The 284229-nt window shown below is 41.0% G+C and overlaps 11 protein-coding genes, 2 long non-coding RNA genes, 2 other non-coding genes and 2 pseudogenes across 68 annotated transcripts; 8 read left to right on the top strand and 9 right to left on the bottom strand.

Moving 5' to 3' along the window:
• Positions 1-18848: 18848 nt before the first annotated feature.
• On the bottom strand, positions 18849-59342 carry HAX1 (HCLS1 associated protein X-1). Of its 4 annotated transcripts, XM_069077867.1 has the most exons (9): positions 59333-59342; positions 21991-22124; positions 21851-21889; positions 21247-21500; positions 20882-21069; positions 20320-20371; positions 20051-20157; positions 19851-19941; positions 18849-19149 (listed from the first exon to the last, which is right to left on the bottom strand). In XM_069077867.1, exons 2-9 carry the CDS (start codon positions 22041-22043, stop codon positions 19064-19066), a joined length of 870 nt encoding a protein of 289 aa, XP_068933968.1. In that variant the 5' UTR covers positions 22044-22124; positions 59333-59342; the 3' UTR covers positions 18849-19063. The 4 variants fall into 4 exon arrangements, with proteins under 4 accessions (XP_068933968.1, XP_068933970.1, XP_068933969.1 ...); XM_069077869.1 differs by lacking the exon at positions 59333-59342 and having other exon boundaries at positions 18849-19086; positions 21991-22160; XM_069077868.1 differs by lacking the exons at positions 21851-21889; positions 59333-59342 and having other exon boundaries at positions 21991-22159.
• Positions 23855-69432, bottom strand: UBAP2L (ubiquitin associated protein 2 like). 30 transcript variants are annotated; one of them, XM_069077838.1, is made up of 30 exons: positions 69298-69333; positions 67172-67262; positions 64944-65073; positions 63262-63339; positions 62190-62315; positions 59037-59205; positions 58279-58374; positions 57677-57722; positions 56971-57083; positions 55302-55361; positions 53148-53200; positions 51410-51495; positions 49843-50014; positions 46439-46640; positions 45567-45844; positions 44261-44433; positions 41839-42028; positions 41043-41097; positions 39198-39372; positions 38731-38803; positions 35183-35378; positions 35001-35089; positions 34220-34273; positions 33631-33712; positions 32158-32375; positions 31594-31699; positions 26953-27020; positions 25945-26142; positions 25485-25535; positions 24012-24640 (listed from the first exon to the last, which is right to left on the bottom strand). In XM_069077838.1, exons 3-30 carry the CDS (start codon positions 65031-65033, stop codon positions 24545-24547), a joined length of 3393 nt encoding a protein of 1130 aa, XP_068933939.1. In that variant the 5' UTR covers positions 65034-65073; positions 67172-67262; positions 69298-69333; the 3' UTR covers positions 24012-24544. The 30 variants fall into 30 exon arrangements, with proteins under 30 accessions (XP_068933944.1, XP_068933947.1, XP_068933950.1 ...); XM_069077843.1 differs by lacking the exons at positions 24012-24640; positions 67172-67262 and adding an exon at positions 23855-23978 and having other exon boundaries at positions 69298-69432; XM_069077846.1 differs by lacking the exons at positions 24012-24640; positions 67172-67262 and adding an exon at positions 23855-23978 and having other exon boundaries at positions 62190-62300; positions 69298-69432.
• On the bottom strand, positions 33788-33922 carry LOC138153832 (small nucleolar RNA SNORA58). The gene has a single exon (XR_011166471.1). It is a non-coding gene; the product is annotated as a small nucleolar RNA SNORA58 (small nucleolar RNA).
• Positions 41398-41538, bottom strand: LOC138153833 (small nucleolar RNA SNORA58). The gene has a single exon (XR_011166472.1). It is a non-coding gene; the product is annotated as a small nucleolar RNA SNORA58 (small nucleolar RNA).
• Positions 69433-69671: 239 nt separating the features above from the next.
• CUNH1orf43 (chromosome unknown C1orf43 homolog) lies at positions 69672-75587 on the top strand. 4 transcript variants are annotated; one of them, XM_069077873.1, is made up of 7 exons: positions 69672-69909; positions 70153-70254; positions 70738-70855; positions 71077-71130; positions 72495-72661; positions 72761-72825; positions 74713-74854. In XM_069077873.1, exons 1-6 carry the CDS (start codon positions 69844-69846, stop codon positions 72821-72823), a joined length of 570 nt encoding a protein of 189 aa, XP_068933974.1. In that variant the 5' UTR covers positions 69672-69843; the 3' UTR covers positions 72824-72825; positions 74713-74854. The 4 variants fall into 4 exon arrangements, with proteins under 4 accessions (XP_068933974.1, XP_068933975.1, XP_068933973.1 ...); XM_069077874.1 differs by having other exon boundaries at positions 72761-72829; positions 74713-74850; XM_069077871.1 differs by having other exon boundaries at positions 69673-69909; positions 72761-72819; positions 74713-75587.
• A 122-nt stretch (positions 75588-75709) lies between these two features.
• Positions 75710-78005, top strand: CFAP141 (cilia and flagella associated protein 141). The gene is made up of 4 exons (XM_069077875.1): positions 75710-76030; positions 76346-76386; positions 76885-77014; positions 77561-78005. The coding sequence occupies exons 1-4, from the start codon at positions 75953-75955 to the stop codon at positions 77660-77662; spliced, it is 351 nt and encodes a 116-aa protein (XP_068933976.1). The 5' UTR covers positions 75710-75952; the 3' UTR covers positions 77663-78005.
• Positions 78006-84899: 6894 nt separating this feature from the next.
• TPM3 (tropomyosin 3) lies at positions 84900-112501 on the top strand. Of its 14 annotated transcripts, none has more exons than XM_069077936.1 (10): positions 84900-85108; positions 85768-85893; positions 98595-98728; positions 99211-99328; positions 99464-99534; positions 100176-100251; positions 101496-101558; positions 101928-101997; positions 103098-103176; positions 103923-104154. In XM_069077936.1, exons 1-10 carry the CDS (start codon positions 84992-84994, stop codon positions 103924-103926), a joined length of 858 nt encoding a protein of 285 aa, XP_068934037.1. In that variant the 5' UTR covers positions 84900-84991; the 3' UTR covers positions 103927-104154. The 14 variants fall into 14 exon arrangements, with proteins under 14 accessions (XP_068934037.1, XP_068934038.1, XP_068934039.1 ...); XM_069077934.1 differs by lacking the exon at positions 100176-100251 and adding an exon at positions 100812-100887 and having other exon boundaries at positions 84901-85108; XM_069077937.1 differs by lacking the exons at positions 100176-100251; positions 103098-103176; positions 103923-104154 and adding exons at positions 100812-100887; positions 111121-112501.
• Positions 86952-112419, bottom strand: LOC138153647 (uncharacterized). Its single transcript, XR_011166420.1, has 2 exons — positions 112248-112419; positions 86952-92407 (listed from the first exon to the last, which is right to left on the bottom strand). It is a non-coding gene; the product is annotated as an uncharacterized lncRNA (long non-coding RNA).
• Positions 112502-114993: 2492 nt separating the features above from the next.
• Positions 114994-233547, top strand: NUP210L (nucleoporin 210 like). Its single transcript, XM_069078190.1, has 40 exons — positions 114994-115229; positions 116315-116451; positions 125208-125339; positions 126222-126315; positions 127054-127204; positions 127541-127673; positions 129253-129411; positions 134762-134830; positions 135494-135600; positions 136399-136539; positions 139371-139508; positions 140151-140306; positions 172672-172870; positions 173460-173605; positions 176190-176411; positions 177270-177443; positions 181771-181963; positions 183635-183723; positions 184005-184109; positions 184406-184507; positions 192338-192466; positions 193115-193242; positions 195785-195917; positions 196135-196197; positions 196533-196712; positions 198083-198163; positions 198256-198387; positions 201266-201424; positions 206343-206434; positions 206739-206913; positions 207776-207951; positions 208867-209084; positions 210869-211005; positions 214163-214289; positions 214719-214868; positions 224867-225128; positions 229600-229805; positions 231885-231989; positions 233070-233144; positions 233226-233547. The coding sequence occupies exons 1-40, from the start codon at positions 114994-114996 to the stop codon at positions 233321-233323; spliced, it is 5709 nt and encodes a 1902-aa protein (XP_068934291.1). The 3' UTR covers positions 233324-233547.
• LOC138153820 (peptidyl-prolyl cis-trans isomerase A pseudogene) lies at positions 148488-149239 on the top strand (annotated as a pseudogene).
• On the bottom strand, positions 217805-233238 carry LOC138153778 (uncharacterized). The gene is made up of 3 exons (XR_011166450.1): positions 233014-233238; positions 225856-225924; positions 217805-221414 (listed from the first exon to the last, which is right to left on the bottom strand). It is a non-coding gene; the product is annotated as an uncharacterized lncRNA (long non-coding RNA).
• Positions 233548-233692: 145 nt separating the features above from the next.
• Positions 233693-235312, bottom strand: RPS27 (ribosomal protein S27). The gene is made up of 4 exons (XM_069078189.1): positions 235175-235312; positions 234847-234955; positions 234285-234395; positions 233693-233775 (listed from the first exon to the last, which is right to left on the bottom strand). Exons 1-4 carry the CDS (start codon positions 235178-235180, stop codon positions 233747-233749), a joined length of 255 nt encoding a protein of 84 aa, XP_068934290.1. The 5' UTR covers positions 235181-235312; the 3' UTR covers positions 233693-233746.
• Positions 235313-246957: 11645 nt separating this feature from the next.
• Positions 246958-253963, top strand: RAB13 (RAB13, member RAS oncogene family). 2 transcript variants are annotated; one of them, XM_069078242.1, is made up of 8 exons: positions 246959-247254; positions 248260-248320; positions 251971-252031; positions 252369-252446; positions 252614-252703; positions 252929-252994; positions 253099-253149; positions 253327-253963. In XM_069078242.1, the coding sequence occupies exons 1-8, from the start codon at positions 247131-247133 to the stop codon at positions 253405-253407; spliced, it is 612 nt and encodes a 203-aa protein (XP_068934343.1). In that variant the 5' UTR covers positions 246959-247130; the 3' UTR covers positions 253408-253963. The 2 variants fall into 2 exon arrangements, with proteins under 2 accessions (XP_068934344.1, XP_068934343.1); XM_069078243.1 differs by lacking the exon at positions 252614-252703 and having other exon boundaries at positions 246958-247254.
• Positions 253964-260571: 6608 nt separating this feature from the next.
• JTB (jumping translocation breakpoint) lies at positions 260572-262492 on the top strand. 2 transcript variants are annotated; one of them, XM_069078198.1, is made up of 6 exons: positions 260572-260774; positions 260957-261094; positions 261221-261255; positions 261524-261609; positions 261842-261921; positions 262111-262492. In XM_069078198.1, the coding sequence occupies exons 2-6, from the start codon at positions 260967-260969 to the stop codon at positions 262286-262288; spliced, it is 507 nt and encodes a 168-aa protein (XP_068934299.1). In that variant the 5' UTR covers positions 260572-260774; positions 260957-260966; the 3' UTR covers positions 262289-262492. The 2 variants fall into 2 exon arrangements, with proteins under 2 accessions (XP_068934299.1, XP_068934300.1); XM_069078199.1 differs by having other exon boundaries at positions 260577-261094; positions 262132-262492.
• CREB3L4 (cAMP responsive element binding protein 3 like 4) lies at positions 262488-270287 on the bottom strand. 3 transcript variants are annotated; one of them, XM_069078195.1, is made up of 10 exons: positions 269586-270285; positions 269285-269458; positions 268761-269010; positions 268024-268142; positions 265571-265663; positions 265260-265366; positions 263675-263743; positions 263497-263581; positions 263289-263385; positions 262488-263169 (listed from the first exon to the last, which is right to left on the bottom strand). In XM_069078195.1, exons 1-10 carry the CDS (start codon positions 269613-269615, stop codon positions 262994-262996), a joined length of 1200 nt encoding a protein of 399 aa, XP_068934296.1. In that variant the 5' UTR covers positions 269616-270285; the 3' UTR covers positions 262488-262993. The 3 variants fall into 3 exon arrangements, with proteins under 3 accessions (XP_068934296.1, XP_068934297.1, XP_068934298.1); XM_069078196.1 differs by lacking the exon at positions 263675-263743 and having other exon boundaries at positions 269586-270287; XM_069078197.1 differs by lacking the exon at positions 269285-269458 and having other exon boundaries at positions 269586-270287.
• Positions 270288-273167: 2880 nt separating this feature from the next.
• Positions 273168-274190, bottom strand: LOC138153657 (peroxisome biogenesis factor 2-like; annotated as a pseudogene).
• Positions 274191-280518: 6328 nt separating this feature from the next.
• On the top strand, positions 280519-283545 carry SLC39A1 (solute carrier family 39 member 1). Of its 2 annotated transcripts, none has more exons than XM_069078207.1 (4): positions 280519-280629; positions 281488-281731; positions 282044-282174; positions 282733-283545. In XM_069078207.1, exons 2-4 carry the CDS (start codon positions 281554-281556, stop codon positions 283378-283380), a joined length of 957 nt encoding a protein of 318 aa, XP_068934308.1. In that variant the 5' UTR covers positions 280519-280629; positions 281488-281553; the 3' UTR covers positions 283381-283545. The 2 variants fall into 2 exon arrangements, with proteins under 2 accessions (XP_068934308.1, XP_068934309.1); XM_069078208.1 differs by lacking the exon at positions 280519-280629 and adding an exon at positions 281130-281148.
• The last annotated feature ends 684 nt before the right edge of the window (positions 283546-284229 follow it).

Genomic DNA, 284229 nt, shown 5'->3' with positions numbered 1-284229 from the left:
TTGAGAAGATGGGACTGGCAATGAGTGCAGGGGAAATAAGTGTCCCCGCAATTTTGCCCGAGGAGAAAGGAGTTATTGCCGCGCAGCTTTATAAAGGGTGCGCGAAGGGTTGCGTAAAGATACCAATAAGAACGTGCCGCCAGTTTGTAGAAAAAATATGGACCATCTGCCCCTGGATACAACATGCGGGGGTGCAGCCAGGCCGATGGGCCGTGGTGGGACAACAAATGGCTTCATATGAGGGAACAAACCCGGGGTCATTAACCCCAACCAATTTCACCATTTATCCTTAGCAGGCTCCTCTAGTGAGGAGTCGGAGGAGGAATCGACTAGCCGACCTCCTCAATATCTGTGGGAGGAGTTGAGAGAAGCGGAGAGGGGATTAGAAAGCGGGGAAGATGGCGACAGCGAAGGAGCGCTGTTCGCTGGGAACAAGAACCCGGAAGAGAGGAGACAGTGGCGCAGCAAAAAATAAAAACGAGGAAGTGCCTGACTTCGATGCCTACAGGGCGTCGCCCAGAAAAAGGGAGGAAGTCCCCACAGGGGGGGCGGCCTCCTGGGCTGCCGAATGGGTGGAAGGAAGCCGTCCTCCTCCCTTCAACCTTGCCGGAGGCCCGATCACTTTTAAGAAGCAGATAGATAACACCTTAAGTCCCACCTAATTACTCTTTCTGGTTTAGGTGATTAAATTGTGGGTTCGAGTCCCACTTAGTTGCTTGTTTAGAATGAGTGGTACATGTTTTGAGTGATTGGTACTGTGCACAGAACTGTTACGTGTCGTATCTTGTGTTTCTGTTGTGTTCTGTCCCTTCTGTGTCTTTGTTTGTCCTATCCAGTCATCAGGTCCATTATGGGCCAAGGGTCATCCACAGCCGGCCTGTGTATTCCTTTGAAATGCTGTATCTCTTTCCCTCCTTCTTTCCCCTGCTGCTGAGTGCAGGCTGGAAAGGGAGAGAAAGAGAGCAAAATATTGTCTTGTTTAGGTTATATGATGGTAAATGCAAGTGAAAGAGTATAGGAGAAATGTTAGGTTGGAATTAGAAAGAAATAAAGTATGTATATGATTTTAAAGGGGCTTTAATCAAAGTCCAACAGGAAGAGTAACATTTAACTATTTCCTGCCTCACTTAAAAGAGAAAAGTTTTGTGTAACAGAATGCAACTAAAAGGCAACTGAATGCATTCTGGTCATCTTTGAAAAGTGTCACTCCTAATTTGATGCTAAAGAAAAGTTGGAATTCATTTTACTATTTGGCATTTAGGCAAATTGGAATATTTTCCAAGATTTGATACATAAGGTGAGGTTTTTGGGTTCTCTAGAACTGGGATAAGGGAGTAGGCGCCACTCCCTCTCCCCTTACTAGGGAAGTCAAAGCTATCACTTTCAAAGAAGTTTCTAAGGAGTGGACACAAAATTTATTGGAGTAAAAGTTGGAACAGCTAAAAACATTGGGGGGAGGCATAGCAGCTATATTGAGGGCCCCTGGGGCATGCAGACGACCCTCTTTCCTTTCAAATCCCGGGGATCACAACCAAGCTCTGCAACTGTGGGGAGAGGAGAAAAGCCTCTGCACTTGGTAAGCCTAATTTTCTATCAATAATTTTGGTATGTGATGAATCGGAAATGCAATTAATGTCATTATGTAATTGTTCTATTATGGTATCTCTAAATTGTAAAATCTAAATTGTAAAGTCCTCTTATACTGTAAAAATTGAGTGACAAAGCAGTTTTCAATCTGAGTTTTGTTGAAACTAAAAGATGGAGAAAAAGTTGTGTAAAACTAGCTATGTTACTTTATCAGTTCTGCTAACCCTATGTTATATTGCAACTTAATGAGAGTAAATTGATGTTAAGATAAGAAGATTTGGGGACAAATGGGGATTTCCAAGCCCCTCCTGTCTCTAAATAGTGGTATGGATACCTTTGTATCAGATGGTTTAAGTATGTTGAGAAGGGTGTGAGGAAGTTTTAAGGAAGACAGAAAGATTTGTAACTAGATTTTATAATTAATAGCTCAATCATATTTGAGAAGAAAAGGAAATAAGAATACAAATGCAATATTGAATCATTATCCCATGGACTGAGATTGGGATTATAAAGTTTCTGTAGAAAAGTTATATCTGTGTATATGTCATAGGGATCCCAGTGTATTTCAAAGTATAATTGGGTATTAATGCCATTGACTGAATTAATTGTTGGGATTAAATCAGAGACACTTTAGTTGAGAGAACGGAAATTTTAGTGTGAGATCAGATTAAGCATAGTTACAGAAAGATGAGGAATCTTGGGCAGTAGATGCAAATCTATTAGGGCAATGATTTATAAACCTGATGGGAGATTTGACTTTACGAACACCTATGGGGTTCCTTTGAAAAGGAATGTATCCCACCTATTCCTGAGTCTAGCATTGAGGTGGAATGGATACTGCATGGTTGGATATCTGTAACTAACCTGAATTTAAACAGAATCAAGGATGTTCTATCCTGTCATATTTGGAATGTCACAGGTCCCTGTTTTTTTTTTTTCTCCTTCTATAGCAGGTTTCTATGATCGGAGCAGGGAGTCAGTAAAGGATGTGAGCTCTTTCGTGTTAGCCTACTGGAAAATCTAATATTATTTTATCTAAGATTAGAACATGTACAGAAAGTTATGCAAACTGCTTAAGATCATTCTAAAAGTTTTATGAGTCTTGAACTGTTTTAAAGAAGGGAAAATACTTTTAGAAGAAATTTTAAATCTCTAGTGGGATTTTGAAAGGCCTATTCTATGGGAAAATATGAAGGACAGTGAAATAGTCTGAGTAATGGGTTATACTAGCCCATACTCACCCCACTTCTGGTCAATTTTCTCTTACTCCTTTTTGGCCCTTGTTTGTCTAATCTTTTTGCTAGATTTGTGGTTTTTTTAGGCTCAGCACCCTTCACTGGCAGGTGACTCTTCTGCCGGGAACATTGTCGGCTGAGTATCAACCGTTGCCTGAAGTCTTTACCCATCACCCCTTGGACCTGGCATCGGCCAAATTCCGGACCTTGGCTATGGACCCCACCCCTTGAACGATGATACCCTGAGAGGCAGGGAAAGCTCTTCGCCCCTCCCCAGCGGGAAGTAGCTCGGGAGGCTGAGATCATCGTCCTGTGTCCCCAAATGATTTCGGGTGTCATCTGTTTAAGGGGGGAATGATGGGGTACCTGGGGTCTAGGTCAATTTGTGAAACCAACTTGTGAAACCAGTCTGTGAAATTGTAACTGCAATTTGTATTGTAAAATTGTTATCTGTAAAATTCCTTTCCCAACCTCTGACTCTGCCCATTCCACCTAGGCAACACCCTTCTACCCCTTTTGTTCTTACTTAATCTCTTGATTAAGTAATCAAGGCCAGGGCTGGCCCACACCCTCCTTTATCCTTGCCTTTTGTCTTAACCACCTGGCCCAAGTCTTATCTAAACTGTCTATTCACATGCTCCCCTTGGTCAGCTCTGACCTTTGTCTATGCATTGAGGCCCCCTCTCCTTACTTTTATTCCGGTGAGGGTGGGCGAGAGCATGCAAATTTGCCTAGACAGAAAAGAGCCCCCATACTTGTACCTCTGCTTTTAGGACTTGGTACTGCCGGGTCCACTGCAGTAGGGACCACGGCTTTGGTTAAAGGTAATGAGAATTTCTTATCTCAGCAAGAGCAAATTGATGCCATAATGGAAATGGGTCTCATGGGGTGCCAATGGCACACAACCGGTCTTTGTGTGACCTGCCCTGTACCAAAGATATTCTAAGGCAGCTAATCTGTCCTATACTCTGGGTTCATTTTTAAACGGCACATGGAAAAAGCAGTTTACACTGAAGTTAAATGAATTAAGACATGCTATAGTTGTATTGAATTCTACCACCATATCTGGTCCCCAATTATCAGCATGGACTGAGTGGTTCCAAAACATTACCCAATGGTTTGCCTCTTGGGGAGGTTTGGGGGCGTCAAGTATGGTGTTACTCTTGACCATAGGGTTGCTTGTCTGGTACCTCTACCGATTGCAGAGAAGACAACAAGGATATATGTTGCTCACACAAAAGGCCATTATGGCCATTGAGGAAGGAGCAGACCCTCAAGTATGGCTGGCTTCCATGGAAGACATGTAACGCCCTTGAAGTAAGACGGGATCCGTTCTATGACGGGCAACCTCTCCTGACCCGGCCGCCTAAGACAGGGCCCGAGGGCGTTGGGTTACCGAGGACGGGTAAGGTTCAGGGATCAGGAGATGACCCAAGCCAGAACATCCTGCATTCCCCTACTGCCGCCAGGGTCTGCTAAATTCAGGTTATTGCAACTGCACCGCTTAAGGCTGTACCAGACAAGCATCCTGATTAAACAAAAAGGGGGAGATGTTGGGGGCCAGGAAGTAATGGTATATGGGCTAGTGCCTGCTTGCTTGATGTATGACCTTAAAAGGTAATGAATAGAGCTGTAGAAGATGATTGGCTATGTGTACCTATAAATTGCTCTGATACGGAAGTCAGGTCTCTTTGTCGAGATGTAGCTGAGCCTGAATAAACAACTCCTGCAAACCTCGGGTGCTCTGTCTGGTAATTCCTCCTAGGAGGCCGGTGGTAATTCCTCCTAGGAGGCCGGTGACGACCGAAGACTTACTATGGGTAAGTGAGAGGACGGGATATCAATAGCCCCCCACAAGATCATTTAAAAATTATTGGACTACCTGAAAGCCATGATCAAAAAGAGAACCTAGAAATCATCCTTCAAGAAATTCTCAAGGAAAATTGCCCTGATGTTTTAGACTCAGAGGGCAAAATAGAGCTTGAAAGAATCTACCGATCACCTCCTGAAAAAGATCCCAAAAAGAAAACTCCTAGGAATATTATAGCCAGCTTCTGGAGTTCCCAGATCAAGGAGAAAATATTACAAGCAGCCAGGAAGAAACAATTTCAATATTGTGGAAACACAATCAGGATAACCCAGGATCTGGCAGCTTTGACACTGAGGGATGGAAGGGCTTGGAATTTGATATTCTGGAGGTCAAAAGAGCTGGGATCAAAACCAAGAATCACCTACCCAGAAAACTGAGTATCATGTTTCAGGGGAAAATACAGTCATTCAGTGGAATAGAGGACTTTCAAGCATTCTTGGTGGAAAAACAAGAGTTGAATAGAAAATTTGACATTCAAATACAAGAAGCAAGAGAAGGTAAACAGGGAAAAGAAATCATAAGGAACTTATCAAAGTTGAACTATTAACATTCCTACATGGAAAAACAATAACTGTAACTGATGAAATTTTTCTCAACATGAGAATTGTGGAAGGGAATAGAAATGTGTGTGTGTTTATACACGCACACACACATATACATATATATGTATACATACATACATATGTCTATATAGGAGGGTATGTGGGCATATTAATACATATGTGAGTGTGTGTATATATGTGTACAGGTATATATAGACAGAGGGCATAGGACCAATTGAGTAGGAAGGGATGATATTTAAAAGGTGAAATTGAGAGGTGAGAGAGGAATATAATGAGAGGAGATGGGCAGAGACAGAACTGGGTAAACTATCTCATGTAGAAGAGGCAAGGGAAAACTATTACAATGGAGGGGAAGAACAGGAAGGCAAAAGGGAATGAGTCAACCTTACTCTCATTGAATTTGGCTTAGGGAGGGAATGACATACACACTAAATAGGGTATCTCACCCTACAGGAGAGCAAGGGAGAAGGGGATGAGAGGGGGGATAATGGAAGGGAAGGTAGGCTGGGGGGGAGGGAACTTGGAAGCACCCACTTTTGAAAAGGGACAGGATCAAAGTGGAGAAATGAACAAGTGGGGTGTGGGATTGGATGGAGGGAAATATAGTCAGTCTTTCATAATATATCCACTATGGAAATGTTTTGCATAGCTACATATGTACAACCTATATTGAATTGCTTATCTTCCCAGTGAGGGTGTGTGGCTAGGGAGGAAGGGATAGAACCTGGAATTCAAAGTTTTAAAATCAAATGTTTAAATATATATATTATTATTATTTTACATGTAACTGGGAAATGAGATATACAGGCACTGGGGCATAGAAATCCACTGTGTGCTACTGGTAAATTGGAGGGAGGGTAGGGAAAGATATGAGAAAGCAGATTGGGGGAGGGGATATTCAGTGGGATTGCTGTTTTAGGGTGGTGGGTAGGGAAAAATTGGGAGAAAATTTGTAACTCACAATCTTGTGGAAATGAATGATGTAAACTACAAAATAAGAAAGAGAAAAAAATTATTCATGATACAAATTCATAAATTTTCTGTGTGGTCTACAAGTCATTGGCTTCTCATATTCCTTCTTCCTGACCCACACTTTCTATTGTATTCCTCAACTATTCCCAATTTTACACTGACATCATCAGATATCAAGGTATATATTGATTTAATTTGTTGTGGTATTAGTAAGTTCTTTGTAAAATGTCTTTACTTTTTCATCCTCTGCAACTAATGCTGGTACATAAATTGCATTTTCATAGTCATCTTTTGAAAACATTTTTTCATAAGCACTATAATACCAAGTGGCTAAATTTCACAAAATAGTTCTTGTTGCCTCTGGGTAGAAGATCAACTTTTCGAACTCCTTTTTCTTTCTTCTCCTCTCTCTCTCTCTCTCTCTCTCTCTCTCTCTCTCTCTCTCTCTCTCTCTCTCTCTCTCTCTCTAAGGTGCCCCTGTGAACTACCTTTCCAATTAGTTGTAATTTCTTTCATTTTCTTCTGGCTTGAATTACACCAAGAATGTAAAGATGGATATCTTTATATCTATGTATATCTTATTATTATATTATTATATATTGTATATCATATCTTGGACAATCTATATATCTTTATATTTATATACCTTCAGCAGTATAGGCACTCATTGGTCATACACAGGACAAGAATCTCACATTTAGAGTCCCATCTTCTAAGTTAAAGTTCATAGAGTTTAAAAACTGCCTAATTCTAAGCACTCTCTGCCACATTTCCTGGACACTTTTCTGCTCAGCCAATGCTTGCACATACAATTTAACAAACACATTCATTCATACATTCAATCTGCCACTGGCTGTAGAAGTTTGAGGCATGTCTGCAGAAGACTGAGGACCATTTTGTGTTTTTATTTTATGGGTTGCCAGGGCCAAAGAATTCATCACCTAATGGGCAGCCCTGGAAATAAAGCTTGCCTTCACATTCCTTTCAACCTCACTTCACCTAGGTAAAAATAACAAGATATTTATCATTTTACATACAGCATTCCAGTGACAAAGCACTTTCCTCACATGTAAATTAGCCAATTACACACTGAGCACATGCCTATACAGGAGATGGGGTAGACATTATTTCCACTTAGTAGATGAGGAAACTGAGGTCAATTTCCATTTCTGCATGACCACTGAATGATACTGATGGTAACAATACACTCATGGGAAGACTGTCCCCCAACACTCACTGACTTTTTTTTCTTTTTGGAGGGGGGAAGGTAGGGCAATTGGGGTCAAGTGACTTGTCCAAGGTCACACAGCTAGTAAGTATTAGGTGTTTGAGACTGGATTCAAACTCATGTCCTCCTTACTCCAGGACTAGTGCTCTACTCACTGTGTCACCTAGCCACCCCCCTCACTGACTTTTTAAAGAAGTCATGAGCTAGTCATAATGATTCAGATGTAATAACAAGTGATAGATAAGGGAAATTGATCCTAGCTTTTATTGAATTCAAAGTAGTTTTGATATAGATGGGGCAATATTATTTTTGGGATCTTCTTATGGTTTCTGTTCTCTTCCATCTTCCACTCTGGTTCTTATATGTAATTTTTCCCCCTTAAAGTTTGTTTCTCCTCTAATTCTTTACTCAGTACATCCCTCCATTTTAAACAATAATTGCCTTATCTAAAAGGAAGTATGGTACAGTGAAAAATAAATTAGACTTGAAGTTAAACCCAGGTTCATATCCTACCTATGTCACTTAATCCCCAGTATAACCTTGGACAAGTCATTTCATCTTTGCACCTATATTTCCCTTTATGTAAAAGATGGCTGCCTGAAGGGAAGGCAGACGGTCCAGCTCCCAAATGTCTATTCCAGTAAAGTCCTAAATTTTACACCAGTCTGAATAATTATCAAAAAATCCAGTCAGGTGGGGTGGCTAGGTGGTGCTGTGAATAGAGCACTGGCTCTGGAGTCAGGAGGACCAGAGTTCAAATCCAGCCTCAGACACTTAACACAAAAACTAGCCATGAGACCTCGGGCAAGTCACTTAACCCCAATTGCCCTCCCCCTCAAAAAAATCCAGTGAGGAACTACCATGACTTCTCTCACCCCAGAACTCCACAAAAGTCTGCCAGAAGCCCACAGGCAATAGAGGCATCACCAAAACTAGAGTCAGCACAGGATAGCCTCCCAATGGGACCAGAGTGGGCCAGTGCCACATGTAGCCTTTGAAGCAAAAGCAGAGGCCTCCCCTGAGAAAACCCCAAGGTGGTCAGAAAGTCTCAGAATGATGACCTTAGAAGCCCAGGTAGCAAGTGGCAGCAATAAGCAAGGCAAAGAATCACTCAAACTGGGGCTTGGACTTCCCTAGAACTTTGTCCTGAGATGCCAGGGAAAGCCTTGAAGATCCAGTGCTCTGAATTAAAAAAACCCAGGAGTGGTTATACTTGTCCCTGGGAAGTGAAAGTCAGCACAGGAATGCAGGAAACCCAGGGCAAGATCAAATAGGGCCAAGCACCATAGTCCAAAGTGCAGCAAAGGATGGTGCCTGGCCCTAAGATAAAGGTCCAATTCAGGAACTAAAGCTGGAGAGATGAATAATTAAAAAAAAATACTGACCAGTATTAAAAAAATTATTACAAATCTAAAGAGAATGACAATTCTGTAATAACAGCAAACTCAACAAAAAATATAGATTTCCCACAAGGACTACTTAGTGTTACTTAGTATACTTAGAAGAAATGAAACAATGAATAAGGAAAATGAAATTAAGGCTCTGGAGGAAAAATATTAGAATAAATAGTTTAGAAGAGAGAATGGTAAAACTTACCCCAAAATTGGACTTCCTGAGAATGAGACTAGAGCAAACAGAAATCAGTTGCTCAAAAAGACAATAAATATTAGAAAACTGAAATAAAAAACATAAACAGTCAAGGAAAGATAATGTAAGAATTGTTGAACTTGAGGGGCGGCCAGGTGACTCAGCGAGTAAGAGTACCGGCTCCAGTGTTGGGACGACCTGGAGATCGAATCCCGGGCTCAGACACTCAGCAACGCACCCAGAATTAACTGGCCGTGTAACCTTGAGCAAGTTACTTAACCCCGATTGCTTTAAAAAAAAAAAAAAGAATTGTTGAACTTAGAGGACTGAAGATGAAATACTATACCTACCTCCCTCAAAGAGGTTTTGGAATTAAAGTACAGAGTCACATACATCTTTGGACATAGGCTCTGGAAATTTCTTTTGCTGGATTCTGTATATTTGTTATAAGGTTTTTATTTTTGTTATTTTAATTGTTCAAGCAAAGGAGGGGCAGTGAGTGGGAAATTAATGCTTGTAAAAATAATTTTTAGAAAAAAGGAATCATTGGATTGGCTGAAAAATAATCATTTTTTAAAACTCCAGTCACTATACTTCGAGACATAAATGAATATTTCCTGGAACCATTAGAACCAATGGACTGAAATGCCCATCAGAAATTATACACCAAAGCCCCCCTAAACCTGCTAGAAGGGGACCCCTACCAGGGGTACTGGAAACCACCTAATAAGCCATAATAGTGAGGGAACATTTCACCTGTGTTGCTAGAAACATACCTCAGATACAAGTCTGTTCTTGGTAACCCAGATACAAATCTGTTCTTGTTAGGTACCCAAGACTTTACTAGAAATGGTGCCCCCCACCCCCCTTGGAACCACACTGTTTATTAGCAACACCTAGGTCTATAAAAATGCATCTTACAGAAGACTCAATGCTGTCTTCCTTATTAGGGAGGCAGTCACTGTGGTTAATAAATACTCCTATTAAATTTCAATTGGCAGTGCTGTCCTGTTTCTCGGTTGTCCACTACATTTTGGAGGTCTCACCAAGATAGCCTTTGACTCTGTATTGACAGCTGGACCAGGCTCCCTGGAAGGCCAGGAGGGCAATCTGACCTAGGGGCGGTGGACACCGAGTGAAATTCCTCGGCCCCTGGCTTGTACTCTCTTCCTGAGTGAACCAGAAACCTGAGTCCATCCCAAATCCTTTCAATTCAGTTCAATGAGGGTTCTGTGACCTGTTTCTGTTGAGCGCTCCTGTAATGGTAAGAGGCTGAGCTGTACACGGCATAGATGCCCTTACTGGTCTCCATGGGACACTGTCGGAGTACCCTGTTTTCCATTCCTCTATATTTCTATCTGGTAATCATAATTGTTTCTTAATTGTCTCTGTAACCTTTACTTTTATTGGGTTCATGTTTTTCTTTGTATCTGTCACTAGATGTCGCTGTTTTTCTTTTTGGTCACTAGGTGTAGCTGTAATTTTAATTGTGCTGTCTACCTGTGTTTCTGTGACTTTAACTCTTGTTTCATCCTATTTCTGACTATATTTATGGACCAACCATCATCTGTGATCTTAATTGTCTTTGTAATTTTAATTTTTGTCTCATTTTGTCTCTACTTGCATTTATGAGCCAACAAATATCTGTGCCCCAGGGGGGCAAAACCCCCTTAAGCCAAAGAGGGCCCCAGTACTATTCGGCTCCAAGTCTCAGCCCAGGGAGCCACTGCCAAAGTCCAAAAGCTGAACGAACGCATGGTCAGGGCAGTGGTGGCGGTTTTGACTGAAATAGGCACTTTCCCCTCCCAGAACAAAGAACCCTGCCGTCCACGGAAATACATCCCCTGCAAGAGGGAGGAGGTGGTCGTGAATCATTCCATCAGCAACCACTGGAACAAGATCAGTGTGCCTACTGCAAACAGAGGGGCCACTAGAAAAACGCCTGTCCATCCCGTAACCCTAATTCAGTCCTCCCTTTGAAAAACCAAATGGGGGGGCCTGGCTCCCAACATCCTATCTGCAGCTGATTCTGACCTGCTCTCTTCCTGAGGAATCTCAGTTGCTCTACCTGGAGTCCCCAGGGAGAGGGAGTGCACTTTCTCCACTTCTCAAAAGGTTCCCCTGAGCCCCCTTTCAAAATCCAAACTTTCAGTGCAAGGAGCCACAGGAGAGACAAAGCATGTATTTTGTGTGTTGTTTTGTGTATATCCTGTCTCTGGGATACTGGTGATGCCTTCATTGAGCCTACCGGCCCCGTAGCTCCAGGCAGGTAAAAAGGATGAAGCCTTCTTCCTTTTGCTCTGCTGCGTTTTCTGTATATTCTGTCTGTATGTGTAAAGAAATGTCTAAATCTACCATCCTGTAAGATTCAAAAAAGCAGCCAAAAGAGTGCTGTACCTGAGCTAGAAAGATTGAAAGTCTCTTAAAGACAGGTAGTTGGCAAAATACCATTTCTCCCTCTACTCCTTGAACTTCAGCCAAAGTTCTCAAAGTAGAAAGACAAATGGACAGAGAGAGAATGGGAAATTTCTCCCCTAAAATCTAAGGGAAAAGGGGTCACTTCAATGATCAAAGAGAAGTAGGTTTCCAAGCTGCACTTTGAAATAGGACTACCACTTAACCCTTTCCTGGGTCACAGAAAGAGAACTGTACATCACTGGGAATATAGATCCAGGTAATTGAATTCATTCTGGTTAGGATTTGGCACCAAGAAAAATTATAGTTTATCTACAAAAACTGAAGTTTAAGGTCACCAGATTGGTTATTCAATTGTTTTTATTTCAAAGTTCAAATTTAAGACCATAATTGTTACTGGTAAACAGTTGTATTATCTGTGTTGTATGAGAAACAGTTTCTCTTAAAGTCTTGAAGTAGGCCTGAAATTTTAAAGGAATGAACACCTAAGAAAAGTTTATTTGAGCTAAAGGTTAAAAAGAAAAATCCACTAAGATTCTCCTCCCTGTAGTCCTACCTCTGACAAGGCTAGGGACTACGGTGCCTTCTCACTGTGATGCAGCTCTGACCAAACTAGTGCCATGGTGACAAGTTACAACTGCTAAGATTCTCTTCCCTGTGGTCCCAGTTCTTCTTAGCTAGGGCTACAGAGCCCTCCCCGTCATCCAGCTCTGACAGAGCTGAGGAGGCAATAAGAGGTTTGAACCATTAAGATTTTTTTCTCCCTGTTGTCCTGGCTATAACTGAGCTGGGGCTGCAGTGAAATTAAGTTGCATTAATCTCCTCCAAAAAATAAAGGCGGGGAAGGCACAGTAGCTACATCGGAGCTACACAGGCTTGTCATCTGCCTACCTGAAAGGTTAAATCCCTGGAATAGAACATTTTTTCTGAATGGCATGAGAACAGTTAGACAAGGGAAAAGAAGCTTGTGAAACAAAGGTACAAACACAAGTTAATGATTATCCCTTATACTAAGCCTGGGATACATCTGAGCTATTAAAGTGTGTGTTAGATTTGAGCTATTTAGCCTAAAATTACATTCTTTCCACAGCCTAAATAGTTTAGTAAAAGGGTACTTGACCTAGTTCCCACCAGCAATAGTTTTAGATCCCCAGGTACCCTGAAGCCCATCCCTCTAAGTAAGCAGAGCCTTGCGGTTTTTACTTCAAGTTTCCCAAACCCTCTCCTCAATGCTCCAGGCTAAAAATCTCCTGGCACTCCCCAGTTGAGCACTGCCCTTTTTCTCCCAAATCCACCATCCCATAACCAGGGTCTGCTACAGCTAAGCATTCATAGAGGTTTATTTGATACAGTATAAGCTGACAATGTGTTTTGTGTGTGATGAATTTGGAAAAATGGAGGGTTTTCCCCTGAAATATAGTTTACTCTATATCATGAAGCCCCAACTTCACTACCATCTAAGAGGTTTCTCCCTTGCTGCAAATAATCACTTTTCTTGTTCCAGTGCAAAGGAATTAAAGAAGGTTGTTTAGGACTCCTGGAAAACAATGGAGCAGGGAGAAAACACCCCAGAATATAGAGCAAAAAGAGGAAAACCAGAGAGAAAACTAAGAGAAAGATGAAAGAGAGAAAATCAGGAAAGTGAGAAAAAAGCTTGTCAGTGAGAAACAGTGTGTTCCGAACTCTGCACTGACTAGTTGTGTGACCTAGTATAAATCACTTAACCCTGAGTCTCAATTCATCTGTAAAGTGGTGAGATGAGGAAAAGAGAGGAGAAAATGAGGTCAGAAGTCAACTAGCCTCTTCACTTGGTAAGATCAATCATTCTTATACATAATTTGGAAATGCAATTAATGTCATCTCACAGTTTATAATATTGTTGTCTTTCTACGCTGTATATTGTAAAACCTGAGTGAGGAGAAAAATTGTGTAAGACCAGTAGTGTTATTTTAACCCTGATTTGTAATATGCATATCTGCTATTTAGAAAAACTTGTAAAACTATTAATTAAGCTATTTGGGGCTAATGTTTTAATGCTAAAACCTATAATTTTTAATTGATTATTGTATGTGGAAAAGAGGAAATTAACTGGATGAAAACTTGTCTGACTAGTTCTGCCCATTCAGAGCAGTCTCTCCTGCTTGCAATTCATATAAATTTTCCTTATGTTGTAAGACTGTCAAATTCCCTAGAAACTATCTCCAGGCAAGGCCATTCAGCCTGAGAAAGGATATGTAGTTTTTAAATAAACCTAACTTGCTAAGAAGTTGTAAAGATTAAAAAGGATTTTTATAAATTGGCTTTTATATTTTAGAAGGATGGTAAATGGAATTCCTTACATTATAAGATCTGATACATTTTTATTGCTTATTGCAGCCCCATGAGAATAGAAATAATTATAACTGGCTCTGAGCTGTGATTGGAGAACCTTGTTGTTTAAGGTAAAAAGCACTTGGGATCATAACTAAATTTTATTTTGAGTCTGAATTTGAGTATAGTTGTCTGCATTAAATCAATGTCTGAGAGAAACTGCCACTAGCTACTCAGAGGAATGTAATCCTGTACTGTCAACAGGTGGAAGTCTACATTTGGAAAAGGCCAAAGGGACAATCTTAGCTTCTGTCTGGGATGGGATCCCTCCTGGCTCAATTTACCCATGAGGTTCCTTTGAAAAGGAATATTTCCCACCTATTCCTGAGTCTAGTTATGAGATGGAACAGATGCTGCATGAGATGGAATATCTGTAACCATACCTGAATTTACACAGAGCCAAGGATGTTTTCTCCTGGCACATTTGGAATGGCACATGTTCCTGCTTTTTCCTTCTATAACAGGTTTCTATGCTAAGAGCAAGTAATTAGTAAAAGATATGAGCTCTTTCATGTGTTAACTTATTGGAAAATCTAATATTATTTTTTATTTAGAATTAAAACATGTATAGAAAGTTATGCAAACTGCTTAAGATAATTTTAAAAGTTTTCAATTAACTTCCTTCACAAAAGTTTAGTGATCATTTATAAATCTTAAAACTGTTTTGAAGAAGGAAAATACCTTTAGAAGAAATTTTAAAAAAATCTCTAGTGTGATTCTAAGAGATCCACTAAAACCTCCATTTGCAAGACATGTTTCTTGCTCAATTGATGTAACAAATTGTAAAGCAGAAAAGAACTTGATGTTTTAATCTGAATTTGTAGTTATTCCATCATCTAAGCAAGTGTTAACATTTGTAACTGAATGCATATGTGTAAAAATTCATTCCCCTTTTTTGAAATTCTGTTCGACACCCCATCTATTGTATTTTGGGTGATGAATGCTGTTATGTATGACTGTTAACGATTTAATTCTCAAGTCCCTCCAAGCTCTCCGAAACATCCAGGACGCAGTCCGAGTGGTGTACCAGACCACTCTGCTGTTAAGGTGGCCAGAAGAAAAGCCTGAATCCATCACTCCAGGGACTTATAACTGAAGATTAAGAGACTGTCCTGACGCTCCTGTTCCTGGCATTCCTGCCTTTGGCCCCTTCAAACTCCTATGCTCCCACCTTGTACTCTTGGACTCTAAGACAATTGATGGAACTCTAATTTCAAAAATATGACTCATGGCCAGCCCACCCTTTTTCTTTGATCACTGTGCCCCAGATTTATGTTGTTTCCCTATACAGGCATGTATTCTGCGAGGACCGATGCTGCTGCTTGTGGAGCAGAAAAGCAGCCTTTGGTCAACCCAGTCACATGTCTGCCCTGAGGATGGGCCTCCCAATTGTGGGGGACAGGGAAATATCACTGTGTCAATTGGGATTGTGTAACCATTGCTGACTGGGTCTCCGGTGGCAGCTGTGACCACCACATTTCGTTTCATTGTAATACCCTTAAGTCATGTAACCCAGTTGTCATCAGAGTTTTGGATTGGACCAAACAGGATTGGAAAACTGGGACACCTTGGGGAATCAGGTTTTATGTCACAGGAAGGGACCCCGGGGCTTTGTTCACTATTCAATGCACTCCAGTGCCAAGGGATCTTACTCCCACCAATCCCAACCTAGTCCTCAACCCACCTCCTGGTGGCAATCGAGCCCCGGATGGCCCCCGTGTTTCACTCATTACCATCACCCCTGCAGACTTGGGCAGCTGACTGCTTGTATGCAGGAACACCTTTTTTCTGGCTGCCCCCATTTTAGTCCCTATCCTAGTTGGCCTTGGTATGGCAGGATTGGCAGCAGTGGGTACCACACCCCTAGTGCAAGAGAACAGTCCCCCGGACTCAGGTGAGTCTGAGTTTCAACTATGAACAAGAAAAGGGGGGAGTGAAACACCCATCAGAAATTATACACCAAAGCCCTTTAAACCTGCTAGAAGTGGACCCTACCAGGGTCCCTGGAAAACACCTAATAGGCCATAATAGTGAGGGAATGTTTCACCTGTATTGCTAGAAACATACCCCAGATATAAGTCTGTTCTTGTTAGGTACCCAAGACTTTACTAGAAATGGTACCCCCTCCCCCTTGGAACCACACTGTTTGTTACCAACACCTAGGTCTATAAAAATGCATCTTACAGAAGACTTGATGCTGTCTTCCTTATTAGGGAGGCAGTCACTGTGGTTAATAAACACTCCTATTAAATTTCAATTGGCAGTGCTGTCCTGTTTCTCGGTTGTCCACTACAGGACAAAGTGTCTTCACTAGAATTCACCAACCACTTCCTTTTTTTTTCTTTTTTTTTTGGAGGGCAATTGGGGTTAAGTAACTTGCCCAAGGTTACACGGCTAGTTTTTTTTGTGTGGGTGTTAAGTGTCTGAGGCCAGAACTGAACTCGGGTCCTCCTGACTCCAGGTCTGTGCTTTACTCACTGCGTCATCTAGCTGCCCCACACCAACCACTTCTTAAAACTCCAAAAGAAATCCAAGAATGTCATAGTAAAGATCAAAAGCTCCCCTGTCAAAGAAATAATATCAAAACATGCAGAAATAAGTAGTTCAAGTACCGAGACCACAGGCAATCACTCAAAACTTGGAAACCTCTACAATAAAGGAGAGACTTTGACATTCAATATTCCAAAAAGCAAAAGAGATAGATGTACAACCAAGAATAATTTAACTTCACAAAAATGAACATAATCCTACAGGGGGAAACTGGACCATTTAAGGATTATAGGACTTTTAAGCATTTCTGATGAAAATAAAAAAGGTGAATAGAAACTGTGAAATACAGCTATACATAAATGTCTTCCTCGTGATGGAAAATGCTAACCACATCTAGAAAAAGAACTATGGTGTCTGAACGCATATTGAAACATACTATTTTCACTTTTTCTTTCTTGTAGTTTTTCCCTTTCGTTCTAATTCTTTCACAACATGACTAATGTGGAAATATGTTTAACATGACAATGCATGTATAACCTATATCAGATTACTTGCTGTCTTTGGGGGGGAGGAGAGGAAGGAAGAAAAATTTGGAACTCAAAATCTTACCAAAATGAATGCTCAAAACTATCTTTACATGTAATTGGGAAAAAAAAAAAACTAAGTTTAAAATTTTTTTTTATTTTTTAGCTCTTTGGAGGTGCAAGTAGGGTTAAGTGACTTGCCCAAGGTCACAGGGCTGGTTTTTGTGTTAAGTATCTGAGGCTAAATTTGAACTCAGGTCCTCCTGACTCCAGGGCTACCTAGCTGCTCTCTCTCTGTATTTTTCTTTCCTTTCCAATTGGGTTCTTTCCCTGGGGAAAGGCCCATCCAGAGCTGGTGCTCTATCCACTGTGACACGTAGCCACCTCTATTATTAAGTTAAAAAAAAAAATTTAATGTCTTCCAAGAGCTTTAAGGAAATTAAATAAGAAAAACAGAGGTCTTCAGAAGGGATTTGTTCTGTTTTGAGGGCTTAAAGAAAGAAGTGTAAAACAAGTGTAGAAAGGAGGAAGGAGGGGGTAGAACTTCCTATTTTGCATGTTTGGGGTGCAGGAGAATATACAAATGTGAAAGAAGATGAACTGTATATCATCTCTCATTTTTATCTGAAATTGAAAAAAGATGGGGAAAACTTGTAAATATATACACAGAGTTTGGTATAGAAATACATCAAACTCAACAGGAAAATATTTAACAACAATATTGTTTCAAGAAAGACTTAGAGCAACTAAGTAATTTTGACTATTATACACAAATTTAAAATAACACTATCTACATCCAAAGAACTGATGAGAAGTATATATAGAATAAATTTTACATGTATGTATACACACACCTATTTGTGTCTAATGGTAGCCATCTCTAGGGTGGGGAGAAAAAAAAACGAGGGAGAATACTTGGGAATAGCTCTAAGCAAAACAAACTTCTAACCTTAAAAGGGAAAGGAAACAAAGAATTAGAGTCTAAAGGGGTACCTTAAATTGCCTCCTAAACAATTGTGGAATGAACAAACTGTGATATATGAACCTATGAGAATATTATATACTGTAAGAAATAATGAAGGAGGCGATTCAGAAAATCCTGGGTAATATGAACTGATGCAGTGAAGTGAGCTGAACTAGGAAAACAATCTATATGAGGAAATATTGTAAAGAAAAAGAACTCTGAAAGACTCAAGAACATGCAAAGCAAAGGATTTACAGGAGCATGTTACGCGTCTCCTGATGGACAGGTGTTGAACACAATGTGAAAAAACAAGCAAATCATTTTGGACTGAGCCACTGTGTGAACCGATTTTGCTTGACTAGGCTTATTTCTTTCAAGAGTTTTGGTTTTTTCTTCCTGTTAGTTAGGGAGGGAAGGTTTTGGGAGGGAAGAGGAGAAAATTAGCATTAGTAATGCAGAAGAAAAAAAGGGCCATTAAAAACTTTTTTTTTTTTGAAGAACAGACAAGAAGCACAGTTTTGAGCATAATTTGTTCTATACTTTTAAAAAATGCAAGCAGTATAAAATGGAGATTTAGGATTTCACAGAGATTCCTTTTCACGGTCTGCTATGTGTACATAGTATTAAGTTTAGAGTATAAAAATAAATAAAATGAAGATGCTGGTCTAATGACCTCTAAGGTTCTCTAAACCTATGCTATGTGAAAATTTGAAACAGAAAAGATTGAATAAACTGTCTCCCTTAACCTCTCTAAGTCTGGTCTCCTCTGCAGGCCCTACCAAATAGCCAGCATTTGATAATGTATCAGTTACTTTTTACAAAATGTACTGGGTTAGGACTGTTGTAATTGTTAAACATTTTGATCCTGGCAATTTTATTTCTTCGTGAGGAATGTTCCTCACTAGGAACATTAATACTTGATTCAAGTACAAGAATATTTATACTTGATTCTCATCCATTTCGAAGTGGGGGCAGATCAAAGAGAAACAAAAGGCTCAGGATGGGCCCTAGAGGGAGCTAGATACACCAAGAGACTGAGGCAATAGCATAAATAAAGATTTTATTTGGGGGGCAGCAAGGGGGAGGGGAAGAATGGAGGGTACCTTTTTCTTTACCTGTCACATTTCCTACCCTCCCCCCCCATACCCTCACTGTGGCAGGAAGAACAGCTGAGCCAGCTAGTGATGTCAGGAAGCCCTGATGGTAACGAGTGGAGCAAAGTGGGGAGGGATGGAGTCGTCCACAAAGTCAGCTTGAGCTACCAAGACCGGAACCATCGTCCTAGGAATGAATCCAGTATGGAAGAGCTGTCCCCCAACTTTGGAGGCTGTGGGGTGCCTGACTCTAGAGAAAAACGATACATCCAGGTAGGAAGAGATGAACCAGAAGTGTGTCAGATTGAGGACCCTGAATTCTAGGCACATTGACCTGTTTGCTGTTCCCTGTAACACACCTTTCATCCCCCAGCTCCAGCCCTTTGCATGGACTGATCCCTTTACCTGGTTGACCTCCCTCTCTGACAAAATAACTCTGGGTGCTTTTATTTAGTTATCTGTGTACATGTGGGTACCCCTATTAGAATGTAACCCCCTCAAGGGCAGAATGGTTTTATTTTTGTCTTTACCTCCCCAGGGTCTAACATAGTAATAGGTTTTGTTTTGTCTTTTTTTTAAAGCAATTGGGGTTAAGTAACTTGCTCAAGGTTACATGGCCAGGTGTTTCTGAGTGGGTGCTAAGTGTCTGAGCCCGGATTCGATCCCAGGTCATCCTGACTCTGGGGCCGGTGCTCTTACTCGCTGTGCTACCTGGCTGCCCCATAGTAATAGGTATTTAATAAAGACATGCTGAATGGATTTAATTGAGAGGTCAAGAGGGGAAAAGGGAACAGGATAGAGCCTCATATAGTGTAGGCTGGAACTAGGGAGAGCAAAGGGAAGAGAATTAGAAGGGGAGACAGAGACCACTCAACTCAGCTTCTCCTTCAAGCGTCTTTCATCCTTGTAGCACAGGGACAGTCTCTCCATTGCCTCTCCCCCCCCACTCACCATCTCTAGAACTGGCATCTGCTTCTTGACGAGTTACTGTGGTTTCCTTGTGGCCCTCACTGTCTACAACGGTGCGCCGCTCCTCTACCACCTGTGGAAACAGTCACTCTGCTCATTCAGGATCAGAACAGATGATATTTTCCATGAACCCCAGCCCTTCATGATCCCCCCCCCCAACCTTCCCACCCCATCTAGCTCACCCCATCTGGTCCAGTTATTTTGGTAACCGAGATGCTTCTGAAATACGATTTAGGCTGTGGCTGTAAGACTTGACCCAGGCCCTCCTGTGAGACCTGGGAATCAAGATCTGGGTGGGAGAAGAGAGAGATAAGGTATTAAAAAAAAAGTGTGGGAAGCAAGCTGAAAATGTTCAGGGACAAGAAATGAACTTGAGTGCAAGAGTGTGTGTAAAAACTCAGAGATGGGCATCAGGGACCCCTTATGGCCTTGTCCCTTCCATCAGACTTACCCTTGTCTTCTCTGGTTGTAGCATCAGGGGTCATTGGCCATACCTCATCAAACTACAAAAGGAATCACAGCTGATGAAAGGGGCCCCTTCTGAAGAGAAGTAACCCATCGCCTCCCCAACTCCATTACCTGCCCTATCGAACCTTCCTCAACTACCCACTCTCCCTCAGGTTCACTGTGGTAAAGCAACAAGGGCAATGGATTTGAAGTCAGGTTTGAACTCTTTCTATGACCTTGGACAAATCACAAGGCTCACTTCTTGGGCCATCCCTTTATCTGGAAAGGGCAAATTAGCCGCAGGCTGGATTTCCTTTTGACCTCTGGAAGTCCCTCACCGACCTGGCCCCCCTCTCTTCCAGAGCTCACCATTCTCCACCATGCCAAGCTCTGCTCCTCCTCATGGCACCCCAGCACTAAGGTACGTTCTGCTAGGTTGGACTATCCCTCATGGAAGGTGTGTGTTCTTTCTCCTCCATCAAACTAAGAGTTCCCTGAGATTAAAGGATTTCTCCCAAGTCCCTTAGGCAAGGCTTTACCGGGTCTTCAAGGGCAAGGAGACTCACCCCACGGAAAGGCCTCTTGGAGCCCCAGTCTGGGGCTGCTTTGGGAGAAGGGCGCCCCAGGTCACCCTCCGAGTCCCGGCTGAAAATCCTAGCCTGGTGACTATCTGGATACTTGAGCATCGAATCCCGGATGGTCTCCCCCTCCCTCCGCCTCTCACTTGGGGTCTCTGGCTCTGGGCCTGGGAGCTCTGCAAAAGGGTAATGGAAAGTCATAGCCCAGTCAGGGAAAGCCTTGTGTTTGCCCTGCCTCCCCGATGTCTTTTCTCCGCTAGCCCCCTCACATCCTTCTCCTTCTTGCCCAGTAACTTTCTCTGGGCTGTAGGACTTGCCCATAAGTTATCAAAGTGCTGAGGGGCCACACCCACCAGGGGGGCGGGAGGGCAGAGTCCAGGCCCCCATGTCTCCGAAAATACGGTTGAAATCCCGAATCAGTTCGTCAAAGCCAAAGTGATCGTGGAAAGGCATCTCCTCTTCAGGGCCAAAACTAAAGCCAAAAGTGAAGTCCTCGGGGGACCTGGGGCCTCCAAACCTGGAACCCCAGGAACCTCCTCCTCCTTCTTCCTCCTCATCTTCATCATCCTCTTCTCTAGTCATCCCTCCAAAGAAGGGATCCCTGGGTCTGGGAGGTTGAGAAAGAACCACAAAGATGTCCACACCAAAATGCAACTAAAGTAAGCCCGCAGCTCTGGGGGTAAAAGGCTGGGAACCGCGGGGCTGTTCTGTTTTGTGCATTCTCTCTGCCCCCGACTTTGCTCCTCCCTCCCCCCACTTCATCAGCCCAGCTGGACAAGCCCTAGCTTCCGGTGACCTCCTGATCCTGAGTGGGGTGGGGGTGGGGAGGAACTGTGTGTATGTGCCGCGCGCGCGTGAACATTCGAGCGAAAGATTGTTGACACCTAGACATACACACCGCTTCTCCCACCCCGCCTCCCTCCCCACCCCACCCCACCCCATCCCCGTCCCCCTCACCTTTTTTGCCACCTGTTGGGATAGTCTGGCCGGGTGTACCTTATAGTCAGGGGGAGATAGAGGGAGATGCTAGGGGCCAAGGCCCCGGTCGGAGGGTCCCCCCGCTCCACCCCTTTTACCTGTCCGGGCTCCACTCTCACCTCTGAGGCCCTGGGAATCCGAAAAATCCCCGGAAAAGGTCGAACAGGCTCATCCCTCAGGCGGGACTCGAACTGCCCACCTTCCCGCAACCCAAGGCCTGGGTAGGCACCAGATGGCGGAGATCCGCCACACTGCCGTAAAGTGATCTTAGGACTGGGCGGGTCGATTCGGCCACACTGCCGAAAAGCGAGAGGGCAGTACGTCTGTATTACCGGAAAGCGAGGAGGACAGGCTGACTGGCTACACTACTAGGGTAGCCCCGACACTGATGAAAAAGTAGTCGCACTGTCGTAAAACGAACGTGAGAACAGGCTCACGACAAGGTGTGAGCGAAACCGGTGTGGGGTAGGACCAAGGCGTGGGGTAGGGCGATAGACAGAAGGTGGGACAGAACTGTACTGGGAGCCGCAGGCAGCATGTCCTGGCCGAGGCAGAGGAGAACGGGGTTTTACTTCCGTGGTTCGGCACTGGGGGCTTCCCGGTTGTGAGGGTCTTCTCCCCACCTCCCAGAGACAAGTGGTTATGAAAGCAGAATCCCTGCATCTTTCCCTCTATCCGTCTTTGCCCTCCGGGGCCTCCCCGGGGGTCTTTTAGGAAGCTCAGCTCCAGCTCCCCCGCACTCCTCCATTAGATTGACGCTCCAGAGGCTTTTCCTCTACAGAAGACCCTGGATAACCCAGCCCTACCACAGTAGAGCGTCCAGAAGCCCTGCATTATGTGAGGGGAAAAAGGGCAGAAAGCAGCCGGTGCAACAGGAATCCCAGGACCCCTTGGGTTGGAATTGCTGCGGGAGCTCGGGCAGGAAGGAAGACGGCTGGGACTCGGTCTGGTCAGAAAACCTAAGCCAGAAACAGTGTAGGGCCTCGAGCACAAACCTACGTTTCAAGGCGCCCTCCCACGTCCACCCCGGCCCAGTCTAGCTGCCCCCAAAGCCCTGCAGGATACGTGGGCCGAACCCTGATCTCCCTTGGGGGAAACTGGGCAACTTTTGCTAGAGGAGCCTCAATCACTGGGGCGAGCGAATAGTGTAATCCAGCCAGTCTCTCGGGGTTGGCAAAAGCTGTTTGAATCAGAACGGGACATGAGAAGCTGGGGAATCTCCTCAGTGGTATAGGACTGGGTAAACTGTCTCGGAACAGAAACAAAAACCCTGGGTAGAACTCATGGGACGAGATCGAGGCTCCCATCTCCAAGGTGTCTGTCAGCTCTGACATTCCAAAATGCTGATTCTTGCTAGGTTAAGTCTTAAAAAGCAAGGAGATGGGCAAGATGTAAAGTGCTTTCTACATTTACAAAGGCAGATGGAGACATGAAGACAGATTTCCTCCATCTTCATCGACTTAATAGGAACAAGAGGGTCAGCTTTCTTTTGGCCCCTAGGGTATCACTGATCCTGGAAGTAGGGGGAACAGTGATAAGGCAGAAAGGGAAGCTAGAATTGTATGGTGGCTCGGGGAAGGGATCTGATGGGTTTATTGCTACCTCTTCCCCCCTCCCCCCCCCCCCCCCCCCAAGTATGCTCTCTATTCCCATTCCTTTCTACCTAAACAAGACCCACAAGGAAAAAAATTCAGGAGCCTCTCTGGGAGAAGAGGAAGTATGGTCTGGAACCCCAAGGGAGAAAAAAAAAAAACCACATACTGATTTTGCCAGTGTTGTGTACCCTACTTCTGGGTGTTTCCCAAGTAATCTGTTTAGAGCAGCCCATGTTCCATTGCTTTTCTGTGTGAAAACTGTTTCCAACCCAGTTTCTCCCCACTGCCCTTTTCACTCCCTAGTTTAAACACTAAAGGTGAGGTGCTTCTGAGAATTGAGCTGAATGACTCTCAGGGTCAGGAAGAAGGGGACACCGGCACATCATGGTTAGGAGTTGTTAAAGGGCGAAGATTTCATTTTATTCCACTGCCTTCGGAGCCTGCTAGTAGAGGCCCAGTTGGTACAGTAATACTTATTCACCCAGCTGGTCATCAGGGAGACTGAGGACATCCTAGACGAAGCAAGAATGGGCAGAGGCTGAAGGTAGAGGTTTTCTTTTTATATATACAAGACACATTAATCCATTAAATTTGAGGACACAGTACAAAAAAAAAACCACTTCAACTAATTCATCTGACAATTCTGTTCATATTCATGACTTTTTGTTTTGTTTTCCTAATAATAAAAAGGGAGACTTAGGGCTGTTAGGCTGATGATATCTATTTGGAGTCCTCTTCCTCAGCCACTTCCCACCACCAGGGTGAGCAGGAAGAGGAAGAGGAAGGCCAGAGCCCACAGCAAAGAATTTCATAATCTTGAATGCAGGGGTAGTGTGGGGAGAGAAGAAAAAAGAGAAAGGAAAAAAATACAAATCCTATATTACATACAAGAGGATAGGTAGGAGAGGAAAGAAATGGGCCTTCAGAAGTGAAGCTGAGGCCTGGGGCAGGCGGGGGGGGGGGGGCAGCAGGACCCTCCGCTCCACGTGCTTTTGTGTTGTAGTTGTTTCCTTAGGTGCCAGGCTGAGAGGCCCTCTCGGCAGGTAGGGGGGCCAAGGAGGTGAAGAGGGCCAGGGCCTCAGTTGGCCCCCCAGCTGTAGCTGTTGTAGGCAGACTTGCTGCTCTGGGGCTTCTGCGGGATGGAGCTGGTCTGGCTACGTTGCCCGCTGCCCGTCTGCAGGGGAAGGGATGTGGGGGGGGAGGGGAAGGGAGGACAGGGAGGAGAAAGGAGGCCAATTAGCAGGGACCTTTGGGTGGGAAGGCCTGGGAACTGTCATGTTCCTCCATTTCTCCTCCTGCCAAAAGACCATTTAAAGGCTACACTTTTCCTTAAGCCCTTAATCCAAAGAAGTTGTCTGCATAATCGATGGAACCCTTGGAAGTTCTAGTCTCTCTGGGGTCAGCAATAGCACAATTCTGATTTCAAGACAAGAAGAAAATGCAAAGGGCAAGATGCCTTCAGAGCTCATCTAAGGGACTAAGTCAGTTTCTGCTCTTACCCTTCCACCTCACCAAAAAGGCCACTCATCTGGAAAGAGATTCTCAGATGAGTGGTCAAAAGGGTTAGTTTAATTGATTTTGATCCTGTGATTCCTTTTTTGCACTGCCTTAGAAACAAGGGAGCACTGCTCTCTGCTGTGGAGATAGGGTACAAACAGAATGGGCTCCGTAACACCCCCTCCACCCTCCATCACATCATTGGACCCCTATATACTGAGCAGGGTAAGAGCGGGGAGACTTGTCTAAGGCCTCCAAGATTCAGATGCTTTCCCAAGAATCCTATCCACTCTAGTAGCCAAGTGCCTTCTACAATTGGGAAGAGAGAAAAGGAGAGGAGGAGAAGGGAAGGGGAGGCCGGAGAGCCCAGCAAGGTGTGTGAGTGTGTCTATGTGTGTCTGTGTATCCCGATTTGTGGCCGCGCAATCTTTCTTCTTCTTGATTTCCCCAGGGCTGTGGCAAATGGGGTTTGGGACTGGCAGGGGGTAGGTACAATTATATCATTCAGAGAGTTTCATTACCTGCTCCTCCTGCTGGCGCTGGCAACAGAGAATCATCTGCAAATATGGTAGCTGAGGCAGAACCAGGATATATGGAAAATAAAGGGACAAACTTTGACAATAGAAATCCATGGTTAGAAGGGAAAGCTATAGTGGCAGGATTGGGGAGGGGTGGGGCATGGTCCAGGGCTATTGGGAAAATATAGGGGACAAAGTGTGCCACAGTGGGGAGGGGACTCAAACCCCTCCAGGTACCTATCAGGCTGAGCAAAGAGCTCCCCAACCTGGCCCCCTCTCTGTCAACTCCCTTGCCGGCCGCTTGTGTCGTGTACGCTTGTGTCTGTGTGTGTTGTGTGCCCATGGCCGGCGCTGGGGATAGATGGGGAAAGGGAAGGGAAGAGGGAAGGGGGAGGCAGCTTTAAGGAGGGGTAGGGAAAAGGATCAGTGAGGGAAAAAAGACAAGAGGAAAATGGTCTATTACCTGGCCATCCTGCTGCAGGTGGTGATGGAGGATCTGGGAGTGTGGCTGCTGATGGGGGGTCAAGATGTGCATAAAAGGGGCTGGCGGATAGGCAGCGGCTGTGGCCGGATTGATGGGCCCTCCACTCCCCAGGGCTGAAGGCAAGTTGAAGGAGGCAGCAGGAGTTCCAGAATGAAAACCTTGTTTCTCAAAGGACTGCTGTTCAGGGATGGGGGAAAGCACAATGGCATCAGCAGGGCTATTCCTGACTATTCCTGATTCCCTATCCTCTAACACTTCATCCTTCATTCCTGGCAATTCATCAAATTAGGTTGCAAACTCCAAGAGAGCAAGATTTATAACTTCCATTTTTTTTTTATTCTTATATAGCTTGTGCAGTTTAAACTACAGGTTAAAAGTACGGATGACATTTGCTGAATTTAGGATTGTTATGTGTAAATGTAGACAGAATTCAGAACTATTTTTGAGTTCTTAGAAGAAATGGTGAACTAGTCTAAAAATTTTGGGGTATTGAAGGCCTTGAAAATGGACATCTCCCTGAAATCCTTGGTAAATTATAGTAAACTCCTGATCAGCTGCCATCATGGGGGAATAGTAAGAAACCAAATCCATGGATAATCTAAAAGCCTTACTTCAGCTACTAAGGTGCTACTTCTCCTTTCCTACCATCACTTTCTTTCTGTACTCATCCACTTCAGGTATGATAGGGACCAAAAATCAGAGAGGGTGAGGGCCAACACAATCCCAGTCAGTTTTAGGATTACCGAGAGTTGGCTACTCCTCATCTTTACATATCAATTCAACTCTTCTGTTTCATTCTAAAGAAGCAGGAACAAAATGATAAACCTTTAAAGAAGAAACAGATTTTTTTTTTAAAGATCAAATGCCCTAATCCAAGAATTTTTCTTTCTTAATACCTAGCTCAAGGCCTACTTTGCACTATCACAACACACCATCTCCACCAGCAGCTGCTTTTTCTATCTCTGCTTGAGTAAGCTAAGGACCTACCTGAGTTTTGGAGTACACAGAACCCGAAATATCTGGCACGCCTGTATTACTGGAGGTGACTGATACACCTGAGAAAGGAAGAAATAGATAGGAGGATTAACATAGCTGACTGTCCTTTCCCTTGGTCCCTGAGTAAGAAGAGGGGGGAAGTAGGTCAGTAGAGGAGGTCAATCTGAAGCTCAACTAGATCACTGCATGGGAAGCTTCAGTCAAGTCCCAGTCAGAGCCCATAATACAAAGGATCCCTAAGAATTAGCTTGGCTTGTTTCTGAGTATAGATAAAATGTGACAGTTCAGCTCCCAGTAAAGCCTACATCCAAACCAGAGTTAACACAATCTCCAGGACCCTCTGTCCCAAATCCCAACAGGAATCCAACAGCTTTTTAAAGTTAATTTTAAATCACTTCACCCTTCTACCTTCCCATCCCAATTATGTCTACCTCAATAGGCACCAAACCTCTATCCAAGTACCAAGGGAACTCCTGGGCTCCAGAGCCATATGTCAAGGTGAAAGCCAAAACAGAGAGGCCAACTCAGGTCTATAGCCAGTCTCCCTTACCTGACCTCCATGCTCACTCAAGTAGTCAGTTTTAATTTACTCACACCAATTTTCCCAGAGGCCTTGTGTCTGCTAGAGGTATAAACAAGGCTGGCATACAGATCACCATGTAGGCAATGGGTGCAGAAGCTACTGTCCACAAGGAATAGAGAATTCAAATGCCATTTACAGAGTCCCATCATCTTAATTGCCAGAGTTTTTTAAGTCAGATATCCTGTCTCTCATCTTCCTGACAGGACATCCTTCCTACTGCTACAGTTCCAGGGTAACCAGAGAAGGATACAAGCCATTTTCTAAAGTAATCAAACCACAATTGAAGATCCCTCCACCTATTATCCCTATGCATAGTTCATATCCTATCCCTTAACACTGGAGGTGCTCATTCTAGACCAAGAATCCAAGTCCTTCTTTACAGTTAAGCCTACCTTGTCAGCTTCGTCAAAATGGAGGCTCTATACCCAACTGAGACCTTCCCAATAGAGTACTCTAACCAGAAACCCCCCCCACACACAACTCCTGACCAGCCCAGGTGCAGGAAGCTCCCATCTGACAACAAATATTTCCCTATTCCCAGGATAGCCTCCATTCCATATCTTAAGGCACCACAGATAGGTAAGAGGGATAAGGACAAAGAATACTGTAAATTATTTGTTTACTTTAATCCCTAGGTGTTTCTCTTGGTTAAATTTGTAATGGAAGCAAAATTTCTGATCCCTAAGTATTCTAGGAACCAAGTTAGAAGGACCTCAACCTAATAGAAAGTGTGTAGGAGGGTAAAATTGGTGCTAGATAGGATACAAGTAAATTTTAGAAGGCAAACCCAAAAGCAACACAGGTTTGCCTTTACTGCTAGAGACAGCTAGCTGATACTGCAGGGGACCCATTGGGAAATCAGGGGTCACTAACATAATAGAGTGAAGGGCTAGGCTCTCCATTTGTGGGAGGGGAGAAATGCAGGTCCTTTACAACACCTTGTCTAGCTCTGATCTGGGACCACTAGGAAAAAGTTCCCAGTTCCCATGATAAATATCTTTTTGGGGAGAGGGGAAGGAAGAGAAAGAGAAAGAGGAAAATCCTCAGTCTCATAGCTATGAAGTAGGGAAAGAAATTAAGGTTAACAACTAGAGTGTTCTTCACCCCAACTAAGGGACTAGGCAAGATCCTCTCAAAATTACAGATGCCTTTCTCCCCAAAAGAACTGTTATAATCACATCAACACAGTGTGAAAGGCTGTAACAGGAGAAACAGTAAAAACACATCTCTCCTACTACAGTGAACCTCAAGCACCTGTGACTGGGAAAATTGATTAGATCTCCGTATCATATCTTTTAAGGTTCCAATAGTCTGAAAAAGATCCAACGAGAGGTGAACAGCTAGGTTTCTAGCTAGCCAAGAACAGAAAACTGGAGAGGAGAGACTGTTCAATGAATTTCACACACTCCCTCCCAAAGAAGGGTCTCACTCCAAACCCAAAATGACTCCATAAAAGGAAGACTGATTGTGTGCAAGCTGGATTGGTAAGGGAGCCAAGGAGAAGACACTGACAAAATCTTACCCACAAAACCCTTGGTTATATCCAGAAATTCATGAGGACTACTAAAGAGTCACATGTGCTTGAACAAGGAAAAGAGGTAAATTACCCTACCTCTGACTACAGAGGATTATAAAGGGACCAAAACATAGGTAGGTGGTTGCTAATGACCAAGTCATTTCTGAGTCAGCCCCTTGGTCTTCAAGAGGCAGGAAGAGCAGTTAAGTCACTGAAAACTTTTCCCAAGCTCTAGATCCCCAATGCCAATTCTTCTACTTCTGTTAACATGGTACCTCAATGCTACCCCAAATGCCTTGCCTTAGATTAGAGACCCAAAAGAGGGATGAATGAAAAGGTGAATAGAGATTAAGCTTGGGAAATCAGGAGTTCCCTACAAATTTAGCTTTCCTCAATAACCAATAGACTGGGAAATGAGACTACTACCCCCTTCCTGAGAATGCCACAATGTACCAAAAAGTTAACCAGTGGCTTCTCTGGCTGTGCTGGGGTTTGATTGACAAGATCATCCTTCCACCCTTCCATCCCCCATATTCACAGCACAATATTAGCTCCTGTTGTCCAGAGAGACATGCACGGAAAGAACGCCAGAGTTAGCTAAAGAAATACCACAGTTTATTGAAGACTACAAATATTTGTTACAAGTTGAAACTACATGCCTTCCAGAAATCAAAAGCGACAGCGGGTGTGTGCATTGCGGCTTCGGAGGCGCTGCACCGCTTGTACTCGAAATGGTTAAGACAGGGTCAGACACACGGGAGGGGGGGGGGGAGAGGAGCAGGTTCAAAAGCCCAGAAGGTATCCACCAACTCATTCCCCCAAGCCACGAAGGCCTTGGCCTCAGCTCAGCAGGCTCTCCTCAGTGGTCTGGTTTCTGAAACAAGACTTCAGTGCAAATTCACACACACACACAAAACACAGCCCCCAGCCATGGGCCAAATTAGCTCTCAGCCGTCCAGAAATGCTTGTAAGGGGGTGGATATTTTCTTCCTAAAAGGAATCAGATACATAAAAATAAATGAATTTAAGAGGTTGATGAGGGAGGTGGAATGACCAGAATCCCCTATGGGGTTGGGGGAATGGGGCTTCTGAAATGAATCACATCAGGTCTCCAAAATCTTGGGTAAGGGAAGGCAGGGAGGAGTTGCAATGCTGCCCCCACCTCACCCTTGGTTTTTCTGTAATCAGACAGGACTACAAAACCCCATGTATCTTGTTCTCTCAGATTTCTGACCCTGGCCCAGCCAGTATCTAAAGCTAAAGTTTTGGTGATAGGGACAAGGTCACTCCAAGGAGGGGCTTTATAGCCTTCCTCACCAAGTCACACCTCTGAGGCGCGTGGGGTGGAGACTCTGCTCAATGAAAGGGGAGAGATGGGCTTAGAACCTGGGTGAGGAGGGGTACGACGGGGCTTCCCAGAAACACTCAGCCCAAAACCACAACACTAATCCAACTCACATTACAGCTTCATGCCTCCACCCCACTAGCAGCTCCTGAGGTACCCATGTGCCCCATCCCTATTCTTAAAAAATCTGGAATAGTTTACCCACCTGGTTCCCAAAGAGAAGGGAAGAGCACAAAAGCTGCTGCCTCCAGATTATTCTGGAGCTGAGACTGAGCTGAAGGCTCTAAAGGACTCATAAGGAGGCAAACCCCACTCCCACCAATGCAACATCCTCCTTCCCATACACAACTGAACCTGCAAAGCCGCTGAAAAGGAAGAATAAAACTGAATGGTCCTCCCCCTTGACTCAGAATCTCTGAGGGAGTTAGAAAATCAGTAAGGTGCCAGGCAGAATGTCTTCCACCCCAATGTATACTTCAGGGACCATCACCACCTCCCTGTAATCTATCTTCTTCATGGCTGGGCTCAAAAACATGAATTGTTAAAGAGCTGTCTCCCCAGCACAGAGACGTGTAACCAGGCTTGTGCAAAGAGAACGGTCACACAATTAAAGGAACTATTGAAGATACAACTCCTCTAGCCCACTCACCCATTAGTTCTCACTGTATCACTATCTCACCCTCCACCCCTCAACTTCACTCCATGTTCCCTTATCTGAGGAATGGAAACCACAGGAAAAACCTAGGCACATAAAGAGAATAGCATAGAGCCAGCCAGTCTCCCAAGGCCATACTCATTCCTAGGTACAATGGACCTAGCCCCTTCAAGTTTACTGGTGCCACACAAACTGCCACTTGCCTTTACTGACATCATCTCAACAAAATTTTGGGTCCCTCTGCCCAGCAGCACTGCCCGCAACCCCCCCCCCCCAAAAAAAAACTGCCAGTCATGCTATCTGGCAGCCTACACATGCCCTGAGCACTGCCCAGCTATAGGCAAGTAAGCACTAGAACACAATGCCAAGCTGTCTTGCTGGTGCTGAACAAAGGCTAAAGGCAGCTAAGGGCCAACTGCCCCAATGTCTAGCACCCATTCTTCACAGGATTCTCCAATCCTAACCATCACCCCCTCCAAGACAGCCAATTCCCTCCCAGAACATTAAGATATCTGGGATCAAGCTGGGCTTACCAGTGTTGTATCCATGAGATCCATACCCACTTGGTTGTTGGAAAGGGGTGGCCGATGCGTTCACACTGACATTCACACCATGCTGCTTGGAAGAGGTAGGAGCGACCTAGAAGGGCAAAGAGGTGGGGCCTTAGTGACCTGTGAGGACAACCCTAACCTTGTCCCATGGTACTAACTCATAGCAGTATATTAGTCAGTTCAATGGGGAAATTAAACTCAGTTAAGGAATGTGGGATGCTCACTTTACTACCTGGATCAAAGTCTTAAGAACCTACCATTGTTGTCAAGAATGGTCAAGTGAAGGTAAATGGGGGGAGGGAAGATCAGGCTAGTAACATGTCTGTGAAAAATAATTTCTAGATGAGAATACACTCCTCATTTATTCTACATAGAGCTAAACAATCATTATCTCATCCCACCCCCCACCTCCCATCACACCCCACACTTTGGGATCAGGAATGCCTTTCCACCTACTGTAGAAAGCCAGTAGTACTGGAAGTCAGGGTGAGTGAATGCAGATCTGGAAACCTGCCCTCCAGAGAAAGATGAAAGTGAGGTACTCACAGGGAATACAGCAGGCCCATACTGGAAGGTGCTGGGGAGGCCCGGGACCCCTGTGTAGTATGGCAGGCTGGTGTAACTGTAGCCAGGAGGCAGCGCCGGGTTCAGGAATGTCTGTTGTGTGGTGTGGTGAGTCTGTGTCTGATTCTGCTGGGGCTGTGCCAGGGTTGTGGCTGGGGCTGGGGACGAGGCATCTCCACGGCCGAACTTTGAGAGGTCTCCTGTGCCAAGAAAGACTAAATGTACATGGGCCCCTTCACCTCAAGTCAATGTGGAATCCTATTTCCTGGGGGTGCCTTTTCAAAGTTGTAAAAACTCAGTAATATAATAAGTAACTTATGCAGTGTCATTTTTACTTCATGGGAAAGCTGAGATGAAAACCTAAGTTTTCTGACTATTTCCCAGATCTACTCATACTAGAACTTCTAAAGACAATGTAAAGGTTTCCCATGATGATTTCTGGGTGCCAGTGAGTCACACAGATGCCATTCCTTCCATCTGGAATATTTATGTGCCATACTTTCTCCCTTTCCCAGCTACCAAATTCTGTACCTCTCTGACATTCCCAACTGTTCTGAACACACAGCAAGCACTCATAAAACCACAATCATGTTCAGAAAAATTTCCTGAATGCCTATGACATGGAGGGTACTATAGTGGGTACTGATGATGACTATGTAATATCTGGCACAAAGAGCAAAAGTAAGGGACCCCAGGGTATCTCCCTCAAAATTCTGTACAACTTTCTTCTACAGCACTGCTAATCCCAGCCCTCTTTCACCACTCTGGAAACGAGCCTCCCTTAGTACTTGCTCTCTGGGTATCTGCCTGCAGGGGGTTGCCAACTAGAAACTAGCTTCCCTTTCTCCTCTAGTGCATACACACAGGTCAAAGAGCTGCATTTCTATGAGGGATGAGGTAAATTAAGGATAGAATCATAAAAGCTACATTCACAGTTCTTCATAGCTACAAAGCACATTACACATCTTCTCTCTGGATTCTCAGCCCTGTCATCAGTGGGGAAAGATTATTCCAGATAAGGACAACAAAATTCAAGATTAAGCAACTTTTTGATTACACAGTTAATGATCATTCAGACTCCCAGGCTAGCATATCAAAAGAATGACAGATCAGAAAAAATACAGAAGCCAGAGAAACTGGACATCTAACAGGCAACAAAACTGCCACCAAAAGAAGGACAAGAAGAGGGAAAGATGAACTCAAGAAAGTTAAGATTAGAAGATGAGGTCACAAGGTAAGTGTGGGCCAGGGTATTTTCTCAGAAAAGCTGTTGAACAATAGAACCATTGACACAATAGGAAAAGCTGGGAAGAAGCCACAGCAACTAGCCTTTTCCACTAGGAGACAAAAGTTAACATGTTATATTTGTTCCAACCCCTTCTTGCTGCTGACAAAACACCTCAAAGACAAATCCCATAAGCTCCAACATCATGTTCAGTCCCATCCCAGTCCTACCAGAGTAAGGGTTGCTGGCCAGGCTACCATCCCTCCCGGTCAACGGAGTGGTAGGTGTAGGAAACGGGATGCTGTAGTAATCCTAGAAAACATAACAAAGAGGCTGAGACTCCACGCCTTAGTACCCATCCCAGTGATCCTCCACAGGGTTGAAATAAGATGTTAGAGTAATGCAATGCAGTCAGTCACTGACGGTGCTGGCCATAGCTCACAGAAGCTCTGTTTCCTCTGGCACACACTGTACCCCCTGCTTGACTATAGGCAGAGTCTAGAAAGGTCTACAGGTGTGCCCATTTAAGATGCCCAAGTATCTACAAGGATTCTTGGTCCTGATATATCTCCCAGGTCAGCTGAAGTCTCTCAAGAGTCATGGCCAAAATTATTCTCTGGAGCAAACAGATATGATTCTCTGAATTTGCCAAGGAGAAAATAAGACATCCTGAGTCTCAGGACACTGAGGAATGTCAGGCAAGCGTCCTGACTTGTCACATAACTTTGATACTTATTGAATTAAGAAATCACCTCTTCCCACCAATTCCCAGACCCTCTGAGAAGCTTTTTTTGTCATGACTTTACCCCACATACTCACCAAGGGGAATCTTGTCTGAAGCATCTGCAAGTCGTCATAACCATACACTTGTGGCTGAAAAATACAGATGAATCTGTGATCAGGGAAGGTTAGTTACTAGATCCTTCCTATACCATGCTCAAATATGGTAAGGACAGTCGGACAAGAAAAAAGAGTCAAGTGAAACCAACAGCTAGTTTTTAAAGAGAAATTCCATTCTATTCTCTAAACAAGAATAACTTTAGAAGGCCAGCAAAGAACATAGGTCTGATTTCTTCCATTTTTAAAGGGTGAAGAAACAAAAAGCCCAAGAAGGTAATTTATGCACGATTATACTGTTAGTGGTAGATCTAGGATGAAAATCTATTCATCAATTTTTATCTGCCTTTTTCAAAATCTCTCTCCTAAAAAGCCATGTCAAATAATTATATACTTTTATCACTCAGTGACCCCTCAGCTTATCTACAAAGAATCCTGAAAAATCCAATCCCAAGTTTTCCCTGAAGTATATTAAAAAGACATGGGGAGGAAAACAATTTTCTCCAGAGAAATTAAGAAAGATCCTAAATTTACATTCAAACCACTAAAAACTCACTCCAGGAATGGATGATGGAATTTCTCTTTTATGCTGTAAAACCAAAAAAATTAAACTGCCTTGCTTATGAGAGATTTCAGCTAGCTTATTCTGGAATATTCTTATTCTAGTACCCACTCTGTAGGCAGTTACAAAGCAAAAGGTAAGAGAAAGGAGAAAAACAGACAGCCCTTCTCTTCAGAAAGGCATCCCACAAATCCCACTTACCGGGTAGGCATGTAACAGCCCTGGAGCCATGATATATGGATTAGGCAACAACGGTGGAACCCCAGGAGGAAGATTGGGGGGAGCTTTTCCTGAAAGACAAAGGACACTTCTAATATGATAAATGACCATTCCTCGTCCTCCTTACCCTAAAGACGTACCACCCACCTCCCAAATAGGGCTACCTGAAGTTGTGGCGACTGAGCTTCTGGTTGAGGCGGTGACGGTGGAGTTACTGCCCAGGCTGAGGCCCAGACTACTGCCACTGTTTAGGCTGGATGAGACGCTGACCACAGGGGGAGGCGCCGAGACTGTGCTGGATGTAGTAGAGAAAGTGCTGGAGGAAGAATGGAGACTCGCCTCACTTTCAACACTTGTGTGCTACAAACAAATAAAATAAAAAAACAAGAGATGAGGAGGCAGAAGGGAACAGAAGTTGGCACACAGGAAAGAAGTCTAAGACCCTCCTACTAACCAAGCAATGAACTCATCTAGTCAGAAGAGCTGAGAGATTACAAGAGTGCCCTATGCCAATACAGTGGGGAGAACATAACCCCCAACTAGCTGAGGTGTGACGATCAGTTTCTCAAACACAGAACCATTCTGGCTGAGACTTGTTTCTCCAAAAAAAGGGGAGGAACCTAACACAACCAATATGGAAACTTCATACAAGGCATCTGAGGAGCTATGCTAATTAATGTGGAAGCAAGCAAAACTGAGACCTGAAGATACCATTCCTGACAATGAAGAACGTTATGATGTTATGAAGTCATAGCATCATGCCTTCCTTTTTGTTCTTTCCCCCTCCAACAGAGACCATGGGGGAGGGGAAAAAAGGATAATACTAACTCATATATATAAATTCCTTTAAGCTTGTAAATATCATTATAATCTCAATTTGAAAATAAAGTGATTAAGAGAGGTAAAAGGACTAAGGCCACACACACAGTAAGACATTTAACAACAATTTAAATTCCGATCTTCTGATCTCCAAATTGTCCCTACTTTCATTATACCACAATCTAAGCCACCGATCTGCAAAGCTGTCTTTGCCCAACTAATCAACCTTCACCAAAGACCAGGAGATGAGTGTGGCACCCATAAAACACCTCTCATATACAAGACCATCCTGTAACACAAGGTGCTGGTGTTATTTCATCACCTGGGAAAAAGTTATCATCAGGTCAGAAATGAAGTACCCACTCAAATATAACAATAATTGGGAACTCCATAAAAAATTAGTATGGTATAATGCAAAGACCACAGATTTGGAATCAGAAAATCTGAGTTCAAATTCAAGTATATGAAGGTATGTCATGTGAAGGGAGATTAAATTTGTTTTGTCCTCAGATGACTGAACCAGAGAGAAATTACAAAGCACCAAATTTAGAATTAATTTCAGGGAAAAATTCCTAACAATTAGAGCTACCTGTAAGTGGAAAAGGCTCCCTTGAGACATGCTAGGTCCCCTCTCCTTTAATGTCTTCAAGCTGAAGCCAAACAACCAACCCCCAGTCACCCCCACAGTCAGCTCCGCTCTGATGGGGATTCCTTTAGTACATGGGTTAGACGATAAACCTTGGGGGCGGCCAGGTAGCTCAGCGAGTAAGAGCACCAGCTCCAGTGTCAGGATGACCTGGGGATCAAATCCGGGCTCAGATACTTAGCACCACACCCAGAAATAACTGGCCGTGTAACCTTGAGCAAGTTACTTAACCCCAATTGCTTTACCAAAAAAAAAAAAAAAAAAAAGACAAGAAGCCTTGCTGAGGTCCCTTCAAATTTTCAAAATTCATTATTATCTGAAATCCTTATTCTTCAACTGACATGACCTTGGGCAATTTCCTTAACCACTTCGGAGCTAAGTTCTCATATCTATAAAATAAGGAGGTTGGGCTAGAAAATGTGAATAATCCCTTCCAACTCTAAATATTATGGAGTTATGATCACAAGGTATATGGAAGAGAAATACCTTCAAAATCATAAATAGTAAAAGGATCTTAAAGCCCAGTATTTTATTTTTATTATTATTTTTTGCTTTTTGGAAGAGGGAAGGCAGGGCAATTGGGGTTAAGTGACTTGCCCAAGGTCACACATCTAGTTAAGTGTTAAATGTCTGAGGCCGGATTTGAACTCAGGTCCTCCTGACTCCAGGGCCAGTGCTCTATTCACTGAGCCACCTAGCCGCCCCCCTCAGTAAGTATTTTAAATTTAGTCAATCAATAAATGTTTATTAAGTGCTTACTATGTGCCAGGGACTATGCTAAGTACTGAGGATGCAAAAAGAGGCAAAAGACAGTTCCTGACCTCAGGAAGCTGACAATTACTTAGGCTTCCCAAACATAGTAATATATGGTAGTTTTATAGATTCCCAATAAATTCAAATCCTAACAAATTTAGCCCTATTAAAGGTTCTCATTGTACAGCAGCAAGCACTAGAATAGGAATCAGAAGGTCAGCTCTGCTACTAGACAACTCAATTAGCCTCTCCAGGCCTCAGTCTAATAGACAGGCTAAATTCAGTTCCAGAATAGATTGGAAAAGGATATTTGAAAGGCAGGTCTGAAATATCTACTCAAATCCTCCTCTCTAGGAAACCTGAGGATCCTAAAACTTCTGCTTAACAGTCCAAAATGAGGTCCTATTAAAATCACTACCTTCACTGTTTTTATTAGTATTCCTGGGCAAATCCACCTTTGGTGAAATGCTACAAAAAATGGATGAAATTCTGTTGTCAAAATCTCCTAATATGGCCTCCATTTTATGAAACACAGATATAATGCATATGCCAGGTCAAGAGAAAAGGAAGGCATTACATAATGGCTGGGAACCACTCGAGGCTGCAATGACTCCTAAGGTCATAGATGGTCTCTGAGGTACCTTTTACCTCTGAATCAACCTCTGAGGACCTCAGGCAACTCTATAAGTTGAATTAAAGATGTCAATTTGCACTGGTAAAAGGAGTTCCCTATACCAATAAAATCACAGGTTCAATTAAAAAAAAAAAAAGATAAAAAATATTTTTTGGAACTTTTAGGAGCCACCAAAACTTGTTAAAACAACTCTACTACAACAGCTAAATGGTATAGTGGATAGAGAGCTGGGTCTGAAATCAGGAAGACTCATCTCCCAGACTTCAAATCCAGCCTGAGACTTACTAGATGTGTGACCCTAGGCAAGTCATTTAAACACTTAAGTCAATTTCCTCACCTGTAAAATAAACTCGAGAAGGAAATGGCAAACCACTCCAGTATCTTTGCCAAGAAAACCCCAAATAGAGTCATGAAGAGTTAGATACCACTGAAATGGCCCAACATCTACAATACTGACTTGTGAATGTCCACTGCTCAGGTTCACCACTCAGTTACCAGCAGTGTCTATTCTCTCACCCCTCACTTCACTTACCATAACCCTGTCACCTCTATCCTCTTGTAGTCGTTCTCACTGTAATTTCCTGAGCCCTTAAGAAAATTAGCAAATTTGTTATTTACCCTGATGAAGTCTTTTTAAATCAAGGTATTTGGAAAGCACATTTATACATACACACACACCAAATTCATTGCGTATCTTAGTGTTTGGTTTTTTTTTTTCCTATTTTTATTTTACAGAGCAGTTAAATGACTTGACTCAGGATCACAAAGTAAGCAGAAGTGGGGAATGAAGAGTTTCCTGTTAACAGGTAGTAAACATAAGGAAGTCTTACTGCCCAACTGCAACATCAATTTATACTCACCAAAAGAGTTGATGTTGAAGTGCGCCCAGAAGATGATGATGACGAAAGTGTATTCTGTTGGGTAGATAATGTGCTAGAAAGATACAGAGAAAGTGTTTTCAGTTAAAGGACCTCAGTTATTTATTTCTTCTTAAGATGTTAAGTCAAGCAAGTAGTAATGAAAAATGGGGGTGGGGGGAAATCAAAGGACCAGAAGGCCATCAATTCCTCTATTTGAAGTTATCAGTAAAACAAGTGATTGCTGGAAAATGAAGAAAACTCCTTTTTTGCTTCCAAAGTTCTTAAGTCATCTGATTACAGCAAAACCAGGACTATAGCAACCTCTGCTAGAATACCTCTGCTGTAGAATTTGAAGCCCTTCCTGACTTCAAATCAAGTACTCCATATGCACTCAGGTAGACCTTCTGTTGAGTGTCAGCAAGGACCTCAGAGGGCTACAGTGACCAGCAGCACCCCCATTCATTCACCTGCTGTGTTGAGTGGTGGTAGTATTTGGAAGCTCCTCACTGTGGCTCAAGCCACCCAATGCAGATGAGTGCTGATTGGCTGTGGTCAGCAAGGAAGCTGCAGATACTGTATCATTGAGAGGAGGGATGCTGGGAGCAGAGGGTGAGTCAGATTTCACAGCAGGGCCAGTAGCACCTAAGAAGAAAGGGGAAAGGAAAGGGAAATTTAAATTTTAGAAGCCCTGTAGGGAAAGAGTAAAGATGTAGCCACCATTCAAAGCTGCCTCAACTATATGCATATGTGATTTATGACTAGGGAATAAATAAAGGTAGGGGAAGAAAAAAGAGAGCTATGTTAGACTGTGATATCCTTGAGAAGAAAGGTTGCTTCCCATACTTCTCTTTTAGCTTCCATAGGGTCCACCATAGTAGTGCTGGACACATAGCAGGCCCTCCCCCTCTTAAGACTTGCTTCCCCCAGAAGGCCCCAAATATGCTTTGTGTAGGGAGATCAGAAGGGGGAGGAAAAGACATTTTATACAATGTACTTTGTAAGTGTTTAGGATTGAAATAATGATGAACATAACAGTTTGTTTTGATTTCTATAGGGACTATTTTCTTTAAAAACTCCAAATATTTGAACTCCGTATTTTCATTTTTAAAAAAAATTTATTTTCCTATAATTTTCATAAGGGGAAGGATAAATCATAACCTCCACTGCAAACAAAGAAACTAAGGCAAAGGGGTGTTTAGGACTTGCCAAGATCAATAAATCAGAACAGAGTATAACTCGATTTCCCAATTATTGGCTCAGAATTCTCTTCAGGAGACTATAATGTTATTATCTAAGGCAATGGCTTGCAGATGTTTTAAAATGAAAGAACCTTTCACTTTAAAAAACACTTGCAAAGAACCCTTCCAGTAAAAATTTTAAAATATTAAATTAAAAAATTATAAATGTCTACAAATATTATCAAATGATGTTGATTTTTAAAAACTTATTCACATGTTACTCTAAATCTATCATCATTACAACAGCTTTAGTGCAAAAGGTATATAGTCTTTACCTATTGGTGTTTTATAAATGAAAATGATATTGGATGAATTTAATAGTTTACCCTATTAAAGATTATTAAATTTTTTTATTTCCCTATTTTATATAAGCAAAAATTTGGGAGGGGGTAAGTAGAGACTATTTCAATTCATCATGTTTCCACTTTGAAAAAGAGTATTATAATTTTTAATTCAGTTTCTTTGTCAATAAATGCATTTACAATTTTGCCAGAACAATTTTAAAAAGCTTTGTATCATTAATAATACATTCCATGTCAGATCACCAGAAGCACAAATTGAATACAGCTACTGTCATATGTGCATTTCTTTTATACCTGAACTGGGTTTGTGGTTGTTTGTTTTTACTGCCCATCTTAGTTAACATTTTTCTTTCTTATCCTTCAAATTCTTTGATCCTGTCTAATTAATTACATTTTTTGCAAAAAAGTATAGTTAAAAAAACATTAATGGAAATAAATTCTGATCTTTTACATTCCTTCTGCTAAAATCAACAATCAACTGGTTATGTATTATATGATACTATGGGATATGCTTAAAGTCTGATTCTACATGAACAAGAAATTTTATCCTTTTGATCCCAATGTTCTTCACCATTGTCTAATGGTTGACAGAGAGCAAAGCAGATGGACTGTCTGATTTGTTTTGTGTCTGTTTACCAATAAAACTTTCTTTTTCACAGATATCCTTCTAATAGTTTTGTGGAATCCAGTTTGAGAAATGCTGATTATACAGACACTACAACAGGATTTACAATACAAAACACCTTTAAATAGAAAACTGAAGAATACTCACCTTCAACAGATTGTGTGGTCTGTAACTGTGTGGCCTGCACGGAGCTGAAGCCATTCTGGAGCAAGAAATAGACAGACCCAGGTAAGGGGTGGGGGGGAGCCAGAGGTTACCATTGCCCAGGCTCAGCCTCTACCAGCAAGCCTTTTCTTCCAGAATCCAGAGGAAATTTACAAGTTAATCAAAGGATTAACACTCCCCACACCCAAATAAAGGAATCTGTGGGAGTCTTAGAAGGGAAGATGTATATCCATTAGGGGATAGCAGGTGATGACCCCCCATCTAGTAAGGAAACCCAGAGCCCTAAAATGATGCTGGAAAGACTCACAGACCCAGACCAGTGATCCTTGGGGGGAGTGTCTATGGAAGTAACGCAGTTCAGCCAAGCCATTAATTTGGCAGCCTGTAGATCTGGCAGTCACTCCACATTTCCTCTTGCATACACTGTCCCCCCCAACTGGCCACGAGGCAAAGCCAGATGAGGTCTACTGGTATGCACCTAGCACGCTAGCAATCAGATATCCCAATGAGATGGGGCAGGCACTGGACTAGACACAAACCCTGCTCCATCAGCTGGGATCTTTACATTTATTCCTCCAGGGAGAATGATTCTTTGGTGCCAAAAGAACAGTCAGCTGGGCTTGGCCCAATCGCAGCAATGTGCTCTCCTTTCCTGCTTCTGCCCAGGTGCTCCCCAAGGACCCTCTGCAGCATTTGTAGCAAAGTGAAATGTTGAACCATAAGGGATTTTGTTCCCTTGTTCTCCCAACCACCTCCCAGGGGCTGCTAAACAACTTACCTTTGCCTGAGTCAGGTCCTTCTGGGGGGACGAGGAGATGGAGTTGGGGTACCGCCGAGTCTGTGTGGATCTCTGTTCATAGAGCGGGCCCTGAGCACTGTTTTGGGAGGTATAGGTTGTCGACTGAATTGGGCCGCTCTGGTAGCCAGACTCCTGACTCTGGTTGGATGAAATTGTGGATGAAGACTCACTATGTGGGATGAACAGAGAAAGACACAATTATGTAAGGAATAGGTCAAGCTTACTAATAGACCAGGGTTGTCTCAGGAAGGGCCCTACTAAGCTAGAGGGCTAACTCAACCACCATACAGAAACCCTGTAACACCAAGTTACCAAATCTAAACCTCTACCACTTCCTCCTGGCAACCACCAGGATACAACATAAGCCCATAATACTAGTTGCACAGGCAACAATATAGTTCAGAAAACCTGATTGAAAACTCTGATTAGAAGAAAAAAAGACTTTGAAAAATGTAAAACTAAGTAGGAGGGACCTTAAATGTCAAGAGTTCAAACTCCAAATCTATATAGGAACTTCTATAATATTCAACACTAAGTTATCTGTTGTGGCTTGCATAATTATACATATTACCTCATTTGATCTTTATAACTACACAAGGCAGGTGCTACTATTATCCTTATTTTTACAAATGAGGAAACTGAAGCTGATGGAGATTAAGTGATTTGTCCAGGGTCACCACAGCTACATCATACAGCTATGATTTAAACTCAGGAAAATCTGAGTTTAAATACATTTTTATCAACAACACCAACCTGCAAAGTACTATGGGAGAGTCTGTATCAGGTTTACAAATTCCCTGACAAGTAGACATTCAGCTGAAATTTACCTCCTCTCTCATGTATATGTATTTGGTCCTAATTCTGCCAAGCAGCAGCACTTTCAATATCAAACCACTTCCTGTTCTCTCAATAGCTAAGTAACCAGAGAGAGACAATATCTATTCTGCCTTTCTGCTCTTTCAGAAGAAAAGCTATTCCAGATCTTTAATTTTCTCCCATTTGGGGAGAAAAGAAAAAGTCATGAAGAAAAAATATGAATGGGAATAATGCTATAAATATGGGTATTCCAATGAACATTAACATTTTGAGTACTAAATAGTGGATTCATCCTGTTACTCAGTATTTTTTTTTTGCTCTTTGGAGGGCATTTGGGGTTAAGTGACTTGCCCAAGGTCACACAGCTAGTTTTTGTGTTAAGTGTCTGAGGCCATATTCGAACTCAGGTCCTCCTGACTTCAGGTCTGGTGCTCTATTCACTGAGCAACCTAGCCACCCCTCCGTTACTCAATTTAAGCAAATTAAACTTCAGGACCAATTCCTGGGGAGTCCATTAATTCAACAAACATTTACTAATATAACTATAAAGGTTAGTGAAAAGGTGTGTTTGAGATGATCTTATTTTATTCCCCAGGAGCCTCATATTACCTAATACTTTATTCAACTTCATTCATCACTTTAGACCTTTAAATTTTAATAGGCAAATTATTAGTAATTTCTTGGGGAAGGAGTCTTTTCATACCTGCAGAGTGAATGGCTATGGGTGGACAAGATCAAGTAACTCCCAAGGTTTTCTGTTACATATGCTAACCACTCTCCTTGGGGGCCACAAAGAGAGCCAAAAAGGAATCTACGGCTATTCATTAGTCATCCCTCAGTCTAATAACATGACCCAACCCTTTTTCAGATCTCTGTGTTCACATCTTTTATATCACATTATACAACTGTACTTATACCTACCCATACTTACCATGTACCTTACATTAGCCCCCTCCCCATACATACACTTAAAGTATCACTTAAGTGGGGAAGGGAATAAACATTTATATAATACCTACTATCCAACAGGCACCGTACTAAGAATATTTTACAAATATTATCTCATCTGGTCCTCATAACAATCCTGCAAGGTAGGTACTATCATCTAGATTTTATTACAGCTGAGGAAACTGAGGAAAACAACAAAGTAACTTGCCCAGGGGTCACACAGCAAGCGTCCCGAGTCTGGATTTGAACTCAAGTCTTCATAATTCCAGGTGCAGGGTTCTATCCCTTGCACCACCAGCTGCCTCCAAAAAGCCAATGACAGAAAGTTTTTCAGGTGTGTTGAAAGCTACACTCAACACCATCTTCTGCATTAAGTCTGAAGATTTACCAGAGGAGGCAAAAAGCCATATATCACTACTCCTTTAAAGAAAATGATGGAAGACTCTGACAGTATTGATTTAAAAGACCACTAAAAACAAGAACATAAACAATTAAATACAATTCTAAGATCTGAAAAAAGATTTACCTTCAATTTCTCCTCCCCTACCTGAAACAGATTTAGGCTAGTTTTGGATCAACACAATCTCAAAGGGACATGAACTTAAAGCACAAGACAGCAGGCAGCTCTGACTTGTACCTTGCAGTGCTGGTATAGAGACTGCTTGGAGTCTGACTTGAGGAGGCGCTCGTGGTAGGAGTGGACTCATACTCTGAGAGGACAGGCTCTGACCCAAACTGTAATGCCCCAAACTGCAGGTTTAGCCCTGAGATATCTGCTGAGCCAGGCATCTCCACTGCCAGAGCAGGAATCTGTAGAAAGGAGACGAGAAGGAGTGTGTGAGTTTTAATGAAACCTTTTAAGAGTTTCATAAAGTTATACTACTCTACAACTTTTGAACATTTCATTGTCACATATTACTAAAATAAATTAAATATATAACCAAATTGGTCCAATGATTCTGGAAAATACTTTGGAAATAATAACCAAATGATTAAAATATCCCATACCCTTTCACCTAAGGACAAAGGAGATAATAACAGCTAACATGTATATATATATATATAGCTCTTAAAGTGTTACCTCATTTGATCCTAACCATAATCCTGTGAAACTGATATTATTATCATCCCCACTTTTCAGATGAAGAAACTGACGCTGCTTTCAGAGATTTAGTAATTTGCCCAACTACTGTCTGAGACCAGATTTAAATTCAAATCTTCCTGATTCTTTATTCCAGTGCTCTCTTCACTATACCCTTAGGTAGTTCCCACAGCTCAGCATAAACCAAAATATTTATGTCAGCACTTTTTGTATTGTCTAAAAACTGGAATCAAAGTAGATGCTTATCAACTGGGGAATGGCTAAATAAATTATAGCACACAAATATAATAAAGTATTACTGTGCTGTTAATAAGCAATGTATATGAAGAATACTGATAATTTTGGGAAGGCTTATAAGAATACAAAATGAAGTAAACAGAATCAAGAAAACAATGTACACAAGGATTATAATACTGTAAATGAAGGAACTGAAAAGTGAATGTAAGGAAATGATGATAACCAAGTTTGGCTCCTAAGAAGAGATAACAACTCTTTGCAGAGTTGGAGACCATGGCTATGGAGCACTGCACCTAATTTCAGAATTTGTTGATGTGTTGAGAATTTTGCTGAATTATTTTTCTCTTCTTAGATAAAAAAGATGGGTCTCTGGGAAACGGAAGGGGGGAGGGAGGGAAGATGCACTGGGAAATAAAGGTGATATAAAAATACTGGTAAGAGTTTAAATAAAAAATATCAAATGAAGATAACAACTTAGGGCTGTACCTAACCTCCCTATGACCTTGAACATGACTTGCCTTAAGTTAGTGCCTATATCTATCTTGAGAGGCCCTCATAAAACTATGCCAAGTCCCACAGCCAAAAGTGCCAAGAAATCAAGTACCTTTGAAGTCAAGGAGGCCTTTTTCTTTTGCTGCTTCAGTTTCTGCTGAGCCGGCTGGGGGCTGGAGGACTGGTTGTCTGAAGACCCTGGGGACATTTGTGGAGCCGATGTGGACTTGCTCGGCAATGGAGAGGAAGGGGCCGGAGGTGCAGCTGTAGAGGTGGTCACTGCAGGTGGCTTTTCCTGCAGGAACACCTCCATCATGGCTGAAGATGGGGTGAAGGCCTGGCGCTTTGTGAATGGGCTGTGGACTGCTGAATCTGTTGGGTTCTTCAAATCTGTTGTAGAAAAATATATATATATATATATATATATATATATATATATATATATATATATGAGACCAAGCAAAGGGTACAGAATGAACTCTGAGAAAACTCTAGTCTAAAGTCCTAGATTATGCACAAGGGGTATCTGTACTCTCTCGATGCAGACCAAGAGGCTAGCTTCATTCTGATTGGCACCATCACCATTCTTGGGCAGAGATATAAAACAAAGAAGCTCCATGGGGCCGACTCTTCTGTCGTCATAAACAGTCCTACCCCTGGTTCTGAACTCTCCAAAATTGGAAATATCTGTCTTTCACAATCAACCCAAGTGAACCAGAAGAAACTTTGTGAAATCTCCTGGCCAATGCAAGGCCTCCAGACCAGGATATAGGAACCCATTCAATCACATAAGAATTAAGATTTATAGCCACATAAATGCCTGTGATTCCCCAACTGCCTGGGCTCAATCTATCTGGCCAGGGTAAACTAATGTGGGAAATGAGTCATTTGGCTGCCCCTTTCATCACCCCACCAAACATCTCTACCTACCCACTAGCAGCAACATTCCAACAATAAGGACTATGACCACCTGTCTTCCCTTACCATACTGCACCAGCGATGGGGATTGTGTTGTAGAGCCCATGTCCCAAGAGGAAGTGGTGGTGCTCCCACTCGACTGAGAGTGCTGAGCTGCCAACTGGGCCAAAGCCTGGGCTGTCTTGAATTGCTCCAAGAATTGGGAGCCTGTGGTGCTACCACCTTTAGCTTCGCCGACATCACCAAACCCCTTTCCTAGCATGCTCACCTGCAGATCAAGACAGAATCACAGAATTTCACTAAGGAATTCACATGGAATTACTAGCTTAGAGTGACATAGGCAAGATGAGTCAAGCCTATGTTATACCTTCATACCTCCTGCAGGGAAAAATGTCAATGGCTGTTCTTATAAAACAACCAACTTGTTTATCCATGACAATGAGACAAGAAAACCACAAATAACTGAAATATAGATAACCCAATTTAGCCAATAATGCAAGACTCATTTCCACTTCTAGCTTTTCCACAAGATGTCAAAGGACATCTTGGGAGATTCTCCTCTCTGCCCATAAGTAGATGAGATGAAGGGATGAAGCCAGAAGGCTTTCACAAACCCTACACTGGATAAGTCAAATCTTACAGCTTCAGTAGCAGATTATCAGATTTATGCTTTATCTGAGTTTTAAAAACAGAATAGATGACCGAGATCAAGTCCTATCATCTGTCCAAGCTTATACTTCAGTTTATTGTTGCCATGTCACCAATCTGTGGATGAAAGTACTAGCCTATTGATTATGCACAGATAAAGCTGCCTCCAACCCATTCTAGATCAATCAAGTTGTCTCATTTGTTCAAGAAGATCTCCAAAGAAGGAAAATTTATCCCAATCTTCCTTTAGCATTTACTCTCCACATAATAATGCTGGCAGTCTTCCTCACACCTAGAATTTATCAGACTGCAGCTCAGGTACAATTTCTCTTATTCTACCCCAATCTCTATCAGAAATAGCAAGAAAATAAATTACAGGAATTCTAATCAAAGTTACAGACTTATAGGAGACAATCTCCTATCTCTAATGAATTATAAAGAACTCATTTAGTGTAAGATACTAAGCTCAAGGGTGGGGAATCTGTGACCTCAGGATCATATGCAGCCTTCTAGGTCCTTGGGTGCAGCCTTTTGAACTGAGTTCAAATTTTACAAAACAAGTCCTTTTACTAAGTGGTTTGTTCTGTGAAGTTTGGATTCAGTCAAAGGGCTACACTTGAGTACCTAAAGGGCCACGTGTAGCCCCGAGGCTGCAGGTTCCCCACCTCCATACTAGACAAATGCTTCACAATATTTCATTATCCAACATTGTCATATCATAAATTAAGAGAAAATACTAGAATTCTAAAGCCAATACTGAAATATAATTTATAAGAAAGCAATTTAATTCAATCAATATTTGAGTTCCTCACTATGAGGTCCTAGTGGAAATATAAAATAATAATAAATAAAATTAGAGATTTTGAGCTGAAATGGATCTAGTTCAACCCCCTCATTTTATAGATGAGGAAAATTAGGTGTGGGGAACTGAAGCAAGTTGCCCCAAATCAGACAGTAAGAAGCAATGCCAGGATTTCATCTTAGATCTTCTGACTCCAGATCCAACCCTCATACTATACCACATGTTGAACTTAGGGAGTTGATAATCTAATTATGAATTAAACTTATGGTTCTTCTCTCTGGGAGGCTATGCAGCATGAAATAATACGTAGAAACGTGTCATAATCTGAACAAGCAAATATCAAGCAAAATATCCTTAACCTAATACAAAACATGCAACATGTAGAGTATGAAGTTGAGGTAGTAGTAATGAGAAATATCATCGGTTAATACCATTATGTATTCCTCTAGCATTGTATGTTTGACGACAAAAAATATAAACCCTTTAGGATCAGAATGTAAAATAGTCTTGATTCCAGATGTAGCAGGGTTCAGGCTCCAACTGCATTTCACAGCTCTAGTAATTTCAAGGTTTCATTATAGTAAGGTTTAGTGTATGGGAATGAGATTAAGAGGGACAAGCTTATTTGATTTTGAACAAGATACTCAATGATGGTTCAGGATACCATCTTTTCCCCCTAAATATCCCCTTGCACTAGTTTACCCAGATTCTAAAAAAAGTACTAGAAGTCAGAAGAATTGGACTCTAGCCCTAGCTCTGACTCTTAACTAGCTTGGTGACCCTGGGCAAGTCATTAAACTTTGTTTCCATCTGGTTACCTCTAAAATGAAAGAGATGGACTAGATGATCTCCAAGGTACCTTTCAGCACAAAGAATCTCTAAATCTTAATTTTCTTTACCCAGAATTCCAGAATCATTTGTCTCAAGACTCAATGAATTTAACAAGAACAGCACTTGCTTCAGTCTCTATCTAGCACAAAGTATCATACTTTGGCTCAACTTAACTACCTTGGATTTTTTTAACCAAGTCACATGGTACACAGTGCTATAAGTTTTGGTTTGGTTTATGGAAACAACGCAATGTAAAAAGAAAAGACTGTTTGCCTATCAAACATTGTAATTTTTTTTTTACTTTATCAAATGCTTTATTAACTTCTAGTTTACATCATTCATTTCCGCAAGATTTTGAGTTACAAATTTTTTCCCCACTTTTCCCCTACCCACTATCCCAAAATAGCAATCCCACTGGATAGCCCCTCCTCCAATCTGCTCTCTCCCATATCTTCCCCAATCCCCCCCTCCAATTTTCCAGTAGGGCATGGTGGATCTCTATGCCCCAGTGCCTGTATATCTTATTTCCCAGTTACATGTAAAATAATATTAATAATAGTACATACATATATATTTTTTAAACATTTAATTTTAAAACTTTGAATTTCAGATTCATTACCTTCCTCCCTTGTCACCCACCCTTACTGGGAAGATAAGCAATTCAAAATAAGTTGTATATGTGTACCTATGCAAAACATTTCCATAGTGGATATATTGCAAAAGACTGACTATATTTCCCTCCCTCCTATACCACACCTCCCACTTGTTCTATTCTCTACTTTGATCCTGTCCCTTTTCAAAAGTGGGTGCTTCCAACTTCCCTCCCTGCCAGCCTGCCCTCCCTTCCATCATCCCCCCTCTCATCCCCTTCGCCCTTACTCTCCTGTAGGGTGAGATACCCTATTTAGTGAAACACTGTAATCTTATCAACCTCATAAAGCAAAAAAAAGTTGTTCAGTTTGATTTGAAGCAACCTCTTTCCCCCTTGAAGTATCTAATACTGTGTTAACTCTTTCAAATTTAATATAGAACCCTATTTGACCAGAGACCAACTTTTTACCTATAGTTAGTTCTACTCCACCATTTCTATACCTGAGTCATAGAAAAACAGACATTAGAAACTTCTTAGCTTCTGACTACTTCTTGAAGTGGATGGGACAGAAACGGGTGAAGAGTTTCCCCTACTTACCATGCTGTGATGGGAGAAGGTGCTTCCTGATGCAGGCTGTGATATGGTGCTCTGCTTTGAGTTACTGAACACCAGAGGCTGGGCCAGGGAAGGAGCCTGAGATGGATCCAGATTGGTTGATTCATTCTCCATTGAAGAAGGTGTCTTCCCCAGTAACACAGCAAGGTCGATCCTAGCAAAGAGAAGAATAGCATTTGAAGAACAAAGGTAAAAATTTCCAAGCATCCCATAATAACCTCGCTTTAGTTAAAGCATCACAAGTGCTAAAAAGGCAAATCAGATGACAAAACTTGAAGTTTATTTTCTTCTATGTGGAATCCAACAACATAGACAGCCCTGAGCAACCACCATGCTAAGTAATTACAAATATAATATAAATATAACTGTATCCAATACAAATATAACTGTATCCAAGTGGCAATTTGAAAGTATACTAATTTGCCTGGTATAATGAATGCTAAGGTTTTCTAAAGCTTTGTTTTAGCATAAATTTGATAATTTAGTACCTTAAGTCTTGTTTTGATGGTAACTTGACAATTAGGGTTGAATTTGCTAAAATTTGGGAGCTTCACCCAAAAGTTTAAAATTTGAATACATCTTATCAACAACATATACAAATCTAAAACATGCATTTCACACAAAGTATCTTAAGATTCTTTCAAAACTTAAGTTTTATATCACTTTGAAAGTAATTTCTGATAACATCATCACTAACATCCTGTATCTGTCATCACCTCTTCTTCTTTTGTAACAGCCGTTACAAATAGAAGAATAGAATACCAAAATCAACACCTGACAGAGTCAGTTCAAGAAACAATTAGTGCTGTGAACAGAAGTGCCACTCTAAAACCAACCTCAGGATCTAATGTCTTGACCTTGGCTATTCTGGAGGATAGGGAATGATAATGGTCATTCAATACCCAATAAAGGCCTAATTCTAGATCCTTTTAAAAGAATGAGCAGACAAAAATCAGCATTGTAATGTAAGTGGATATACTACTGAATTTTCAGAATTCAGAAGTGGATGGGAAAACCTTCACTTGAATCCCAGTAAGTTGTATTTACTTTGCAAGAAATTAAGTTTATGGTAGGCCTTACTTAATACCAGAAATATTGAAATTTAAGCTGGATTAAAAGCAGCACTTAACTTCCAAAGAAAATCAGAAGCACTAACACATGGGAAAATTAGGAAATACCATGTGTAAAAGGTAGTAAATCAAAGAGCTAAGCTTTAAAGGGAATTATGGATTCCAAAAGGCACATGTGAGGAAAGAGAACATCCCTTGAAGTCAGTTTGTACAAAGGCACAGAGAACTGGAGATGGATAGTTACATAAGGAATACAGTAAAGAGACATATTTATTAGAGTATTGAGATGGATATCTAAGGCTAGGATTTACATCTTAACAAAAGCTAGCGATTTGGCTCACAGGACTAATACAACAATCACTTAAAACTGCTTATTAGAGGTTCCTAAAAGTATAGGAAAAAAAAGAAGCTTATTCAAAATTGATCCCTATAGTCACCTCAGACATACTAAGACAAAGTTTATTGTACAATTTTCTTACCTCTGACCAGCAGTGATTGTCACATTTTCTGCAGGCAGAGGCACTGAAGACACATTAGAGGCAGTGAAGATCTTGGTCTCAGAAAGCTGGAATAGAGAGAAAGGAATGAGTCACTACCAGTTCCAAGTAGGACGTATTCAATGAGATGCAGGGAAAGGATAATTTAGCCTCAAAGAAGAAAGAAGCCTATGCTGTCTAGACCCTTGATAAACCAAACAACTTATTTCTTCAATAGATCTGATGTACTTTGGTCTGGAATTAGGGAGAATGGATTAGACAGATATGCCTCTTCCATATATATATATATATATATATATATATATATTCTTTGATTTTATTCAAAATAACTGTGAAGTCAGGGAACCCAGCAGAATAAATGATCAAGGGGTCACCGGATCACAGATTTAGAGTTTCAAGAGGAAGGGCGGGAATAGAGATGTACCTAATACAACAGAAAGATGAAACTGGGACTGAGAGAGAAAGTGAGAAGTGAAACCACATAGATAGAAGCAGCAGAAGTGGGATTCAAACTCAAGTCCTTTTGACTCCAAATCCAGCACTTTTCACTGTTATCACACTGACCCCTTCTTGACTCCCCCATAAAGCCAAACAAGTAAAAGAACAACAGTGTCTATAATTGAAGAATTTTCCTTTCTTTCATTATGAAAATTTCTTTTAGAAATAGATTTAATTAAATTTAATCAAAGGGCCAGAAATCACTTTTTCAATATGATGGAACCAAATATTCCAAGCTTCTAGAAGACATAGGAGAATTTACTTAAATGTTCAAGTCAGTCTGCTCAGGTGACAGTCACTGTCTGATGTTCAATATACATTAGAGAAAATACTTCAGGCCTGGCAACAGGTTTATTAAGGAAGGTATTTGACATTGCCATTTCCTTGGCCATTAAGTCACTCACAGTGAAGACTTCACAAAGAACAGGAACATGAACAAAAATCACCAACAAAACAGGGACTCATTCTTGGAAATCAACCCTGAGGTTCAAAGCATAAAGTTTCAGTTCAAAGCAAGGACGCAGTTATTTCAACTCAGGTAGCATTTACTTAAGCAATCCTAGAGATCTTTTATATGTAATTACAAATGTGGAAGGGGTATGCTAATGGAGTCTAGCAACATTAAACAAAATGAAAGAGACCATAAGATCAACTAGATTATATACATGAGGGTAAGGATTCATTATCATCCATCCTTCTACTTCCTTTGCATCTCATATTATTACAGAGTTATACAAGAATTAAGTGCTTAAACTGACTATGGAATGAAAGTATGACTTTAAGAGGTCATGGTATAAGAGTGTTGGTTATACCGGGTCTCAGAAGCTGTTACATACCATAATACCACCAGAGTTTCATTTCCAACATAATCCCCAGGATTTGTCACTTTGCTGGCACAAAGTCTTATAGTAAGCGAGTACGTACGCGTGCGCAACACACACACACACACACACACACACACACACACACACAGTGTTTCAAGGTACAGTTATGAGACAGAAGGGATATCTGTGTAGCCCTCCCCACCTCCACCACCTCTCCTCCCCTCAATGTGGCTTCTTTCAATCTTACTTATCCCTGGGGATACAGTCACAGGTCAACATTTCACAGTTGTCCATAGGTTGCTAAGACCTAATTTAAAATCATCAATGGTAAGAAGTGGAGGTCTGGTCAACTCCTACCTCTGAACATTCATTTTAAAGGGACTTTTAGGAGCACTTACATCTTCATTCCAATCTTCTGTACCCCATTCCTCTGTCGCAGTCCTCCATGCACCTAGAAACAAAGTGAACAATTGAGAAGAGACTCAAAACACTATAAGGTAGGACTTACTTCAGAAACAATTCTAAAATGTGTTTTAGGCAAAAAAGTGACGGGTATCTAGCGGTCAGAAAAGATTCTCAAGATTCTCAACAAATATCATGGACCAGACCCTCCCAAAGTGGCATTTCTGAATACACTATTTTACTGGGGTTATAGCTTCATACTCATCATCATCTTTTAGAATCAGTTCAGTAGCAGCCACAAAAAAACAGTTATCCACCCCACCTCCCACACGGCAACATCCTTTATAACACTCAGCCCTCTGGCCTGCTGAAAATTACCAGGTCATATAGTAGGATGGTAAAAGGCAACATAAACAAGAGCATGCAACTGAGCTTACTTAACTGGAATAAAAAAAAAAATACCAGGTAATCTGAAGAGAGGGTAACACTGATTTACCAGAACAGATGAACTCAATAAAAAAATGGTTTTGATGGTGGCTGATGACAAGGCAGTGAAGGAAGAATGTGAATCTAAATCTAGAACAGTGAAGTAGAAGGTAAGGCATTGCAGTAAAATGTGCTGGACTTGGGAGTCAGAAAAGACCTGAGTTTATCCTAGTTCCAAAACTTATTGTGACACCACGGTCACATGACCCAGCTTAGGTTTCAGTTTCCTGTTAAATGGGGATATCACTTTAGTATCTCCTTCATAGTGTTGTTGTGAGGAAAAATGCTTTGTTAATTTTAAAGCCCTATAAAAAAGTGAGCAATTATTATCTGCCATTTACTTAATTTCAAAGTAAGGCCATATCCCAGACTGGCTCAATTAGATACTAAAAATAAAAGATCTGATCCCTTTTAAAAGCCACACCGTGGAAAGGTATGTAACACCAAAGTCAGGACTAAGGGACACAACCTCAAACTCCTTCAATCATAACAGATTTTTCTACTGAGCAGAGAAGAGGGCTAGAGAAAAGGAAAACAGGTATACAGAAAAAAGACTTTATTCCTTCATTCTAATTATTTTCTCTCAGTTCAACCTGGGAATCTCTGGCTCCATTTCACACAGTGGTGCATCCCTAAGACCCATCCTTATCCTTGTCTAATTTAAAAAAACAGATTCTATTCTACTACAGTTTGGGGTAATGGGGTCTATGGGAAAAAAGACTAAAAACACAAGAAGGTCCATTCTATATTTTTCATCTCTAATTCTGTATCTCTACCATCTTCTATTTCAATCTATTCTCAGAAGATTTGCTGGTGGGGTGGGGGTGTTAAAAAAAAAAAATGAGGTGAATTCTGCTCTACTCTAAGACTTTCTTCAGCAATTAAAGAATCATATGGTACCTGCCCGGTAAGAAAACGAAGAACTCCCTCATTCTTTCCAAGGCCAATTCTCAGAGCACCTCCCTAACTAACATAACAGAGTTAGATTTCTCACAAAAGAGAAAGATTCTTGATGGAACCAAGACAGAAATAAAGTCTGTAGTTATATTTTAGTCTCTGAAGGAAAGATTCATGTGACACAACTTCCAACTCAAATTCAACAATACTAAAAAATTTGTTACTTCTAACAGGAAGATGTGTTTGGCAGAATGATTTTTTAGCAACATCTTAAAACTGTCCAACAGGACACACCAGACATTCTTCAATCTGAGCAGAAGTCCAACTTTCATCTACTCAAGCAGTAAACTATGTCCTTTTCTCCCTCTGGAAACACAACTACAGCCTCAGTCAAGGAGTTTAGAAGTTTAAGGAGACTAGCTGGCTGAAAATTTCTTGGTGACTTCAGTGATGAGGGAAGAATACAGGAACCTGCTTCATATAAGCTTCAAAGTCACAGATGAGGGTGGGTTTAGAATAGAATTTCGTGGAAAAGACTAAGGAACAGTGGGAGTTGAAACGTTTTTTGATGACAAAGAATTATGGTTTAGTTCCCATCAACAGAAAACACAGAAAGCAAACATCAAATATTCACTAAATGAAAAAAATCTGAGCGATAGACAGACGGAAACAGCAAGAAATAAGAATTACATATCCACAGATATTTCAGTTTATGAAAAGCTATAAAAATAATATCCGGGGCAGTTAGGCGCCTGGATGTATCATACCAGGAGCAGTCTCAAATTTTCGGGGATAATTTGACCCCTCAACCCCCATGAAATCAAGTCCTGAAACAAAAAAGAAAAGAAAAGAAAAAACAACCAGTGAAATTTTGCTTATGAATGAGAACGTTTGCCCCCAGTACACAACTCCCACTGTACCTGTGGATATTTGGGGGTAGGGGGGTAAATTTTTTTTCCCCTTAACTTTAAATTAAGAAAGGATGCTGGAAGTTGCTTTTATGGAAACACAAGAATGGATCATGCATGACAGTATGTTCATATCATGAATTAACAATGATGGAAATGCATGAACCTATACCTGGAGCTTTAACATTAATAGGATGATGGATGGTATATTACATACAATTTCATTCAGCCACAAATTATAGGATCTCAAACTCTAGTCTCCTAAGTCAGTCCTGCCCCATTTTCCCACTTTAGCAGATAGAAAAACACCTCTGTCAGCCAGTTTCTTGTTGGAAGATATATTTACTGTTTACAATATAAGTCTGGGATGCTGAATTTGATTCCTCTTTCTAAGTGAAAGCAAATTTCTATAAGCCTGCCATTTGCTGTCAATTAAGACAGATTAAGACCAATGGGCTAAATATCAAACTAGTGATCAAAAACATTAATTTCAACGTTCTTATTCAAAAGACCCAGACCAGCCACCTCTACCTCCCAAAGGACCCAGAAGAATGAAGAGTTGTCCACTCCACAACATGGAATTAAAATAGGAAAAAGACATTTGATGGGAGAATGGTCAGGCATAAGAGGAATTCTAGCTATCTCTCTGGCCAATAACAACTTCAGTGTCCATTCAATGGGTCAAAGTGGACTCAGGAGATAGCAGCTGAGTACATGGAAACAGCAGGGGAAAATTAAGAGAAAATCTTTTGGATGAGAACTCTAGTTCATGCCAAGAAGCCCCCAAAATTCCAGAGATTAACTCCACCTAGATCTGAAGGGGACAGTAATGAATTTGTGGTCTTTCAAGTTGCTAGAATCCAAACATTCCTCATGCCTACAAGAATGATAACAGCAGGGTTTCCTGATATTTAACAACTGCTCAATCAGGCAAAGGATGATACCTTCAAAAATGGAAGGAACTCAGGGAGAACAAGGAACCCACATTACATTTAAAACAACACACACACATCCCTCAAAAACTAAATAAAACAAAAATACATCTTGTTAGTGCCACACAAACTTAGCATCTGCTTTTATACACACCATCCATTCTGCAGGCAGGTACCAAAGCTGGCTCAGGAGAATATACATGAACCCTGGGTAAAGCCCCATAATGTTCTACCACCTAGAATCATCTGAAGAACTAGGAGTGCTGAGGACTTCTGACTATCTCTATGAGACTCCCTGATAGAGAAGGGAGTAAAGGGTTTTTCTGCCTTGGTGCTAGAAAGCAAATTGGCAGCTTTGGATTAGGGTACTCTCCCCTTCAGAAGATAGTAGTTTAAATATGCCCTTCACTCTTCTCAAAGACAGAGATGTCCCAATGAATGCTCTAATGCATTTTGGAAATCTAAATGGTGAATTCTAGAACCAATCCTATCACTTATCCCAAAATATTTTTTTTCTATATCTCTCTGTAACCCAAAAAGATTAGTGCCCCAGATTCCCAGGGGGATAAGAGAACATATAAAGAAGGTTAACTCACTCGTCCCATCGTCTGGCTCAAAACTGCCAGTATTGTTCCACGTGTTGCCACTACTATTGCCATAGTTTTCATCGGTGTTGGTTGGTTCTGCATAATCAGCTGGGTTAAAAGTTCTACAACAGAGGAGACAAAGATTCTCCAGTCTCTTAAGAACTTCCACCAAAGAGCACTATAATGAAGACAGCACGACTTCTGAACCCTACTGTCCCCAATTCCTGCACAGAATGGCCCCACTTTACAAAACCCACTTGCTATCTGTTGTTTTTTCTCTGGCCTACACAGTGTTTCACAGTAAAGTTTCAATTTCACACTTACTGCCTATTTAAACTAATATATCACTATCCATCACAAAATTCCCATGGGATTTCAGGGAAGTAGCAAACATCTGCATTCAACTGAAGCTGCCAAGAAGGATGACAAGGGACAATCTAAGCAGCAACTACTTTTTTAAGCAAAGAAGTAGCAGGTCACATGCCCTTCCTCTTATTCATCTCAGGAATGCCCTTTGTGTGAATTTGGGTATGACTAAGTAGGAGTATCTTTTGGCCTTATTTTGGGAATTCTTTAATTACTAGTTTAAACTAGAATAGGACAATGTTTATTTAATTGCTTTGAAACATTATGCTATCTTAATCATTATGGTGACACCTAAAAGGAAAGAAAATAGGGATAATTTAATTTCTAACTCCTAATCAATGAAACTTACCCCATGCCTTGGGCAGAAAACCGTCCTCCCCTCCTACCAGAGCCACCTAGAAATAAAATGAGAAAAACCTACTAAGACAGCCTTGGAATAACAGATGCAAAGTGGATAGTTTAATAAAATATTCTCTCTACAATTTCATGAAAAGGATCAGTTAATATGAGTTAGTCATTACTAATGAAAAAGATCTCGTCCCCTGACTAATCTATTAGATAATAATCCTTTTAAGTGCATCAATATCCACTACAAAAAACTGCTTTGAATGTATCCCTTACCCAACCCAACAACCCTCAGTTCTTTGCAAGAACTTCAAAAAGGATGGCAAGGAGATCTCATCTTTTTTTTTTTTTTAAAGCAACTGGGATTAAGTAACCTGCCCAAGGTTACATGGCCAGTATTTTTTGTGTGGGTGTTAAGTATCTGAGGCCGGAACCAATCCCAGGTCTTCCCGACTCCGGGGTCAGTACTCTTACTCACTGCGCCACCTAGCCGCCCCTATCTTCTGTCTTTTAAAAAAAGAATTAAATAAGACAAACTTCTTTGAAAAAAAAAATTAAACCCTCTACAAAATAGATGTCTTGCCCCCAACCTAGCAAGATGTTCACCTCTGCCTCGTCCACGGCCCCTTCGGCCTCTTTCTGTGCCTCTTCCAGAGGAGCCTCCAGTCTTAGCACCATCCAGTCCATTTTCCTGACCTCGAACTAAAATATAAAGATGCATAAACAAGTAATTACAATAGGGTCAACAGGACATACTCAGTGTAAGAGGGTTAACTAGACTATGAAAACAATCTTAATTTCTAGAGTATTTGGGGAAAGGTGGGTGGTTTACACATTTACACTGGCTATAAACAAAAAATAGTCCCTAATCCCACTGACAGAAAAGCTTTGGGTTAAATCATTCCTACAAGTGATTATGGGATGATTACAGAAGAATTTGGCAGCACAGATAAAAAGAATTTATTCGACGGAGACTACAATCTTCATAAAAGGGAAGGTAATTACGAAAAAGGAGTGGTTTAAGATTTGGATCCTCCCCTGGAAGGACACTGCTATGTTCCTCACAACTAAACATCTTAACAGTAATTAGCATTAGTCATTAAGGTTTGCAAAAGCATTTTACATACATTAACTTGTTTGATTCTCACAACCTGATGAAGTTCTATAGGTAGGTATTCTCTCCATTTTACAGATGAGGAAACCAAGGTTTAATGAGATTACATGACTTGCTCATTATTCCATGGCTACTAAATATAAGAGACAGGTATTGAACTCAGGTTTTCCTGACTTCAAGTCCAGCACGCTATTCACTATGCCATGCTGCCTTGATAACTCAATAGGTTTTGATAAATCCACAAGCATACACTCTCGTCCACGACTGGCGCCTCTTCCCCGCCTTGGTGGTCCACCACGTCGCCTGCTATAATCCCTATCTCGGTCTCGATTCTCTTTGCCTTCCTCATTGGATTCCATCTGTCCGCCATCCTTCTGTCCCGAGACTCCCTTCTTTTTCCCAACCATTTCCCAGGAATGCTTTTAAAAAAAGGAGGGGAAGAGGAAAGAAGTTACTTGTCTGCAAGGCATAAAACACCTTAGACCATGCCTGAGAAGGTTAAGCATTTTCCCATCTTCTTTTCTCAATTGCAAGCGCTAAGCATTCCCCCATGTACCATCCTCCATATGGATGAAAACCATAAGTCAGAAAAATGTTAAGTTACAGACCAGTAATTCTGAAGTGTAGTTCTTCCTATAGAGAAAGCATCTATAGTTCCTAATCAGCTAAGACCATGTCCAAGATCATTTTCAAGATGTGCCCATCTAAGAATGATGATCAATCAAATCAAATCACCTTACATGTCCTTATCTGTCATGTTTATTTTGAACTGAGCATCAACTCTTTCTGACCCCATATCCCCCTCCAAAAGATCTCATATCCTATTCCAAAAAATTAAAACAAAAAGTAGACTGAAAGGCTTAACTTGAAAATATCTATTTTGTTTTGCTTTTATACCACTTATTTCAATTTTTAAAATAAGTTTTACTGATGCCTTTTGTTTTTATTATCAGTCATTTCTGGAAATACTTCCCTTTCCTATTAGTTGTTATTGAATTTTTTCTTATAATAAAGAAAAATTGAAGCAAAACCTCCTGATTCAGAGACTTTGCCTAAGAACATAGGTAACATTCTACCTTCGTAGAACCTACCTCTCAAGTGGAGGGGGAAACATATTTCATTATCTGTTCTAAAGGCCTATTACTAGTTTTTTAATTACATAAATGAACTCTGGAGTTCAACATTTACATAGTTATAGGAACTGTGTTCTTCTCGTTCTTATTTCACACAAATCTTCCCAAGTTTCTCTCAATTCCTTATAATTGTCATTCCTTTCTGCACAATAATTTTTTGTTATACTCATTTACTGCAGTTTATTTGGTAATTTCCCCAATCAATGGATACCTGTTTTCAGTTCTTTGCTAAAAAAAAAAAAAACTGATTATTTTAGGATACATTGGATCTTTCTTCTATCTTTGATCTCTTTCAGGTAAATGCCCAACCATGGAACTGCTTAGGCCAAGGGTATAAACAGTTTATTCCTTTCCTGTTCCTCAGCAAAGGACACTAATTCAGCCTCTAGGTTATAGTCAAAGAAATTTTCTCAAAGAATGAAATTTAGATTTGAAGAAAAGACAGTTAAGAAAATCAGCTAAATGATTTTTTAAAACTACACCTCAGAGAAAGTAAACTTCTTAGAGATATTAAAAACCTCAAATGTAATATATACCCTAGTTTACATAACAAAATATCGCATACTCAAAATCAGACACACATTTTAAAATTGCTGGGCAGGCAAAGGTTCCATTTCATAAACCAAGATAGGCAGAAGATAGCTCCCCAGTTATTACATTCAACCAAAAAAACAATGGCCCTGACCCTCAACAATTATGAAACAAGACCATTAAAATGAAAAGCGTACTTCTAAGAACAAATATTCCATCCATATCTCCTAAGTGTCACCTCATCTTCCAATCCAAGTTACTTCCCAGGACAAGACATTACAACAAGTGAGTCATTTTATATTCAATGCATCAGTAATTGCCCATGGTTAAATAGCTTCATTGTTACAACAACCTTTAGAACACCAGAAATCAGATTCAAGTAAAACAAAATAAGGAGTAGTCAATGACCACGGATTTTCTGCTAATCCTAAAACCTTGGGTGGAGAGCAAGAGGAAAAGGAAGAAAGAAGACCATAAGGAAACCATCACCCCCCTCTTTACCTAATGGCAATGTCATCACTGCTGACATCTACACATAGGTTCTAAAAAATAAAGGGTTGGGGCGGCCGGGTGGCTCAGGGAGTAAGAGCACTGGCCTCAGAGTCAGGATGACCTGGGGTCGAATCCGGGCTCTGATATTTAGCCAGAAATAACTGGCCGTGTAACCTTGAGCAAGTTACTTAACCCCAATTGCTTATAAAAATAAATAAATAAAGGGTTGCTACAACTTTCTCAATATCACTGTTGATCTGTTTGGATCTCAATTACCCAACCTAATTCAAAATCACTGGAAAAATTATCCTGTTTCCCACTGATTTCATGAAGGATTGATGAACTTATGGCCTAATTCGCCAGATTCAGTCTTCCTTTGCATGATTATGGAAGGTTAGAAGTACTAAGACAGATGTATGAAAAAGATGGCATGGGTTAAAAAGCATAACATAATTCATGTCTGATACCTCAAGTCAAAGATCCTCATCTTCATAAAAATCTCATGGCTTTGAAATTCAAACTTCTTCAAAATTAATTATTGTTCACAAACACTTTAAGTAGGAAAAAAAGAAAGGGGGAGTGGTGGTATCTGCCCTGGCTATTTCTGTTCTTCTAAGTCTCTTGCTCAAAAAAAATTAAAAGAACTTCTCATTCCATGCTAAATATCCCTCCTTTCTCATTACCAAGATAAGGTCAGAAAAGCTACAAAACTTATTATCCCTCTTTCTTCATTAGAAGTAAGTTCAAAAGATGAAACAGCACTGTGTGATCCTCAGTCTATGTTGATGGGAATGTACCGAGTTAAGAATGGGGCACAGATTGTGACTTTGACTCTTCAGAAATGAAAATGGCCAATTTAGTCTCATGATTAATAATTAAGAGTATCAAATGCTGCCTCTTACAATTCAAATACAGCCTTGAAAATAGTCACTTGCCTAGAATGAATTACAATTTATACTGAGAAAAGCAGAAGAGACACATTTTATCTGTTTACCTACCAGTGTTATCTCCTTAAAGGAGGGCTAACTGGTTAAAATAAGGGACACACATACACACAGAGAACTATTAATCTTTTGCCACCTTTTAAAATGGCTGTAATCTGCTGCAAACAAACTTCCAAGAAAGTTCCCCACTATCTGTGATGGTAATGCTTTTATTAAAAGTATGCAACCCCAGTTGGTATTATGCAGGGATCATAATCTCCCAAGGGTACCCCATAGTGCAATATTATAAGCTAAGTACCCTACCGTATCCGGGTTCCCCTCCAGCAGCACATTGATAGCTCTATTGACATCTCCATTGCAGTCATGCAAAGCAATCACACATTCATCCTGGTTCTTGCCTGTGATATCAATCAGCTGGAAAGAGAAAGACTATAATCACCATGAGCCAGTTTGTATCTCTCACAAAAAGAAAATTGTGGGGCAGGAGAAGGGGAGGAATTAAGGCAGAAGAGAGCTGGAAGAAAGAGAAAATAAGCACCTTTAAAAGCAAACTAAGTGACATTTTGATGTTCTGTATCTAAAAGCAAAATATCATCAATACATCATCAATTCCAAGTTGGCTATCAGAGTTGTATATAGGAGTTTATCTATACTAGCTCAAAACCAACTCAATATATCAGAGAACAAATCCTCAACACACATTTATTACTGAAGGACAGAATATGCCAGAGCCCACTAAATCTGGCACTTTAGGGCATCACCATCATAGCTAGTTATATGGCATTTTAAGGTTGAGAACTACTTCACAAATTATATTTTATCCTCCAAACAATTCTGGGAAGTAGTTATTATTTGGCAGAGACAGGTTAAGTGATCTGTTCAGGGTCACACAGCTAGTTAAGAATGCTACCATATTTGAATTGTGATCTTCCTGATTCCAGGTCTGGTGCTCTATACAATGACCCACCTACTGCCCCATTTAAATGCACTATGTATCTCTGTACGTGTAAAAAAAAAAAAGAGGTACCACAATAGTTTGAAGTTGATATGGAAAATATTTCATCATTTATTCAAAAATTAATTGGAGTAAAAGGTCAGACCTCTCAGAACAATACACCTGCCCAAAGGAGTAAGAAAAAAATTCCAACTAGGGAAAAAACTAGTTGGAAAAAACTTGGTTCTTGGCCTAAGCCAGTGACATCTTAGGCTATAAATATGTATAAATGACATAATCTTTCCAATCTCCCTGGAAGAGTCAGCATCTTGAGTAATGCAGGGGGTATGTATGGTTACCTGATACCAATACTCGCAACTATCACCCTCCTCTCAAAAAAACAAACAAAAAAAAACCCCCACAATAAATTAGTATACTCACTTGCTTCACCTTCTCCTCAAAGTCAGCATCATTGTGGTCCGATATCATCTGTGCAAGTCTAATCTGTTCTGCAGTAGCCTATGAGTTGAGATGGAAATCAGGAAAGTATGGTCAGGAAAATACAATGAGAAGCAGTGAGGACAGTGCCTGTGCAAAGTAATTTCAAATCTCTTTCCTTTTCCTTTCCAAATGTCTTTTCCCCTTACAAATGACAGGGCACCAAGGGCTCTAACACCATTTGACAGTGCTTTACAGTTTACATATTTTCACATATATATTTCATATGTTATTTCATTTGATCCTTATAACAACCCTAAGGTGGATAGGGAAGGTATTATCCCCATTTTATAAATAAGCAAATGGCTCAGAAATATTAACTGACCTGCCAGAGACATAAAAAAAGTAATAGGATTAAGATGTGGCATTCAAGGCCAAGTCTTTTGAGTTCTAGTGCTCCTTCTGTTCATGCTGCCATTGAAGTAGCACAGTGAAAGTTGAACAGTGGACTTAAAGAGTTTGGAGAAGTAGCCATTAATACAGTTCTTGTAATATCCAGTCATTTCACTAAAAAGAGAAAGCTGCTTATGTTTAGCAGAGTTTTCTCCTTAGGAGCAAAAGTTTCTAAAATGCTACCTCCTAAAGTAGCTTGGTCATAATTCCAAATGTATGCGCAATTGTAACTTTTATTAGAAAAGCCCACCCAGTTTCCAAGGTTGCCTTTTTGCTTCTAAGGCTAGAGATGTTAAGAACAACAGGTATCGCCTGGGGATAAAAACAGTCTTTCTACTGAATGATCATTACAAGAATATAAGGTGCTTAGGACTACAATGACTTGCTTGGTAACAAACTCAATGGGCACCAGACTCCTATGCTGGAAACAATCTTGAGAATAGTTGTGAACAAGAAAAAGTAAAGGGAACTCACTTAGCAAAAATCTCCCCCCAACCAAATAATGAAATATAATTCATTTACTCGTATTAATAATCAAATATGAATTATTTACTCACAATAGTGACTAATAACCAACTGGCTACCTAAGATAGATCTTATCTAAACCAACCTTCAAAAGAACGTACAAAGTTTGGTTCCCAGATGGTTAATTTTTCCTTTTAAACCTATAATGGAACAATGCTCAAGGGTGTCTTACTAAATGATTTTTGGAAAGAAAAAAAAATCCAGGGAAGAGGCCAAGTCCTTATGTGAAGGGAAAAACAGATAAACCTTCCAAAGGCCCCAAAAGAACAAAACAAAAGAGAAAAAAAAGATCAGAAAGAAAAAGGAAAAGAAAAGAAGTGGGGAAATGGCTAGACACTCATGGACTAAAGAGTGGAGTCACAATGGAAAATCTAAGAAATTAGGAAGATACTATGCCAGAGATACAGAAAAAGAAGTGCCATTACCAAATTGTAGCCATGGGGGGGGTCCTCAAAAACAAAAGTAATATAATCCCTTTTCTCAAAGCCTTATACAGCAACATTAAACCGTAAAAAAAAAAAAACGCAGCTTTTTATAACAGCACATAATATTAACAAAGAAATCATCCAGGAGAATAAGAGAACTAAGGTCTAATCTTGATAAACAAAATACAGAAAGCTCAAAGCACAGAATGAAGCTATGCTGGATGTAAAGCTTTTTCAGCCATTTGGGTTGCCCATACTCTACTTCCCCTCAAATTTCTTTACCTGTGGCCTCTGCTTGTGCTGTGTCTGGTTCTGTGTCTGTGTCTGCTCCCAGTTTCCCCGGGCTCGGTTAGTGCCCACTGATGTCATCATTTACAGTATATACAAATAACAGTATTTACAAGGTAGAATGCTGAAATATTAAAAAAAAATTCTTATTAGAGATCAAAAGTGGTCAATAGTATGTCTTTATCACTGTCCTCACTCCCCTTAAAAAAAACTTTTTTTTTTAATCACTCTTCTCTAGGCACAGCAAACCAGGAGAGAATGTATCTGCTTTTAAGGAAACATCATATTTAAATTGATAAGCCTCTTAGGGACCATGGCTTTTAACCCATTTTGTGTAGCATAGTGTATTATATTTATTGTTTGTTTGATGATGGGCAGCCACATAAAAAGTATAAAAAAGTTACCAGCTCATTCCAGTTCTATTAGTTGTTGGCAAGTGGGGCTGTCTATGAAACCTGTTAATTAAAACAAACACACACACACACCCCTCCCTAAGACTCAAAACCCCTTCAAACAGAGAAGAGTCTGCTCAAGTATCTTTACACTATAGAATTATCAAAAGGTAGAAGTAGAGGTCTTCTATGAAGGGGATAACTAACCCACACTCATAATAAGAAAATCAGTTCAAAGTACTCCTACCTAAAGAAATACATAAACTCTACTTCTGAAATCCAGGCTATCTTTACAATATTCTCACCTCCTTTAAATTTTTATCTGTACACATTATGTGGAGGATTTTTTTTAAACTAGAGTCTTCCAAAACAGACACTCCAATGACTTTGCCTGGAAACCCAGCTCCTCCAGCAGCAATCCTTATTCCTCGTCTTTGCAGTGGCTTCTCCACCTAACCTGCTGGTCAACAAACCCCAAACTCTTAGGGCTCACAACTGCCATTAATATCTTCCACAGCTCTTTTGAAGTAGAACATCCCAGAATTGCAGAATTAGCCAAAGCCCAAAGCACCCAACACAATGTCTTACTTGTAAGGGGAAGCACTGTAAAGTCATTTCATGACTGCACTGGTAGGAGTTACAGAACAGCATATGGGAAGTTTACCCTAACCTGAATATAAACTTAAACTAACTACTCTAACAAGAAACAGTACAACTGGAGTACCACTCATGCCCTCAGCTTGTAATGCAACCTCAGCTGCTGTTTTTAGTTTAAAAAACAAAAACAAAACCTTTCTTTTGCCAGTGGTAGGCAAAAGGAGCACAGGGTATTTTGCCACCACTTTATTCTCTTTCAAAGGTGCTCACTTTTCTAATAAGTTTGAAAAAGTCTGACCCATATAATTTCTGGCTAATGGAAATTTACATTAGTCAATTCCAGTCTCCTTGTAATTGATACAATATGGTCACAAATAGGATGCTGGATTTGGTAAGGAGGTTCTGATATTTCACCTCTTTCATTTTCTTGAATAGTCCACAGAAAGATACTTCTCTTTGAATTGCTAATAAAAACAATTTATTTGGGACAAGTTCTTTACAAATTTGTGACACTGTGGTTACATACATCCTTCTTTATTACAATGTCATTAAAAGTTTTCATTTTCTTCCATTTCCAAAAAAGTAGTTAAGCCTTTAAGGAACATTTTAAGGGAGAGTCAGATACCAATTTTAACAACAACAAAAAACATACAAATATGGCAAGGGAGTACAGGCTATATACTACACAGTAGTCTATCTCTCTAGGCTAGCATCAGAGTCAAGTTTTAACATTTCACCTACAAAAATACAAACACCTTTTAACTGACCACCACTGCATCCAAACCAGCAGTGGAGATAAAGCAATGTCAAGACAAGAACAAAAGTGTTCATATCGGTTACATTTTAAAATTGGACAGTCAGGGTTTCTAATTTAATATGAGTCGGCATTTCCCATCTCAACCTACAAGGTCTAAATGTTGACTTCCTTCCACCACACATTTGATTTCAATTTAAAAGGATGAGTTAGGAGACCATATGCTAGCTACACAATTATATTGCATAGCTACAGCTATTTGCACAATTGTCTGGACTTAATTCTGTTTGGAACACTTAATGGAAAAACACTCTGGATCTAATATTATTTAAGACATTCTTCTGATCACTAGTGACTGAATTCCCATATCTCTCTTACAAATGCTTGGTAAAATGTGATTGAGACAACTTGCAAAACAGTGAGCAAGGTCAGCAGGAAGCAACTGATCTAAAGGATTACTTGGAACACAGACTTGGTACCTTCTAGTAGTGGGCAGGCAAACACATCCACAGTTGGCAGGGAACAAGAGAACCATCTTACACACTACCTTCCTTAAAGTATAAAGATGTGCTGATGGGGAGGGAAGAGAAATCTCAAATTAATTACTAAAGCTTAAAGGAACCGCAGGATAGTAGGTAGTGTGCAGTTTTCAAAGGAGCTATCAGACTTTCTTTGGAAAACCAACAACTTAAAAAACAGCCATTGAGAGGTTAAAAACATGTTTTACTGAAATCAATCAATCAATAAGCATTTATTTGCATACCTATGTATTCAGTACCATGGGGTATACAAAAGTAGAATGAGAAAAGGTTCCTGCCCTCAAGCTTACAATCTAATTGTAAATACAAATTGCAATTAGAAAATAAGTGCTATGAGTGCACTAAACTAAGTGCAACAATTCAGAGACCATACAAGAGCCTGACAGATACATCTTTTTGCTTCTAATGTAAACTATAATTCATAAGTAGTTTTAATAAATTAACTAATTATGTAGCTATATGTTCTCCCCAAATCCAATCCCACTCAAACAAGACAAAATATCTCCCCATAAATGTATGCTTGGTACACCTTTAAAAATACAGAACTTGTTCCTATAACCTTTTTACCAGCCCACTAATTAGAAAAAGGGCTCCTGTCCATTATGGAAGCAACCAACCCCACTGAAAGGCTTGGTTCATTTAAAATCAGGCACCTAAACTAGTCAACAGGGTAATTATTAGGATGCCAAACATTTTAATTCTGTAGTAATGAAGAGTGTCGATCTGAGCTAAATAAATCTCAGCACAAGTATATCACGTTTTCCAAGCCCGGATACAAGAGGGGAAAAGGCCCCACTAGTATTTTGAGGCTAATAGTCCAGGATATGCTAAGGCAGAAAACTACCTGTCTTTTTCTTTTCCTAACATCCCACCAAAGAGGTGGTGGCTGTTTCAAGCAAATTGGTTATGGCATCAGTTTACAAAGCAATCTGGGTACTCTCCACAGGGTGAAAGAATTCGATAAATTTGAAATCTGTGCCCCATTATGGGAAATGCTTTGCACATAGTATGAACTAATGAACATTTCTTGAACTCAATTGAGAACACAGTGATAAAAACAGTCGGTGCTCTAGTGCAATATACCCAAGGGGCTTGGAGCAGTGAGGTCAAGCTCCCCCACATGCTTTTGATTGTTGAAAGTACCCAAGGCTCCACTGGGCAAAGAGATGAGATATTAATTAATTAAAATGCCTTAAAAAAATCCAGAAGAGAAGACAAAGTGAGAACTAGAGCAGTTGACAAAGGGGTTAGGAGAGGAGAAGAAAACAGGGCGGAGGGCTGACGAGTGTTTCAGTCCCAGAGGTACACGGGGAGCCGGCAGGACCAATCGCCCACCCCTCCCCAAAATACTAATTCTTTGCACTCAAATTGAATAGGCCATAAGGAAATAAAGTAAGGGGCGTGGGCAACTTCGACCCACCGCTCCCCAGATCCCTCCTTGCTCAAAACCCAGGCCGAGTCCTAGCTTGGGTGAGGGGAGGCCCCGAGAAGGTCCCAAATCTAGAGGGAGAGAATGCCGCGGCCTTCTCCCCCCCCCGCCCCCCCTCGCCCCGACCTTTTCCTCAGGCGCAGGGTTATAAAAAGGGAGGAAGGGGAAGCCCTACCTCAGGCCCGGCCCAGACCGCGCTCGCTCCCTCGCGCTCTCTCCACCCCTCAAGCCCGAGCCGCATGGCCCCCCCCCCCCGGCCACCCCGCGCCCCGCCCGGCCACGCTCCCAAATCTAGGCCCCGGCTCCGGCGCGGCCCAGTAGGCCGCAAGCCCGACCATAAACAAAACCCCGGCGGCTGGCCCAGAGTAGCGGTGGGGGAGGTGGGAGAGCCTGGGGCCCGCGCGACTAGAAGGGGGGGAGGGGGGGGGCACGGGGGGGGGGGGGGGGGGGGGGGGGGCCCGGGCGGGGGGGGGGGGGGGGGGGGGGGGGCGGCTGCTGGGAGAAGGGGCCACGGCGGGAGGAGAGAAAGGGTGAAGGGGGAATCGCGGATTTAAAGGGGCCGCGGACAATACCCGGCCCCGCCGCGCTGCCGCTACCGCCGCCGCCGCCGCCGCCGCCGCCGCGCTCCCAACTTTACCTCAGTCTCCTCCACACTGACACCCCGGGCCGCGCCGCCCCTGTCACGTGATATAGACTCCCTCTTCCCTCTCCACCCCCCCCTCCCTTTTTCCTCTCGCGCTCGCTCTCGCGCCTTTCCCCTCCCACTCTCCTTCCTTCTTCCCTTAGCACGTGACACGCAAAGAGGCGCGCGCCCGTCGTCCTGCCACGAGCCACCTTCTCGGGATTCGAGAGTCGGCCTCCTCCGGTCACGTGACCTACCCGCGACCTCCTTTTCCTCCCTGTCGCGGAGTCCCGCCTTCCTTGCACGCGCTTTCTCGTTCCACCTTGCCGGTGTCACGTGCCAAGGGAGAGGAGGAACTCGTCACGCTTCTCTCCGCCCTTTTTCCTTTCCCTTCCTCAGTACCCCCACCCCCACCCCGGTCCCCCCTTCTCCTCCTGACCGCCATGTTTTTCGACTGGGCCCGGCTCTGGCTTCCTCCATAAGGAAATGGCCAAGCAGCACCAAGGAGCCCTAGGCCCATCGCTATTACGGAGCCCAAGCTAACGAAGCTGTAAGGTGGCCATGGCGTCCAGCAGTAACTGGTTGTCTGGGGTGAACGTCGTGCTGGTGATGGCCTACGGGAGCTTGGTGAGGAGACGACCCCCCCCCCCCCCCCGACGCCTGCCATCCACGCCCTCTCGGCTCCGTGCCCACCTCCAGCTCCCCTAGTGCGGGCACCCCCAGGCTGCTGACCCGCCCCTTCCAGGGGGAGGGCCGAAGTCTGCTTCCTTGGAAGCCCGAATGGGGGGGCGGGGAGGGAGCTGTCCTGGGGCTCTGCGGGGTCTCCGAGAGCCGCTCTGCAACCGGCTTCTCGCCCATCTTTGCCGCCAGGTATTTGTGCTGCTGTTCATTTTTGTGAAGAGGCAGATCATGCGTTTTGCAATGAAGTCTCGAAGAGGCCCTCACGTCCCTGTGGGGCACAACGCTCCCAAGGTGGGTTTCTATACCTTCTCGAAATTTGTAATCAGTAGCATTTGTTTAAGTGGTTGGGTAGGATTTTCTCGATCTCTGGGGTATGTATCTTTTAATCTACCTTATGGTCTGTCTACATCTTATAATTTGCTTTTGTGGAAAGAAGACGGAGATGTTGTGAATGATGAACCCTTGTTGATTGCTGTCACTTGGTGTCTTCTGATTCTTCCCACTGTGATTCATTGCCTGAATGCCAGTGCTGAGTGATTTTAGAGGGTTTGGGTCTCCAGGTGTTGGAGAACCCTAGTCCCACTTATTCCTAGGTACTTTTCTCTCAGATAACAGCAGTACAAGGATTTTTATTTGCTTCCTGTTCCTTACTCAGTATATTTATGCCTTAACCCAGAGATTACTGCATTTCCAAGTTGGTGGGAGGTAGAGAATAAGCTAAACCATAAGATATATATCCCAAGATGATAGCTCTTCTCTTCTCCATGGAAGCAGGATCTGAAGGAAGAGATTGACATCCGACTATCCAAGGTCCAGGATGTAAAGTATGAGCCCCAGCTTCTTGAAGAGGATGATGCCAGACTTTTGCAACTGGAGACATCAGGAAATCAACGTATGGGGCGAGTTTTCCACCTTGGGGATGGGTAAATTTGGAAAGCCAAGGGCTCAGAGTTTCTTTATTTTCTGGGAGCTGAGAGAGATAGAGATGCTAGGAAACCATAATTTTAGAAATTTTCTGTATAGCTAATTTGACAAATTAGGCTTAATAGTAAAAGGGTTGTAGTATAAGGGTAGTGGGAGTGGTATTACTGATTCAAGCCATTATTCTTACAGATTGCTACAACTACCTGTATAGGATGAAAGCATTGGATGCCATTCGTGCCTCTGGTAAGGGTCAGTCAGTTATGGGAAGGTCTCTTCAGGAAATCTGATTCTCCAGATAGAGAAGAAACTTAGGACTCACATCATGGAGATAAGAATAAATTCAGTCTCTATTCAGGCATACCTGTGTTAGGAACTCCTTGAATCTAGAGAATCTGTTTCCTCCTCTTGAGAAACTGAGTTGATGAGGAAATGAGTTCTCCTTAGAGATATTTTGCCAGTGAGTCCCTTGCTTTTGGATGGGAAGGATGGGAGCAGGGAGACAGTTTGCTGAGTTCTTAAAAGGCAGGAAGGATCTGCTGTTTCAGCTCAAATTAGGACAGAGGCAGTCAGGTGGCCCAATGGATAGAATGCTGAACCTGGAGTCAGGAAAACCTGAGTTCAAATCCAGCCTCAAATACTGCTATCCTGAGCAAGTAACTTAACCTCTCTCAGCCTTAGTTTCCTCTGTAAAATGGAAATAATAATAGCACTTAAACCTCTTTGGGTGGTTGTGAGGATCAAATGATATATTTGTAAGCATCTTTGCAAAACTTAAAGAGCTATATAAATGCTAGCTGTTAATATTGTTGTTTTCTAACTTACATGTTTTGTTACTTTAAGGATTCATACAATGCTATTGTTAGAATAAATATCTAGTCTTAGTACTTATAGATAAGGAAAGTTGGACTTAAAAATATGAAGTAACTTTGTAAAGGTCATAGGCTAGCTAGTGAGTGGTAAAACCTAGGTCTCTTGACTCTTAGTCTGCTGCTCACATCATCTTACCTTCCTTCTTTGGAAGTAGAAGCACATAGTCCCTAGGAAAAGCATCCCTAAGGATGGGCAATCCCAACCTGGGACCTATCTAAGAGAAATGAACAAAGGAAAACTAAGAGGAAAAATGTTTGCAGAAGAAGTCATTGTCCTAGAGTTCAGAAGTAGACAATCCAGTGGGTGGGGAGTGGGAGTTACAGAGAAAGAACAGATATTCCAAAGCATTGGGTTTCAGGCCCCAACTTGAATTCTGTATTCCCTGAGACTAAGTCCTGCATTCCTCACATCTAATCAAGCTGAAAGATGATCAGAAGAGCAAGCATAGAAGGAAATAGATGGGGCCAAAGCTGTAGCAGGTTTATCTCTATATATATATATACCTACTTAAAAAAAGTGCTCATGTTATCTTAAAGGCAGGAAATAGATAAAGAAAGGGCCACATAATCCACCATTGGCTACCATTACCTAACAGTTGCTGAATGTCTGGTTTCTGTTGCTCCCTCCAAAATTCCCTAATTTGAAGACTTAATCAAGATTACTTGGAAGTAATTAGGCATTCCTTGACAGGAAATGCATGAAAAAAAAATATTTTCAAAATGTTCTTGCCTCTTTAGAAATCCCATTTCATTCAGAAGGTCGGCATCCTCGATCCCTGATGGGCAAGAACTTCCGCTCCTATCTGCTGGAGCTTCGAAACACAAGTACCCCCTTCAAGGGTGTCCGCAAAGCTCTCATTGATACTCTGCTAGATGGCTATGAGACAGCTCGATATGGAACTGGTGTAAGTCAATCTTTTTGTTGCTTGTGGATTTTCTTTATTTCACATGAGAATTGTAGAGAATGGAGCTTAAAAGATCCTTACCCTCTTTTTTCTCCATAGGTCTTTGGTCAAACTGAATATCTTCACTATCAAGAAGCACTGAGTGAACTGGCTGCCGCGTGAGTGTGGGTAAAACATGTCAAAGTGGGGCTGGTTGTGGGTTCCTCTCTTTTTTTTTGTTTTTTTCCTTCTAACATATATTAGAGGACTCAGTAGTACTGGACTGACACTAGGGTGGGACCATCACCAGAAATTAAAGCAGGCAAAGTACCTGTAATTCCAGGCAACTCAGAGTTGTATTTTTATATATAACAGTTTACATTTTTATATATTTTTACATACAGTTTAGAACTGGAAGGCAACCTTAGTAATTATCTGATCTAACCCCTTTATTTGACAGATAAGGAAATTGAGGGCCAGACAACAGAAGTGACTTAACCAAATGTACTTAGTAATAGAGCTAAGATTCAAACCCAGGTCTTCCCATTTCCAAAGTCAGCATTTTTCTGTTACTCCAAACTGTTCCTCTCTTCCTTCCTACTGTCTCAGAGTAAAAGCTATTTTGGAAGCTAAGGAAAAAGTCCCCCAACTGTGGCACAAAAACATATGTTCAAATCCAGTCCAGTAGAATTCCATACCCCCCGGGACCCTTATTATTATTGCTCTGGCCTTTTTAATCTTATAATAGTAACAATCTAAGAAGCAGCTATCCTTAGTATCTCACTTGGCAGTAGCAACACCATGAGACCCAATAGGCAAAAACATTGTAGTAAAGCTTTGACTACACTAAGAGAAGGGAACCCCAAAATTTAGTTGATCCTTCTTGATTGATTTGAAATATGTTGTCTCCCCCATACACCCTAGGTTTAGTTTCATTATGTTAGGCTTGTGCAAACATTCAAATGAGAAATTCTGGGTGGTAAGAGTAAACATTTCTCAAATTTTTGATTAGCATTGATAATGTAGAGTTAACTATATAGATAAATACATTCTGTTCCATTCTGTCTTAAGATTTAATTGGGGTCTTAAGAGGACAGAAAGGGCTTGTATGTCTCCTACCTTCTCCCTTTTTTGCCTCTTGAAAAGAATTGTTTTGTTCTTTAAAAGCATATAAAAGAACACTTAGAGCTCTCACAAAAATAAAACAGCAAGATTTGGTGGAAATCAAGCAGCAAGTCATGTAGAAATCAGCAAACCTACAAAAAGTGTTCTCTTAAGCCTACTATTTTTAGTTTTATTTTACATTATTTCCATAAACTATCTAGCAAAAAGACTTTTCTGTGTTTGCTGCAGACACATTATTAAATGGATATGTTATCTTGGACAAATCACTTTTTCCTGGGCCTCATCTATAAAATAAAGGGGATGGTTAAGAATCTAGGTGACCTAAAGATATCTGTTATGGCCTTCAATCCATAAACATTAATTAAGTGGCTGCTGTGTGGCAGACATTGCTAAACACTAGAAAATCAATACAAAGACAAAAGTGGAATAGTGCCCCCAAAGATCTTACATTCCAAAAGAGAGACAGCATATACATACAGAATATGGACAAAACTTAAGATAGGTTGGGAAAGGAAGTGGCTGGCAGCTTGGATGCATCTAGAAAAGATTCATTTAGAAAGAAGGTAGTATTTGAGCTGAGTTTTGAAGGAAACCAGAAATTCTAAGAGGAAGAAAGAGGGAAAGCTTCTACCCTTGGGAACAGCTAATGCAGCACAGATTTGGGATGTGAAGTGTCATTGAGGAAGCACAAGTCAAGTCTGAATGGACCATAGAGTAAATGGAGGGGAGAAGAATGTGGAAAGGTAGAATACTTGAGACATTATGATTTAAAGGAGAAGGGAGTGGTTGGTTCTAAGTTTTATGTAATAAGACACAAAAATTTTTTAGCAACTGGTATATATATGGTCACACAGACCATTGGTTCATATTGAGAGTTAATGAACCCTGACCTGTGATCTTTCTCCTCTCATATTGGTCACAACTTATTCTCTCTTTGGATGTTTCAGTGTCAAAGCCCGTGGTGGGAGCACCCAGCGGCAGCACCAGTCAGCAGCTAAGGATTTAACACAGTCTCCTGAAGTTTCCTCCCCAACAACTATTCAGGTCACCTATCTGCCCTCCAGTCAGAAGAGTAAAAGAGCCAAGCACTTTCTAGAGTTGAAGAGTTTCAAGGATAACTACAACACACTAGAGAGCACCCTCTGACTGAATTTGAAGATGGCCATAGCCAGTATGGCTCCAGTGGCAGAATCCAGTCTCAGTACCCAGGGATTTGTCCAAGGAGACACAGCAACACAGGACAGCATTAATATCATTATCCTCAGAATTCTTGAAATGTGTCTGGAGATCCTTCCTTAGCTTATTCTTCTGATCTGTTGTAGAACTAAAGTTCCACGAGGCCCTCTTTCTCTCCAATAGCTTTTTTTATGGTGTTGAATCCACATATTTTTCCTCTGTCCAGGTCACTTTCTCCTTACCCCAACTTGTTTTCGATCATGGTTATTTTTTGCCCTCTCCCAAAGTCAATTTTATCCTAAATAGATTAGTGGGGGTAGGGGAGGGGGCATTTATGATGTTAGGAATGGAAACCACAGAGCCTCTACCTTACCCACTTGGGTGGGAACTCTAGCCCACAGACATGTCATTTAAAGCTGTGGAGTGAAAAGGACAAAAGGAAACTAGGGTGTTGTACAAGCCCTGTGGAAATTTGTGTTTGTGTTTAGTGCACTGCCTTGCCCTTCTCTTCACATATTATGGATCAAGACATAACTGAGGGGAACTGTCAGTGATATAGGCACTTAATTCCATATCCCCCCAATAAGTCACTGCACTGGTCTGACTTTATAAACCGGTTATTTAATAAAAACAGCTGTAAAAATAAGCATATCATTACTGTTCTTCACTGATTTCTGCTGCTTCATATCTGGAGTAGATGGGGGGGAAGGTAGTATGAGTGTATGTGTGTGCACCTGTGAGGATGTGACGCAGCTGACTCCCCTGAAATTATAGCTATGGAGCTGCCTCTGTGGCTTAACATAAGAGGCCAAGGTTTGGGCCTATGGCTCTTCCTAAGTGGTGGTGGGGTCACTTAGAAGGCTAAAGAACTAGGATTCTTTTTCAGGTCTCCCAGGCAACAAGCCAGGTGACCAATCAGGGCCTCGGCCTAGGGCATAATTGGAGACATGCCTAGTAACCAGGGTAATTGAGATCAGTGAGTGGACAAAACAGGAAGAGCAACAGTTAAGAATGTCTATCCAGCCCACGAAATCCATGGCAAACCCTCTGGTAGCCCAGTCCCTGGATCAGATTATAAAGATAGAAGAGGTATGGCATAGTATACGCTTGACTGAAAGAACTTTTGAGGGTTACCAAGATGTTTCCCTAGTATGAGCATGGGCAAGTACCAAAAAAAAAGGCTTTGTAAGGAGCTTCTTCCCCACCCCTACAATGGGACTTTGCTTTCCATGTAAGTGCTGAAATATTTTGATTGGATAGCTAGCCATTACCTGCCCTATTTCTGATGGAGTGAGTGAGTGAGAAAAGGATCCCCCAAGCTCCTCTTAAGCCAAGAATAACAAATAGGGTGCTAGGGTGAGGGGTTTGGTAATGGCTGACCAGGTACATTTATTTTCCTTGCAGAGTTACAAGAGGATAATAGCATTTGAGAAGGCTGTTGAGAGGTAATTTCCTATGCCCTCCACCCCTGAACTTCCACCTACTAGTATTGTCTTCTCCATCCTCAATACTATAAGGTGGTTATTCCCAAGGTTCAGAGAAAGGCAAGAATTAGCTTTGCTTCACATAACAACAAATGCAAATAAATACCTGTGTACTAATGCCCCCCAGATTAGACTATAATACCCAATTGTGCCCTTCCTCCTATTTCTGACTCCTATAATATCCTGAATATAAATGGGGTGGTCAGTAAGGGGGAACCCCTTTTGAGATCTCAGTCTATACTCAACAGTATAATAAACACTTAAGAGAGGTTCCACATATATATATATATATATATATACATATATATATATATATATATATATATCTCCAGTAGGTAGACTGTACCTACCTACACTTGAGCTTACTTAACTATTTAGGAAACAAGACAAATTCTATGTCAGATGCCTAATGGTATTCTATCTTCCTAAATCAAATCCACATAAATTCTCCTGGGACAGTTGGAAAAATAAAGTAGTGCAGTGTGTATGGCAGGCAACAATGGACCAGAGGAGGATCCCATATGCCATCCTGAGAATGCAAGACATCATGGAACAGGAGATGGCATTGGCCAACAAGCAACTGCTGACTGTGAGTGGGTCAAACCCACTGTTTTTCCCTTTGTCCACTAGGATTCCCCGGGTCATCCATGGTCTCTACCCAGAACCACTTTGCTTGCTAGCCTTTTCATTCTCTGTACTAGAGTTTTGTATTCAATAATTGCATTCTACCTGTGTTATGTATTTTGCTGTCCAAATGTACTAACAGTCAAAGATTTTACAATGCCTAGCACAATGACTGTCACAATAGGCTCTTAATAAATGTTTGTTGATTGCTTGATTTTCTGACCTTTTTCCCTTAGTGCTTCTCTAGCTCCCTAGAATCAATGTACTTCAGGTTGCCCTGATTTCTGTTTACCCAGTGTCCATTAACCCCTACTGTACAATATTGGACTTACCCAGCTTGAGGCAATGTATGAAGTCTATGCTACCTTCCCTATCCTAAACTATCTCCTATCCTCTATGTCCAGACTGAAAAAACAAAACCCAAGAGTTAGGGAACCAGCCAAGGGTAAAGGTGGTGGGTGGGTGCCAGAAGGCAGATTTCCACACTTTACTCTGTCCCTCCTTCTCCCAGGTTCGGCAGGCTGCCTTAAGTCAGCTATTTGAGAAGGAGCATCGACAGTTCCAGCAGGAGCTAAATCAGATGGGCAAATCCTTCTATGTGGAGAGACTCTGAAGGCATCAGAGGCACTATCCCTTTTTCTCTTAACAGTTAATACTTCCAGGCTCCCCAAAGCCTAGATTTTTTTTTCCTTAGGAAAAATCTGGATCAGCTATTTACCTAGAGCCAGACTGTCCATTTCTTATCTGTAACTTTATTTTTTGGTAGATTATGGATTAAAAGACTGATGAGGCAAGAGTGACCTCTTGTGATCAATTCAGGAACTGTAATTCTGATGAATGTTAGCAGTGTGGGAGAGGGGAGTTGTTTGATGCAAACTATGATTCTGGTTGTTAATAGTTTAAATATGGCTCTACCACTAGGCTAGCTGGCTCACTGATTTAAGCTCAGCCCTTGAGGCCCACCCTTCAGATCTGTGTCAAAGCTTCTGTTTCCAGTCATCCAAACTCAGTGATTTGTCTTCCCTCACTCTCCAAACTCCTACCATATTTCTTTTCCACAAGCTTTTTCTGTTTAAACACATTTCTTTTTTTTTTTTTTGTAAGCAATCAGGGTTAAGTAACTTGCTCAAGGTTACACGGCCAGTTATTTCTGGGTGTGGTGCTGAGTATCTGAACCCGGATTTGATCCAGGTCATCCCAACACTGGAGCGGGTGCTCTTACTCGATGAGCCACCTGGCCGCCCCTTAAACACATTTCTTCAATTGCTGCTACTCATTTTCAAATCTTTTCTCACTGACTTATCTGTGCTTACTATATTCCTTTATATATCAATGACTGCCCCAGCCAAGGCTTCATTGATCTATGGGCCTTGGCCACAGGAACACTCTGCTACCACAGCCATTAAGGGATATCTCATCAATGTCCCTAAACTTTCACTGAAGTACCATTATTGAAAGGCTGTGAGATGGAGTAAAAAGATCACTGGATTTGAAGTCAGGAAAGACCCAGGTTCAAATTGTGAGTCCAATACTTAACTGTGTGACTATCAACAAATAAGTCAAACTCTATGAGTCTCCTCTTTTTGAATGGGGATAATAATATAATATTGCACTGCCTACATTTCATAGGACTGTTGAAAGTTTTAAAATGCTTAAAGCTCTATAGAAAGTTGCTAATACTACTACTACCACCCCTGACAATCTTATTGTTTACTCCACCCAGGATTTCCTGATTCTACCAAGCACTTGTGTACCCAAACCCCCATTCCCACTGGAGTCCAAAACCCCAAGTACTAGTCACTACCACTCCTGCCAGCAAACAACTATCTGCTGCTAGGAAAGCCCATACTATTGCAGGACAGACACTCTAAGCCAATGGTTCTCAAAGTGTTATCCAGGGATACCAAGGGTCTATTTTCATAATGGTTTAATTTTGATGGTTCTTCAACATTTTGAAGAGTATAAAGGGGTCCTGAGAACAAAAAGGTTGAGAACTTCTGCTTTTAAGTAATCCAAGAGCAGGAGTTTTGATGTAATCTCTAAGTATCCCTAGCACTATTTCTTCCCTGTAGTATGTGTTCAGGAATGAGGGTAAGCTTGGTAGAGGGGAATATTCCAAATCTTGGCATAAAATGTATTTTTTATGTCTTGAAACTTAAAATTCTAAAAGCATGCTTCCTTAGAAACATCATTATAAATAATGGTTCATTTCTATCAAACTAGATTCTAGTTTGAGTTGGGTGTGATAAAAACTATGATTTCAACAGTGTAGAGAATTAAGTCCTATTGAGGAAGTTCCCTCAGCCAATAGATATCAGCAACTATTTGGCAACTTAGATTTAAAAAAAATTTTTTTAAAGGTTTACTTAAATCTTACTTACACTACTTTAAAAAGCCAATATGTGTCAGGGACAATAACCGAACCCAAGTCTCTGTGATTCTGAATCTAGTTTGCTAACTGGCCACACAGTCTCTTAGTTAAGGTAAGTTATATGTTGAACAGGCTTCTGTAGACTGGTATAGAAAACTAACTTTTAATCATGTCATTTCTAAAGGGAAATGAACTTCTAACAAATAAAATAAATGTTTGAAACACAGTTCATTAAAAAAGAAAGTTTCTATACTCCTGTCTATATGCCCCTAAAACTCCTCCTGACTGCATCAAATTATATGGTGTTTATTTGTTCCCCACATTTTCTCAACAGTTCCCTGAAACGCCCTAAAACTCCTACCTGGGTGGTGGGGCATCAGAAACACATTTTCCAGCCCCAGAATCAGTTCTGATAAGGCTTTTGATAGTAGGGAATGTTTTGTTTTTGTATCCCCAGTATCAATCTTGGTGCCTTGCACATGGCTGGTAGTTAATGTTTAATGTTTACGTACATACATATGAGTTATTTTAGTCTATAGTAAACATAGGTTAAAATTTAATCCACAATAAATTAGGGGAAGGGGCTAGTTCTTCAAAGTCTAGATATCCTAGGAGCCAAGGTACAACCACAAGGAAGGATTATCCTTATTGAGATATTCCTTGAGGTAGGGACTGTCTTTTGCCTTTTTTTTTGTAACCTCAGAGCTTAGCATAGTAGCTAGTGCTACAGAAGATGTTTAATAAATGTTTATGAGCTGAACACAGTACTCCTGATGCGGTTTGACTAGGGCAGACTACAGTAGGACTATCATCTCCTTTCTTGGAAGCTTTGCCCTTCTTGATGCAGCCCAAAATAGCATTAGCCTTTTTGGCTGCATATCATTCTGTTGATTCATATTGAGTTTACAATCCACTTAAAACCCCCTGATCTTTTTCAAACTGCTGTCTAATCAAACCTCCCCCCACCCTGCTCCTGCCCTATACTTACGAAGTCAATTTTCTGAACCCAAGAGCAAGGCTTTATAGATATCACTGAATAATTTCATCTTATTAGATGTGGCTCAGTTCTCTAATCTGAGAGTTTCTTGTACTCTATATCATCCAGTATGATAGCTATCCCTCCTCCCAGCTTTAGTGGGAGGACTAAATGTCATCTGCCAACTTGATAAGTACGTAATCTCTGTCTTTATCCAAGTCATCGATAAAAGATGTTGACTAGAACAAGGCTAAGTTACATATACCTGGGAGATGCTACTGGAGAACTCCAAACTCTTATTAAACCAGTTGGGTCTAGCCAGCCAACAAGCTGTAAATTCAGCTAATTGTGTTACCTATATTTCCCTAGCCCACTGTCCATCTTCCACCCCCCTCTCTCCCCTAGTTCTGACTCTTCCCTTCCCCTTAGTTCTTACTTTCATACACTAGTCTTCAAGGCCAATCCCTACTCCTAATAATAGATTACCCTCCTCCTATTTCTGCCTTATATCTCCCTTTATGCCTCTGTTATCTGTAGTTTGTCTACCCCTGCTCCCTGCCATGATATCTATTTCCCTCTCTATTTCTCTGACTTGGTTTCCCTAACCACGTGTTACCCTTTGCTTATTCTAATCTCTGACCTTGGACTCCCCCTGCCTCCAGGCTTGTCATTGCTGGATTGGCTCTGCTATTGGCAGGCCTGTCCCCCACTGAGCCTGCCTTCCCAGCCCCACTGTCTGCTCCCATTACATCAGCAGAATCATTCACTGTAACTCTTCCTTTCTGACACTGGTGTCATGCATGCTGTGCTCCCCTGGGGTTAGAAAGACTGTCTGCCTTATTTGTGGGGAAGGTATGAAAATAGTCCAGAGATGAGGGCTGAGGAGATTTCATGTCACAGTCACGTCCCACTCCTGTCTTTTAGATATTCCTTACCCCCAGAGACCTGGGCTCTTCTATATCAATATTCCCTAGGCCTGCTTCTTTTCCTGCAGTGCTCTTTCATCCTTGGCTCCCTCAAATGCTCTCTTAAACCCCTTTCTCCCCTCTGTAAACACCCTCTTTTCCCTGTTTTCTCCAGCTTTTCATCATCTTCTCTCAATATAACCAGGTTAAGTTTACATTGAGAGCATGGAGTGACTATGGTCTTTTTTAATCAGAAACCCACAATTTGTTATCAGGATTTGGCCAAGGTTTATGAAGTAAACACTTGAGGATATGGGAAAAGGCAGTGTCAGTAGGTAAAGAGAGCAAGCAAAGATGGTACAACAGTTATAAAGGCATAATCACAAGAACTCTGCTGAGATCTGGATGCCCATAAGCTATTATTTTCCCTAGAGGACACGAACCATGAGGTTGACAGGAATTGACAGGCAACGAGGGACAAACCATCGATCCAGCCCAAGGACAGAGTGTTATTGAGAGCCAGAGGGGAGTCTATACTAGTGGGAACAAGGACACATGGGGAAGGCCTGCCTGGGGGCTGAAGTCATGTCCCCTGGTTCCCCCCACCACCACCACCCATAGAATTTTCCAATAGTTATAAACCTGAGCTTTGGTCACAGCCTTCAGAAGCATCTGCCTGCTTCCTCAATGAGATTCTACTCCTCTCTTACCCAGTCAACTCCTGCTCGAAACCAACTAGGCCAATGGTAAACTGGGGTCTCTTACAGAAGAGCTGCCAAAGAGGAGAAGCATGGATCTTTGCAAGGAAGGAATCCTAGAGGAAAAAAAAGGGGGGCATTCCAGACTCTTGGATTTCCTCCAGGGATAAAAGTCCCAAAGGAGAAGAGGAACATGGATCCTTTTCATCAACTGCAACTGGCTTTTTCAATTCTGCTTATATGGCCTCCAGACTGAGTCAGGAAAGGGAGGCTGTAAGTCATCTGCAATCTGGGGCTCTCTGATCCCATTCCACTAGAAATCCTGGGATGGGTGAGGGGGAAATTAGGGGCTAGACATCTTAAAAAGATTGGGTCACTTTTGTTATAGGCACCTGGGAAACAAATGGAATAAAAGTGACTTGCCTGAGTGGCACAGAGAGGGAAAGGAATGGGGAAAAAATGGGGCAAGATGGGGAAAGGAGTTAAGTATTTCCTGGAAGCTCTGCCTATACTACCCAGGAAATGAGAACAAGCAAGTGGAAATCAGTGGAATAGAATTGGTCAGGTACTTGTGGGGTTGACCTTAACAGCCTTGTGGGGTGTGAATGGGAAGGTTCCACTAGGGAATATCTATTGGAACTTATGTTCTATTATGGAGGTAAAGCAAAGTTTACCAAGTACATAGGGCTGGGGAACCCCAAGGGGCTTAAAGTTAGGGTGAGCAGATCCAGGGTGATAAGTTGTTGACACTGCTGATCCATCATGTATCTTGAACATAAAATAGGAGAATCTTTGGCCTGAGTTACTAGGAGTAGTACATGGACATGGAGCTTGTCCAGGCATGTTTTCCTAGTCAATCTAACCACTCATTGTGAAAGTCAAGGGCATTGAGAGGACAGGAGCACAGAATGGGGAAGCACTGAGGGAAAATGAACAGGAAGGGGTGTGGGAAATGAGAAAAGGGCAGGAGCTAGTACTGATCTATAACCCATCCTCTCACTGGCCATGCTTGGGCCCTTAATTTTTCATTTTTGCCTATTCCCAGGCTTCCTGCTTCTGTGTGATATGTTTGATATTAAGTTGTTTGTTTGGGAATCAACTAAATGTCAAACATATTCTTACAGCGGTTGGGTGATTCAGCATCACTATGACCTCTTTCATTCTTTTCTCCCTGCCCTCAACCCCTTCTTTAGAAAAGTAATAGCTGTAGTCTAAGGAGTTCTGACAGGATCTGGGGTGGGGTAGAGTGGTGGCAGAGATGTAAAAGCTGAAACTTTTGGATCTAGTCCTGCTATAAATTGGTCCTTATGCTAGAAAAGGCTTCTTTTCTTCATCCTCTCAGATTTGACTTCCCTCTTCCTTTCCATCTTCTCCCATCCTAATCCTTTCCCCAATCTTATTTAGAGCCTTTCTCAGCCCCATTTCCTTGTTCTGAATTTTCCCACTTTCTTCATTTTCAGACTTGATACTGCTAACATTTCTACTTCAATACTCCATAGCTGGATTCCTTGGTAACTTTATTGGGTCTTCTCTCTGAATCAGTTGGTATCATAGAGGTGCAAATGTAGAGTGCTGGACAGTAAGACCGGAGTTCAAATGCAGCCTCAGACTCTAGCTGTGTGATCATGGGTAAATCACTTAACCTCTGTCCACCTCAATTTCCTCAACTGTAAAATGGGAATAATAACATTGTTATTGTTGTAAGGCTCAAATGAGATCATATTTGTAAAGTGTCCAGCACATAATAGGCATCATAGAAATGTTTATTGCCTTCCCACCTTTTCTTGTTCTTTGGATGACTAGAAGCTCCCAGGGATGGTTATCACCTCTGCCTTAAGTCCCTAGCCACAAATACAATACCCTCCATGCTAATGAGCTAGAAATAAATATCTGGCTATTGCATCAAATTTTGCCTATCATAGGATTTAAGTCACATATCAGGCCACACACTACCCAGCCTCTTCCCTACCACTTGCTCTCATGTCCCTGAGAAGTGCCCACCTTCCTTTCTGGTACACACATTGATGCCAGTTCTGGGGTCATCAGCCACCTGTCACCAGGGAAAGAATGACTATGGATGGCCTTGAGTTGATCCAGGAAGGGAGGGGAGAATGATGAGGTTTGGAGGAGGGGGAAAGAAGGTGATCAACATGGGTCAACAACCTTGGACTTTGGACAGTCACTTTGGAAAGTGACTGGAATTCTATTTAAAGATCCAAAACCACATGTGGAAAATAGGGACTTACACCTCTCTTTCAGTTTCTCTACCCCTCCCCCATCTCTCAATTTTGTCTCTAAGGAGACCTCCTAGGTCCAACTCTGATTCTTCTATCTAGCAGCCCCATTTTTATTTAATCCTTATAGTTTGGGGAAAGAAGAATGCGGTCTGGATCTCTCTTTAATAACCAGGGACCCCTAAAGTAGCACAACAATTTTATGATGGGGAGGAATCATCACTAACCTTCCCCTCTTCTACTCCCTAAACTCACTAGATACCAAGAATAAATGGACAATACTTAGTGGGATGTGACTGGCACCAAGTTTAGATCAGGTAAGAGTTAATAAATAGTAGGAGGGGTAGTCAGAGCTCTAGTAAAGTTTCAAAAACTGGGACCTTTCTGGGTGCCTAAAATCTGTCTTTCTCCTTCTTCCAGAGCATTCCATTTTTCTCTTATAACACTTATTAAGGTATCCAAATGAAAGAGGAAAAAAAAATTCATGTTGATAGGGGCCTGTCCCTCCCCCACTTTCTATTGTCTAAAACCAGCCTTCAGCTGTTCCCAAATTTCTCTAAGTGATGTCAGTCCATCAGCGTGTTCCTTCCCATAGGAGGTCAATTTTAGGGAGGTGGGGGATTGAACAGGACCATATTGGGATGGAGGGGTGGAGCTAGAGCCCTCTAGATAAAACCTCAGTTCTAGGGATGGTCAGTTGCCCAGACAGAAGCCCCTCAGCGTTTGTTTCAGTCCCTAACTGCTCATAACTAACCCCAATGATGGAGGCTATTAAAAAAAAGATGCAAATGCTGAAGTTGGACAAGGAGAATGCCTTGGACCGGGCAGAGCAGGCTGAGGCTGAACAGAAGCAAGCAGAGGACAGAAGCAAGCAGGTGTGTGTCGGAATTTGTTTTTAACATCTATATGGGGCTAAAGGATATGGGAAGAGAATGAATAAGAAAGGAAGGTGACAGACAGAAAGGACAAATGTCTCTTTCTGGGAGAAAATTTTTTTCCACGGTCCTAACAGGGGCAATATTGCTCTAGGTTGGGAAAAGGATATCTGAGTTGTCTGTCCTGGCTGCTTATGACCTTGAACAAATTACTGACTTTCTAAGCCTCCGTTTATCCATTAATAACAATGATGATAACAGTAATAGTAGTAGTAGCAGCAATTATGTAGTACCTCCTATGTGTTAGTCGAGCCTGTCTGACTCTAAGGGAGGGATAGAATGCTAACATTCAGTACCTCAATGCCCTCATCAATTCTTTAACATAAAACCCCATCTAGATACTCAAGCATCCTTGGTTCTCAAGTCTCTGAAGTAAAAAACTTGGGGGTAGATTAGACATCTCAGGTATCAGGCTGCTAAATATTGGGCTTCTCAAGGCCATATGACACAGACAGAGAATTGGGAACTGGTTGATGGGGGAATTTCCTTGGTGCTGCTAGTCCAGAGGCTGGACAAGGAATCTAATCAGGATCTAGGAACCCAGGGACATTTAGACTGTAATTCTGGTGCATGTATTGCTTTCTTGGGGTCTCTCACAGTTGGAGGATGAGCTGGCTGCTATGCAGAAGAAGTTGAAGGGAACAGAGGATGAACTGGACAAGTATTCAGAAGCACTGAAGGATGCCCAGGAGAAACTGGAACTAGCAGAGAAGAAGGCAGCAGATGTAGGTATTAGGTAGATGGGACAAATGGGGGTGGGGGGGGGGGGCCAGGGGCCAGCGGGCTGGAGCCTACGTTATGTACTGAACATAACTCCCATGAACATTTAATTGTGAATTCACATATGAGTAAAACCATGTAATGAGATACACAGACATATATTTTCTTTCTCACAGTGCTATCCTGGCCAAGACACTTCCATTTCATTTTGTCTGTTCATCTGTTTACCTATCTTCTTAGCCTTTCTCTAGTACAGGTAACAGACTGTGTCTCTCCAGACCAAACTTCTGAGTCCTTTACCTCAGAGGGCTGCCTTAATATTATCCTTGGTCTTATTTTCCTTTTAGGGTGAGGTGCTTACCTCCTGGGCCATCCAGTTCAATCAGTTGATCTTAATGCCTTCCAGGAGGCCACTCTCCCCTCTTCCACCAAGGTAGAGCTGAGTAGAGGGAGGGAACTCTAAGCCCATCTGACATGATTCATTTTATCTCTTTCTGTACCCACATCCTAAGCTCCTGGCTTTTGTGATGAGGGTCTGGCATGTGGATGTGTATTAATAGGACATTTGTCATCTTCTTACCACCAAACCCAGCTTGGGTTTCACACTGGAACAAAGAAAGAGATCATATTATCCCTGGTCCAGCATGGCCTCATTATACTCTGGACAATTTGGGCATTTGTGCCTATGTCATTGAAATGCCACAGGGGGTAGTACCCAGAAGAAACATGGGTAATATCCACGGTAAGTAATAATAGCAGGGACCAAAGGAGAAATTGAGGATACAAAAATAGCACACAGTATTGTGTCGATGATCCTGATATATATATATGTATATATGTGTGTATAAAAATATATATACATATATATACATACACACACACACATATATATAACCTCTAGCACGATACTAAATTTCTCTGAACCTCAATTGTTTCACTTATAAAATTGGAATTCATAATCTTCTCCCTCTTAATATTACCTGACAACTACCTGATTTCCTCTATGCCCCTCCTCTCTTCTAAGGCTGCCACAACAACAAATGAGAAAACAGATGGGTAAGTCTTTTGAGGTCTTTGTAAGAAAAGCAGGATAAGAAATTTATTCAAGTTCCTCAGTGTTAATGAGACAGAGTAAATTTTCAATTATCCATATTCTTTTTTTGTGATGGGTTGGTCTAGATAGCCACTGAGGTCCCTTCCAACTCTCAAATTCTGTGATTATGTAATAATAAAAGAGAGAAGATACAGGGATAATTTTTAAAAGGATAATCATATCTATTTGGCTTTGAAATGCAACCAGACACAGTCATACATACTCTAACTCATTCAAAAACTAATATTCACTCCTCTTCATATTTAGTTTTACTCTATCTCTCTTATCTTTTTCATCAACAAATATTCTGTGAACATAGGGTAGAGTTGGACACCAGAAACCCCGAGGAGTAATGACATTGCAATGCATGTATCAAGAGTTCCCTAGACTTCCATCATTTAAGTGGTGATAAGTGTATAGATGGTGACTAATAATGAAAAATCTTACTATGTCAGCCCTTCTAAGAAAAAAAGCAGTGCATAATTAAAGAAACTAACACTTGGAAGAGACATTGAAAAGCAAGCAGTACATAATTACAGAAACTAATACTTGGAAGAAACATTAGTAGCCATCAAGTCCAACCCATACCTGAGAAGAATCCACATAATAGAATGCATCTGCTTGAAGACCTCCAAGGAGAGGGAAGTCACCACCTCTCAAGGTAGCCCATTCTACACCTATTATAGGACAGCTCTAAGTGTGAGAAATTTTTTTCCCTGTAATCAAGTCTAAACTTACCCAACTCTAAGATAACAAGCCATGGAGCAGTTTCTAAGAGCTAAAGCTGCTGCTATTCCTTCCCTTTCTAGAAATATTTAAAAAACTATTGACCATAGCACAGACTCTTTGGGCATCAAATATTCTTGAGGATTGCTCTGCCCTAGGCAATTCTGGGAAGCTTTTTATATGGTTCCTACAAAATGTCAAGTGCAGAAAGGAAGGGATTACAGACTGCTGAGATACTAACACCAAAGTAGGTTTAGTACCATTCTTGGGAACATAGGAAACTGAATCTCTTCAGGTAATAACTCTTGGGAGAAATTTAGTATATCAGAGAACCTTAGATTTGAAGTTCACGGCAGGAATGGCAGGCTTGATGGTAAGGTTATTAGGATTGTATATTTGGGGAAGAGCAAATATATGTAACCTGAGATTTGCACAGTGGGGCACAGAAATTCAAGCTAATAGCCCTAGAGGAGTTTTGAAAATCTCCAGAAATCAATTAATTATTTCTGTCCTCCCCTCTTAGATTATGCATGCACACATAAAGCCATCCACTGGCCCATAAGGTACGAGCATAATCGGAATTTATTTTATGTAGTTCTTTAAAGCCTTCACACACTCTCATTTGAGCCCCATAACAACCTCACAAATAAACCTCCCTATACTGATATAGATTCATGAAAGTTTATATAAATAATAATTCCTAGTCACATTGTGCTCCATTCTACACTATTTGCTAGCATTAAGTGGAAGATCAGGCTTTTCCAGTTTTAAGACCAGTTCTCTTGACACTATATATACCACACAGCCTCTATCAATGATCAAGCTGAGCACGGCTGCACTGTAATCCAGACATACGCTATTGTTATTAGCCTCTTCCTCTTCTTTCCAACAAGCATTCTTAAGAGATGTCTTAGAAACAGAAGAGGATGGATCACAGATCTAGAACGGCAAAGGACCTGAGAGATTATCTAGTCCAACCTCCTCATTTTACAGATGAAGAAACTCAAAGCCAGAAAGGTTAAGTAAAAGAGAAGTAGGTTAGGTGCAAAATGGGAGAGTCTGAAATTGGGCTGCGTGGAATTGAAAAGGTACCTTGCAACTGAAAAGGAGAGGGAGGTAAAGGGGTTGGCCTGATTTTGAGTTATTTATTGGTAATGAGAGGTGAAAGACTAGTAAGAGGAAATAGGCTGTGGGGTTAAGCCTTTATGAGAGGCAGTGCAATACAGTGGAAAAATTGCTGAACTTTGAATCCCAGCACTTGAGAATTTGAGTCCCAGCTTTGGTGCTATGTGACTTTGGGCAAGTCATGTAACTTTTCTAGGCCTGAGTTTCCTCATCTGTAAAATGGACTAAAATGATCTTCAAAGATCCTTCCCAATTCTAGATTTAGGATACTGTGATTTGTTTTTGTTCTTGAATTGTTTTCAGTCTTTCTGATTCTTCACGACCCCGTTTAGGGTTTTCTTGGCATAGATACTGGAGTGGTTTGCCATTTCCTTTTCCAGCTCATTTTACAGAAGAGGAAACTGAGGCAAATAGGGGGACGTGATCATTCCAGAGTCACACAGCTAATAAGTATCTGAGGCCAGATTTTAACTCAGGAAGATGAGTCTTCCTTACTTCAGGCCCAGCACTCTATCCACTGCACCTAGCTTTTTGGAGAAATGTATCAGGGTCTATACAAAGAAACAATTAAGAGCTTAATCTCTGATTTCTGAGGGATTATATAAACAACAGAGAAAAATTGAATAGGTAAAGACCAAAGAATATGGCTTAATAACTTATCAATGAAAATATTATGTCTGATCAGAGAGCAAAAGAGGTATTGAGATAGCAGTTGTGGTAGAGAAAATGAAGGAAGCAGGAAACTTTTATAGGAATTGTATGTTTAAATAATAAGGGATTTTAGTTGTCTTAGAAAGCCTTGTTGGAAAAATAGAATTTTTCAGGAGTTCCTCTGACAAAGGAAGAGTAAAGTAAAGGTTTGGATAGGTCATTCTTAAGCTTTATGTATTTCCTTGACTTGGTTCTTTGTATTGAGATAGCAGCAGCTGTTTTTCAGCAAGAACTAGTAGACGGGAACATGGGTTAGGGCAAAATGTCATAGCACTGCCCTTTAGAGATTAAAGAATGAGAAGAATTAAAGGGTTGGGGGAGATTCTGGGCCTATAATGACACCTGCCAATGTATTGTTTGTCTCTAGGAAAACAATAGCACATGACTCCCTTGGGTTCCATCCATAGTAATTTTTTAAGGGCTAAAAGGGGCCAGCTCACCTGTTCCTCAGGATTAAGTGGAGATTATCTGTTCAAATATGCCAGTAAAGAATGCAGTGATCCTAAAGAAGTCTCAAGGACTTCTCAACTCACTCCTAGTTTGTCCAAGATGGAAAAGGTTCGGGTTTTTTTGTTTGACCTGGCCATGGAAAAGTTTTAAAAATAGCAGCAGTGCCCCCTACTGACTGGCACAGAATCTTAAAATCATCGTAAATTTAGCATAACCAACAAAATTATCAAAAAACACAAAATAAGAAATTTAGCCATAAACCATAGAAGAAATTCAATCATTCAGTCATAAAACACAATTGATGTAAAATCCTTACATTATCTGCTTTCAAAGATACTGTATACCAAGGAAGCAGGTGATTCAGGATGGACAATTCCTAGGACTAGTTTCCTGTAATTCAGATCACTACCAAATTGTTACTCCATCCCTGCCCTGGAATATAAAAAGACAGGCTACCACTCAGGAGACTGGGCAAATGCCAAATGCCTTTTGGAATAGTTCTATTTTCAGAAAAGGGGAAAACGAGACTTTTGAGAAACCATTCTTGTGATATGCCAAGAACCACGTACTTGAAGAAACAGGTATGTATCATGTCTTCTGCCAGCATCAGGGGTCAGGACTTCTAGGCTGTCTGTATTTGTTCCATTTTAACTTAATAAGACAAGCAAAGTTCTTCTGAGAATGAATTTAGAACTGCTAGTAAGTAGGAAAAGAAAAACAGAAAGAAGAGGGCAGTTTAGTTGGTCTTCCTACACTTTCTTGGAAAGAGTTATCTGGGATGTTTAACCAGAATCTTTGGCTTTAACATGATATAGCTTGGAAAGAGTAGTCGTGAAAGGCTTCTCAAGAGGACTGAAACTGAAGGGCTAGTTTGAAGTTCAGTCTAGATACCCCCCCCCCCCAACATTGTCTTAAAGGTAGGTCCTCAGACACCCAACCTGGCAAGAAGATCGAGACAAAGCTAAGGAAACTAAAGAATAATCACTCCTCCTGGTCATCAAAAGGTAGAGCTCATAAAATGTCCCCAACTCTGAGTTTTCTTTGCTATAGTGTTTTTCCAAATCCTACCACGGGTGACCCTGTGAGTCTCTTTCAATCTGTAAACATGTCTATCGATGTAACTGGAAACCAAGTGGTAGTGAATGTGGTTTATCAATGCAGTGGGAGTTTCTGAAACACAGAAACCACCGCCTTCCTTGCTTAGTTAGGCTTTAACGCTGAGAAAAGGTGTCCATCCATTCCTGCTTCCTCCCAAGTCCTGTGGAAAGCCGCAGCCTGTGCAGCAGGGCAGGGCTCCTCTCTGGGAGCAGTGGGATGCCTTCCTCACCCCCAAGGGACTGCTAGGGAGGATTTCCGAGCCCAGTATTTTCCAGGACCAGGAGGGGGCAGGCAGGCCAGTTTGTTGGGACAGCTCCGGCTTCTCCCCACCCCCACCCCCATGCTCCGTGTAGAGCCGCGGACGCCAAACATTCACTACAAGGACCATGCTCAGGAGTAACTCCGCTAGGAATCCGTATCTTAGAAGTGGTGAAGAGAAGGTGATACCATTTCTATCGCGGTTAAAGGTTTATAGAGTGAGTCACACACAGCCGGGTAGGTAAGTCCGTCCATCTCTCGGGACACCCCCAGGCTTTGGAGGCTTTCTCCCGTTGCAGTTTGGGTCCTCCCGGCCAGAGCCGCTATGATCGGTCAGGAGCTGCCCAGGGCAGGGGCAGAGTCGGGCAGAGATACCCAGAGAGCAGATCATCGCCTCCTTTCCGGGGTACGTCGGTGGCTCTCCAGAGATGCCGGGCAAGAGGAGGGATGCACACCTTTTGTTAGGACTCAGCTGGGGTCAAGGGGCTCGCGGCTGACCTGGGGTGGCGAGTTGGCGGGGAGGGGTCGAGGGGAGGAGGGCAGCTTTGTGGAGCGTCACTGGAGCTGCAGAGGAGTGAGCGTGGCGGCTCCGGCCATTGTGGGAAGCCTGCCAGGCCCGAGAGGGTCCGACTGGGCCGCGCCTTCCGGTTACCATGGCAGCGGGCCCCTCCCACTCACTGCAGACGGGTGGGGCGGTCGAGGGGGCAGTCACTCAGCTAGTCAGTCTTCGGGGTCCACATACAAGCCCCGCCCCTCGCTCCCCACCCGTCTCCCTCCCAGTCCGCTTACCTTCCCGCCTGGTTGGCGGAGGGAGGGGAGAAGGGGAGCGGGGCTGTCGTCACATCCGGACGGAGTGGGCGAGTTCCGGTATTTCAGGGCGGAGTAGGCGGAAGTAGGGCTGAGAAGCGGCAGCGGCACCGAGCGGAGGAGGCAGCAGCCGGAGCGGGAGCCGGAACGGGGCGGGCACCATGGCTGGTATCACCACCATCGAGGCGGTGAAGCGCAAGATTCAGGTTCTGCAGCAGCAGGCCGATGACGCCGAGGAGAGGGCTGAGCGTCTCCAACGGGAGGTGGAGGGGGAGAAACGGGCCCGGGAACAGGTACCCAGACAGGCCTGGCCGGGGCGGGGCCGGGCCGGGGGCTGGAGGGACTTGGGACTCCGGACTTTGAAAGCCGCTACACCGAGATCTGAAGAAGCCGGCCAGCCCGGGGATGGTATCTGGCTTTCGGAGGACCAATATTGGGCAGAATCGGGTCGAGGAAGGCGGTGAATTGGGACCCAAGATTGGACAGGCGGAGCCGCCTGAGTAGAAGTCGTCCCATTTCCGTAGCACCCGGAGAGTTGCACGGTCGTACGGGGGTGGGGGGGCCGGGGTGTGGCTTTTCCCCACCCCCACTCCGGTCCAGGCTCGCTCACTCATTCATTCATTCCGGAGGAGCTGGGGCGCGGTCGGGGGGAGGGGCTTTTCTGCTTCCTCCCTCCCTTTGCTTGAGGGGAGACTGCTGGGAGGCGAAGCCCCTGAGTGAGTGGTTTCCCAGGAGAGTAAGCGGTGGGCAGGGCTCAAAGCCGCGTGGCTGGGTCCTTGGGGTGTCGGGGCGAAGGGCGGCAGGAAAGCCCTCAGCCGGAGCTGTTGGCAGTCGTTCCGCTCCCTCCGCCTGTTCAGGAAATGAGGCAGCAGTTCGGTTAAGAGGAAATGCGGTACCCCCCTTTCCTCCCAGCCCCCTCCCCCAGTGGATGGTGCTTGCTACGCCTCCCATCCTATCCTCTTTCCTATATCCTCTCTCCTGTGGTCCTTTCCCCCAGCCCCGCCCCCCTGCCACCTTCCCTTACCCGAGACAAATCTGCTACCATCCCTCCTAGAAGAGGGAGGCCGGAGGGAAACTAGGGGTTCAACCTCCTTTATCTTGTTGATGTCAGTATGGGAGCTTGTTTAGCTCGCAAGGCAGGAACCTCTGCCAATGTCAGGTCTTTGTTTCTGAAGCAAGATCAGTGCATGCTGAACCTGTTAAGAACACTTCCTCCTTACTGAACTGATAAGCAAGTATATGTATGTAGAGGAGCATCACATGGGCTTCCAGCTTCTGCTCGGAATTCTGGTGACATGGACAATGTTTATAACAGGTTATTGAGATCTGAGGAACTACCATATCTGAATTGTGGGTCTGCTTATTTCATTCTGGAATCCTTGTTCCCTTGGTGCTTACAGAGAGTGGTTTGGTTGGGCTCTTGAAAGTACCATATATGCATTGAAATATTCTGTGATAGCTATTGATAAGCTTTGTGAAAATGCTTTCTCTTAGAAATGGTTAAGTAGGGCTAGGGATAGGGAAAGGAGTAGCAATTTGCAAGACTGATAGATGAACTGGTGGGTAATATGATTTGGGGATATCTAATTCTGGAAGATGGAGAAGAAAGGTATACTGGTGTTTGAGAATTAATAGGTGGTGGTAGAGGGGTTGAGAGGAGACTAACTGGCCTAATAGTTTTTAATACTTAATGTAATATGTAGCCAGAGATAATCCATGTTTTTATTATTGCTTTTAGTTAGTTCCTCTCCCCCAGGGTCAGCCTTTACTTCTCTGGTTTCTGAGTTGGGGACTCCCCAACTTTGATCTTATGGTTTGGGGAAGTGTGGTTAAAGAAAGGAACAAATTGAAGGGGGGGGGTGATGGTGGAACTGGACATTAAACCAGGTATTTAGCAAAAAATCTGAAACACACTACAGAGGGTTAATAATATTAACAAACTTATCATTATAATCTTATTAATAAACAAGCAATTAAGTACTCTGAGCCCTGGCTTAGTTGGCATTCACTTTTGGAATAGAATGGAATTCAGTTTGGAAGTACCCCTTGGTTTGATTACTAGCCTTAAATGAATGGTTAATGAACCCTCCCACCCAACTTTGGAGCCTCTTTGGATGAGTTATCTTGAAGTCCATTTTCATGGAAGATCTTGAATAGATGCTGGTGAAAAGTACCATTGTTTATTTTGATCCCACAGATTAGTTTCTTCCCGGATAAATTGAGCTGCTTTAATTTAGCTTTTTTTTTTTTTAACTCATTTCAGGACTAACCTTGGTGTCTTGAGTGCTTAGGGAATAGCTGTAGATTAATGCTTCTCAATCAAGGGGAGCCTGCCAAACCCGATTATTGCCCTGAGGACTGGTGAGGAAGTCTTCAAAAAGGGGAAGTAGGCTAATGTCCCTGTGTAATGAGAGTCTTCCCCCTCTCCAGCTCTGGGGAATCCAATAATTACCTTTTTGCTCTGTCTTTCCTCTGGGGGAAGGGAATGGAGCTGGGTCCTCTTACTACCTTTTCTAGAACATCCTGGAGTATGGATTTGTAACTGACCTCTCCACCCCCACTTAAGTTGTTACTGAGATTGTCACATACATTTTTTTTTCTTTTGACTTGGGCTGCTCATTTTATCTGGATTCCTAGAGCCAGCCTCTAGTTGGGTAGGGAAGGGATTGAGGAAGCAGTTTAGTGGTGTGATCCTGGACTTACTGGTGTGTCTGGTGATTAACCTTCCTAATGAAGGCACTCTGGAAATAACACTTTAGATTTTGGACTTAACATTACATCACTGCCATAATGGAAACAAGGTGATAATATGTGAAAGCCTGTCTACTCTTGTGTTTTATCCCACTACTATCCTGGTGGGTTTTGAGAGGTTTTGTTTTGTTCGAGGAAGGGAGTTCATGGACTCTCAACAGCACATGCCAAAAACTGGCTTTGACCTTAGATTCCAGGCCTTGGAATGGAGCTAGACAATATTATATGGCAGATTCTCTGTGGGACCTGGTGAGCCTAGATACAGCTCTGACCTTTTTAAACCCACACTTTCTTTTTAACACTTTGGGGAGGGGCCAAGAGCCCTTTGCTCTTTATGCCTTAGCCTTCTACTTTTGTTTATGTAGGGCCTAGTACTCCTCCCCCTCCCCCCTTAAAATAGAAACTTAAATTCCTCAAGGGCACCATATTTCCCCTAGTAGATAAAAATGAACACAACGAACAGGACCAGTACTAAATTCTTTCCCCACTTGGGCTACCTGCATAACTCTTCTGTTCTTTCCTTATAAACATTTGTGACTTTGCTCTAAAAAGAATACCCAGAGTGGCGGTGCCAGCTCTGAACTAACATCCTTGTCTTTATCTTGACTTTGGGGGCATCAGTTGTTTGGGCAAAGCAGTCTCCTGGCTTGGGTCTAAATGGAATCTAGTGTGTATGAAGCTGATTTTGGTGGTGTTGGTAGATTGTGAAGGATGTAAAATGAGTTGATTTCAGTGGCTTGAGTTGGTGGCTGCCATCTTAGAGCCACTGTGACCACATGGGCCTCCACTTTAGGGGTGTTGTAGGTTTAGTGGATGGGGACTAATTAACTGAACTAATCTAGTTGGGGGGGAGGGATTAGTGGTGGTCAAGTGGGGTCTCTAAGTCCAAAAGATCAGATCATTTATAGTGAAGGAAAAAGAACCAGCATCTGTTAACCACCCACTTACTATGTGCCAGGTACTGTGCTAAAGAGTTAGACAGCCCCTTTCTGTATAATTCCAGTGGCTTTGGATCCAGAACTTAGTGTTTTCTATTCCACGGGATATAGAGGCCTCTACCTAATATTTCCTCCCACTGCCTCACCACCTCCAGGAGACTGTTGGTCCACCAGCTCATCAGATTTCTCATTTTGATCTGAGATGATAAAATCCTTGACACGTTAAAGGTCGAAGATTTAAATCAGAACCTTAAGTCCTAGTACGTTTTCCTCCTTTATAGTTGGGGAAATTGAAGCCAAGAGTAGGGAAGTGACTTTCCCCAAGGGTGTACAACTAAGTAAGTGATAAAAGTTAGAGGACTTGGACCAAGTCTTTTGACACTCAGTCCACATCACTCTTGCTCTCTTCTTGGGTCCTGACCTGACTGAAAGTCAGGGTGCTCCTTATCTCAAACCAGAGAATAGATCTTGATTTAATTGCCCATTCTCAGAAGAGCAGCAGCTAAGGACAGAGTTTGGAGTTGCCTCTGAAGAAATTGCTGAGATTTCCTGTCTTGAGTTCTGCCTGCCCTTCTCATGTGTTAACATCACTGTTTCTTTCTCTTTCTCTCTTTCTCTCTCTCTCTCTCTCTCTCTCTCTCTCTCTCTCTCTCTCTCCTTCTCTCTCCCTCCCTCCCCCCTTTCCCTTTCTTCCTCTCTCTCCAGCCTTGCAAAGAATGCTATTGTAAATGCTTGTTTGTGAGAGAAACCCGCCCAAGCTAGCTTGTTGTCATGGAAACCTCTATACCTCTCTCCACCCCCAGTCTGATTTCTCCTGCTGCAGAATGAGGAACCTTCCTTTCATCCAATGAAATATTTGCCTGATGCTCTCCTCAGCTGCCCCCAATACCTGGTTCAGTTAATGGTTTAGAATCTCTTGTTATCTAGAAAACAGTAATTATGTTGAGAGTGTTTCACAAACTCTCTACTATAAACCTGACTTCCTGTACTTTATCCAGTCCAGGCCTTGCTGGGTCCTCAAAGAGAAATGTGCTTCCTGGGAGATAATTTCTTCCTTGGATGGATTAGGGCTAGAAGTATTTTTATATGGTCTGGTTAGGTAAAATGGATTTTCAGCCAATTTATTTGGGTAAACTTCTGATGCCTGTGGCTTGTGGCCCACAGGCTAAATATGATCAGCTTAAAATTCTTTAACACCCCTTCCACCCCCCCAAAAAATAAAATTTGTAAACAGCCTTCCCCACCTGATTTCCTCTGGGCCTCTTATGTTTGAGTTTTGGATGACAAAGGGACTGATTTCTTAGCAGGATTGTATTTGGCTGAACATTTCTTCCAACCCCACCCACCCAAAAAGGAGGGGTGGGAGTGGGAGAAAATCAGGGCAGCAGGATTCAGGCACAGTCATAGCCTGCTGGGTTGCTGAAGGGAAATCACATTTACTAGGTGCTTAGATAAGCATCTGAATTAAGTGGTGTGCTGGGTGGATTAAACTCTTATACTATTGTAGCAGCCAGAGTTATGCCTGATAACTAGTTATAGGGCATGGAAAAGAGCAGGCTGAGGGAGGCTTTGAAAGTTCTCTTCTCATCCTTCCTCTTTTCCAATGTATGGATTGAAATTTCCTGGACTTATGCTTCCTTAGCCTATCACTCATCAGTAGTAGGCAATTTAAGAAGTGGAATGGTTTATTATTTATATTAGTGCACATAGGAAGGAGCTCATTAGTCTGTAAAATCTTAAAGATCACTTAGATAGTCCATCTCCCATATTTTGCAGATAAACTGAGGCCCAGAGAGGTTCTAACTTTCCAGTCATATGATCTGAGGGGTGTAGTAGAGCTGGTACTAAAATTCAGGTTTTTCAACTAACTCCAAATTGAGTATTCTTTGCATAATATTACTCTGAGGCTGAGATAAAGCTTGTGAAATTATTAGTAGGTAGACTTTGTTTTAGGGAGATGTAGGAGAATGTGAGAGCGGCTTTCAGAAACAAAGATTCTTTAAGGAAAGAAGCAAATGTGTGGGCAGACATACATATTTCTCCCTTCTGCTGTTTTCCTGGTCTCTTGGATGTCAAAGATAATTTTAGGCAAGCCAGAAGTTCTTTCATTTCTTTCTTTCTTTCTTTCTTTCTTTTTTTTAAAGGGCTTTGGAGAGCAAATGTTGAAGGGGTTGGGTGACCCAACCCAAATGTATTCAGGAGTTGTTTGGGTCCCCTAACATCCCTTCTCTTGACCATGACTCTTAGGGCTACTTTGGAAGATCACATAATCATTTTTCTCTGCTTTTTTTCCTTCTTAGAAATAGGTGAGGAGTTTAGCAGGTGTTCTGATATCATAAAATAAATTCCTAGATTAATCCAGGCTCATAACCAGGTCTCCTTCTTTAAGGAACCCTATTCTCTCCCCTCCTAAGGTAGAATTCTGACCAGTTGAGAATCCTTCTCTGCCTGCATTTTTCTACGCATATTGTATTTATAAACTTGAACTGGGACTGAAAAAGGGGTGGTGCTGACTTGCTGGGCAAGAAGCTGATTTATGAAACCCTGTTTCTGTAGAGCATGGCTGTGGTGAAGGGAGTTTCTGCTTGTACCAAGTCCCAGATAGAGATCTCTCTAATCAGCTGGGTAGAATTTGGCCTTGCTCAATTCCTCAATTCCTTGTGGTAGTTACCTTGTTTGTTAAATTTTGAACTTCTAGCTTTTCTTTCCCAATGTCCCCTGCTACCCTTTTCTCTTCCTTTCTACGTAGGCTGAGGCTGAGGTGGCTTCCTTGAACCGTCGGATCCAGCTGGTTGAGGAGGAGCTGGACCGTGCTCAGGAGCGCCTGGCAACAGCTCTGCAGAAGCTAGAGGAGGCAGAGAAGGCAGCTGATGAGAGTGAGAGGTACGTTTGGGTGTTTGAACTGTACTATGGTTTTCAGTAGCCAAAAGGTTTCCTGAAGAGGTCTCTTTAATTTCTTACCTATCCATTCTAAGAAATCTTTTCAGTTATTCAATCCAGTTTTGAGGTTTTTTGTTTCTTCTCTGTTGATGTTCTCAATCTTCCTTTAGATAAGCTACAGCATATGGGGGAAGGGCTTTTGAACTTTATGACTCTTCCCTGGGATTTCTAAAGTCTGCAGTTAACTTGTGTTTATTATGGGATCTACAAGTTAGTCTCTCCCAGTTACAATAGACTTGTTGCATTCTCCTAGCTAATTCTTATCTGGTCTTTGTTACTTATAAGAATGGATATTTGCCTTCCTACTGTAGATAGGTTAAATTAAATGAAAAAGAAAGCAATTCCTTGAGCCATAGGCTTGTGAGATCTTCAAGATTTTTGCTTCATTCCTGCATATGTCCTTACTTGCTGTGTTCTCTTTGTAGAGGTATGAAGGTCATTGAAAATAGGGCCTTGAAAGATGAAGAGAAGATGGAGCTGCAAGAAATCCAGCTGAAAGAGGCCAAACATATCGCAGAGGAAGCAGACAGGAAGTACGAGGAGGTGAGACCCTTTCCTGGCTTTGGGGCCAAAGCTCTTTGCCTGGAGCCATTTTGGAAGGAGGAGACAAAACATGTTGAAAGGACAAAAACGCTTGCTTTTCCTTCATTGATCCCTGGCCTGGCGCTTTGTTTATAGGTGGCCCGCAAGTTGGTAATCATTGAGGGGGACTTGGAGCGCACAGAGGAGAGGGCAGAGCTGGCTGAGTCGTGAGTATCTTAACTTCCAAAACCTTATCACGACCATTGGTCACCTTTCCTTTGTTATGGTCACTAATGTGGGGAAAAAAACACAGCATTCCCTCAGTCTTGTTAAACAAGGCCTTCAGGGTTGGAGAAGTCTGGAGCTTACTTGAGGAATAAAATGGGCTCCAAGGAGAAGACTATAGAAGACTTGGCTATGTAATGGCTTTTGTGTAGAATATTCAAAAGTTATGAGATGATGGGTGGGGAAAGTACATCATCTAGAGTCTCCGCCATGCTAGTCTCAAAATGGGGCTACCATTGTGTCCCCCTCTCCTCCCCAAGTCCTAGGTGGCATGGAGGGAGAGGGGATTAGAGGTTCCCATTGTTACTTGGCCTATTGGACAGAGACTGCTCCATCTTAGCATCTTCTGGGCCTTGTGTAACAAAGTTACCCCTAACATGGGCATACTTATGCTTCCCACCCATCCTCCCACCTGTATCCCTGACACAGCATGTCATGACCATGGTGGTTTGTTTTTTCTCCTTCCCTTTTTTTCTTTTGCTCTGCTGCTTGTATTCTTGCTGTGCTTCTTTTTGACCTTTCTCCCTCCCCACAACCTGGCTTGTGCCGCCCCTCGTCCCTTCCCCTGTGACTACACTAACAGCCGTTGCCGGGAGATGGATGAGCAGATCAGACTGATGGACCAGAACCTGAAGTGTCTGAATGCTGCTGAAGAAAAGGTACTAACTGTTGCGCCCGCTGAAAGGGTGTGCGTGAGCATGCGTGCGTGTATGGTTTGGTTTTGTTTTGCAGCTGCCTCCCCTCCACTGGTTTGTTTGACTAGTCTTCTCATCTCCTCTCTCATGGAATGCTCCATTCTTTCCCACTGACTTGGCATCCTTTACCTCTTCCTTCCTAGCTGCTTTACTGCCTTTCCACAGGGCCTGTCCTTCTCTTGGGGGTGTTGGGGATGGTTGTGCTGGGCAGCAGCTCCCATCTCCACCCCGGGCAATGCTGGGCTCTGTTCCTGAACATGTCGTGTCAGGAGCATGTCTCTTAGGGTTTCTTCTCTTACATCAGTCTTGCAGCATACTGGGTTTCAACCTAAAAGGAGTTAATCTCCCTCCTTGCTGCTGGTAGTTGGGGGTGGGAAGAATGGGACTGTTCAGGGTTGTCTTGGCATTTCTCTCCCCTGGTGACTTCTCAACCCTCTCTACCTATAGATTCACATCTGTGTGTCTCTCTCCTCTTTGTTTTCTTCTTCCCTTTTCCTCTCCTGCCTTCTTTAAAACATCCACAGTAAGTGTTCTGAGCTGGAGGAGGAGCTGAAGAATGTCACCAACAACCTCAAATCTCTTGAGGCTCAGGCGGAGAAGGTAGGGGCTGGTTCATGAAAGGGACAGGCTTGGGGCCTGGGCCCAGCCCTACCATGTGCATCCAGCAAGAGAAACCCTTTTTTTTTTCCTGGCCACCCCTTTGTTCAAGACATGGTGGCTTATACTGATCCTTCCTTCATGCCCTCTGAGCATTAAAGTTTAAAATAGCTTTCTGAGTATGGAAGGCCAGGCCTGTAATTTTTAATAAACAGGCAGTTATCATTAACCTAAATAGGTTTGCAGGTAGTATCATATTTTACGTCTAGTGAGAGGTACAAGGGACTAACTTTTTCCCTTGGCATCACTGAATGACTGTGTTAAGGGTTATCTTGACCCTGACTTTCCTCCTGAATAGGGGAAGAGATAGCTTCTTAAAGTTTAGGACAATCAAAAAATGCAGTTTTGCAGTCAAAAGGGCCCTGGGACATCAGGCCTGTGGATAATTAGGACATGAGATGATCTTTAAAAAGAACTCCCCGTACCCGCTCCCCCTTCCTTCATGAGGCATTAAGTACATTAATTTCCATTGGCTCTTGGGGGTGGGGGGCAGAGGTTAGTGCCAATGAGGGTAATTTAGTCTAACCATTGTTACTTTAATTCCCTTGCAGTATTCTCAGAAAGAAGACAAATATGAGGAGGAGATAAAGATTCTTACTGATAAACTCAAGGAGGTGAGCTGTCATAGAGAACTAAATATATAGCCATATTATTGTGGACCATCTAGCTTTGGGGCCTCAAGAATAGAGAGGCAATAGTAATGGATAGAGAGCTGACTCAGAAGTTAGGAAGACCCGGGTTTGAGGCTTGTTGCTGCATCCTTCTTAGCTATGTGCTCCAGGGGAAATTCCCTAGGATCCTGGTCAACTTTCAAAGACTTGAGGTTGTAGAATGAGTTGCTTCATCTGCATTGGTAGAAGTCTTGTCACTAGAAGTTTCCTTTGCCAGTACAGTCATAGGTGTGGATCTAGGGGGGTGGGGAAGGTTCCTTTTTATTTCAGACTTGCCCATCTCTGGTTCTGATCAGTTTTATATCTTCTCAGGCAGAGACACGTGCCGAGTTTGCTGAGAGATCGGTAGCCAAGCTGGAAAAGACAATTGATGACTTGGAAGGTATGAAGCAAAAAGGATAGAAATAAAGGGCAAGTAGGGAGAGATGATGTTGTTCCCTAGATTCCTTCTATTTCTGAAGACTGCAGAGAATTATCTGCCTCTCCACCTTTCTCTGGAGACACAGTGGGACTCAGTACAGGCCCTTGTGTGCTGAGTGACAGTCTGTCTTAGTATTGCAGAGAAAGGAAGTACCTTGCTTTCGCCTATTTAATCTGCTTCCAGGATTTGTACCTTATATTTTGAAGCTTTTTGAAGAAATTGACAATAACTCATCTCTAATGCAGACTTTTTGTATGCTCCAGCACTTGGGTGGCATTTGAAACCAGGTTCTTCCTGTGTTGCAGTGACTTCAGTGACCTTTCAAGACTACTTTAATTCCCCATCAACTGTCCCCCAAAAAGGGAAGCTGTGGTTGTGCCCTCCACTCTAAGGCAAAGCAATAACAAGAGCTTTCTAAGCACTTCTGCCACTTGTTTGATAGCTAAGTGACCTATCAGTACTCTGGCTTTGGTCTTGAGAACTCTGAGGCAGTTTCCCACTGTGACCACAAATTAGGTTGTAGGATAATATCCCTTTTGAAAAGTTGGGAGGATGAGGCATCAAAATGGGCAGTATTTTATGTACCAGCAGTGCATCTTTTCCCTGTGGACATAGACTAAGCTGTTGAATATCCCTTCTGAAAGAAAAGTAGGGACAGTGGGCATGCCTTGGAACAGCATTTTAAATACTAACACGGGACCTCATTTTGATCTGTCTCACTTCCAGGGGTTTGTTTCTCAGTGAGTGGGGTGAGAATAGTGTCTCCAGGGTGCCACAGGCATAAGAACCTCCCCAAGGGGATGACCATACTCACACTCCCAACTTTTACATTGAGTTGGAGAGGAGAGAACAGCCCTGATGGCCTAAGTAGAAGTTGCCTCTCTTGGGATCAGAGGAATGGCGTCCAGTTCATACCCACTCCTGTTACCCCAGTTGCATTCTGTTCCACAGCCACCCTTTCTTCTCTTTGTCAATTGTGCCCCCATTCCCTCTATCCCTGGCACATCTCACCTCTGTCCCTTTATTATTTTCTTTGGTACCTGTCTGTGCCTTTCCTCCAGATGAGCTCTATGCCCAGAAACTGAAGTACAAGGCCATTAGCGAGGAACTGGACCACGCCCTCAATGACATGACCTCTATGTAACTATCTGACAGCAGAATGGGGTTGGGCTTTTGTCTTTGGGAGGACAGGGTGTGCAGAGAGTGCTGTGGTGTTTTGGTGTCTTGTCTTTGGAAACACTAATATCTCCACTCTTGCCCTTGGTATCAGAATAAAGGTGGTGCTGGTTACTGGTTTAGCCATTGATAAGGCAATGAGAAATCTGGGGACCTCCACCCCAGACCTAACAAACTGATCAATGGTCCTGTTTGTAAAGTGTAGACAACATAACATGCCTTTTGTTCATGCTGTGTTTGTTATGTTGTCTCTTGTCTTTTGTCTCTTCACTGAGCAAAGTACTAAGGCTAGGGTGTTTCTCTATTTCATAAGTAGAAAAATTGGAACCTGAATTGTAAATTACTTACTTGCACTTGAGAAGGCCACCCTTACAAAGCAAAAGTCCCTTAAAATGGACATATTGTAGTACTTTGTGATCCGGGTCCAGGGAAGACTGAGTTGTTCTTTAAGACTCCAGCTGAGTTCTAGAAATGAGTGGGAAGTAACCAGCACCAGAGAGAGTTGTCTAGGACCTTTTTCTGTTTGTGGATTCTGATCTTGAGTCTAACCTCGACTTTCCCTCCTTCCTACTAACTCAAAAAAGAAGCCAAAAGTCTGGCCGTAATTCCTGCTTCCTCTTTTTTTATCCCTGCTACTTCTCTTTCCTGAGTGTGCCCTGACTGTTGAAAGCCCCTCTCATCTGGGCTCTCATTCTCACTTCTTCACACAGATAAGCTCTCACCGTTTCTGCTCTGTTCCGGATCTGCCCCCTCCGCTTGGGGAAACCACCCTTCTCTCAGCACCCCCCAACTGTCCTGTGCTCTTCCTGGATTCCATTTGGGTGGGCCTGGCTGGTCCCCATGACATTGGATGGGGGGGGGGGTTGCTTACAGAGTAATTATGTATTCATTTCCCTTTTTTCAACCCAAATTAAAATATTTCCAAGCCGCTGGATGCCTCAATCTGCCCAGCTTCTGTGTTCTTGACAAACATGTCCAAAGGAAGGAACTGACTTTTGGGGTGTGGTATGGGGAGCAGGCAGGGTGGGCTTTCCTCAATGATGTGAAATCAAAGCTACTATTGTGTGTCTGGCCTATTCTTTCCTGATATTTAGAGGTTTTGTTGAGCTACCAGAATGGTTCAGAGTCCTTAGTGGATTCTGAGAGGATCGTATTTCTTTAAGTTGAAAAGACCAAGGTTAATCACTGTTTCGAAGCTCCTAAACCATTCCACCATTCCACCCTTAAGTGGCTTCTATCTTGTTCTTGACTTTCAGTGAAAAGACCACAGGCACCTTCTAAGTTCTCAGCCCTTGTAGTATAGAACCTAATGATTCAAACATCTGCTATTGTAGTGGAAGACTTTTTTCCCCCCTTTTCTCAGTCTATATTGGTGTCTCATTTATGAGATATAGCCTCTAGACACTTGTTTTTCTTGAATTCAAGAATAGAAGTCCTATTTAGGAATGACTCTTCCCCTCTCTCCACTTTCTCAGAATCACCTAGTCAGGCTTCTATACCAAAAGGGAACCTAGGCCAAATAGAAAGTTAGCAGATGTGCTTCCTTTGCTCTTCCCCCCTCAGAAAGAACAAACCAGGGAGATATTACTGATTTAGCAAATATTTTATCAAATATCTACTATGGTAAGGAGAAAACAACAATAAAATAAATATAAATCTCTGCCTTTTAATTCAGAGGGAGAAGAAATTCACATGCTTGTCATAGCTGACATATGATGAGTGCCATTAGAGTGCCATGAATTGGCTATAGGAGTTTAGAGGAGCGAATGATTGATGACTGAGGTTGAGCCAGTTTCATGAAGAAGCTGGATAGGATTTTTTGACAGAAGGGTAAGATAAATAAAAGCATTCCAAGGTAAATAAAAAGCATGGAGGTGGGAAAGCACATTTGGGGAATGGTAAGGTAAACAATATCACTCTACTCCAGCCAAATTGTCATTGGTGAGACTGGGAAGTGGGGCCACATGACAGATGAGGGGAGGATTTTGCCTGCTATGCTAAGGAGTCTGGAGAAAGGAATGACAGTGCATATGTAGCATTTGAGGTGGATGGTACAAATATTTCCCTCTTAAAGATGGATAAATTTAGGTTTAGAGTTTGATTTGCTGAAAAGTCACATAGTTTATATGTATCCGTACTAGGATATAGAACCCAGGTCTTCTGATTCTGGTCCTTTCTCTACCAGACTCCACATAGAGCATGGTGTGTTAAGGTTGTTGTATAAGCCATTTGTAGGACAGATTAGAGGTAGGGAAAGAGAGAAGAGGAATGGGGGGGGGGGGACACCATTGGAAAAGTTTTTTTAAAGTGGTAATAAAGGGCTGAATTTATGTGATGGAAGTGGGAATGGAAAGGAAAAGGGTATGGACAGGAAATTGAGAGTGAGCTTTTGAGCTTGAGTGACAAGAATGTTAGTAATAGTAACATTACTAATAAATAGAGCCATGTTGTGGTAGATAGAGGACATTTAATGCTGGAGCTATCTTCATAGAGGTAAAGCTGTTAATACAAAATCATAAATGTAGAGAATTAAAAGACTGAGGACAGAATTTGAGGGAAATGATAGGACTCAGTTGTGTGAGAAGAAGAAAGGGGAAAGGAGGAGGGAGGAGGGTTAGGGTAGTATAGTATCACAGGACCCAAGGGGTGAGAGGGTTTTAATTTAGTGTTAAAAGGCAGAGTAAGGATAAGGACAGCAGGAAAACAATTGAGTTTGTCCAGAGAATAATTTTAGTAAGTAGTGGGGATAGAAGGCAGGTTATAAGAAACTGAGTGAGTTGGAAGTGATGAAATGGGATATGGTGACTGTTCACTTTTGGGAGCCACCATTTAAGAAGGTTGATAAATAACTGCCTTTAAGTATTCTAATGTCATATGGGAAAAAAAAAAACATTCTTTTGATCCCATAGGATAGGATTAGGTAGAAGGAAGTCTCAGCATTCTTTTCTCAATGAAAGGGAAAGTTTCCTAATTAGAAATTGTTCAAGGATGGAATGGACTGTTTAATAGGGAGAAAGGAGGAAATTGTGGGCAGAATTTGCCCTTATTAGTGATGTTTTAGAGTAGATTCTTGATTTGCTTAGATGTTGTTCTAGATGATTTCTGAGATTCCTTCCAACTTTAAGATCATAACTACTGTTTTTTTAATTTTGACTTGGGAACAGGGTCAGTATTTAAGATGAGAGACCGAACATAGAAACCACAAGAAAGGGAGAGAGATATAAATAATAGAGAGTGAGAGAAGAACCTAATTGATAGACTACTGAGGCAAGAGAGAATGCCTCTAGGATCAGCCTTGGAAAGGAGTAATCATTTCCTTTGAGAGAGAATGAAGCCAGAAGCTGAAGTTTCAGTATCTCCTATCCTTGCTCTGTCTCAAAAATAAGCTATTCTTACTCAATTAGGGAGACCTCTTTGACAATTAAAATGACTTCATTGCTTGTTGATCCCGGTGGCAAAGGGTATAATATTTTTAATTCACCTAGAGTCTAGGTCCTAGACTGTCCAATTTGCCTTTTTTTTCCTTTGAACTCAGAAAGAAGAGTGACAGGGTGAGATTATTGACGTTATTATTGTTATTATTCAGCCATTCATCTACCTGTCAGGTCTGTGATGGAACAAAAGATGGCTGAGCCCCACATGTCCAGCAGAGTGGGGGTGGGACTGACCTACTGCTTTCAGGCGTCTTTGGTTTTAGCCCCACCCAAGCCTCTTATTCCCAGGGTGTAATCCTTCAGTCTGTTTGTGAGCCTCTCATTCTCTCCAGTTAGTGAATTTTAGTATCATAGGATCATATACTTAAAAGCTAGCTAATCTAATTCCCCCATTTTAGAGATGAGGAAACTGAGGCTCAGAGATGTTAGTTCTGATTTATATTTACTCATTGATCTTAAAAGACTGAGATAACTTCCTGTCTCCCTTTTTCTATGGTAAAAGGAAAGTTAGCCTATTTTAGGCCCAAGCTCAAGTGTGTCCTAGTGAATGGGGTTGACCCATAAGTAGACAGACATAAGTAGAAAGGGAAAGAACATTGGACCAGATGTGTACCGTGTACTTCTTCCCTTCTTTACAAGTGTTACTAAGACACATTACTATCTACCAATATGTGTCTTTAACTATTGAACTAGTATCTGATCTTAAAAATACTTATTAGTTATCAGGGCATGAGGAAAGGGGCTATAAGGTCAATCTGGTGATGAGAGTTGAAGCACTTCACCTTTATCAGGGTAGCTCAGTCGAACATTTCATGTAAAGTCAGATATTGTTAACTTGGGTTCAGATCCAGGCTCTGACACTGGATAAGTAACCTTCACTGGGCCTATTTGTTTATTTGTAAAGTAAGAGGGTTGAACAGATCGACCCCCATGGTCCCTTCCAGCTCTAGAATCTGTGATCCTGCTTTGAGCCTGGAATTCAAGGTTAGAATATCCCCTTGTGTGATTTTGGAGCCAGTTTAGGGTTTGGTCAGACACCAGAATACTTCCTAAAATACTTGATCTGCCCCTACTCGTTTCTGATAGTTTTTTACAGTTTCTTATTCTTCCTGAGTGGGATATATACTGCCTAATTGCTTAAATCTTCATTTGTAAAGATAGTGTAATGACAAATGGGTCTCAGAAGCCTCCCTAACATAGGAATGAAAATTCTGTAGAGTGTGGCTAGAGTTTGAGCCCTAGGAACCTGAGCATTTCTAGACCACATAGACCCTGTGATTCTGTGATATTTCTGAAGAACTTAGGAAAATTGTAGGTGGTCTGTGAAAATGGAGTAGGGATATTAAAGATAACATTCACCTCCAAATATAGATTGCCTTCTTTCCTGCCAACCAGGCAGGAAACTATAGAACTGTTGACCTTGATTGGATTGTGAAATTTTTATGTGGCCTCCAGTGGATAGGATGTATGACCAGTCAATCCCCCTAAGTTCCATCATAAAGGAATCTCTCCTTTTAAAAAGAGACGAACTGGGGGCGGCTAGGTGGCGCAGTGAGTAAAGTATTCCCCTTGGATGTATCTCTATGAGACACATAGGAAACAAGGATATGAGTGAAAGGAAGTATTCTTTACTAACTAATGAGTCGGGCTTTAGCATGTGGAAGGAGGATCTACATATATAAGGCCTTGTAGGGAGAAGATTAATGACTTACTGAAAGGTGTGATCAGAGGCTCTATATGAAAAGGGCCATAGTTCTGCTGCCTTCCTGCTGTGGTCAAGAGAGAAATTTTACTAATCCAGGTGGTGGTTGGTTGGTCACTTACTATTGGGTTTTGTGGCTAGAGGATGAGGTAGCTATTTTTAAGGATATCTCGGCTTCTAGGATCCCCTTGACTTCTTAGAGGGAAGGGAAAAGGAAAAAAAAATACAGCCTAGGGAGAGGCCTTTAAAAACCTGACAGTTTTAGTCTTTAAAAGAGTATTAAATTTGGGGAATACCTGGTACTTTGTGTAAATTAGCTAAGGCGATGGGATAGTCTAGAGAACTGCTATAAAAAGCTAAAGAAAGACTGTCCTGAGAATTTCAAGAGAAGGGTTTGCTTGCTTGTTGCCCAACTTTTCCCTTCTACTGATCAGGTGTGTATTTTAAACTATACACACAGGCTGATATCTCTTTGCTAGTTTGGTTTTTGGTTAACATTTCAGTGATGACCTGACCTTAATTGGTTAAAACACTTAACTACCTGCAGATAAATGGGCACCAGAGTGAGTAGGTGAAAGATGCTGCCCAACCTTTCTAACGGGACCATGTTCTTTCCTCATTCTGTCTGACTTCTTATGTGCCCCAGTCTTTGACACAAGGAATATTGCAGTACAGGGCTTTCCTGCTTCAATGTTGTGTCCAATTACCTTCCCATAGTCTTAACTTTTCCTCTTCTGCTGATCTGGCCCCTTCACCTGACCATCTTTCCACACTGTTTGGTGCTAGCTGACTGGACTGTTCTCTGTCCAAATCCTTCTCCCATCCAGTGTGATTCACTGATGCATGTGTTATGCCAACTAGTTATAAAACTCAATTCACTTCCAGTACTCTACTAACTTTCCCTTTTTTCTCTCCTTTCCTCCTCTTCCCCTTTCTCTTCCTCTTGTTCCCCTCTCCTCTGTCGCTGTTGCAGAGCGTCTCTACAGCCAACTTGAGCGAAACCGCCTGCTCTCTAACGAGCTGAAGTTAACGCTGCATGATCTGTGTGACTGACGGGAAGGGGCTCACTAATGCCCCTTAAACCAAGCTTACAGTTCATTGGCCTGGACCCCAGCAAAAGCTGATCAGTATCCCCTCTTATCCCCTGGCTGAGCAAACTAACTACTGTTTAATTGGGGCAGTTGAAAAATAATAATATCTAGCATTTATGTAGCGCTTTAAGGTTTTTGCAAAGCACTTTACAAATATTATCTGATTTTATCCTTACAACACCCCTGGGAGGTAGGTGATATTATTATCCCCATTTTACAGATGAGGAAACTGAGGCAGATGAAGGTTTAAGTGACTAGCCCAGGGTCACATAGCTAGTAGATATCTGAGGCCAATTTGAATTCAGGTCTTCCTGACTCCAGGTCCAGTACCCTATCCACTGTGCCATCTAGCTGCCTCTAATACTTGAAGAAAAAACATACAAACCCTTTTAAGGTTCCACAACTGTAGAAATCCTAAAAAATCAATACAGATATTCCTTACCCTTTTTACATGAATTCACAGGGGAGGGGGATGGACATTAACTACAAATGAAACTAAAGGTTGGGAGACCAATAAGTCCAGGAGAATTCATCTCCTTGATATCTGTTCTCCCCTTAAATACTAGCTGTTCCTTCACCTGTAAACTGATTGTAGGATATGTTCCTTTTGCATGGATGGTTTATAACAATAAAAGGACTGAATTGATTGTATGGTGTAGCTATGCTTCATCTCTTGGCCCCGGGTGGGCCAGTTCTGGCTGGGGTGAGACAGGGCAAAGAAATTGGATTGAGAAAAAAGAATGGGGTAGGTTTTCCTTACTCTTGGCTGTCTTTACCTTGTTTTGGGACATGTGAGGCTATTACCCTGTCCTTTTAACCGAAGGAACTGGAGGGTGGTTCAGTTGGTGGGTTGGAGTCTTCTTGAGGCATGGCTGATTTCTGGTCCCTCTTGGTCTTGTTCCCTAGATCACCCTTCCCCATATTACATGCTTTAGTATAACTAACTCAATCATAGGCCAAGTCTGCATTACAGCTTCAGAAAAGTTGGTGGGGTGGGGATGATGGCATTCATTTTGTTCAGAGATCTTTCGGCCTCCTGAGCCTAGTTTATGGAAGCAGTTTAATGATTCTCACCCTCTCTGTTTTGAAGAGCAATTTTAGCCCACGTAGCCTCAGCTTTGGTAATCTTCTCTCTGGCAGGAATATCAAGTGCATTCCTGCTACTTGGAAATGCTCTCATCCTGATTTCATAGGATCATAGTGAGACCATCTAATCCAACTCAGATGAGGAAATGGAGACCCAAAGGCTTACTTAAGGTTGCATAGGTAGTAAGTTACAGAGTGGCAGTGTGAACCTCTGTCTCCAGACCCAGTATCCTTTGTGTTGTTACATACTGCTTTTTCCCAGCCTAGTTTCCTCTAGTTGGCACTGTCCCTTCACCCAATCTTTTGGTTTGCTCACCACAGAGGTGAATAGGGTTAAATTTACTACTGTAGTCTGAGCTGGGTGGAGGTTGTAGGGCTAGGAAATAACAAGATTCTAAACTCCCTCCCACAGGAAGTACAGCAACACCTGTAGCTTCAGGAGGCAAAGGCCTGCAAAGCCAAGTGAGGCAACAAGAGGTTGTTTTGGGGGCTGTAAGATTCTGTAACCACCCATCTATAGGGAGCAATAGAGTGTGGACGGATTTGGAACTTCATTTCCTAGCCATTGTAACGTCTTTCCCTTTGCTCCCATTAGATAAACTGAAATGCACCAAAGAGGAGCACCTCTGCACACAAAGGATGCTGGACCAGACTCTGCTTGACCTGAATGAGATGTAGAAACCCCATTCCCCCCAGCCCCACCCTGTCGCTGCTCCTTCCACTGACTCTGACTTCGCTGGAGGCCAGCCTGCCTGAAGCTGACCTCTAAACTGAGGGCTGATCTTTAACCTGAAGGCTGCTTTCTTCTCTGGGTCCTTGCTACCCTCTCCCCACCCCACCCCTACCTCCAACTCTCCATGTCAATTTCACCGAACTGTCTCTGCAGCTCTCCCCTAGAGATCCCAGATGGACTAAGGGCTGAGCACTTTTGGGAACAACATTTAAGGGAACATGAGCACAATGCAATAGTATCTTTAAAAGCATGTTGTATGATGTATACATTTTGTATTTACCTTTTTTGTTGTAGCAAACATTTGTAAGACATTCCACATAATTCCCCAGCTTCTCAGCTGCATCTAATCACTTTTCTTCCTTTCCAATGGTAAATCTTTCTACCTAAACAATGCCCCTTCTCCATAGAAGAGGAAAAGAGATGTTAGCCTGCCCTACAGAGAGCTGAACATAGCTCAAGAAAAGACTACAAGGGAAACCTCAGTGTTCTGTACCAAACACCAGCCAAACAGAAAGGTCATTCCAGGGGGAGTTTGCCAAAAAACAGTGCTGTTCAGGTTTTCAGCTTTAAGGTATCTCGGGGTGTCTTTTTTTTATTTTCTCTCTCTTTTAAACATTTGCATCAGTAGCAAACAAGCAAATTACACGGACAAGACCTCTCTGAGACCAAATTGTCTTCCCTCCTCATTCACTCTAAGAATGGATCATGTGCCCCAGAAATTGGGGTGTCTACTCCTACTCCTATATATTTCTTTGAAAAATAACGTTTTTTGCCACTGATTAGCCAAGTGAAATTCATCTCATTACCCATTCCTGGGTCTGAAGCTGCTGCCTCTAAAAGTGCCATCTCATTGTGCTTTGTATCACTCAGTGCTGGAGAAGTCTTGAATAGCTTGTGTACAAAAGTTTTTTTTTTTTTAATTTTATATATATTATTTTTGACGCTTTATTTCTCTTGGGTGGGGAGCACCAGGACCATCTCCACCCCACCTCCACCCCAATCTGGTTGTGAGTGCTCTCTGTCTGCAGTCCATGGGCTGGCAGTGTGCTGATTTTTTTTTATTTTTTTGGTGAGGTCTGTTAGGTTTGCATCGTGCAGCTTATTGGCTTAAATGTACTCTCCTTTGGTGTGGTCTATTTGGGAGCCAATCTGGAGAAAGAGGAACCGATAGTGCAAGTGTTTTGATACTGAAAATTGACAAAATGTCTTTTGAAATAAAGAACCAATCCCTCCACCCTCAGAACTACTCGTTTCTCATTTACTAGCCTGACCACACTATCTCCCCTCAAAGTCACAGTAGTAACAGATGCATTCTGATAACTTAGATATGTTCTCATTTGATCTTCAACAGTCCTGTGAGGTAAGTACAGTCAGGATTATTCTCCTTTTTCAGACAAGGGGACAACAGGACTTGGGCAAATACTGTAGGTGACTGTTAAACTCTCTGGGGCTTGAAGCCAGCCAGTTTTTGTCTTGCAAGTTTTGGTTTTTACTCGACTTTGGAGAAGCTCCAAATCCTATGACTTGCTGTTAGGCCATTTCTTTGTTTTTTAGAAAAAGCAGTAACCTACACTCTGCCCCGGATTTCAGCTGGTTTGAGGAGAGGGTGGATCTCAAGCTCATCTTTAAAAAGCTCATCTGTTCCTGGCACTTTCCTTTTCTGACCCTAGAAATTAGAAAGGAATTTTCACTTCCATCAGCATTCAAAACCTCTGTGCCGGCTACCACCCTAGGTGATAGGACTCGTGATAGGCGTCCATTTTCTTATTGGACCTGAGTACCATAGCAACTCAGATTCTTAAAGTATCCATAGACTTGCTGAAGGCCACCTAAAATAGGCCAGTAGATGTCAGAAACAGAACTTTAACCCAAGTCTAGCTTTTTTTTCGAGGCCACCTCAAAAAAAGACAATGAAATAATCTGTTTTCAAGAAACTTCAGTTTGACTGGGTTGGGGAAATGGCATGCAGGTTAATTTGGAGACAGGAGGGAGGTGATAGTTGGGGAGTTTAGGAAATGTAGATGGTGTTTGAGTTGTTTTGATGGAGACCAGAGCCTTAAAAGATGAAAGTACATTCCAAGCATGGAGCAAGGACCTGTGCCAAAAGGAGGGGCAGTCATTAAGTGCCCAGTATGTGTCAGGCATTGCAAAGACCTTTACAAATAGCTTGTCTGAAGGATGGAAAATAAAGTTGTGTAGCTAGGGGTCCAGCATCATTGATAGGCTTTGGGGTACTACCTCACCGAGGGTAGAACAGCAGTGATAATATACCATTGGCAAAGGAGACAGCTGTCAGAAAGGTGGGAGAACCAAAAAAAGCAGTCGTGAACATCAGAAAATTTTTGTGTGTGCCCCATGTGAGTTTACAGAAGGAAAGAATGGGGGTGGTCAGCATCAAATACAGAACTGAATAAAGAGGATTTGGAAGAGGCCGCCAGGTCTGCCGATTTGCAGGGGACGTGGTGTGGCGGGGTGGGGGAGCATTTGAGTGATTATGGAGGAAGTCAGTGAAGAAGAAGCAAGCAATGTGGATCGCATTTTTTCTTAACTTTTTTTCCTCCCTCGTTTGGGAAAGGGAAGAAAGATAGGTGACTATAAATAAAGGGACGATAAAAGTTGAATGAAACAATTTTGGCTTTGGGGAATTTTTTTTAAAGGTGAGGGAGTCCTATGAGTGTTGTGCCTAACAATACCTCTAGCTACTTACTGCTTGCTGCCTGAGGAAAGCTGGAGTAAGAACTATGGACCCTTTCTCAGAATGTTTTCAAATGCATAAAAAAAATACATAAAATTACCAAGGAAAGGGGTGGCTAGGTGGCGCAGTGAGTAGAGCGTCGGCCCCGAGGCAGGAGGACGGTTCCGGCCTCAGACACCCACACAAAAATACTAGCGGAGTAGTAGCCTTGGGCAAGTTACTTAACCCCAATTGCCCTCCAAAAAGCAAAAAAAAAAAAAAATACATAGGAAAACAAGTTTCTATCATTCACTGACTCAGGTTAAGAACCTCTGATCTAGAAGGGATGAAAGGAATGATTGCAGAAGCAATTAGATCGAGAAGCAGGATTAAGAAGGATTGGCTTTTGTTAGAAAAGTGACGTGTTCATCCGAGAAGGGAGAGAATAGTCAGTGTTTAGAAGAGGTCCCAGATAAAATTGAACTGTTTATGCTGCCCATTCGTCCTGGTTCTAGTCCACCTCGCATGAAGACGTTCAGAAACTAGGGCGGGGAGAAATTTGGAGTCAGAAGACCTGGGTTCGAATTCTGTGCCTGCTGAGTAACGTCAAGCAGGTCCCCCCCTCTGGACTTGAATTTCGTATAAAACTGAGTTGGGACTAGATAAAGGTGTTTTCCAGCTCAGATTGTATCTAATCGCACATTTTAGGCTCCTTTTTCTGCCTCAAGGTTAGTTTCTATCCCCAGCGAAGTGGTTCTACGCCTAGGGGGAGGGGCCTTGTTTTGCTAAATTGCCCTGGCGGCGGGCTATCTGGTTAAGAGAATCTTTTGGGGGGTGAATTTGCAAAGGAAGTTTCACTGGCCCGGAAAGGTTATTAAGCCACTGGTCCCTGCTCTGCTACTTTCGGCGTGAAAGTTGGGGGTGGGGCGAATGTTCAGCGGTTTTTGCTCGGCTTACGCTCAGCCCCTCCCTCCCGCGCGCCGAGGCCCCGTCCCTCACCCGCCCCATTGGCTGTTGTGAGGCGGGGCATGGCGGATGGTTGAGCGGGAGCCAGGGGCGCCATGAGGAGGCCTGGGGTCCGATGGGGCGGAGGCTTGAGGCGCTTCTTGGGGCCACCCCTGCCCCTGCCTCTAAAGTTGCTGCCGCCGCCTCCGCCGCTGCTGCTGCTGCTGCTGCTGCTGAGCCTGCTTGGATCCCGGGCCAACAAGCTCAACGTCCCGAAAGTGCTGCTGCCCTTCGGCCGAGAGCCAGGCCGGGTGCCCTTCCTGCTGGAGGCACAACGGGGCTGCTACACCTGGTGAGGGGCCTCAGCCCCCGGGCCGGGTGCCCCCTTGCCCCGCCCCAGCCTTTGGGCTCTTGGGGACTCGAGAGGTCACCCCGAGCACGGCTATCCCACCAACGAACGGAACTGGGCTCGAGTGGGATGGGCGCCCCCAGCCTTGGGGAAGGGAGGAGCCCTTCCCTCGTGCAGAAGCCTCCAGCCGCTGCCCCCGCTAATGGCCCACGGGGTCGGGCGGGGCGGCATGAGTGCGCCCCTGCTTTTGGAAAAGGGGCACAGCTTCTGGGATGTGAGCTACTTCCCCCTCCCCTACCCAGTCCTTGGTCACCAGAGCAGGAGAGGCCCGAAGGGCCACGTGGCTATGGGCCACATGAGCTCCCCCAGCTTTGGGGAGGGTAAGGTAATACTCATCTAGAAAATGAGGTTCAACACCCCCACCTCCCACCAAGAGTGAAAGGCCCACAGGACCACGTGGCTATGGGCCACATGGGCTCCCTCAGCTTTGGGTAGGGTAAGGTAGGACCCATCTAGAAAACAAGGTTCTTCAACACCCCTCCCCCCCACTAAGAGTGAAAGGCCTACTGGACCATGTGGCCCCCAGGAGCTCCCCTAGAAAATGAGCAGCTTTACAATCACTATCCTTCAGACCCATATGGATGTGAAGGGGACTGACCTATGGCTGCTTGAGATGAGCACTTTTCAGCCATTGGGAGGAAAGAAGCCCTTACTAAAATGTGAGCACCGTCTCCTCTTCCTTTTCTATGAGAGGCCCATTCCCGGAGTCTGAAGAATTCTAGTGTAGATGTACCACGAGACTTATTCCTATGGTTTAATGACTCTTGGGTTGACAGGACTTAAGAGTACTTCGCTTTTTGCATATTAAATGGTTAGGTGACTCTTCCCCACCTCTGGACCTCTGACCCACCAGGTCCAGAACTTTCTCTAGTCCTCCATTATATATAATATGAATCCTTAGATGACCACTCTTCATTAGGTACTAATTCATAGGATTATGAACTGGAAAAGGACTGGGTTTTTTGGTGGAGTAAAAGCAACTCTCCACTAGTTCATTCTTTCATATGCCAAGTTCTTTGTTCTGGCAGGCATTCTAGCCATCATGATGCAGTCACCGTTGAGCCTCTGTACGAAAACAGTACCTTGTGTTCCCAAAGAGCAATACTTATTGCTGAATCTACCCAACCAGTACGCCTCAGCAGTGTTATCCTAGCTCGAGAAATAGGTAGGTTGAGAAGAAGCAAGTTCAAATAGAATTGGGATTTTTATTGTCTAGGGGCATTCACAGATGGTCAGTTCTACTGTTCCAAAGTAAGAAGACTGTGCAAATCATTTTTTTCAATTTAAGCCAGAGGTGCAGTATTCCTCTCTTACCTGGAAAGGCAAATATGGTTCAAAACCAACCTGGTAGTACAGACTTGGAGGATGACAAGGGAGAGTGGATGAATCTAGCTCTGGACCCAGATCATTATTTTATTATTTCTTTATCCCTCCCTCCTTTTTTACTCCTGCTTTTGTTTTAAGCACCTCCCTACCCATGCTGAGTGCCATGCTTTGGATTAGTGATTGGCAATAACAAATCCTCAAGGAGTATGTGTGTGTGTGTGTGTGTGTGTGTGTGTGTGTGAATACTATTACAAATAGACAAATTAATGTGGTAAAAGGAAAATCCAGGGGAAAGTGTTAAAACTGAGAATCAGGGCACAATTTATAGAGGAGATAGAGCTGAAGAAAGGCCAAGATTTTGTAAAGCAGAGATGAAGAGGGAATGCATTCCTGTTATGAGGGATGGCTTATGGCATTTGGAGTCAGGAGACAGGGTGTCTGGCATGGTGAACGTGTGTGAAGGGGAGTAGTATGAAGTGAGGTTGACTGAGGTTGATGACTCTGGTTATATATTTTTAAATGATGAGGTTCCAAAAATCTTCCTTGATCCAATCATAACCATTTTTAATGACCCTACCTATATAGCTGTAGAAATGTCTCACCCTCACAGAACTGGATCTGCTGGTTGAGTTGAAAAAGCCAAATTGTAGAGAACTGTATTGCTAGGCTGAGGAGTTTGTATTCTGTTCTGTAGGCAGTGGGGTGACCTGATCACACCTGTGCCTCAGGAAAATTATTTTGGCAGCCGTGTGGAAGATGGATTGGAGGAGTGAAAGATTGGAAGCAAGGAGGCCAATTAGGAGGCTATTATAGTAATCCAAGGGAGAGGTGATAAGGGCCTGAACTAAATTGGTGGATATGAGTGGGGAGAATAATAATAATTACTATAATTATTATTATAGCTAAAATTTATATAGTGCTTTAAGGTTCACAAAGTAGCTTTCATATGTTATTTCATTTGATCCTCACAACAAAACTCTGAGAGGTATGTCTTATTATTATTCTCATCCCCATTTTACAGATGAGGAATTGAGGTTGAGACATTAAATGACTTGCCCAAGATCACAGCATCTGAGGCAGAATTCAAACTCAGATTTTTCTCACTCCTTGGTACAGTCCCTCTATCCAGTGATTCAATTAAGTAGCAATTTATTAAATGCTTATAATGTGCCAGCCATGTTGTTAAGCACTGAGAGTACAAAGAAAGGGAAAAAAAAAAGTCTAATGGAGGAGAGACAACATGCACACAACTATGTACAAACAAGATTTTGTTCTGTCATTTTTCAGTCGTGTCTGACTCTTGGTGACTGCCATCTGGGGTTTTCTTGGCAGAGATACTAGAGTGGTTTGCCATCTCCTTCACCAGCTCATTTTATAGATGAGGAAGCTGAGGCAAATAGGGTTAAGCAGCTTGCCCAGGGTCGCACAGCTAGTAAGTGTTTGAGATCAGATTTGAATTTAAGAAGATAAGTCTAGGTAGGTCCAGTACTCTAATCCACTGTACCAACTAGTTGTCTCTACAAACACCATAAATTGGAGGCAATTTGAGAGGGAGGGCACCAAGATTAAGGAAGAAATAGAAAGGCTTCTTGCAGAAGGTGAGACTTTAACAGAGACATGAAAGAAGACAATAAAGAAGGAGGCAGAAATGAAGAGGGAGAGTTTTCCAGGCAGGGGGGAGGGTGGAGAAGGGGGTGGCAGCATATTGTGTGATAAGAAGAGCCAGGAGGCCACTGTCACTAGATTAGAATGTGTGGAAGGGAGTAAGGTGTTAGAAATCTGGAAAGGCAGGAAGGATAGGTTATAGGCAAGTTATGAAGGGCATCGAAGCCAAACAGGATTTTATATTTGATCCTAAAAGTAATATGGAGCCACTAGAGTTTATTAAATAGGGGGGTTATATGATCAGACATAAATTTTAGGAAGATCAGTTTGACAGATGAGTGGAAGTTAGATTTAAATGGGGAAGAGACATTGGGCAGAGAGACCCACCAGTAGATTATTGCAGTATTCTAGCCATGAGGTAATGAGAGTTTATACTAGGATTTGTCATGTCAAATAAGGGAAGGGGAGTATATGAGAGATGTAATTAAGATAGAAACAACAGGACTTGACCACTGACTTATAAAGAGAGGTGGAGGAGGAAGAGTAAGACATGTCTTCACTTTGAGAATGACACCTCATTTGTGAGCCTGGGTGACGGGGATGGTGTTGGTGTTCGCCATGGTGATAGGGAAGTGAGGAAGAAGGGAGGGTTTTGAAGGAGACAGTGAGTTTTGTTTTGAACCTAATTGCTAATAATAATACTAGCATTTATACAGTGCCTGCTGTGTGCCAGGCACTATGCTAAGTGCTTTACAAATATCTCATTTGATTCTCACAACAGCTTGTGAGGCAGGAGCTATCATTATCCTTATTTTGCAGTTGAAGAAACCGAAGCAGACAGATTAAGGACCCTGCCCAAGGTTGCATAGCTAGTAAGGATCCTGAAAAGGACCAAGAGAGAACAGGTCACAGAAAGAGACTTAAAGGGCAGAAAGAACATCTAGGAGGATATGAGTTCCTTAAAAGCAGTTTCATTTTTGGTTTTATATCTCCAGTGCCTGCTACAGTGCCTTTCACTTAGTTCTTCATAAAGACTTGAGAAATTGAATTGAAATAAGAACAGGGTTGTTAGAAGTACTGGAAGTTATATAGAAGTATAGAAATAATGGAGGATGAGGACTTTTAAAAAGTCCTTGGAATGAGCAGTTAAAGAATCTTGGTAGCCCCACGAGAGCAGTTTCCTTGGAGTGATGGTAGTCATAAGCCCAACTGCAAAGACTGAAAGGTTAGAGGGCAGCTAGGTGGTGCTGGGGATAGAATGCTAGGCCTGGAATCAGGAAGACTCCTCTTTCTGAGTTCAAATGTGGACTTAGACACTTGTTAACTGTGTCATCTTGGGCAAGTCACTTAACCCTCTTTGCCTCAGTTTCCTCGTCTGTAAAATGAGCTGGAGAAGGAAATAGCAAAACACTCTACTATCTTTGCCGAGAAAACCCCAAATGGTGTCATAAAAAGTAGTAGACAACCGAAAAGTGAACGAAGAGAAAGTGTTTAAACAGTTCTTTCTGGGGTTTGGCAATGAAATAGAGGAGAAACATGAGGTGATAGCTTGAGAGGGAGGATGGTAGGGCTGCTAGAAGTTTTTTTTTTTTTTAAGTCTAGATGCGACTTGAAATGTTTGGCAGTAGTGTAGATAGGAAGAGGTTGTAGGTGGTGGGAAGAGAGAATGATTGAAGTCCTCAAAGAGATTGAAAGGAATGGGATCTAGAACATGGCTTGGCTATAGGAGTGGATCTTGGCAAGAAGAGTCATACCTTCCTTAGAAGAGAGGAGAGAAAGAGTGTAGGGAGAATGGGAAAGGGGTGGTGGTGTTGAGGTATGTGATGACTGGTGGGAGAACTTCTGATAGGTGACTTCAGTTATTCTTAGTGAAGTAAGATGTAAATACATCTCCTAAGCATGTGAAACCATCTCCTAGGGGCTTGGGGGCTTGAGGAAATACATCTGGAATACCCACTGAGGAGAGTGACTTAGAATTACAAAGAGTTTCCGAATTCTGAAACATCTCATCTTGTCCATCCTGCACTTTAAGAATCCCCCTTTTAGTGTACCAGCCCAGCCTTTGCTTTAGGAATTCCAGGGAGTAGAAACTTACTACCATGTGAGGAAGCCTATTCCACTTTTAAATTGGTTAGGAAGTTGTCTTTCCTCAGAGTTAAATAACCTCTGCAAATTCTACTCATTGCTTTTAGTTCTGTCCTCTGGGGCCAAAGAAGAACAAGTGTATTCCTTCTTTCAGGTGATAGCCCTTCAGATATTTGAAATCTACCCCTTTTCCAAACTTCTCCATTTCTATTGAGGATAATACCACCCTTCCAGTCACCCAGGTTTAAAACTTTGGAGTCATTTTCACCTCACTTTTCCTCAACCTACATATCCAATCAGTTGCCAGGTCTTAAAAGTCCATGCACTTCAAGATCTTTCCCTGCAGTCCTTTGCTCCTCATGCATATGGTTGCTACTCCAGTTCAGACCTTCATCACTTCATCATATTTCTTGGACCAGGTCTTTAAACTTTTTTGATCATGCACCTCATTGATAAAATTTTTTTGAGCATGTACCCATGATATATGTACATTTACCTCTTATGTAAGTTATATACATATACTGGAAATGCATCATGGCATAATGCATAGAAAACTGACCTCAGAGTCAGGAAGACCTGGGTTCAAGTCCTGCCTCTAATACATACTCCTTGTGTGACCCCAAGAGAAGTGATTTCCCTGTGCTCTAGGCAATTTCCTAAGACTATAGTTATAGCAAAGGTGCTTTAGTAATAATTATATACACTGTAGTGTACATGTATACAGAATGAGGCACTGGAGAAAGAGCTGGCCCTGGAATCAGAAAAACATGGGTTCTTTCTCTTGACATGTATTGGTTGTTTGGCCACACACAAGTCACTTAACCTCTTAGTACTCTAGAACCAAATTAAAATGTAGTTGAGAAATATTCAACAAAAAAATACAGTAGAACAGAGATAATGTTAATATGTGGTTTTCTAAGTCAGTCTGCAGCTACAGAGATCCTTATATACGGTGACACCACTGTGCTAGATAACTCTCTAAGAAGTTGCAAAGAGGATGCCGACCTGTATTGGTAGAGGTAGTTTCCTTATCTGGGAATTACCTGAGCTACAATGAAGCTATAAGTCATAGTTTAGGAGAACTACTGGTGAACTGGGCGTTCTGTGAGTTTACAGGGCATGTCTGTGTGTGTGTGTGTGTGTGTGTGTGTGTGTGTGTGTGTACACTCAATAACTGTTACAAGTAAAATTTAACAAAAAGGTAAATCAAGGTAGTTCCCCATGAAGATAACATTTGTTAAGGAATGGGTCAGTAGCTTGTCTCCATTTAAGCTGAACAAGATAGTATCCCTTATATAGGCTTTGGGGAGCACAGAACAAAAAAAAAACAGGGTAGATGACATCATGGAATTGAGGACAACATGATTGGCTATAGAGCTGAGGAGCAGAAAACGTCATGATTGGTTGGAAGTTTGGTAATGGGAGCTAGTAACAACCCCTTCTTTCCCTCCTGAGAGTTCAGGTACAGTATACAACATATATATAACAAAAGAGACATCCTTGAAGGATAGCTTGGTGGTGTACCCATCCCCCAAGGTCAGTTAAATTTCTTGAGGCAAGAATAAATTAGTGACTAGCAGGAGAGCTGGATTTTTAACCTTAACCCATTATAGACCAGCTGAATCTCTGAACTTAAAGAACTTAAGCAGTTACAGGACAAAGGCAATTAATTGTAAATAGTATCAATAAGAAAATAATACAGAATCAGTTCAATTTGTTCAGTACTAACTCCCTAGGGAAAGGAGGGGATGGATCTGGAGGCTGATAGATCAAAGGAAAGAGGATTTGGCCTAAATATTGTGGGGAGTGGAATGAATCTCCAGAGGAGAGATTTCTGGGTTATAGTGGTGGAGGAAGAATTTGAAAGTCCAAGTGGACTGGGCATAGTGGTGCATGCCTATAATTCCTATTACTGAAGAAGCTATGTATGACTGGTGTTCTGAGTTGCAATAGGGCTAAAGTCACTCCACACTAAATTTGGCACCAATATGGTATGCCTCTTGGTGCTACCTAAAGAGGGGCAGATTGGCCCACAGCCAGTCAGCTGTGGGATCTGGCCTATGAGTAGTCCCTATATTTATAGCCTGGGAGATGGGAAAGAAGCCCAGACTCCCAAAAGGAATCAAAGACCAACTCTTCTTTCTGGCCCAGTACATATAGAGGCATGAAAGAAATAACAGCCAGTACAGGAGAAGGCATCCAAGGAAGTAGTGTCTTCTGGAGCAAGACAGGGTAATGTGAGTACAAAAAGATGGAAAGAGTATGAAAATGATTGAGGATGAAAAGTTTATTAGAGAAAGGTGTGAGGAATCAACTCTGTATATTCATGCATCCCAAGTCTCAGTCCCACATTCTGTCTACTGACCCTCTTTGTATCAGTGTTACTGTATAGTATGTACTACTGTCATCTCAAACTCAGTATGATCAAAATTGCTTAGCTACTTCTGCAAACCAGCTCATCTTCCTGACTTCCTTATTTTTATCGGTGGTACTTCTTCCCAGACTTAAAACCTCAACATCATCTTTCATTGTTTCATATTCCTTATAAGGAATCTGGTCAGTTGCCAGGTTTTGTCAATTCTGTCTCTACCATACCTCTTCATTAAAGACCTTCCTTTTTATTCCCACAGTGCTACCCTACTTCAGGCCCTTGCTGCTTAGAGCCATAGAATCTTAACTTTGGAAGGTCCCTCATGAGTTATCTAGACAACTCTCTGTTGTAAGTAAGGAACCCCTTCTGTAATATTCCTCACATGTGGTCATCAAGCCTCAGTTTAGACTATGGAAGAAGATGGTCATGTTATAATGGAAAGAGCCCCAGGATTTGTAGTCAGAGGACCTGAGTTTGTGACCAAGTAGTACTTACTACTTCTGTAACCTTGGGCAAATCAGCTAACCTCTCTAAGCCTCAGTTTTCTCATCTATGAAATGGACAGGTTAGGCTAAATGATTTTGAAAGCCATCTATTTCTAAATCCTTTGATCCTATGATGGGAAACCCTACCCACAAAGCAGCTTTATCCCTTTTCAAACACCATAATTATCTGCAGGCTCTTTCTAATATTGAACTGAATCTTCCTCCTTGTAACTTGCATCCTTGGCTTTTGTTCTGTTCCCTGGGGCTATATAGAAGGATTTGACTCCCTCTTCCAAATTACTACTATCATGTCTCTGTGAGAAAAACCACAGAGGCTAAAGGCCTGGGCTTGTGCTAGGGCTGAAATATGAGCACCTTCCCAGGTGGAGGAAAGAGAAGGAACAAAAACTAGTACAGCCTTAGGTGGGAATTAAGTGAGGCACGTTGATAAGCCATCCATTTGTAACCCATATTTATTGAGCATCAACTCTGTGCTAAGGCAATGTTCTAAGCCCTTGGAGGAATACAAAGATGTCTAAGATGATACAAATGTCACCCATCATGCCCTTGTAATCTTGTGGTTGATTGTATGGGGAAGGTGATGAAGTTGTGGCCACATGCTAATGGTGCTTGGTAGATTGGTAAAAATAGAATGGTCCTCAGAGGCTATTTGGTCCAGCCTTCTTATTTTAGAGATGAGGAAACTGAGACCAAGGGACATTAAATGACTTGCCCAAATTGCACAGGAAGAAAACGTCAGGGCTGGGTTGTACCCTTGAGGCCTTTGATTTCAAAGATAATGTACTTTTCACTATGCCATAATGGGATAGGGTGCTAAACCTTATGATTTGGGGCAGCTGAGTAGGAGAAAGGGCAAGACTTTGAAGAATTGTGTAGGGAATGGGTGCAAGAATGAAATATAGGAAGCAGAAGTTTGGATGACTGGAAAATAATGGTTGGTAGGTAGAAAGGAGAGTGAAGGCTGGGAGGCATTCAGTAAACGTTTGTTATGGTTAAGTGTAGGCTTATAAATAGTATTGAGAACAAAGCATAGGAGAAATAACTGAAGCAGACAAGAAACTATTGTACTCTATTTGTCTCTTCATCCCTTGTTTCTCTCTCTGACTCTCCATTTCCATGATTTATTCTTTCCTCCAGTCATCTGAGTGTCCTTCTCTTCCTTTTTTTCTCTTTACTTCTCTTTTTCTCTCTCCCTTACCTAACCATAATATGAAACTGAAGTTTTTTGAAACTCGTTTTTATATTTTCCTATTAATTTTATGTCAGGTAAGTTGAATATTTTACATTTTTCTTGAAGAAACAAAACACCAAAATATGTCATAAGCTGCTTTTTATTTATATGGGTCCTTAAGTGATATTTTTCCCCTATGGTGTATATATTGGGATATTCACAGCCTTACTAGATTTGCTTCATCATTGTGGTAAATAAAATTGGCCTTAAAATTTTGCAAAAACAGAATAAAGGAATGGAGCCTATAAGAAAATTTGTATAAGGAATAAATGGATAGAACATGTAATATTTCTACATAGTAAATACATTAAGCAATTAAACACATATAAAATATCTGTTAATTTAATCAGTTCGTTTTGTACACTTTGCATGAGGCAGTGTGACAGATTTATTGAAAATAGTGCTGGATTTAGAGTCAGAGCCACTGGTTCAAATTGTGGCTCTGCCACTGAGTACCTTTGTCACCTTGACCAAGTCACAACCTCTGAGCCTTAGTTTTTTCTTCTGTAAAAGGAGGGCATCACATAAATGATCTTTAAGGCCCTTCCTGGTTGTAAGTTTGTGACTTATGACATGGTTCTTTGGACCACACTTTAGGTACATTGACAGTGTATCTGCATGTCTAATGCATCTTATGTTTTAGATGGGAAATCTTATAGATTGTCCCCTGATAAATTATTACAAACATTATACTTTTTCCTTTCATTCAAATTAGAATTAGCTTTATGTAAAAATTTGGGAGACTTGACAGATTTGTGGTTTGTTGAATTAAATTCTTAGTTCTGGGTTCATTTTAGTGACTGACCACGAACTGCGCTGTGATGTTAAGGTTGATGTGATAGACAGCATTGAAATTGTATCTCGAACTCGGGAACTTTACGTGGATGATTCTCCGTTGGAACTGATGGTGAGAGCATTGGATGCTGAAGGTAAAGAATGTCAAGAAGAGTCACCATTAGCCTTCTAAAGGACAGAAACTTTGATCTCATACTTAGCATATTAAAACATGCCATTTAGGAAATAAGTAGGTTGAAACAAATTTTTTCTCAGATTGAATAAATTCAAGGTGAGGAATTCACATTTATAAGTATAATTTAGGGTCTTAGTCCCAATTCTATCCAAATTATACAATTGAGCTCCTACGAATGGTTCCTACGTAAACATTTCAGAACATTTTCTGGAATTTCTGGCTAGATTAAGTCTCATCCTTTTGACCTTGAAGGCAAAATGCAAAGCTTGTACTTATCTTTCATTATACCCTATCTTGTAAGACAGTAATCTACTGTTTTTATGGTGCATTTTCTATGCTGTTTCTAATGCTGTCATGTTGTTTAAGACATTTTAATTCATTATGCCTTTCTCCAAAATTGCTTAAAAGAGGGACATTTTTTTTTCAGTGTAAAAGGTGAAAATATTAGAAATACTCAGGTACTTAGATGTCATTGTGATTTATGATTGAATGAGCCTGTTGAAAAGAGACCTGCCAGCCATACAGGAGACTTCAGGGTCATTCTTATCCATTTGTCAAGGGATATTAGTAAAGAGGAACAAAAGACTATGTAGCTTAACGTTTGACAACCGGAAGTTGACCAACCTGAATTCTCTCTGCTCTGCAGAGCTATACAGCCAAAGTGCTTACTTCCTCTGTGCTATGGTTTATGAGCTAAGTCTTAATTTTTTCTGTAATAGTAGTTAGGTATCTTCAGATGAAGGAACATTTGCTGGTTAGGTTTTAGCTTCTGTGTTCACAGTATTTGGCTATTTTTGAATTTGTATTTTCTGTTCTTTCTGTTTTTGGTTTTGATCTACAGGAAACACATTCAGTAGTTTGGCAGGGATGATGTTCGAGTGGAGTATTGCCAAGGATGATGAATCAGAAAGGGTAGAGCTGTCTAGCAAAATTAGGTAACCCCCTAACCAAACACAGACCATCTGTTCGGGAGGAACCCATCTGCTCCTGGAGAGCAAACTGAATGGCAACCATGTTCATGGGTTTTAATGGCCTTGCTGTTGGGACATTTTTGGAAGCAGATAGATTATTAGGAAGAGGAAGATTTCTAGTAGAAGATGGCATCCAGTATGTCTGGATGTTCCTCATCCCAAACTAATCACAAGAAAAGAGACAATGTAATGTAATGGAAGAAGCGCTGGACTTTGAAAGACATGCGTTTGAATGCCTACTCTGATGCTGAGGAAATCACTTTCTTTAAGCCTCAGTTTTCTCATCTTTAAAATGGGGATAATGTATCATATATCTCATTGGACTATGAGACAAGTATTCTTTAAATCATAATACGCTGTTAGGAAAAAAGGACTTGGGACATTTTGGTACCTCACACTTAGTCAAGATGTATCATTTAACAGTCTTACTGCTAGTGCTATTTCTCCTATTTTAGCTAATAGCTAAAAACATCCATTATTGTAAATAACTCTGTTGTTAGTACAGAGGGTAGTTCTTAACCCAGATTTCCAATCCTATTTCAGGGTTAGTCAGATATCTAATAAGTAAACTCATTCCTCATAGTTCTTATAGGAAGGACAGTTAGACTTCTTTCTCCTCAAAAGCCACTGGAGATACACCATTTTTAGAAGAAATTTATTTTTCTGATTCTATTAAATGCATACTTAATAATGTCTTACTAGGATTCTGAGATACTCTGAAGCCGAATATTCTCCACCAAAGTATATAGCTGAGATGGAAAAAGCAGGGAAACAAGGGGATATGATTCTGGTGTCTGGAATTAGGACAGGTGCAGCGGTTATAAAAGTTCGTGTACATGAACCTTTCTATAAGGTAAACTCATGCTATAAACTTTCAGTGCACAAATTTTGTTTATGTGTAGTTTCTTGTGTTCAGTACAAATTAAAATCTCATTTCTTTTAGTTTCCACCTATTTGCCTTCTTACTTTTCAATCACTTTTTACCTTCCCAGGGAAAAAAAAAAGCATTTACTTTCTTATTCTTAATCAGTGACTAAAATTAATATATAATCAAGATACACAGTTGCCCTTAAAATTATCTGAAGGTGGAATTTAGGATATAAAAGTTTATTTTAAAATGTTGCTTTTAACAATGCCATTGAGGGCACACATATGGAAGCTTAAATGTCTTTTTTTTTTCCTCTTTTAGAAAGTGTCAGCTGCATTGATACGTCTGCTGGTTTTGGAGAATATATTCCTTATACCATCCCATGATATCTACCTTTTGGCAGGAGCATATATTAAATACAGAGTTGCTAAGATAGTTCAGGGGAAAATGACAGGTAGGTATTGGTCTTTGCACAGTCTCATTTTGCCTCCATATTTTGATAAATCTTTCTCCAATAGCAGCAAAAATAAAGACAGTTTAAAATTAAGTCTGTGTGGGGTCCACTTTATGTTTTCAGGTTGCACTTATTCCAGTATTATGCCAGTATTATACATAGTCAGCATATCTTTAACTGGATCACAACATAGTTAAGATGCTGATTTGGTTTCATTGTTTAAAAACATCTGAATTCTCTATTATCAAACAGTTTTCAGACTGCACTCTCCCGGACCAAACACAATAACCTGCTGGACTTGCAGAGGTCCCAGTTAGCAAATAGTAGAGAAGTTTCTTGGAGAACATGGAAGCGATTCTATTTTATTTTATTTTTAAAGCAACATGGTAAATTTATTATGCCCTTCTTTTTTTATCTTAAGATATTTTTTCCAGTTAAATGTAAAGACAATTTTTAATATTCATAATGTTCATATATACATTTCTTTAAAAATTAAGCTGAATATGAGATTAATGGTTTTACATATTACTTTTTTTCTATGACAACCCTTCCAATAATTATGAATAGCTCTCATGATCCACTTAACCCTTTTTCTCATAAAAATAAAATGATTTTTCATCAGCAGTAAAAATGTAAAATTAAATTAAAATAATGTTTTAACATTTAGATTTATGCTAATCTTTGATCTAATAAAAAACTATATGTAGGATATGTTAATTTCATGGCTATGTGGTTTGAGATTTAAATATAGGTGTGGTTATTTGAAGACATAAACTCCAAATACCATAGGGTCATAAGAAAGTATAAATCAAATTCTATTTAATGTACTTATAATCAACCACTTTGTAGTAGTATAAAATTATTCAACACTAATGTCATGTGAGATAAACAAGGTGTGATTAAGACTTGGAAATAATGGGGGTTTCAGTGCAATAGTTTTCATTGTAATAGAATTTGTTGTGGTGACATGGAAGTGATTTTAAATTCTTAACTGCAAAGGTTGTTTTTAAGAAAGCATCTAGGGGCAGCTAGGTGGTACAGTGAATAGAGCAGTGGCCCTGGAGTCAGGAGGACCTGAGTTCAAACTGGCTGCAGACACCTGACACACTTACTAGCTGTGTGACCTTGGGCAAGTCACTTAAGCCCAATTGCCCTGCCTTCCCCCCTCCAAAAAAAAAAAGCCTCTAGAAATCTATTTTGAAGATCAAGCAGCAGTCTTGTCATTGTAGTTGTTATAAAAAATCATTTGTCCCACAAATTCTGTGAGGACTATAAAATGTGTATTGGTGATTCTCACATTTCTCATTGCTGTCCTTTCACTGCATTAGTCACCACCTCTTGTTCCTCAACCTGCCAGACTATTAGTGTATAAGTTTTTACCACAATAGATACACAATTCCTTTGCAAATAGATAAAAAAGATCTTCACAGTAGAAATAGAAAATGGAAGTAGAGAGTTTAGTTTCTTCCTTTAGACCTTCTACCTGATTTCCTTGAGGTTTGATTTTCTTATAAATCTTTAGTGGCTAGGCCGTTATTGATTTACATTGCTTTCTCGCTGTATCTTCCATTTCTTATAGAGGTCGATTTTCCTCTGGAACATTATGAGCTTGAACTGCAAGATCACAAAGTCACACTTAGCAGTTCCGTCCTTGTTGAGGTAGCTTCGCTGGATGAGAAAACAGCCACAGTAACTGCTCTTCAATTAGGCCAGACTAATCTGGTCTTTGTCCATAAGAGTATCCTTTTGATAATATTATAACTGCCACAACTCCTTGTTGACTTGAATGTGCTAGGCCTGATCTATGGTAAAATGGTTTAGTGGGAATATTCATTACATGTCATTTAAGATCGCTAATCTATAGTACTCAATAATAGTGTTGACTTTCTGTAGGCCTCTTTTGCAAGGAACCATGTAAAGATATTACCTGGAATATCTACTGTTTTGTTTTCTATGAATTTCACTTATTGACTAAGTGGACTGTATCCAAAGGAGGGCAGCTGGGTTGGTGAAGAAACTGAATTCTATGCCAAGAAGGGAAGGGTGAAAGGAATTGGGGATGTTTATTTTAGAGAACAGGAGATATATTTGTCTTCAAATATTTGAAGGGTTGGTTGTCCTTTGGAAAAGGGAGTTAAATTTAGTTGGCTTGTCCTATTGGCTATAATCTAAGAGCAAGGGATAGATACCGCAGAGGTAAATTTCAATTCATTCTAAGTCAAAACTTTATCATAAATAGAATTTTCCAGTAATGCAAGGGGTGACACCCTAGGTGGCAAGTTTTCCCCTCATTGAGCATTTCCAAGGGTAAGCTCAATGTCCATTTACAAGAGTAGTGGTAATGAGGACTCCCATTCAGGTATGGAGTAGAATTTAAAACACTGAGTTTCCTTCCATGTTTGGGATCTTGTGAAACGTGTGTATAATGTGGACTCTTCAGAATACTTGGGCTTCTTGCTACTGCTTCCTCTCTGTCTTTCTCTCTGCTCTATAGCAGCCTCAGTTGTACCTCTCTGGAAGGTAATATAATCTAGAAAGGTAGGGAAAAGGAAGAGACTAAATTTAAGTTTGCATAATATTTATTAGTAGCCATAGCTCTATTTTTAAGTTGAATAAATGGGGAGAATGAAGTTTTGGAATAATCTGTAGATTTTATTTGATTTTGTTTCTCCCAAATTACCATGGATAACTGAGAGATGACTTTTCAGAATAATTTTCTTAAGGTTCACTAACAGCTGCTCTCTAGGAGCTGACTTGAGAGGCATGTGCATAAAAATCTGTTCAGTAAAAATACACAAAATTAATATTAAAACTGATAAAAAATTCAAATGGTGATTTGGACTGCATCCCTCAGTTTTGCATTTAGAAATATTTGACATTTGAAATAAAGCAGTTCCCAACTTACAGACAGACTGTGTTCTAAAAGTTCATTTGTTCTCTGTTCAACCTATAAAAGTCTGTTTAACCCATATTCTATATGAAACATAATACTTTACTAATAATTCTGTAAGCCTAGCAACCATGGTAATGTTTGTATGGGGAAATACATTATTAGTCTTAATATGGGACAACAGTAATATATCTCCCCTACCCTTGTAGTAGGAGCAGGATTTCTTTCCTTTCATCTGCCAAGTAGTGGGAAGGAGAATTCCACTAGTTTTGAGCCACTGATGGGCCTGAGACAAAGGCTTCGGTTGATTGGGGATTTAAGAGAATGAGTATTAAGAGGTACGAATTGGGCTAGGGGATATTGGTAAGGAATTGTAGGGGTTGCACCTTCTGCCAATGTGAGCCATCCAGGGGTCCATCTTTCTATTCTGAGATGAATTCCCACAATTACTCCCATTATTTTATTCCTTGGGTCCCAGGGCTTAGTCTATCCCTTTTCACTGCCAGGGGTTAAAAATTTTCCTCCTAAGTATACCACCCTTATCTTTTTTCATTTATACCCTGTAGGGAAAACTATAAGTAGTACCAATAGGATCCTTGGGTACCAAGACATTTCATGACGGTGAGGGGCTATCTTAGTTTGGGTGGTTGTACCAAGGTTACTCTTAGCATGTGATGGGATGTAATTTGAGTATGACTTCCTGTACTTCAAATGTGAGTGGGAAAAATCCATCTTCTTGACTTTTTTATGTATGAACGACCTTTCTGGTATATAGTTTTTGTCAGTCAGCCAATAGTTAAACAATAAACATTTATTAAGCTTCTGCTATGCTTCAGGCACTATGCTAAGTACTGCAAGGTAGACAGAAAGGTAAAAGGAAGTTCCCATCCTCAAGAAATTCACAGTCTAATGGAGGAGACTGCATGCAAACAACTATATATACATAAGTTATATATAGGATCAACTAGAAATATCCACAGAGGGAGACACTGGAATTCAGAGGGATTGGGAAAGGCTTCCTATGGCAGACTAGATTTTAGTTGAGACTTGAAGAAATCCAGGAGGCACAGATGAGGAGGGAAATTATTTCAGACATGGGGGACAGTTAGTGAAAATGCCCAGAGTTGAAAAATGGGGTATCTTGTTTGGGGAACAGCAAGGAGGCCAGTGTCACTGGATTAAAGAGTACATAATGAGGTATGAGGTGTAATAAGACTGGAAAGATAAGGGGGTGGGGAAGGTTGTGAAAGGCTTTGAATGCCAAACAGAGGATTTTTTGTTTGCTTCCAGAAATGATAGAGAATCACTGTAGTTTATTGAGTAGGGGGTGACAAGGAAAATCACCTTTGTAGCTTAGTGAAAGATGGACTAGAGTAGGGAGAGACTTGAGGCCCTCAGACCCACCAGCAGGCTATTGCAGTAGTCCAGATGTGGGGAGATAAGGGCCTACAGTAGAGTGATGGTAATGTCAGAGGAGAGGAGGAGGCATTTCTGAGAGATGTTACTAAGATGAAATTGACATTTATTGGATTGGATTGGATTGGATTTGAGGGGTGAGGTGGTGAAGATTTGAGAATAAGACCTACATTGCAAGACCAAGGGACTGGGAAGATGGTGTTACCTTCTGTGGTAATTGAGAAGGTTTAAGGGGACAGATGATTTCAGTTTTAGACGTTTGAATTTAAAATGTTTGCAGGACATCCATCTTGAGATGTCTGAAAGGCAATTGGAGATGTGAGACAGGAGGTCAGGGAAGGATAAGTAGATCTGAAAATCATCAGTATAGAGATGATAATTGAATTAATGAGAACTGATGAGATCACCAAGTGAAATAGTATAGAGGGAGAAGAGAAGAGCACCTAGGACAGAGCCCTGTGTTGCACCCATGGTTAACAGGTATGACCTGGATGGAGATTCAGTAAAGGAGACTGAAGAGTGTTCACGAAAACCTAGAGTATCAAGGAGAAGAAGCTGACCAGCAGTGTGAGAGGCTGCAGAGAGGTCCAAAAGGATGAGGATTGAGAAAAAGCCATTGGATTTGGCAACTAAGAGATCATTGGTAACTTTGGGGAGGGCAGTTGGTTGATTGATAGAGGTATATTTTCAGGTAACAAGAGAAACAACAAATAGATAGGGAGAGACTGAAGCTTAGTGAGAGAGTAGAAATGATAGAGGAAGCATCTGCTGAAGAAGAGATTCAATGGGATCCTTATGCATGTAAAAGGATTAGCCTTCCTAAGGCTATATTGTTAGGCAAAAGTGAAGGAGGATAATGGCAGAAGACATCTGGGTGATATGAAATAAGGAAAAGATATTAAGAAGGATCAGTTGGCCCAAAACTTAGTCTTGGTTATGTTGATGTACATAGGGAATTTATCAACAAATATAATTGTGCCTGTAAAGCCGGCTATGATCCATAATAGCCATAATAAATAATATAGTAGAACATATTGATTTGTAATAATTAGAAGGAAAAAATATTTAAATTAGTAAAAGAAATTTGAATAATATATTTTTTTCTTAAAGAAACACAGTTCCATTATTTCTGAACATATGTGAGAACCAGAAGTAGGCCAATAAATGGTGACCTCATAGGTCTTCAGGTACTTTACTTGAATGACTATATAAAAATGATTTGAAATTAGCATGCTCTTTTTGAGGGTAATGGAAAAGAACACTGAAAATTGGAGACAGAAGATCTGGCCTTGGTGCTGGTGCTGCCACTTATTAGTGATGTTACTTTGGGCAAGTCTTCTAATCCTCTGAGACTGTCCTACTTCATGGGCTTGTTGTGGGGAAAGTACTTCCCAACCAGTCAAGTGCATGGTAGTCACTGTTTCTATGTAATGACTTCTGGTGCTTCTGGAGTGCCCCACACCATTTGAAAACAGTGGGTTCCCTTAGGTGACTTTTAACATCTTCCTTAAATCTCACTTTTCTATGATCATTATAAATATGTGTGAGCAAGCCCCTTCTTTACAGATAAAGTACAGAGTCCCTGAATCAATTATCACAAACTAAAAATCAGCGTGGTTTAATGATAGTTTTCTTTAAATTATCTATAATAATACAAGGCAGAAATAAACTCTATAATCATAAACCATTTATTTGATTTTCCATGTGCATTATGTGAAAATTAATAATGATAACAGTAACAACAACAATAATCATTATAGCTAGAAGTTATATAGCAGTTTCTATGTGCTGGACACTGGGCTAAGGGCTTTACAAATGTTACCTCATTGGGTTCTCACAGCAATTCTGGTAGTCAGGTATTACTGCTATCTTCATTTTACATTTGAGGAAACTGAGACAGAGTCTTGCCCAGGGTTGCACAGCTAGTAAATATCTGAAGCTGTATTTGAACTCAGGTCTTTCTGACTCCAGACCCAGCACTCGATCCATTGTACCACCTAGCTGTTTTACTTGGACTTATATTCAAATGTGTTTGCATTCTCAGTACTGAGCACAGTACTTTGTAGCACATTGGAGGAGCTTAATAATTAATTTAATTTATTTAAAATCAACATGCAAAGAAGGCAAATTAATATTAGGTAACTCTGTGTATCTGATTGTAAAAGGAAAAAATTTTTGCATGAAACCTTGCTTTGAGTAATAAAAAAGAAACTGTAATGTTTTTTCTTCCTGTATCACCTTTCTCATTTTCAAACTTTGAAACAGCCCTGTGATTATGGGACCATAAATAGATCCTTAGCATTGGAAGGGACCTTCTTAGATCACTTTTACTGACTTCATTTTGCGGATGAGGAAACTGAGGCCCAAAGTGGTTAAGTGATTAGTCTAATATCATAGAATGTCAAAGTGGGAAGGAATCTCAAAGGTCATCATGTGGATAATAAATGGTAGAACTTAGACTAGCCCCCAGCTCTTTTGACTTCCAAGTCCAATGTCCCTTCTACTGTACCATATTGAACACCATGGTGCAAAAGAATCTTCATTCTGCTCCTCAATCTAACCATATTCAATTTGTTTTTACAAATATTAAGTGTTTATTATGTGCAAGACTTTGTACTAGATACTGAGGCTACAGATAACTCAGGTTGTACTTTCAAGGAGTTTATATTCCATTCTTGTTTTTGCTATCAAAAGGATAATGGAAGAAACAGTTTTTAGCTTTCTGCATCTTAATGCCTCTCTACCGCAATATATAACTTTTTTTCCTTAAGCAGAAACTAAGATGTCCATATGCGGTCTGTGTCTGGACTCCCAAACTGTACCATATACGTTGTAGAACCTGGATTTTTAGGTATTGGTTATTGAGAAAGCTGAAAAGCATTCAGCTTCAATTTCTTCAGTTTTCTAATCAGTTAAATGAGGGCATTAGAAAGTATCCGCAGGAGAATTGAGAGCCATTTTGTTAACTGACATGTAAAACTCATTTCAGACCCAGTTTTACTTTGACAATTTCTCACCTTGTTTATTTCCACTGATTGTAATCAGCTAGAATAAAAAATCTTGAAACAGGTTGTGAGGAACTTAGAAGAAAAGATCCATGTAATATGAAGCTTCCTTCTCTCTTGGGTTTGGGTCAGATACCTCATTCAGGAAAGGAGAGAAGGCTGTGTTCACGGCAGGAAAAAAGAAGTCCCACATGTCCTGTAAGTCCAGTGGAACAATAGGTCCAGCTCCAGGAGCTGAAACTTGGCCATGTCTGTCACCAGTGGGAGCTACAAGTATAGTTCATGATTTTGTTTTTTGCACAAACACCAGTGTGACTCCTTCTTTGGAGCCGAGAATTCAGCTACATTAACCAAAGCTATACAGTTTGAAGGGAACAGCTGAGTCTGTTTTGGCAACCATCTCTACTATACAAAACTAACCAGGCTGTTTATAGGGCCTCATCATTTTGTTTTGCATTGCCTGGCAGAAAAACACACTCTTAACATGCTGCTGCTTGGTTTTTATACAGGTTTCACCGTCCAACCTGGAGACCGATGGAGTCTGGAAGTGGGGCAGACCTATGTCATTACAGTCGAAGTGTATGATAAAAGTAGCACCAAAGTCTATGTGTCTGATGTGAGTGTGTCTGTGGGAAGTTTCAAATATTTAGGCAGCCTTTTTCTGCTTTATCTAAGTGAGAGTGGGCAAAAAAAGGTCTCCTGATAGATACCTACATTACTATCCTTATTAAATTTATTCTTTGTATCTGCTCAGCTTTCAGTGATGCAAGCTGGTAGTTTTCAATTTTGAAATACCCAAATCCTTGAAGGATAATGACCAAAAAGTCAAATTACATTGTTTAGTCATAATAAATGTTGCTTTAGAATAAGAATTCAGAGGCATCCCCACTGATGAAATGGGAGGTCTGACTCCCTTTGTCAAACTTCTGGCCTGTACCTCTGAAGAGGGCTGTGGAGGTGGTAGTGGCATCATTAGATTAGGGATTGCAATATACACAGATGATGGCAAGCTCTGTGCCCACTTAGCCATAGGTGGTATAGAACCTCAGAGCTAGAAGGCACATGAGAGATCACGGCATCCAACATGCGTATTGTTACCTCCTCAGGGTCATTCAGCTATTTGGTAGTATGGCTGAGACAGTTTGCAAAGTGGCACAATTTATGCTAATGGTATAATCAGTCTTGTTTCTTATTTTTCTTTGCAACAACTTAAAGGTGTTTCAAATAAATCTGCCCAGCTATTTGATAGACCAGAGATTTTTAAAGAATATTAGCATCTAAAGAATCTTGATGTGGTTTCTTGATCCCCATGAATGCACAAAAACCTTTTTTTCTCCCAGACACTTTGGGATTAAGAGGGTTCTGGGAAGGGAGCCTCTCTGCAGATCTGTGTTTGCTATGGGCTGATTTTCAGAACCTCAGGATGATACACCAGTTTCCAAAGGCATACTTTGAAGAAGAGGAATCTACCATCAATGGCTCTTATCATGTAGTCAGAATTCTTCAAGATGGTGTCACAGTAATAAAAGCCACCCTGACTTCAATCATTTATCAGGTAGGACTCGAAAGATCACTCTTGTAGTATTTAATAGCTGACATTTGTAAGGTGCAAAGCATTCTACATCATCTCATCTCAACCCTGTGAGGTAGGAACTACAAGTATAGACTATCCCTATTTTACAGATGAGGAAATCCAAGGTAAAAGAAGTGAAAGGACTTGTCCATGGTCACAGAACTATTAAATATCAGAGTGGGATTTGAACTCAGCTCCCTCCTGACTTTAAGGCTCTGTCATTTGCAGTACAGTGCAGTTAACGTGCCTACTATGCATCAGGCAGATAATCCCTATCCTCAAGTAGCTCACAATCTAATGAAAGAAAACAACACATAAAACACATAAAAATAAGCTTAAAAGGGAGGGTATTTGGTGTGAGAGTATGATGAAATCATACAGCCAGCTGGGAAGTGAGGAGATGGCTGCCTGCTGAAATGGAGTGCAGGGAGGAGTTCTCCAATGTCCACCCTTTCCAATCGGGGGGCAGGCATATCAGCCTATGGTGGATATACATCACCTGATTCTAAAGCACTTTAATAACTTCAGAGTGCTGTATAAATATTAGCTGTTATTGTTGTTGTTATTAATATTATTGCCATTTTCATTGCTGAACTATTAAAACTCAATACCTTGGGAATTATAAAACAATATCTTACTGAATCCTAGAGATTAGAGAATAGGAAAGAGTCATAGGATCATAGATTTAGAGTTGGAAGTTGACCTTAGAGGTTAAGTCCAACCCCCTTCTCTTTACACATAAGGAAACTGAAATAAAACCTAGTTCTACTGCTTACTATCTTTGTGACCTAGGCTTGCTCTGGGTCACAGGAGTGGAGCATCTACAGCTTTGAGGTCACATGAGGCTCTCTAAGTCCTCTAGTGGTGCCTTTCGACTGAATCCAAACTTCACAGAATAAATCTTAATAAAAGAATTTATTCTGTAAAACTTGGACTCAGTCAAAAGGCTGCCCCCAAGGACCTAGAAGACCACATGTGGCCTCGGGGCCACAGGTTCCCCACCTCTGTAGTCTAGGATATATAGATCTGTGATTTGACTTAGGTCCTCTCATTCCAGATCCAGTTGTTTTTCGCCCTTACTGGCCACGTTGTTGCTATTCCACCCTGATTTCTCTTGAGGTTGTTCTTAGTCTAGTTTCCTTGTTATTTTACAAAAGAACCAGACTAATTCCATTTGAAGTTGTTCCTTAACTTGTTTGCTATAACCTCTTTGTTTATATTCACTAAAACCTAGTAATAAGAAAATGCACAAATAACTGATTAGCTGTCATAGGGAACCTGAATCTTTAATCAACTGCAAGTTCAGTTTAGATTAATTTTATGGTTTTTGTTTTTTAATATGACATATACTTTCATTGGTTCATAGGGAACCCTCTATGAGGAAACTCTTCATCAGTGCAATCTGCTATTCATAATAACAATTACTCACATTTATGTAGTATATGAAAGTTTATAAAATATTTTATACGTTATCTCATTTGATCCTCACAACTCTGCAAAGTAGGTGCTATTATTATACTCATTTTACAGATGAGGAAACTGAGGCTTTGAGAGGGTGGGTTTCCCAGGGTCACATAGCTAGTAAGTATCTGAGGCAGGATTTGATTTCAGATCCCCTTGACCTCAAATCTGTTACTCTACCCATTACCAATCAGCTGTTACATCTATAACTTATATTCTTAGAGAGTTGCACAGAACACTCAGAGGTTAAGTGACTTGCCTGTGGTAACATATTTGTCACAGACACAGAACACAGGTCTTACTACCTCCAAGGCTGACACTCTGTTCATCATAACAGTGCCTTTCTAGGCTCCTATTAATATATACACTTTAAAAAATTTTAAGGGTATTTAATTTTTACTGAAAAGGTACCTGGTGCCATGGATGACTAATTGAGGTCAGTAGAGTTGGGTGTTTGGTTCGAAAGTTCTGCCAAATGCAGAAGAAAGATTTGGGATATTGATTTAAGTGCCAAATGACTTAGAATACAAAAATAATGAAAATACCACACCTGCTACTACAAGTTGCACATAGGTCTAGGTCTTACCAGTGTAGCAGTACCTGTTCTTTTCAGCTCCACTTTTGCAGTAGACATTAATTTTCATTTCCTCTAGGTCAACAAAGCAATTTCATTTGGTTTCTACTTAACTTTACCTATGTCTGAAAGTGTAGCAGCTGAATTTTTTTTATTAGTAAGAATTTTTTCTGTCTTTAGCCAATTACTTTCCTGAAATTACTTTTTAAATCTAATTCAGTAACATTTTAAAGTGCCTAATGTGTACAGTGAAGTACAAAAATCAGACAAGACATGTATGGTCCCTACTCTTAAGGAGTTTATAATCTAGTAAAAAGAGGGTCACCCAGCTTGTTAGTAAACTGGTCTATGTAGGATAGGGCAATCTAGACACTGAAACTTAAACAAAAATTTACAATATGATTTTAAAAATTCTCCAATTTAAAAATTTGCGAATCTACATGTTGACATCACTTCTCCCTACCGCCTAACAGCACAGAAACAATTGAACTTAGTGCCTAGTTAGCTACTTGATGGGCAAATTGTTAACCACAACCCGTGCATGAACCATGATAAGTAATTCTCCCTTTTCAGCTGAATTTTCCTAATTTTCCTTCATATATTATTTTTGCATCATGAGTTGCAAAACTTATATGAGTATGTAGTTTGAGCTCTTCACCCCAGGTGTAATATCTATTGCTACTTATCTTTCTGTTAGTATAGGTAGTTTGTTGACTCTCTGAATGTAAATGTCTTTCATAGTGACAGACCTCACATAACTTTCCACATTCTCTCCTAGGATGATGCTCTCCATTACTTTGAGGATCAAATTAACCACCAGCAAGAAGTGAAGATTTACTTTCCAATTAAGCTGACACCCACATTTTTAGCATTTCCTCACCATCCTATGGAAATGGTTTATCGCTACAAAGTGCAGGTATGGTGTACAGTTGTTGCATAAGAAATTACAAAAGTCTGAATGAATTCCTATATTAACAGACATTATTGAAACTGCTTATTAAATTTAATGATTTCTCCAGTATCCTAATATGGCTCAGTTATTGATACTTACTTAACTCTGCTCTTAGAAGGTATAACACATGATGAGTTATCTCCTATTTCATTGCCTCTTCTTGTTCCCAGGTCTCCTGTATCTTTATGTCAGGCTGTTCTTTTATACGTTTTTTTTATGTGTTCTGACTTTCAAAATCAAATATTGCAATTTTGTCCCTTTGAACATTATTCTTGACATCTAGCTATTATCTCGCTATTTCTTTACTATGATCTCACAGCACCTGAAGATCTCAAGGAATTATTTTCTTTTTTTTTTAAAGCAATTGGGGTTAAGTAACTTGCTCAAGGTTACACAGCCAGTTATTTCTGGGTGTGGTGCTAAGCATCTGAGCCCGGATTCGATCCCCAGGTCATACCGACATTGGGGCTGGCTCTTACTCGTTGAGCCACCTGGCCGCCCCAAGGAATTATTTTCTTAATTTTATTTCACCAATACAGTTTTGCCTTAATGGTCACATAGATTTATTCTTGAGATAATAAACTTTTTGAATGTGCTTCTTTATAGGTAGAAGGTGGTAGTGGCAACTTTACTTGGACCTCTTCCAATGAAACAGTGGCAATGGTGACCATAAAGGGAGTGGTGACTGCAGGCCAACTCAAGGGCACCAGTACTGTTCAGGCCAGAGATGTGCAAAATCCCTTCCGTTATGGAGAAACAAAGGCAAGTCTGTCTCTTCCTCTATTTGCCCTTGAGTGAACCGTACTCGAGTTTAGACTTCTAACTCCAAGTATTTCCTGACTAGACGTTTTATTTTATTTTATTTTATTTTATTTTGTTTTGTTTTTGGGAGGGCAATAGGGGTTAAGTAACTTGCCCAAGGTCACATGGCTAGTTTTTTGTTTGTTTGTTTGTTAAGTGTCTGAGGCTGGATCCGAACTCAGGTTCTCCTGACTCCAGGGCCAGCACTCTACTCACTGTACCACCTAGCCACCCCCATTTATTTATTTTATTTTATTTTATTTTGATTTTTGGAGGGCAATTGGGGTTAAGTAACTTGCCCAAGGTCATACGGCTAGTTTTTTTTGTTTGTTCGGTGTCTGAGGCTGAATCTGAACTCAGGTCCTCCTGACTCCAGGGCCAGCGCTCTATTCACTGTGCCACCTAGCCACCCCCTGACTAGAAGTTTTGAGCATAGGCTTAAATTAATTTTTTTTTTTTTGCTTTTTTGGAGGGGGGAAGGCAGGGAAATTGGGGTTAAGTGACTTGCCCAAGGTTACACAGTTAGCAAGTGTTAAGTGTCTGATGCCAGATTTGAACTTGGGTCCTCCAAATTCCAGGGCTGGTGCTCTATTCATTGTGCCACCTAGCTGCCCCTTAAATTAATTTTTGACTATACATTTTCTTTTTAAAAAATTAGTTTTATTGTTGCTGTTATTTTTTTTATTAACTAAACAGCCCTGGGGCTATGAATTGGGACTTCAAGAACTGTTGGTTGATTAGCTTTGACCATTTATCCTTTAATGAATGGGTATTTTTCTTATAAATTTATGTCAGTTCTTTAGAGATTGTGAGCGTCAGGTTTTTATGTACCTGTATGTGACATGTTTACCATTGCTGAGAGAAATTTTCTTCTTTTCAGATTTGAAATAAAACTAATATTCCTTTTCTTTTTCTTTTAAAAATTTTTTAAATTCACTTTTATTTTCAGTTCCAAATTCTCTTCCTCTTTCTTTCTTACCCACTGAGAAGTCAAGAAAAACAAAACTCTTTACTCTTATGTATAATCATACAAAAAAATTTATACATTAGCCGTGTTATTCCATCACCCTTCCAAAAGAAAAACACAATAGCACAATAGTATTTCATCACATTCATATATCATAACTTGTTAAGGCATTCTCCAGTAGATGGGCGTCACCTGCATTTCCAATTCTTTGCCACCACAAAAATAGTAAGTATAAATATTTTTGTGTATTTGGGTGCTTTTCCTCTTTCTTTGATTTCTTTGGGGTATAGAACTAGTAGTGGTATTGTTGTATCAAAGCTATGTACTGTTTAATAGCTTTTTCAGCATAGTTTCAAATTGATTTCCAGAAGGGTTGAACCAGTTTGTAGCTCCACCACAATAAATTAGTGTGGCTGGTTTTCCCACAGCCCCTCTAGCATTTATTATTTTCCATTTGTTAATTTAGCCAGTCTGATGGATGTGAAGTGGTACCTAGGTACTTCAAAGTTGTTTAATTTGCATTTCTTTAATTATTAATGATTTAGAGCAGTTTTTTTCTACAGTTTATGATAGTTTGAATTTCTTCTTCTTAAAACTTTGTGTTCATATCCTTTTACCATTTATCATTTGGATAGCGACTTATTCTTATAGATTTGACTCAGTTCCCTATATATCTTAGAAATGAAACCTATATCAGAAAAAAAAAGTGCTGCAAAGATTTTGTCCCAATTTCCTGCTTTTCTTCTAATTTCAACTGCATTGATTTTGTTTGTGCAAAAACTTTTATGTAATCAAAATTGCCCATTTTACCTTCTGTAAGCCTTTCTAAAAATTGTTTAGCCATATACTCTTGCTCTAGTCATAAATCTGACAAGTAATTTTTTTATGCCTCTTTAATTAATTTATTTATGATATCACTCTTCATACCTAAATCCCATACCCATGTGGAGCTTTGCTTGGTATATGGTGTGAAATATTGATCAGGACCTCATTTCTGCCAGAGGTTTTTTTTTTTTTTCAGTTTTCCCAACAGTCTTTTCAGATAGTGAGTTCTTGCCCCAGTAGCCAGGGATCTTTGGGTTTATCAAACACTGGGTTACTGTGTTCATTTGCTTCTGTATGTTGTTCACCTGATCTGTCCACCAAGCAGTCTATTTCTTACTTAGTACCAAATTGTTTTGATGATTATGACCTTGTAGTATAACTTGAGATCAGGTACTGCTAGGCCCCCTTCCTTCCCATTTTAAAAAATTGATTTTCTTAATATTCTTGATTTTTTTGTTCCTCCAGATGAATTTTATTATTTTTTCTAGTTCTATAAAACATTCTTTTGGTAGTTTGGCATGGCACAAATGAGTAAAATAATTTAGGTAGTGTTGTCATTTTGTTATATTGGCTTGGCTTACCCATGGGAAATTAATTTTTCTCAAATTATTTAGATCATTCTTTATTTGTGTAGTTATTGTATTTCTGTGTGTCTGAGTTAGTAATCTCCAAAGTATTTTCTATTGTCTAGTAATTTCAAATGGAATTTCTTTCTGTCTCTTCCTGCTGGATTTTACAAAAATACTGAAATACTGATGATCTTTGTGGGTTTCTTTTATACAATTTTGCTGAAGTTGTTCATTTTTCCAGCTAATTTTTTTAGTTGATTCTCTAGGGTTCTTTAAATAAAGTATCATATCATTTGGAGAAAAAATAGTAGTTTTGTTTATTTTTTGCCTATGCTTCTTCCTTTAACTTCTTTTATTTATCTTATGGCAATAGCTAGCACTTATTATATTTAAATAGTAATGGTGATAATGGACATCATTGCTTCATGCCTGATCTTACTGAAAAAGCTTTAAACTTGTCCTATTACAGATAATGCTGTTTCTTGGTTTTAGATAGACATGTAATTTTTAAGAAAAACTCCATTTATTCCTATGCTTTCTAATATTTTTAACAGGAATGGATGTTATAGTTTGTCAGAAGCCTTTTCTGTATCTATTGAAAAAAAATCACATGATTTTTGTTGTTTTTGTTATTAATATGGTCATTCCTATTATAAATCCAGCCTGGTCATAATGCATGATCTTTGTGATATATTACTATAGTCTTCCTTGCTAATATTTTACGTAAAATTTTGCATTGATAATTCATTAAGGAAATTGGACTATAGTTCTTTCCTTGTTTTGACTTTACCTGGTTTAAGTATCAAGACCATATTTGTATCATAGAAAGAATTTGGTAGGATCCCTTCTTTACCAGTTTTTTTTCAAACAGTTTATATAGTATGTTGGGATTGATTTTTAAATGTTTGGCAGAATTCAATTGTAAATCTATCTGATTCTGTTTTTTTTTTTTCCTTAGGGAGTTCATATATGGATTGTTTCTTTTTCTAAGATAGGGTTTATCTAAAGATTCTATTTTCTGTTAATCTGGACAATTATATTTTTATACATACTTGTTCATTTCATTTGGTTTTCTAGTTTTATTGGCATATAGTTGGGCAAAGTAGTTTTTTTTTAATAAAAGTACTTTTATTTATTTGTCTTTAATTCATCTTTTTCATTTTAATTAATTTTTTTTTGTTTTTGACAATTCACTTCCATAAGATTTTGAGTTCTAAATTTTCTCCCCTTCCCTCACTTCCCCGCTCTCCAATAGGGCGTGCAATCTGATATAGGCTCAACATGTAATACATTCATATTAAATGTATTTTCACATTAGTCATGTTGTAAAGAAGAATTAGAACCAATGGGAGGGACCACAAGAAAGAAGAAACAAACAAAAAAAGAAAATAGTATGCTTCAATTTACATTCAGATTCCATAGTGCTTATCATGAGTCTTTTAGAGTTTTCTTAGACCCTTGCATTGCTGAGAAGAGCTAAGTCTATCAAAGTTAAGTCATTGCAAAGTGTTGCTCTTACTGTGCGCAATGTTCTCCTGGTTCTATTCCCTTCACTTAGCATCAGTTCATGTTAAGTATTTTCAGGTTTTTCTGAAGTCCGTCTGCTCATCATTTGTTATAGTACAATGGTATTCCATTACATTCTTATGCCATCTTTTTTCATTTTTGATACTGGTAATTTGACTTTCTTTTTAAAAATCAAATTAGCTAATGACTTCTCTTTTATTGTTGTATGTGTGTTTTTAAACTAGCTCCTAAGTTTATTCACTGGCTTTTTTTTTTACTTTTTTACAGTTTTATTCATCTTGCTTTTGATTTTCAAGATTTCTATTTTGATATTTAATTGAAAGTTTTCTATCTGTTGTTTTTCTAGTTCTTTTAGTTGAATATCCAGTTCATTGATTTGCTGTTTCTTTCTTTTATTGATGAAAAAGTTTAGAGATACAAATTTTCCCCTAAGTACTACTTTGCCTGTATCCCACAGATTTTGGTATGTTGTCTGATTATTATCATTGCCTTTAGTGAAATTATTGATTCTTTCTATGATTTGTTCTTTTACTTACCCATTCTTTAGAATTAAGTTATTTAATTTCCATGTAATTTTAATCTTTGCTTCAAAGACCCTTTATTGAATGTAATATTTTATTGCATTATGGTTGGTAAAGGATGCATCTAATATTTCTGTTTTTCTGTATTTGTGAGTTTTTTGTGCCCTTAATACATGGTCAGTTTTTGTGAGAGAGACCTATGCACATCTGAGATTAAGTATATTCTTTTCTCATCCTATTCAGCATTTTTTTCAGTCTTTTGACTTTGTTTTATTATTTCTTTCTCTTTTTTTGCCTTTTGGAGGGCAGTTGGGGTTAAGTAACTTGCCCAAGGTTACACTGCTAGTTTTTTTTGTGTGGGTTTTAAGTGTCTGAGGCCGGAACCAAACTCCTGACTCCTGGGCCAGCGCTTTACTCCCTGCGCCACCTAGTCGCCCCTCTTTTATTATTTCTTGATGTCTAACTGACCCTTTAGTTTTCATTTGGCCAATTCTAATTTTCAAGGAGTTAGTTTCTTCAGTGAGGTTTTATACCTTTTTTCTAGACTGTTAAGTCTCTTCATATCTTCTTTCCATAGCTCTCTCTTCTTTTTCTATTTTTTTACTCTGTTCTTTCAGTTTTCTAAATAATTTTTTAGCTTTTTTTTTTTTAGAAATTCTTATTGGACTTGTTTCCAAGGTGCATTTTATTTTAAATGTTTGCTTAGAGATGTTTTTAAGTTATTCTCTTCTTTGTTTGTATCTTGAACTTCCCTTTTACCACAGGAACTCTTTATGGCCAAGTTCTTTTTTTGGTTTGCTTTTCTTCCAGACTCCTTCTTGACTTTGGACTTCATGTGAGTGCTAGGGGGTGGGGAGGATGTTTGGCCTGAGTGTCCATCTTCTTATGTACTTCTGCTGCTTTCACAGCTCAGATTGGGGGCCTGCAAGCTTTCAGTTTTCCCAAACTGGTGTGAGGCCTATTCATTGGCCTCCTAGTCTGAGAGCTGCAAGTTCCTGACCCTGGGTCTGTCATTTTGTCCTTGGTTGGGAGTTTCAATAGACTGTTGGACTCTATCACTATTAGCCTGTTGGTAAGCTCTGTAGATTCGGAGTGACTTAAATCCCAGCTCCCCTTTGGTCTGGGGTTCCTGCCATGGTTTTTCCACTGCCAGCTTCCATACTAGGAGCAAAGGTAGAGTTCTTGCTATTCTTTTCCTGGGATTAGATACACACAGCTAGGGCCTATGATCCTTGCCTCCCTGGATCTTAGTGGTAGGCAGCAGGGCTGCCAGGTGGTACTGTTCCTTCACCAAGAGGTCATCCAAGAATTCCCTGGGATCTCTTTCTGCCCTGATGCCACATCTCAACCTTTTTTCAGGCACTGGAATGCTTCATGCCATACATGCTCTCAGCCAGACCCTGTCACCAGTGTTTTATTTTTGATGAGGCTGAAATAATATCCTCCTAGCAGATGAAAACCATAGTAATAAATTAAGTTATAATTCTGTTTAAATCTTTCTCAATGTATGTTGTGATTCTTCTAGGCTTAACATTGATTTTTCTGTAGAAAAATCATCCCGACCTGACTTATATATGCAGTTCAGTGGGTATCTCATGATATCTCTTTAACTTTCCCCTCTTAGGGAGACCCAAACATGAGCCATAGCATTTACTGTAATTAACATAGTCTCTGGAAGGCCAGGGCTGGGGTTTGTTGACAAGCCAGGGAGTGCAAGAGTAAGCCTAATCTCGCTATATTAGAGGTCAGCCTTCCCTCCAATGAACCTTCACAAATTGCAATGGCTGGATACCTGACAGGCAGTATGAATTGCTAACTTCCATGATCCCTTGGTGAGTGTTGCCTCTATAGTAGGTATAGGTGTATTTAAGATGCATACAAAATAGATACAAGGTAACCTTAAAGGGGAAAGTATTAGCAATTAAATGGAGGAGGAAAAGTCTTCAGAACCTGATGCCTGAGCTAGAGGGTGTGGCAGCTACAGGACAAGATACTGGTTTTTTTCCTACACAAAATCAGTGTGAAAGCTAGATGATTTACAACAAACATTAACAGAACAACTTAAATAGGATTCACTAATTAGTCCCTTTGGTATATCCACTGATTGGGAAAATCAAGAAGTCTCTGGTAAAATTCAGAGTCGAAGTTGCTGTTTGGAGGTTGGTTTGCTAATTCACTGGTAGGAGAGCTTGTTAAGTGGTTCAACCATTCTGGGAAAAGGTTTGGAATTGTTCAGTAAACTTTTAAAAGGTTATGTAGCACCTGGTGGTACCCTCTCCCCAAGGTTGCCAGGGTACATACCAGAGAATGGCTACTTATGATTTAAGGTACTCTGTGCAGTCTTCATCCCATGAAACCATAAGTCATGATTACCCCCGTCTACTAGTCAGCCAGAAGACACAAGCATTTCAAAGCAAAAGCCTTTCATGAAATGTCATAGGGGGAAAAGTAGCAACAAAACCTTTTCCTCATAAACTTGGGGTGGCCTCTCCTACAGATACACATATCATCAGTGAGAAGAGGATAAATAGGGGGACATGTAAGGAGGAATAACTCCCCCCTTTGACATGGGGACTATGGCTGTCTTCTTGTGATATCACAGTGCTATTCCATCTTTTCCATCCTTGCTAGTCTCATTATCCGTGCCAGACATCACTCTGCTGGGTACTGCCAATTAGCAAGTCTTAACTAGTTACCTATGTGCCAGGCACTGGGCTAAGCACCAGAGATACAAAGAAAGGCAAAAAAAAAAATAAAACAGTGCCTGCCCAGGAGCTCACAGTCTGATAGGGAAGATGCAAACAATTGTGTATAAACTAGATATATATGGAACAAATTGGAGGTGATAAACGAGGAAAGGCACTAGCATTAAGAGGGATCAGGAAAGGCTTCTTGCAAAAGGTGGCATTTTAACTGGGACTCGAAGGAAGATAGAGAAGCCAGAGATAGAGGTGAGAAGGGAGAGAGAATTCCAGGTATGGGGACAACCGGTGAAAGATTTTTAAGTGTCTTGAGTATGAAACTATTAAAGAGGCCAGTGTCACTAGATCATAAAGTATTTATAGCAGAATAGATTTAATAAGGCAGTAAATTTTGATAAGGTAAGTTTTTAAGAGGCAACTAGGTGGCTCAGTGGAGAGAGCAGTGGGCCTGGAGTTAGGAAGACTCAGATTCAAATTTGGCCTTAGACACTCACTAGCTTTGTGGCCCTAGGCAGGTGGCTTAACCTTTGTTTGTCTTAAGTCTACTGGAGAAGGAAATGGCAAGCCATGCCAGTATTGTTGCCAAGAAAACCCATATGGGGTCACAAAGAATCAGATATAACAAATACAACCGAACAACAGGTTTAATAAGACTGGAAAAGTAGGAGGGGACCAGATTATAAAGGACTTTAGATGCCAAACAAAAGATTTTATATTTGATCTTAAAGGTAATAGGGAGCCACTAGAGATAATTTAATAAAGGAATGATATGGTTAGACCTGTACTTTAGGAAGAACAATTTTGACAGATGAGTGGAGAGACATTTGAGGCAGAGAGACCAGTTAAAAGCCTATTGGAATAGTCTAGGAGGGAGTGATGAAGGTCTGCTCCAGGTTGCAATGTTAAAAGAAAGGAGCATACATGAAAGCTGTTGTGAAGGTAGAATTGAGAGGACTTAACAACATATTGGAGGCAGACGCCGCCACCCGGAGTCCTCTTCTTGGTTCCGTCCGCTGGACGCCGATCCCCGCCGCCTCTTCCTCTGCCTAGCACCGGCATTTGTGGCCATGGCCAATCCTAGCGTGTACTTCGACATCGCCGTCGATAACGAGCCCCTGGGCCGGATTACTTTCGAGCTCTTTGCAGACAAGGTTCCAAAGACAGCAGAAAACTTCCGTGCTCTGAGCACTGGAGAGAAGGGATTTGGTTACAAGGGATCCTGCTTCCACAGAATCATTCCTGGGTTCATGTGCCAGGGTGGTGACTTCACACGCCATAATGGCACTGGTGGCAAGTCTATCTGTGGGGAGAAATTTGCTGATGAGAACTTCATCATGAAGCATACTGGTCCTGGCATCTTGTCCATGGCAAATGCTGGACCCAACACAAATGGCTCCCAGTTTTTCATCTGTACTGCTAAGACTGATTGGTTGGATGGCAAGCATGTTGTCTTTGGCCAAGTGAAAGAAGGCATGAACATTGTGGAAGCCATGGAGCGTTTCGGGTCTCGGGATGGCAAGACCAGCAAGAAGATCACTATCGCAGATTGTGGACAGCTCTCATAAGTTGTTTTTGTTTTGTTTTTTGTCTTAACCATCAAATCATTCCTCTGTAGCCGGAGAGAGCACCCCCAAATCCTATCTGCTCTTATACCCTGTAATCTTTGTGCTCTCACTTGCTGCACTTCTCTTTGGATTTCACTTCCTTTTTCCTTCCACAAGTCTGGCTAGACAACAGAGTTAAGTTTATGATTATGAAATAAAAACTAAACTACAAAAAAAAACCATATTGGATATATGGGATGAGAGAGATTGAGGAGTTGAGAATGATGCCTAGATTGAGAACCTAGGTGACTGAGGGTGGTGGTATCCTCAATATGTAATAGGGAAGTTAGGAATAGGGGAAGATTTGGGGCAAAAGATGAGTTCAGGGGGTGGCTAGGTGGCACAGTGAATAGAGCACTGGCCCTGGAGTCAAGAGGACCTGAGTTTAAATCCAGCCTCAGACACTTAACACGTATTAGCCGTGTGACCTTGGGCAAGTCACTTAAACCCAATTGCCTGCCAAAAAGCAAAAAAAAAAAAAAAAGAGTTCAGTTTTAGACATGATGAATTTAAGATGTCTACAGGACATCTAGTTTGAGGTATTTAAAAAGCAGCTGGAGACATGAAACTGGAGGTCAGGAGACAGGTTAAGGCTGGTTAAGTAAACTAGGAATCATTTACAATAGAGATGATAATTGAGTCTATGGGAGGTGAAGAGATCACCAAATGAAATAGTATAGAGGAGAGGGGAAAAAGACCTAGGATAGAGCCTCTTTTGTAGCAGGCATGAGCTAGATGAAAATCCAGCAAAGGAAATAGAAGAGTAGTCCAGCAGGTAGAAAGAGAACGAGGAGAATCATCCCAAACGCCTAATGGGAAGACAGTATTGAGGAGAAACAAGCTGTAGAGGGGTCAGGAAGCATAAGGGTTGAGAAGGGCTGTTAGATTAGGCAATTAAGAGATTATTCATAATTTTGGGAAGAACAGTTTCAGTTGAATGATGAGGTTGAGAACCAGTTTAGAGAGTTAAGAAGAAGGTGAAAGGAAAGGAAGTGGAAGCACCTAGTGTAGGTGGTTTTCTCAAGGAAATTTTAACCATAGTGGGACAATGAATTATTATAAAGGGATTACCTTACCACAGTTAGGACCCAGTTGATATTATGCAATATAAATTTGTAGATCCACTTGTACAGGGGTAGGCCAGAATAGGAATGTAATCTGTGACTTCACGGGAAAATGTATAAGCTACCTTGAATAAATGTAAACTGAAAAAGAATCTTAAAATATCCCATTGGAAAACTTGCATATGATCCTGGGTCATCTTGCCACTGTGCCTTCTTTGTTCTGTTTTATATCTGATATCTATTTTAACCTGTTTTGTATCTAATACCTGACCTGGTCTGTGGTTGGCACAGGGATCCACGATGTTACTTTGTCTTGTTACTGCCCAGGACAACTGACCTCTTATGAGAAGACTCCCTTAAACAACCCAATTAACCCTAGTAAAACCTATTAAGATGGTATGAACCCCTCTCTCTTTGGTACCTCAATATTCTCTCTTGGAGCTTATGCTACCCTACAATTGGCATAAATAGGGCATAATGTTCTGCCCCCTTATATTTGGCATAGTGAGCAGGATAGTCTGTCCCCTTACACCAATCAGCACATTTTTGTGATTTTTCTTCGAATTTGTTTGGCAGCACATGCATAGGAGTGAAATCAGTAAATGATGGGAATAATCCAAGGCTCAGGTTTAGAAGGGCAAGATCCTTGATAAGAAAAGGGGCAAACAGGGCAGTTAGGTTGCACAGTGGATAGAGCACTGGCCCTGCAGTTAAGAGGACTGGAGTTCAAGTCCAATCTCAGACACTTAACTAGCTTTGTGATTTTGGGCAAGTCACTTAACCTTGATTGCCTTGTAAAAAAAAAGAAAGAAAGAAAAGGGGCAAGGGACTGAAGAAAAGAGGATGGTAGAAAAATAAACTGATTCACTAAAGGGTCAAGATGTGGAAAGGAAGAGAGTATAGCCAGTGCAAAGGCAATGGCCTGGGAAAGAACTGAGGGCTGAAGGGACTGGAGATTGTAGTAAGGACAAGGAACTGGGTTGGAATTGCAAGACAGAGGAGGAGGTAGACTGACAACAGCTGATGATCAGATATAGAACTTTCAGAGTTCATTTATTTGGATACAGAATACTTGTGGGTGATGGGGAAATGTGTGTAGCTGTGGTGGCATGGAGGAAGAGATCATAGGAAATAATTAAGTTGAGGAAGTAAGATGTAAGGGTATTTGAGGAAGTATCAATGTAAATATTGGAGTTCCCTAGTAACAGGGCAGGAGTTGGACAGGAGAGAAAGAATGGGAGTCAGGCACTGAATTCATTTAAGAAGAAAGGAGAATGTCTAAGAGGCCTGTGGACAATGTCTGTCAGGACCTAGGTTAGTGATAAATGTGGTTTGAATAAACTTCAAAGGAGGAGAGATTATGGTGTGATGGTATAGAGGAAGAACCTGGAAGTAGTAATGGTGAACAAGGAATATCACAGTTCTCCCACCACAGCCAGTGAGTTTAAATGAAAAATAAAATGAGAATAAAAATGCAACTAGTGCTAGAAACACTAGACCAACTAAGATATGCCATCAGGAGGGGGCCAGGTCTCAGCTGATGGAGAAATGAAAATAGAAAAAGTTGCAGATGATATCCAGTTTATTACCTATGGAGCAGGCATTCCAGAGAGCACAGTATAAGAGTTGGGTAACTTTAGAGTAGGAGGTTAAGGAAGATTAGGTTGAGGAGGGTGAGAATTAGGGAGTGGCCAGTGAAGGATGGAGAATGGAATTTGAACAATGACAACCGTTGGTTCAGAATCACTGGGATGGGATGGGATGGGTATAATGGAGTGAATAATCATTCAGGAATAAAACAAAAGCATTTCTAAATAATAACAAAATCCAGGAGCCAATAGAGAAAGGGACATCCCATTCCCAATAACTATAAGATCTACAAAATATCTGGGGATCTACATAAATCATCAGTATTTCTATATATTACTAACAAAGCACAGCAGCAAGACAGAGAAATTCCATTTAAAGTAACTGTAGACAATATAAAATATTTAGGAGTCTTCCTGCCAAGACAAACCCAGGAACGATGTAAACACAATTACAAAACACTTTTCCACACAAAATCAGATCTAAATGATTGGAAAAATGTCAGTTGCTTATGGGTAGGCCAAGCTATATAATAAAAATGACAATTCTGCCTAAATTAATTTACTTATTCAGTGCCATACCAATCAAACTACCAAAAAATTATTTTATAGAGCTAGAAAAAATAATAACAAAATTCTTTTGGAATATCAAGGGAGATAATGAAAAGAAATGGAAGGGAAGGTAGCCTAGCTGTACCAGATATAAAACTGTGTTATGAAGCAGCAATCATCAAAACTCTTGGTACTGGCTAAGAAATAGAATGGAAATCAGTGGAATAGGTTAGGTACACAAGATACAGTAGTGAGTGCCTATACTGTTTGATAAACAGCTATGATAGGGAGACACTGTAGTCTATTGAGTTGGGAGGTAGAGGTTGAAGAGCCCTTTGAAAGCTGAGTGTAGGAGGAGCTAGGGTAGAGAGAGACTTATGGCAGTCAGACCAACCAGCCAGATACTTGGAATGGTCCGAGGGTGAGATGATGAGGTCTTGTACCAGTGCGGTGGCAGTGTCAGAGGAGAGAAGGTTGAAGAAGAGAGGAGAGAAGACTGGAGGTTAACAGAGTGGTTAGGACTGGACAAGTAGATCCAAGAATCGTTAGCATAGAGATAATTTAATACATGGGAGCTGATGCAATCACCAGGTGAAATAGTATAGAGGGAGAAGAGAAGAGGACCCAGGACAGAGCCCTGTACTGCACCCATGGTTAACAGGTGTGACCTGGATGGAGTTCCTGCAAAGGAGAATGAGGAGTGGTCAGACAGGTAGGAATACCAGGAGAGAGTGGTGTCATGAAAACCTAAAGTATCAAGGAGAAGAGGCTGACCAGCAGTGTGAGAGGCTTCAGAGAGGTCCAAAAGGATGAGGATTGAGAAAAAGCCATTGGCTTTGGCAACTAAGAGATCATTAGTAACTTTGGAGAGGGCAGTTTTGGTTGATTGATGAGGTCAGAAGCCAGACTGTAGAGAGTTAAGACAGTGAGAGGAAAGGAAGTTGAGGCACCTATTATATACTGCTTTATCAAGGAGGTTAGCCACAAAAGACAGAAGAGATATGGGACAGTAGTTAGCAGGGATGGAAGGATCAAGTGAAGGTTTTTTGAGGATGCCAGAAACATGGGTGTATTTGTAGGTAACAAGGTAAACAACCAATAGTTAGAGAGAGATTGAAGCCTGGTGAGAGAGAGTAGGAATGATAGAGGAAGCATCTTTTGGAGATGAGGAGGAATGGGATCACTTGTGCATGTTAAGTACCTTGACAAGGAGAAGGGCCTCCTCATCATGTAAGACAGGGATGAAGGAGAGTGGCAGAAGGCATCTGGGTAATGTGAGATGAGGTAGGAGAGCTCTCAGAGAATGACCTCAATTTTCTTCAGTTAAATATGAAGTAGTGTTCTCAGCAAAGAGGGGAGGGGAGCCATAGAAAGTTTGAGGAAAGAATGAAAAGGTTTGGCTGTGGTGAAGGGGATAGTGACCTGCTTAGGGAGGTTTAAAAGGATTGGCTTACAGAAGTGCTGGTCCTGGGGGCAGCCAGGTGGCACAGTGAATAGAGCACTGGCCCTGGAGTCAGGAGGACCTGAGTTCAAATTTGGCCTCGACACTTAACACTTACTAGTTGTGTGACCTTGGGCAAGTCACTTAACCCCAATTGCCATGCCTCTCCCCCTCCAAAAAGACAAAAAAAAGTGAGGGTCCAGTTGAGGTTATGTAGTATAAATCTGTAATACTCATTCAGCACTGTTCTATGATTTTCTCCATCTTTATTCAACAATATGCATAGAAGCAAAAGCAACAGATGTATATGTTCAGTTACAAAGTGCTCTTTAAAGAAATAAGAACAAAATTAATAGCTATTAAGATTTAATCATTTAAAAACAACTTAAATTTACTCATACTTCCTCAGTACCCTCAATTGCTTCTTCGCTTCAGATTAGAGGGATAGAGACAGGAGCAAAAAAAAAATACCTCCCACATCCTTCCTTTATAATGAAAACCTTTTCTTTATCTGCCACCAGCTGTCCCTCTTGGTTTCAACTCTGCCATCATCTTCATCATGCTCTTGTCTTCTTACCTTCTGGTGCTTCCCTTATCCCCTTTTCGGCTTCCCTTTGTGTATTGTCTTCCCTCATTAGATTGTAAGCTCCTTGAGGGTAGGGATGTCTTTCTTTTACTTATTTGTATCTTCAGCACTTAGTACAGTACCTAGCACATAGCAGGTGCTTAATAAATATTTATCATATTATGTTGTATCATAACCAGAGGAATATTCAATACTCATTGCTAGACCTTTCCATTGTTATAAAAATTATAGTAGTTGTTGTTGTTAACCCAGCTTTTACATTCTCCTCTTTCACCCTCATTAAGAGACTTTTAAATTCTTTGCTTTCTGCCATCAGAGTGATATCATCTACATATCTGAGATTATTAATATTAAGATAAGATTATTAATATTTCTCCAGGGAACCTTAATTTCGATTTATGATTCATCCAACCTGGCATTTTGCATTATATACTTTGCATATAAGTAAAATAAGTAAGGAGACAATATACAACCTTTCTATACTACTTTCCCAATCTTAAATGACTCTGTTTTTTCATGTTTGGTTCTATTTCTTCTTAATCCACATACAGGCTCCTCAGGAGGCAAGTAAGATGATCTTGTACTTCTATTTCTTTGCATACTTGCCACATTTTTTGTGATCCACATGGTCAGAGATTTTAATATAATTGAAGCAGAAGTAGATTTTTTTTTCTGAAACTCCCTTGCTGTTGGCAATTTAGTTCCTCTGCCTCTTCAAAAAACTAGCCTGCATTTCTGGTAATTCGTAGTTTGCATATTACTGAAGCCTAATTTGCAGAATCTTAAGCATAACCTTGCTGGTGTGTGAAATGATTGCAATTGTTAGGTAATTTGAACATTCTTTGGCATTTCACTTCTTTAGAATTGGGGTATAAACTGATCTTTTTCCAATCCACTGTTAATTTTTCCGAATTTGCTGGCATTGAATGCAGTACCTTAACAAAAAGCATCATCTTTTAGGGTTTTAAATAGCTCAACTGGAATTCTGTCACCTCTACTAGCCTTATTGTTAGCAGTGCTTCCTAAGGCCCACTTGATTTTATTTGGTAGGATGTCTGGCTGCAGATAGTAACCACATCATCATGGTTATCAGTGATGTTAAGATCTTTCTTACATAGTTCTTCTATATATTCTTGTCACTTTTTCTTAATCTCTTCTACTTCTGTCAAATCCCTACCATTTTCATCTTTTATCATGCCCATTTTTGCATGAAGAATTCCCTAGATATCTCTAATTTCCTCGAAGAGATTTTTTTTTTGTCTTTCCCATTCTATTGTTTTCTTCTATTTTTTTGCATTTATCATTTAAGAAGACCTTATCTCTCCTTGCTATTCTCTGGAATTCTGCCTTCATTTGGGTACATCTTTCCCTTTCTTCTTTATTTTTCTCTTTCCTTCTTTCCTAAGCTATTTGTAAAGCCTTGTAAAACAACCATTTTGATTTCTTGGTCTTCTTTTTCTTTGGGATGTTTTTTGTTGTGGTCTCTTATATAATATCAACCTCTGTGCATAGTTCTTCATGTGCTCTTATCTACCGGTTCTAAGTCTTTAAATTTATCGTCATTTCCATTTCATATTCATAAGGAATTTTATTTAGGTCCTCCATATACTGTCTGATGGTTTTCCCTACTTCCTTCAATTTAAGTTTGAATTTTGCGATAAGAAGCTTGTGATCTGAGCCATAGTCAGCCCCTGGTCTTGTTTTAACTAACTATATAGAGCTTCTCCACATTTAGCTGAAAAGTGTAGAATCAGTGTGGTTCCTATACTAATTATCTACTGATGTCCATGTGTAGAGTCAGTTGTCTTTTAGGTTGTTGAAAGAGTGTTTGCTACTGCTAGTGAGTTACCTTGACAAAACTTTATTATGGGGGGTGGCTAGGTGGCACAGTGAATACAGCACCGGCCATGGAGTCAGGAGGACCTGAGTTCAAATCCAGCCTCAGACACTTAACACAAAAACTAGCTGTGTGACCCTGGGCAAGTCACTTAACCCCAATTGCCCTCCAAAAAGAAAAAAAAACTTTATTATGAAATTAATTTGGAAAAGTAAAAGATCTAGAATATCAAAAGAAATGATGAAAAGAGAAAGAAACAAAGGAGGAATAGCGTTTTCAGACCTCAAAATATATTCTAAAACAGCAGTCATCACAATCTCCTCATGAATACAAAGAAGTATGAAAAGATCTTCACAAACTGATGTCAATAAAATAAGCCAAACCAAGAAAATAATATACATAATACTATAAGAACATAAACAGAAAGAACCACACACAAATCAAAAGTGAATGTTTTAAAATTACAAAGAATAAGAATGGCTCTAAAAAAGATATATGGGGAGATACCCCTCTTCTACCCTCTATGGAGGGGGGAAGGCCACATGTGTGGTACATTGCTCATATTTTCAGATTTTTAATGTATTGATTAGTTAATGCTGATTTTTTTCTCTTTAAAAATATTATTTGTTATATGGCATGATTCTCTGGGAAGTGTAGGGAGAAAGATACTGTGGAGAATTATGGTTGATTAAAAAAAAGACATAAGTCACAACTTATTAAAAACAAAGAGGTATAGTAGATGAAATCTAATCAAGTAGAAATAGAATGAAGCATGTGCCATTTCCATCAACCCATCAGGAATGGTCCTAAAGAGATTTTCAGTGAGACTGCTAAAAACTAGCTTACACCTTAATATGGTTAATAAATTATGTAAATAAAGAAACCATTTTCTCTCCCAATGTAATAGTCTATAGAACATTCAATATAAAAGAATAACTGCAGAATAGAAGCTTATCCTTTGACTTTCTATCTGAACTCCATCAAATAAAAAGATTCTTAAAATAAGAATAGCAGTACCACTAACAAAACTCCACACATATACTACCTTATGATTTGCAAAGCACCTTATCTAAATTTCAAACCCCCCCCCCCCCATATAGGTTCTATTATTCAAAACTCAGCTGTATCTATCAGCTCATGATTGTGGATATTCCCTCCAAGAAGGCAGTTTTCATTCTATTCTTACCTATCAGTCCTATAAGACTCTTACCCATTTCTTCCTAAAGTTTAGCTAAAATGGTATGGAGAGGGAGTAAGGGAGAATTATATTGCATACGTGCAGTATGCAATGACATCTCCTTGACATCACAAGGATATGAGTGGAACACTTCAGCTATCTACCAGTTATTCCTGCCTCTTCCTACTTGATCATCTCATCCTATTTTGTTTTTAATTCTAAAGTATAAGAAATCTTTTACTCCAGTTATTTACACTTCCATATTTGTTCATTGCTGCAGTATACTCAAACCCCCACGCAACCTCTCATTGTCCTCAGGATAATAGTCAATTTTAATTCTTCAGAGACTGTAGTATTGTTTTTTTTCTCACAGCCGTGCAGCAACACTGGAAGAATACAGGTGTTAGGATGTGGGTCTTCATTTCAGGGAGATGTTTGGGCTTATTAAAATGAGCTCTACAATTTTTCATAGGCAATCTAGACTGCTCTTCTTCTCTTTAATTTTGGGCCCAACTCATTGTCTGCTTAGTGTCTGTCCAAGATATATATACTGATGGACAACATAGCTGATTCATCTAACTGTCTGTCTTAATCTAGAACAGACATTTTGGTTTTGGTTTTTGGAGGGGGGAAGGCAAGGCAATTGGGGTTAAATGACTTTCCCAAGGTCACACGGTTAGTAAGGGTTAAGTGTCTGAGGCTGCATTTGAACTCAGGTCCTCCTGATTCCAGGGCCAGTGCTCTATTCACTGTGCTACCTAGCTGCCTTAAGACCAGGCATTTTCAACCATTTTTGTGGCATAGATCTCTTCTCAGAATAATGTTTTTATATGTGTGAATAAAATATATGTAATTACAAAGGAAACCAATTATATTGAAATAAAATTATCAAAATATTTTTTTAAAAAACAAGTTCACGTATATCAGGTCATAAAACTGTTGGTCTAGCTTTTCCACCAAGATGGTGCTAAAACTGAATAAGGAAGCAGTGTCTTTCCAACACAGAAGTCAAGTGAAGGGCCTGAAAAACCAAGAAGGATGTGTTGTTGTCTTTCAATTTTATCTAACTCTTCATGACTCCATTTGGGGTTTTCTTGGCAAAGATACTGGAGTGATTTGCCATTTACTTCTCCAGATCATTTTATAGATGAGGAATTGAAGCAAACAGGTTTTCATGACTTGTACAAGGTCACACTGCTAGTGTCTGAGGCCAGATATGAACTCAGGAAGATGAGTATTCCTAACTTCAGGCTTATCCATTGCACCACCTAGGTACCCTAAGAAAGGTATACATAGCCACAAAAAGATCTAAATGTCCCACACCTTCTACTGACCCACGATACTAGGTCTTTAAAGACAGTCCAAATGCCCTCAGAAAAGTACCCCTAAGAGAAATAAGCTTGATCACTATGCCATTATCAAGTTTTCCTTGACCACAGAGTCCACTGTGAAGATTGAGGACAACTTCCTGGTCTTCATTATGAATGTCAAAGCTAACAAGCATCAGATCAAGCAGGTGGTAAAGAAACTGGGTAACATCAGTGTGGCCAAGGTCGCCACTAATCTGGCCTGATAGAGAGAAGAACATCTATGTCTGACTTGCCCCAGGATGATTCTGTGGATGTTACCAACAAAATTGGAATATTCTAAACTATATCCAACTAGCCTGCTCTAACTACAATAAACAGTTTTCCAGCAAAAACAAAACAAAAGCCTGTGGTCTAGAAAGCAGGCATTCTTTATCCATTTGATTTTTCCCATGTGTCTGGTTAGGCCAGACTCTTGGTTGTAGACGCAGGGAGCTCTGCAGCTTTTCCAAGTTTGGTGCAGTCAACACCACGTCAGCTGCAAGTAGGAGCATCTAAAGGATGATCTCAGCTATAGGGAAATTTCCCTTTAGTTTGAAACTCTATACCAAATCTCCTCCTGGGCAGTGGTCAATGTTTGGTGATCATGCCTTGTTTTATGCCTCACCTGATTAGCAAACTTTATCTTTGTGTTATGATTATCCCTGTTTTGCATAAGACCGTATGACTGCTATCTGAGTCTGGGATTTAGTCCAAGATCTCCATTGTCACCACAATATACACCATACTACACAGACTCTCTTGTTCTAGACAGCCAGTAGGCCAGTTTATGGGGCAACCAAGTTCCTGGCTCACAGTCTGCCCTCAGCCCCACTTTTTACCCTAATACTATGGGACTTATTTCTATATACATAGACATATTTCGATATACATAGATACTCCCTCAAATACCCTAACATCCTAGTTCCTCAGCTTACTCATTTCATATGACCAGTATACTCCTCCACTACTTGAGCTACACACAGAGATATGTCATAACCTTGATCTTGCTATCAGTCACAGTTGTTCCATTTTCATATTCATGAATTCTTAAATTCCCTTATATGAAAAAAAATTCTCTTATATGATCCAAATCTGTTGTTGTTCCTACCTCTTTCTCTGTCTTTCCATTCTAAATTCTTCATCGTCACCACCACTTCTCATCCTCTCATCCCTCAGACAGACCATAATGTCAGCCCTGTCTACATTTCTTTCCTCCATTCCCAATCTTGACTACTCGGTGATACAACTCAATGTTCCAGTGCCTTCTTTTCTGGAGTCCCTTCTCCCTGTCTTTTATCAAAGATTTTTGCCCTTACAAACCTCAGCCTTGGATTATTCTCACTATTTGCTACCTTGGCTTCTATTCACATGTTGCTGAACTAAACTGGAAAAAATCATGAAACCATTCTGATTGAGTACATTGAAAAATTGCATAATCTCAACTGGTTTCTCACCATGGCAAAACAATCCATTTATGCCTCCCTAATCCATACATCATCACACTTTTCCCAAACCTTTTCATCCCTCAAATCTCCCATGATCCTCCCCCCCCCCCCAAGCTGAAAACTTTGCCTCATGTTTACTTGAAAAAAAAAAAATTAAGGCCGTTCTCTGAGAGCTCCTTCTCCCTTCCTCCTCTTCTCACATCAGATAGACATCTTCCTCCACTATCTCTTCCTTCATCCATTTCACCTGAAGAGGTGGCCCTTCTTGCCAAGACTAATCGCTCTACAAGCACAAATGATCCCATTTCATCTCCTTTTCTCCAGTAGATTGCTTCTTCAATCATCCCTAGTCTCTCATTAATCTTCAGTCTCTCCCTACTACTGACTACTTCCCAATTTCCTACAAACTTGCCCTCATCTCTCCCATGCTCAAAAAGCCCTTATTTGATCCATCCATCTTCAGTATCATCCCATTTTTCACCTCTTTTTTGGAGTAAAACTCCTTGGGAATGCAGTCTACAATAGGTGTTTTCACTTCCCTTACTCTCACTTTCTTCTTTTTTAGTTCAGTCACTTTTTTAATCTAGTACTTTATTTTCCCCCAGCTACATGCAAAAACAACCTTTAACATTCATTTTTAAAACCTACTCTCACTTTCTTCTTTACTTTGTAGTCTGGCTTTCAGCCTCATCATACAATGAATCTCCCCAAAGTTACTAATGATCTCTTAATTGCCTAATCTAGTCTTCCTTTTAAAACTTTAAATTCCATTTAGTTGGAAGTTGTAAACATTTAGTATGGCAACATCTATTTAAAATATCATTCATATATATATATATTTTGGAGTCAGTGTTATGTCTGTAAGATGGGATAGGAGTGGGGTAGTATTTGTGACACTTTCTACTACTCTGGTTCCCATAGAGTTTATTTGTTGATCTCTCAAAGATATTTGGGATTTATATTTGCAGTGCAAAGTTTTGTAGCACATGGATTTGTTGTCTGTTGTTTACAAAGGGTCATGAGTTTCTACTGTACCATTAAGACCACTTGATTGCATCTTTTAAAATATTTGGTAAACCCTAAATCTATACAATCTTCATTGGTATGTTGTTTCTATCATTTCCTCGCAAAATCTGTGTGGATCAATAAATCTGACAACAACTTGATCTTGTAATCTGCTTGATAGCATTTGTTTGAAGCTCCTTTGTCAATATAATGTTGGTTGGTTCATGAGAATGTTTTCCCTGGCCAGCCTTTTGGCTATATTCTTAGATAATTATCTGCTTCATAGACTCCATGAATTGGTAAACTAGTATTAATTACATTCAGTAAGTCTAATCAGTGGTCCAGTAGCATATAACTACTGTCAGCCTCATTTATTGCTTTACAGAGTGGTATCTGTTCCAGAAATATTTTGTAAGTTTTCTAGCTGCTTATCATATGTGATCTGAAAATATCTATCACTTTTCCTCCCCTTTGATACAACATTGCTCATTCTTTTGTACTATTTTGGAGTGATAGGCCCTATCTTTTCATTTATACTTGTATGAGTTTTTGTTTGGATATTTTCAAAAAATGTGATAATTCATTTTTCCTTTCCAAAAGTGTACATTTTGGGGGCAGCTAGGTGGCGCAGTGAATAGAGGAGTGGCCCTGGAGTCAGGAGGACCTGAGTTCAAATCCAGCCTCAGACACTTAACACAAAAACTAGCCCTGTGAACTTGGGCAAGTCACTTAACCCCAATTGCCCTCCAAAAAAAAAAAAGGCAAAACAAAAGTGTACATTTTAACTAGCATTTTGAAGGTGTATAATTTGTTCTAAAAATCTTTCCATTGAACTGTCACTTTAGGATGTCATTAAGTTTCTTGATTTATATAACTATAGATTTCTCTTTGATAACTTTATGTTCATTGTGGCTTGCACAGACAATACCCAGGTAAGTAAGACCATTTTGTCAGTATTTCCTTAGTCCATTGGTGAAAGTTGATTTAACTGTTTTGAGTCATCAAACAAAACAATGGTAACTTAACATGTTAATGAATCCTGGATAAAAAGTTTCCTAAACTTTTCAGTCTGCTCCAGGATAAATGGCAGACAATCACTTTAATTAGATTTAGAAGTTCCTGATTTAAGTCTGATTGCCACCTTTTACCATTTTGTGGGAATTTAGAAATTTCTTGTTAAACTTAGAAAGTGTATAGGTCCTTGATAAGTAGAAAAGGGATTTACTGGAGGGCATTATTTCAGATTTTTGTAGTTAAAGAAAAAGTAGCAAGGGTATCTTGCTAAGGTTAAGGTCTCCCCACCACTACCACCACCCCAGCTTCTTTTTATTGTCTTTCTCCACTGGATTGTGAACTTCTTGAAGGCAGGAACTATCTTTTGCCTACTTGCAAAGCCTCAAAGAGAAATTTGAATTTATCGCTGCCCCAAAAAATTATTCTGTAAGAGCTCAAACAAGATTTTAAAAATCAAATAAGAGAGGTAGAAAAAAAATTGGAAAAAGAAATGAGAGAAAATTAAATAATAAGAGACAGCATCTTGGTAAAGGAAGCACAAAAAATGGAAGATATACAAAAATTTTCTGAAGAAAATAAGTCCTTAAAAAGTAAAATTGGCCAAATGGAAAAGCAAGTACAAAAATTAATTGAAGAAAATAAATCCTTAAAAATTAGAATTGGGCAAGTGGATGCTAATGACTCTGAGACATCAAGAATCAAACAAAATCAAAAGAATGAAAAAATAGACGAAAATGTAAAATACTTCATTGGAGAAACAATTGACCTGGAAAATAGATCCAGGAGAGGTAATTTAAGAAGTATTGGAGATAACAGGGGGCATAGTCAAGATGGCAGAGTAGAAACAGGACTTCTGTGGGGCTCTGGCTTCCACCTCCCCCAATTCATGTAAATGGGGACTCTGAACAAATTTTGGAGCTATAGAACCCACAAAATGACACAGAGAAGCTAACCTCCTGCTGAGGATAGCCCAGAAGGCCAGCAGGAATCGGCCAGCACAGCACTCTGGGAGCCGGGCCCAGCCCCGCAAGCCAGAGGTTTTAGCCCCAGAGCAGGCCTGAGCAACCACTGGCTGGAGGGACTTCAGATCACCAGTAGCGGTGGCGATTTCCAGAATTATCAACACATAGATGCCAGGGACAAAGTGAGAAGTCAGTGCAGTGTGGACTTTGGGATCTGGTAGTTGGGAGTGTGATTGGACTTTGCCTCCAGGGCAAAAACATGCAGCTGCTGTCATGTGGCAGCTTCAGCTCCTGGCCTGCAGAGTGTAGGGGGACCAAGCAACCAATCTGAGGGGTAATCACTCTTGCTTTAACCTGCTTGGAACTGGATTTTGGTCTAGGATGGAGGTCCTGGGGTGTGACTAGCTTGCCAGAGCACATGGAGACTTCAGAGAGGGCACCCAACTAATACCTTCAGCAGCTGATAAAACCCCAGCATTTGGTACAAAGCTCCCCTGTCTGGTGGCAGAGTCCTACTGTGGTAAAAAGCCCAGGGGTCAAGTGATTGAGTGGTGATATGAGCAGGCAAAGGAAGCAAAATAAACAGAATAACCCAACTTTATACTCATATTTTGGTGACAAAAAGGATCAAAGCATGGAACAGGAGGAAGACAGTGAAGTCAGAACTCCTGCACCAAAAGCTTCAAAGAAAAATACAGGCCATAGAGGACCTTAAGAAGCAAATAAGAGAAGTGGAGGGAAAATTGGGAAGAGAAATGAGAGTGATGCAAGAAAATTATGAAATAGGAGTTAACAGCTTGACTGAGGAAAATAACACCTTAAAAAAATAGACTAACTCAAATGGCAAAAGAGGCTCAAAAAGGCAATGAGGAGAGGAATGCTTTAAAAAGCCAAATTTGCCAGATAGAAGAAGAATCTCAAAAGCTCACTGAGGAAAATAATTCCTTCACAATTAGATTGGAGCAAATGGAAGCTAGTGACTTTATGAGAAATCAAGATGCTGTTAAATAGATCCAAACAAATGAAATAGAATTAGAATAGAAGGCAATGTGAAATATCTCATTGGAAAAACCACTGAACTGGAAAATAGATCCAGGAGAGATAGTTTAAAAATTATTGGACTACCTGAAAGCCATGATCAAAAAAACCCCAGAAATCATCCTCCAAGAAATTCTCAAGGAAAACTGCCCTGATATTTTAGAACCAGAGGGCAAAATTGAAGTTGAAAGAAACCACCGATCACCTCCTCAAATAGATCCCAAAAAGAAAATTCCTGGTAGTATTATAGTCAGGTTCTGAAATTCTTAGCTCAAGGAGAGAATATTACAAGCAGCCAGGAAGAAACAATTCGAATATTGTAGAAACACAATCAGGATAACTCAGTGTCTGGCAGCTTCTTCTACACTGAGAGATCGAAGGGCTTGGAATACCGTGTTTCCCCGATAATAAGACCTATCCCGAAAATAAGCCCTCCCCTTACTGTGTAAGATTCCTCTAAAATAAGCCCTCCCCCAAAAATATGCCCTATTGAGATTGCTACTGTAGTGAAGGTGATCCCCTGCGCTACACACTACATTACGGTACCCTCTGTATGCCCCCCCCCCCCCCCCCCCGTGAAACGCATGCCACGCTCCAAGCTGCATCCAATCAGAGCTGCAGCAGTGAGCGCGTCATCCTGTTCTTTATTGAATTCATTATTGAATAAAGGTACATTTTTTTGTTTACATTTACCTGTTTATTAAAATTGCTGTCAATGTTCATTAAAATAAGCCCTCCCCTGAAAATAAGCCCTCTGGTGTTTTTCTGTCCAAAAAAATAATAAGACAGTGTCTTATTATCAGGGAAACACGGTATGATATTCTGGAGGTCAAAGGAGCTGGGATTAAAACCAAGAATCACCCACCCAGCAAAACTGAGTATCATGTTTCAGGAGAAAATATGGTCATTCAGTGGAATAGAGAACTTTCAAGCATTCATGATGAAAAAACCAGAGTTGAATAGAAAATTTGACATTCAGATACAAGAAGCAAGAGAAGCATGAGAAGGTAAACAGGGGAAAAAAATCATAAGGAACTTATCAAAGTTGAACTATTTACATTCTTTCATGGAAAAATGATAATTGTAACTGATGAAACTTTTCTCAGTATGAAAATAGTTGAAGGGAATATAAATATATATATATGTCTGTATAGGAGGGTATATGGATATATATGTGAATGTGTGTATATATGTTTACAGGTATACATAGATAGAGGGCACAGGACCAATTTAATAGGAAGGGATGATACTTAAAAGGTGAAATTAAGAAGTAAGAGGGGAATATAATGAGAGGAGATGGGGAGAGACAGAATGGGGTAAACTCATAGAAGAGGCAAGGGAAAATGGTTACAATGGAGGGGGAAAACAGGAAGGCAAAAGGGAATGGGTCAACCTTATTCTCATTGAATTTGGCTCAGGGAGGTAATGACATACATACTAAATAGAGTATCTCACCCTATAGGAGAGTAGGGGGAAAGGGGATGTGAGAGGGGGGATGATGGAAGGGAGAGCAGGCTGGGGGGAGGGAAGTTGGAAGCACCCACTTTTGAAAAGGGACAGGATCAAAGTAGAAAATAGAACAAGTGGGAGGTGGGATAGGAGGGAGGGAAATATAGTCAGTCTTTTACAGTATATCAACTATGCAAATGTTTTGCATACTACACATGTATAACCTATACTGAATTGCTTATCTTCCCAGTAAGGGTTGGTGACAGGGGAAGAAGGGAATGAATCTGGAATTCAAAGTATTAAAATCAAATGCTTAAAATATATATATATATATATATTTACTATTATTAATACTATTTTACATGTAATTGGGAAAGAAGATATACAGGCACCAGGGCATAGAGATCCACCATGCCCTACTGGAACAGTTGAGGGGGGTATGGGAGAAGATATGGGAGAGAGCAGACTGGAGGAGGGGATATCCTGTGGGACTGCTATTTTGTGGTGTTGGGTAGGGGAAAAACGGGGAGAAAATTTATAACTCAAAATCTGGTGGAAATGAATGATGTAAACCAGAAGTTAATAAAGCACTTGGAAAAAAAAAAGTATTGGAGTACCTCAAAGCCATGATCAAAAAAAGAGCCTGGATTGCATCTTTCAGGAAGTTATCAAAGAAAACTACCCTGCTATTCTAGAGCAAGAAGGTAAAAGATAATTGAAAGAATCCATTGATCACCTCCTGAAAAAGATGCTAAAATGAAAACTCCTAGATATATTAAAGCCAAATTCCAGAACTCTCAAGTCAAGGACAAAATACTGCAAGCAGTCAGAAAACAAAGCAATTCAAATATGGAAGAATCACAGTCAGGATTACACAGGATTTAGCAGTGTCTGTGTTAAAGGATCAGAGGGCTTGGAATATGTATTCATTCTAGCAGGCAAAAGAGCTTGGATTACAACCAAGAATCAATTACCCAGCAAAACAGAGCATAATTTTTCAGGAGGGGAAACTAGTCATTCAATGAAATAGGAGACTTTCATATATCCCTCATGAAAAGTTTACGGAGCTGAACAGAAAATTCGATTTTCAAATATAAGACTCAAGAAAAGCATAAAAACATACACAGGAAAGAAAAAACATAAGTTGTTCAGTAAGATTAAATTGTTTACAACCCTGCATGAGAAGATGATAACTTGTAACTCTTATGAACTGTATCCCTATTAGGGCAGTTAGAAGGAGTATTCTTAGATAGAGGGTACAAGTATAAGTTGATTTTAATGGGATGATATAAAAAAATTAAGAGGTTAGAAAGGATTACACTGGGAGAAGAAGAGAGGGAAAGGCAGAATGGGGTTAATTAGATCACATGAGGTGTGATATAAAAACCCATTAACTGTGGAGGAAAGGGAGTGGAGGTAAGGATTGTTTGAACATTACTCTCATCAGATTTGGCTCAAAGAGACATACACACTCAGTTGGGTATAGAACTCTATCTTACTCTATAGGGAAATGGTAGGAAGACTGATAGAAAGGAGAACAGATTGAGGGAGGTGGTGGTTAGAAGTAAAACACTGATGAGTGACAGGGTAAAAGGGGAGAGAGAGAGAAAAGTATAAATGGGAAAATAGGATGGAGGGAAATGCACAGTTAGTAATCATAACTGTGATTGTGAATGGGATGAACTCCCATAAAATGGAAGTGGATAGCAGAATGGATTAAAACAAGAGACCTATAATATTTTGTTTATAAGAAACACTTTTGAAGCAGAGAGATACACAGAGTAAAGGTAAAAGGCTGGAACAGAGTATATTATGCTCCAACTGAAGTAGGAAAAGCAGGGGTAGCTTTCATGATTTCAGAGAAAGCAAAAGCAAAAATAGATCTATTTAAAAGAGACAAGAAAGGAAAACTACATCTGGCTAAAAGGTAACATCGGCAACAAAGTAATATCAATACTAAGTGTATCGGCAGGCTGAGCTCCCTCACTAACCACCTCCAATATCTATAAAATATGACTCCCTAAACAAATTTTAGAGCTACAATAGAAACAATCAATTTTGTTAAAGAGAATGATGATGCTCTTTCCCTGTCACCGCTGAGTTGAGCAGGAGGCAGAGGCTCCCGGGTGCTTTCAAGATTTAGCTTCACCCATGAACTGCTGCCATGGCTGAGGAAGGCATTGCTCCTGGAGGTGTAATGGATGTTAACACCACTCTACAAGAAGTGCTGAAGACCGCACTCATCCACAATGACCTAGCTCATGGAATTCATGAAGCTGCCAAAGCCTTGGACAAACGCCAAGCCCATCTTTGTGTACTTGCTTCCAACTGTGATGAACCTATGTATGTAAAGTTGGTTGAGGCCCTATGTGCTGAGCATCAAATCAACTTGATCAAGGTTGATGACAACAAGAAGCTGGGTGAATGGGTAGGCCTCTGTAAAATTGACAGAGAGGTAAAGCCCCGTAAAGTGGTTGGCTGCAGTTGCGTTGTTGTTAAGGACTATGGCAAGGAATCTCAGGCCAAAGATGTCATCGAAGAATATTTTAAATGCAAGAAATAAATAAATAAAAGCCTCGGTCTGGAAAATAAATAAATAAATAGATAGATAGATAAATAAATAAATAAAGAGAATGATGATAATGATACAATGTGACAAAATTTAAGGGGTGCAGCCAAAGCAATACTTTAAAGGGAAATCTTATGTCTCTAAATGCTTATATCCATAAAGTGGAAAAAGAGCAGATCAATAAATTGGGCATGCAACTAAAAAAGCTAGAAAATGAACAAATTTAAATCCCCAATTAAACACCAAGTGGAAATCCTGAAAATCAAATGAGAGATTAATAAAATTGAAAGTAAGAAAACCATCGATCTAATTAATAAAACTAAGAGCTGGTTCTACGAAAAAACCAGTAAAATAGATAAACCACTGGTTAATTTGATCAAAAAGAAAACCAAACTGACAGTATCAAAAATGATCAGTATCAAAATGAAAATGTGAAGTCACCACCAATGAAGAGGAAATTAAAGCAGTAATTAGGAGCTATTTTGCCCAATTGCATGCCAATAACTCTGACAATCTAAGTGAAATGGATGACTATTTACAAAAATATAAATTGGCCAAATTAGTAGAAGAAATAGAATACTTAATGGCATTTTAGAAAAAGAAATTGTACAAGCCATCATTGAACTCCCTAAGAAAAAATCCCCAGGGCTAGAGAGATTTACAAGTGAATTCTACCAAATAGTTTAAGAACAGCTCATTCCACTGCTATATAAACTATTTGGAAAATAGGCTAAGGAGTCTTACGAGCATTATCTGTAATGGGCATAAGCCTTCCCACTAAGATCAGAGGTGAAACAAAGATGCCCATTATTACCATTGATTCAATATTTTTTAGAAATAGCTTTAGCAGTAAGAGAAGAAAAAGAAATAGAAAGAATTCAAACAGGCAATGAGGAGACAAAACCATGACTCTTTGCAGATGTTATGATGGTATTAGAGAATCGACTAAAAAGCTACTTGAAATAATTAACAATTTTAGCAGAGTTGTGAGATATAAAATAAGCCCACATAAATCGTCAGCAGAACAAAGCTCAGTAGCAAGAAATAGAAAGGGAAGTTACATTTAAAATAACTATAGACAATATAAAATACCTAGGAGTCTTCCTGCCAAGACAAACCCAGAAACTATATGAACACAATTATAAAACATTTCTCCTGCAAATAAAGTCAAATCTAAACAGTTGGGAAAATATCATTAGCTTATGGGTAGGCCAAGCCAGTATAATAAAAATGACAATTCTACCTAAATTGATTTACTTATTTAGTGTCATACCAATTAAACTGTCCAAAAAAATATTTTACAGAGATAGAAAAAAATCTTAATAAAATTCACCTAGAAGAGCAAAATGTCAAAAATATCAAGAGAATTAATAAAAAAGAAAAGAAAGGAATATGGCTCAACACATCTCAGTCTATATTATAAAGTGACAATCATCAAGACTGTCTTGTACTGGCTGAAAAATAAAGTGGTAGATCAGTGGAATAGATTAGGTACACAAGATAGAGTACTAAACAGCCATAATAATCTAGTGTTTGATAAACCCAAAGACCCCAGCTTCTAGGTTAAGAACTCACTATTTGACAAAAACTACTGAGAAAACTGTAAAACAGTATGGCAGAAGGGGCGGCCAGGTGGCTCTGCGAGTAAGAGCACCAGCTCCAGTGTCAGGATGACCCGGATCAAATCTGGGCTCAGATACTCAGCACCACACCCAGAAATAACTGGCCATGTAACCTTGAGCAAGTTACTTAACCCTGATTGCTTTAAAAAAAAAACCAGTATGGCAGAAACTAGGTGTAGACCAATAACATCTTACACCACATACCAAGATAAGGTCAAAATGGATACATGATTTAGGCATAAAGGATGATGGCATAAATAATTTAGGAGAGCAAGGAATAATTTATGTATCAGATCTATGGGGAAGGAAAGAATTTATGACAAAACAAAAGATAGAATTATGAGATATAAAATGAATAATTTTTATTATAGTATGTTAAAATTTTTTTGCACAAAGCCCATGCAACCAAGATTAGAAGGAGAGCAGAGAGCTGGGAAACAATTTTTACAGCCAGTATCTCTGATAAAGGCCTCATTTCCTTTTTTTCCTTTCTTTTTTTTTTTTGCTGGAAGGCAGGGCAATTGGGGTTAAGTGACTTGCCCAAGGTCATACAGCTAGTAAGTGTTAAGTGTCTGAGTCCGGATTTGAAGGTATTTTTTTCTCTTTTGTTCTGTTTCTTCTTTCACAACAAGACTAATGTGGAAATACATTCTACATGATTGCACATATATAACCTATATTAAATTGCTTACTGACTTAGGGAGGGGAAGGAGGAGGAGGAAGGGAGAAAATTTGGAACTCAAAATTTTGTAAAAATGAATTTTTAAAATTTTTACATGTAATTGGAAAAAATAAAATTTTGTTAAAAAAAAAAGAAAAGTTGGCTCAGGTTTGGGTCAAAGAGGAAGCTGATAAAATGCTTTGCTAGGTAAATAATGTGCCAATTTACACTGAACCAATAATTGTGCATCTTATCCTGGCTTGCTACTTTCTAGTTTTACAAAGAAGCTGGTGTTTATTGCTTCTCTTGATGTAAATATCTGTCATTCATTATATTTTGGTGCACAAACTTTACTTGGCATTTATTCCAAATTATTTTATTATCATCTCATTCATTCTTATATTTTTCAATGAGATTTAGATAGAAATGGTCCTAGGACAAATTATTATCCTATTATTATATATTTAACATTTTATAGTTTTTCATGAGTGGATAAAACAACTGCTTTTTATAAGTGAATAAAAGTCTTAACATTAATGAATTGCTGCTGGGTGAAGGGGTTGAGACATTGTGTCTACTCCCTTCCTCAATAAGGAACTTATTTGCTCTAGACTCATGTATGTTGTTCAGACCATGTTTATTCCTAAGGGAACCTGACTATGTAGAAAAGAAGTCAGCCTCCTTTTCTCACATCCTTTGTCTCAGTATGTTCCCCTACCTTGGCAACGTGGGGAAAACTTAAGAATTAGGCATTTGTGCATATCTAGGTCTCCCCAAGAGGGAGAAACTAAAAAGATACTTGTTATAGAGTATAAATCACTTATGGGATAGGTATTTATTTATTTCCTATATACAAAAGAAATATTAAACACGAACTCACACTTGACAGAAACAAATATGAACAAGTGGCAATACTAACTACTGCTCTGCTGTGCCTATAGGTTAATACTTGAAACTATCTAACATGAAGCAATTTACTCGACTGCTGGCATTTTACATTGCACATCAGTCTGGCACTATGTTCCTCAAAGTTCCATGTTTTGGTAAAAATGACCCAATTGGGCTCATCCTCTTGTTGTGGTCATCTTCTTCAAGGGAGACTCCTCTCCTTGCTGCCAATCATCCCCAATTAAAAGGACTCAGGTCCACTGAATTACTCTAGTTCATAAGGTCATCTCCAAGCCTGGACACATCTACCTTGAGATCTATATTAAATCAGTTGCTCAGGGAGGAAGCACAAAGTAGAAAACGCAGCTAGAGACCTAAGCAAAGTTTGTCTAGTTGGGTCCCTACTATTCTAGTTAACACATGGGAAAATTTTGCCTTTAACACTTTTTGTTCTCCCCTCACTCTTTTCTTCATTCCTTAATCTAGTCCTATAATCATTTCTTTCCTCATGTCCCCAACCTGTTCTGATCATCCCTGCCAAGCTTGATTTTGCAATACTACTTTGAACATGCTAACCCACTTTACTCAGCAAGCCTTCATTAATTCCCCTTAGCCTACCAAATACATTTCACACTCAGCCCTCCCATAGCTTTATCTCTTCCTATTCTCCTTACCCTTTTCTCTAATTGAACTGAGCTACTCAGCTTTCTTTGTACATAATTCTCCTACCTTCCTTCCTTTGTTCATGCTATTCACTCTTTTTGGAATATCTTCTCCTTACATCTCACTTGTTGAAATGCTTTTTTGTTTGCTTGTGGGTTTTTTTTTTTTTTGCTTTTTCGAGTGGGGAGGGCAGGGCAATTGGGGTTAAGTGACTTGCCCAAGGTCACATGGCTATTAAGTGTTAAGTATCTGAGGCCGGATTTGAATAAAGGCCCTCCTGACTTCAGGGTCGGTCCTTTCACTTGAGATGAAATCTTAACCATCCATCAGGTCCCAGATTACATGTCTATCCTCCAGGATACCTTTCTTCCCCCTTATACTCTTGCCCTGTCCCACCCCCATCCAGAATTTGTCTCCCATCCTCTAATTTGCATAGTGACTGAAAGTAAGGGAAATTTATGAGAAACAGTCACATAATCCTAGCCAGTTTGTGACTGACATCAGCTGAATGGCTATTTCTGTGGTTAGAAGGCTAAAGAAACACAGAGTTGAGTTTTCTAGACTTGGGAATAGAATTGCTTGTTCTTTTTTTAAGTCTGTCCTACTTGCAGATCTTCCTGTTCTAAGAAAATTCATTCTCTTACCTTTCCAAGAGCTTTCTTCGCTTGCTTGGCTTTCATTTCATGACCATTTTTCCTTCCAGGTGTATGTTCTGAAGCTGAACAAAATGAAACTCTTACCCTTTCATGCCGATGTGGAGATTGGCCAAGTTATAGAGATTCCTATTGCCATGTACCACATAAACAAGGAGACTGGGGGTGCCATGGCATTCACAGACTGCTCTCTCTTATCTCTGGATGTAAGCATGGATAAGCAAGGGGTCTTTACTCTTCTCAAAGAAGGTAAGGAAACAAGATTTCTTGTTTGTGTCTTTCCTATAACCAGGAGGTCAGAAAGAAGAAATTACAATGATATTTCTCAATATTCTTTTATAGGTAGGGAAACAGAGATTAAATGACTTATCCAGGGTTTCATGTTGAGCCACTGCACCCAGAACCCAGTTCTTCTATTTCCCTGGCTAATCCTTTTTCCTTTAAGCCACATGTTTATAACTTGTTAACTGGTTAATTTTATTTTTCTTTGCCTTTTGGAGGGGGAAGGTAGGGCAATTGGGGTTTGTGACTTGCCCAAGGTCACATGGCTAGTTTTGTGTTAAGTGACTAAAGGTGGATTTGAACTCAGGTCCTCCTGACTTCAGGGCCAGTGCTCTATTCACTGCGCCACCTGGCCTCCCCGTGGTTAAATATTTTGTTTGTTATCTACACTGACCAGTGTCATAAGTATGACACATCAGATAGTGCTGAGTCAGTGTCTAAGATGAGTTATTTTTAATGTCTATTAAATTATTAATTTTCTTGATTTTCCCAGTCCCTGGACCTATGTATATTCATGCTTATTTACTTCATTCTGATAATGTCTTTTGATCCACAGGTACCCAAAAATCAGGACCAGTGTTCTGTTCTAGTACCCACATAGCAGCCAAGACCTTGGGCCACACCCTAGTGACAGTGAGTGTGATTGTGCATGAAGAATACTTTGAGAGCAGTGCCACATTTGCTGCTTATGAACCACTTAAGGTGAGATGTTCCACCAAGGAAGGGGCCAGAAGTTATTCCCATGGGACACAAAGAGTCTTTACTTTTTGTGTATTCCAGGCTTTCAGATCAGTCATTTCTTTGTCCTATGAATTTCTCACATTTAGATTCCACTTGGAACCACAATTATATCATCAAACATAAGTCAGGGAGTTATTTAAGAGTACCTTTGAAATATACCAGCAATAATTAGCATACATTCTTAGGGAGTTCTTCCTACATGAGAGTGGGAAGTCGATTTTCTTCTGCCTCATGTTCACAGACCTTCTGGGAAATGAGAGTTGGTTCTTTTTTGTTGATGAGCATTGTATTCCATTTTGATAAAACACTGTTGAGAAATGAGATTGCAGAGTCTAGCTTACTTGTTCTATATTTTATTCAAGTCAGAAGTTAAAACTGACAAGTTTGTAAGCCATTGCTTGGTAAGTACTGCCAGATCCTGACTTCATGGAAGTTTGAGAAAGGAAGCAGTTACAAGGAAGAAGCTAACATTGGTGTAATGGTGAAAGAAATGTTAAACTATTAACATTTTTAAAGTGATTTGCCTTGTTATTAAAATATGAATGCTAAATAGACTTCATTACTCCTCTTGCTGCTAGTCCAAGGTGTTTGTCAAAGAGGGTCTATGTATGCCTATATGATACCCACACACTCCTTTGATGCATGAGCAGTGCATATTAAACTCTTTGCCTAATGTGAATTTACTTTGATATATTTGTTCTCACTGTTGTGACATTTCTAGGTTTATTGTATAGTTTTCTATGTGCCCTTCTGTGTTTCCTATTGTAGGTGATAATCTTCGTAGGGAAAGGGGTTATTATGTCTGTTTTATTTACATGTAAAATATCAGCACATTATTATGCCAACTGAAATAAGAATGCTATAAGATGGTTATGATGATCTATATAGAGCCCAGAAACCTTAAGTTTTCATTGTGATTATTTCAAACTTCATTTTGGAACCTGTCCATTATGTGTTTATACAGTAAATTGATATGGTTTATGCTCTTAGAAGAAAGAAAATACCCTTAATGGTAAATATTTTAACCATTTTTTCTTTTCTTGCCCCTGCTTCTTTCAGTTATATGCCTTTTTAGCACAATAGGCAACATACATCTCAGTTCATGCCTCCAAGAAGGCAGGTTTTTTGTTGTTTTTTGTTTGTTTGTTTGTTTTTGCAGAGACAGCATGGTATAGTAGGAAAAACACTAGATTATGAGTCAGAAGATCTGAACTCTGCCAGCTCTGCCCTAGCTACGTGGGCAAATCATTTAACCTTTCTTAGTTTCCTTAGCTATTAAAAATATGGGGATTAGGGGCGGCCAGGTGGCTCAGCGAGTAAGAGCACCGGCTCCAGTGTCAGGATGACCTGGATCAAATCCAGGCTCAGATACTCAGCACCACACCCAGAAATAACTGGCCGTGTAACCTTGAGCAAGTTACTTAACCCTGATTGCTTTAAAAAAAAATTTTTTTTTTAATGGGGATGATAATATCTCCCTTGCCTATATACAGACTTGCTATGAAATTTAAATGAGCAAATAAAATGTGAAAAACATGTTGCTCTAGTTTGAATTACTGCATAAATATAAGATATTGTTATTACTATCTTTTTAGTGGGGGGGAATGGTTGTTCTTTGAAAAGAGATAGCGTATCAAGTAATATCCAGTAGGTTTTTGTTGAGCATTTACTGTGTTCATAGAGCACTGTGCTATGTAGAGTTACGAAGGAAATATGAAATATAGTTCCTGCCCTTGAACTCACAAATCAAGTGGAAGAGATAAGGTTATGTACATTTGATGTGTTTATATCACATGAAATGATTAAGTGCCAAAATGAATGTTAGAGATAATAAGTGTTAAAAATGGTTGTGGGTTAAGTTAAAGGGAATGCCTTCATAAAGAAGATGGAAATTGAGGTAGACCTTGAATGATGGGTAAGACTTGGATAGGCTAGAAAAATGAAAATATGAATTTTAGGCAAGGGGCCCAGTATATGCATAAGGATCTTTTAGGAAAATGTTTTGAGTCCAGTATCATTTCCTATCTCATTTAGATGCTTCATTTTTAACCTTATCTAAAAAATGCTGAAATTTTTTCTAAATTTTCTGAGGGGTGGCTAGGTGGCACAGTGAATAGAGTACTAGCCCTGGAGTCAGGAGGACCTGAGTTCAAATCCGGCCTCACACACTTAATACTTACTAGCCTTGTGACCTTAGGCAAGTTACTTAACCCCAATTGCCCCTCCAAAAAATAAAAAACACAATAAATTTTCTGAAAAGTTATTTTCACTTTCTTCTGGTCCCATTCTTCTGGCCCAAATAGAAAAGGTTCACTAGATACTATGAAAACATATAAGTGAGTAAGGGTCTTATGTTGAAAATCAGCATAAAATAGAGAAAAACCATTTATTAAAATGGGGGAGGGCAGGTAGATGGACTCTTTCCTTGACAGTTGTCCCAAGATAGGAAGGGCAGAAGTTATTTCTCACTCCTCTTGGCCTAGGGACCATGATTGACACCAGCTTTCCCAGCCAGCCATTGGTTAACTCCTTTCCATGTCTTCAGGCTGTGAATCCTGTGGAGGTGGCACTGGTGACCTGGCAGTCCGTGAAGGAGATGGTGTTTGAAGGGGGACCTGGGCCTTGGATTTTGGAGCCTTCACGATTCTTTTTGGAGCTGAGTGTGGAGAATGAATTGAAGATCAGTGTATCACAAGTCCGGCTACCAGCAAAGAGAAAACAGAACCAATATATCTACCGGATACTGTGCCAGGAATTAGGAGAACAAGTAGGAAAATGGTCATTAAGAACAAGCAGTTCGGAAGAACAGCCCTTATTTTATATTTTAGAAGTTCTGTCAAAGGGTTTGGGTTAACTATGATAATAAGGCTGTCCTTTATATACAAAAATGATATTACTGTCCATTATCAATGAAAATATATGCTTTGAGTTACTTTTCTAGTAGTAGTGTTGGATCATTGAGCCATCCACCCTCTCCTACCTTATGTTTAGTGGCAAATATTTGCCACAGAGTTAACTACCCACAGTTAAGGATTCAGTCTGTGACTCTAAAATAGAACATAGTTAACTACTATGCTAGGATCACACCCAACACTTTGGCTTCATTAACATCACGCTCCAACCAGCTGAGCTAAAACAGCTTGAGTCTATAACATCTCTAATTAACTTGACTATATATTCAATGGGTTGATTATCCAGTGTGAAACCCTTTAGCTTCTCCTTTGCTCTCCTCACCTTCTGCAGTTCATTAGTACCTTCACCAGGGAAAGATGAAATACAAATTAATTTTATTCTTTGCAAGTAGCTGTGATAAAAGTTTTAGTAGAGGGAAGATTTGGCAAAACATACATATATTTTATATGTAATATATATATATATTATGTTATATTTTACATATGTTTTTAAAATTCTCTATCAATTAATAATGTTCCTACCTCCTATTAGTGCAGACATTTGAGAGCTATAACATTTCCAAAGGATTTGTCTGTATATAATGTCTAAATGGCAATTAATTCCTCTGATTAAGCTGATATTTGAGTTATTTATACTGTTTTCTATCTGGTGTGTATCTGGCATGAAATGCTTCCCTATTATAACTAACCATCTTTTTGTATTGATATCAAAGGTGCTGACATTCCGCATTGGAAATCATCCAGGTGTCCTGAACCCCAGCCCTGCTGTGGAGAGGGTACAAGTACGTTTCATTTGTGCCCACCCTGCCAGCATGTCTGTAACTCCAGTATATAGAGTGCCTACAGGTGCCCAGCCATGCCCACTGCCACAGCACAACAAACAACTGGTGAGTCCAGATTATGTTTAAGTCTAACTCAGTACTGCTATCCTTTAGTATATATGGGTTAACAGTTCCAAGATGTAGGTTTCATTTTATTTCAACTTTGAAAACTATGTCACAATTGAAATTAAGGTAAATTGAGACACATCTTCAATTTATTGGTAAGGCTAGCAGTTACCAATAAAAGGGATCTTTAGCTCCTCAGCAAACCAAAAACCCCGAATGAGGGCAGACAGATCATCTTTATAGATAAAAGCAGGACCATCCAAAAACTAGAGGGCAGCATAGGTGGGGAAAACAATATGGTTGGTTACAAAGTCAGAAGCATTATAGATGAGGGGGCCAGTATGATCGTTTGGAAATTTGGAATGCTGGGTTAGCAACAACCCCTCCTTCCATCTTGTCACTGTCACAAGCTCATTGGTGATATGCACTTGCCTGGCTAGTTAGTGTCACAATGGTAAGAGACCAGACTTTCTTGAAGAACAGCATAGATGTTGCAGAGATGACAGACTCCTGACATCCACCTACATCCTTCAAGGATAGCAGATTTCTTTAACACAAGAATAGAACAGTGATTAGCAGGAAAACTGAACTTCTATACTTAACTCAGAAATGAAAGTTAAACTTATGAACTTGTGAACTTAACTCAAAGACCTAAGACCTAACTCAAAGACCAAAGGCAATAAACAAAATGTTGGCAGTGATACAGAATCAGTTACCGAATGGAGACAATATCAATTTGATTTTCTCAACAAGGAGTTTATATACTGCTCATTATATTATCTAACAATTATAGAATTTGCCATACCAAGCAACATGTGTGTTTCTACTCTATCATTGCACAGTCATCTAACTTTTGATTATACAAGTGGGTTTGGAATCTGATGCCAATCTCCCCTCAATTTAGTTGATAGAGTGTAGTTATACCTGATAAGGTTATAAGTGTGAGTGAATAGAGATGTGAATATCACTCTGATTGAGTCTTATAGGGACCATTAGAATTGTCTAAACAAATTAGCAGAACCCCTGAAGAATTTAAATATCTATACCCTAGAAGAATTTCAGCATATGGAGAGTGGAAAAGATTGTGAGACAGAAGCTGCTTGTGGAGTGAGATTCCCCACCCACTCTCTCCCACCAACCTTTGCATGGAGGAAGAAGAGATTGCTTTTTCTTCCTACTTTCTGTCAGTCACAGCATGTAGAAGCAAAGCAGAGAGTCCTATAGTTCAAGAGAAAATTCAAACTACAGGGCCTTTATACCAAAGAGATTTAAAAAAAAAAAAAAAGGAAAAAGCCATATATACAAAATATATTTTGTACTGGGGGAAAAAAAATGGAAACTAAGGGAGTACCTATCAACTGGGAAGTAGCTTAAACAATTATGGTACATATTGTGCTGTAAGAAATGACAAAAGGGATAGTTTCAGGAAAACATTCTACATGAACTGATGTAGAATGAAGAGAGGAGAAATCAGAGAACACTTTATACAATAACAACATTGCAAAAACAGTTTTGAAAGACTTAAGATCTCTAATCAACACAATGCCCAAATGTAATTCCAGAGGATCAGTGATGAAGCTTTCTATCTACCATCTGAAAGGTGAAGTGATAGACTCAAAATTACACAAAATAAAATATACGTTTTTGGACATAGACAATGTAGGTATTTGTTTTGCTTGATTATACATATTTATTACAACGATTTTGTTTTTCTTTTCCTTCACAAAAGGAGGGTGTGGTAGATGGGAAGATGAAAAAAATAAATGCTTATTAATTGGATAAAAATTTAATTTAAGAGAAAACTCAAGGCATAATTGAGGAAACAGAGACAAATTCCAGAGAGGCATGGCTACAAAGAGACCATTACTTGAGGGAGGAAGCAACTTTTAGGAATTCTCTACTGCTAGCAGTAGAGAAGCAAGCCAGCTGTGGAAAAGAATAGACCCTATTCACTGTACCACGTAGCCTCTCCTGGCTAATTCTGTATGTTAAAAATTTATATAACAATAACATTGTAAAAATAAACAACTTTAAAATACTTAAGAACTCTGATCATTGTAATAACTAACATGATTCCAGAAAACTCATGATGAACACTACCCATCTATTGACAGAGATATGATGGACTAAATAGGCAGAGACACATTTTCAGATGTCTTGTATGGTAATTGTTTTGCTTCACTATGCATATTTGTTAAAAGGTTTTGTTTTTCTTCTTTACCCCCCCCAACCCTGGGAAAAGAGGGAGGTGGAATGGAGAGAAAATACATGTTTATTAACTGAAAAAAGCAGACATTTTAATTCTGTACTTTAAAGGGCACAAAAAAATAAGGTGCATAAAATATTGCATGCTGAGAATTAATAAATGAGTATTTATTAAGTGCTTACTATGTACCAGGCATTATGCTAACCATGAAGATATAAAAAGTGAGAAGTCGCTGCTCTCAAGGAGCTTATATTATAATGGAGAAAAAAACATATATAAGAGAGTGATGGAAGGAAGAGAATTTTGGTCTGGGAAGTCATACATGATGAGTTGATCCAAAGGGCATTCATTTGACATCCTCTAGAAGCAGTGGTAGTGTTTGATTTGATTACTCTGCATAGAACAAGAGATGGAAGGGGCAAAGGAGTGGGCTGTATACATGCACAGTAGCAAGACTGACAGCAAAATTGCCTATTTGGAGTATGAAGTGTTATGTCTGGTCTGAGGCTGACTGGGTATAGTGGGCTAGGTAAGTTTGTATTCACTCAGTGAGTCACTCACCAATCAAGATGGCTCAGTCTCAGGGCAGGAGTTCCAAAGCCAAACAGATTAACTTCCTGTAATGGGAATGCAAATTTGGAAGATCTTCCCTGCCCCTAGGCTAAAATGCACCTGAAGCCTGGGGAGTGAGGCTTGTTTTTCAGTAGATACTTCTTGATTGGCCAGTGAGTCAATAAGGTTGTTACATTCTCTGAGCCAGGAGAAGGCTATATAAGCCCTGATGTGTAGCTTTGTTTTGGGACTCACTTTGAGAAGTGTTCTGTGATTTGATCTGAATTCTGGGAAGCTGTTGTTGAGAGTCCCCCGGCTTTGAAAAACCCAGATTTGGAAACCCAGATGTTGACTGGGTGTGGATGTAATGGTTGGACAGTTTGGAAAGCTGTCTACTTGATCTGTTAATGTCTTGATAATTCTGTCTGTATATTTTGAAGTTTGGGGTGCTGACCTTTTTCCCCTGAACAAGGTAAACGATATATGTCTGACTGATTAAAGTAAGCTTGTTTAACCCATTTTGAGTTGCTTTCCTTTAACAAAGCAGATCCAAGAACCTGTGTGAGCAGGCACCCTGGAGACACTGGGGTGCTTGCCGCTACCCTTCCCTAGAGACTGGAAAATTATGAAGGTCCCATGTATTGGTCCAGAAGAGGAAAAGCAGGAGGCAGGGCTGATGGTGGCAGGGGAGTCCATCATTCGTGCAGAACCAAAATGAAAGATTTTTGTTACGTAATCTGCAGTGCACTTTGGAAAGCAAAATTATGATACATGAATGTATCATTGGAATGGAACAGTTCTGTGCTATAAGAAATAATGAATCTGATTAATTCCAAGAAGCATGCGAAGACTTATTCAGCTTAAATAGTGAAGTAATCAGAGCCAGGAAAATAATATATACAATGACTGCAACTATATGTAAATGGAAAGAAAAGAAATTAAACTGAACATTGTGTCATTAATTATAATAACAAGACTTGACCCTGGAGAATGCATCTTCTTCCCCTCTTTGCAGATGTGGAGGACTAGGATTATGAAGTATGGAATATTACACGTATGCTTTCAAACACAATGTTTTGGTTGATTTTGCTAAACTGCTTTTTTTTTCTTTTTGATGCTTTGTGTTAAGGGATGACCCATTAGGGAAAGAGAAAAGGAGGAATATGTTAGGAAATTAGAGTAATAGAAAAATAAAAACTATCAGGAAATAGAAGATGTTTTTAAAGTATAGGGGAGCTAGGTGGTGCAGTGAATAGAGCACCAGCCCTGGAGTCAGGAGGACCTATGTTCAAATCCAGCCTCAGATACTCAACATTTACTAGCCATGTGACCTTAGGCAAGTCACTTAACCCCAATTGCCCTGCCTTCACCCCTGCAAAAAGGCAACAAATAAATAAGTAAATAAAGTATAGTGATACAGTGGTCAGTCCCATCTCTCTCAGATACCTGAGTATCTAGAGAGATTATTAATATAATGATTTAACTTTAACAAAGTGACCAGAGTATAAAATAATTTATTAAAAATTTGGTTCCTACCATAACACCAGGGACTGTTGTGTTTGAACTCAGATTCCTGTGTCAAGCCTGAGGAACACTATCCTTGAACTGGCAGTGTTTGACCAGCACCGAAGAAAATTTGATAACTTCAGCTCCCTAATGTTGGAATGGAAATCCTCCAATGAAACCCTTGCATACTTTGAGGATTACAAACTAATGCTGATGGTCGCCAAGGATGATGGAAGTGGACAAACCAGACTACATGGTAATTTTTATTAATACTATATGATTATAATAGTGTTTTCTATGTCTTTTTTCATTTAATTCTCACAACCCCATGGAGTAGGTAAGTGTAAATATTGTAATTTTACATTTACCTTTCTGAAACTCAGAGAGGTTAGATGACTTTGCAAGTAAGTGGAAGAACTGGAACTCACATTCAATTCTTCCCATTCTAAATGCAAAAAATTCTCCTTCCTGTGGGAATTTACAGGGTGTTCCAACATACCTGCCATGTCTTTGTACCTTTAGAAAGAGATTTCATTCCAACCAAAGCGTTATCTCTTTTGTTGTCTTTGAATTTAAAAATCCTACCTCCTTGTACAAAGGATACAAGTTATTTCATTTCTAACATTGTATTTCTTGTGAAAATGAAATTGAATCAGTCATAATAAATGTTTATTGAATTGAATTTACAAGTATTGATTGAATGCCTATTCTAGGCCTGATGGAGAATATAAAAAAAGACATTAGACAACGTTCTTGCTCACAAAGAGCTTTTGATTTAATAGCAGGGATAAGACATATACTTAAGGAATCATTTAAAAACAGGACAATACAAGTTGCCTTGTATTCAGGGTTCCCATAGTCTGGCTCCACCTTTACTTTCCAGCCTCATTCTATCTACCATATTCTCTAGTCAAACTGCTCAACACTCCATTTCTTCCTCTACCCCTTTACTCTGCTTATACTACTTTCTACCCGTCTTCACACTTACTGACTCTAAAGCACAACTTAAATGCCACCTCTTCCATGAAATTTTCCTTGAGCCTGCCCAGTTGGTAATGACATCCCCACTTTGTACCCCATATAACACTTTTTTTTTGCTATTTAACTGTTATATTATGTATTATAGATTTATTCAAGAGGGTAAACTCCATGAGGGCAGACAGTTTTCTCTAAATTTTGTAACTTCTTAGTGACTAGCACCTTATAGGCACTTAAATGTTGTTATTAAATATTTTGAATCGTGTGGTACAAATAATTAAAATGGAACAGTCTAATAAAGTTAATGATATGATTGGGAGAATAAGTACAAAAGAAGTTAGAGAATTGGTAGAGGCTATAGTCATCTGGGAAAAGATTCCTGGAGGAAGTGTGCTTTTAGTTAGACTTTGAAGGATGGGTAGGCTACAGATAGAGAGATGAAGTGGGACTAGAGGTTCTAAAGGAATCTTTGCAAATGCCTCCCTGAGAATAGTATAGTGGAAAGCCAGAAGGGAAGTTGGTCTAACTTGAATAGAAGGGTTGTTATTGTGGAGTAAAAGAAGAGGTTGCTTAGAGTACTAAAGTAGCTCCAAATTTTGTAAGATGATGAATACTAGTTTAAAGAGTTTGGGTGGAATGATCATTAGATGATCATTCTGTGACATCTATGAGAGATTCAGTGGGGAATAGGTGATCATAGTTTTTGTGTAGGGAAGTGAAATGATGAAAAGTACTGTTTTAGGAAGTTTGTTTTGGCAACCTTAAGCATCATGAATTGGAGAACAGGGATATCTCGAGGAAATAGCCATTTGTTTTTCTTTCCAACAAATTCTTGTACAGAAACAATATCATTTATTTAATCTTTGAAAAAATCAGCAGAATTGTCTTCCTCCTAACCTTTCTTCATTATTCAGTGTGTTTTTTATGGAGTTATTTGTTGTGTTTCCAGGGCATAATATCCTGAAAGTAAACCGGCTCAAAGGGACGGTACTTATTGGAGTTGATTTTGTGGGCTATTCAGCAAAACATAGCCCAAAAGTAAGTAAGAATGAGAGAAAGATTTCTTAACACTTCTAAATGGAGTTTATTAAACTCCCTCATTATCAGGATCAGAAAATATAGATTAAATAAGTTTGATGATTGAGGGGAGTATTCAAGGACTGTTTCCCAACCAAAGTAAACTATCCAACAACTTCGTCCCTGTATTTTTAGCACCTATAAGGGTTAACTTCTCTGACTTGGCAGTGGGGGAGGTAGGTAGAGGAAGTTAAAAGGAGACATTTATTTTTAATTTTCTGTGGTTCTTATTACATTTTTAGGAACTCTCCAACTTGCCCAGGTCTGCTGCTGTGGAATTGCTCCTGGTGGAGGATGTGACTGTGATGCCTGAAAATGCCATAATATATAATCACCCTGATGTGAAAGTAAGAGCTGCCCAGTTGTAACTAACTTGAATCATGTTGGAGAGGAAAGTAGTACAGAACTGTTCTTAAATCTAAAATCTTGATAATTTATTAGCATAGCTTCTAAAGTAGTAACACCAAAACATCAATAAAACATTTGGTATATCGAAAATAATTTAATTTTAAAAAAATGATTGTGGTAATCATCTTCTCTCTGAAGTAACATGACCCTAATTAGTTTAGCCATATCCTCTTTAGAATGACATATGGATTTTTTTCCCCTGTTAACATCTTATAAATTGACTTTTTTCCTGTAGGAAATATTTAGTCTTGTGGAGGGATCTGGTTATTTTTTGGTCAATAGCAGTGAACAAGACATTGTCACTATCACCTACATGGAAGCTGAAAGTTCTATTCAGGTAAGTGAGTCTGAGACACACTCCAGGCTTTTTTCATGTCATTCTCAAGCTTGTCCTCCAGAAAAATTTGGGGCAAATTTCATGGTGTTTTGTCTGCTTCTTCCAAAATATTATTTCTAGCTAATTGGAATTCTTTTTTAGCTTTTTTAAAATTTTCTTTTATTATGAATTTGAGAAACATCAGCCAATAACTAACTTTTCTATGCACAAAGAACAGAAAAATAGGATTGTATATTAAGACATGAATTTCTACTGTGTTCATTGATACTTTCTTCTATTACTGTCACTATTCCTATATAACTTCCCCATGCTCACACAAAAAAAAATAATAAAATCTTCCTTTGTAATAAGTATAAACTGAAAAATAAAAAGGAGAGAAGAATAAACTAAAAATAAAAAAGAAATAAAATTTAAAAATAAGTAAGTATAGTCAAGCAAAACAAACTCACAATTGTCCATTTCTGGAAATAAATATTTGAAAGTATGTGTGTAACTACAATCCATTATCCCCTCTCTTCCAAGAGATAGGAAACATTCTTCATCCTCGGTCTTCTGGAGTCATTGATTTGGTTCAGAGTTCTTAGGTGTTTCAGAGTTGTTTGCCTTTATAACATTATTGTATTCTGGTTCTGCTCACTTTGCATCAGTTCATACATATCGTATGAGGTTCATCAGAATTTATCCCTCTCATCATTTTTCATGAAGCAATGATACTCATTTTGTTCCATATACCATAATTTGTTCAGCCATTCCCCAGTTTATAGACATTCACTTTGTTTCCAGTTAATTATTACAACAAGAAGAGATGCTATAAATATTTTTGGACATATAGGTTTTTTCCTTCTGTCTTTGATCTTTGGAGATAGGCACCTTGTAATATTGAAGGTCAAAGGGTTTATACAGTTTAGTGACTTTCTGGGCATAGTTCCAAATTGCTATCCACAGTAGTTAGACCAGTTCACAGCTCCAGCAGCAGTGCACTACTAGCATACTTGTTTTCCCACAGCCCCTGTAAGAGCTATCATTTTCTTTTTTGGCATCTTTACCAGGTTGATGGGTATATTGTGGAAATTCAGAATTTTAATTTCCATTTCTCTTATTAGTGATTTGGAGTATTTTTTTTTTTTTTTCACAAAACTGTTGAAAGTTTGAATTTTCTCTTTTGAGAAATTCAGGGCTGCTAGGTGGCGCAGTCAATAGAACACTGGCCCTGGAGTTTAACCTCAGACATTTAACACTTACTAGCCATGTGACCTTGGGCAAGTTACTTAACCCCAATTGCCCTACCTTCCCCCTTTTAGAGAGAGAGAGAGAGAGAGAGAGAGAGAGAGAGATAGAGATTGAGAGAGAGGGAGAAGGGATTGCCTATTCATATCCTTTGGCCACTCTAATTGGACAAAGATTTGAATCTATTTAACTCAATAAATAGTTAAGTGCCTATTATATCCTAGACACTGGGGATTCAAAAACAAAAATAGTCCTATTCTCAAGGAGTTTACCTTCTGTTGAGCTGATACAACATATACATAAGATAAATACAGGTGGTTTGAGGAAAGGGGAAGTGCTCACTGGAGGAAGATAAGGAAAGGAAAGGCTTCTCCTTCCTGTAGGAGGTAGCACCTAAGCTGAACTTGGAAGGAAGTGAAGGACTCTAAGAGGTGGTGGTGAAGGGGAGTGGCATGCCAGTCTTGGGGAACGGGCATAGAAAGACTAAGATATAAAAGATGGAACACCAAGTTCAGGGAATATTTAGTATACTACTTTGGTTGGAATGTAGGTTGCATAAAGGGAAATGATATGAAATACATCTGGAAAGGCAGCTAGAGCCAGATTGTGGGGAGTTACAAAAACTAGATTGAGAAACTTGTATTTTATCCTGGAGGCAAAAGGGAGTTTCTGAATATTTTTGATCAGTTATCTCTCTTAGTTATCTCTCTGTCTTAGGAAGATTATGTTAACAGTTGTGTGAAGGATGAACTGGAAACAGGGAGACCAATTTAGGAGGCTGTTGCAGTCCTTCAGCTGAGAATTGATGAGAACCTGAGGGGGGTGGCCATGTGAGTGGAGGTAAGGGAAGAATTATTGTGGAACCAGGAGTGAAAAGATTTGGCAACTGATTGCATTTGGGGATGGGGCAGAGAGGGTTGAAAGGAAAGGGAAGAGTGTCAAACCTAAGATTATGAACTGGATGATTGGAATGATATATATGAATTCAGAAGAAATAGGAGAGTGTAAGAAAGGATAGTTTAACAGAAAAATTCTAAGTTTGAAATGACAATAGTACATACTGGAGAAGTTGTAACAGGTGATGAGGTACTGAATGAGGGGAGAGTTTAAGGTTAGATACATAGATTTGGGAAGCATCTACTCAAAAATACATAAGGATAACCCATAGAAACAGATGAGGTCACCAAAAGAGAGAAGATATTTCTGAATTGAGCATTGAGAAAACTTACTAGTGTTGGGAAGGGAGGAGAAAGGAGAAGAATGTTGAACAATAGGAGATTGAAAAGGAATAATTAGAACAGGAAATGAATGAATCCGAGAGAAGGGATTGTTGATAGTGACACTGGTCTGGGAGATAAGAACTAAGAAAAGGCCATTGGTTAAGACATATTATGGTAAAAAATGATATGGGTGATATCTTTTGATTGGTAAATTGTATTTAAGTGAGGCAGAGTTGCACTAAGTCATTCATGGACCTCACTCCTCCAAAGTCATCACAGTGGCAGGACGGATTCAAGATGACTGGTGATGGCTTGAGATGCAGTGGATGACCTTGGCATCTTCAATGTCTAACCAAACTCTAAGCACCCCACAGCACCTGCTTCAGCTGCCTTCATGGCCATTGGAACAAATTGTTCTCATCCACCCATTCCACTAGAGAAAGTCTTCACACACACCCCTAACTCACCAGTGGGTTTGAGACCCCTTGGTTACACCCTCTACCTGGTTTAGCCCATCTGCCAAAACGATTTACCGAGATGTGGCTACAGCTTCTTGGAGCACAGATGAGAGGTGGGTAGAACAGGTAGACATCAAAGGTGGATGAGCGGGGCGGCCAGGTAGCACAGCGAGTAAGAGTACCGGCTCCAGTGTTGAGATAGACCTGGAGATCGAATCTGGGCTCAGACACTTATCACCCACCCAGAAACACCTGGCCGTGTAACCTTGAGCAAGTTACTTAACCCCCAATTGCTTAGGGGCGGCCAGCTGGCTCAGCGAGTAAGAGCACCCGCTCCAGTGTTGGGACGACATGGAGATCAAATCCCGGGCTCAGACACTTAGCACCACACCCAGAAATAACTGGCCGTGTAACCTTGAGCAAGTTACTTAACCCTGATTGCTTTAAAAAAAAAAAAAAAAAAGGTGTATGAGCAGCCCTAAAAAGGGCTGTTACCCTGGGCAAGTCACTTAACTCTGTTTGCCTCAATTCCTCATCTGTAAGATGAGCTAGAAAAGGAAATGGCAAGCCACTCCAGTATGTTTGCCAAGAAAACCCCAAATGGGGTCACCAGAAGTCAGACACTAATGAAATGACTGAACAATTGTCTACTGAACAATTGTCTTTTTTTTTTTGAGATGTATTTTTGTTTACTTTATTGCTCTTGCCTTATTTTTGGCAGCATGGATAGAAAATTCCATTCTTTTTTCTGTAAAATTTTTCTCCCCTTTCCAGAAATTTTTGTTCTCAATCCATTCATATTGGTCTAGATAAAGTTTTAGTCCATTTCCCCATTAATTTCTTTTTTTCTTTTTTTTTTTACTATTTTTTAATGCTTTATTAACTTCTGATTTACATCATTTGTTCCCACCAGATTTTGAATTACAAATTTTCTCCCCATTTTTCCCCTACCCACTGCCCCAAAATAGCAGTCCCACAGGCTATCCCCTCCTCCAATCTGCTCTCTCCCATATTTTCTCCCATACCCCTTTCCTTCCTTGTCACCCACCCTTACTGGGAAGATAAGCAGTTCAGTATAGGTTATACATGTGTGGCTGATGCAAAACATTAACATAGTAGATATATTGTAAAAGACTGACTATATTTCTCTCCCTCCTATCCCACCTCCTACTTGTTCTATTCTCTACTTTGATCCCCTCCCTTTTCAAAAGTGGGTGCTTCCAACTTCTCTCCCCACCAGCCTGCCCTCCTTCCATCATTCCCCCTCTCATCCCCTTCCCCCCCTACTCTCCTGGAGGGTGAGATACCCTATTTAGTGTGTATTTCACTCCCTCCTCAAGCCAAATTCAATGGGAATAAGGTTGACCTATTCCCTTTTGCCTTCCTGTTCTTCCCCTCCATTGTAACCATTTTCCCTTGCCTCTTCTGTATGAGATAGTTTGCCCCAATCTGTCTCTCCCCATCTCCTCTCATTATATTCCTCTCACCTCTTAATTTCACCTTTTAAGTATCATCCCTTCCTGTTAAATTGGTCCCATGCCATCTATCTATGTATACCTGTAAACATATATACACACATTCACATATGTATTCATATGCCCATATACCCTCATATATAGACATATATATATATATATATTTCTAATTCCTTCAACTACTGAGAAAAGTTTCATAAGTAACAATTATTGTTTTTCCATGTAGGAATGTTAATAGTTCAACTTTGATAAGTTCCACAATATATCTACTATGTTATTGTTTTGCATTAGCCACACATGTACAACCTATACTGAACTGCTTATCTTCCCAGTAAGGGTGGGTGACAAGGAAGGAAGGGAATGAATCTGGAATTGAAAGTTTTAAAATCAAATATTCAAATATATATATATGTATATATATGTGTGTGTGTATGTATATATATACACACTATTATTAATACCGTCTTACATGTAATTGGGAAATAAGATATACAGGCACGGAGGCATAGAGATCCACTGGAAAAGTCGAAAGCAGTATGGGAGAAAATATGGAAGAGAGCAGATTGGAGGAGGGGATATCCTGTGGGACTGCTATTTCGGGGAGGTGGGTAGGGGAAAAACGGGGAGAAAATTTGTAACTCAAAATCTGGCGGAAATGAATGATGTAAATCAGAAGTTAATAAAGCATTAACAACAAAAAAAAAAACTTTGATAAGTTCCTTAGGATTTCTTTTCCCTGTTTACCTTCTCATGCTTCTCTTGCTTCTTGTATCTGAATGTCAAATTTTCTATTCAACTCTGGTTTTTTCAGCAAGAATGCTTGAAAGTTCTCTATTCCACTGAATGACCATATTTTCCCCTGAAACATGATACTCAGTTTTGCTGGGTAGGTGACTCTTGGTTTTAATCCCAGCTCCTTTGACCTCCAGAATATCATATTCCAAGCCCTTTGATCCCTCAGTGTAGAAGCTGCCAGATCCTGGGTTATCCTAATTGTATTTCTACAATATTCAAATTGTTTCTTCCTGACTGCTTGTAACATTCTCTCCATAATCTGGAAATTCTGGAACATGGCTATAATATTCCTAGGAGTTTTCTTTTTGGGATCTTTTTCAGGAGGTGATCGGTGGATTCTTTCAACTTCTATTTTGCCCTCTGGTACTAAAACATCAGGGCAGTTTTCTTTGAGAACTTCCTGGAGGATGATTTCTAGGTTCTTACTTTGGTCATGGCTTTCAGGTAGTCCAATAATTTTTAAATTATCTCTCCTGGATCTATTTTCCAGGTAAGTGGTTTTTCCCATGAGATATTTCACATTGCCTTCTATTCTTTCATTTGTTTGGATCTGTTTAACAGCATCTTGATTTCTCATAAAGTCATTAGCTTCCATTTGCTCCAATCTAATTCTGAAGCAATGATTCTTCTCATTGAGCTTTTGAGATTCTTTTTCCATCTGGCAAATTAGGCTTTTTAAGGCATTCTTCTCCTCATTGCCTTTTTGAGCCTCCTTTGCCATTTGAGTCAGTCTGTTTTTTAAGGTATTATTTTCCTCAGTCAGGCTGTTGACTCTCATTTCATAATTTTCTTGCATTGTTCTCATTTCTCTTCCCAATTTTTCCTCCACTTCTATTATCTGCTTCTTAAGGTCCTCTATGGCCTGTAACCAGCTTATATTTTTCCTTGAAGCTTTTGGTGCAGGAGTTCTGACTTCACTGTCTTCCTCCTGTTCCATGTTTGCTCCTTTTGTCCCCAAAATAGGAGTGTAATGTTGGAATCTTCTGTCTGCTTTGTTTCCTTTGCCTGCTCATTTTGCCACTCAATTACTTGACTTTTGGGCTTTTTGCCACAGTAGGACTCTGCCACCAGACAAGGGAGCTTTTGTCCCAAACGCTGGGGTTTTCTCAGCTGCCAGAGGTATTAGATGGGTGCCCTCTCTGAGGTCTGCAAGCTGGACACACACCCCAGGACCTCCACCCTAGACTGCAATCCAGATCCAAGCAGGTTAAAGCAAGAGTGATTACTCCTAAGACTGGTGCTTGGTCCCCCTACACTCTGCAGGCCAGGAGCTGAAGCTGCCACGTGGCACTGGCTGGCTGTGCCGGAGTCTCAGCGGCTTCTCGCCCCAGGGGTAAAAGCCAGGCACTCCCACTTACTGTTCCCAAAGTCCAGACTGCACTGGCCTCTCACTTTGTCCTTTGTGTCTATGTGTTGATAAATCTGGAAATGGCCACAGCTGCTGCTGATCTGGAGTCCCTCTGGCCGGTGGCTGGTCAGGCCTGCCCCGGGGCTAAAGCCTTGGTGTGGGGCTGGGCTTGGCTCCCAGAGAGCTGTGCTGGATTCCTGCCGGCCTGCCTGGCTGTCCTCAGAGGGAGGTTAGCTTCTCTGTGTCATTTTGTGGGTTCTACAGCTCCAAAGTTTGTTTAGCGTCCCCTTTTTACATGGATTGGGGAAGGTGGAAGCCGGAGCCGCAGGAAGGTCATGCTTCTACTCCTCCATCTTGGCTCTGCCCCCACAACAACTGTCTAAGTATTTGAAGGGTTGTTAAATACAAGAGAGATTAGATTTAGGATTATTGATTTGGAGTTGGAAGAGACCTGAAAGAACTGATCCAAGTCCTTCCTCCTTAATTTTACACATGGGGAAACTGAGCAAGGCCCAGAAATGTTATAAAGCCATACCATCAGCAGAGCCATGATTTGAACAAGAACCTCTGACTCCAAATATGCTGTTCTTTCTATTATGCCACATTGCTGATTAGCCCTAGCAGGCAAAATCAGCAGAGATTCTTAGAAGTTGTGGGGGGACTGGTATTTAGGCTCCACAAGTGTGGTGGCTGGCCTCAGGAATCACTGCCCTCTGGCCTCTAAGAGGGACCTTCAAAGAAAGACCAGATGACCACTTCTCAGGTATGGGGCAAGGGGTAAACGTAGGACTGGATGGCTGCTGAGATGAAGTGGACAGGATCTGTTTCCATCTGGGAAAATGGCACGCAGTGTGGGGAAGTGGCATGTAGGAAAAAAATGAACTCCTCTTTGTTCCTTCTTAGCAGTGCTCCTGAAGAGGAGTCAGACCTCAATTAGTTGAATCCTCTCCTCCCTTTCACCCTTATTAAGGAAGCAGATCTATTTCTAGTGTATAACTATTATCCTACTCTAAAATCAGCTCCATTCATTATCATCTAAATGTTAAGTGTTGTATTTTGAAAAGCTTTCCAGAGATATTTACCTCCCCCCTGAGAGTTTACATCACAAAAAAGTCATATACAGTTATTAAGAAGTCTTTCTGTAAAATTCAGTTATAGTTCCTTTTGTGGGTAGAACAAGATCAATCAGTTAATCAACTTGCGTTTATTACGCATCTACTATATGCCAGGTACCATGCTAAGACAAAATGTTCCTTTTTGTTTGGGTGAGATCTATTCATACCCCTATACCATCTCATTTATTACAGGTGGTTCCATTACATCCTGGGTTTCTCACCTTGGAGGTCTATGATCTGTGCCTGGCTTTCTTGGGTCCAGCGCTGGCCCACCTTCGAGTGTCAGACATGCAAGAACTGGAGGTGGACCTGATTGACAAAGTAATCACCATCACCATCACCATCACCACTTGAGTGGTCATCAATTCCCATACCAGTAGTTTGCTACTGGGCCCACATACTAAGCATGGGGAGTTAATTTTTAAAAATATGCCATAGCCTCTGCTTTTTATAAAGAGATGAGATGTGAAAACTAAGTTGTACTGAAGATGTGCATGGAATCAAAGAACAAATATTAAAAATAGTATGCAGAGATTAGGTTGCTTTGGTTAAAAGAAGCAGGCAGGCAAAATGTAATGTGACCCTGGCTCTTCTTTCACACCCCCATTGCACCACTTCTACGGCTTGGGTCCTCACAGAGATGAGGTTAATGCGGGCTCTTCTGTGCTTTGACACTTCACATTAGGTAGTAATAATAATAATCATAGCTGCTTTAAAGTTTAGAAAATACTTTACATGTATTATCTGATTCATGCATTACAACCACCCAGTATGGTAGGAACCACTAGTATTCTTTTTTATACAGCTGAGAAAACTGATACTCAGTGATTCATGTGGTCATGTAGTTAGCAAGTATCAGAGGCAGAATCTGAACCAAGATTGGCTTGACTCCAAGTCCATTACTCTACTACATCATGGTACCTTTTAACCAAAAAATACTCAAATCTACCATTTTCTCTTGACTCTCAGGTTGAGATTGGGAAATCTGTATTAGTGACAGTGAGAGTTCTCGGCTATTCCAAACGCCCATTCCTAAATAAGTACTTCAGAAATATGGATCTAAGGCTTCAGTTGGCCTCTACCATTGTCACACTATCGTGAGTATCATTATCAGTTTTCTCCCTATTTTAGGTTTCTCCTCACTACTAAGAAACTCTCCCTTTCACATATCCTAACTCCTTAGAGTTATTTCTGCCTTCTGGTTTCTGTTTTGCCATAAAACTTTTCAGTTCCTAATCTTCCTTCTTACAAAAATATTCATATGACTGTGGCACCCCATCTGGGCCACTCCCCAAACTTAAATTCACAGTCACAGGAAGCATCCCCAAAGGGTGGCTGTTACTCTTGGGTTCTAAAGTTACCCCAGAGGTCACTTTGTAAACTATAGCTTCTGAGACCCTACTGGTATACTTCCATTAACAATCATCCAGGAATCTCTAGGTGGCACAGTGAATAGAGCACTGGCCCTGGAGTCAGGAGGACCTGAGTTCAAATGTGGCCTCAGACACTTGACATACTTACTAACCATGTGATTTTGGGCAAGTCACTTAACCCCAATTGCCCTCCAAAAAGCAAAAAAAAAAAAAAATCATCCAGTAGCACATCAGCTCTTAGCAAAGGCACTTATGAAGGTGATATAAAAATAATAGCTACAAAATAGCCCCTCAGGGGCAGCCAGGTAGCACAGCGAATAAGAGCACCGGCTCCAGTGTCGGGATGACCTGGGGATCAAATCCAGGCTCAGATACTTAGCACCACACCCAGAAATAACTGGCCGTGTAACCTTGAGCAAGTTACTTAACCCCGATTGCTTAAAAATTAAAAAAAAAACAGCCCCTCACTTCATAAACCTGTGATATGTTCTCCTACAAATGTTCATGATGTCAATGGGAAGAGTGGAAAAAAACTTCAAGTTCAGTTGTAATAAGGTACATATTATATATAGGGAATGCAGGTGTGCCAAGGCAGCTCACAGCTCTGGTATTACTGGTATCAGGACCTAAAAGGCCTTTTTCCCTGAGGGGAGGCCCTCTCTGCCAGTCAACTCTCAGGTGTCAGAGCTGACTCTTGGGTCCATAACCAGCTGTCTTCCTTGAGGCTGGGGAGGGAAGGGGGTTGTGTCACAGTTCTGGGAGTTCTTTCCAACCTCTAGTAGCCACTATCTCCCTGTGGCCATGTTTCTGCTCTGCTCCCTATGTGTCAAAAATTGGCAAATGCTACAAATTAGGACTTGATCTATTGTTTTGTTGATTGTCTAGGCTAGGGGTGAGGAACCTGTGGCCTTGAGGCCATATGTGGCCTTCTAGATCCTTGGGTATGGCCTTTTGACTGTGTCCAAGTTTTATAGAACAAATCCTTTTATTGAGGAAAAGTTTGGATATCAAGAACAGAGGACAAAGAATAGTCCAGTTTGGCTGCAGCCCTCTCACTGGTCTCCCAGTCTCAAGTCTGCCCTCTCCAAGCTTCTGCTCATCTGCCAAGATGGTTTTCCTGAGGACATAGCTGGCCATTCAGTAAACTCCGATGGCTTCCTGTTACCTGCTGGATCAAATATAAACTGTTTGGTACTTAAAGTCCTTCACAGCCGAGGGTGGGGAACCTATGGCCTCGAGGTCTCATATAACCCCCTAGGTCCTCAAGTTCAGCTCTTTGACTAAATCCCCTTAATAAGAGGACTCAGTCAAAAGGCCACACCCAAGGACCCAGAAGACCACATGTGCCGGGAGGCTGCAATTCCCCACCCCTAACCCAGCCCCTTCCCATATCTCCACTCTTCTTGTACTTCACTCCCTTCTACACACACTATGTGGTTCAACTTTACTGACCTTGCTGTGCTCACACATGACCCTCCCATCGCCTGACTCTGGGCCTTTTCATTATCTGTACTCTATATCAATTAAAAAATTTTTTAAAAAACACATTAAATGCTTACTCTTTTCCAGGCACTGTGCTAAGCACTGAGGATACAAATAAAGGCAAAAAATACTATCCTTACCCTCAAGAAGCTTACATTCTAATGAGGGAGACAGCATTGTGAATAACCATGTATACCCTGAATATATATGGAATAGATGGAAGGCATACTTGGAAGGAAGCCACTGGCGGTTGAGGAAAAAAGTCAGAGGAGTAATATCAAATGTTATACAAAGGGTTAAGGAATTTGACAGGAAAAAGTCTTTGGAATTTGCAACAAGGAGGTTATTAGTGATGAGAAAAACAGGAATTTCAGTAGATTTCTCATTTCTGTAGAAGTACTTTGGGCAAAAACAGTCTATGTTTATAGGTAGCTTTGCTGGTAATCCCCTCGTAGGTAATAGGAAATACATGATGATTAGATGGTTTACCATTCCTGCCAGTTTGAGATGGGGCCTAATTATGTATTTGCTTATATGGTTGTTATCCTCTTAGCACTCCAGGACAAACCACTGCTTCTCTAGAGTTTCCTGCCATTGCCCAGAAATGTATCTTGGCTTTGGACATTCATTTCTGGTCATTAATCTTTGGCATTCTCTGAAGCTGTGAATAAGCAGGATATGAAGATTCTGGCAACTTGCCTATCTAACCAGGAAAGCCCATAGCTTGGATACTACCGAGATAAAGATCTCTTTCATCCCCTTGTGCAATATTGGATCTCTGCAGATTCGTGGAGGAACAAGATGAATACTCTGAAAGCTATATTCTCCGAGCTGTCACCATTGGGCAAACCACATTAGTTGCTATTGCCAGGGATAAGATGGGAAGAAAGTTCACATCAACCCCTCGACAGATTGAAGTAAGGAAGCCATCTGGCCCAAAATTCATACTTCATTCTCCTTCTGGGCTTGTGGTCTAAGTTGCCCATCTTTCTGTTATTGCTTGCTCTTTTTGGAAAGAAAACCCTAAAATGTCCTTTAGTAAAAAAAAAAAAAAAAAAAGGTATCTGAAGCCTGAGCAGTTGAAAAAAGAACCTGACTTAAATAATTATTTTCCTTTTGGTTCTTTCTCCAAAGGTGTTTCCTCCATTCAGACTTGTTCCAGAGAAAATGACACTGATTCCAACCAACATGATGCAGGTAATCATAAAGGCAGAGAGGGAGGAGTGAGACTCACTCCTCCCTCTTCTTATGGGCTTCCTCTACTCTGTTCCACACCTCCTTCTAACAGGATCTGACTAAGAGGAAAAAAGAACATTTTCTCCTAACCCTGACGTGAATAGTGTAAACTGGCACTTGAAAATCTCTGAGCTATTTCCAGCTCATTCATTTACTCTCCAACTAGTTTAATTAGCAATCCACTGGTGTACATGGGAAAACAGGTGGTGAGGGAGACAGAGAGAAAAACTTGGGAAGTAGAATGTGTATTCTTTTCATCCCCCAATTGTTCATTGTTATATTTAAATGAATTCCAGGTAATGTCAGAAGGTGGTCCCCAGCCTCAGTCTATCATTCACTTCTCCATCAGTAATCAGACTGTGGCTGTTGTTAATAGGCGAGGGCAGGTCACAGGACAGGTGGTTGGCACAGCTGTGGTCCATGGCACCATCCAGACAGTAAATGAAGATACTGGCAAAGTCATTGTGTTTTCTCAGGTACATCTTTGGGGTTCTCCACTTTTTCCCTCTCCCTTTACTTTTTGCCAATATTGACATCATAAAAAGATGTCTTCCTTTTCCCCCTACCTGGCACTCCTCAAATGGGCCTGGGTAATGTGCAGTGTTTATTTGAAAACTTACAGCACCCACAGCATCATTTTTTTTTGTTTTTTTGTTTTTTGTTGCTTTTTGGAGGGGGGAAGGCAGAGCTATTGGGGTTAAGTGACTTGCCCAAGGTCACATGGCTATTAAGTATACATCATTCTTAATATTGCAAAACATGGCATGTGCCCCAAAATAATTTCTTGTTTTTCCTTCCCAAATAATAACTTTTGTACTTTTTTAAGAAAACATCATAATTTTCCAATGTATTGCCTTATTGAAACTTCCTTTGTAAAAGAAACATTTTAGTCATCTGATTATTTAAGTCACCTCATCATGCAGTATAGGCATTGTTGCATGTCTGTAGCCCCTCCAGGGTATGTTTCTTCCTTTTTTTTTTCTGTAACAAAAGTTGTCCCCTATACTTTATCTGAGTTGGGCTTCTTTTTGATTATCTTTTCTTTTGCATTATTGTAGTCATTAAGAATATCATTCTCTTAGTTCTAGTTTGCATCATAAATCATATTTCTAATTTCTTACAATAAAATAATACCCCAGAACCTTTATATACACCTCTCTTTGGTCAGTGAGGCCCTTCACAACCTGGCCCCAATTTAACTTTCCAACTTTATTATTTATTATTCCTCTTCCCTCTATGGCCCAATAAAACTCAACTCACAGATGACATTCCATGTCCCCTCCCCATGTCTTTGCACAGACCATCCCCCATGTCTAGAATGCTTTTCCTCCTTCCTTACCTCCTTTTCTGAGAATCCCTCATTTCCTTCAAAACTCAACCTTTCAACTTATTTTATGTAATTATTCATGTATGTGTTATCTCCTCCAATAGTGTGTAAGCTTTTTGAGGGAAGGAACCATTTCATTTTTGTCTTTGTATTCCTAACACCTAGCATAGATCCTGTCACATAGTAGTCATGTTGACCAATATAGTATGTTTGTTGATTGATAGATCACAATTTGGTCAGCCATTCCACAATCAATGGACACTCACTTTGTTTACAGATTTTTTTTGCTACCATGAGGAGTGCTTCTTTTGACCTTTTGTTATTATAGAAGACCTTTCCTTTTGTCATTGGCTTCCTCCTCAAGGAATTTCTTAAAGAGAAAAGTCACATTCTCAGCCCTAATTGGTATTTTGAGCTTTGCTTCTACTACCAAAATTAACATTGTTATTAGAGCCCTCACCCAAGCTCCTCTCTTCACTTCTTTCATAATCTAAATTTTCTTTTCACTTTACTGGACAGGATGAAGTTCAGGTAGAAGTTGTCCAGCTTAGGGCTGTAAGGATCCTTGCAGCTGCAACACGTCTCATCACAGCCACTGAGGTGAGTACTGGGCCTCACTTCTCACTGAAGCTGTCATTCCACCAGTGTCAGCTGGGTGGATGACCAGTATTATGATGCTTTTTTTCTATCAGATGCCTGTCTATGTCATGGGGGTAAGCAGTACCCAGACTCCTTTCTCCTTCAGCAATGCAAACCCTGGACTCACATTCCACTGGTCAATGAGCAAACGAGATGTTCTAGATTTGGTACCCAGACACTCAGAGGTATGTGTTCATCCATCATGTCACTGTGTCAGAATCTTGTTACTATTATTGTTATTGGCACATTAGGAGCTTAGGTTAACTCTTATCCTACAAACTATAAACCTTGTTGGCAGAGAAGCAAATGATGTCAAGAAGAAAAAAGTTATGTAGGAGCAACACGTTGTCTAAAAAAGCTTATTGTTAAGTGTTTTGTGACATAAAAATTTCTGTTGCACAGTCATAGAAAAGTTTGTCACTTTTTTCATGGTATCTGCCTCCAGCTCCAAGATCAAAATCTTCATTAGGAATACTGTGAGTTTTTGAGTCAAAGTGATACCAATTGTCTTTCCTATTTATGACGTTGAGAAGGATGTGCTGATTTCTTTTCTGGTTTGGGAACTTATTCAGTATCCTATAGTTATAGTCAAAGTACACTAAAGTTTCCTTGTGCTAAACATGCTTTCTCAGCCAAAAATAAATAAGCTACACTAGCCCAACTCTATTCCTTAAAGTGCTATTTTTGTCATAATTCTAGGTATCCTTTCTCTAGCTTTAACTGACTTCTCATCGTATTTCAAGAGAGTTGTTTTTTTGTCAGAAAAATAACATGATTCTTGGTCATCTGTCTTCTCCTATGCTAGAGCCATTTAAAATAGATCTATATTTTAGGTTAAATAAAGCTATTGATTTATTATTCCCCTGTGAAACAAAAATGTTTTAAAATAAAATTCTAAGGGAAAAAAGGCAGAAAGTTGGCTTGTGACTTGGTAAATAGTATTGAGCATATCTTACAGAAAATAGATCTCATGGGCAATATTTCTTTTAATTTTTAAAATTTGTAAACAAATAACTATATTACAATAGTAGCAAACTATGAAGACCAAGTATATATACAGAGTTGTTGTAGTATTATAATCAAATAAAATGCAGTGAAGTTAATCAGACACATTTGATAACAGATTTCATCTTATTTGTGCCAAACAGTAGTTTGGCAAAAGTAGTAAGCAAGATAGAAGAACTCATAGACCATGATCACAATTTTACCTAATCTATACCCTCTCCCCCAATGACATTCTGATCACTCTGATTTCAAGGGTCCAGACTTAACTTCCAGGACTGAGTTCAAGTCAGAGCTGGGCCTCCAAACATGAAAAGCTACAGGAACTAGAATTGTGGGAACATCGATGGTGTGGCCAAAGAGAAAGGAAGGGAATTGGGCAAAGCAAAAGGGTGGAGTAGGCGGACAAACGGCAGAACCTAGATGGACAGGCCTCTCTACTTCTTGGACAGGAAGCCATCTTCCTCTACAGGGGTAATGATCCTTCTCCTTTCACTGAGGAACAGCAGTGAGATGGGTGACCCAGGCCTTAGGCTCTAAACAAAAAGTGGCAGAAGGGGGAGCAAAGTACCGTGACTTGGAGGAGAAAGGACAGGGAGCCACCAACACTCTCCTTTTCTATCCCAGAGTAAACTAGTGATGTGATTTCGGAGCAATAGGAAAATCCCTCCCAAACTGACTAAAATTTCACCAATTAAAGATTCATTTGAGTTCACAAGAAAATAATCCTGGAAAAGTTAAAAGGAGATATCAGTCATTCCCACTTTAGTATAAATTCATTTAATGGATACTTTCCTCATCCTTTGCTTGGCTTTTAAAGCATTTCACAACCTGGCCCCTTCTATATTTCCAGTCTTTTTATACTTTACTCTTACACTCTGGGTCCTCTAGCCATCCCTCATACACAACAGATTCTCCATTTCCTGACTCTGCATTTTCACTGGCTTTCTCCCATGTCTAGTACTATTTCTACCTCTCCCAGCAGGATTCCCAGGCTTCCTACAAGACTAAACTCAAATCCTGTCTTCTGGAAGAAGCCTTTCCTACCTACCCTCTCTGTTAGTGCCTTCCCTCTGAGATTATATCCCATGTACACATCTTGCATGTACATATTTGTTTCTTCATTGTTGCTCTCATAATTGTGTATATTGTTGTAAGCTCTTTGAGGACAAGTACCTTAATATGCCTTTCTTCTTTGTCTATGCCTAGTACTTAACACAGTACATGGTACATTGTAAGCACATAATAAATGCTTATTAATTGACCTAGCTGATATCTCTGTACTGAGAGCCTGGAAATTTCAATGGAAGAATAGTTACTTTTTCAGCACTCTGGGAGAAAGATAAAATGTGTGTAGCATTACGGGAACTGAGATCCTGGGAAGGAGGGAAGAGAGGACACCAAGAAGGAGGGGTAAGAGAATTCCAGAAAAGAAGACACATACTTCAGAATTTTGCCTAAGGCTCACGCTGCCCTATAGTTTCTTTTTTTCAAGAGACTAGATAGAAGTAAGTCCTTCCCCTAACCAGGTACGGCTTAGACTCCTTTCAAGTCCTACCACAATCGCTATCGTTCGTACTACTGTATTGCCTTCCTACCAGAATTGATGAATACAGAAAGGGAAAGAGGGAAGCTAATTTCTGTAATCCTGAAACTTAAAAGTTTCCCACTCAGCTATGCCCCTGCCTCTCTCTTCAATTTTAGTGACAGATTGCTTCCCTCTCTTCCCTGATGCTATTGGAAGAACTCATCACCATCTTCATCTACCAGCAAACTGACTTTATTAATGTGGAGGAGACATAAAAATTATTGTGCAGCACATGTAGAAACTATTTATATATTAAGATATTTTATGGAATGAGGCAACTCATCGGCAAAGCTGAGAGGGAACCATGATTAAGGGACTGTGACAAAGAAACAAGGACAAAAACAAGGTTTTGTACTCCAACAGTTAGAGTTACTTATTTCCAACCTATATTCTCCCCTTCTTTTCATTATGGTAGCTAGGAAATTGCCCAGGGTTTTGTTGCCCTTGAACATTTCTTGTGCCATCTCTACTAGGTTTCGCTGCAGCTCCCAGAAGAAAATAATTTTGCCATGGCAGTCCATACTAAAGCGGCAGGGAGAACCAGCATCAAAGTCATTGTGCGCTGTATGAATATGTCTTCTGGACAATTTGAGGGGAGTTTATCAGAACTATCAGATGAAGTCCAAATTTTGGTAAGTGCCCAGACCCAAGGAATTTCTTCATTCTATATTAACAGAGGCATAGGAACTTACTTTTTCATCATCCTTGGAAATTTGTTCCAAATAGAAATCTAGAAAGAGGTAAAACCAGGAAGGTCTCCAAGATAGGCTTCTGACCCCAAGATCTTTACCATTTTTTTGCTCATGTATTCCTTATAGGCTATTTCATTTCTGTGTCTAACTCATAAGGCTTAGTTCACCACAAGAACATAAACAACATATGGGCCCAGAGGAGGTGAGAGCAAGGAAGGTAGAGTGGCAGAGAGCCAAGTTCCTGAGAGGGTATGGATCTGTGTCTCTCACAGGTATCAAGGTTTATTGTTCACATTTGTTCCCATATGTAGTTAACCACAAAATATTCTAACACAATGAGAAGATAATACATAAAAAAATTCTTAGACTGAAGCCAAATGCTCTTATTTTTAAAACTCAAAAGAAAAATGCTACATTTCAGATATCCTTTTCCTGTTCCTAAAGGACCTGGGATTAATTTTTTGGGAGGTGCGGGGGGGGGGTCTGTTAGTGCAAAATACACTCATATACAGGTCAAAAGACCTAAAGACCTGGTTTATTAAATGTTATTCTACCTCTTTCCAGCCTTGTAACCTTACGTAGCAAGTCACTTAGTCTCTCTAAGTCCCAGTTCCTTTATCCATTTAAAAAAATCATAAAGTTAGCTTTCCTGACTATTTCACAGAATTACTATGATTATTAATGATAAGGTTTGCACAGGTGCCTTAAACCGAAGGAATCCTGGTTGGTTTTTTACCTTTTCTGGTGCTTAGTGCTTGAAGAACTTTTGAGTCAATCCTAAATTATATGATCTTCCTTTATTAAAAAGAGATTGGGGCCAATCAGAAAAGAAAAACAACTTTTGTTACACATTGGGGAAGGGACTATACCAGATTAAGATTCCCAAAATATTATTTTATATTAAATGATTAATTTGAAAAATCAAGAGAAGTGTGAAGAAATTTGTATAAACTCATACAGAGTGAAATAAGCAGAACCAGGAGAACAGTTTACAAAGTGACTTCCACAATGCAAATGAAAAGATCATTTAAAGGAAAAACAAATATTATTACATAATTGTTTTTCCTCTTCACAAGGGAGAATTAAGTCTTCCTTGATAAGATAGGAAATGAGTGATGGAAAACAAAATATATCTGCCCTACCTTTCCTTTTTTGATCCTTCTTTCATTTGATGAGCATTTATTTTATCTTAACTGAAATTTAAAGAAAGCCAGGAGGCAAAGATGGTACTCCTTTGAAAATCATTTAATCTTTGATGTTAAAATTTGTTGCAGATGATGAAGAAATAAAACAGACTATGGTGAATTTAAGATTCTCCATACAAAGTCAGCATATACTTGATATCTGGTGGTGACTTTAGTGTGGAGATTGATATAGGGGAACATGGTTCAAACTAGATAGGAAAATATGGTTTGGGATCAAGAACTGGGAAAAAAAAAAAAAGCTTGAAGACTATTCAGAAGCTCCCTAGACTTGTATATCATGAACACTTTGTCCAACTCAAGAGAGTCAGATGATGCTAGATGAAATAACATCACAAAAAAATAAATTTTATTTTAACAGACATAAAACAACTGGTTACTGATTGAGGAGTTGTTTTTGAATCTGCTGTTCATGTCCAGTAAGATCATCAACCAGTTAAAGGTTGAAATCAGTACTAATACAACAGGGGTAAAGAGTTTTCTCCACAGAGTATCTGCTTTACATTGTACTTAGTAATGGCAAGGCAGATAGGTAAAGGACAGGCAAAACACATATGCCCCAATAGTTGGGCAACCAGTCTTTCGTGTCCCTCCCACATAAGCCCTGCAGGAATGACTATTCAAAGTGTACTCCCTCTGTACGCCACCAGATGGTGCTCTGAGTTCGAGCTGTACCAAGTCTCAGCACAGCCCTCTTGCATATGCACAAACAGGACTTACTAGGGTCCTCTGCTTCCCAGCAACTAAGCCTGAGTTCAGTATATTACAGACTAAGGGTGTGAATGCTTTTCCTGACAATTCATAGTTTAACAAATTGGCTCAGCCCCCATCTCATTTGAGATTATCTCTTTTCTACTAAGCATGACTTAGAAGTAATATTTATTTACATATTGAGTGTATTTTACTCAATTAAATAAAAGATAGAAGGAGTAGCATTAAAAATCTTGAATTGCTGACAACCTCCTAGTGAGGTCTGAAATCTCATCTTCCAGACTCTTTATTATAGTGAAAATAATTATTGTTGACTTTAAAATTCTTCTGGGGTGACATTCTTTTACTTCTAGTAAGTGTGCATTTTCAGCTTTCTTCTGTCAGGTATCCTCATTAGAATCAGAAAGAGAATGACATCCCCCATCATGGCCATGAATGCCAAGTAGACTTGGTCTCAGAGTCACAAAGTAGGATAGAAAAGAATTACTGCCTTACCACTATCCTGGTCACTATCTTTTTCTGCCTGACAAGTAAATATCACCCACCCCAATTACTGTCAGGATCGTATTCAATTCCTGGCCATTGGTCAAGCAAAACCTGAGGTCTGACATGTCAGTATTCTGCTTACTAGAGGTTTTTATCTTCCTATGGTCTAGCTGAGTGCTATCTTTCCCTTATTGCTAGACTGGCATCTTTCAGTATCTTTTATTTTTTTAAGCAATTGGGAATAAGTAACTTGCTCAAGGTTACACAGCCAGTTATTTCTGGGTCATCCCGACTCTGGGGCCGGTGCTCTTGTCGCTGAGTCACCTGGCCACCTCCAGTATCTTTCTTACAAAAGAGATGACTATGTCTCAATGTCCTCTTCATAGTGTAATGCCTTTATGTTAAATGTCCTTGGCAGTTCACCTCCACCTTTCTGCTTTTCTCTGACACCTAGAAGTGGTAGGGATAGAAAACACTGAAAACCAGAGCACTTATAGCTACAAATAGCTGCCACAATGAGGTGTCACACGAAATTAGAAGAAAATAAAGATAGGAAAAAGATACTGTGCATGATTATAGTCACTGCAGTCTGACCTATTTTTAAAAGGGGGGGGGCAGCTAGGTGGCACAGTGAATAGAGCTTGGAATCAGGAGGACCTGAGTTCAAATCTGGCCTCGGACACTTAACGCTTACTAGCCATGTGACCTTGAACAAGTCACTTAACCCCAGTTGCCCTGCCCTCCCCACTTCAAAAAGCAAAAAAGAAAGAAGAAAAACCATAGACTGAAAAATTGGACAGAAGTAAAGAATGTGATCATCATCATTTCTTAGAGAAGTTTTAACATTGCAAAACAGTCACCAAAATGAGGAGCCCAAAAGATTCCATAAATTACCTTATTCAGCAAACACTTGGTTTCTTTGCTAAGTGGAAACAGCCAAAGAGGATGGTTTATAGTATGATGTTATTTACAAAATATCATATAGGGTGACAAAAGACTACAAATAGTATCACTTTTTTTGTATTTTGGACCTCAAGAAGCTTACATTTTATTGATGATTAGTACGTGGGAATGACAATATATAAATGAATAAACATGTACTCCAGCAAATCTGTGTTTTAGAACATGCTCTTAAATTCTCTGGGCATTTTACTTATTCATATTCTGGCTAATTATCCTTTATGATTTCTTGTTTAAGCCTGTTCATACTACCACATACTTCTCCATTGCTCTCTGGCAAGCCTCTTTATCAGTTCTTCAAAGATTTTAATGTTCCATGCCTGGTAACCATCCAGGGATATCAGAAAAATATTTTAATGGGCCTTCATTTGAGGAAGAAGCTTGGGGTCTTTAAAAGAACTTTGCAAATTTTCTAAGACAGTAAAATTAAATCCTGCTCAATTCTGAGCCCAACATATTGTCCATTTTGATGTCTGTCCAGTAGGCATTCACAAATATACATATGTGTACACATGTAATATATTCACACACATTAGTCCATAGAATAGGTTGGGGATAATCCCACAATGAGATCAGTCTAACCATTACCACTAGGAAAAAAATATGAAAAATACTTATTGCTCATGTTAGAGTAGTGTAGTTGGACTTTCAGAGATTGTGTGAGCATGGGGGGGGGGGAGAGACAGAGAGAGAGAAAGGAGAGGGGAGAAGTGAGGGAGAGAGAGAGGTACTGCAGGTAAGATAGTGAGCTGGGCTTAGCACCGAATAGGAACTAGAGAGCAGGTTGCATCATATATGGGAAATTATGCAGCACTTTTAAGTGATTCAAAGCTGCGTGTTGCTACAGAAGCACATATTTCTAATCCCAGTAGTCTCTTGATGATGCTCTGTGGCTATAAATCATACAATATTATGTTGTTAGAAAAATCAAAATTACATATGACCCAGACAGCAGTGAAAAGAGGCCAAGTGATTGTGAATCAACAGCAGCACATTACCAATAATCATCTAAATATGAGGCGTAATGTAAGAGACCTCAAAGATATGTATAACTGGAAAAGGAAGGGGGGCTAGTTGTGTGATGAAAGTGAGGGAAACAGACAGACGGCCCAGCTGTACACTGGGACAAATAAAGCAGTAAAAATATTCCTGTGACACTTTAAGGTTTGCAGAGCACAAACCTGATATGTTTTTTATATGTCCTCTCACTCAATATTCATAATGACCCTATGAGGCAGGTACTCTCATTATCCTAGATAATACAGATGAATAAAACTGAGACTGAGAGATTTTAAGTGACTTGCCAGGGCTCACGCTCATGTGAAGGGAAAATAGAGGTATATAACTTTGTAGCTGTCATTATGAATGAGGAAGGGATTGGTCTCCCTGATACCTACCTTGTATTAAAAAGTTTTCCAGATTTACATGAATAGATATCATTGTGGTGAAAATGTTTCAGTCTGTATTTTTAATTTAAAAACAATGCTTTCTTATTGCAGGTGTTTGAAAAGCTCCAACTTTTTTGTCCAGAATGCCCAGCAGAGCAAATTCTGATGTCTATGAATTCTCAGCTCAAATTACATACTAACAGGTAGTTAAAAGGAAAAGAGAGCACTGTCTGGTAACTTTTGCTTTAAATAACTTCTGCAAGATATTTGACTCAGGCAGACAACCCCTGGGTACGACTTGTAAACATACTTCATAAAGGAATTTTATTTTGAAAACTTTAGCACAGTGTAAAGGATGGGCCTTTACCTGAGGCCACCAGACATCCTGGAAATGGGATAAGCTTCTAAGTGTGCAATCTTAGAAATAATCCTAAAAACTTTTCTCATTCCCGTCTAGTTAAAACAGAACCTAACTGAAGGCCTCAATTTAATCTGCCTCTACCCTAGGGAAGGAGCTGCCTTTGTAAGCTCCAGGGTTCTCAGGTGTTTCCCCAATTCTTCTGTCATCGAGGAGGATGGCCAAGGGCTCCTGAAAGCTGGTGCTATCGCAGGTACTGCTGTATTAGAAGTCACTTCTCTGGAGCCTTTTGGAGTCAATCAGACAGCTATAACTGGGGTCCAGGTGCGTTCAGGAACATATGCTAAAATTCTATGTGACTACATAGTGTTAAAACTGTGTCCTATAATTAGGACTGTAAGCTTTCTTAGTATTTGGTATCTTCCTTAAAGAGCATGGTTAAACAATCAGGACGAGACTGATTCTGGCAGATGTTATTAGCTGACAGGTAGCAAGGAATGTGAGAGACCAGGGTAATAAGAGGACCTACCAGCAAGCCAACCTACCATGAGATCCATTAGTTTCATTATAAACAGCTGTAGTGAAAAATGTCCTTTGACCTTTTTTTGTCTCTGTAGCCCCACTATGTCACATAGTACCAGGCACACAGTTAAACACTTAATATTTTCTGAATTGAATTAAAGGGTAAAACCATGGTCCAAAATACACTTTTGTCATTAGAATCACTGAATGTAGATCTGGAAGGTCATTCAGTCTAACTTCCCACCCAGTTCAGAAAATACTTTGATAGATTCTCATTTAATAAATATTTACTGAGTATAGACTGTGTAAGACCCTGTATTGTGGAGGATGCAAAAATGTATAAGACTTAAATATCCTTTCAGAGCCCTCAGAGAGCATCCAGCCTTTATTCCTAGGCTATTATATATATATATATATATATATATATATATAGCTCTAATTGTTATAAACTTCTTTATGACTTAGAGCCACAGTCTTTATTGTCTTTATATGTAAGGTATGCATGCTGTCCAGGCTCCAGATAACCTTGCTCCTTAGCTGCCTAGATTGAGAACTAATCGTATTTTCCTTTGAAGAGCAATACCACTCGTTCTTCTTTATGTGTCTTTGTTTTGATAACATATGCCCCCCCTTCTACCTCCTGTTCCCTGCTACACTCCCCCAGGTAGCACCAGTGACATACCTGCGGATGAGCACCCACCCCAAACTCTTCACTGCTCCAGGAACAGTCTTATCAGCATTTCCCTTGGGCATGTCTCTCACCTTCACTGTCCAGTTCTATGACAGCATTGGAGAGAAATTCCACACACACAACACACAACTGTACTTGGCCCTGAACAGGTAGGGAATTCAGAGCATCATTCAGTCCCATGCTCAACTTCCAAGTAAATTTGTTCCATGTTTTACAGCAAACCCAACTGAATTCCTTTTTATGTTACCCATCTGAACTCTTTTGTATGAAGCTAAGAACATGACTAAAAAGACTTAAGGATTTTAGGATGGTATTTTAAATAGAAAACTTTTAGGATGAGGTAGTTTGCCATATCCCAGTGCTTCTGAATTCAGAGGAATCAGATGACCAAGATTCCTTTTTAAATTTTTACTCAATAAATTCCATCATCAAAAAGCTTTTATTAGGGGTGGCTAGGTGGCACAGTGAATAGAGCCCTAGCCCTGTTCAATCCAGCCTCAGACACTTAACACTTACTAGATATGTGACCTTAGGCAAGTCACTTAACCCCAATTACCCAGCCTTCCCCCCTCCAAAAAGGGGGGAAAAAAAAGCTTTTATTGACCTCTTATGAGTACTGCTATGCTGGATACTATATAAGGAAATTTTATCTGTTCCTTAACATCTAGTTGTTTACTCTCTAAGATGTTAAAATTCCTTCTAATCCCTGAACTACTAAATGCCATGTGGTATCCATCTGCCTCCTAGAGCAGGATTCTGTTCATCCATTTTTAAAGATGTCTCCTTCTCAGCTTGTGCTGTGAATAGAGCACTGGGCTTGGAGAGAGGAAGACCTGAGCTCAACTCTGATCTCAGACATCTACCAGCTGTGTGACCCTGGGCAAGTCATTTCACCTTTATCAGCTTCAGTTTCCTCAACTGTAAGATGGGGATAAAAATAGCACCTACTTCCCTGCTGTTGTTGTGAGGATCAAATGACATATTTGTAAAACACTTAGCACAGGGCCTGGCCCATGGCAGATCCTTAATAACTGCTTGTTCCTTTCTTCTCTATCTGCTTTCAGAGATGATTTATTGCTGATTGGACCAGGGAATAAGAATTATACTTACATGGCACAGGCTGTTAACCGGGGAGTGACACTTGTTGGGCTCTGGGACCAGAGACACCCAGGCATGGCTGATTATATCCCTGTCACAGTGGAGCATGCCATTGAGCCGGACACCAAGCTTATCTTTATTGGAGATGTCATCTGCTTCAGTACTTACCTCGTCAACCAGGAGGGTTTGTATCCCCTTCCCATTACAGAGGATTAGAAAGTAGCCTAATTCTGAAAGCTTTTTCCCATCTAATGCAATCCAACAAGCATATTTAAGTTCCTACTACATGCAAGGTACTATACTTGTCCCCTAGAACCAAGAGTCCTAGCATTTCTGAAGATGGGACTGGAGAGTGGGTGGGCATAAGCAGAATCACCCCTTTCTTTATATTTTGGGACTTTCACATCAACTGGTACTTCTCATTTTTCTCTGTAGCTACTCAGCCTATGGCATTTTATTAAATATTTGTTACCTGGTGCACAGTGCCTAGCACATAATGTGTGTTTAATAAATGTTTCTTGAATGAGTGAATGAATGACTGTGCATAGCCCTGTATTGAATTTCACTAAAAGCTAAACAGTCACTGTTTTGGCCATTGCCTGTCTACTTCAAGCGAATATACTTATCTTTTATCTCTAACATGCCTTGACCCCAGACAGTGGGTATACTCTGAGAAGAGTAGTAACTAAGGATGTGTGGTAGAGAAATAAATTCTATGGGCAGCAGCTATTTGATCCTAATTCAAAAACTTGTCTTTGTGTGTATTGGATGTTATAGAAAAAAACTGAAGGCTCGATTTCAATCAGTATTCATTTTGATAGGGTTTGGGTTCTAATGGGGGAAAACTACTTAATGTTCAACAAAGAGTTTCTCTCTTTAAAAGTATCATTGAGTTAGATGAGATCACAACAAAACAACAGAAGGGGCTGACTGGCCTTGCTTGACTCTCAACAAATCTAACATCAGACCTTGGATGGGAAGATGGAAGCTTCCAAGAAAGACTGAAATGGGATACAGTTTTTAAGAGTTTAGACTCTGCAGTTGCCTATGGGAATTCTATGTGTCCATAGCTGCATTGGGGAAAAGCATTGTGATGATGAGTCTGGTTTAGCGAGGACTCCATTTTTAACATTTAGTGCAAAGACAGCTGTTTTGGGTCCAAATCAAACCTCAGCTCCTCTGAGAGCTGAATTGCCTATGACAACTGCATAGGACCAGTGGACACAAGTCTGCTTCTAGATTAGAGAGACTGTGATTAAAATACTTCTGTAATAAGACAATCATAGATTCCTAGAAACTGGTTTCTATTGTTAATGGACAAGAGGCTTCTTTTATCCTCACTTATTGTGCATGTTCTGGAGTTTCCCTTATGTTCACGATGACTCCCACTATTCTGAATGGGTAAAGCAAGTGGCCACATGACAGCTTATGTCATCTAAAGCAGTCTTCCATATTCCTACAACTTCTGGAGATTTAAGGCAGAGTATACAAGCAGGATTTTCTACCAACCCCCTTTTTTTCCAGTCTTCCCAATAGTTAAGTGCAAAGTCTTAAAGCATATTAGCCCTTGACAGTGTCTGAAAAAGTGTAGCTAGAGAGCTCTCTCTCTCTCTGGAATGCATAAATACCCTTTCTTATCCTTTGTTTTGGGGAGGAAAGGGGAAGGAGAGAACGTTCTCCAGCTCACTAGCCTGCCTTATTATCCTAAAGGCCAATAGGTCTTATTTTATTGGGGAAAGGGGAAGAGGAGGTAGATAACAGTCACAAGAACAAGGCTTTCAACAAAATAGAATATATCTTTCCAGAGGATAAATGTACGTTCTGTGCCTAAGAGGTTTGGATCTAGAACCTCCTGTGTCAATTCTGTGAATAAGGCTCGGGGATCAAGGTGAACAGGAAGGGTTCTCTTCCTTTGAGGTACATTTAGGGCTGAAGTCCAAGGGCACTCTTTTTGATTATTTTTGCTAGGTGAACCTGGGATATGGATGATTTCAGCTGATAATATTCTACAAACAGACATCATTTCTGGGGCAGTAGTAGCCAGGAGTCCAGGAACTGCAACAGTCTTTTATGACATTCCAGGAGTGGTGAAAACCTATCGAGAGGTAAATCTTTTAAACACCAGGGGTTAAGAGATTGATTACTACCATATGTCAAAATAATTGTTGTTCATTCTTTTTCTTGAAGAGAGCCACTGATGTGAGGATGATGTCTTGAAGTACAGTGGCAAGACAAAAGTCATGATTGGCAATGGCCCTGCCAAAGTAATATACCATTGATTCCACCCTATCCAGAACAAATCTAGTCAACATTATCTAATTTTGGAATTCTTTGTATTTTTATTGAATTTGCTCCAGAGAAGGTATACTCCTCCACAGAAACTTTAAGCAATAGAATTAGCACAGTGGCCAGAGTTGATATCCCTGGCAGGAAAAATGGAATGATACAAAGAAACAGAAACTTGAACAGAGGAGACTCTTAAAGCCATCATACTTTCTTTATAGAAACATGAAACAGCCATTGTTAAGAATCTAACCTTTTAAGATGCAATAGAAATAACTTGAACTAAGGAAACTGAACTGAGCAATTATTATAACAATTAGACATTTGTTAGCTTACTGTTATCATTAATATTCTTCTTGCTGATTACTTTGCGAGTTTTGTTTTTTTTTTTAGATTTTGTGCTTAGGCCAGTGGTTTAGCTCTTCATTTTGTAGATAGCAGTGAGAGTTAGAAAAAAGAAAGAAAGAAAGAAAGAACTAGGCAGAACTTATACTAGTCCTCCTGTCTGTCACTGATGGGTTTGATATGCTTGGGCATGTGGGTTTACTTCCTTGAGCCCCAGTTTATCTATACAATGCATCTAGTGGGATCCTAGGAACTGGAAGAGACCTGGGTCATCTAGTCTAATTTCCATATATCCTTGATGTCTGTTGATATGAGGAAAGCATTTTATAAGCTTTACAATGTTATAGAAATGTGAGGAGTTGATATTGTTATTGGAAGGTAATAGCATCCTTAGAGGTAAGAAAGAGGAAGCGTTTCAGGTTTCTTTTACAAAAATGCCATGTAAGTTAAACAGATTATTGACACCATTATTATCATTATCATCCATTCAGTTTTTTTCATTCATTAGAAAAATATTTGAATGCCCACAGTATAAGGTAATGCTAGACCAAGGAATGTAATGCAGAAGAGAATAAGCACAGTTCCTGCTCTCAAGGAGCTTAAAGTCTAGTGGAGTTGGGGCATGGGAAGAGGTGGAGCAGGATCAATGCTCAGAGAATGAGAATGTAAGGCAGATTGTGATATGTGAAAATTAAAACACTATTGAGCTCTAGAGGAGGGAGAAATAATTTTGTTGAGAGGAAGGTCAAGGAAGTAGCATTTAAATTAGAACTTGAAGGATGAAGAGGATTTTGACTAGTGGGAATGGCAGGGAGGAGTGGGGGGGAACCCTCTAGGCAGAGCAAACAGCATGAACAAGACCTGCTTTCTAGAATGAATGTTGTATTATCTTGTCAAAAATCAGCAGCCTTTGTGGCAACCAGTTTTGTGGTTCCTATAAAGGTAATTTGTAGATAGAGGAACTGATTTTTTTCTTAAGGATAAAGTGATACTAAATAGGATTGACCTTTTTATATTTTTATTCTGAACTTAACAAATATCCAATAAAATGGGCATTTCCATGTATATATGGTGGAACAAAAAAAAGGATTATACATGAAACTGTAGATCTGTTTTGTACAGTTTGCTTTTCTTTTTAGGTATATAAAAAAATCCAGTCTGTAATTTTAAAAGCTGCATTGATTGTATTTCTTTGTGGCCTTCCTTCTGATTTCTTCTCTGCATTAAAAAAAAAATGCTCATTGACTTGCTTTTCTTTCCTTCTTTGTCCTTTCTTGCCTTCCAACTTTTTTTCTTTCACTACCCGAATCCTGTTTCCCCTTGCCCTCCTACTTAGGCAAGAAAAATAAATCCCATATTGTCTGTGTCCAAAAACGTATGTCTGGGGTGGCTAGGTGGTGCAGTGAACACAGCACCAGCCCTGGAGTCAGCAGGACCTGAGTTCAAATCCAGCCTCAGACACTTAACACAAATACTAGCCATGTGACCTTGAGCATCAAAAACATGTCTTATTCTGCAACTTGACTCCATCACCTCTTTGTCAAGAGAGAGGTATCATGTTTCACCATCAGACCTTTGGAATCCTGGTTGGTTCTTGAACTAATTAGAGTTCTCAAGTCTTTTCAAGTTGTTTTTCTTTATAACATTGTTATTGAATAAATTATTCTTCTGGTTTGGCTACTTACCTATGTATCAGTTCATACGGTGTTCCCTAGGTTCTCTGAAGCCATCCAATATGTCATTTTTTTTTTTAAGCAATCAGGGTTAAGTAACTTGCTCAAGGTTACACGGCCAGTTATTTCTGGGTGTGGTGCTGAGTGTCTGAGCCCGGGATTCGATCTCCAGGTCGTCCCAACACTGGAGCCGGTACTCTTACTCGCTGAGCCACCTGGCCTCCCCTAAGCAATTGGGGTTAAGTAACTTGCTCAAGGTTACACGGCCAGGTGTTTCTGGGTGGGTGCTAAGTGTCTGAGCCCGGGATTCGATCTCCAGGTCTTCTCAACACTGGAGCCGGTGCTCTTACTTGCTGTGCTACCTGGCCGCCCCCAATATGTCATTTCTTATGACACAGTAATATTCCACTATATTCATTCACTGTATTTTGTTTAGCTATTGCTCAATAAATGGACTCCCCTTTAGTTTCCAGTTCTTTGCTACTACACAGAGAACTGCTCTAAATATTTTTGTACATATGGGTTTTTTCCTCTTCTTTGATCTTTTTTGAGGGTATTGTCCTGGTAGCAGTATAGTTGGACCAAAGTTTACACATAGTTTAGTGATTTTAGGGGGATAGTTCCAAATTGCTTTCCAGAATTACTGGATCAGTTCAGAGTTACAGCAGTAATCCATTATGTGATTGATATTTACATGAAAATTGAAAGATTACAAAGATTTCCTTTACATACATTATCTTATTTGATCCTCACAACAGCCTTAAGATGGAGGTATTAGGTATTATTATTCTCATTTTTTCAGATGAGGAAACTGAGGCTCAGAAGGGTAACATGACTTACCCATGGTCAAACAGCTGCTAATGACTATCAAAGGCGAAATTCAAACCCATGTATGTCCTGAGAAGGGGTATTCCAGTAGAGGTTTGTGGAATCCCTGATTTTTCCTTTGTTTTGGTGACAGGTGGTTGTTAATGCTTCTTCAAGATTAACTCTCAGCTTTGACCCCAAGACCTACCTTACCAATACCCCTAATTCAACTGGATTCAGCCTGTTCATCACTGCAGGCAGGAGTGGTATTAACCTCAAAGGTCAGGAAGGTGTCTCTGGATCTGTGTGAATGCCCCCATCTTTCCTGTCTCACCCTGGTTATTCTCCCCTTTGAGCAGATAACCCCAAATCCCTTTACTCTTCTGTTTCCTCTCCTTTACCTAGGATGAGTAAACAGCTGAATAAGTAAGTCAGAGAGGCTTGTCTCATCGAAATAGGGGAAGGAGGAAAGCTATGAAATCCTTTTCCCTAGAGATGTAACAGACAGCTGTTTGTCTTAGACAGTTGTAACCCTCCCTGAAGGCAAGAGGTAGAATACATGACATTTGAAAATTTTTATTTTGTCATCTTTCCTTGGTTGTGTTTATTTCAGTGACTGTTCTAGAATCAAATGAATATGATTTGTGTCTATTTTTTCCCTATGAAAATAGGGTTAGTAACTTATTTATTCATCTCTTTTTGCTTACTAGGTTCCTGTACCCCAGCTCAGGCCTTTGCCATCAAAGAAATACTTCTTCCTGAGACACTCATGTTGTGTCACATACAGTTTAGTAATACAATGTTAGACATGCCAGCAAGCAAAGTTTTCGATGTTCATTCAGATTTCAACATTGATAAAGGTAAGCTCTGACAATTATGGTCAGTTTTCCTTTTCTGTTTGCTTCTTCATATAAGTTATCATCTCCTCATTGAATAGAAATTACAGTGTTCCCCAGTATCATCTGAGATACAGCAGGTAGCATAATATTCAGTTAATATTTTCATCAAGAGCCTACACTGGAAGCTCAGTGCACATTATTCATGTTTAAACTCTCCCAGCCTGGCCTCCAGGATCCTTGTACTCACTGCCCCCTCTGTCCCACTAACCTCATTTTTTATCCTCCAAAAACAATGAATGACTCCAGTGTCTTTGCCTTTGCTCCTCTTTTTTTTTTACACCTTTCTTTACTCCTTTCCATTAATCCATATAATTCATTTCCTTCAAAAATGAGTTCATTTCAACAAGTGTTTGCTAAGTACCTACTGCATACATAACCTGTGCGAAACAGTGAAGGAGAGACACAAAAATTAAAGATAGCTGATCCTAGAATCAGGAAGTCCTCAAATCCAGCCTTAGATCCTGGCCAAGTCACTTAACCTTTATTTGCCTCAGTTTCTTCAGCTGTAAAATGAGAATAATAACAGCACTTACCTCACAAGCACAGAGACTGGCAGCACATGATAGGTACTATATACTTATTTCCTTTTTTTATTCTCCATGTGCTGTAGTACCTAACTCACATATGTGTGATGATACACACAATACCACTAAAAAAATATATATGATTAAGTGCCAAAATGAGCGAAATAGCTAGTCAAGTGCTTCAGGAATTGGAAGAGGAAAACAAATCCATATTGGAATTGACTAAGAAGATGGTGTCTGAGAATGGGCTTTGCATTTCTTAATGCTACTTAAAATACCTGAGTAATAAACTGGTTAGTGAGCTGGGATAGAGGGCAACAAAGATCTGTATTATTTGTATTTTGCAAATCTCATTACAAGGGCTTTTAAAATAAAAAGGCCTGAGGAGGGAGAAAAATGCCTATGTACTTACACCAAAATAGATACTATAGAGTAGCTATGATAAAGAAAGAATAGCAAAAAAAAAAAAGAGAACTGATGAACTCTGAGTGCAAACTATATATATAATTTTCTCATGTTCTTTATTTTTCTTGCTTTTTTAAATATGGATAATATAGAAATATGCTTTGCATGATTTCACATGTAGAATTGATATATTGCTTGCTTTCTTGGTGAGTATCAAAGACAGTTGGGGGGGAGAATTTTGAACTCAGAATTTAAAAAGAAAAAATCTTTTAAATAAATAAGTAGTAAATTAAATATTTTTAAAAAGAAAGTAATCAGGACATGCAGAATTTCATTAAAAAAAAAACAAAACTCAAGAAAGGATCCTGAATAGTGAAACCTATGGCTTCAAATATTCATATACAGATGATCAAAGTTTAAGCAATAGGCAAGATCTCTAAGCCAGAGAGCTCAATACAAGGAGCCAAATTTTACCTAAGAGGTGTCACTGAGACAAGGCAGGATGAAACCCATGACCAAATATGACTCTGAGAAGGGTATATCTTATTCAAAAGAAACAGGATAGGATAAGGGCAAGTTGGCAACATTATCTATTAAAAACATACATTTGTGTGAAGAAAACTAGGAACCACAATGGGAAAACTTGATGGAGACTATTTGGGTCAAGATCAATGGAGGAAGAAACAGAAGTAGTTTTGTCATAGCATATTACAGATCACCTGAACAGAAAGAAGAAATAGATGAGTATCCCAAGCCTGGAGTGGAGACCTGATCTAGTAGTGATGGGGGACTTCATTTTTCCAGACATCTGTTGGACCTCTGTGTCTTCCAAAAGCAAACAACAAACAACTTCTTAACTTCCCTGAAAGATAATTTCATCCTTCAGAAGACAGAGCATCCAACAAGGGGAGTTTTTGTTCTATATCTGATTCTCAGTAACTGGAATGGAAACAATGCAAGCCTTAGAGGGGAAGTAACCACTCCCTCTTAGAGTTTGTGATTGATGAGGAGAGGAAATCCAGGAACAATCTGACATGAGCCCTAGATTTTAGGAGAGCAGAAAAAGTTAGATTTCTCCAAACTAAAATTCTATAGAGAAAATAAACTCAGGCAAGGTGGGAAACTCTAAAAGAATGACATTCTGAAGGCACAAAAAGAAACCATTTGGTTGACAAGGAAAGACAGGAAGCTAACAGGTAAAAGAAGGGTAATATGAAAACAAGGCATGCTTTTGTAAAAATGATGTCAGGAGTGCTAAAGTTCTTAGTAACCTGAGATGATGAGCAAAAGTAAGGAAAACAAAAAGTTTTAGCTATGTTGAGGAAAAGAGAACAAAAAAAGAAAGCTTGTTACTTGAGGTGAAGAGAATGATAACTCACAACAGAGCTGCTTATTTATTTTGCTTCTGTATTCGTTAAGCTGCCCTTTATGAGCTCAAGTGATGTGGCCCAGACTAACTGCATCCATAGGTCACAGAAGAACTAGCAGATATGAATGCTTGCTACTGTCAGTGATGTTGGAAAGATCACACAAAACACCAGAAGTACTTCAGGACCCAAGAAAACCAAATAATGTCCCCTCCCTCTTCAGAAGAGAAAGAACAAAATTGAGTCTGACAATGATAGTCTGGTGGATTTAGCTTCAATTCCTAGAAAATTCTGGAATAAATCATTGAGAAGATAGTTATCAAACATTTAGGAAAGGCAGTGATGATCCCAAAGAAACACTAGCTTTATCAAAAATAAGACATTCCAGATTAACCTGTTTTCCTTTTTTTAGTCTGCTAGATTAGGGCATACTGTAGATATAATTTGGCTAGGTTTTTAGCAAAATATTTGTTACATTATCTTGTGCTATTCTGATGGGGGAATATGGAGAGTTATGGGCCAGATTGAGAGTACAATTTGATAGATTGAGAGCTGGTTGAATGGTTGGACTCAAGTAATTAATGGTTCAATGTTATGTTGGAATGACGACTCCAATGAAATGTCATGGGGGGGGGATCCGTTCTTGGCTCTGTGCTGTTTAACTGTTTTGATAACTTAGATAAAGGTAAAGAGAGTATGTCAGCTGGGAACAATAGCTAATACACTGAGTTAAGTAGTTAGTATTTAGGTCAGTTCCCACCTTGACAGACCAGAGCTTCGAATTAAATCCAATAAAATGAAATGTAATAAGAATAAAATTCCTGTGCTTAGATTAAAAAAACTTCCTAAGTTCAAGATGGGGCAAGCTTGGTTAGAAGGTTTCCTGAAAAAACTCTGGGTCAGTAATGTCAGTAATAAACATCCCTAAACACTTAAAATATGCCAAACACAATCTTGTGGAAAAATACAATGCTCCGCCTCCCCAACTCTATTCCACAAGATTCATAAGTGAAAATGTTTAACTCTACCAGTGTAGATTTACAACTAGAGTTACTTAAAATAAACTAGTAGTAGTTTTACTAGTTTACTAGTTTTAGTATACTAGTAGTAGCTTACAGTTACAACTAACTTAAAGCTCATTGTAAATGTTAACTATTTTTAAATATCAGTATTTTTTTTTCTTTTTGCTCAAGCAGTGTGACATTGGACAGGTCATTTTCTTCTGGACCCTGTTTCTTCCCCTATAAAATGAAGGATCATAGGTTTAGAGCGAAAGGCATCTTTGAGGTCTCTTCATTTAAGAGATGAGGAAACTGAGGGTCAGAGGGCCTACATTACTTGCCCAGGGTCTTACAGTTACTAAGTGTTGGAGGCAGGATTAGAATCTAGGTCTTACCAAGTCCAGTGTGCTATCCATCACAGCACTGCCTCTCACCACATCTTTTGACACCTCTAGATGGCTTCTGAGGTCCCCCTAGCCCTAATTGTCTGATATTATGACTAGATAACCCTTCAGGTCTCTTCTGCCTTCAAATCCGATGTCTTCAGCTGCCTTTCCCCCCAGACCTTGTCACCTCAGCCCTTGAAACATGCCTTTCTCCCCCTGCCTGACCTTTCCTGTCTCCTGTGAGCTCACCTGCTTTCTCCCCAGGAGGTGGGAAACATACTTACTTCATCATAGACTCTCTGGAGTCACAAAGGGGCCATTGTATGGAATAGAGTTCTTAAATTTTTTTAATTTATTTTTTTCTTTACTATGTTGTTGTCATTGTTCTCCTAATTCTATTCATTTTATTTTACATCAGTTCACATGCCTCAGGATTCTCTGGAGTAGTCTCTTTTGTCCTTTCTTCCCATGCTATAATATTCCATCACATTCATATACCACGATTTGTTCAGCTATTTTCCACTTGATGGACACTCCCTTAGATTTTTGTTCTTTGCTTTTCCTTTTAATTTTCTCTTCAGGATCAGGAAATTGGCTTTGCTCATAGCTATTCCCTTCCTTCTAATCCTCTCCCCTCCCCCATCCCTGCCGGCCCCACCATTGCATTTGATTTATTTCTATATCAAAATGTTGGGAGAGGGAGTGTATATTCAATCCTCCTTTGTTCATTTCAAATAAAACTGAAGTTCTTCTGCTGTATACTCCCCTACCCCTTCTGTGTTTTGTGTTCTACTCGCACACTCCAGTTATGAGAAAGAGCACAATTCACCCCCTTCTTCCTTTTCTGTACACTAATATATTCCTTTTACCACTATCTTCTATCTCTTCCCCTTCTTTAAACTTATATAGCACCGTACTAGTCCTCTCCTCATGCTCTGCTTTTCTTATTTAACTCCCTTAGTACCCTTTGGAGACAGTGAGATTCTGAAGAGATGTTTCTTTTCCCCCTTTAGAAGGTGAGCACCACATCATGTAGCTCCTCATAGCTGCTCCAATAAATTGACCTTTCTTTTTACTTGTGTTTTTATTTTAAAGTTCTTGTTCACTTCTGGTCTTTTCATCAGAAATGTTGCATTTAAGATCTATTTTTCTCCAGTAGTATTATACTCGGCTTTGAAGGGTAAGTTATTCTTTTTCTTTTTTTGCTTTATTTTTTGGCAGGGCATTTGGGGTTAAGTGACTTGCCCAAGGTCACACGGCTAGTTTTTTTTTTTGTATTAAGTGTCTGAGGTCACATCTGAACTCAGGTCCTTCTGACTCCAGGGCTGATGCTCTATTCACTGCGCCACCTAGCTGCTCCGGGTTAAGTTATTCTTGGTTGTAAGTCTCTTATCTTTTGCCTTTTAAGATATGAGATTCCTGGGGCCGCTAGGTGGCGCAGTGAGTAAAGCACCGGAATCAGGAGGACCTGAGTTCAGTTCCAGCCTCAGACACTTAACACCCAGACAAAAATACTAGCCATGTAACCTTGGGCAAGTTACTTAATCCCAATTGCCCTCCAAAAGGCAGAAAAAAAAAAAAGATTAGATTCCTAGATCTCCTCTTATGTTGATAGTAGAAACTGCCAGGTATTATGTGATCCTGACTAGTTCCTTGGTACTTGAATTTTTTCTTTCTTACAGAATTTGTTTTCTTTGATGTAGAAACTAGATTTTAGCTATTATATTCCTGGAAATTTTCCCTTTGGATTTTATTTCAGGAGGTTATGGGTAGATTTTATCTTCATTTTGGCTTCCAGTTCAGATAGATCTGGGCAGTTTATGTTTATTTTCTTGAAATATAGTTTATTGGCTTTTTTTTTAAAAAAACCAGTGTTTTCAGGGAGTCTTAATTTGATTGTGTTGATTCTTAAATTATCTCTCTTTGACCTGTTTCCCAGGTCTGTTTTCTATACCAGCTATTTTCTATTTGTTCAGTCTTTTTTATTTTTCTAATTTTTTTTTTTTTTTGCTATCTCATGAAGTAATTTATTTTCATTTAGTCTAACCTAGTTTTCAGGACATTATCTGTGGAAGGTTTGACACTTTCTCTTCTACTTTGTTCACTCTCCTTCCATTTCTTGCCTCTAGAGCTCTTATTTCATTTTTGTAGAAAATCCACTTTTCTCCTGCTTGCAATTGTTACAATTTCTTTTTTTCTTCTAGGTTGGATTTTTGGGCATCTCTAGGTCTACAGTGTTTTTTTAATAGTATAGTGGTCAGTGTCTTTGTTGATTTACTCATCTCTCCAGCTTTAGTTCCCGAATTAGGGCTTTGTGCTAAGGCCAGAATTTGCCTCTTGCTAGGATTTTGGGTGGAGTGATGGACCCCCTTGTTCTTGCTCTGGGCAACTTTAATTCCTATGCTGACCTCCACATCCTGAGGTCAGGAGTTCCTGGATCTTTGAGATTCAGTGTGCTGAATTTTTTTTTTCTTCCTGCAAAGGGATATTTACTTCAGTGATATAGCAAAAACAAAGTACAAACATTTCCCCCAATGGTCTCCACAGCATCCTTTCTTCTATACCACTTCAGTCTTTGGGGGAGTAGACACAAAGCTTAGCTAAGTTCTACATTGTATTGATGCACCAAGTTCATGTCTAAATGTGGCATGACTGCAGGATGAGTCCTTCTGCTGGCCTGGGGTCCCAAATGTTATTCATGAAATCATTGCTTGGTCTCTGGAGCATTAGTTCTGTAACAGCTACAAAGCCTAGCCTTGTTTCTGTTTCTTGCATTCCTGTGGCTTTCTCTTCCATCCAGAGTCAGAAACTTCACTCCCTGCATCTAAAATAGAAAAGAGAAGATGAAAAAGGCCTGTGATGAAAACCCATTTCTCCGAGGTTCATAGACTTCAAAGGGGAAAGGCCCTAGGACCCTTCCCTATACTGCATAGTTCCTCACTGTACACTATGAGAGAGCAACCCTGAGTTCCCCTATATGCTAATGGAGCAAAGACCTAGAGTGCTGGATTGTTAGGATCCACCTATGGCATCTCTGGGTAAAGTTTTAAGGGCCTCAGAGCCCTTGGGAACCCAGGTTGTCCACAGGGTTAGCTTTGCTCTGCCACACTAGCCCCTGCTACTCTGGTCACTTTCAGGGTGCCCATTTTGTGCTACCAACCACCCTGGAGCTTTCTGGTGGGGGCAGGGAAGGAAGCTCCATTCTTGCTACCTGCAGACACAGAGACTTACAGGCTATTCATATTTCTGTCCCATCTCTAATCATAGTGGAAGGCTGCTGGTTTGTATAGGTAAGACAACCCTGGCTGGTAATGGCCCCCTGCTGACTCTTTGTGCAGTTCTAGGGTAGAAGTTATTTACTGTAGTTTCTTACATTTCTTGATCACTATTCAGTGTGATGCAAATCTCAGATTTTTACTAAAGCATTTCTGGCAGGGCTGGGCAATCTGATATGATTCATACAACCATCTTGGCTGGAAGTATTCTGATAACCCCCCCAGGTCACCAGCCTGTTGGTTCCATCAGAGTATTCAGTGCATATGCTCAGGCTTTCCCAACAGATGCAGTATACCCACTCCTCACCAAATGTTACTCTCCTGCAAGTTCTTAGACTACTCTCCCTCCCACTGCCCTGAGCCCTCCCAGGCTTGTGGGCAGTACAGGTGGCCTCCAAGTCATTATTTATCTAGGGGAATGAAAATGGATTCTTAAAATGATGGAAATTTGACTCACCCTACCTCACCTTTGGAATATTCCTTTCAGTCTCTCCACCTCTATGGTTAATGTCACTCTGTAGGCTAACCACACTGTATCCACACAGTTCTGGAACCACTGAAATCAAATGTGCCAACATCCTGGAACATCATCCAGGGCTGTCAGTCTACTCCTCTATGACCTCATGTACCATCTGTGTAACTTTCTGGGCCAGAGCATCTTTCCCTGGCTGCTGCTCACCTTTGCATGTTGTCTTTTCCCTGTTAGAATGTTTGTACAGTATTTATAACCCCAGCACTTATTACAGTGCCTGGCACATAGTAAATGCTCAATAAATGCTCTATTGGCATCCTTCAAATAAAAAAAATGTTGCCCAGATTTGAACTGGCATCCAATTGAATTAATTCACCAGTATATTTGTCTTGAAAAGCTGTTGCAGATGAATAATGTACTCAGTACAGAATTGAATAGGAGAGATATTGGAAAATGTACAGCATTTTCAGTGATCTTTTCCACACACACAAAAATTAAAACATCAATATTATCACATTCTCTATATAGCTATGAATCAGAAAAACAGAATTTCATTTTTAATAAAAATTTCAGGTGACCCAAAGGGCAGTGGGAAAGCTGTATGTTGGATGAGGGGGGCAGCCAGATTTCAGGATTTATAAGCAAGTGGGAGGAAAGGAAGTGGAGGTACTAAATAGCCTAAATAAAATTTAGCCTTGTAAATAGTTTAAACTGGGGTGACTAGGTGGCGAAGTGAATAGAGCACCAGCCCTGGAGTCAGAAGGTCCTGAGTTCAAATCTGGATTCAGGCACTTAACTAAAACTTAGCCCTGTGATTTTGGGCAAGTCACTTAACCCCAGCTGCCCTCCAAAAAGCAAAAAAAAAAATTTTTTTAATTGAGGAAGAGATGAGCAACAGAAGACAATAGAAATAGAGTTAATGAAGATTTCTTAAGAATGGGGTAGGTTTGGGGCGGTTAGGTGGCACAGTGAATAGAGCACTGGCCCTGGAGCCAGGAGGACCTGAGTTCAGATCCAGCCTCAGACACTTAACACAAAAAACTAGCCGTGTGACCTTGGGCAAGTCACTTAACCCCAATTGCCCTACCTTCCCCCTCCAAAAAGAAAAAAAAAAGTAGAATAGTAAAGATGCAAAATTAATTTAAAAAAAAAGAATGGGGTAGGTTTGGGAGACTTCTTACTGAGAAGAGAATGAACTGATAGTTTGAAGAGAAAGAGGGGGGATAACACTGGGTGCAGTCTGCTAATGAAGATAGGAAGATACAAGATCACAGGCACATGTAGAAGAGGTTGCCTTGGCAAAGAAAAATCATCTCTTCATCAGATCCTGGAGTAAAAAGGGAGATAGTAGGGGATGATGTCAGTCAAAGGTATGTGAGATAAGAGGAGGAGCCTCCATGAATGGCCTCAGTTTTTTTTTAATGAAGTAGGACTTATAAGTCCTTAGCTGAGAATGAGAGGTGTGTTACTGAGGGAGACTTGAGGAGACGGGAGAAGAATGAAACGGACACTGGTGATAGGATAGAGAGTAGCTGCTTTAAAGACCCAGCTGAAAGTAGATAATATAAATTTGCCATAGATTCAGCACAGTTTTTCACTTCCTCTAAGCATCTATTTGGTAGCAGGTAAGCCAGAGCAAAGAAGGCAGACGTTGGGAGTAATGACAGGATGATATTTGCTAAAACATGGAAAATGATCCCACAGGATGAAGTGTTGATAGGTAGGCATCTACAGTAATGGGAGGAATTGGTACATCAAGGAATATATCAGTATTGAATTATGGAAAAGGCAAGAAACCTTTGGAAGAAATCATCAAATAGGACTTCATGACTGATTGAATAGGGCAAAGGAAAAAGATGAGTCAAAACTACTGAGGTTTTGAACCTGCCTGACTCAAGTGTGATAGTACCATTGACAGAAGTTACTAGGATGAGCCAGAGAGAAAACCATGCCTTAAAATTAAAATCCCTTTCAAGTTGATTGCTTTCCTCTAAGAAGTCAATTCATTACCCACCTTTCTTTCCTATTTCAATAGCCCCAACATTATCAGTTTGCACTATATTAGTCTGTACTTGGTTTGGGTTTTTGGTTGGTTTTTTTTTGCTTTTTGGAGGGGAGAGGGCAGGGCAATTGGGGTTAAGTGACTTGCCCAAAGTCACATGGCTAGTAAGTGTTAAGTGCCTGAGGCCAGATTTGAATTCAGGTCCTTCTGACTCCAGGGCTGGTGCTCTATTCACTGTGCCATGTAGCTGCCCCACGTACTTGTTGATATGTTGTTTTTTAAGTATTTGTCAATAATTTTCATGTATATATGTTCATTGGTACATATGTTTTCTTTCTTTGGTATTCCCCTGCTTAGGCCAGAATTCTGAGAAATAGATACTCGACTCTGATTTAATTTTCATTCCCTCCAACTCCCCTCTCTTTTCCCCAGGTTTATATGCTACTATCTTTTCTGCCTCATCTCTTTCAGACTGACCACTAAGAGCCTTGTGAATCTTCCTACTAAGTGTTTCCCTCTCTCTGTAGGGGTTTATGTCTGCCTAATCACAGTCCAACCCCAATCTGAGGAGCTTCTTCAGGCCCTGAGTGTGGCTGACACCTCAGTCTATGGGTGGGCCACACTCATCAGTGAGCGTAGTAAGAGTGGCATGCAAAGAATCCTCATTCCCTTCATCCCTGCATTTTACATCAACCAGACAGAATTGATTCTTAGCAGCAAACAAGACATCAGAGAGATAAGAGTTCTGGGAGTGGACAGAGTATTAGAGAAACTGGAGGTATGTTTTAGGATGAGCCAAAAAGAAGGAAAAATAAGTTTAAAAATAAAAGATCTATATTCTTAGAGCAGGTGGTAAAAGGAATTCGTGAAAATCTACTCACAACATTCTGTTTTGGAACCTTGTATCCTGCTCTAGGATCTACAATTTAAAGATATAAAGGCTATAAAAATGTGAAGTGTTACCTGTTTGTTGTTTAGTCATTTTCAGTCATGTCTGACTTCATGACCCAATTTGGGGTTTGCTTGGCAAACATACTAGAGCAGCTTGCCACTTTCTTCTCCAGCTCATTTTACATTTGAGGAAACTGAGGAAACACGATTAAGTGACTTGCCCAGGGTCACACAGCTAGTAAGGGTCTGAGGACAGATTTGAACTCAGGTCTTCCTGACTCCAGGCCCAGTACTCTTATCAGCTGTTCCACTTAACTGTCCCTACCAGTCTACATTTATGATCCTATAACCTTAGGCATGTCAGCTGCCTTCTTTGCACCTCAATTTCCTCACCTCTGAAATGAGCAGGTCGACCTATGTGATCTCCATTCAACTCTAACATTTGGCAATCCCTTTGATTCTTCCTGACTCCACACTGGTCCTCTACTACACCACCTAGCTGTCCACATAGTCCACTATAGACACATGTAAATAATTTTAAAGGATTGGAAAGAAATATTAAAGGACAGGTACCTGGAAATGAGTACTTCTATTAAATACCCAGAGACTGTATTTAGTCTAGTACCTCAGTCAATTCTTCTACTTCCTTCTCTTCTACATCCTCCAGGATCCTTGATTCCCTTCAACTAGGTAACTGCAAAGGAAAGGATTTGAAAAGGAAAAAGATTATTAAATTAAAAGGTTTTTGTAGAAACCCAATACAACCAAGATTAGAAGGAAAGCAGAAGTATGGGAAACAATTTTTACAGCAAATGTTTCTGATAAAGGCCTCATTTCTCAAATATGTAAAAAACTGAGTCAAATTTATAAGAATACAAGCCATTCCCCAAATGATAAATGGTCAAAGCATATGACCAGACAGTTTTCATATGAAGAAATCAAAGCCATCTATAATCATATGAAAAAATAATCTAAATCACTTTGATTAGAGACATTAAAACAACTCTGAGGTATCACCTCATACCTATCCAATTAGCTAATATGACAAGAAAGGAAAATGATAAATATTGAAGGGGATGTGGGAAAACTGAGACCCTAATGTAGTGTTGGTGGAGTTATGAACTGATCCAACCATTCTGGAGAACAATTTGCCTAAAGGGTAGTCAAACTGTGCATACCTTTTGATCCAGCAATACCACTATGACGTCTGTTTCCCAAAGAGATAAAAAAAAGTAGACTAATTTGTACAAAAATATTTGTAGCAGCATCCATTCCCCGAGGAAGAATTGATGGTGTCTGAATATAGATTGAAGCATACTTTCTTTTCACTTTCAAAAAAAATTATAGAAATTCTTTTTGTGGTGGCAAAGAATTGGTAAGTAAGGAGATGTCCATCAGTTGGGGAATGGCTGAACAAGTATGATTGTAAACTAGAAAAATATTGTGCTATAAGTAACGATGAGCTTTTTCCAGAAAAACCTGGAAAGATTCAATGCAAACTGATGCAAAGTGAAGTGAGGAGAACATGTATACAGTAACAGCAATGTTGTACAGAGATCAACTGTGAATGACTTAGCTATTCTCAGTAATACAGTGATCCAAGATAGTTACAGAGGATTTGTGATAAAAAATGCTATCCACATCCAGAGAAAGAACTGATGGCATCTGAATACAGATTGAAACATACTATTTTTTACTTTTTAGGGTTTTTTTTTCTTTTGGTCTGTTTCCTCTTTCACAATATGACTAATATGAAATATGTTTTACATGATTGCACATATATAACCTATATCTAATTGCTTACCATCTTAGGGAGGAGGGAAATGAGGAAGAGAGGGAGAAAATTTGGAACTCAAAATTTTATAGAAAATGTTAAAAATGGTCTTTTCATGTAATTGGGAAAAGATAATTTTTTTTAAAAGGATGGAGTTATCTCTGGAATAAAGCCATGACCTTACCTTTCTTTAGGTTTTCCAAGGCATAGTATCCAGTGTTAACTATAGGAAAATAGAGACTTAAAATAACGAGAGTTAAATTTTCTGAATTTTTTTCAAATGAAGGTCTACCTTCTCTCCTTCCTACTTCCCTGACCTCCCTTGACCCCCACTGTAGAAAGCAAAAACAACCAGAAAAACCTCTGTTACAGGCATATATATATATATATATATATATATATATATATATATGTCAAGCAAAAAAATTTCCACACTCAGCCATATATTATTCACTCTTGAATCTATCACCTCTCTATCAAGAAGTGGTTAGTATATCGTGGTTGATTATTATGTTGATCAGTGTTCCTAAGACTTTAAAAGTAATTTGTCTTTACAGTCTTGTTATTGTGTAAATTATCCTCCTGGTTCTAATCACTTAATTCTACATCAGTTTATGTAATTCTTTGCTAGTGTCTTTGAAACTATTCCCTTCATCATTTCCTGTAGCACAAAAGTATTACTTTACCTTCATATACCATAACTTGTTCAGTCATTCCCCAGTTGATGGGTACACCCCTCCCACTTTATAATTCTTTTGCCACCTCAGAAAGAGTTGCTGTAAACATTTTTGTGGGTCCTTTTTTTTCTTTCTTTGATCTCTTTGGGGTATAGCTATAATAATAGTGTTGTTGGGTCCAAGAATGTACATAGTTTACATAGCCTTTTAGACATAGTTCTGTATTGCTTTCCAGAGTTTTCCATAACTAGACATCTCATACTCCACTAAAAGTGTGTTAATGTACCTGTTTTCACAAAGCCCCTACAATATTTATCATTTTTCCTTTTTGGTCAATTTTGACATTCTGAAGGGTGTGAAGTAAAACCTCAGAATTGTTTTAATTTGCACTTCTCTAATTTTAGTGAATTAGAGCATTTTTATAAGACTATTGATAGCTGGGATTTCTTTCTCTGAAAACTGCATTTTTATATTCTTTCACTATCAATTAGGGAATAACTCTTATTCCTACAAATTTGAATCAGTTCCCTAAAAAGGGCTAAATTTAAATGATATAAGAAGTCTTTAGAACAGGGATTCTTTTTTTCTTTCTTTTTTTTTTTTTGTCATGAACCCCTTTGTCACTTTTCATGAAGCCTCTGGATCCTTTAGAGTAATAGTTTGCTGAAGGAAATGTTGCTGAAGGAAATGTTAAACTTCAGCCAAAGATGAGTCAAAATAAAGATGTCATTTTTTCCCATCCAAGTTAATAGACCCCCAGAAACCTAAAGGATCCATGGACCCCAGGTTAAGAACTCCAGCTTTTAGCACAGCAAGTAAGAGCACCGGCCCCACAGTCAGGATGACCTGGGATGGAATCCAGGCTCAGACACTTAGCACCCACCCAGAAACACCTGGCTGTGTAACCTTGAGCAAGTTACTTAATCCCAATTTCTTAGGGGCGGCCAGGTGGCACAATGAGTAAGAGCACCGGCCCCAGAGTCAGGATGACCTGGGATCGAATCCGGGCTCTGATACTTAGCACCACACGCAGAAATAACTGGCCGTGTAACCTTGAGCAAGTTACTTAACCCCAATTGCTTTAAAAAAAAAAAAAAACTCCAGCTTTAAAGGGCAGCTAGGTGGTGCAGTGAATAGGGCACCAGCCCTGGAGTCAGGAGGACCTGAGTTCAAATCGGACCTCAGACACTTACTAGCTGTGTGACCTTGGGCAAGTCACTTAACCCCAATTGCCCTGCCTTTCCCCTTCCAAAAAAAAAAAAACTCCAACTTTATAAGTTAACTTTGTTGACTGTATTAGCTTATTTCTGTCTGAAGTCCCTCTGATAGCTAAATCCTATTCTCTTATATAAGTAATGCTGGACTTCATCTTTTTTTGTTCCTCTCTGTTGTCACTCCCTCATCCTTTTGTGGTTTAGGTCGGGGATATTGTTTTGTTTTGAAGTATGAGATATCAGGAGTCAAAGCTATTCAAAACCCTCATTCTTTTTATCTGCTAAAGTCCATTTCATGGGAAATTGAAGAAAAGCCTCTTCTCCAACTCCCATTCTGTTGGGGGGAAATGGTGTGGTCCATTGAGCCTACAAAGGCCTAAAAAATGTTTACACTATATTCATCAAATGGCATAATACCTTATATCTCTCAGGCTTGGTGTAAGAGTATTTTTGCATACCGCAGATGTAACTTGTTACTCACCTAAGTGTAGTGAGGAATGAAGATTCAGACTCAGTATCAGTGTTCCCCTTTTACATGCAGGAAAACTAAAGGTGTTTTAGTCTCATAATGAGCCAGAGCTGGCTCTTGGGTCTCCTTTAGCATACACCTCCCTGCATTGTTGTGGGTGTATAGAGGATTGGAATACAAGATATTTCTGAATTTCTTTCCCCTTCAAACAAGAGCTACTTTATTTTCTCTTCTAGGTCTTCCCTAGCTCTCCAGTTCTGGTCGTCTCTGCCCCTAAGAGATCATCCCTTGTTCCAGGGTTGGCCATCTACCCAGTTCAGGTTGTCAACTTCACATCACTCCAGCAGATGGCAGCTCTGGTCTTCATCAACATCTCCTGTGTGCTGACAGGCCAGAGAGAGGCAGTTCCAGTGAGGGCAATGATGGAGAAATCCAGCATGGGTGGGTAATTTCCTGGATCATTAATGAGACTCCTCTTTCTGGAATAGCTAAGGCCAAAACTTCCATTTCATTCAGCTTCTGCTAACAGAGAGTTTAATTTCATCCAAAAGCTATCCCGTTGCTGGTGGGAACATGTTATTCCCAGTTTAGGTAAAAGGAAACATATCTAGCAGCCACAGTGATAACTTAGGACTTTATGAAATGCTTCCTTTTTTTTTTCCCTAATTTTTAAAATTTATTTTTATTTTACAACATTAAATTCCACAATCTTTCTCCCTCTCCCTCCCCCTTCTCCTCCCCAAGAAACCATGCAGTCTGATATAGGCTCTACATATACATTCATATTAAACACATGTTCAGTCATGTTGCAAAGAAGAATTATAACTAATGGAATGAACCACAAGAAAGAAGAAACAAAGCAAAACAAAAAAGAAAGAGATTAAATAGTATTGCTTTGATCTCCATTCAGATTCAGTAATTCTTTCTCTGGATGTGGATAGCATTTTCCATCATGAGCCTTTTGGAGTTCTTAGAACCTTGCAATGCTGAGAAGAGCCAAGTATTTCAAAGTTAGTCTTAGCACAGTGTGGCTATAACTGTGTACAATGTTCTCCTGGTTCTGCTCCCATCACTCAGCATCAGTTCATATAAGTCTTTCCAGGTTTTTCTGAAATCTGCCTGCTCATCATTTCTTACAAGCACAGTGGTATTCCATTACATTCATATACCACAGCTTGTTCAGCCATTCCCTAATTGATGGGCATCACCTCAATTTCCAATTCTTTGCCACCACAAAAAAGAGCTACTATAAATATTTTTGTACATGTGGGTCCTTTTTCCATTTGTATGATGTCTTTGGGATACAGCCCTAGTAGTGTTGCTGGGTCAAAGGGTATGCACATTTTTATAGCCTTTTGCACATAGTTTCAAATTGCTCTCCAAAATGGTTGGATCAGTTTACAACTCCACCAACAATGCATTCCTGTTCCAATTTTCCCACATCTTCTCCAATGAAATGGCTTTTCTTGTCATCAAGCTCTAGTGGCTCTCCCAGCTTTCAAACCCTATGTGTAATAAGGCTCATGATCTCCAGGTAGCCTTTCTTCACCTATAAATGATTTTATTGCCTGCTTCCACTAGTCCCACCCGGATCAGTACACATATTATCTTTACTTTGTTTTGTTGCTTTGTATTTGCCTGGCATGATTTTTTTTTTTGCATGCCATTATTTATTATTTGAGCTAGGAAAAAATGCTGGGCCTGGAGTCAAAAAGATTCATCTTCCCTAGTTGTATGTCCCTAGTCACTTAACCCTGTTTGCTTCAGTTCCACATTTGTAAAATGAGCTGGACAAAAAAATGGCAGAGCATTCCAGTATCTTTGCCAAGAAAACCCCAAATGGAGTCACAAAGAGTCAGACACAACTGAAACAAAGCACCTAGAAGAATGCCTTCTATGTCCCTTACAGCACCCAACCCAGGAAATCTGGTGGGTATTCCGTATTCACTGATGGTTCTGTAGCCAGGACCAAAGCTCAGCTTTCCAAGTCCAGTGTGCTTTTCACCAGGGAGTTAACCTAGTTGAGATATGGCTTTAGGAATAGTCAGAAATAGGTGCAAATGGGAATTAGGGACAGGGAGGACAAATAATCCATTGGCTTGACCATTAAGAGTATAATGTCCAAAGGGCTGGGACTTCATTTTATTCATCTTTGTATTCCCCTAAATATCCAGAGTGCTTTCCATGTTAGAGGTATTAAGTATTTAAAGAATCTGCACCATCAAAGTAACTATTTACAATGCCTTCTTACCCGGATTGTTAGGAAACAGTCACCATATCTTGGCTTTTGGAATGGATGTTAACTTACAGAAAAGGTAACTATGCATGAACATGCTGAAGGGGATCCAAGTTACAGTTCTTTCACCCATTTGGTTTTCAAACCAAATAGGATTAAGTTCGACTATTTTTGCGTATCTTAAGCATGAACAACCTTTACTAGTTTATAGGCTTCATAGGAATTAGATATACTATTCTCATATTTTTTTAAAAATCTGATTTTGCTTCATTCCTACAAAACAGATCATTGTGACGAATCAAGTGTTGTACAGCAGCTGATTGAGTCGTATCAAATTTTTCTCTTTACCATTTTTGCTGGTGTTGCATCAACAGCAGTCATCTTCCTAGGTGAGTAAACCAATGGATTAAACCTTATTATTTTTCATTCCCCATTCAAATTGTTTTAAAATATTAAGTTTTTGATTGTATGCCGCCATGGGGGGAGGGGAGGGAGAGAAAATTTGAAATTCAAGGAATCGTGGTAATGAATCTTCTAAACTAAAAGTAAACAAATATATAAAGACCAAAAACAAAACAACAATCCAAGTATAGGACTTCAATTTAGTTCAGTTAAATTGTTAAAAAAATATATATATTTTCAGATGAGTGGAATCCCTGATTGTAAGGGATAATTGTTTCCTACACTGTGTTGAGTTCAACTAGCTGAGGGCCAAATGTCTCAAAGTGCTGGCTCCTCTAAAGAGTGGAGGTAAATGGAACTGGATGACTATTTCACTCAACAACCCACTCAGTCCTGTCCCAGCTGAAGGATACTGGATCTTTTGGTGGAATTAATGGCTTTGTTCCACTCAAAAGCTGGCATTAGATTATCTACTTGTGTAAGCCTATGCACTAAGGTACCTTCAGGCATTTCTTCAGCACCTACTTGCAAAGAACAGAGGCAATATAGCAGTGATTAGCTTGAGTCCTTAAGACCTAGATTCAAATCTTCCTGATCCTGGGTCCTTCACTTTTGAGTTCCTTGAAGGCAGGGAGTTTTTTGCTTTACTTTGTATCTGTCTCACCACAGGGTCTGACAAAACTGCACTTTTGTTGATGGATTGACATCTCTTTGTAGCTCCCTAGCACAAAGTAAACACTTAATGCTTTTTTATTCACCTCAGGTGGGATCAAGGCATAGTTCGAAAATCCCAGAGTTTTAACTATTTAGACAAAAAATTTGACATATTTAGTATTTTGGGTTACCTAAGGCAGTGCATGTTAAAAAATCCCTATTATTCAATGAAAACCCCAAATATTAAAAACCTTTATTCACATAAGTGTTTAACACATAAAATTTGAAGAGCATCTTTTCAGTGTGCCCTAAACACAGCCTGCCACCCTTTCCTCAAACACACTTATCATTTAATACCTTCACTTTCACCTCCATTTGTCTCACTGCTTCGACTCCTTTTTTCATTCTTCCAGCATACAATGCCTTCCTCAACAGGATACAGACAGTTCCAGTCGTGTATGTCCCAACCTCAGGAACTGCACAGTCAGGTAAAAATAACTTTGGGGAGTACTCTTATACATAAGTTATATGAAAATCATATGTCTTCAGCTCACACTCTCTCTTTCTAGGTTATACTTATCCTTCCACTAATTCTCAATTCAACAATCCACAATCTCCACCTGCCCCAAGCAGGCTGCAGTACTGGTTATGGAGTGTGAGACATTAATCTACATCTGAAAAAAGGCTGGTTGCATTTAGGAGTTGGGGGTACTACAACTCAGTCCAAGTAGAATTACCTCTCATCATCAAGGCAGTAGTGAAAACTCCAAATAAAGGGATCAGAAGTGATGTTAATGCTTTCTCTTGTTGATTTACATCTCCTGCTCCCCTCAAACCTAATTTCATTATTATTTTATACCTAGCTTTATGGATCCAGGTAAGAGTACAATTCTGAAAGAGAAATTTATTCTGTTAAAAGCTATGAGGTCTAGTGCTTATCACAAAGAATGTTGCAGCCTTCCAAATCTATTCCTTAATTTTTACTACTGATAAGGCCACCCTCACAACATTAAAGCAAGAAAGGCAGTGAACAAAATTGTATCAAATTTGTTTTATTCTTTACAGTTACTCATTTATCTTGATTCAGTCATTAGTGCTGCTTCCGTCTGAAGGAACATCCTGGGAGAGAAGTAAACTGTTAGCTGTCTTCTTAGTTACCTTAAGCCAAAAGATAAATTTACCCACTCCAACCCTAGGGCAAGTATAGTGCAATTGATAGAGTGCTGGGCTGGGAGTCAGACTCATCTTCCTGAATTCAAATCAGGCCTCAGACAATTAGCTGTGTGACCCTGGTCTAATCACTTAACCCTGTCTCAGTTTCTTTATTGGTAAAATAAAATGAAGGAAATGGAGAACCACTCCAGTTTCTCTGCCAAGAAAACCCCAAATGGGGTCACAAAGAATCATACAGGACTGAACAACAAACCCCTTCTTCTAAAAGCAACTTAACACAATTACCCTGCTAATATACTTCTTCCTGCTTTGACTCAACCTCCCCACCCATCTAAGTTTCTCCATTCCCTTGTTTAATCTGACAATTGTGAGGTTCTTAACTGCTCATCATCAGACAGAATTCATCAAAATCCACCCATTTCAGAAACCACCAGGGCACTAGCTTCAGCACTGACCTTCTGTAAGCCTCGCCTTGCCTCCAGTAGGCTGACAGAGTACAGTGGAGCATCCGACACAGAGAACCACTGTTTGTGCGTGACTGAAGACAGTGGTGATTTTATAGCACCCTGAAACGAACACAGCAGGAGTGAAGACCCTTCCTCAACTGCAAGCAAGGTGCTCCCCTCCCCGGAAATCCAACAGGAACCTTAAAAAGTCTGATGAGTTTTAAGACAGAAACAAGCCCCCGCCTCAATCCTATTAACAAAACAACAGGCCTTCCCCGAAAGCACCGGGCTGACAGCATTTCTAGGGACAGCCCTTTAAAGATACGACCTCCGGGAGGTTTGAGTTTTCCACCGGCGGGGGGGGGGGGGGGGGGGTCGGGTGGGGGAAGAGTGTAGATGGGGGGGGGGGGGGGGGGGGGCGGCCGGGGGGGGGGGGGGGGGGGGTTGTTCGATGGGGCTCGGCAGCCCCGGGAGGGCGTGGGTCGGTAATACCGACGCGCGTGATACGCGCGGGGAAAAGGGGGGAGGAACCCTAGCCAGACCACGAGGCGCCACCCGCGCGTGACCTCACCCGGGCATTTTACGTCCATGAAATACGAGTTCGGACTCTGCACCAAGCGCTTCTTTTTGTGCTTCCGCTTCTCCTCCTCGGGAGAGGGGTGCAGGAGGTCTTTCGCGAGCTGCGACAGGCGGAGAGGAACAGATTAGCGACCACCCGGAGGAAGAAGAAAAGCAAAGGCCGCCATGTTAGGGTCCCGCCTCCTCCCTCATGCACGGGGGCCCCGCTGCTGCCCGTGTAGCTAAGGTCGTAAGAGGGGCTGTAACCAAGGGACCCTCCGCGACCCCCAAACGATCTGGGGTAGGAAGAACACGGCTCCACTGGATCCCCAGCAACTCACAGGCATGTTGGCGCGGAGATATCTTCACCGCCGGAAAAGAGCGAAAGCGGAAATCCCGCTCCTTATATACATCGTGAGAGCGGAAGTGACGTATGGGCCTCGCCAGGCCACCATCTTGAGGAGGTCGTTCGTATCTATATAGGTCTGCCTATCTGAAAGCTTCAGGTCATGTGAGAAAGGTCCCAGAGAGATTATGGAGTCTCTATGCCTGAGCACAACGCTACAAATAGAAACTGGCTGAAAAAATTCCAGATGTAATTGAGTGGATGAGCATTTATTAAGCGCCTAGATTATGCCAGCTAGGTGTCGCAGTGGATGGAGTGCCCTGCCTGGAGTTAGGAAGACTCATCTTCCTGAGTTCAAATTTGGCTGTGTGACCCTGGGCAAGTCATTTGACCCTATTTGCCTCAGTTTCTTCATCTATAAAATGAGCTGGAGAAGAAAATGGTAAACCACTCCAGAATCTTTCCCAAGGAAATCCCAAAAGAATGACAAGGACTCAGCAACATCAATATGCCTGACCCTGTGCAAAGCTCTGAGGATGCAAAGAAAGGCAAAAGATGGTTCCTACCCTCAAGAGACAAGATGCAACCAACTATGTAGAAGTTAATGATCATTAAGCGCCTACTGTGCGCCAGTCTAATGGGAGAGACAACATGCAAACAACTTTGTACAAACAAGCTATAAAAGGATAAATTCAGAATAGTTTCAGAAGGAAAGCTTTAAAGTGAATGAGGACTGGAAAAGGCTTCATACAGGAGCTGGGACTTAAGGACCTGAGCATTTGTACATATCCTGATGTTTTTGGAGATTTTTTTTTTTAACCAAAGAAGCACTAACTTTGCAACCCATCAAAATTATTGAATCCCTTTGGCAGGCAACAATCTCATCTCATAGTGGGTTGCTATTGTAAATTTAGTCCAGAGGTGTCAGAGTTTGGGCTTCAGCATCTTGTGACAAATGAAATATTTTGTACTGGTTACAGCTGTCTGCTGCATCACAAAGAGCCACATTGTGAAAGGAAGCTAATGAAGAATTTGTATTTCCATCATATTTGGTTTTCCCTGTTATACAGGGCTGTCCCAGAGCATCAACTAAAATGTTTAATGACATCAAAATCTTTCAGAAGATGGAACTTAAAGCTGGGGCTGGAAGGTAGACCCATAAGCCAGAAGGTAGAGAGGAGGGAGATCATTCCAGGCATGGGGGAGGGGAAGGAGAGGGGCAGGCAAGCAGCCAGTGTAAGCAGAGTCTGGAGGAGTATCTTGTTAGATCATCTGCAAGGAGGCCAGTGAATTGGGAGCCAATGAAATTTATTGAATGAAGTGGGAGGGGGAGATACCTTGTGACATGGTCAAACCTGTGCTTTAGGAAGATCTCCTTGATTGCTGAGTGGAGGATGCACTGGAGTGGGGAGAAAGTCAAGGTGGGAGATGACCAACTAGAAGCTAGGGCAGTAGACCAGGTGCAAAAGTTATGAGTCCCCCACATTGAGATGGTGGCAGTGTCAAAGGAGAGAAGGTGGTGTGTGCACAAAGATATTATGAAGGTAGAATAGATGGGATTCAGCAACAGATTAGATATGGGGAAAGGGGTAAGGTGAGAGAAAGTGAGGAGTTGCAGGTGACACCGAAGTTGTGAGTCTGGTGACCAAGAAAATGATGGTGTCCTTGACAGTAATAAGGAAGTTAGGAAGAGGGGAGGTTTTTAAGGGGAAAATAACAAGTTCAGTTTTGAACATGTTGAGTTTAAAGTTTCCAGTAGGCTTTCCAGTATGAATCTGAAGGGTGAAGAGATAGGTTAGATCTGATACATGTGTTTCCTATTTGAGGGTCTGACATCATTGAGGTAAGAAAGGAATCGAGATTGTCCTAGTGAGGTCAGGAATAGCCATTTAGCTTAAGGGAAAGACCCAGATGACAGAAAACAGATAGATGGACAGGGTGATCTCTGAAAAGTAAATCAGCCAGACGTTTGAGATCCAGTGATCATCTCAAAAATAACCCAAAAAAGCTTTTGTTCAGTGCCATTCCCTAGATAGATACTCTGTAGAGAAAACTAGACAGTGGTGGTTCTTACCTTCTAGATTTTTACTCAGTGGTCAGGGTTTAGATATGCTTTTGTAGATGAGTAATTATAGGAAGGGCATAGAGCAGAGTAAAATCAATAACATCTATGTGTACAAAAATATATATAACAGTTCTTTTGTAGTGAAAAAGTAGTAGGAACTAAGGCAACGCCCATTAATTGGAGAACAGCTGATCAAATATTGGCATATAAATGCTATAGAATATTGTGCCACCATATGAAATGACAAAAAGGACATAGACCTAGGAAGACTTATAAGAATTGCTGCTGATTGAAATGAGCAAAAAGAGGACAACTTATAAAATAAAAATATAAAGAAAAACAACTTTGAAAGACTTACGAATTGTCATAATTACAATGATCAACCACAATTCTAGAGTATCAATTAGTTATCATGCTATGATACCTTCTGAGATTATGGACTAAAGAGGCAGAGTGAGCTATACATTTTACTATATGGCCAGCATGGAGATTTCCTTTGCTTTACCATGTCTTTTTGTTTAAAAGGGTGGGTTTTTCCCCCCAGTTGGAATGAGGTGGTGAAAGGGACTGGGGAGGTAGGAATAGGGAAGAAGAAGAAGAAATAGGTTAGTCAGAAGAAGTCATAAATGAACAGAACAGCTTTGAATGTTACATGTGGAATGTTTTGGGGTTTTGGGGTTTTTTTGTTTTTTGCTTTTTGGAGGGTGGAAGGCAGGGCAATTGGGGTTAAGTGACTTGCCTAAGGTCTCATGGCTAGTAAGTCTTAAGTGTCTGAGGCCAGATTTGAACTCAGGTCCTCCTGACTCCAGGACTGGTATTCTATTCACTGCCCCATCTAGCCTTCCCAATTGTATTTTTTTTTAAGCAAGGTCAACATAATATAGATATTCGTTTTCATATACAGTTCTTTTCTACAATGCTCATTTTATATGGTATTTTCAAAGTTAAAACACAAAGGAAAGAAGCAATTACCAGTACCAAGGGCATACTACCGTGTTTCCCCAATAATAAGACACTGTCTTATTAATTTTTTTTGGAAAGAAAAACACCAGAGGGCTTATTTTCAGGGGAGGGCTTATGTTGTCCTGCCTCAGCTCTCCTCTGCGGCACTGCTCTCAATGGTGCCAGCAAGCATATCACTGGGGAAGAACAGGATGACACGCTCACTGCTGCAGCTCTGATTGGATGCAGCTCGGAGCGCGGCGTGCGTTTCACGGGTGGGGGGGGACGGTGCATACAGAGGGTACCGTAATGTAGCGTGTAGCGCAGGGAATCACCTTCACTACAGTAGCAATCTCAATAGGGCTTATTTTCGGGGGAGGGCTTATTTTCGGGATAGGTCTTATTATCGGGGAAACACGGTAAGATTAAGTGCAGTTTGGCCTGTTGAACTTTAGGTACTTTATTGATGTGGAAATTACAAATTCATTCCCACAGTCTACAAAAATGTATTGAGTACCTACTGTGTGCAAAGTGCAGTGGGGATTACAAAAATCTATAAAACATGGTCCCTGCCCTTTAAGCAGTTTTAATCCTGTAACTGAGAAAGCTCTCCAAAGTAAAGCTGTGGCTTCCCCTTCCCCTGACACCCCCACCTCCCTCCTGCCCTCCCGTTCCATTTCCTTTCAAACTGGGTGCAAAATCCTCGAAGCCTGGAGCTGCAAGTATGGTCTGCTATGTCCAGGGGCAGGCATTGGCAAACATTGGGGCCCTCTCAGTAGATCTCCCCATCTGCCTTGGACTTGGCCTCCTCTTCAGATCTCGAACATTGAGACTCAAAGGACAAACTGACTGTACTTCATAAGGCATAAGATGTTGTAGTGACCTGACTCAGTAACTCAATACCTGCCTACAGTGTGGAACGCTCAATGAGACCTGGCTAGAGAGCCACAAATCAAAGCTGGAAGAAACATTAAGACGTCAGAACTGAATAGTTTGAAACTATTAATGTCCCTGTTTTACATTTCATTGGGATCTGAACCTTGATTATTAATATCAGGGTTGCCAGTAGCTGCCCCCAGCATGCTTTCATCCCCCAGTCCTCAGTACTGTTTTTGATCTTTGGAAAAATTGCATCAACAAGCTCTGATCATGGGGGATGGGGCTCAAAGAGGGATGATGATGATAGGAATTGAAACAGACCATGGAAATGAAGGTTGTGTTTTCCTTTGTCATTAAATCTCAACTGGAGGTGGACTGTGTGTGTGGGAGTTTGAGAAGGTCTCACTGTCTGATACTGAGGCTGGGAAGAGGTGAATGGAATTTAATTATCCTAACTGCTAAGATTGAGAGCAGGAGACTTCTCAGCTGGTATGGACATCTTTGTGGTTTCCCAAAGTGCCTTTTTGGGAGTAGACCTGTGAACCTAATAACAAAGAATCTGAAAATATTTTAATTAATCTGAAGACATTTTGACCCTGGCTTTGGCTTTCTCATTTTAAGAGCTGTAACACTTGGCTGAAGAAGATGTAGCATTGTGCAGAGAGCAGGTGGGGGGTAGGGTGGGTTGGTGTCCCTTTAAGGAATTTATGGACTCTGGTGAAGAAGAGTTTGAAGGCCAGCTACTATACCAGGACCTTCAGGAATTCAGCCTACTTTAAAAAAAAGAAAAGAAAAAGAAAGTAATGCCATGGCTTTAGTGGGATGGAAGAGATCTCATCACCAGGTATTTACTAAAATGTCAACTTCAGAGATCTTCTAGATAGGTCATCCATCCATAAAACATGGAGAAGGAATTTCCCTGAACTGCCTGACAGAAGAAAAGTGCCTTGAGCTAGTGGGGAGGGGAAGCAAACAATATAGATATTGAAAAAGTATCTAAAAAAGTGGTTCAAAGGTAGAATGGGGTGCCTTGGGAATTTGTCATTTTCAAATGCCTAGAAGTCTTCAAGTGGAGGCTAGATGGTAAATGTTGAGGGTAATCCTCTTTAGATACAGGTTAAACTAGAAGATGATGATAATCCAATTTGGGGACTATAAAACAGGTTAGGGAAGAGGATTTTTGAGTAGCAGTTCTTGAGAATGCTTTGCAGGTGTACATCTTACAAAGATAAGGATGAGGAATAGCATCATTACTGATCCATTCATGTTTAAAACGTTGGTATCTTTGTTCCCTCTCCATCTCTCGTATTCAATTGATCAAGTCTTACTCATTCTACTTCCACAATTTCTCTTATGTTGAAAGCAGATAGGTAGCACAGTAGATAGAATGGTATACATGGAGTCAGGAAGACTTGAGTTCAAAGGTGGCCTCAGACGTGTATTAGCTGTGTGACCTTGGGAAAGTCACTGCCTTTATTTCCTTTTTTTCCTCATCTGTAAAATGGGGACAATTATAGCACTCACATAAAAGTGAGGATAAAATGAGATATGTGAATAGAGCATTGGCCCTGGAGTCAGGAGGACGTGAGTTCAAATCTGATCTTAACAATAACCTAACACTAACTAGCTGTGTGACCTTGGGCAAGTCACTTAACCCCAATTGCCCTGCCGTTCCCCCTCCAAAAAGCAAAAAAAAAAAAAAAAGAGATAATTGTAAAGTACTTAGCACAGTACCTAGCATATAGTAAATACTATATGTTAGATATTATTAGCCCCCTCCGCTATTCCTACTGCCACCATGTTGGTACAACTCCTCATTATCTCTCTTCTATGACTACGATGATAATTCCTACCAGGTCTTCGAATCTCTATTCCATCCTTCCCACTACTACCAGAGTAATATTCTTCATGCATAAATTTACCATGTCACTTAACTGCCTAGAACCCTTCAAGAGCTTACTATATATCCTTCAGAGTCAAAGTCATACTCCTTAGTTCACCTACTAGCATGCAATCTATAATGTGGCTGTAAGTTTTCAACTTTATCTCTTTGCTCCTTTTCTCTAAACATTTTGTATTCCAGACAACCTGAATTGCTTACCTTCTATCTATATATCAACCATTACTTCCCATCCAGCCAGTCACCAAGAACCACCAAGAGGCTCATGGAACAAGCAAGCACACACACGCCACACACACACACACACATGGTGTGGTAGACAGAATGTCACACCTGGAGGCCTGACTTCAAATTTGGTTTCATTTCTCATCTGGCTGCCCTACTTTGGGACTTATCTAACAGACTTCTGACAGACCATGCCCCAAAAAGCTCATTATTAAGATAACCTTATTTTCATGAAACATCTCACTAGCCTTGGTACTGTACTTTATTGCTACCCTTTGCCTCTCAGATTGGAAGATGGGGCCATGAATTCCAAACCTACATTTAAGGAGAGACCTCAGCTCAGATATTTCTCTTCTCACTCATTTACACTACTTAGCACAGTGCCTGGCACATAATAAGCTCTTAATAAATGTTCATTGAATGAATGACTCTGGCCCACATCCCTTAACCTCTGCCTGCTGCAGTTTCCTTAACTGTGAAATGAGGATTTTAATATCACTTATCTCTTAGAATTGTGAGAATTAACTAGATATTTGTGAAGCACTTAGCACAGTGCTAGGCAATAGTAGGCCCTTAATAAATGGACCTAGGACCTATCTAGTATGGCTCTCTTGGCATGAGCCCTCTAGAATCACTGGCCTCCCTCCCTGTTCTCTGAACAGTAATCAAATCAGTGTTATCATTGCTACTGGAAAGAGTACTATAATCAAGTACTTTATGGCTCTGCTTAATGCCCCAGACAAAAACTCCCTCCCCTTCCTCCTCTCTGCTTCTTGGTATTGTATTCTCCTATAGAATGTAATCTCCTCAAAGGGAGGACAGGAATTGTCTCTCTTTTGTATTTATATTCATAGCACATAGTACGCACTAAAATGAGGGAGCAGAGCACACAGATGCATATACTTCTGGCAGCAGAAAAGATACAGTCATCTATGGACTTATGAGAAAGGTAGCTCTGGTAATTGAGAGTTAACCTATTGTAATGGGAATGTAAATTTTGAAGATCTTGAAGATCTTCCCTGCCCCTAGGCTAGAGTGCACCTGGAGCCTGGGGTGGGAGGCTTGTTTTTCAGTAGATACTTCTTGATTGGCCAGTGAGTCTATAAGGTTGTTACATTCTCTGAGCCAGGAGAAGGCTATATAAGCCCTGATGTGTAGCTTTGTTTTGGGGCTCACTTTGAGAAGAGTTCTGTGATTTGATCAGATGAGATTCTGGGAAGCCATTGTTGAGAGCCCCCCAGCTTTGAAAAAAAAACCCAGATGTTGATTTGGTATGGATATAATGGTTGGACAGTTTGAAATCTGTCTACTTGATCTGTTTCTCTGACTTGATAATTCTGTCTGTATATGTAATGGGAATGCAAATTTGGAAGATCTTCCCTGCCCCTAGGCTAAAGTGCACCTGAAGCCTGGGGTGGGAGGCTTGTTTTTCAGTAGATACTTTTTGATTGGCCAGTGGGTCCAAAAGGTTGTTACATTCTGAGCCAGGAGAAGGCTATATAAGCCCTGATGTGTAGCTTTGTTTTGGGGGCTCACTTTGAGAAGTGTTCTGTGATTTGATCTGTATTCTGGGAAGCCGTTGTCCAGGGCCCCCCCGGCTTTGAAAAACCCAGATGTGGAAACCCAGGTGTTGACTGGGTATGGATGTAATGGTTGGACAGTTTGGAAATCTGTCTACTTGATCTGTTTCTGTCTTGATAATTCTGCCTGTATACTTTGAAGTTCGGGGTGCTGACCTTTTCTCCTGAACAAGGTAAACAATATATGTCTGACTGATTAAAGTAAGCTTGTTAACCCATTTTGAGTTGCTTTCCTTTAACAAAGCAGATCCAAGAACCTGTATGGGCAGCCACCCTGAGCACGCTTGGGGTGCTTGCTGCTACAGTATATTCTGAAGTTTGGGGTGCTGACCTTTTTCCCCTGAACTAGGTAAACAATATGTTTGACTGATTAAAGTAAGCTTGTTAACCCATTTTGAGTTGCTTTCCTTTAACAAAGCAGATCCAAGAACCTGTATTGGCAGCCACCCTAGGGACACTTGGGGTGCTTGCTGCTACACCTATGGAGAAGAATAAATTCTGGGAACCCAGCTGATCTCTTTCCAAAAATGGCAGGTGCATTTCTATGTGTGTGGACTTTACAAAGAAAGGAAAGGAATTCAAGGTCTTGCAATTACCAGAGTTGTGAGTTAGGTGCCTTGGCTGTAAGTATTTCTAATACATATGTACTTCACTACTATTCTATTCTAAGTTTGTACCCACTCATCCTATGGCCATTATGCAAGGAGAAGTTGGGCACAGGGGTAAGAGGAGGCCCTACACACATTATGGGGCACCATGATCTCACAGAGGGATTGGGAACAGGTGCCAACTGGCAGCTCTGTCCCTCACTATCCAGTTCTGGGTCACAGATCCAAGGTAGAACAAGGAAGCTGAGGAGTGCAGGGCAAGAGTAGTGACAGGCCGTATGACTAAGAAGCAAATTAGAAAAAATCAGCAGGAGGATAGCTCTAACCCCAGGAACAGAGCAGGAACAGAACAGTTCCAGCTTCTGGCACATTCTAAAAGCTATAAAGGAATAAACAGGACAGGCTGATAATGGCTGAATCTAGCAACACTCTACTCTTGCTCAGACCCAAACCCAGGGCCAGAACTTGCAGAGCTCCAACAAGGAGGGCAGTAATCAGACTTTTCCCTAGATCAGACCAGTCTGGGAGAACTAAAAGCTTACAGGTTGCCAGCCTGAATTGTCCTTCAGAGCCTGGGATAACAGAATAACAACATTCAAAACTCAGAAGAAGGGGCAGCTAGGTGGCACAGTGAATAGAGCACCAGCCCTGGAGTCAGGGGGACCTGAGTTCAAATCTGGCCTCAGATAATTAACACTTACTAGATATGTGTGACCTTGGACAGGTTTAACTGGACAAATTTAAGTAGAATTACTATAAGACATGAAGCAAGACTTATGCTAAGCTATTAATTCCCTCAGTGAAATGAAAATACTAGAGAAAAAAATGAAAATTAATGAGGGCTATAGAAGAAAAAATTGGAAAGGGAATTAATAGCTTAGCATAAGACAAAATCTAGAGTTTCCAGGGTAAGGAAAAAAAGGGGGGGGGGGGGGGAGGAAGAAAGACTGCAAGCAGCCAAGAAGAAAGAATTCAAGTACCAAGGAACTACAGTTGGGGTTGCACATGATTTAGCAGCCACTACCATGAAGGAATGGAAAGCATGGAATATAATATTCCAGAAGACAAAGGATATGGGTTTACAGCTAAGAATAATTTACCCCCAACAAAACAGTATGATCCTACAGGGGAAAGAAAATAAAACTTTAATTAAATAGAGAACTTCCAAGCATTCCTGATAAAAAGACCAGAGCTTCATAGAAACTTTAAAGTTCAAACATAGGAGTGGAGAGAAACTAAAAAGGTAAGCATAACAAAAACCCAACCATAAGGATCTAACCACAGATAAACTTCTTACATTCTAATATGGAAAGATGATACATATGTAATGTATATTCTGAACTCTGTAATCTTCAGGAGTCATAGAGCCTAATTAGAGAGAAAGCCTGGGAGTGAATCTGTTATGTCTAGATGATCTTTAAAAAAATGTAAAGAAAGAGAGATAAAGAAGGATAATGCACTTGGGGGGTGTGAGGGAGGAAAAGGAAAATTAGGGGAAATTATCTCACATAAAGTATACAAGCATAAGTCTATACAAATAAAGAGACAGAGGTAGGCAGAGCAATGGAGAAAATAATACAAAGAGTAGAGATTGATAAAGAAATATTTCACTCAACAGAATTAGAAGAGAAAGGAGAAAATGAAGAATCAGAAGGAAGATAAGAGAAGGATTAGTCCTATGCAAAACAAACTCTAAAAATGCACAAAAAGATTTATAGCTTTTTTTAAGGTGGCAAAGAATGAGATTCTGTCAGGGCATATAGGTGGCAAAGCAGGGGCAGATGGGTGGCAAAGCATCGGCCCTGGAGTCAAGAGGACCTGAGTTCAAATTCAACCTCAGACACTTGACACACTAGCTGGGTGATCTTGGGAAAGTCACTTAACCCCAGTTGCCTTGTCTTCCCCCCTCCAAAAAAAGAATGAGATTCTGTGGGGGTTCCAATCAGCTGAGCAATATAAATGTGATAGAGTATTATTGTGCTGAATGAACTCTTATCAGCATAATGACCAACCAGAAGAGGACTAATGATGAAACATACTACCCACCTGCTGCCAAAAAGGGAAGGACTAAAAAATACAAAATGAGACAGTTTTTTTTTTACGTAGTCAATATGGAAATTTGTTTTGATTGACTATATATGTTTGCAATGGGTTTTGTTTTTCTCATGTTCTCTATTGGGGAAAAAATTAAGAAAGTGGATCTTGGTTGATTAAAGCAAATAAAATATTTTAAAATAAATTTAATTCCATGTAGGAAGGAATGTTATTCCATCTCAGTTTTTAATCTTTCCCATTACCTAGAAGTCAGTGTTTACTAAGTGTTTATCGAAATGAATTGATCTGTGGAGCAGGTCTTTGGGGGTCCCCTAATGACGCTTGGTGCTTGAATGGAATGTCATTGTGCTTAGAGCTCTGTTCTTAGAGGTGTGAAGCCCAGGTTTGAATCCTGCTTCAGGTACTTACTTACGTAGTTGGGTCACTCAACCTCTTTGAATCTCAGTTTCCTTACCTGAAAAATGGGGATAATAACTGCATATACCTCACATGCTTGTTATGAAGCTCGAGAGAAATAATATATGTAAATTGCTTTGCAAATATTAAATTACACTATAAATTAGGCAGCCAAGAATTTATTAAGGATATACTGTGTGCCAGACACTGTGCTACAAAGGGACACGAAGAAAGGAAGTGTGAATAGTAGTAGTGATGGAATCGCATCTGTATCTGCGATCTGTCACCCCATTTTCATTGATGCCAACACTACACATTTACAAAATGGCTGGTGAGAGCAAGGAGCGCCCCCTCGTGGCCATGGAACACAGCCAAGCTAACTGCTTTGAACACAGAAGAAAGGATTAACAATTGGTGTGATCTCACTAGTTCTGAGTCTCGGCCCAGTATAAACAAGTTAAAATAGCTCCCCACGTTGCAGCTCACAAACCGCCTTCCTCACAAGCCTATGAGAGGGGCGGATTTACCGAGCTCACCGGTTAGAGACATGATGGGGTCCCAGCGCTTCAGGCTCACCCCCGAGGGGCTGCCATAGTCGGAGATTCTGCCACAAGACCCTGATGTAGGAGTGATGCGTCTCCGTGCCCAGCACGTGTATCTTTTGCCACAAGAGGGCGAGCTTTTCCAACAAACGTGTACCTAGGCCTCCCTGAAGTCACCCCAACTTCGGCCACTTCCTCCCCTGAGCAGAGGTCCCAGGACTGTGGCAGCCCCAGAACTCTCCATCTGTCCTGGCCTGTACTCATCCCCGGGTCCCCTCCTATCCGCACTTTTTTCAGCATCCTCTCCCAGCCTCCAAATTCCACTTCCCCAACATCTGTCCCTCCTCCAGTTACTTTCCTCAGTTCTCCACTCTTCTGCCCTAACCCCAACTCCGTCTTATTTCCGATGGTTCTCTCCCACCTAAACCTCCCATCCCCCGCCACAGGGTGGGAGGACTGAGGGTAGAGAGGAGGGAAGGCCATCTGTAGGAGGAGGATGGGGAGGGGGAGCCTGCCTAGACTGGGCGGGGGAGGCAGGAGGAGAAGGCAGCTCCGGCCTCGAGAGTGGCCCTAGTGGGGTGGGCGGGCAGGAGGTGGGGCTCCCAAGGGCACCGCCTCTCCTCTTTCCCGGAGCCAGAGAAAAGAGGGAGGAAAACTTCTTCCTGCCCAGGGCCCCTGGGTTTCTTCTGTCTGCCCACTGCACCCGGGTCGTGTCTGGGTGCCAGGCTCCTTTTCCCCCATCCCCACCCCGTGCCCGCCATGGCTAAAGCCTACGACCACCTCTTCAAATTGCTGCTGATTGGGGACTCAGGGGTGGGCAAGACTTGTCTGATCATTCGATTTGCCGAGGACAACTTCAACAGCACTTACATCTCCACCATTGGTGAGCCCACTGGCCCAGACAACAGATCCCACGTGGCCCCCAGCCCCCCTCCTCCTGGCCTCAACTTTTCAAAGTCCCCCAGATCACTAGTTAACACCCCTTTCCACTATCCCAACTTTTCAGCCTCTCAGGAGTGAAGCCTTTCAACTCCTTTCCCCAGCGCTTGTTCCCCATCATTCCACGCATTCTCCCCAATCATTACCCAGATTTCTAAGCCCCAACCTTCCTGAGGTCCCTAAGCATCACTTCAAGTTCCCAGAAACCCGGTTTCCTCAGGCCCATCTCCTTAGTAGTCTTAGTTTCTCATTCCCTCAACTTCCCATCCCCCACTCTTCTTTTTCCCCCTCAGCTTTCCTCCCTTCACATCATTTTAATTCACTTTGAATCCTCCAACCCTGTTTCCCAAACTCCTGCCCCCTGGCCACCTGATCCTAAGTCCTAATTCTCCTGAGGAGCACTATCCATATGCCATCTAGCTAGAAATACCCCCAAGCCTTATTTCTGTCCCTTATCCCAACCCTGTAAAGTCTCAGTGTCCCTACTCCTCAATCCAATAGGAGAGGGGTGGGGTGGGTTCTCAAGGAGAGGAGGTCATCTTGGGGGTTAAGGCCCTTGATTTGTCATTCTGAATCCTCAAGGAGTCTAGTGGGGAGGCTGAAACTGGGGGAAGGGCTACTGGGGTCTCTGACTCAGCCTGGTGACTCATTCTGTCCCCTAGCATACAGAGGTATGCACCCAAGTTTCCACTGAGGGCATGAGAATAATATTGTTTGTCCTCCCTAGGACATACACACAAACCAGGGATATAGATACTTGTGTTAAGGAGAAGAGAGAAGGGAAAGGAAAGAATAGCCCATGTTAACTTCCCTTATTCAGTAATATGAAGAGTCTTGTGAACCCAAACTCTCTGCTCCCTTTCAGGCCTACATATATTCCTAATCCCCTTCTCCTCTCCCCACCTTCCCACCCATCACCTTGACTCTAACATACTGATTCCATCTCTAGGAATTGACTTCAAGATCAGAACCATAGACATTGAGGGGAAGAAAATAAAACTTCAAGTCTGGTGAGTGAATCCCTGAAAATCCAACTTTCTCTTCCACATCCCCATCATGAAATCTCATTTTGCCTCTCTTAATCATTTCCTCCACTTATCCTTAATCTCTCCTGTCTCTCTTCATTCTCTCTCTGCCTCTTTCTTTCTGTCTCCTATGTCTCCATCTCTCTGACAATCAAGTGTTTACTGATCATCAACACCGTGAAGGATAGAGAAGACATGAGGTATATCTCTGCTTTCAAGGTATTCACAGTCTGGTTGAGGAGATAAGATTCAACACATAGGAAACTATTAGTATGCAAGAGGAGACAGTATATGTTTAGGGACCATCCATGGAACACATATTAATAAGTAAATACTTTGTGGCTAGGTGGTGCAGTGAATAGAGCACTGGCCCTGGAGTCAGGAGGACCTGAGTTCAAATGCAGCCTTAAAAACACTTAACACAAAAACTAGCTTTGTGACCTTGGGCAAGTCACTAAACCCCAAATGCCCTACAAAAAGAAAAAAATAAATAAGTAAATACTTATTAGTGGTTCCATGTCAACCTGGAAGGTCTTTAGTAAAATGTCCCAGGTGTCTATCTATATGGGACATTTTGTTACTTAATATTTTTGTTAATGCCTTGGATAAAAGCCTATAGATATTATCCTTATCAAATTTCCAGATGACACAAATCAATGTCCACAGTTCTGATCCTGACAAGCTTGGACCTTGGGATGGCTATGATAAGATAAAAGATTTAAATGGATAAATGTGTATGTATATGATATAATGCTGTTATGCTGTAAAAAATTATGAAGGGGATGGTTTTAGAAAAACTTGAGAAGACTTGTATAAAATGATGCAAAGTGAAGTGAACAGAACCAGGAGAACAATTTATACACTAAAAACAATACTATAAAGATAAACAACTTTGAAAGTCTTACTAACTCTGATCACAATGGGACCCTGGTTCCAGGGGACTCGTGATGAAACATGCTACTTACTTACAGATAGAGAGATAATGGACTCAGAGTGTAGACTGAAACATATATATATATATATATATATATGTATACACACACACACACACTTACACACATATATGTGTGTATATACTTTTTGGGGACGTGGATAATTTTGGAATTTTTCAGAAAAATTGTCGGAATTTGTTTTATCTGAGTATAGATATTTGTAACAGGTCTTGTTTTTCTTGTTTCCTCAGTAAGTGAGGGAGGAAAAGTAGGAGAAAGAACTCAGAAATGAAAATAAAATAAAATTGCATTTAAAAAATGATAGGGCAGCTAGGTGGCACAGTGAATAGAACACTGGCTCTGGAATCAGGAGGACCTGAGTTCAAATCCCACCTCAGATGCTTGACATACTTACTAGTCATGTGACTTTGGGCAAGTCACTTAACCCCAGTTGCCCTCCAAAAAGCAAATAAATAAATAAAGATAAATATTAAGTTTTACATTTGGGTTCACAAAATTGATTTCACAGGCATAAGAGTATTAGGGGACAACAAAGTCAATACAGAATGGCAGTCAAAATAGCTAATGAGATTGGTGAGGGATCCAACTAAGCAAAATCATACAAGGGGCTTTAAATATTAAAAATGTGGGAGTGGCTAGGTGGCTCAGTGAATAGGAGTCAGGAGGACCTGAGTTTGGATCTGTCCCCAAACACTTAACACAAAAAACTAGCCATGTAACCTTGGGCAAGTTATTTAACCCCAACTGCCCTCCAAAAAGCAAAAAAAAAAAAAATTTAAAAATGCAAGGAAGATGATGAAAGAAAAATGGAATAAACCTGCAAAGAGTTTTACTAAGAACTTTTTTCACCCCCAAGGAAAGTAGAGCCACCACACTTAGCATCTACTATCATAGTCTTGGATATGCCTATAAAGGAGGAAAAAAATGGGCACTAATGATACTAAAGATGAGAAAAGCAGCTGAGTTAGACCAAGTCTATGTAAAGAAGGTCTGTGCTGGAGATGTCAAAATTGTGAGACTGACCCAAAAGGTATCTGAAGAAGAGGAAAATATCAGAAATATGAGTGTGGGGGGGGATCATGGACCATATTAATACCAAAAACAAACAAACAGAAAAACCCGACAACAGCCAAGAGGACATCAACTACCAACCTATATGCTTACTTGAGAATCATCTATACATGTGTCCAGGGCATTCTCAATGAAGGTATTCATATATAATGGAAACAGGCAGGGCTTTGCAAATATTATCTCATAGTATTCACACAACAATCCTGTGAGGTGGGTGTTATTATTATCTTCATTTTATACTTGAGGAAACTGAGGTAAATGGAGGTTAAGTGATTTGCCCAAGGTCACACAACTAGTAAGTTTCTAAGGTTGGATTTGAACTCAGGTCTTTCTGGCTCTAGGCCCAGTGCCTCATTCACTGCACCACCTAGATCTAGAAGAACATAATTTCTTAGTCTTTTTGTTATATTATTATTTGGACGAGCAAATTGCCACCTTAAAGGCTGTTTCTCATACATGTAAGTGTATCCTACACATACATACATGTAAGTGTATCCTACACATATATCAACATTACTCAAGATTCTTTGAAAGACAGAACAATAGAGATAACCTCTCAGCCTCAGTTGTATCCTCATCTGTAAAATGAGGATAATTGTACCTACCTCATAGGGTTGTTGTGAGGATAAAATTGAATAACATTTGTGGACCACTTTGCAAACCTTGAAGTACTATCTAAATACTTATTATTGTTCTTGTCATTGTTACTCATATATATCATGGTAGGACAGTGCAAGGACAACAAACAGAACTGAACAGAAGGAAGATAAAGGGTTGATCAGTTGATTGCCTTTAAGAAACTGAGAAGATCCTTTAATTATCTGAAACTTCTCCCAGAAACAAAGGCCCATCTTTCTAATATCAATGTTTTACTGTTGTGGTGGTATGGCTGGAAGTCTTGGAACACAATAGTCTCAATAAAATTAAGGATAAGTGTCAACCAGAGGATAATGAAGAGCCACATGGTGGGCGTTAACAGGCTTCAGCATATAACAAGTAAGGAACTAAAAAGAAAAACCAGAGTAAAGGGTGTCATCAGAGAGATCTTGGAGGGGAAAAAAGGAAGAAGAAGAGAAAAGAAAAGGAGGAGGAGGAGAAGAGAATGATAGGCTGGTCATGTGGTAGGAACAAAGGATGACCACCAGACATCCCTTATTCTCAATGGGAGCCTACTTAAGGAAGGCAGACAGGAAGGTCTGCACCAGAATATTGGGCCGAATCCCATGGCAAAGTTATGGGAGGCCATGGGTTGTCATTGATTTGTTGAGCTTGGCGTCATAGAAGGCAACATGCACTGACCCATTTGTATATGTGAGTGGGGAAAAATAGGGGGCCACTAATGACTTTTGACCTGGAGGAATGATGTGGTGAAAGCAGGCAGCAGGATCAACAGAAGAGAATAAGAAGAGTCAGGGATGCCTCTTTCCTTTTTGTTTCTCCTATCTTCTTCTGCCATCTCCCTCATGATTTCCTTGAATATTCTCTTTTTCCTCCCTCATCTTATCCCTCCACTCAAATTCCAAGCTTCTTGAGGTATGTTTCCATTTGGTGGAGGGAGCACATAACTTGAAATACATGCCTTGACATCCTTCTCTCTGGCCCCTCACCCAGGGACACAGCAGGACAAGAGAGATTCAAGACTATCACTACTGCCTACTACCGAGGGGCCATGGTATGAAATGGGGAGGCAGAGCACGCTATGGGCAAGAAATGAGGGATGGGAGGGTTAGAATGGGGGAATCATAAGCCAAAATAGGTGGCAGTGAGGGAAAAGGGCAAGTTGTGGCTTAGCATAGCATAGAGGTGAAAGGGAGGGTTTGTGTAGATTGGGATTTGAGTTAGAGTTTACAAGGATGTTATCTAGGTTTGTGGGAGTGTTCCCAAACCAGTACACTATATATAAGAAAAGTGCTGAGTGTAAAGTTCTTCTCACCCATAATATCTCATCTCTTCTCTCTCCTCTCTCTCTCTCCCTCTCCCTCTCCCCCCCTCCCTTCCCCCACTCCCAGGGTATTATCCTTGTCTATGACATCACAGATGAGAAATCCTTTGAGAACATTCAGAACTGGATGAAAAGCATCAAGGAGGTTTGTGTTTGACTAAAGGGAACTCTTTCAGGCATTGGACAGGTGCCTGGAAATGGCTGAGAGAGGGGCCTGGGATAGAGAACTGGTACATGGAGAAGTTAGACCAGGGGAAATGTCCTCAAGGTCTTAGAGCTCCCTGGTTCTCACCATTATCCTTCTCCTTCCAGAATGCCTCAGCAGGGGTGGAACGCCTTCTGTTGGGAAATAAGTGTGACATGGAGGTGAAGAGGAAGGTGCAGAGGGAACAGGCAGAGAAGGTGGGAGGCCTGAGGATAAAGGCAGATTGGGGGGAGGGAGGGAAGATCTTTGAAGATTGTGGAGGGATGACTGGGACTGGGGCTGGCTGAATGCAGGTTGGTGGGAGAAAAGAGCTGGGCAGGAATGAAAGGAATAGGGGAGGACCAAGAAGCCCAGAGACCAAAGTGAGGAATAAAGGAGGAATGGGGATAACCCATCCTTTTTCTTTCTCATCTACCCCAAAGCTGGCCCGAGAACATGGAATCCGATTCTTTGAGACAAGTGCTAAGTCAAGCCTGAATGTAGATGAGGTGAGGAATGGGAGGTGAGGAAATTGGAGGGTCAACTGCACTTCCCATCTCATGTTGCCCTAATGTCACCTATAACTACCACTTTCCTTCTCTATTTCCTGTAGGCCTTCAGTTCTCTGGCCCGGGACATACTGTTCAAGTCAAGTCGGAGATCAGTGAGTTGGTATTCTGGGAGTGGGGGCCATCATACAGCTCCTGCACTGGGAAGGTGGTACCTCAGATGCCCTCCAAGTCTTCCACTAGCCTAACCCTTCTCTGCTCACAACCATCATCCCATCTCCCCTCCCCAGCCCTGTCTGCCACCCCCTCACTTAGACTGTTCTTTCCCACAGGGCAGCAGCAGCAAGGTCCCCCCAACTACTGATCTGAAGAGCTGTGAGAAGAAGAGCGGTACCAAGTGCTCCTTGGGTTAAGAGCTGCTGGTGACCCCAGTCCAGGACCCAAGTCCTCCCAGCCCCTGGCCCAGAGGCTGGGCCTGCTGGATTTCAGGGAGAGGGAGGGAAAAAGAAGGAAAAAGGAAGAGGAGTTGTCTAGGGGACTTAGAGATTTAGGAGGGGAAGGAGAAAATGAGAGAGAGAGAGGAAAAAGGAGAAAAAAATTAAAGGCAACTGAAAAAAAGATCAAGTGGAAAGTAAGACAGTGAGAGGAATGAGCAAAAGGAGGTGAGAGAAGGGAATGAGGAAAGTGAAATGAGGAAAGATGTCACTGGGGTAGAGGTATCCTTCCTGACCTCTTCTCCTTCCTCTCCTCCAAATCTCCAGTACAAACACTAAGTGTATATACATAGATTTCCTTCTGTTACTGGGTCATCCCCTGGGGTCTGGATGGGGGTAGGGAGCTTAGCTGGCTTAGCTCAGTCCTCTCTCTCCCTCTGCACTCCCTCCCCAAAAATGGGGGAGTGGGGACTCTGTCTTATCACTCTAAACCTGCAAGGTCTTTCTTAGCATTAAAGACCAACATTTGCACAAATGTTCTTGTTTTTGTTCCTTCCTTCTCCGCCTCCCAGTTTTCATCATTTCCTCTGCCCCACTCATCACTATAACCTAGTTCCTCTGTCCTTTGATGAACAGTTTCAAAGGTGGGAAACTGAGGCTGAGAAGGACTAGATGGAGGTGATTGTTGGCTTGTCTATTTCTCCCCATTTCTCCCATGTCCTCAGCACTGTTAGGGACCTACTAAACTTATCCCAGAGTAGGGAAATGCTACCAGAACAAAGAGAGGACCTTGCTAGATAAACCCCAAAACCTAATTAATAATAATATCTAGCATTTATGTAGCACTTACTTAACTCTTTGTAAATATTATCTCATTCAGTCCTCATAACCACCCTGTGAGGTAGGTGCTGTTATTTTTCCATTTTATAGTTGAAAAAGCTGAAGCAAACAAGCAAAAAAAGCTGAAGTGAAGAAGCCCAAAGTCATACAGCTCCTAAGTGTCTGAGGCAGGATTTTCATTCAGTTCTTCCTGACTCCAGGCACAGAGCTAAATCTAGCATTAGGGGCACAAGAAGAACTAGGGGAAAACATAGGAGGCAGCCATGGCAGATTGGAAAAGCATCAGACACCAAAAGAGAGTTAAGTTCAAATGCTAATATTTGCTGTCTTTGTGGTCATGGACAAGTCCCACCTTCTCTGAAGTTTGTTCCCTCATTTATAAAATGGATATAATAATATTTAACTTCCTAACAATGAGAAGGTGTTCAGGGAAAGTCAAATATCCTCAAGGAGCATCTTGGTCAGGGATGGACAGTACAGCTGCTGCTGAGATCCTTTCCAACTTGGATATGGAAGCATTAGCTTAGGGACGTTTTCTGGAAGAAGGGAAAATGGAACAGGATTAGCAAGAAAGAAGAGTAGGAATGGGTTTTGGCCTTTTGATCCTGGGATCTGAGAACCAGATTTGGCCCCTACATTTATCCAGAAGCTTTTATTAGTTACTTCCTTGTGCGTGGTGTTGTATCAAGCATCAGACAAAGAAAACTAAACAGACCTGGTCTTTATCCCTTGGGAGGCTGCTCATACAGTCACCCAAAAATGAGAAAATAATCCTAGTATTTCAGGATTGGAAGGGAGCCCAGAGGCCGACTCCTAACTCGACATGAATCTTGTGTGCAAGGTTTCCAACAAACACTCATCCAGGGTCTCTCCGAAGACTTCCTGTGAGAGGGATTTCATTACTTCTGGAGGTAACCTGGTCCACTGTTGGAGAACTCCAAGTGTTAGGAAGTTTTTCTTCATTCCTACCCTCTGTGTAACTTCTACTCATTACTTCTAAATCTGTAAATCTTTCCCCTGGTACTGAGTAGAATGAGTCTAATCTTTCTGCAAGATAGCCCCTCAAATGGAACTATGATGCCCCCTTCTCCCCACCATGCCTCCTCCACCACATATTTTCTGCAGACAAATATTATCATTTCTTTTACTCATTCCCCATATGCCATGGCTGCCAAACATCCTGATTGTTGTATTCTGAACATACTTGTCAATATCTTCAAAGAACTGATATCTGACAATTAAAATATTTAAAAATTGGGACCAAGAAGTCAAAAGCTAACCTTGAGGTTACATAAGGCATATGTTCAGTTTATGTCTATTGCTTAGGACAGGTAATCATCATTGGGTTAATCAATCAAACATTAAGGGTCTATTATGTACTTGGCACTGTTCTAAGAGCAAAGGGATAAAAAAAAAAGGTCAAAGGATAGTCCTTGCCTTCAAGGAGATGATAGTCTAAAGGGGAAGACAATATGCAAACAAATATATACAAAGCAATCTGTGCAGGATAAATATAAATAATTAACAAAGGGAAGGCACTAGAATTAAGAAAAGTTGGGAAAGGTTTCTTGTAGGAGGTGGGATTTTGGTTGGGACTTGAAGAAAGCCAGAGAAGTTAGTAGATAGAGTGAAGGAGGGGGAGCATTCCAGGGATGGGAGACAGCCAGAGAGAATGCACAGAGCCAAGAGATTGTTCAAGTCTTATTCAAGCAACAGCCAGGATAAGAGTCTCACTGTATTGAAGAAAAGGTGTCAGGGAGTAAGGTGTATGAAGAATGGAAAGGGAGGAGAGGGCTAGGTTATGAAAGGCTTTGAATGCCAAAAAGAGCATTTTGTATTTGCTCCTGGAGGCAACAGGGAGTTAATAGAGTTTACTGAGTAGGGGAGGGTGACATGTTCAGACCTGCATTTTAAGAAAATCACTTCCTGGCTGAAGGAAGGATGGATTGGAGTATGAAGAGGTGATAACCTGCTCTAGAGGAGTGGAAGTGTCACAGGAGAGAGGAGGCATATTGGAGAGATGTTGCAAAGGTGAAATCAATAGGCCTTGGAAATAGCTTGGGTATGGGGATTGGGGGTGAAAGACAGTGAGGAATCCATTATGACTTCCAGGTTTCCAGCCTGAGGGACTGAGAGGATAGTGTTGCCTTTTACAAGAACAGGGAAGATAGGAGATGCGGGAGGGCTTGGGGTAAAGATAATGTGTTCTGTTTTGGACATAATGAGTTTAAGATGCCTACTGGACATCTAGTTGAAAATGTCTGAAAGGCTGTGGGAGATGTGAGATTGGAGGTCAGCAGAGAGATTAGGAGAGGAAAGGTAGATTTGAGAATCATCAACATAGAGATGGTAATGAAATCCATGGGAGCTGATGAGATCGCCTAGTGGAGTAGTATAGAAGGGTCAGAGAAGAGTGCCCAGGACAGAACTCTGAGGGACACCTGTGATTACAGGGTGTGATCTAGAGGAGAATCCAGCAAAGGAGACAGAAGGAGCAGTGAGATACGTGGGAAGAAAACCAGGAGAGAGGGGAGTGTACCAAAAATCTGGAAGGAGGAGAGAGTGATTAACAGGATCAAAGGCTGCAGAGAGATCAGGGAGAATGAGGGTTGAGAAGAGACCATTGGGTTTGACAACTAAGATATCATTAGTAGTAACTTTGAAGAGAGAAGTTTCAGTGGTATGATATCCAAAGCTGAATTTTTAGGGATTAAGAAGAGAGTGAGAAGAAAGAAAGTGGAGACACCTATTGTAGAGGACCTTTTTGAGGAATTTGGCTACAAAGGGCAGAAGAGATATAGGATGATAGTGGGGATGAAAGGGTCAAGTGAAGGCTTTTTTCAGGATGGGGGAGAAATGGACATGTTTATAGGCAATAGAGAATGAGTTAGTAGGGGGGAGAAAATGAAAATAAGTGAAAGAATTAGGATGACATAGAGGACTTCAGGAGGAAAAGAGATGGAATAGGATCACTTGAACAAGTGGACAGGGGTTAACCGAGGTAAGGAGTAAGACTACTTCATCATGTGAGGAAAGGTGAAAAGGAGATGGTGGCAGAAGGTATCTCTGAGTGACAGGAGATGAGGAAGAGGGGAGAAGAGGAAGGCAAGATTCTCAACTGAGACAGTTGGGAGAGGGGGAGCCCTGGGAGGTTTGAGGAGAGATGAAAAGCTTGGGAGGCACCACTGTGGAGAGAGGGATAGTGAGTTGAAAAGGGAGGTATAGTAGAATTGCCTAGCAGCAGTGAGAGCACAGTTGAGGTCACTGTAACAAAGAAGAGCAATCATGTGAGCTACAGATGTTTACTGATCTATTGTAGGGAAATATTGGCTTTCCCATTCAGGAAGCTAGAAGACTTGGAAAGTAGTCTGAATACCAGAGGAGAAACAAGTGAACAAGAGACTTGGGGAGATTGGGACATTTTAGATCCAAGGATGTAAAGAAGAAGTGGTAGGGGTTACGAGGGTCAAGTTGGTTAGATACTCTTAAAGTTTCAATAAATCAGTCAACAACCATCTATGAAGAACTAAGTTCCAGGAGCGGCTAGGTGGTGCAGTGAATAGAGCACCAGCCCTGGAGTCAGGAGGACCTGAGTTCAAATCAGACACTCAACACAAAAACTAGCCTTGTGACCTTGGGCAAGTCACTAACCCCAATTGCCCTACCTTCCCCCCTCCAAAAAAAGCAACAACAACAAAAAAGAACTAAGTTCCAGACACTGTGTTAGGCACTGTGATATGAAACAAAAATGAAACAGTCCTTTCCTTGCCATCAAGGAATAAATAAATAATGAGCAAAAAGTATTTATTAAGCTCATACTATGTGTCAAGCATAGTGCTTAAGCAGCTGGGGATACAAGCAGAAAAGCCAAATAAATGATCCCTTCCCTCAAGAAGCTCACACTCTAAAAGCACAAGGGAGACGACACCTACAGAGGAATGGTGGCTAGGAACAGACTCATGGTCTGAGAAGTCACAAAGATGTGAACAATAGCATGGTCAATTGACACATCCTTTCCAGAGGTAATGACAGTATGGAGGGGGTTAACAAGCAAGCAGTAACTGGAAGGAAAATGGCAGGGTGAAGATGAGAGCCAAGGGACTTATCTCCTCCCAGACATGGTCACTGGTGGTCTGGTACAAAAGTTAGAGCAGCAGCAGTGGTAGCATAGCAGAGCTTACAGTCTATCAGGAGACTGATGGTACAGACACACACGTATATACACATATGTGTATTGTGTTTATATATACAAATTTTGTGTGTCTGTGTGTGTATATATAGATATATAATGTCCCTCCACAAGGCCTTTTACATTTCATCCAATTTATTAAAATTTTGATTCATCAGAAACTGTGTGTTACAAAGCATCTCTGGAAACAAATACACGTTAAAATGATGAGATTACACTTTAAGGAAAAACTTGTAGGGGTCTCCAAAAGCACTGCACAATTGCCCAAATGCAAGCAATCTAATCCTTTTTCTTTTTCCTGTACAATTGTCCATCTACATTGCACACTGAGATACCAATTATACAGACAGTTCATCCAACTGCATGTGATAATCTAGGCAATAGGGATCCTTCATTTAAGAGGGTCAGAAACAAAGAGAAACTTGTTTTCTGGAGGTGTAAAAAAAATCAAATTTAGTATTGTATTTCAGCAACCACAAGCCAATTCCTTTTCTAGTCAGTCAGTTAGTGGTCAGAGAATCTAGGTTCTTGTCAAATATAGCCATATGAACTTTGAGTGTATGTGGTATGCTCAGGAAGAACTTACCTAGTATGATTCCCTGAATCCCTCTGAATGAATGTCTCTTTTACAAGGTTAAATGTTGGAAGAAGTGTTTACTCTTGCCCTGAATGTTTGCCTTTCCTTCTTTTAATAGCCAAAGAAGGACGATTTGTTGTGCACCTGGGTTACACCCTTGCACTTGTTCATTTAAAGAGAAACTAGGGAGCTACAGGATGTGAGTACAAGAGCCAGTCAGAGAAATCAGAGTTGAGGCCATAGAGAAAAGGGCAGTAACAGAGAGGAGAAAAAGGGGCAAAGAGGAGGGGCTACACTCTGGATTCCTCTCTGGAGAGGAAGACTGAGTATTTGTGAGGGCTCTCTAGGGAACTGAATAGCCTTTAGAGAGCAGCATAGGGGAGTTTGGGGACCAAGAAGGAGCCGCAAGGGACATAGAGTAACAAGGCTGGATTCTAACCTCTGTGCTGAGTTATGTGGACAATGCAGGTCAGCAGAAATTCCAAGTACTTGTCCCTTCTTTGGGTGATTGGGACAGAGGGAATTCAACATTTATCTGGTCTTCTAAATCTAGAGGATTATATTGACCCTTGGGGGGAAAGGAGACTTATAAAAGATGGAAGGAGAGTTGTTTTGACTTTATGAGTTTGGTGCAATCCCGTCACCATCTTTTATTGGGTTAAACAAAATTTGTGTTGTATCTGATGTTTTATTAGCCTGTCTTATGTGAATGCAGAGGGCTCGTACTCTTTTTCCAAATGGTTCTAGACGTGCTAAATATTCCCAATGATGCTGTTTGGTGGGAAGGGAAAGGGAAGTGAATTTATTGTGCCTACTATATGCCAGGCACTGTGCTAATTGTTTTATAAATATTATTTCATTTGACCCTCACAACAACCCTGGGAGGAAGGTGCCATTATTATCCCATTTTACATTTGAGGAAAGTGAGCAAGACAAGTGACTTGCCTAGGGTCATACAGTTAGTGTCTGCTGCAGGATTTGACCTCGTCTTCCTGATTTCAGGTCCAGAGCTAAGGAAATGTGCCCCATCCCCCAAATCTCAGTAAAAACCCCAATATTAAGCCTAATCTGTAAACCCCTCAAATTTTGGATTTGGGTCATAAATTATGAGTGGAATTAACTCATGCAGCAGAAATACCAAAAGCATTTGTTTGGATTATGAATCTAACATATAAGTGGGTGAACTGGAGTCTAAACGAAGAGAAAACAAGGTACTGTAATAAACCTCCGTCTTCCTCCCTACCCGTCCCACAAAAAAAAGTGGTACCAGCTAGGAAACAGAAGAGTGGCTACGCGCCAGGGCTCTATACATCAAAGCTGACCCACCTGAGAACTACAATTCCCAGAAGGCAGTGCTCCCCCCCCCCCATCCGGAAAGAACTACAGGTACCATAATGCTACGCGCGTAGGCTGGCTGAGAGAGTTAGGGATAGGCCCGTAGACCAGGAAGGGAAGTAGGGGAGGAAACAACCACTGCCTTTTGCTGGCATAGCCCACTGCCGGGACTCATCTTTTCAGTCTGTGGGGCTAGGTGGGGAGGGGAAAGGGGCGTGTCCCAGAGTCTCTCGCGCGACGACATGTCGGTGCCGGGAGCGGAAGCCCAAATGAGAGTCTGTCTCGTTCCTGAGTCGCGTCTGCTCAGCGGGATTTTCCTACCTAAGCCCTCCCAGACGGGCGTGGGCAGTATATACTTGGACTAGGGAAAAAATACTTGCTGACTGATCTAAGCCACCTCGATAGGCACGCCCCCATTGCGATCGCGCGGGCAGTCGCGACAGTACCCCTTTCCTTCACCCCCCCTTCGCGGGGACTGCTGGGAGTGCTGCGGGCCCGATTCTCTGCCCAGTGGCGGAGGGGCTGGGCTGAGGTGGGCGAGCGCCTCCCGCCTGTCGGTCCGGCCCCAGACGTCTTTGTCCCGGCAGGTGCGGCGCCATGCGGCCCTTGCACCCGATGCATCGGGAGACGTATTGGATCGATGTCCCGGAGACGCCGCCCTGCCACCCGCGGAGCCTCCTTGTCTTCTTCGGCTGGGTGCTCTTCGCCTTTTTCTTGGAGCTTGGGTGAGCGGGAGGGGGAGGGGGCGCAGGGGAGCTGGCGCGCGCCCCCGGGGTCAGGGTCAGGCCCCGGGCTGGGGAGCGGCGCGGCTTGGGTGTCTTCCCTCTGACCCGCGCCGCCTCTCTTCGCAGCCTGACCGAGGCCGCCGCCAGGGAGAAGCAGTCGGGTAGGTGAAGGGCCAGGGGTGCTGAGGTGGCCCGTGCCGTCCCTCCCGGGGCAGGGTGGGAGGAAATGGGGTGGTGGGAGCAGGAGGGACGCCCCGGGGGAGGGATGGAGAGGATGGCCCATTTTCCTGAAGAGGGGACGGGGATGGGAAGGGAGCAGAAGCTCAGTCCGGCCTGCTTTTTCATCAGCGATCATGCAGTAGGGGCCTCCTCCATCCCCCACACAACGGGGTGGTCCGGGATGGGTGCTTGGCATTTGTCTCTTTCCAGTAAGCACCTTGGTGTCTATGCCTTGCTGGTTGGTGGAGGACTTTGTGGTGGCTGAGGAGTGTGCCCCTTGTACTACCTTCCAGGCTGTGAGTGTACTGCACCATTTGTATACGCGCACTCTTATCTCTTCCTCCTCTCCTTTCCCCCTCCTTCTTTCCTCTGCCCGACCCCTCCCTCTTTTGGTGGACGAGTCACTCTTCCCTTTCTCTTTCTTGGGTATCTCTGAGCCATAGGACTCAACACCTGTCCCAAAGCCTTATTGGCCCTTTCCCAGCCACATCCTAATTATCCCCTCTATTCCCCATTCCTTCTCCACAGAAGACCACTCCTGAGTGTGGTACCACAGGCTTTGTGGAGAAAATCAGTTGTTCCTCATCTAAGAGAGACGAGTTCAAAAGGTCAGTATACCCTTACCTTTCCTCTGCCAAGGCCAGACACTCCATTGTAGCTGATTTGACACATTGCTCCTCCTCTCCCTGTTCTTCCCCTCACCCCCCTTGTTCCTTTTTTAATGGTTTTATTGGGATGGGAGTCAAACTGAGAGGGGCTTAATCAAATTTTGATGTTTGCACTACTGGCTGTGATAGACTGTTTCCCTGCTGTCTCAGCTGCCGCTCAGCAATGATGGAGCGACACCTGTTTTGGAAGTTTGAGGGGGCTGTGGTGGGAGTGGCTGCAGTCTTTGCCTGCCTTGTGATCCTTCGCCAGAGATCACTGGACCGAAAGGCCCTGGAAAAGGTCCGAAAACAGATTGAGTCCATATAACCCCCCACCCCTGATAACCCAACATCCAAGCCTTTTGCCCCAAGAGGGCCTAGTGGAGAAGGGTAACAGCTGGCCTGATGGGGAGAAGGTTATATGGGGTGATCCTGGCTCCTGGAACCCTATTCCTTCATCTTCTTCCCTTTGCCCTTCACCTTTTGTCTCCTTGATAATGAAAGAGTAAAATAAAAACAACCCCACAACTAATGATAGTTTTATTTGTTTGGGGGGAGGGGGTCAAAACAAAAAAATCGATTGTGGGAAGCAGCTGTCTCCAGTCTCCTCAACTTTGTTTCCTTTCTCCCTCTACCACGGTTGGGGCTTAAGTGAGTCCATCTGAGTACAAACTACTAGGAGATCCATGAAACCAAATAGAGGTTAAGTTTCTAAACCAGATGGAAGTTGTAAGTTTATTTTAAAGCAGCACCCCTCATCTCTCCCCTTCCCCAAATTGCTCCACTTACAGGAGCTCAAACCCTTCACCTTGTTTGTATGTTATTTACATTAGGAGGTTAAATGCTGGCCCCATTAGGGAACTAGGGAAGGGTACTACCTCACTTTCTCTAGAGTAAAGTCTTACTGCAGTCTACTGCCATAGGATTTGAAGATTGGTGAGGTGGGGGAGTGGTTAGGGGATATCTTAATCCCAGGAGCTGAAAGATTTTTGTGGTGGCCTCCCTGACCCTTCACCTTTTTTCCAAATCTGCCTTACATCTCATCAGCATGCTGCACAGGTCTGCCCCTCACCCTGTGGCCTAGCTGCTTCCCACCCTCCTTCAGCACTGCCCCTGAGGAACCATTAACATCCCTGTCTCCAGGCTGCGATACCAGGGTCCTCAGGCTGTCAGGCACATCCCTGTGAGTCAAGATGTTTCTGGAGATAACTGTGAAGAGTGAAGGAAGAGGTTTAGGGTGAGAATATTCCTGGACCCTAACCTGTTGCCTTTTGCTTGGCAAAGATGACCTTTTATCACCCACACTGATAGTTCCCACAACACCTCACCTCCACCAGGCTTGTAAGTGTCAGACCCAGTTGGCTGTTCCCTGGGAAAGGGGCTGAAGCTGGGAAGGACTATGAGGGTTAAGGAAAGTACGAGGATCTAGCAAAAAGGAGAGAAATTTGTTACACACAAATCAGGTATCAAAATGAGGAAATAGAAGGAAGGAAAGGGGGTGACAAATTTAGAAGGAGGTAGGGGAGGGGCCATTACCAGGACACAAGTGCTGGTCTGGGCAGCCTTGTTAGAGGTCTGAGCAATGAGTGCCTGTAGCTGTTGAAGTTGGGCCACTAAGGAGCTAGTAGGGGAGGAAAAAAGAGACTTTGTTTCTGGACCATGGCAGAAATCACCTACATGTCCATGTCCTCTCCACCACCTCTGTTCCACTCACACATTGTGTCTCTCCAGCTCCTGCAGTTTCTTCTGTAGCTGCTGATTCTGCACAGAACAGGCAGCCACCCTGGGGTGAGGGGGGAAAGAGACTTAGGGATGGGGATCACATGGTACCCAAACCAGGCGAGCAAGTCAGTGCACATTTGTTTACCTATGTAATCAGCAAAGCACTTGGAAGTTCTTTCCACTTGCTAGGCATTAAAGATAAAAAAACAAAATTGAAAGAGTCCCTTCCCTCAAGTTTACATTCTATTGGGAGAGAGATCCTATATTAATAAAATAAATAGGTGTTTTTGGAAGGGAGATCACTAGTTGCTGGGGGAGCCAGGAACTGTTAGAAGGTGGTGGTGCTTATGCAGAGTCTTGTAGGAAACTAGGAATTCTAAGAGACTGAGGTAAGGAGAAGAAAGGAGTGTAGGTAATTCTAGGTATAGCAGACAAACCCCAGTCTCTGCCGAGCTCCACTCCTGTCATCACCAAATGCCAACTGGACCTTTCAAACTAAATGTCCCGTGGACATCTCAAACTCAGTTGGTCCAAAACAATTTTTCTCCCAATCCCTCTCTTCTAAATTTCCCTATTTTTGTCAGATTCACCAATATATTTGCAAGGCAGCTTTGTCTACGTGAGATAACAGTGTGCAAGAATGAAAGCTAATTTGTCCTACATGGTGTAGGAAGGGGAATAATACACTGGAAGGCAGAAAAAAATAGGCTAGGGCAAGAATATGAAAGGCTGTAAATGCCAGTGGAGTTGTTTTCAATGGGGGGGGGGGGAAGAATCACTTTCAGCTGTGAGGAGAGTAGATGGAAGTGAGGAGAGACTTGAGGCAAGGACACCAATTAGGAGGCTAGGATAATCAGCCTGGCATGAAGCGGTGGCTGTTCGGGTAGGGAGAAGAGGTTGGATGAGAAATATGTGAAAACAAGGTCTTGCAATTGATTAGATCAAGAAAAGTGAGGAGCCAAGAATGGATAATGCTGAGATTGTAAACCCAGGAGAGCAAAAGAGTGGTTGTGACTGATAGAAATAGGAAAGTTTGGGAGAGGGGTTGGTTTGGGGGAAAAGCTGAAGAGTTCTAGTTCAGGTGTATTGAGTTTTAAATGTTTGTGAGACACCTATTTTAAAATGTCCGGTAGTCAGCTGGTTATATGGGAGTAGAGCTCAGGAGAGAGTGGGACTGAATATATAGATCAGGGAGTCATCTGTATAGAGATGATAAACCCATGGATGTTAATCACCAAGTGAGAGAAATTCTAGGGCTTGGGGCATAGTTAGGAAAAGTGATATGGATGATAAACCAGCAAAGGGAGCTGAGGAGCAGTCAGTTAGACAGGAGGAGGAGAAGGAAGTATAATCATGGGAATCAGAGAAGACACTATCCAAGAGGAGAGAGTGGCCATTGATATCAGATGCTAGAGAGAAGAGATGAAGATTAAGAAGAGACGTTCAGATCTGGCAAATGAGAGATGATTGGTAACTGAAGAGAACAAAGTATGACTTTGCTGCCCATGTGATCTGTACCTTGGAATGGATTGGGAAGGAGGCCAAGACCTCGAATTGGGGTATAATGAAATACATACCTAGTCTCCAGGCCATCTATGTATTCTTTCTTGCGTCTCCGGCTGTCCTGAGCAGACTGCTTGTTTCTGATTTTCCTCCGAACCTTCTTAAGGACTCTTTCCTCTGCCTGGGGACCCAGAAGAACAGGGGCTTAGTGTCGAGCTCTTAGCTCCACAGCTCTTAGTGAAATACCTAATACAAAATAGTGGGACAATAATAGTTGACTTGACATTTTAGTTGAACCCTTACCATTTCCCCACTGTTTCCTGAGGTCCTGGCTCCTCAGGGGACATGATGAGGACCTCACTATTAGTATGTTCAAAGGACTTACTTTGGTGAGGGGTAGGTGGTAGGGCAGAGATACCCCTTCTTGTCCCAATAACCGCTTCTCCTCATCTGTCAGGAACAATCCTGGGCAGTGCAGCTGGTGGACAACAGAAAAGAGAGCCAGGAGAGGAGGAGGAGAATATCCCCTTTAGCATTCAGACCTCTTTACTTGCCCTTTGCCATCTGGAAATTCCAAACCAGAAGTAAGGGAAACAGAATTCAGAGTTCAGTATGCAGGGCTTGGAACAACACGGAACAGGAGGTGGGGTCTTTCTTTTTGCCATTCAGTTCACATAAAAACAAACATTTCAAGTCCTGGGAATTCTCAGTGGACAGTTCCCAAGACATATCTTTCCAACAATTACTCTAGATACTGGGGGAGGAAAAACACCTGAAAGGGGCATAGCTACTGAAGTTATAGGGAAAGGGCATCAGAAAATGGTAACAATTAAGACACCCCAGGAGCACTCCCCTTTCCTCATGAGAAGGCAGAGTGCCTCTTTTAGGGAACTCCTAAGCTAGAGGCCTATTCAAAGGCCTTGAACTTGTAGTAAGGAGAGAACTGGGTTTGAATCCTGGTTCTGGTTTACTAACTATGACTGGGCAAGTTCCTTAACTTTTCTGATATTTAGTTTTCGCATCAACAAATGGGGATGTTTGGGGCAGCTAGGTGGCACCAGCCCTGGAGTCAGGAGGACCTGAGTTCAAGTGTGACCTCAGACACTTAACACTTACTAGCTGTGTCACCCTGGGCAAGTCACTTAACCCCAATTACCCTGCCCTCCCCTCTCCAAAAAAAAATACAAAAAACAAAACAAATGGGGATGTTTGCCTTATTTTACAACATAGCACTGGGACGGACAGACTTACAGATGGTAACAGCTTCCAGGCAGTGGGAGGTGAAGGGTGTTGGGCCCAGGAAAGCTGTATAGTTCTAGTTTCCAGCTGCGGCTATTCCTGGGCCAAAGGCCTCCCTGCCAACTGGGATTTTTAGCACTTCATACCACATCTCATGTGAAAAGACTCTGGAGAAGGTATTAAGGGGATAATGTCTTTTCACCCAAGCGCTTCCGCAGCTATAGGCTGTGGAAGGAGGGCTCTGAGCAGAGGAGAAACCTGAATGCCTCAGTTCTCCTCAGGAAACCTTTGATGGCATCTTCCTGTCCTTGCTGGGATTTTTTCTCCATCTCCCTTTTATCTTGTGATTTGCCTTGGTCCCATTTTGGGGCTATAGTTTAGAATATAGTTCATCATTAGTAATAACAACCAACATTTAAAGGGTACTTTAAGATTTGAAAGCATTTCATGTACATTTTTTCATTCACAACCCCATAAGGTAAGTGCTCTTATTATCCCCATTTTATAGTAGGAAACTGAATCTTAGAAAGGTCAAATGACTTTTCCCTAGGTCACTCAACAAGGGTCTGGGGTAGTATTTGAAGTCAGGTTTTCCTGAATCCAAGATCAGCCCTCTATCTACAATAGTAGAGATTTCTAAAAAGCTTTAAGGTTTAAAAAAGCACTCTCCTCAAAGCAGTACTGTGAAGTAAATAGGGTAAATAACCCCATTTTATTGATAAGAATCATACAATTAATAAGTCAAAATCAGGATTCAAACCCAGTTCTCTCTTGACTACAAGATCAAAGTCCTTTGACAATACCTTTAATTTAGGAGGTCCCTAAAGGAGGCACTATGTCTTCTCAGTGGGAAGGTGGTGTGCTCCTGGGGACTCCCCAGGGCAGTCAGTAACGTGTTCACTGACTCTCTGTGGAACTTTGGGCAAGTCATTTAAACTCTTTCCTTATCTGTAAAATGAGAAATAATTGTATTTGCTCTGCCCATCTCACAGTACTATTGTCGAACTCAAACATTCAAAGCACTTTTGTAACAAAGTACTGTCCATTTATGAAATGTCATTATTGGTCCTATTCCATGTGACTTGTGGAGTGGATCCCAGAGGAGCCACTGGACATTGCCCCCTTTGCCTGAGAATTGCTTTTCTGTGTCAGGGAAAGGAAAGTGGCCTGAGCATTTGTACATAGCCTAAGTGTGCCTGTCCTTTGGGAAGGCAGTAGGATTTTGACTCTTGCTATTTCTGTGGTGTCTACCTGAGGAAGCATTATCATGCCTCTCTCCTTGCCTTCCCTGACCCAATTATGCTAAATCAGTTCTCTGCACAGGTCTGTCTTCTTCTGGAAAGCATGATAGGTTTTCCTGAGCTGACTGGGTAGGAGTTGTATCTCCTAACCTATATCTCACCCCATTTTCTTTCTTGTCTTAAGTCAATCATATCCACTATCTTGCTATTTTTACAGGCAGAGTTGTTCCTTGGTGCACATCCTGAACCCATTGTATCTGTCTTCTACCTCCTGTGTCTCTTCTTTCTGCTGGCACCCAGTGTTTGAATTCTGTATTTGGTATAGGGAGAGAGAAGGAAAACAGCCAAAAGGACTCACCAGTGTCTCAGGAGGAACCAAGACTCCTGTACCTATTCTGGACTCTGGGTTGGCAGGGCTAGTGGGAGGCTCACTGATGATGCAGGCATCAGGGATCAGCAGGGGGGGGCTCCACTGACCTGGGCAGATGGACAGATAGAAGGCTAAGAGATCAGAATTGGCCTGGAGGTTGGAAGCAGATCAGGTGAACTGTCAGAATTAGAGATGGGGACTGGAGACAGTGCAAAGTCAGCACTCTCTGAAATGTTGATCAGAGATGGAGAGGGAAGACCCGAGCTTAGAGACCTAGAAATCTCCTTTGCACCCCCACCCACCAATTAATTAATCAGCAAGTATTCATCAAGTGCCTTCTAAGTATCAGACACTGTGGAAGGTGCTGGGGATAAAAATAGAAAGAATGAAATAGTATCTCTTCAAAGAGCTTACAGTCTGATGGGGGAGCCAATGTGTATGTGAATATATGGCTATGCAATAAATACAATATAGCTAAATATTAATTTATTAAGTAGGGAGAGCAGTAGCCATTGAGGGGATGGAAGAAAAGCTTCTTAATAGGGGGTGCTGCTCAAATTTCATCTTGAAGAAAGAATTCTATGAGGCAAAAGAGAGGAAGGAATGCATTCCAAGGCATGAGATGGTCAGTATAAAGATACTGAGATGAGAGATGAAGTTTGCATTGTACAGGATAGAGGGTTTAAGTTAGGGTTTGAATGGCAGAAAGGGGAGAGAACACTAACCTAGCTGGATAGAGATGAGCCCAGAGTTGGTGTGGTCAGTTTCTCCTTGCAGACCTTCTAGGGCCCCAGTCTCATAGACAACCTCATAGAAGGCAGGAGGACTGAGAGCCATGGAGGCTGGAGGGCTGTCTGGATGACCAGGTTCCTCAGAGATACCACTGTCACTTCCTGGAGAAACTCTGGACTGATAGACCTCATTGGGGTCAATGAGTAGGTTCAGGAAATCATCAGGCTCACTCTCCTGCAGGCCCTGGGACAGTGAAAGGGAGGCATATATATATGGAGAAATAAGAAATCTTTCCAAAGTCTGCCCAGGATACCTAATGCTACAATTTCAGCTGCTTTCTTCTATGGAGGTGGGAAGCAATAGGACATTCCATCCCTGATCTAGAGAACCGACCTACAGGCCATTTTTGAGCCAGGAGCACCATTATTCCTTACCCAGCCTTCTTTTTGGGATGCACCACCAGCCCCCATTTTCTGCTCCCCTTCCCACACTATTTCTGTCCAGCCCTCACACTCACACAGCTGCTGCTCCCACCAGGTTCCCAGCCTTCCAGCCCTGGATCTTGCAGTCCAGTTTGCTCTGGCTCTCGGAATGAGGAGAGCCCTACCAGCTCTGGGAAGGCCCTTATGGTTATGTCTTCTGAAGGTTCCAACAAGATATCCAGCAGTTCTGGGTCACCAAGTTCCATCCTCTTAATGGGGGGCAGTAAGAGGAAGAGTAAGAATCTTCTCTATCCCTTCTCTCCCTCTTTTCCCTCAACCCCTGGCCCTTGGTGATTTCTCCCTTGCACCCAGTCAACTCCTCCCCCTTCTCCTTACCTGTTCACTTCCCTTGGCTTGTTTGCCCATTCAGTGAAGCAGGACCCCTGAGCATTACCTATTCTGTCCTGCCCTCTGGCAGGCCCCAAACACTACACGTTTTCTTTTATCCAGGATCTCACATCCTGGATCTGCCAACACCCAAACTCCGCCCTTCCAGGAGCTTTGGTAAGGGGGTGGTGGCTAGGAAAGAAATGCTCAGGATTGGGACTGGACGTTCAGAGTATAATGCACGTGTATCTTTTATGTCTCCGTTTCCTCTTCTGCCTCACCATTAGGGCCTATCTAGCCTGGGAGGTACATTTGTTTCTGGTGGGGGGCGGGGGCACTCCTGAACCCAGCAGCAGGGAATTCCCTCCCCATCACCGGGAGGGAAGAGTAGGTTTCAGTATCCCTAGGTACTGTGATTAAAGTCCTCAAAAGAGGGGTCTGCAGAATTGGTTGAAACGGGCTTGAAAGTCCATGGGCTTCATGGTACCCCTTACCCTTTTGGCCCTTGCTTTGCACTTTTTAGAGATTCTGCTGTTTAAAACAAACAACAAAATAAGAACCCTAGGATTTTAAGGGACACCTTTTCCAGCCAATTATGTTGCCGTACACTTAACTTTTCCTCACTTTTGTCTCTTCAGGGGGTGACAATAGGTAAACAGCCATGCCCCCAGTTGGTTTTAATGGGCTTCTAGAGGGAGAATTCAGACCGGTGAGGCGGGAACACTTATTTGTCATGAAGGAATTGGGTGCCTTGGATGGAGAGGAGGAGGGGCCAGAGAAGTTGGAATGAAGCCGAGGAAAAGTTCCTGGGTGGGAGGAGAGAAGGAAGAAGAAACTTCCACGTGACCTAGTTTCAGTTATCTCTAGGGCAGAGAAATCACTTCTGGCTTTAGCCACGGGACATGCTTGTAAAGATCAGGCAGAAAGCCATATGCTAACGGCTGGGTCCTTCTCCTGTGGAAACAGTGCATTTTATGCTGCTTAATAAACAACAGCCTTGAAGAAAAACTAGGTTGCTGAGACTAATGGAGGGGAACAGAGGTTTGGGAAATCCAAAATGGTAAATAATTCATTTGTAAATGGTTTGAAGAACATATTTCTTGTTTCATATTTGGTGGCGTTCAGTGCAAGCATAATAATGGATCTTTGCTGAACAAAGATGTAAGTCCTCCCCTGAAAGTGCCTGAGCACACCCTGAGCCAAAAAATAGCCCAGGTGCTTCGGTTCCCCAAGGTCTGTGAAAAGTGGGTGGTGAGTTGGATAAGAGGTAAGCCCTCAGAGAAATTTTATTCGGCCGGGAGAGGGTAGAAGGGTCTAGATCTTAAACTCCATGTCAATTTACGTTTTGAAAATCAGACTCAGGAAGTGCTAGGGAAGCCTTTGGTTTTCTCATCCTCATATGCTGTTCACCTTTAATACTCCAAATCAAGATTTCTCAAAGGATTTTTCAGATTAATGCAAAGCACCAAGCAAAACTGCCATTTCTGAAACCTTCCCTGGAGCCTTGGATGTGGTTAAATGTTTCAGTTTCAAAACTTCTCTTTTGGTAATGATTTTAATAAGTATTTTGTGGCCCATATCCCAAGTTTCATTCCTACCAATGAGGTGGGTCTGAAGAGCTTGGCCACATATCCCCTCTCAAGGTTATAGGGGTACCCTGAGGAATCAAGCGTAATTCTCTAAAGTCATAAGCTTAAGCCCCAGCCCTGTGTCCCCTTTCCAGATTATCAGTTGAGAATCATTTAAGACTTGAGTAGATTTTAGAAAGGACTATTTACCAAGGTAGTACCTTACATTAGTACAAAGCATCTCCCAAAAGGCTGTCACACTACCACAAAAACATACAAGAGTCCAAGAGAAATTGAACTTAAAGAGAACATTTGGCAAAAGATCATTCACAGCTGATGGTTACTGGAGTCTCTCCTTTTTGTGGGATGCCAAAGCCTCTACTTCTCCACCTGCCTCCCCCCATACCACCCCCCTCCCCCAACTGTGGTTCTATCTCAGGGCTGTGCCAGAGAAACAAGAGCCAGTTCCAGCCTCTGGAATTACCCACTTCTCTACAATGCTTCATTTATAGATGATGTCTAGAGTAGGGCTTCTCACCTGGAGTATGGGAACTTTAACAAAAAAAAAATTGTACATTGATTTCAATATAATTAGTTTACTTCATAATCCTATGTATTCTACCAGATTTTAAAACTTTATTCAGAGGTGTCTACAGTCTTCACCAGACTGTCAAAAGAGTTCATACATAGGAGTATTGGTAAATGTTTTAACAACCTAGCTCTCCAAATCAATCCTAATTTGTAGCTCTTGCTGATTCCTGAGGTGTAAATGCTTAGAGTAAAAATTTAGCAATGGGCCCTTGGGAGCTAGTTAGAGCTGGCTCTGGGCACACCTCTGCCATCTTGCCACAAAAATGATTAAGGATCCCTGCCCTAGGGCCTGGCCAGCCAGGAGCAGATTCTCAAGCCTGGTGATTCTAGTTAGATCATGTTATCATTTACTTTAAGAGGAGTAAAATAAGTAATCACATCACCCTTTCAATTTACTAAGGGCCTACAGGGCTAAATTACTTGGTTTTTTTTTTTTTTAAGGCAATCTGGGGTTCCAAGACTTGCCCAGTATCTCTTACCTAGTAAGAGTCTGAGGTCAGATTTGAATTCAAACTGGACTCCTGACTCCAGGGCCAGGGCTCTATTTACCCATCGCCTAGCTGCCCCCAGTTAAATTACTTGTTGAAGATGGTAATTTGTAAGGGGTAGGGAGGAAGGAGATAGTATAGTTTAGATAAGATTTGGGACCTACTCTCAGAATTTACAGTCCAGCTGGGGGAATACTAACAAGTAAAATTCAAAATAATGCCTGCGAGGTGTGAGGTCTGAAGGGGGAAAGATTATTATGGACTTGGGAGGAGAAATAGGAGGAAGCTTTGTGGAGGACATGGTCTTTATTCTGGACTTTAAAAAATGTGGAGTAGGGGGCAACTAGGTGGTTCAGTGAATAGAACACTGGCCCTAAGTTCAAATCCAACCTCTGACACTTAACACTGCCTAGCTGTGTGACCTTGGGGAAGTCACTGAACCCCAATTGCCCTGCCTTCCCCCCTCCAAAAAGAAAATGTGGAGTATTTACATCTCAGGAATCAGCAAGAGCTACAAATCAAAAAATGGGGAAGGCCATCTTATTTATATAGATAGCTTGAGGAAAGGAAAGGTAGGAAAGGGAGGCTGTCAGAGATGATTATAAAGTATATGAGGGGGTAAACACATCAAGCCAGCAAATAAGCAAAGCAAGATAAACTTGTCCATATTTTCCCATAATGCTTCAGAATATAGCTAGCCAGTGTTTTATAGTTATTATTCTTTCACTATTTCATTAACATTGTACCACTCAAGCAGATTCATTCTTTTTTTTTTTAAGTTCAAACTGATATTTTTATTTTTGAGATACAGTAGAATTTACATAATAGATTTGGTATAATGTAGGATTAGTGTCTTAATCATATCTTTAGAGAGATTTGAAATAGTGATTCTGACATGTATTCTTAAGTATTACCTATTTTGCTTAAAGAAGGTGGACTGTTTTCTAAGGAGCATTAATTTCTGACATTTTGACCCCTGACTTCAGTGGCTGCAGACTCTGAACCTCTGTGCCACACTTAGGACAAGTGAAGTACATGTCAAACAAGTAGCTGCTTTTAACACAATAATCACAAAACACATGTACACAACCTATGGTATGAGGCATAGTAGGCCACTCTCCACAAAGGGAACATTCTTTGCCATGGATGGCTAATGTATCATCATTGTTAGGAACACCTGTAATGGGGATACACCAAGCTGACAATTTGGCTTTCAACTTTTGGATATTAATAAGTGGTAACAGAAAGATCAGAAATTCTGCAAAACCATGCCACAATGGTTCCCTGTTCATGTACTCAAAGCCAACTTCTCGAATGTTTTGGGGTTTGCAAAATACAGATCAAATACCTAAGAGACGCTCTGTCAATGTAGCAAACTTTCCTTTTTGTAGGAAAATTAGGAAATTAACCAAACTGTTTAATTTCAAAAGTCCAACAATAAAATTAGTACACTGTTTGATTTTACAGAATGATGCTAAAATGGTGGTTACGGAATAAATCATAATGTCTTTCTTCTAACCACCTTCCTCCAACTGTGCAAATAGCATACCATAACTTTTGATTTTTACTTAGTGATTGGTATTTCTGAGTTTGAGAAAAGTCATTCTTGCAGTGGATATTCATAATTGACTGTCCCACAGTGGCATTCTTGGAGTAAATGGTGAATCTCTGTAAGAAAAGCCACAAAAATGCTTTTACCTCAGGTTCAAACTGGCCTAAGAGCCCTGGCTTAAATCCATGAAAGCAATGAGTAAACTGGGACCAAACTAATTGTTCCAGGGCATCCAGCTGACTTATTCTCAGTGCAGGATTTGGGTGCTCAGTAGTCTTTCCATTGGAAGACATATCTTCTTCCCTGCAGGACTTCACATAATCTGAAGGACAGTGACTCTGGTTTAATTTGTTGTAATAGGGCACTGTATTGGTATTCAGTAGATAAGCATCCACATTGGGTTACATCACTGGAATACCACAGGTTAGATCATCAGAATGATTCTAGAACAGAGGAAGCCAGTCCAAGGGCATAACCACACAGGCCAGAGCTCGGGGACTGGGCCCCCAAATGGGCAACAAGCAGGTTCATTCTTACAGCATGATCAACCCATTTACTTTTCTGATTATAAATGAATGGGGAAAAAAAAGCAGTAAGTGCTTAACAATTATACACATATACATAAATATATATATATTTATATATATACATACACACACACATATATATATATATATATATATATATATATATATATATATACCTAGATATTGTCTAGTACAGTGGTATCAAACTCACATAGAAACAGGGACCACTAAACCTAAATAAAGATTTTTGTGGGTTGCATATTTGTAATGTTAATGGGATATAAGATCTTTCTTGCCCATTAATAGGCCTCAAGTGAAGGCCATTGAGGGAAGCTTGCTTAGGGGAGGCTTGCTAGTAGGAAGGCTTTCACACCTTTTGTTAAATTTCTAATTAGGCACTGAGTCAGGAAGGTCATGATAACCTCTGGCTCTAAAATGGGTATACATACTCTGAGGTTAGCATTTTGCTTTGGGGCCCACTCATTGGAGGAGAGTTCTTGTAATCTGACCAGATGAGACTCTGGGTAGCTGTTAAGGAGCCTCCCTCCCTCTCCCCTCTTTGAAAAACCCAGATGTTGGTGCTGTTGCTTCTCTCTCTGGTAACTGTGTATGTATTGCCTTGGTCAGACAGTTGGATTTGTCTGTTGATCTGTACTAACTTCTCAGTTAGAAGCCCTTTCTGTTGCTCTTTCTTTCTCTACTTGTATTTTCTGTTTGTATTTTCTCTGAAGTTCAGAATGCTGAAAATCAGGGTGCTGATTTTTCCCCAAACTAATGAATGTAATTAAAAAAGATTTTTGACCCCTTGAATAGTTGTCTTTCCTAGTAAAGCAGATCTAAGAAGCTGTGCTAGCAACCATCCTGGGTAGTTGTGTGTGTGGTTGCTGCTACAATATTGCCTTAGAAAAACCATGTTAACACTATCTGGGTTTTATTATATTTTTACTTATTTTGTTAAATATTTTCCATTTACATTTTAATCTGGTTGGGGCTGTACTGGAGAGTATTGTAGGCTGCATCTTTGACATTTCTGGTTTAGGATATGTATATATTACATTATTATACTAGATAACATGTATCTCTCACATGTATAATATTATCATGTCTGATGATTTATAGGAAAATTTGGACACATGCTTTGCTTAATTACTTATTTTGTTGACATATCCCTCCCTCATAAACCATTCAGACAGCTAGATGGCACAGTGAATAGGACCTGCTGGATTTAGAGTGGGGGAGACCTGAGTTCAGATCTAGCCTCAGATTCTTAGGGTTATATGTTGAGAAATAAGGCATAAGAAGACTAGAAAGGTCTAAGACCTCTATTTAAAGAGGGCCCTCCTCGCTATGCTACCGTGTTTCCCCGATAATAAGACACTGTCTTATTAAATTTTTTTGACAGAAAAACACCAAAGGGCTTATTTTCAGGGGAGGGCTTATTTTAATGAACATTGACAGCAATTTTAATAAACAGGTAAATGTGAACAAAAAAACGTTACTTTATTCAATAAGCAAATCACTGGGGAAGAATAGGATGACAAGCTCACTGCTGCAGCTCTGATTGGATGCAGCTCGGAGCGCAGCGTGCATTTCACAGGGGGAGACGGTGCATACAGAGGGTACCATAATGTAGCGTGTAGCGCAGGGGATCACCTTCACTACAGTAGCAATCTCAATAGGGCTTATTTTCGGGGGAGGGCTTATTTTAGAGGAATCTTACACAGTAAGGGGAGGGCTTATTTTTGGGATAGGTCTTATTATCGGGGAAACACGGTATATGGCTACAAATCATAGCACACCACAATCTCTGAAGAATTGCAATGACAAGTAAGGCAAAGAGTAATAGAAAGAGCCATGGTAGGAGTAAGTAGACCGCATCATATTGTCAGTGATGACTTGCATAAGAAATGTGACAATACCAATCATAGCATTTATATAAATATAAATGTAAATATAAATAAATAAATGCCTGGAGGCAATGGCCCTGCCCTCCAGTCATAGGATCCTATCAGAAGGGCCAAGAGAACTAAGTCAGCAGGATTTTTTTTTAAAGGATGTGCCCTGACTCAATTGTCCTCCAAAAGGCAAAAAAATACAAAATAAAATAAAGGATGTGCCCTGTTTGAGGCATCTTGATATTATGGATCAATTGTTCTTGGAGTTATCTGGTTCAAATCAAATTGGGTGCTCCATAAACAACTCAAATGCAACTTCTCTAAAACAGAACTCATATTCCCCTCCTCTCTTCCAAACATTGCTATTACTTTCTTCTTTTTTTAATTTATTTACTTTTAGTTTATAACATTGAATGAGTTCCACAACTTTTTGAGTTCCAAGTTTTCTCCCCTCCTTTCCTCCTCTCTCCCCACCATGGTGACATGCAATCTGATATGGATTCTACATATACCTTCATATTAAATATTAGTCAAGTTGTAAAAAAGAATGCTAACCAATGGAATGAACAACGAGGAAGGAGAAACAAGACAAAACAAAAAAGAGAGAGCAAGTAGTTTGCTTCAAAATGCATTCAGACTCTGTAATTCTTTCTCTGGATGTAGATGGCCCTTTCCACCATGAGTCTTTTGGAGTTGTCTTATAGCCTTGCATTGCTGAAAGGAGCCCAGTCTATCAAAATTAGTCATCACAGATACGATGTGTCTGTAAACCTGTATATTCTCCTAGTTCTGCTCTCCTCACTCAGCATCAGTTTGTATAAGCCTTTCCAGGTTATTATGAAGTCCATCTACTCCTCATTTCTTTTTTTTTTGAAGGGGGAAGGCAGGGCATTTGAGGTTAAGTGACTTGCCCAAGGTCACATGGCTAGTGCTTCTCATCTCTTATACCACAATAGTATTCCATTACATTCATATGCCACAACTTGATTAGCCATTCTCCAGTTGAAGGGCACCCCCTTGATTTACAATTCTTTGCCACCACTTGTATGATCTCTTTGGGATACAGCCCTAGAAGTGGTATTATTGGGTCAAAGGGTATGCACATTTTTATAGCCTTTTGTATATAGTTCCAAATTGCTCTCCAGAATGGTTGGATCATATATCACAACTCCACCAACAATGCATTAGTGTTCCAATTTTCCCACATCTTCTCCAGCATTTATCATTTTCCTATTTTGTCATGTTAGCCAATATGCCCAGTGAGATGTGATACCTCAAAGTGATTTTGATTTGTATTTCTCTCTCTCTCTTTTTTTTTTTTTGGTTTTGGTTTTTGCTTTTTGGAGGGGGGAAGGCAGAGGAATTGGGGTTAAGTGACTTGTCCAAGGTCACCCAAGAGTGTCTGAGGCTGGATTCGAACTCAGGTTCTCCTGAGTCAAGGGCCCCTATTCCAGGGCTGATGCTCTATACACTGCACCATCTATCCGCCCCAATTTGTATTTCTCTAATCAACAATGATTTAGAGCATTTTTCACATGATTATGGATTTCTTTAATTTCTTCCTCTGAAAACTTCCTGTTCATATCCTTTGACCATTTATTAATTGGGGAAGGACTTGTATTCCTGTAAATTTGACTCAGTTCTCTGTATGTTTTAGAAATGAGACCTTTGTCAGAGACAATGGTTATAAAAATTCTTTCCCAATTTTCCACTTCCCTCCTAACCTTGGTTACATTGGCCTTGTTTGTACAAAAACTTTTCAATTTAATGTAATCAAAATTATCCATTTTGCATTTCGTAATGATCTCTATCTCTTGTTTGGTCATAAATTCTTCCCTTCTCCATAAATCTGACAGGTAAACTATTCCTTGCTCTCCCAGATTGCTTATAGTATCATTTGCTATTGCCTTCAAAGGAAATCACGATCCTCTGGGTCACTCAGACTCATAACCTCAGTGTCATTTTCAACTTTTCTCTCAAAATCACTCCACAGTATCCAACTCTTTGTGAAATCTTGTGTCTACTTCCAAAATATTTCTCATATATTCCCCCATCTCTTCACTCACACAGCCATCAATCAATCCATCAACATTAATTAAGTACCTGCTGTGTTCCAGACTGTGCTAAGTACTTGGGATACAAAAATAAGGCAAAGGGCAGTCCTCCCCTTTAGGAGCTCACAATCTAATGTTTCTAATAGTCAGTCTAAATGAATCAATGATGCAACCTCTCATCATTTCAAGCCTGAATTGCTGAAATAACCTTCTGATTGATTTTTCCACACCAATCTATCCTTCATTCAGTTGCTAGAGTAATTTTCTTAGAACAGGGTATCCACTCCACTCACTACTCAAAATCTAGTAGCTCCCCTTTACCTCCAGAATCAAATATAAAATGCTGTCTGACTTTTAAAGCTTTTCACAACTTGTCCTCTTCCCATTTGTCCAGTCTTTTTACACTTTACTCCCCTCCACATTATTCTGTTGTTCAGTGATGTCAGTCCATCCAGCTCTCTGTGACCCCATTTTGGGTTTCTTGGTATTGGAAATGCCAACTTGGAAACGCAAAAACACAATTGATGCCAAAAATCTGATATCAAAAGAAATTTATTAAGGAGAAATCCAAACTAATTGAACACTTCTGACCAGAAGTGGACTCTGCCCTTCTTGTAGAAGGAGGAAAGTGGGGGATACAAAAGCCAAGCAAGTTTTATGCATTAGTTTGGTGCATACACTCCCTTCAGAGGATTGATTAGTTCCTTCTCTGTACAGCCTTTTCCATTATCATACATTATTGCTAATGAGGCTCTCATTCTATACCAGGCTTGTTAGATAATATACATAATACATGAGGTTCATTAAGTAAGCACAGTAATAACCCTGGAATACTGACTCCTCACTAGCTTAACCTAAATCTGTCCTTATCTGGGCCTGAGAGCCCCAAGGCCGGTCTGCTTTCAAATTTGTGGAACCCACCTGCTGTTGCTAGTTTCTTTTAATTTTACTTTAGTGTTGTCTAGGAGTTCTATGGGAACCAGGAATCCGACTTCCCTCCAAGGCTACTGTCTGGTCTGCTAACCTTACTCTTATCAGTAGCCTTCTTTCAGCAGTTTTTGCAGTCTTGTGGAAACTTAATCTTTTACTACCTCTCACATTGGCAAAGAAAGATACTGGAATGGTTTGCCATTTCCTTCTCTAGCTTATTTTACAGATGAGGAAACTGTGGCAAACAGGATTGAGTGACTTACCCAGGGTCACACAGCTAGTAAGTGTCCAAGGCCAGATTTGAACTCAGAAGATAAGGTTTCCTGACTCCAGGCCCAGTACTCTATCCCCTGCCCACATATTCAACAATGCTAGCCTTCTTTCTGCTCCTTTGAACAGGATATTCCATCTCCTGAATATACTTTTTACTGGTTGTTCCCCATGCTTGAAATGCTGTCCCTCTTCAATTCTGCCTTTTGCATTCCTTCAAATCTCAGCTCCACATCATACTTTCTTCAGGAAGCCAGTCCAGACCCTTCCACTCTTTGAGAGAATACCAAAAGGTTTTAATCTTTTATGTAAATGCTAGATAGAGACTAGATTGTCAAAAACCTGTCAAGCCCTAGACACTTCCTAGGGATGTGACCTGAGGGGGAAATAATTTAATTTCTTTGTGTCTCAGGCCACTCCTTTAACCAAATCACCTAGGCGGTGGTAGAGAGGCAATTCACACATTGACAAAGCCCCGACCGACCAATTCACAAATTCTAGGGTCAGTTTTGCAAGCTAGTAAATCTTTCCCTGAAGGGGATTTCCTAATTTAGCTTTGCTTTTTCTCTGTGTCCCAAGACTTCTCGTGGTCATGTTGGCTAAAGACTTCCCTTTATTCTGCCGAGACCCAGACTCTTCCCAGGACTAGGCCATAAAAAGCACCCTTTCCCCAAAGATATCTTCCCACACGGGGATTGGAGAATGGGGCTCTTAAATGTTTCAAGCAATCAGGCAATGAGTCTAATCACAAACATTTATTAAGCGCTTATTATGTGCCTGAAATTTTGCAGGCAAAAGCAGTTCCGTCCTCCCAAAAGAGGGGTAGTGGAAGCGCACCTCCTCTTTCAGTAGCCCTTCTTAAAAAAGAACCCAAATTCCTCATTACTTCTGACCAGTCAGTGTTGGGAGACCGTGCGGGAAAATCAGCCGGCCCAGGAATCAGGTAAGCTCCCAGGGATGTTTGGCCCCAGGTCGTTTGGTGGCCCCGCCCCCATTCCTCCTCCCCCTCCCCCGCCTATTTCTGATTGCTCTAGGGTAATGTAACTCCTGGTTTTGCCCCGCCCCCGCATCGCTGTCATTGGTCAGAGGAAGTCGAGTGCGGGGAAGTGGGGAGGGGGCGGGAATTCCCGGCTGGAGGCCGGAACGGAGCAGATGCAATGTAGCGAGGCCCCTGCGAGGTGAGTGCGGTCTCTCCCAGGCCAAGACCCGGCTCCCTGGAGCCTGCTGTCCCAGCTTCCTCCAGTCCCCTCTGGTGGCAGGGACCTCGAGTCTCAACCTCTGATCCTTCCTCTCCGAGACTCCCCGCCTCCTACCCCTGTCCTCCCCACCCCCGCCCCAACCCTGGGTCCCGGGACTAGATTCAGCGGTCCCAGGCAGCTTCCCTGGGCTTCCAGGCCCCTCCCTCACCCCTGACCCACCCTACTGCTTTCTCCCTGGCAGAGCTCTTGCCCCCTTCCTCCTTCCAGCTCTTGTCATTCTTCAAACTCCCCTTTCTCACCCAGACTCCCTAGGATAGGGAGAGGGGATTCGTCATCCCAGGATTTGGGGTGGGGGGAAAAGTCTAACGCCCCAAAACAACTTCTTCCCTACCTCGGGCTGACTGCATTGTAGGACTAAACCCTTCCTCTTCTGTCTACTCGTTTTCATCCCTTTTATCCTCCAGGTTTTTGGACCTCTCTGTAGAGTGGACATTAGAGGTCTGGTTTCTTTTGGGTTATGACCGCTTTGCATTCTCCCTGTCTTTATTTGGAAGCCCCAGGGGAAAGGCGATAGAAATCTCTAGTGTAATGTTACATGTTTTGATCCCTTCCCCATGCCTCAGTTTACCCCCCCCCCCCCTTTGCTGAGCCCCTGCAGAGGTCACGGGAGGAATAAAGTCCTAGGGGAGAGAGGAATGTTCTTGGAAAGGGGTGAGTCAGCTTGGTGTAGAGGTCAGGAAGTAACTGGGGTGGAGTGGAGGGGCAGCACTCAGCTGACTCTTCCAGCTGCCCCCTGTGTCTCTCCCTATCTCCTTATTTCCACATATCTTTTACCAGATCAAAGAATTTCACAGGTGTGGACAGGGAACTTAGGCACCCCCTGCCCTCCAAGCTACCACCACCATGGTGCCCTGGGAAGAGCCAGAACGGCTGGTATGGCGCCCAGAAGCTGTGCCTGCAGTGCCTGTGGGGCTGGAGGTAAAGATGGGTGCCCTGGTGGTGCTGCTGTTGCTCACCCTGTTTTGCAGCCTAGTGCCCATCTGCGTGCTTCGACGTCCCAGCGCCAACTTTGAGGCCTCAGGTTGGATAATTTCTCCCTCCTTCTTCCTCATACCATGGCAACCTCTGGGATTAGGTTTGAGTGAGGGTGGGTAGACTCTGAGAGCTACAAAGAGAAGGATCTAGGGGAATTGTGGTAGAAGATTTGAGGGCTTGGAGGGAGAACTGAGAGGGGAAAGGATTACTCTGGGGTGGCTGTGGGAATCCAAGAACTATCAGAAATAGAAGAGGTTCCTGAGACTTCACACTCGGGCCAGGGCCAGGGTTGTCAGCTACTGGAAGAAGGCTTAAAAACTGATTTGTTTCTCTCTGGCCACCCTTGCTCTTCCCATAGCCTCCAGAAAGAAAATCCTGAGCCTGGTGAGCTGCTTTGCTGGTGGCGTTTTTCTGGCCACCTGTCTCTTGGATTTGCTTCCAGACTATCTGGCTGCTATAGATGAGGCCCTGAGTGCCCTCCGAATCACAGTGAGTACCTAGCCCCAAGGGGAAGTGGTGTATGTGTTTTTGACCACATATGAATTGCTCAGGTTTGTGTGATCATGTGTATAACCCTGTCTTTAACAGGTTATGATAAGGCTGTTGTGTCTTTGTATTTGTTTAAAATCTGTGTTGTGCATGGCTCCATAAGTGTAGTATAGATATGGTCGTATGTGTATGTGGCCCTACTCTGACCTCCAAGTTTGTAAATAGTGCTTAGCAATAAAAGCTTTCCTTCTCTTTATCCTTTCTACCACACTGTCCAAGGGGATTGGGAAGGGGGGCTGGGGAAGGCTAGGAAGAGACCAGAGAGCAGCCTCTAACTAGGATGTTGGAAGTGTGGAGAGAAGGAGCCCCAAAACAGACAAAACTTAGGTTTGTGTCAAGGCGGGTAGGAGAGTGGGCAAATGGAGGTTGAGAGAGCCACGGTATCCATCCTAGCCTTTTATCTCCTCAGCATCCTCTCTCTTTTCTTCCCTGCTTATCTCTCCTTAGACCTGTGAAGCTTCTTATTGCTTTCCCCCCCCCCCTTTCTTTCCTCCACAGCTTCAGTTTCCACTGCAGGAGTTCATTCTCGCCATGGGTTTTTTTCTCGTTCTGGTGATGGAGCAGATTGTGCTAGCCTACAAAGAGCAATCAGGGCCACTTCCAAGAGAGGAAACTCGAGCACTCCTGGGCACATCCGGCAGTGCACCTCCCCACTGGCATGATGGACCCATGGTTGATGGGACTTCTCCTACCCCTTCAGCCTTAAGGGCCTGTGTCCTGGTCTTCTCTCTTTCCCTACACTCAGTATTTGAAGGGCTTGCTGTGGGGCTGCAGCGTGAGCGAGCTCGGGCAATGGAGCTGTGTTTGGCGCTGCTCTTACACAAGGGGGTACTAGCTGTCAGTCTGTCCTTACGGCTACTCCAGAGCCGGCTGCGGGGTGGAGTGGTGGCCATTTGTGGGGTCCTCTTCTCCTGCATGACACCATTGGGTATTGGTCTGGGGGCTGCACTGGCAGAGTCAGCAGGGCCTCTGCATCAACTGGCACAATCAGTGCTAGAGGGCATGGCAGCAGGCACCTTCCTTTATATCACTTTCCTGGAGATCTTGCCCCAGGAGCTGGCTGCTTCTGAGCAGAGGATCCTCAAGGTCATCCTACTTCTGGCTGGTTTTGCCCTGCTCACTGGTCTGCTTTTTATTCGTGTTTAAATGACCTCTGAGGGATGGGGGCCTTGGGAGGTGAAAGTGCATAGATGGGGGAGGGGGCTGGAGTGGATTGGTGGGTGTTATAGACAGGACCCCAGAGAATGACCAGTGGAACTTGAGACAAAGAACAAAGATAAAACTCTCCAGGAATGTGGGGGGAGGTGAAAAGGGGAGAAGAAAACTAGAAAAACACTAGGCAAGACAAAGGGACATATGAACAGGTGATAGAAGACATGGACTGAGACACTAAGGGTAGGGCCATTGAGAGTTGAGGAGTGGAAAAGGAATCTGGAGCCCTAGGGGTATTGATTCTATTCCATTCCTGTACTCTCCTGGAGAAGCCCTTTTTTTCTTCTCCTGGCCCCATCCCCTTCTCAATGTTCACTTTTATTAAGGGCATGATGACTGACAGCATCTACAAGCCAAGTTCCTTGCCCTCAGCTGAACTTCCATTCCTCCTATAGTGCCAAATACTCCCCTCCCCCCTTTTCACAAAGCACATTGGTCATGGGCCTTGCCAGGCAGTTAAATGGGAACTGTGCTGCCTGCTGTGGATTTCCAGACCTTTCACCCTCTCTGGGGCTGGGGGTGAGTATGGAACCTGGTGATGCTGCCCAGGTGCCAAAGGCTGAACTGCCTAAACTCTTTTTGTACCAGAGAAGCCCTGGAGGCCCGCTTCCCAGGGGTATTTTTGGAGGAGGGTGGGGGGAAAGGGGAGGGGAGGGAGGGATGGGGACCGGGATATGCTCTGTATAATCTATTTTACTAAACTGACGCTTCCGGGATCAGCTTCCCGAATAAAAGGTGTTCCTATATCCCTGTCTTTGTGTTTTCCGTGGTGGGGAAGAGCGG

The sequence above is a fragment of the Petaurus breviceps genome, unplaced genomic scaffold (genome assembly GCF_028583685.1).
Source record: "Petaurus breviceps papuanus isolate PSGF00001 unplaced genomic scaffold, PetGlider_PUasm1.0 91023, whole genome shotgun sequence".
Classification (NCBI taxonomy): Eukaryota; Metazoa; Chordata; class Mammalia; order Diprotodontia; family Petauridae; genus Petaurus; species Petaurus breviceps.
This window is presented reverse-complemented; position numbering and strand designations above follow the sequence as displayed.

Bases quoted from the DNA above. Each gene is read 5' to 3' on its own strand.
- HAX1 (XM_069077867.1), bottom strand. From the start codon at position 22,043: ATGAGCCTGTTCGACCTTTTCCGGGGATTTTTCGGATTCCCAGGGCCT. The intron at 21,070-21,246 runs GTGGGTGTGGCC...ACCCTTTTGCAG, and splicing joins TCTGCCCTCCCGCCCCCCTG to AGCTCCCAGGCCCAGAGCCA. The intron at 20,372-20,881 runs GTGAGTCTCCTT...TTCCTTTTGTAG, and splicing joins CCAAGAGGCCTTTCCGTGGG to TTTGATGAGGTATGGCCAAT.
- UBAP2L (XM_069077836.1), bottom strand. From the start codon at position 65,033: ATGATGACATCAGTGGGCACTAACCGAGCCCGGGGAAACTGGGAGCAG. The intron at 58,375-59,036 runs GTATGCTTGTGG...TTTATATTTTAG, and splicing joins CGCCAGTCGTGGACGAGAGT to TTCGAGGTCAGGAAAATGGA. The intron at 34,274-35,000 runs GTAAGTGGGATT...TGTATTTTTCAG, and splicing joins GGCTGTTACATGCCTACCCG to CCACAAGTGTATGGTTATGA.
- CUNH1orf43 (XM_069077871.1), top strand. From the start codon at position 69,844: ATGGCGTCCAGCAGTAACTGGTTGTCTGGGGTGAACGTCGTGCTGGTG. The intron at 69,910-70,152 runs GTGAGGAGACGA...CTTTGCCGCCAG, and splicing joins TGATGGCCTACGGGAGCTTG to GTATTTGTGCTGCTGTTCAT. The intron at 72,662-72,760 runs GTAAGTCAATCT...TTTTCTCCATAG, and splicing joins CAGCTCGATATGGAACTGGT to GTCTTTGGTCAAACTGAATA.
- CFAP141 (XM_069077875.1), top strand. From the start codon at position 75,953: ATGTCTATCCAGCCCACGAAATCCATGGCAAACCCTCTGGTAGCCCAG. The intron at 76,031-76,345 runs GTATGGCATAGT...TTTTCCTTGCAG, and splicing joins AGATTATAAAGATAGAAGAG to AGTTACAAGAGGATAATAGC. The intron at 77,015-77,560 runs GTGAGTGGGTCA...TCCTTCTCCCAG, and splicing joins CCAACAAGCAACTGCTGACT to GTTCGGCAGGCTGCCTTAAG.
- TPM3 (XM_069077937.1), top strand. From the start codon at position 84,992: ATGATGGAGGCTATTAAAAAAAAGATGCAAATGCTGAAGTTGGACAAG. The intron at 99,535-100,811 runs GTGAGTATCTTA...AAACATCCACAG, and splicing joins AGGGCAGAGCTGGCTGAGTC to TAAGTGTTCTGAGCTGGAGG. The intron at 101,998-111,120 runs GTATGAAGCAAA...TGCTCCCATTAG, and splicing joins GACAATTGATGACTTGGAAG to ATAAACTGAAATGCACCAAA.
- NUP210L (XM_069078190.1), top strand. From the start codon at position 114,994: ATGAGGAGGCCTGGGGTCCGATGGGGCGGAGGCTTGAGGCGCTTCTTG. The intron at 125,340-126,221 runs GTAAAGAATGTC...TTTGATCTACAG, and splicing joins GAGAGCATTGGATGCTGAAG to GAAACACATTCAGTAGTTTG. The intron at 211,006-214,162 runs GTAAATCTTTTA...TTTTGGTGACAG, and splicing joins TGGTGAAAACCTATCGAGAG to GTGGTTGTTAATGCTTCTTC.
- RPS27 (XM_069078189.1), bottom strand. The intron at 234,396-234,846 runs GTGAGGTCACGC...TGTTCGTTTCAG, and splicing joins CATGGACGTAAAATGCCCGG to GGTGCTATAAAATCACCACT. The intron at 233,776-234,284 runs GTCAGTGCTGAA...CTTCTCTCCCAG, and splicing joins CAAGGCGAGGCTTACAGAAG to GATGTTCCTTCAGACGGAAG.
- RAB13 (XM_069078242.1), top strand. From the start codon at position 247,131: ATGGCTAAAGCCTACGACCACCTCTTCAAATTGCTGCTGATTGGGGAC. The intron at 252,995-253,098 runs GTGAGGAATGGG...TATTTCCTGTAG, and splicing joins CAAGCCTGAATGTAGATGAG to GCCTTCAGTTCTCTGGCCCG. The intron at 253,150-253,326 runs GTGAGTTGGTAT...TCTTTCCCACAG, and splicing joins TCAAGTCAAGTCGGAGATCA to GGCAGCAGCAGCAAGGTCCC.
- JTB (XM_069078198.1), top strand. From the start codon at position 260,967: ATGCGGCCCTTGCACCCGATGCATCGGGAGACGTATTGGATCGATGTC. The intron at 261,095-261,220 runs GTGAGCGGGAGG...CTCTCTTCGCAG, and splicing joins GCCTTTTTCTTGGAGCTTGG to CCTGACCGAGGCCGCCGCCA. The intron at 261,610-261,841 runs GTGAGTGTACTG...CCTTCTCCACAG, and splicing joins CTTGTACTACCTTCCAGGCT to AAGACCACTCCTGAGTGTGG.
- CREB3L4 (XM_069078195.1), bottom strand. From the start codon at position 269,615: ATGGGCAAACAAGCCAAGGGAAGTGAACAG. The intron at 269,459-269,585 runs GTAAGGAGAAGG...CCCCCCATTAAG, and splicing joins AAGCCAAGGGAAGTGAACAG to AGGATGGAACTTGGTGACCC. The intron at 269,011-269,284 runs GTGAGTGTGAGG...TCACTGTCCCAG, and splicing joins CTGGTGGGAGCAGCAGCTGT to GGCCTGCAGGAGAGTGAGCC.
- SLC39A1 (XM_069078207.1), top strand. From the start codon at position 281,554: ATGGTGCCCTGGGAAGAGCCAGAACGGCTGGTATGGCGCCCAGAAGCT. The intron at 281,732-282,043 runs GTTGGATAATTT...CTCTTCCCATAG, and splicing joins CGCCAACTTTGAGGCCTCAG to CCTCCAGAAAGAAAATCCTG. The intron at 282,175-282,732 runs GTGAGTACCTAG...TTTCCTCCACAG, and splicing joins TGAGTGCCCTCCGAATCACA to CTTCAGTTTCCACTGCAGGA.